The 266,143-nt window shown below is 48.0% G+C and overlaps 17 protein-coding genes, 1 long non-coding RNA gene and 2 pseudogenes across 54 annotated transcripts; 13 read left to right on the top strand and 7 right to left on the bottom strand.

Moving 5' to 3' along the window:
• Window positions 1–4,316: 4,316 nt before the first annotated feature.
• Window positions 4,317–8,004, top strand: BLOC1S1 (biogenesis of lysosomal organelles complex 1 subunit 1). Its single transcript, XM_020908494.2, has 4 exons — window positions 4,317–4,537; window positions 5,258–5,330; window positions 7,397–7,529; window positions 7,801–8,004. The coding sequence occupies exons 1-4, from the start codon at window positions 4,477–4,479 to the stop codon at window positions 7,909–7,911; spliced, it is 378 nt and encodes a 125-aa protein (XP_020764153.1). The 5' UTR covers window positions 4,317–4,476; the 3' UTR covers window positions 7,912–8,004.
• A 101-nt stretch (window positions 8,005–8,105) lies between these two features.
• On the top strand, window positions 8,106–12,569 carry RDH5 (retinol dehydrogenase 5). Its single transcript, XM_020908495.2, has 5 exons — window positions 8,106–8,864; window positions 9,437–9,764; window positions 9,923–10,181; window positions 11,789–11,952; window positions 12,216–12,569. The coding sequence occupies exons 2-5, from the start codon at window positions 9,455–9,457 to the stop codon at window positions 12,437–12,439; spliced, it is 957 nt and encodes a 318-aa protein (XP_020764154.1). The 5' UTR covers window positions 8,106–8,864; window positions 9,437–9,454; the 3' UTR covers window positions 12,440–12,569.
• A 1,428-nt stretch (window positions 12,570–13,997) lies between these two features.
• Window positions 13,998–17,270, bottom strand: CD63 (CD63 molecule). The gene is made up of 8 exons (XM_070454839.1): window positions 17,164–17,270; window positions 16,493–16,569; window positions 15,331–15,519; window positions 15,091–15,165; window positions 14,893–14,988; window positions 14,651–14,788; window positions 14,320–14,403; window positions 13,998–14,159 (listed from the first exon to the last, which is right to left on the bottom strand). Exons 2-8 carry the CDS (start codon window positions 16,556–16,558, stop codon window positions 14,094–14,096), a joined length of 714 nt encoding a protein of 237 aa, XP_070310940.1. The 5' UTR covers window positions 16,559–16,569; window positions 17,164–17,270; the 3' UTR covers window positions 13,998–14,093.
• A 14,115-nt stretch (window positions 17,271–31,385) lies between these two features.
• On the top strand, window positions 31,386–46,839 carry GDF11 (growth differentiation factor 11). 2 transcript variants are annotated; one of them, XR_011483334.1, is made up of 4 exons: window positions 31,386–31,991; window positions 36,996–37,393; window positions 37,915–40,344; window positions 40,482–41,285. XR_011483334.1 is itself a non-coding variant. In XM_070454828.1 (4 exons), exons 1-3 carry the CDS (start codon window positions 31,544–31,546, stop codon window positions 38,293–38,295), a joined length of 1,227 nt encoding a protein of 408 aa, XP_070310929.1. In that variant the 5' UTR covers window positions 31,386–31,543; the 3' UTR covers window position 38,296; window positions 44,117–46,839. The 2 variants fall into 2 exon arrangements, 1 of the variants encoding a protein (XP_070310929.1); XM_070454828.1 differs by lacking the exon at window positions 40,482–41,285 and adding an exon at window positions 44,117–46,839 and having other exon boundaries at window positions 37,915–38,296.
• Window positions 45,385–92,951, bottom strand: SARNP (SAP domain containing ribonucleoprotein). Of its 2 annotated transcripts, XM_020908510.2 has the most exons (12): window positions 92,693–92,951; window positions 90,773–90,825; window positions 84,278–84,421; window positions 82,639–82,685; window positions 82,345–82,412; window positions 76,705–76,756; window positions 75,762–75,835; window positions 75,293–75,321; window positions 72,766–72,791; window positions 71,333–71,401; window positions 49,093–49,182; window positions 45,385–45,677 (listed from the first exon to the last, which is right to left on the bottom strand). In XM_020908510.2, exons 2-12 carry the CDS (start codon window positions 90,777–90,779, stop codon window positions 45,636–45,638), a joined length of 648 nt encoding a protein of 215 aa, XP_020764169.1. In that variant the 5' UTR covers window positions 90,780–90,825; window positions 92,693–92,951; the 3' UTR covers window positions 45,385–45,635. The 2 variants fall into 2 exon arrangements, with proteins under 2 accessions (XP_020764169.1, XP_020764170.1); XM_020908511.2 differs by lacking the exon at window positions 90,773–90,825 and having other exon boundaries at window positions 84,278–84,377; window positions 92,693–92,950.
• Window positions 52,858–54,073, top strand: LOC139030887 (uncharacterized). The gene is made up of 2 exons (XR_011483335.1): window positions 52,858–53,062; window positions 53,221–54,073. It is a non-coding gene; the product is annotated as an uncharacterized lncRNA (long non-coding RNA).
• A 76-nt stretch (window positions 92,952–93,027) lies between the features above and the next one.
• Window positions 93,028–95,751, top strand: ORMDL2 (ORMDL sphingolipid biosynthesis regulator 2). Of its 2 annotated transcripts, none has more exons than XM_070454830.1 (4): window positions 93,028–93,142; window positions 94,086–94,366; window positions 94,514–94,665; window positions 95,279–95,751. In XM_070454830.1, the coding sequence occupies exons 2-4, from the start codon at window positions 94,193–94,195 to the stop codon at window positions 95,412–95,414; spliced, it is 462 nt and encodes a 153-aa protein (XP_070310931.1). In that variant the 5' UTR covers window positions 93,028–93,142; window positions 94,086–94,192; the 3' UTR covers window positions 95,415–95,751. The 2 variants fall into 2 exon arrangements, with proteins under 2 accessions (XP_070310931.1, XP_020764171.1); XM_020908512.2 differs by having other exon boundaries at window positions 93,036–93,142; window positions 94,192–94,366.
• Window positions 95,752–96,626: 875 nt separating this feature from the next.
• Window positions 96,627–102,523, bottom strand: DNAJC14 (DnaJ heat shock protein family (Hsp40) member C14). Of its 2 annotated transcripts, none has more exons than XM_020908498.2 (7): window positions 102,418–102,523; window positions 100,508–101,973; window positions 98,173–98,279; window positions 97,862–97,969; window positions 97,352–97,512; window positions 97,167–97,269; window positions 96,627–96,955 (listed from the first exon to the last, which is right to left on the bottom strand). In XM_020908498.2, exons 2-7 carry the CDS (start codon window positions 101,915–101,917, stop codon window positions 96,745–96,747), a joined length of 2,100 nt encoding a protein of 699 aa, XP_020764157.1. In that variant the 5' UTR covers window positions 101,918–101,973; window positions 102,418–102,523; the 3' UTR covers window positions 96,627–96,744. The 2 variants fall into 2 exon arrangements, with proteins under 2 accessions (XP_020764157.1, XP_020764158.1); XM_020908499.2 differs by lacking the exon at window positions 102,418–102,523 and adding an exon at window positions 102,227–102,372.
• Window positions 102,524–102,881: 358 nt separating this feature from the next.
• On the top strand, window positions 102,882–108,113 carry LOC110147171 (transmembrane protein 198-like). Of its 5 annotated transcripts, none has more exons than XM_020908504.2 (5): window positions 102,882–102,967; window positions 104,940–105,199; window positions 105,704–106,285; window positions 106,722–106,882; window positions 107,003–108,113. In XM_020908504.2, the coding sequence occupies exons 2-5, from the start codon at window positions 105,025–105,027 to the stop codon at window positions 107,153–107,155; spliced, it is 1,071 nt and encodes a 356-aa protein (XP_020764163.1). In that variant the 5' UTR covers window positions 102,882–102,967; window positions 104,940–105,024; the 3' UTR covers window positions 107,156–108,113. The 5 variants fall into 5 exon arrangements, with proteins under 5 accessions (XP_020764163.1, XP_020764166.1, XP_020764159.1 ...); XM_020908507.2 differs by lacking the exon at window positions 102,882–102,967 and adding an exon at window positions 103,577–103,990 and having other exon boundaries at window positions 106,725–106,882; XM_020908500.2 differs by lacking the exon at window positions 102,882–102,967 and adding an exon at window positions 103,577–103,990.
• Window positions 108,114–108,501: 388 nt separating this feature from the next.
• MMP19 (matrix metallopeptidase 19) lies at window positions 108,502–114,441 on the bottom strand. 3 transcript variants are annotated; one of them, XM_070454826.1, is made up of 10 exons: window positions 114,149–114,439; window positions 113,768–113,853; window positions 112,765–112,895; window positions 112,311–112,526; window positions 111,599–111,844; window positions 110,901–111,029; window positions 109,942–110,106; window positions 109,654–109,781; window positions 109,177–109,456; window positions 108,502–109,090 (listed from the first exon to the last, which is right to left on the bottom strand). In XM_070454826.1, the coding sequence occupies exons 1-10, from the start codon at window positions 114,236–114,238 to the stop codon at window positions 109,008–109,010; spliced, it is 1,554 nt and encodes a 517-aa protein (XP_070310927.1). In that variant the 5' UTR covers window positions 114,239–114,439; the 3' UTR covers window positions 108,502–109,007. The 3 variants fall into 3 exon arrangements, with proteins under 3 accessions (XP_070310927.1, XP_020764172.2, XP_020764173.2); XM_020908513.2 differs by having other exon boundaries at window positions 108,502–109,456; window positions 114,149–114,437; XM_020908514.2 differs by lacking the exon at window positions 108,502–109,090 and having other exon boundaries at window positions 109,251–109,374; window positions 114,149–114,441.
• Window positions 114,442–143,147: 28,706 nt separating this feature from the next.
• Window positions 143,148–160,261, bottom strand: PYM1 (PYM homolog 1, exon junction complex associated factor). Of its 2 annotated transcripts, none has more exons than XM_020884167.2 (3): window positions 160,145–160,261; window positions 144,630–144,723; window positions 143,148–144,093 (listed from the first exon to the last, which is right to left on the bottom strand). In XM_020884167.2, exons 1-3 carry the CDS (start codon window positions 160,176–160,178, stop codon window positions 143,610–143,612), a joined length of 612 nt encoding a protein of 203 aa, XP_020739826.1. In that variant the 5' UTR covers window positions 160,179–160,261; the 3' UTR covers window positions 143,148–143,609. The 2 variants fall into 2 exon arrangements, with proteins under 2 accessions (XP_020739826.1, XP_070310925.1); XM_070454824.1 differs by lacking the exon at window positions 160,145–160,261 and adding an exon at window positions 158,981–160,062.
• Window positions 160,262–161,329: 1,068 nt separating this feature from the next.
• DGKA (diacylglycerol kinase alpha) lies at window positions 161,330–185,432 on the top strand. Of its 12 annotated transcripts, XM_070454813.1 has the most exons (25): window positions 164,079–164,160; window positions 167,717–167,804; window positions 168,801–168,945; window positions 169,362–169,435; window positions 169,763–169,895; window positions 170,157–170,231; window positions 170,592–170,641; window positions 171,582–171,656; window positions 171,846–171,965; window positions 172,075–172,189; window positions 173,166–173,362; window positions 173,489–173,608; window positions 173,820–173,918; window positions 174,098–174,181; window positions 174,368–174,441; window positions 174,714–174,788; window positions 175,195–175,280; window positions 175,371–175,460; window positions 183,071–183,231; window positions 183,476–183,540; window positions 183,773–183,863; window positions 184,152–184,350; window positions 184,469–184,589; window positions 184,783–184,843; window positions 185,098–185,432. In XM_070454813.1, exons 3-25 carry the CDS (start codon window positions 168,882–168,884, stop codon window positions 185,179–185,181), a joined length of 2,313 nt encoding a protein of 770 aa, XP_070310914.1. In that variant the 5' UTR covers window positions 164,079–164,160; window positions 167,717–167,804; window positions 168,801–168,881; the 3' UTR covers window positions 185,182–185,432. The 12 variants fall into 12 exon arrangements, with proteins under 12 accessions (XP_070310915.1, XP_070310917.1, XP_070310920.1 ...); XM_070454814.1 differs by lacking the exons at window positions 164,079–164,160; window positions 167,717–167,804 and adding an exon at window positions 161,330–161,731; XM_070454816.1 differs by lacking the exons at window positions 164,079–164,160; window positions 167,717–167,804 and adding an exon at window positions 163,160–163,343 and having other exon boundaries at window positions 168,872–168,945.
• Window positions 185,433–185,511: 79 nt separating this feature from the next.
• PMEL (premelanosome protein) lies at window positions 185,512–201,650 on the bottom strand. 4 transcript variants are annotated; one of them, XM_020884159.2, is made up of 13 exons: window positions 194,456–194,740; window positions 194,287–194,375; window positions 193,929–194,051; window positions 191,447–191,557; window positions 191,152–191,298; window positions 189,966–190,100; window positions 189,405–189,566; window positions 188,471–189,148; window positions 187,206–187,316; window positions 186,880–186,964; window positions 186,565–186,770; window positions 186,371–186,458; window positions 185,512–185,760 (listed from the first exon to the last, which is right to left on the bottom strand). In XM_020884159.2, exons 3-13 carry the CDS (start codon window positions 194,002–194,004, stop codon window positions 185,619–185,621), a joined length of 1,941 nt encoding a protein of 646 aa, XP_020739818.2. In that variant the 5' UTR covers window positions 194,005–194,051; window positions 194,287–194,375; window positions 194,456–194,740; the 3' UTR covers window positions 185,512–185,618. The 4 variants fall into 4 exon arrangements, with proteins under 4 accessions (XP_020739818.2, XP_020739817.2, XP_020739813.2 ...); XM_020884158.2 differs by having other exon boundaries at window positions 194,287–194,740; XM_020884154.2 differs by lacking the exons at window positions 193,929–194,051; window positions 194,287–194,375; window positions 194,456–194,740 and adding an exon at window positions 200,937–201,650.
• CDK2 (cyclin dependent kinase 2) lies at window positions 194,782–200,369 on the top strand. Of its 4 annotated transcripts, XM_070454822.1 has the most exons (9): window positions 194,782–195,140; window positions 195,351–195,458; window positions 195,859–195,936; window positions 196,042–196,162; window positions 196,834–197,004; window positions 197,456–197,557; window positions 198,224–198,367; window positions 198,670–198,873; window positions 199,141–200,369. In XM_070454822.1, exons 1-9 carry the CDS (start codon window positions 195,025–195,027, stop codon window positions 199,243–199,245), a joined length of 1,149 nt encoding a protein of 382 aa, XP_070310923.1. In that variant the 5' UTR covers window positions 194,782–195,024; the 3' UTR covers window positions 199,246–200,369. The 4 variants fall into 4 exon arrangements, with proteins under 4 accessions (XP_070310923.1, XP_020739821.1, XP_070310924.1 ...); XM_020884162.2 differs by lacking the exon at window positions 195,351–195,458 and having other exon boundaries at window positions 194,783–195,140; XM_070454823.1 differs by lacking the exon at window positions 198,224–198,367 and having other exon boundaries at window positions 194,783–195,140.
• An 84-nt stretch (window positions 201,651–201,734) lies between the features above and the next one.
• Window positions 201,735–217,896, top strand: RAB5B (RAB5B, member RAS oncogene family). Its single transcript, XM_020884166.2, has 6 exons — window positions 201,735–201,817; window positions 212,444–212,704; window positions 213,805–213,956; window positions 214,227–214,349; window positions 214,892–214,985; window positions 215,300–217,896. Exons 2-6 carry the CDS (start codon window positions 212,542–212,544, stop codon window positions 215,413–215,415), a joined length of 648 nt encoding a protein of 215 aa, XP_020739825.1. The 5' UTR covers window positions 201,735–201,817; window positions 212,444–212,541; the 3' UTR covers window positions 215,416–217,896.
• Window positions 217,897–219,045: 1,149 nt separating this feature from the next.
• Window positions 219,046–219,430, bottom strand: LOC139030886 (large ribosomal subunit protein eL33 pseudogene; annotated as a pseudogene).
• A 102-nt stretch (window positions 219,431–219,532) lies between these two features.
• Window positions 219,533–225,772, top strand: SUOX (sulfite oxidase). Of its 2 annotated transcripts, none has more exons than XM_020884194.2 (4): window positions 219,533–220,697; window positions 222,128–222,189; window positions 222,447–222,624; window positions 223,869–225,772. In XM_020884194.2, exons 1-4 carry the CDS (start codon window positions 220,245–220,247, stop codon window positions 225,276–225,278), a joined length of 2,103 nt encoding a protein of 700 aa, XP_020739853.2. In that variant the 5' UTR covers window positions 219,533–220,244; the 3' UTR covers window positions 225,279–225,772. The 2 variants fall into 2 exon arrangements, with proteins under 2 accessions (XP_020739853.2, XP_070310921.1); XM_070454820.1 differs by having other exon boundaries at window positions 220,642–220,665.
• Window positions 225,773–226,386: 614 nt separating this feature from the next.
• IKZF4 (IKAROS family zinc finger 4) lies at window positions 226,387–251,930 on the top strand. Of its 8 annotated transcripts, none has more exons than XM_070454805.1 (9): window positions 226,387–226,625; window positions 234,598–234,649; window positions 239,871–239,964; window positions 241,236–241,340; window positions 242,335–242,595; window positions 243,567–243,734; window positions 246,137–246,286; window positions 247,352–247,483; window positions 248,125–251,930. In XM_070454805.1, the coding sequence occupies exons 2-9, from the start codon at window positions 234,629–234,631 to the stop codon at window positions 248,883–248,885; spliced, it is 1,692 nt and encodes a 563-aa protein (XP_070310906.1). In that variant the 5' UTR covers window positions 226,387–226,625; window positions 234,598–234,628; the 3' UTR covers window positions 248,886–251,930. The 8 variants fall into 8 exon arrangements, with proteins under 8 accessions (XP_070310906.1, XP_070310907.1, XP_020739789.1 ...); XM_070454806.1 differs by having other exon boundaries at window positions 234,595–234,649; XM_070454804.1 differs by lacking the exon at window positions 226,387–226,625 and adding an exon at window positions 237,984–238,133 and having other exon boundaries at window positions 234,595–234,649.
• A 5,804-nt stretch (window positions 251,931–257,734) lies between these two features.
• Window positions 257,735–260,164, top strand: RPS26 (ribosomal protein S26). The gene is made up of 4 exons (XM_020884105.2): window positions 257,735–257,844; window positions 258,144–258,321; window positions 259,119–259,249; window positions 260,057–260,164. Exons 1-4 carry the CDS (start codon window positions 257,842–257,844, stop codon window positions 260,090–260,092), a joined length of 348 nt encoding a protein of 115 aa, XP_020739764.1. The 5' UTR covers window positions 257,735–257,841; the 3' UTR covers window positions 260,093–260,164.
• A 987-nt stretch (window positions 260,165–261,151) lies between these two features.
• Window positions 261,152–265,842, top strand: LOC110131468 (heterogeneous nuclear ribonucleoprotein A1-like; annotated as a pseudogene).
• The last annotated feature ends 301 nt before the right edge of the window (window positions 265,843–266,143 follow it).

The raw sequence follows: 266,143 nt of genomic DNA, 5'->3' as shown, positions 1-266,143 counted from the left end.
GAGTGGGCAAAAGGAGTATGAGGGCACATTCACTGATTCTAAGAGGAAAAATAATCTGGGTGGGAAAGTGTAAGCAGAGGTGGTCAGAAAGAGATTTCAGATTTCAAGAGTCATTTTCCTACTGTGCATGCAGCCTGTGTCCATCTCTACCAAAGGCGGGTGGAGCTGAGTTTCAACAACAGTAGACACTGGGGTTAGACAGCGAGCCACAGGGGCCCAGAAAAAGAGTGGGTGGAGGAAGACCCTGGAGAGACCAGCTGGAGCCCCCAGATACAGGTACCCACATCCCCCGCTCAGCTCTCGGGCAAAGGAGCAACCAGTGTGTGGGAAACGAGGGTGGGGCTGATGTCCGCAGACCCCTGGCAGTCTCTATACCGATTGTGAAAATGCCAGGCAGTTGTGCCAAGGGGGTGAGGGTAACACAGGATGGGCCTGGCACTCACCATGAGTCATCCTAATCTTAAATTACAGACGCACCGCTGAAACCCCCAACGGGCCTGCCCGCTGCTTCACGGGTCCACTTGTCACCATTCTCTGCCACCCCTTCCAACCTCTGCTTTTCTCTCCCAGCGCTGGGAGTGAGGCACCGGGCACCTTCCAGTCTGCCTCCAACTTGCTTGCTCACTGCAGTTGGAAGCGAAAGCCAGAAGCGGGGGAGGTCGGGCAAGGCTGCCCTGCAACGCTCTCATTTTGCCCGCTTCTATTGATCGGCTCCTCTCTGGAGTGGAGCCTCTTCCCAAACATCCCTCCCCTGCTGGGATTCCCTTCAACTGATGCTCCACAGGCATAGAGAGGCATAGTGACAAGAGAGAGCTGTCCCCCGAAGTGCTCTGGGCCTCCCCCTGCTGGGGTCTCTTCCATGGTTTCTGCAGTATAGAACAGTGGTCACACTCAAGCTCTGGCATCAGATAAGCCGGCTCTGTGTCCTAGCTCGACTGCCTATGAGCTCTATCACTGCACTGCTCTGAACCACAGATTCTTCATCTGCACATTATTACACTTTACATGACTATTCTCAGAATTAAATGAAATAATACATGTAGAGTGATCCACACATGGTATTAAGTACTCAGGAGATGTTGTTAAAGAAGTACCCATATAATAAGCACAGACACACAAACACAATATCCAACACTTTTTTTTAATATTTATTTGGCTGCATCAGGTTTTAGTTGTGGCATGAGGGATCTAGTTCCCCAACCAGGGATCGAACCCAGGGACCCCTGCATTGGGAGCGTGGAGTCTTAGCCACTGGACCACCAGGGCAGTCCCCATGCCTAACACTTTTTGTTCCGTTTTTATTTTGGCACTTAATGTTCTGCTTTCTGCTGCCACTCAACCATTTCACTCACTAATCCTTTGACAGCTGGGCAGCCCCCTGGGATTTAAGATGCTGTTCTGCAAAGAGCTGAATGAACTGATCAGTAATCTTCACCTCTGACTCAGAAATTCAAGAATGTCCTATTCTAAATCAATCAGCACGTTTCGATGCTGTTCTCTTGAAACATCCCACCCTCGCCTTCTCCCAGAGTCCACAAGTCTGTTCTATACATCTGAGTCTCTTTTTCTGTTTTGCATATAGGGTTATCATTACCATCTTTCTAAATTCCATATATATGTGTTAGTATACTGTAATGGTCTTTATCTTTCTGGCTTACTTCGCTCTGTATAATGGGCTCCAGTTTCATCCATCTCACTAGAACTGAGTCAAATGAATTATTTTTAATGGCTCAGTAATATTCCATGGTGTATATGTACCACAGCTTCCTCATCCATTCGTCTGCTGATGGTTGCTTCCATGTCCTGGCTATTATAAACAGTGCTGCGATGAACATTGGGGTGCACGTGTCTCTTTCAGATCTGGTTTCCTTGGTGTGTATGCCCAGCAGTGGGATTGCTGGGTCATATGGCAGATCTATTTCCAGCTTTTTAAGAAATCTCCACACTGTTTTCCATTGGCTGTACTAATTTGCATTCCCACCAACAGTGTAAGAGGGTTCCCTTTTCTCCACACCCTCTCCAGCATTTATTGCTTGTAGACTTTTGGATAGCAGCCTTCCTGACTGGCGTGTAATGGTACCTCATTGTGGTTTTGATTTGCATTTCTCTGATAATGAGTGATGTTGAGCATCTTTTCATGTGTTTTTTTGCCATCTGTATGTCTTCCTTGGAGAAATGTCTGTTTAGTTCTTTGGCCCATTTTTTGATTGGGTCATTTATTTTTCTGGAGTTGAGCTGGAGGAGTTGCTTGTATATTTTTGAGATTAATCCTTTGTCTGTTGCTTCGTTTGCTATTATTTTCTCCCAATCTGAGGGCTGTCTTTTCACCTTGCTTATAGTTTCCTTTGTTGTGCAAAAGCTTTTAAGTTTCACTAGGTCCCATTTGTTTATTTTTGCTTTTGTTTCTAAAATTCTGGGATGTGGGTCATAGAGGATCCTGCTGTGATTTATGTCGGAGAGTGTTTTGCCTATGTTTTCCTCTAGGAGTTTTATAGTTTCTGGTCTCACGTTTAGATCTTTAATCCATTTTGAGTTTATTTTTGTGTATGGTGTTAGAAAGTGTTCTAGTTTCATTCTTTTACAGGTGGTTGACCAGTTTTCCCAGCACCACTTGTTAAAGAGGTTATCTTTTTTCCACTGTATATCCTTGCCTCCTTTGTCAAAGATAAGGTGACCATAGGTTCGTGGATTTATCTCTGGGCTTTCTATTCTGTTCCATTGATCTATATTTCTGTCTTTGTGCCAGTACCATACTGTCTTGATGACTGTGGCTTTGTAGTATAGTCTGAAGTCAGGCAGATTGATTCCTCCAGTTCCATTCTTCTTTCTCAGGATTACTTTGGCTATTCGAGGTTTTTTGTATTTCCATACAAATTGTGAAATTATTTGTTCTAGTATATTATCTAGGGTGAAACAGATCACCAGCCCAGGTTGGGTGCATGAGACAAGTGCTCGGGCCCAGTGCACTGGGAAGACCCAGAGGGATCGGGTGGAGAGGGAGGTGGGAGGGGGGACTGGGATGGGGAATACATGTAAATCCATGGCTAATTCATTTCAATGTATGACAAAAACCACTGCAATGATGTAAAGTAATTAGCCTCCAACTAATAAAAATAAATGGAAAAATTAAAAAAAAAAAGAAAAGTAATTGATCTAATAGCCACATGTAAACACAGAAGCAATTTCAGGGTCAGGATCCTGAGAAAATCAAGGTAAATGTATGTTTTACAAACCTTGTTCAAATACGCCTGGGAACAATAATGGATAATCTGGATTTTAATACAGAAATTATTCTGATTAATAAATAAATAAATAAATAAATAAATCAGCATCCATTTCTCCTCCCCCTGCAAGTACATATAATGAAGTCAGTTTTCAACCATGTAACTGAAGTGAGAGAATACCAAAGTTTTGCAAACAGCTTTAGATGGTTTAGTGCAGTGGTTCCCAACCCTGGGGGCACCCTACAATCACCTGAACCACTTTTTAAAAAATACTTGTACCAGGCCTCCATGCTCAGAGATTGATCACGAACCAAGGCATATTTTTTTAAAAACTTCCCCAACTGAGTCTAATGTTTAGCTAAGGCTGAGAACCACAGATTTAATCCAATCTTCTAATTTTACTAAGGAGAAAACCAACATCCAGAATGGATACGCAACTTGCCCAACGCCACCCAGCATGTCGGTGCACGGCACACCAAGAAAGAATGCTGTAACAGCAAGCACATGTTGGTGATGTTTATAATTTTTCCTTGTTGGGGTTAATCCCAGAAACACTTCTTTAGTTCAGAGAGGTGTTATATAATTTACCTTCTACTTTGGCAGCAGCACTTGTTCTGCTGGTAAGACTGAAATAAATGGGTTCGCATTCCCTAACCACAAAAGGACAGAGATGGAAAGGCACATTCACCACACATAGCCAGCCAAATTAGCAAAGCTCCCTAGGAGGCCGCTGGAAATGCCTAAAATGCTGAGGGACTCTGGCGGGGTGGCGAGAAGAGAGAGGACAGCATTCCCCCTCTAGAGGGAGGAGCTGAGGACTCACTGAGAACCGGCCAGAGCTGCCAGGAGGAAAAGGCCAGAGAAGGAAAAGAATTTCAATGAGCCCTGGGAACCTCTGCTCCCGCAACAACCGAACCACGATAGACAGCCTGGCAACAACAACCCTCCCAGGATCCTGGGATTCAGAGGAGATTAAAAACTGTTCTGCAATCTGAGTACTAAAGAAAACGTCTTCCCACACTGACCAAAGTGAGTTCCCAATAAAGACAAGAGCTCACCTGCCCTGACTATCACCTCCCTTCCCAGCCAAGATCCTGACCAGCGGCCACCCCAGGTCTCAAGAGGAGGGCGGTTCCGGGCATCACGTGACATTGCGGCCACGTGACCCCGGCCCCGCGGGAGTCAAGCGGTGAGTCCAGTTCCGCGAGTCCGAGGCGGGCCGGGCACGCCCTGCCCCCAGCGCGCCGCGACCATGCTGTCCCGCCTGCTGAGAGAACACCAGGCCAAGCAGAGTGAACGCAAAGAGCTGCAGGGTGAGCCGCATGCCCAGCCCGCCGTTTTCTCTCCCTCCGGGGCCTCGCCTCAGCCCGGAGCCTGGATCTCGAGTAACGGCCCGGATCCGGGGAAGGGCGCGGGTTGGGGGGAGGAAATGACAGGAGCTTTGGTGGGGGGCAGTTCCGTCCCCTGCCGATGGCCCCGGTCCCTTCAGCAGCATTAGCGTCCCCCTAGGCAACGCCCCCAGCGCCCTGGCCGCAGTGTCCCAGCCCCGCCCCCTGCCCACGGAACGCTGCGCCGATTGGTCCAGGGAGCCGCTCGTCCCGGAAGTGGGACGGAAACCTCCCGAAGAGAGGGAGGGTGTTGAGGACCCGACAGGACTGGGATTCCCGGAGGCCTGAAACTGCCGAAATGGGGATGGGGCCGTTGTGTCCTGAATCGAGGCTGGGAACCCCCGACTTACCAATCTTTAGGCCAGACCAGTGGGGGAAATGTGCCCGAGAGTCTGGAGTCGTGGTCGCTGCCAAGGACTCGGCGTCCCTGGGCGAATCGCTTCCCTTCTCAGGCCACCAGTTTCCTCACCTCGAAAGTGAGAGGGCTTGCTTTATGTTTTGCAAGGCCCTGTTAGCTCTGGCACTCTGGAATGACTTCAGGTGTTCCCATAGCTAGCAGAATAGTAATGAATGGGTGGGGAACCTTAAGCTTCACTCCTCAAAAAACCAAGTCTCCTGTCTAATCCCTTTCCCCCCTCCACCCAGAGAAGAGAAGGCGGGAGGCCATCACTGCAGCGACCTGCCTGACAGAAGCTTTGGTCGATCACCTCAATGTGGGGTATGAGCCTCTTCCCATCAACAGGAACACCCCTCCACCCAAGTTTAGGCACTGGCCTAGCCCTCAGGCTGCTCCTGAGGGGATGAGCTGTTCCCCTCATTCCCCTACCCTCCCCCACCCAGCTTAACTTCTATGGAGAGAGTCTTGAGTCAGCTCTGACCCCTAACATTGGGCAGGGGGAGCAGCTGTGGCCGGTGGAGAAGCAGCAGGATTTCCCCTTCCCAACAATAACCTCCCTGGCGCTCACGACTTGATGCCATCTGGCCGTGTCCCTTCACCCCTCCAAGTCCAGCTGTCACTTCCAGTCGGAGGGAGAGCACCGTCCTTCCCCACAGCTTCCCACCCTCTCCTTCTGCACGCCCCACCCTCTGGCAAGTCTGGAGAGCAACTGGCAGGAAAGAGATGACACAGCTGGTGAGGGTGAGGGCAGAACCTGTGCCAGGAGCCACCGCAGAGCCAGGCTGACAGTTCGCCATCCTTCCGGGTCTCCAGAGACCACCCCTTGCTCCCATCCTAAGTAAGGATGCCAGTAATGACCAGATACATGGGAAGGAGTAGTGAACATTGTCTCTTGATCCTAAGTGACCCAGAAAAGTGCAGAGATGGTGATTTGATAGCCAGGCCATCTGTTGGGAGAAAGGAGGCAGTGTGATGCCTTCTACCCAGGGCAACTGGCATAGCTTGGTGGTGAATTCAGAGACTGAGTCACCCAAGTGAGCCAGGCAGGGATGATCATCTTCATTGCTCATCTCGGGCAGATTAGGGGAAGAGAAGGCTGTGGTTGGGACCTCGGATCCCCCCTCTAGTTCTACCCCTCCACTCAGAGTGAATGAGAGAAAGCAGAAGCTCAGTGGGAAACATGGGGATTTCAGGAGCTCCCAGGGGAAACTGAAAGCATTGGGAGCCCCCTGAGATTACTGTTTCAGCTCCTGTAACACCCCACTCTGTGACCCAGCTGTCTCCCAAAAATAAGGGGCAGGGCCGGCGCCTCCTAGGCTCTGCTGTGGGGTTGGCCCGGGCTTCTCCCGCTTCACTTGCTTTGCTCGGGGCCACCCTACGTCCAGCTTAGAGGGCAGCTAAGCCAAAGCCAGATTAGAAAGCCTTTTGTGTTGCCGCCCACAGCTCCTCTCATTCCCGGGAGAGGAAAACAAAGGCTCAGTCTCAGCGCCTGTCAGGTGTCCTTCCCACTCTCTGGAACCCACCCCGCCCCCCACAACCCCCTTGCTCCCCTCCAGCCCCCACAGATTCCAGTGGGTGGGGGTACCGGATGTGGAGTCTCCCAGCTGACCTAGAGCTTTGGGGTGGAGAATGAAAGATTCAGCAACCAATTAGGGAGAACAATTGTTGCACAATTATTGCGAGAATGGGGGTGAGTGGGCAGAGGACTGGGGATACCAGCCTCGTGGCAGTAATGGAACTGCAGCGAACCGTGATTGAGGAGAAAAGAAAGACTGTTGCCTAGAGCAGAAGGAAGACAGAGAGAGCGCGTGTGTGTGTTCGTTCATCTGTGTGGGCGAAAGGAGGACTGGGAGAGAGACAGAGCCAGGAAGCAGCCCTAGGGATGTCTTCTCTTGACCCTAAGTTCCTGGGGAGGGGGTTGCTCTCCCATCCCACCCTGGGTTCAGGGAGGGGCCCGATTTCCCTTCCCAACTTCTTGCACTGATCCCTGGCCTCCCAATCATTGCCAGATGTGTCCCTGCTGCTGGATTTTCCCAGCCTCCCCACAGCCCCTTCTCCCTCCCAGCTTCTTCCCCAGTGGTACCCCCTCTACCCCGCCAACCACGTGCACCCTCCCTTCTCTCCCCCAGCCTTGGGAGCTCCTTTCGGGGCAGGAAGTGGTCTGTATCTAGTTAGCTCTCCTGGGAATCCTGGGAGTGGAAGGAAGGGACTGGGCTCACTTGCGTGCACTTGTAGTCACTTGCCTTACATCCAGGAATGGCCGAAATCCCAAGGTTCTCTCCAGCCTGACTCCTGAGCAGCCTGCCACTGCAGCCCTGGGATGTTAGTCCTGGAGACCACTCCCCACCAGGTGGGTGAGATGGCCTCCCCCCTCCTCTGACCTCTAGTGTGGCCCAGGCCTACATGAACCAGAGGAAGCTCGACCACGAGGTGAAGACCCTGCAGGTCCAGGCAGCCCAGTTTGCCAAGCAGACAGGCCAGTGGATCGGGATGGTGGAGAACTTCAACCAGGCACTCAAGGTAAGCCACACTGCCTGCCTCACCAGCCTCATCCTGTGACCCTACTGACTGCGCTCTCAGGGGCTCCCCTCTGGCCTGGGGTTAAGAAGGAAGTGGGGATAGTCCCAGAAAGCCCAGAAGTCTATGGCTTCAGTGCCACGGAAGTTAGAGGAAGAGGTAAAAGCAGCTGGCGAGTTCAAGCAAAGCCCTTTCTAGGGGAAGGATGGAATGTGCCCCCATCCAGCCCCTGGAGCCACACCCCACCCACCCTGACTCTTGGGCTCCCTTCCAGGAAATCGGGGATGTGGAGAACTGGGCTCGGAGCATCGAGCTGGACATGCGCACCATTGCCACGGCGCTGGAGTACGTCTACAAAGGGCAGCTGCAGTCGGCCCCCTCCTAGCTCCAGCTGCCCCCGCTTTCCCCGCTCCTCCTACGTGCCCCAGGCGGGCAGGAGGGAGGCTGACCGCCCCTGAATAAAACACAAGCCTCCGTTTCTCTGTGTTTGTCTCAAGGACTACTAGCTTAGTGTGGGCGGCGGGGATGGAAGAGTCAAAGGCTCTTCCTCTTAAGAGACGCTACCGTTTGGGTGTCTCTTTCGGGTAGGGACAGGGACTAGCTTCCTCTAACAGTCTCAAGTCTCTTCTCCTCCTCGGGCCTGGTACCTGTTGCAGGTACCTTCCCGGTAAGCAGACGGTGGGCGTTCCCCACCCCTCCCCAGGGAAGGGCAGTGGGCCCCATCCCAAGCCTCCCAACCCAGGACTTCCGTTTCTGGCAGAGGAGAAATGAGACGGGGAGCAGGCCTGGTCCAGCTCTGGCTCTCTGCCTGTCCGCGTGCTCATGGCCTCTCCCAGCCTGGTGCTAAGCAGTGTCATGAGTCTGGACCAGGTGGGAGATTAACTCTTGGGTGTGGGAGCACTTCAGGGCAGGGAGGGGGCGGACTGACAGGTCCAAGGTTACCAACAGAGGGGGCAGCTGCCATCCTGGACAGATACCCTCGTCTTAAGAATCCGTGACAGCTGCCATCCTGGACAGATACCCTCGTCTTAAGAATCCGTGACAGAGGGAGCCAGGAAGCCCCACTAGAGCGGACCGAGCCCGGGGGGAGCCGGGCGCTGCTGGCTGGTGCCAAGTCCTGGCTTCAGCCCGCAGGCCCGGCTCCCCTGGCTCCTCCTCCCGCACCCCCGCCAGCCCCACGTGCACTTAATACTCCTGGCACCCAGTCCGCCCGCCACGGACTTTGGCCTTAGCTGTAGCTAGTGTGGGAGCCTGGGAAGACCTGGACCACAAGTCTCAATCAAAACCAAAGGAGCAGCTTCAGGTGCTGTAGTAGTTGCCAGCAGCTCTCCCGAGGAGGTAAGCGGGGTACTGGGGGGAGGGGTGGGCAGCGGCTACGAGGAGACTAGTGATACTGATAACTCACAGCCTGAAGCTCCTCACGTGTCCCCTCACACTTGACCCCCTCTGATCCTCCACGGCCCCCAGGTGGGCATGCTGGGTGTTAGCCCTACTTGGTAGATGAGAAAACCAGTCCAGAGCCACAGGGCGGCCCTCAGCCTCACACAGTAAGTTTGGAGCCACCAGGACTAGAGTGCAGGGGCCCCTTACGCGTTTCCAAAACCAGGGCTCAGCTGGCTTAGTAGGAGCTAAGAGGTGACAACAGGCAAGACCCCTCTGCTCCCATGCAGCCGGTCTGCGCACAGGACCCAGCTCGCCTTTCAGTTCAGCTGCCCAGACACAGGGTCTGCCCAGACCTTCATTTCGCTTAGATGAACCACAGTTTGTCTGCAGGTTATCTGCCAAGCAGGTAATTTGTCAATTTGCTCAAACCAGAGACTTCCAGCTAGGCAGCAATCTGAGGGGTCAGGGCCGGCGGGCCAGCATCAACCAGACACGTCCCCCTGCCCCGCCTGGGCTGCCGCCTGCAGGTCACCGGGGCCCCGGCCATGTGGCTGCCTCTGCTGCTGGCGGTCCTGCTCTGGGCCGCGCTGTGGTTGCTCAGGGACCGGCAGTGCCTGCCAGCCAGCGACGCTTTCATCTTCATCACCGGCTGCGACTCGGGCTTCGGGCGGCTCCTTGCTCTGAGGCTGGACCAGAGAGGCTTCCGAGTCCTGGCCAGCTGCCTGACACCCTCGGGGGTGGAGGACCTCCAGCAGGTTGCCTCCTCCCGCCTCCACGCCACCCTACTGGATGTCACAGATCCCCAGAGCGTCCAGCAGGCAGCCAAGTGGGTGGAAACGCACGTTGGGGAAGCAGGTGAGTGTGGCAGGGGCCACGGGGACAGGCCTGAGAGGTGTGCACACACAGGTGCTGTGGGAAGCCAGGACTGTGTGGGGGGTAGCAGGGCTGAGCCTCCCGGGAAGGAGGGGCCATGGGAATGCCTGCCCGACCCCACGCCTCCCACGCCCCCACAGGGCTTTTTGGTCTGGTGAATAACGCTGGTGTGGCTGGCATCATTGGGCCCACCCCGTGGCAGACGCGGGAGGACTTCCAGCGGGTGCTGGCTGTGAACACGCTGGGCCCCATCGGGGTCACCTTCGCCCTGCTGCCACTGCTGCTGCGGGCCCGGGGCCGAGTGGTCAACATCAGCAGCGTCCTGGGCCGCCTAGCCGCCAATGGAGGGGGCTACTGCGTCTCGAAGTTTGGCCTGGAGGCCTTCTCTGACAGCCTGAGGTGAGGGGGCAGGGGCTCTGCTCCAACTCAGGGGGCCTGCTCAGCCAGCAAATCAGCAGCTGCCCACCACATGGCAAGGGAGAGTTCAGGGCTTAAGAGACAACTTAGGGCTCGACTTCCTGGGTTCAGACCCCAGCTTTCACTCCTGTGAGCTGGGTGACCTTAGCCACTCACTGTTTTTCCCCAGTTTGTTCCTCCTGTTAAACCGCGACGAGGCCTGCCTCGTGGGCGAGTAAGATGAGGGCACGTGTGAGGCTCCAGCAGACCCTGGTACATAGAGAATGCCCCCAAGTCCCACTCTCACTAGTGTGTTGTTACTAATGGTGACCAGCACTCACCGTGAGTACCTTTACGTAGCACTTTCTCGTTGAGCTCTCCCTCAAGTCCTGTGAGGCTGTGTCAGCGCCCACAGGGGATGGGCTTCCCTGGTGTCTCAGACAGCTGTGCAGGAGGCCCAGGTTCCGCCCCTGGGTCGGGAAGGTCCCCTGGAGAAGAGAATGTCTACCCACTCCATCATTCTTGCCTGGAGAATTCCATGGACAGAGAAGCCTGGTGGGCCACAGTCTGTGGGGCCGCAAAGAGTCGGACACGTGGAGGAACTAACACACACGCACAAACACCCAAACCCACCCAAGACCACACAACGGTGGGGGCACCGGCACACGTGCCTATAGAGCCTGGTCTCACGTCCTGCTGCCCCTTGTCTTTAAACAGTAACCTCCGAAGTCCCAGGAGCGCACAAAGGAGGCAGGACCTAGGAACAGGGACAGAATTTGGAACAGACCTTTGGTTTCCTCAAGCTGAGCCCGCCTTCTGAAGGAAGCCTTCCTCTGTCACTATCACTCAGCAAATAGCAGCAATATCCATTTTGTCCCTATGCCTGTCATTTAATTTTCCAATCAGCATCCCAGAAATAACTTTCAACTTGGACTTGGGTGATCTGTTCTGGGTACTCCCACTTTCCCCCAGCAAACACCAGTCTAACTTTTCCCCAGCAAAGATCCAGCACTTTGGACCCTGTGTTTTGGGATCTAGGGAATGTGATTCTTCCAGTTCAGGGGTTGGCAGATTGTGCTTCCAGGGCCAGATCTCTAGCCAGCTGCCTGCAAGCTAATAATGGCTTTTGCATTTTTATTTTTTTTGCTTTTGCATTTTTAAATGGTTACACTATAATCGGTAATGTAAGTACCTACATAATATTTAGATCTGCGATGCTGAAAATATTTACTATCTGGCCATTTAAGAAGTTTGCTGGTCCCTGCTCTAGGTGCTAGAAGAGAATACAAAAGGAAGGAAAACCAAAATAAACCTTCTTGGGACTTCCCTGGTCCAGTGGTTACAACTGTCTGCTTTGACTGCAGGGGGCCCGGGTTTGAGCCCTGCTTGGGAAACTAATATCCTGCATGACACAACATGGCCAAAAACAAAACCAAATGAACCTCCGCCTTCCCTCTGGCCCGCTTGCCCCTCATCTCATGGCAGTGGGGATGTCTCTTCCTGTCAGAAATCCTGATCCTTTTCCCATCTCAGCATCCCTACGCGTGTCTCTGAAGGTCCTCTCCCTATAAAGACAAGAACCCAGAAACCTCCCTCTGCCCTCACTCCAGGCGAGACGTGGCTCCTTTCGGGGTGCGGGTCTCTGTCGTGGAACCTGGCTTCTTCCGAACCCCTGTGACAAACCTGGACACTTTGGAGGCCACCCTGCAGGCCTGCTGGGCACGGCTACCTCCAGCCACACAGGCCCTCTACGGGGAGGCCTTCCTCGCCAAATGTGAGTAGCTGGGCCCACAACGGGGCATATGAGGGGAAAAAAGGGTGCCGGAAGGCCAGTCCCGCATCAGCCTGCTGGGAGGAGACATGCGGGGCAGTCAGGGAGGGGGTGAGGGAGAACGGGGTGCCATAGGAGAACACCCCAGCCATAGGCAACCTGCCCATACCCCAAACTGGGGAAGGGACTGAGAACCCCAGGAGACACAGGCTGGGGCGGGCTGGAGCAGGACAGGGACCTGATCACAACCGTCCGCTGGGCTGCAGACCTGAGCGTGCAGCAGCGGATCATGAACATGATTTGTGACCCGGACCTGGCCAAGGTGAGCAGGTGCGTGGAGCATGCCCTAACTGCCCGTCATCCCAGAACCCGCTACAGCCCAGGCTGGGATGCCAAGCTGCTCTGGTTGCCAGCCTCCTACTTGCCAGCCAGCCTGGTGGATGTTGTGCTCACCTGGGTCCTTCCCAAGCCTGCCCAGACAGTCTACTAAATCCAGCAGTCCAGCAAGAGATGGTTGTTCAAGGCAAGGACTCTGATTTATTCTGTCTCCCACCCTGGTACTGCCTGGTGCCTGGCATATAACAGTCACTCAATAAATGTGTATTATTCAAAACAAAAAACACTGTGGGTGGGCAGAAATGAAGGTGCACAGTGGGAGTTCAGTTCAGTTGCTCAGTCGTGTCCGACTCCTTGTGACCCCATGAACCGCAGCACGCCAGGCCTCCCTGTCCATCACAAACTCCCGGAGTCTACCCAAACCCATGTCCATCGAGTCAGTGATGCCATCCAGCCATCTCATCCTCTGTCGTCCCCTTCTCCTCCTGCCCTCAATCTTTCCCAGCATCAGGGTCTTTTCAAATGAGTCAGCTCTTCGCATCAGGTGGCCAAAGTATTGGAGTTTCAGCTTCAGCATCAGTCCTTCCAGTGAACACCCCAGGACTGATCTTTTCGATGGACTGGTTGTATCTCCTTGCAGTCCAAGGGACTCTCAAGAGCCTTCTCCAACACCACAGTTCAAAAGCATCAATTCTTAGGCACTCAGCTTTCTTCATAGTCCAACTCTCACATCCATATGACTACTGGAAAAACCATAGCCTTGACTAGATGGACCTTTGTTGACAGTGATGTCTCTGCTTTTTAATATGCTATCTAGGTTGGTCATAAGTTTCCTTCCAAGGAGTAAGCGTCTTTTAATTTCATGGTTGCACAGTGGGAGGCTGACCGCATTCAGCTCCTGACCTAGGCTGGGGCTTCCCTGGTGGCTCAGTGGTAAAGGATACACCTACCATGCAAGAGACGCAGGAGACACGGGTTCACCAACCACCGCCCCCTAAGCTGACGTCCTCCAGGGCCTCTGGCGCGTTAAGTACCTGCAAAACATCTAGTACCCACAAGGGGGCGCAAGGGGCCAGGCTTGCGTGTTTGAAGCTGCACCTAGAGACGTGCCCAGCAGAGGGCACTGTTGGATGTCGCCTTTCTGCGCGCAGTGAGGCTGAGGTCGCGTGTTCTAGAGCGGGATAGGGGTGTGGGGAGGTGGTGAAGGGGAGTCACGGCCAAGCTGGGTGGTTTCCATTGAAAAACGGGCACCCACCTCTTAAATTCTTCTATTATCTAAGGTAAGTCAAGAAGGACCTAAACTGGCCGCACCGGTATAAAAGTGACTTGTCACCGGCCCGAGAGAAGCCGGGCCCCCTTAAGCGTTAGTCGGGCAGGAGTTGCCGGGACCTCAGAGCTGGGCAGAAGGCCAGCGAGATGTCAGTGGTGGACGCAGGCTGGCCTCCCCCAGGGAGGGCCTTTGGAGGGAACCCCACTGACTTGGGAGATGGTTTCATGAACCCTTCGGCGCTGAGCCCGGCAGCACCGGAGGGCCATGGGCCCCAACCTGCACTGGGTCCCCACAGCCACTGCCAGACCGAAGAGAGCCCCGCCCCCGCCCCCAACAGGCCCCCTTTCCCAGAGGCGGGCTAGAACAGGGTCCCAGGGGGCGGGAACATGGATGAAGAGGGAGAACGGATAAAGTATCACTGTCTAAGACAAACTGAGACTGCTTCTCTTTGGGGTCTGAAAAAATAATCCGTTTAATTGAAAAACCTGGCGTATATTGCCCCACTCCCCCGGATGAGGGGGCTGAGGAGACAGACCCCCTACATCACCTCATAGCCGCTCCGGATGCTCTTCACAAGGCAACATGCTAAGACAATGCCCAGGATCTAGAAGGACAGAGAGACGGGGGTGGAGAGGAGCCGGGGAGGCAAGACAGAGACCCACCTCGAGACCCCAGAGACAAGCAGTGCTCCCCTCCACAGACCCGGCCCCTGCTCAGCACCCTCCTGCCGCCCCGAGTTCCCAGATCCCATGGGTGCCTCTCACCTCCACAAAGGCAATGCCCAGGGCCGCTGCAGCCACCACCAGCACATTCTTCCTCAGCCAGGCCGCAATCTTCTCCACACAGCCCTGGTGGGCGGCAGGCACATAAGACAAGACCCCGTCAGAAATTTCCCACACCCCTCTCCCCTGCCCACCTGGCTCCCCCACCCTCTGTCCCTTTCACCCCATCCTCAGCATTACCAGATTCCCTCCCAATCCCTGACGCCCAGTTTCCCAGAGCCCCAACCTTCTTCACCTCCACCTCAGTCCCTCTCACCTCCTGAAACATTTCCCAGCTTCCCCAAGCCCCCTACTATCTCAGCACCCTTCCTACCTCAACATGGATGTCCCTCACGATGAAATTAACCCCACAGTTATTGGTGACATTGACACAGCAGGAGTCCGGGACTCGATTGGTCATGGTTGGGATCTTCTCCCAGTCTGTGTAGTTAGCAGCCCCGCAGCACTTAAACTGGGGGAGAGCAGAGATGGGGGAGAGGCCGTTAAGTGACCCCATCTTCAACATGAAGGTAAGACTCTCCTTCTCCCACCCCTGCTCCCGGCAACCCCACTCACTTCTTTCTGCATCTCGTCCAGGATCGATGCCGTCTGGTTGTCTTTTGGATAATTCTGCATCTGCTGCCGGAAGTCCTTATTAAATTCTGATCTCACCTGGGAGTAGGGAGGAGCACCGTGGAGGTCAGAACTCAGGGCACCTGGGTCCCAGAGCAGCCAGGCCTCTGAGGCAAGGACTTACCCTCATTCCCTGCTTACCTTGTCTCTAAACACATAGCCAGCAATGGCTGCAGCCACTTCCACTAGCATGATAAGGGACAAGAAGATGGCAAACTGCAGGTGCGAAGGACAGGAGTCAGGTTTGGAGTCTGGGTGGGAGGGCCCTGCCGGTCTCAGGAACATTCACGGTTTCCCTCACCCACCCACCCCCGCAAACCCTGCCCAGAGAAATGCCCTTCCGGCAGCCCCAGGCACCCTCGCTGGCCCACCCCCACTCACCGTGATCATAAGACAGTAGTTCTCCTTGCAGGCTCCACAGCAGCCCACAAAGGCCACCAGGAAGAGGAAGGCACCCACTGCGATAATGACCACGGGCAGCAGGAAACCAGGGGTGGCCCCGTGGGTGATGGTCTGGTTCAGGATGAGGTGGGTCCCGACGCCCACCGCGATCAATCCCACCGCACAGGCCTGTGAGGAGGAGGGCAGGTCAGGACTCAAGACCCACCACCCACCAGCCCCCCACGGTGGAAGGCAGCGGGTGACCCAGGACACAGACGGAAGCCCACTCCAGAGAGACCGATTCTTACACCTCCAGGAAACTCCTGACAGTGGGGGAGGAGGCTGACCCATCCTTGCCCCACTGTGAGGGCTAGGCAAACTGTTCAAGGCTCTCTGAGAAAGCCATCAGGAGGAACCACATCTTCCTTCAAGCAACTCGTCACCAAATGCAAAAAAGAGAAGTTTCCAGTAAGCCTTGATCCCAGGACACACATGCCTCACAGACAGCAGTGCTTCCTTTGAGCCTCTTCCTGTGAGCCTCCAGGGCTCCCAGAATTGCCCTCTCACTATCCTCATCAGCGACCACATCCTCACCCTTTGCGAGGAGGGCGCCACAGTCCTGCTGGGCCTGGGAGAAGGGAGGGGTTAAAGGGGTCAGAGTGGCCGGTCCCTCCCTGGACAAACAGTAGCCTCTCAAGCCAGGAGCCCAGGACTGGAGCCATAGAGATGGGCAGAGCCCTTACCCACCCCGAGCGGCCGGCAGGGGCGAGGAGGAAATGAGTGGGATGAAGGGAGAGAAAGAACAGAGAAGCAGGGAGCGGAGGCACACCCGAGGCGAGGCGCGGGTAGGCGATAGCATCAGAACAGGCGGTTGGCTGGTTGCCCCACTGCCCCATATCACACGAGGCTGGGTCACCAGACAGGAAGGGCCCGGAGGGCTCGCAGAGAGGAGACCGGCCATTGTCGGCCCACACCAGCCTCAGAGGTTCCCGAAAGCTGGAGGAGGGGACGGCCGCGCTGGCTTCGGCTGCTGCCCGGGCTTTTTCCTCCCACATCTGGTCTCCAGCTGCCTTGATCGTTGGCCCCTCAGCCCTCAGCCCTCCGGAGCCAGGTCGCCCCGCACCCTGCCAGCACGCCCCCGCCGGCCCCGCTCCCCACTCACGCAGAAGGCCAGCAGGAGAACGTAGAGCAGGAACTTGACACATTTCATTCCTCCTTCCACCGCCATGGCTATCGGGCCTGGGCCAGAGGGGCGGGCAGGGGGATCAGAGCCGGTCGAGGCGGGATCCCGCTTTCCGAGCGCCCCGCTGGCCCTCGAGACCTCCCCTGCGCGGCCCCCATTCCCGGCCCCTCCCACCCGGAAACCCGCGGTCTGATCCACGTCTTCCAGCCCCTCTGCTACCCGCAGGAGAGGGGTGGGGGCGCCCGCCGCCAGGGCGGACCCCGCCCCGCCGCCTCCCGCGGCCCGGGGCCCGGCCGAGGGCGCCGGCAGCGGCCGGGACCGAACGCCCACCCTCAGCCCGGCAGACCCCAGGTGTTAAACACCCCCCTCCACGCAACCAGGCACGGAAAACTCTCCTCAGCCCCAGCCCGACCCGCGGGCCCTTTCCCCTGGGTTCTGATCACCGACGAGCACAGATGCGGCCGGCGCCCCCGCACCCCAGCGCGTCCCGGGCCTCCGGAACTTCACCGAGTTGCAAAGTTGCGAGGGCCTCGGGAGCGGCGGAGAGCGCGGCGGGTCTCCGGAGGCCTGGGGCGAGCCTCCGAGGTGGGGGCGACCGCTGACCCCCCTCCCCACGCCCCGCCGCAGCCTCGCGGGCCCCGCGGCCTCACCTGGGCTCCCGGAGGCCGAGTGCTGCTCTCCCGCCGCCGCTCAGGGGCTCTCTGGCGGCGCCCCCCGGCTCCGGCCCCGCCCGGCGCGCCGCCCCGCCCCGCCTCCAGCCACAGCCCCCTCCCCCCCGAGTGGCCGCCAGCCTCCCTCATGTGACGCGGGAACAGCTGCGGCCTGACTCACTGGGCTCACAAGGGGAAGGCCAAGCCCCCCGCCCGGTCGAGGCCACGTGGCCCCGCCCGGAAGGCAGCGCCCACCCCCACCACGCGACGGCACCCAGGGCAGGGCCTTGGGGTGCCTGAGGTCCTTCTGGCGCCCCCCGAAAGGGGCCACCGCAGGGTAGGAGCGCGGGACCCGGCGCTGCCCGGATCTCTCTGGCTCAGGGAAAGGGAAGAGACGTGTGAAAGCCAAAGGAGGGAGGAGCCGCCCGGAGTTAATCTCTGAGCGCCGGGTCCGGCTGCAGAGCTGAGGCGAGATGACTAGACGGTCTTCAGAAGACCCCCTCATCCTCCACCCAGAGTCCACCCTCTTCCTCTCGCTCCAACTCCTTTCCAGCCCGCCACCCCTGCCTCAGAGTCAACAGAGGAAGCTGCTGGCTCTCTGGGATCTGGTGGGGCCAGAATAAACTTGAAGAAAGGCACCAGCCTCACAGCTTCCAGCGTTCTAGACTGGGTGTTCCTGTCCCGCTCTGTTAACCCCTCCTCCGTTTTCTGGGGCTCCGGAGTCTTGGGCCTCAAAGCCCTTCCCAACACCGTGTCACCCAGCCAATCAGGACACGTCAGAGTCAGGCTCCTCCCTCTGTGGGAGGGTGGCCCAGGTGGGCTCCCACCCCTCCGGGGTCTCCCCGTTGCGATGGAGGTTTGGGGGCCACCCTCACGCGGGCATGGCACTTATCCCCTGGATTGGCCCATCCCATCCTGGCGGACAGTCCAGAGGGCAAGGCCAAGAGAGGACTGGAAGGTGAGGGGGTGGTCTCAAGCTGCCTCCCTCCCTTTGAGCCATGGTGGTCCCCAGGAGCTCTGTGAACAGTTCAAGAACAACCAGCCGCGACAACCTGTCCACCCCGCCTGGGCCCCAGCCGTAGAGTCTTCTCATCCAGCCTGAAGAAGCATTTCCTGAGCCTCAGTATATGTCAAGGGAAAAAAACTAAGAGCAAAAGGAAGGCAATCTGGGCTGGGCAGAGAACCAGCTTCCAGGATCATAACCTTCCAGTAAGACACACCCAGGCCCTTCTGGACCTTGCATGCATGCGTGCTAAGTTGCTTCAGTCCTGTCCAACCCTATGCAACCCCATGGACTGCAGCCCACCAGGCTCTTCTGTCCATGGCAGTCTCCAAGCAGGAACACTGGAGTGGATCGTCATGTCCTTCTCCACTTCTGGACTTTGTTTCCCAGTTATCACCGCAGGTGGGCTGTGCAGGAGGACCAAGATGCTGAAGAAAGGAGTATTCATCTGTTTCTGCCAGCCATGTGCTGGGCACAGGGCCAGTGAGGCAAGAGAACTGGTGGCCCATCCTGTGCCAGCAGGCAGAAGCAAGCCCGCACTGTGAACAGAGGCAGAAACCCCTGGTGGCAGCTGGGTGAGCTCAGAGGGAGGGACAGGTGGTGCCTCTGCCCCCGAGAAAAACAAAAAAGAGTGAATTTCACAGAGGTGGCGGGTGCTCTCTGAGGTGTGTGTGTTGGTCACTCAGTCGTATCCGGCTCTGTGACCCTATAGACTGTAGCCCACCAGGCTCCTCTGTCCATGGGATTCTCCAGGCAAGAGAATGGAGTGGGTTGCCATGCCTTCCTCCAGGGGATCTTCCGGACCCAGGGATCGAACCTGTGCCGCTTACGTCTCCTGCACCGGCAAACCGAGTTCTTTACCGCTCGTGCCACTTGGGAAGCCCCACTCTCCGAGGGGACTTTAGACAATGAAAGGGCAGTCGCTCAGTTCCAGGGACAAGGAAAGGGTCAAGTGTAAAAAGGATTAGTTTTAAAAGTCCATGGCAGGAACTTTCCTGGTGGTCCAGTGGTTAAGAATCTGCCTTACAAGCAGGAGACACTAGTTCGATCTCTGGTCCAGGAAGCTCCCACATGCCACGGGGCAGCGAAGCCTGTGTACCGTGACTGCCGCAGCCTGCACTCGCTAGAGCCTGTGTTCTGCAACCGGGGAAGCCAGTGCGATGAGACGCCCACACACCACAAGGGGAGAAAGCCCACAGGCAGCAGTGAAGACCCAGCGCAGCCAAAAATAAATCAATTTAAAAAACAAAGCCCTTCCAGTGCCTGGGCACGGGCACTAAAGACCCCGCATGGCATATTGGGGTTGGCTGGCTCAACAGGGCTGGGGAAGGGTCTGGTGACAGATGGTGGGCAGAGAGCTGGTCTGCAGTCACGATTCAGAAACTTTAGCTACGAAAACACCAAGCATGACGCTTGGTCTTTGACTGAATCTTTGCCTGAACAAACCGACTATGAAAGACATTTTAGGAAGAACTTGTTATCCAGTTGCTAAGTCGTGTCTGACTGTTTGCGACCCCATGGACTGCAGTCTGCCAGGCTTCCCTGTCCTTCTCCATCTCCTGGAACTTGCTCAAACTCATGTCCATTGAGTCAATGATCCCATCCAACCATTTCATCCTCTGTCACCCTCTTCTCCTCCTGCCCTCAATCTTTCCCAGCATCAGGGTCTTTTCCAGTGAATCAGCTCTTCTCCACAGGTGGCCAAAGTAGTGGAACAACTAGGCAAGTCTGAATATAATTGAAGATTAGACATGAGAAAATAATGTTATTAAATGATAGTATGATTATATAGGACATTTTCTCTATTTTTTTAAAGACGCATACTAAAATATTTCAGGGTGAAATGTCACATCTGTAATTGACCTTGGAATACTTCACAAAACAATAGATGAAGTGAAAAGAAGACAGTCTGACATGTACACCCACGACTGATTCATGTCAATGTATGGCAAAAACCACTACAATATTGTAAAGTAATTAGCCTCCAATTAAAATAAATAAATTAAAATAAAAAGACAGTCTGGGTGACGTGACTGTTAAGAACCTAGTGGCTGTGTAGGGTGTGTTCTCAAGGCAAAGGGGAGGATGGGAAATTACCAAGAGGGCAAATACCGACCTCCTGCTGAAAGGTGGAGGGATGAACGCTGGCACACCTTGGTCCAAGGCAGAGCTGATGAAGGCCAGAACCAGGGAAAGGAGGGGAAATCCTTGGAAAGGCCTTTCAGAGAGAAAATCAAAGGACGGGGTGACTGCCTAACTGTGGGAGCAGAAGAGGAAGTGGGAAGAATCTGAGATAACTTAGTTTCCAGACTTGGGAGCCCAAGGGAGGGGTGGTGGTCACCGAAGGTGGGAGGCACATAAGGTGCAGCTGGGTAGAGATGTCCCACTTGGAATTAGGAATATGAGACTCAGGAGAGAGGAGTAGTCAGACTAGAGAGAGAAAGTGATATTGAAATTCACAGACAGGGCGTCCCTGGTGACTCAGGGGTAAAGAAGCCGCCTGCTAATGCAGGAGACATGGGTTCGATCCCTGGGTCAGGAAGATCCCCTGGAGAAGGGAATGGTTACCCACTTTGTATTCTTGCCTGGAAAATTCCATGGACAGAGGGGTCGCAAAGAGTCAGACACGACGGAGCGACTAAACAGCAACAAATGCACAGAAGGGTGAAGGCCAAGGCAGGAGGATGCCGACAGGATCTCAGAAAACCCCTGCGTTTACGGGAAATGCGGGAGGGGCTGGCAGCAGCAAATAATCCGAAAGGGAATGGGAGTCGCAGAGCTGGACTCCTCACTCTGCCTGGCCCAGTGCTGGGCACTTAGAGCCATGAGTTCTCTTAATCTTAATGACCACCCAGCGAGGGCTGTGTCATTTGTCCTGTTTTGAAAGTGAAAGTGTTAGTCACTCAGTCCTGTCTGACCCTTTGAAACTTCATGGATTGTAGCCCGCCAGGCTCCTCTGTCCACGGAATTCTCCAGGCAACAATACTGGAGCGGGCAGACATTCCCTTCAGGGGATTCTCCTGACCCAGAGTACGAACTGGGTCTCCTGCACTGCAAGCAGATTCTTTACCATCTGAGCAGAGATAAGGAAAATGGCTCAGAGGCAGGGAGTGACATGCCCTGAGTCCGAGCTAGTAAAGGGCATGGCTAGGGTTTGAGCCCAGATCTCTGGGGGTTCCAGAGCTGTTTCCTGCTATTTCCTCTGTCTCGCTCTCTCAGAGGCCAAGAGAAAGAACTTCAGAGCAGGAGGAGGGGACAGTGGCCAGAAGCACTTAATAGTAAAGAAAGCTGAGACGCAAGAGAAGGCCATTGGATGGGGTGGCATTTTCCAGAGCAGAGCCAGGGCAGGATCGTGAGCACCCCCTGGGTGAGCGTGGAGGCCTCCAAGCAGGCGGGGGGCGGAGCTGGGAGGAGGGTCAGGAGGATGGGACCCTCCTAGAGGAACACCAGGGGGAGGGCTGGGAACACTGGCAGGGTGGAGTGCTGGCAGCAGCTTGGAGGGAAAGGATGGGGCCGAGGAGACCCAGCGGAGCAGATCTGTGTGCCGCGGGAAGGGGGACGGCAAGAAAAGTCCGTTCCTAGTCACAGTCCTAGTCATGTTCACAGAGACAGCTATTGTCATTGTTCCACAGGGTATACAGCTTCTGATTCGGAAGATGAAGAAAATCCGGAGATGGATGGTGGTGACAGCTGGCAGAACACATGAATGTACTCAGAGCCACTGAGCACTTTCAAAGGAGCTAAAATGGTCAATTTTGTGTTGTGTCTATTTTAACGCAGATTTTGTGCTGACATTTTGTTGACTTACAGTGTTGGGTTAACTGCTGCTGTCCAGCACAGTGATTCAGTTACACATGTACACGTTCTTCCTTGTGTATAACCATGTATAACCAGGACCCTGAACACGGGTCCCTGGGCCGTACTGCAGGACCTTGTTGCTTATCCATTCTACAGGTAAGAGCTCCGGGAATTCCCTGGCAGTCCAGTGGTTAGGACTCCGTTCTTCCCCTCCAGGGGGCACAGGTTTGATCCCTGCTTTGGGAATTAAGATGGCATCACCGATGCAATGGTCATGAACTTGGGCAGACTCCGGGAGATGGTGAGGGACAGGGAGGCCTGGTGCACTGCAGTCCGCGGGGTCACAGGGAGTCAGACACGACTGAGGGACTGGACGACAACTGGGAACAAAGATTCCACAGGACTCGGCACAGCCAAGACGGTAAACAGAAAGTGGGGGTGAAAAAGCTCACACCTGCGAACCCCAGCCTCCCACTCCGTCCCGCCCCTGGCCCTCTCCCCCTTGGCCACCACCAGTAGGTTCTCTACGTCACTGACACTATTTTTTTAAAAAGAATGGCCTACTCCGAGAGCCAGGAAAGTTGGCATAGAGCCCTGGGTACCTCTGAGTGGGGAGGCAACTGACCTCAGACCTGAACCTTCACATCACATCCTTCAGAGCTTCCAGCACCAGCTTCAAGGGCTAGGGTCCAGAAATGTCACCTGACTAGCTGGACTTCCCAAGGTAAAGAACCCGCATGCCAGTGCAGGAGATGCAAGAGACAAGGGTTGGGAAAATCCCCTGGAGGAGGAAATAGCAACCCACTCCAGGATCCTTGCCTGGAAAATTCCATGGGCAGAGGAGCCTGGCGGGCTACAGTCCAAGAGGCCACAAAGAGTAGGAGACGACTAAGCAGCTGAGAACATACATACATACATACGTACGTGCCCTCGATTAGCTCAGGCTTCTGTCCCCTGGGCGCCTGGCACGGGTGGTGGTGGGTGAGCTGGGGTGGGCGTCTCCCCTCCCCCTCCGCACACAGCAGAACCACGCTGCTCTCTAGCTCTCCAACCAGAGCCAGCAGCGGGCATGGGGGCCTCAGGTGTCCCAAGCATGGGGCGGGGGGTGCCATCTGAGAGCACGGAGGCATCGCCCAGACCCAGTGCAATGCACAGCAGCTGGCAGCCAGCGCCCAGGGCCGCCCACAGCCCTGGGAGGAGGGAGACCTCTTCTCCCCTCCACTCAGCAGGCCCCTGGCCTGAGCCCCACTAGGAGGGGCCAGACCAGAGGTCAGGCTGCCTGGCTGGGTGCTCAGCTCTCTGCCCCCATCCTTACCTGCCCCTCTCCCAGGTGCTCTGGTGGGAAAGGGAGGCCCCAGTGAACTCCTGCCTGCCGAGGCCCTTGGGGTGGGGGAGCGTGGGAGAGGGGCCCAGAGGCATGAGGAAGGGGAGGACGGAGGAGAAGGGGAGCACTGCGGAGCGGGGGAGAGGAGTGTGGAGAGACAGGAGCAAACAGGAGGTGGAGGACAAGGAGAAGCTGGGGGAGCGGGCAGGGGAAACAGAGGGAGGGCGAGCTACAGGGTGGGGAGAGGGGAGCAGGAGGAGACAGGGTGGGAGAGAGAGAGAAAAAGGCTGCCCTCTTCACTGGGAGGACAGGAAGGGTGACATGGGAACTTAAGGCCCAGAGGCTGGGTCTGAACTGGGAACCTAAGGTTTCCGTCCAGAAGCCCTAGCTTTGGATAGGAGGGAGGCAGGGGTGCTTGCGAGTAGCTCTCAGATCTCAGGGTTAGATCAAAACAAGGGCAAGGCTGGAGATGTTCTGATTGCCCGAGTCTGGGGGCACAAAGAGGAGACTCCAGTCCCTGTGGGGCCAACCCCAACCCAGGGCAAGACTAGCTCACCGCATGATGGTACCCAGGTGAACATCATTGCCAAAGTCAGCTCACCTCCTCACCGCGAGGAAAGGAAGGCTCAGAGAGGTGAAGCCTGGACTGAGGCACAACCTGCAGGGGAGACCCAGGGTCCTGACACCGACTCTGCTGCCGCACACACCACCTTCACCACCAGCAAGCAGCACCCTGAGCTCAGAGGCCTCAGCCAGAGGCAGGCTCTGCCCCACACGGGACGGTGCCCGCCCTGAACCGCAGCTTCCTCCCACTTAGGCAGGAGGGAGACCGCTCCCTTCCCCACAGCACAGGACAGCTTGTGAGCATCAGAGGAGCATGAAAGGCAGAGCTCTGGTACCTTAAGTATTGTTGTTCACTCCCTAAATCGGGCCCGACTCTGTGACCCCATGCACGCCACACTCCTCTGTCCTCCACTATCTCCCAGCGTTTGCTCAAATTCATGTCTAATGAGTCGATGATCTAACCATGTCATCCTCTGCCCCCTCTTCTCCTTTTCCCATCAATCTTTCCCAGCATGAGGGCCTTTTCCAATGAGTCAGGTCTTCACATCACATGATCAAAGTATTGGAGCTTCGGCTTCAGCATCGGTCCTTCCAATGAATATTCAGGGTGGATTTCCTTTAAGACTGGTTTAATCTCCTTGCAGTCCAAGGAACTCTGAAGAGTCTTCTCCAGCACCACAGTTCAAAAGCACCAATTCTTTGGTGCTCAGCCTTCTTTATGGCCCAACGCTCACATCCATACATGACTACTGGAAAAACCATAGCTTTGACTACATGGATCTTTGTCTACAAAGTGATGTTTCTGCTTTTTAATATGGTGTCCAACTTTGTCACAGCTTTTCTTCCTAGGAGCAAGCGTCTTTTAATTTCATGGCAGCAGTCACCATCCGCAGTGATTTTGGAGCCCAAGAGAATAAAACGTATCACTGCTTCCACTTTTTCTCCTCTGTGTACCACAAAGTGACGGCACTGGATGCCATGATCTTCATTTTTTGAATGCTTAGTTTTAAGCCAGCTTTTTCACTCTCCTCTTTCACCCTCATCAAGAAGCTATTTGGTTCCTCTTCACTTTCTGCCATTAGAGTGGTATCATCTGGATACCTGAGACTATTGATATTTCTCCTGGCAATCTTCATTCCAGTTTGTGATTCATTCAGCCTGGCATTTCACATGATGTACTCTGCATGTAAGTTAAATGATCAGGATGACAATATACCTTAAAAATGATAAGTCTTAAACGAAATTACAAAACAGAAACAGACGTCAAGAATGAGCTTACAGTTGCCAGGGGAGCAGGGGGAGGCTGAGAGGAAGGGATAGTTGGGGAGGTTGAGATGGACGTGTACACGCTGCTGTATTTAAAAGGTATAGCCAACAAGGACCTACTGCACAGCGCATGAAACTCCGCCCAGCGTGTGGCAGCCGGGCCGGGAGGGAGTCTGGGGAGAATGGACACAACACATGCATGGTTGAGTCCCTTCGCTGTTCCCCTGAAGCTGTCATAACATCGTTAATCGGCTAAACCTCAATGCAAAATAAAACCTTTAAAAAAGAATGATAACTCTTCATCATACCCTGTTTTTAGACTCATGGGAGTTCAAATGATTTTGCTTTGAGTAACACCTGGATGCCACCCCACTTTAGATGGCCAAGGAAAGGGTTGGGAGGGACAAGCCAAGCTCCTTCGACACCTCCTACCCACCTTGGCCTTGGCCCAGGGCTCTAGTCCCAGCTCCGCCCCCACCCCAGCCCCCACCGCCAGGCTGGATGCTCAGCTCTCTGCTCTCTGTTTACCTGTTCCTCTCTCTGCTCCTGGGGCCCCCCGCGCCTGCCCTCTGGCCCCTCGTTCTCCCCTGCCGGACTCCTGTCCCACCCTCCTCCCAGCCTGTGGCACTGTTACCAACGGGGTCAATCAGATGCCTGACGGGTGACTGGGCAGGTTGGGCGGCTCAGCCTAAGGCCTCTTCATGCACCTCCTGGGGCAAGAGCTCCCTGACATGTGGTTCTGGCTCCAGGGCCCCCCAGGGGACAGAGGTCTACAGCTGAGAGTTGACACAACTATGTTTTTTTCTGGGAGGGAGCAGATCAGAATCTGGGAGAAAGGAGAAAGAAGCAATGTGGGTCGGCTGGTTAGCCTGAATTTCTGCTCCTTGGGGCCGGATCAGCTCACCCACCAGGGCTCAGTCCCCAGAGGAGCAGACTCAGTGCTGACACCCCTCCTTTTCTCGGGGCTGCAGCTGGAATAGTGGTGCCTGCTGCCACCACGATTAGGCCACAGGACCAGCCTGGGCCCACCGCCGCCGGCAGGACCCCACCACTTGGGCCTGGGAGGAAAGACAGGGAGAGGTGGGCAGGCCCAGAGAGACCAAGAGTGAAAGTGGCAAGAGGGTGCACCCCAGGACTGGGAGGGTGCGAGAGACAGCGGGGAGTGGAGAGCAGCAGGGGCACCGGAGGACGACGTGGCTTCCCCACTTGTATCCCACCCACCTCCACCCCCAGCCCTCCAAAAGCGAACTTTGGGTCCCTCCTCCCAGCCTCCTACTTCTCTCAGAGTGCCTCGGGGTCAGAGAGGTTAACACAGCTTCAGGAGGTCCAGGAAGGATAATGATAGTCTAGAATGTGGTGAGGGAGCCGATTGTAATTACATAGCGAGCTTCTCTCTGAGGGCTTCAGGATATGTGGGCAGGGACCTGGGGTGATCCATTCCACCAGCAGACTCTCCACAGCCCAGAATAGCCTCCTCACACCACCTCCCCAGAGGCTCCAGATGAGAAGGCCAGGAGGGGAAAGTCCCTCCCCACTAGGGAATCCCTCTCCCCAGCTGCTTCTCAATGGCCCAGCCCTCCCGCTCCTTGGAAAGACCTGCAGTGCCAGGGAATGAGTCCACTGACCCTAGAATTGGGGCCTTGGGAGGAAGAAGCAAGAAGAAGCGGGGGGTCAGGGGTCATGAGTTACCGCCCACTGAATCCAGCTCCGAAGGACAAGGCGGTTTGGGTGTGGGGCGGCCCGCACGGTAGCAGCGCCCCTTCCCCCTCAGAGTGGCTCCCCCCACCCCTCCCATCCCGCTTCCACCCCTCCCGCCCCCGCCCCGTGCTGGAGTCTGCAACTCTGAGAGTGGGCCAGGTGCCCCTGGCCTAGAGCCCTGCTGACCTGGCTCCCAGGATTTACAGCTCCTTTTCCTGACGATGTAACATAAGGGCCCCGCTACCCAAGGCTACGGAAGCACCTCTTTCCTCCAGCAGCTCCTCAAACCTCATCTCTGCTTCTCTCCGGGCAGCTCACACCCTGCAAAGCTCCCTGCCACCGGTGGGCTCCAACCTACGTTTGCTATGAACCAGTCAGGACCTTAAAGGGGGCGGGACTGAAGGTTGCCTGGGTAACACCGGGGGGGCACCCCTGGTGGGAGGACAGTTGCCAGGGAGACCAGGGCAGTGGGCGGGGCCACAAACCCTGGTCAGCTCCAGTTGCGGTGAGGAAACAGCTAAACGTCCACATCTCTCCTAACTCCTCTGCCTTAAAGCCAGTAGCGTTCCCTCCTCGGGACTGGGTCTAGAACAGCCAGAAATCTGAAGTTCCTGAAAGAGAACTCCCGGGGGTTCCCTGCAAGCCAAGGGAACCCAACCCAACACTCCCAAGCTTGAGGGAACTCAAGGAAAGAGGCAAGAGGTAGGAGCGGGTGGAGAGAGGAGCAAGTCTTAGCGCATTATGCTACAGAACTTCTCAGACTAGAAACCTAAAGTGAAAAATACGCCGAGTTATGGGGGAAGAAGAAGGGTCCGTTCTAGCCCCACTTCCAAGAAGCGGGAATTCCAGATTGTACCACCAGATGGCAGTCTTGCCCACTCATTGGATTAAATGCCGTCTTGGAATCCGCGGGAGGAAGCCAGGAAGCAGAAATCCTTTTCTGTGTCACAAGTTCCCAACTCTTGCTCTCCAGTATTTGGCAGGTACCCATAACTCCTTCCGGCCATACGTACACAGTTCTCTTTCCCTAACGGGACTCTGACCACAGCCAGCGAGCATGATTCATTCATTCTTTATTCAAAGTCACTAAAGAATTATTGGAAAAAATGTCTGGCTTTCTTGGATCTCACAGTGTGAGACTGATAAGTTGGGTGATAGTAATGACTAATTATCTCATTTAGAACTGGGTGTCAGGCAGTTAATCTTCATAACCTTATAAAATAGGTCCAGCATTGTCATCTTCACCTTACAGATAAGGAATCTGAGGCGGAGTCACGTTCACACAGCCAGAGAAGTGTGAGAGCTGAGTCTTAAACCCAGGCAGCCTCAGTCTGAGTCCAGAAGCTTGTGAGTAAGCCGCCCGTCACACAGGATGCAGACAGAGCGAGGAGAAGCACCCATGTACACTTGGGAGTCAGGGATGGACTCCTGAAAGACATATCCAAAATCTCCCCTACAGTGAGACCTGAAAAAAGAGTGAATTGAGGGGAGGGCGGGAGGGAATGGAGGTAGGAGGGGGAGCTGTTCCAAGAAGAGGAAACACTTGTGCCAAGATGCTGTGGAGATGATCGAGAGATAGAGGGCAAAGGCTACATCCAGGCTTCTGACCTAGATGACTGTCATTCACTAAAATGAAATTGCAGAATGGGGGCACAATTCAGGGGAGAGGCGTTCTTTGCTTACCATATTTCATCTGTGATTGAGGGTGTTTCTAAATGGCACTATCAAGGAGGCATCTGGTCTGGAGTTTTAGCCAGGACCTGGGGTCCTATCTACGCTATATGCTCCCTGGGAAGCAGGGCTGAGTTCTTCCACTGTTGTTTGGCTGGTTCTTTGTCGCTGTTGTTCTTTCTTTGGCTGCATTGGGTCTTTGTTGCCGCACTGTCCCAGGCTTTCTCAAGTCGCAGAGAGCAGGCTGAGGCTGCTCTCTAGTTGTGGTGCGAGAGCTGAGCTTCTCATTGCGGTTGCTTCCCTTGTTGCCTAGCACAGGCTCCAGAGCATGAGGCTGCTCTCTAGCTGTGGTGCAAGAGCTGAGCTTCTCCTTGCGGTTGCTTCCCTTGTTGCCTAGCACAGGCTCCAGAGCATGAGGCTGCTCTCTAGCTGTGGTGCGAGAGCTGAGCTTCTCCTTGCGGTTGCTTCCCTTGTTGCCTAGCACAGGCTCCAGAGCATGAGGTCAGCAGTTGTGGCACAAGCACTAGCTCAGCAGAGCGTGGGATCTTCCTGGACCAGGGATCAAACTCATGTCCCTCGCACTGGTAGGTGGGTTATTAACCACTGGACCACCAGGGAAACCCGGGAGTAAGTCTTGTTTTTCTTTGCATCTCCTAGACCTGCCACTAGCTACATGTTCAGCAGGGAAGTAAAAATTGGGCCACTTCCTCGGAGGAAGAGAGGTGACACCACCTCTGCTGTCAAGGAGTTTTGAATTTTGCTGAGGAAACGACATCAGGAAAACATTTTGGAGAACAGGATAGGCTAAAGTATGGGATGAAAGGTAATCACAGCTCTGGAAACTCAGAAAGCAGAGCAAAGAACCGTGAAGAGGGAGCCTGTGAAAGCCCTTACTGATTGACTGCTGTGTAATCCTCATAACCAGTGAGGGCAGGCAAGCCGATCCTATTTTATAGAGGAAGAGGCGGTGAAAGGCTGAGATGCTCATGTCTCGGAAGGAACCAGCTGTCTGAGGTTTCTGTTCTGTTTGTTTGTTTCCGCTCTGCTGCAGTCTGGTTCCTGTTCTCCAGGGAACAGATCACCTCTTCAAAGCTCCTCGCCTTGGTCCTTCTCATGCCTACCCAACCTCCTCTATACCTGGGCCCGCAGTTTCCCCCTGCCTCATTCCCCTCCAGTTCCCAAGACCGACTCTGACCTTGAACCCAGGGCTCCATCTAGTCCAAAGAGGAAACCAGTGTCCGTCTGTTCTGCCTGAGAAGCCCAATAATGTTCACCCACTTATTAAATAGATATTACGTGTGCCAGGAAACCAGAGCTGATCTGGTCCCCTCAAAGATTTTCAGTCTATCGGTTGTCTGTTGACCTCTAGGGCTTCATTGTTTTTGGACAAAGTTTATTATTGGAGACGAAGCACAACAAGTGGAGGAGCACTCAGGGAACCGGTTTAGTTAAGAGAGAAGCAGGACAGAGAGGAAGGATGCGGGCGTCCTCCCTAGTGAGGAGGACCGGCCGCCGGGGCTTCAGACTCAGTGAACCATCCTGGAGAAACTGAGGGTCCCGGAAGAGGTATCCAAAGCCAGGAGGAGTTAGGCGCTTCGGGGGCACTGTAGTCGCTTGGCGCTCTTCTACTCTGCCCTCTGGCTGTACCCAGGGCTGCGCCTGAAGACTGGGGCTGCTGCTACATCCGGGTTTCTCCCCTGGGGCCCTCACTTTCTCCAGCTGAAGCCTCTGAAGCCAGATCTCTCTCTCAGCCTCGCCCCTACAACAAGTCCCTCCTCAGACTTCTGAGCCCTGCCAGATCCAGAACTCCACCTGGGAATCCAGGGATCCAGACTGCTCTGCCAGCACCGAGGTCTCTGGCCCTGCTTCCTCTGACTCCTCCCCCGCCCGCGGTCCCCAGTCCCTGCCTTTTCCAGCCTGCTGACTCCTTTATCCCAGAGTCAGGCCTCAGCTTCACATTCACATTCTTCCTGGCTCCGAGTCTTCCTCCCGTCTCAGGACTGCCCAGCACCTCTCCGCCTTCTCAGGATGGCCCTGGTCTCTTTTCCTCCTAGCCTCCCTTGCTAACCTCCATGTCCAGATCTCCCATCTCCAGGCCCCCTTCTGGTCCTGGGGTCCTTCTCATAGCTGGGGCTCCTCTGGGCTCAAACTCTCCACGTCCTCCCCAGAACGCTGGGCGCTCCCAGCAGCGCTGACTCTCACTGATGGGCTGTCTGTCTTCCCGGCTCTGCTTCCCCCGATCCTCTGAGTCTGCCTCCTCTCTGGGGCTCCCTTGGTATCTCCCAGCCTCTGCCCCCGCCTTCCTCCCGCAGGTTTCATTCCGTCTCCCATTCCCGGGCTTCTGGCCCTGCTCCCACGTCTGGGCACCCCCGAGTCCCTGCGGCCGGGTCTGCCCCCCTCCTCCCTGGAGTCTCTCTGCCCCGTCTTCTCTGGCTCCCTCAGGCTAAGTGCCCCGCTCCTCACGCCTGTCGCTTTCCTCCTCTCCCTCTGTCTCTCCAGCGAAGTCTCTCCTCCCAGCGGCTCCCCGCGACCGTCTCACCCCGGCCTTTGTCCCTCCATCTCTTCCTCCTGCTCTGTCTATCTCTGGGCCCCAGAGCGGCGTCCGCTCCCCGCCTCTCTCTCTCGGCACCCCCTGGGTCTGCCCGATCCGACTGTCTCTGCCTTCCTCTCCTTCGCCCTAGGATCTCTGTCTCTGCCTCTCCCGAGTCCTCGCTCCCTCCCTCTCTTTTCCTCCGCTCTCTCCGGCTCCCTCTCTCGCCTCGGATGACAGCGCTGCCTCTTTTGTTGGCTCCGCAGCCAATCGCGGCCGCTGACGACACGGGGGCCGGGGCTATAAAGGGCCGGGCCCGGGCTCGGGCCCCCCCAGCCGCCCGCCCCGGCCGCCCGCCCGCCCCGCCCGCGCGCCCGCCGCCCCCGGCCCCCCGGCCCCCCCTCGGCCGGGCAGCCCCCAATCCCCGCGCCGCCCGGACCCCCGCCTCCTCCGCCTCCGCCCTCCGCCCCTCCCCGCGGGACTCCGGCGTCCCCGCCCCCCAGTCCTCCCTCCCCTCCCCTCCAGCATGGTGCTCGCGGCCCCGCTGCTGCTGGGCTTCCTGCTCCTCGCCCTGGAGCTGCGGCCCCAGGGGGAGGCGGCCGAGGGCCCCGCGGCGGCGGCGGCGGCGGCGGCGGCGGCGGCGGCGGCGGCGGGGGCCGGGGGGGAGCGCCTGAGCCGGTCGGCCCCGTCCGCGGCGCCCGAGCCCGACGGCTGCCCCGTGTGCGTGTGGCGGCAGCACAGCCGCGAGCTGCGCCTGGAGAGCATCAAGTCTCAGATCCTGAGCAAACTGCGGCTCAAGGAGGCGCCCAACATCAGCCGCGAGGTGGTGAGGCAGCTGCTGCCCCAGGCGCCGCCGCTGCAGCAGATCCTGGACCTGCACGACTTCCAGGGCGACGCGCTGCAGCCCGAGGACTTCCTGGAGGAGGACGAGTACCACGCCACCACCGAGACTGTCATTAGCATGGCCCAGGAGAGTAAGTGGGCGGCGGGGTAGGAGCGGTGGGGTGCCGGCTCCCACTCCGGCTCCTAGAAAGTGAGCGCCTCGGGCTCCGAAGCGGGGCGCTCCCGGTTGCTCCGGCCGGAAAGCCTTTTCTGCGAAAACTTGATGGATTGGGGGGCGGGGGCTGCTCCACAAGTTTTCCGAGCTGTGGAGCTGGGCTGCGGAATTGTGTGCCCGCCCCGCTCCCGGGGGTGAGGGGGCAAACGGAAAGGGTTGCGAGATACCGCCTCCCACCCGTGCGTGTTGTGGGGATTCTGCAGCGGAGGGGAAGGGGCAGCAACTCATCCTGAAGGGTGCTGGTGGAGAGGCTGGAGAACAGACCCGGGAGGCTCCGGGACTCGCTCAGTCCCAGCCAGGCTGCCGTGCTCTCCGCCTCTCGATGGACCTGGCACCGGCCGACTCACCAACCCCGTACACCTTGGGCTTTGCAACGCGCCCTCGGGCTGCCGAAAGCCCAGGGCTCCTTTCCGCCTCCCAGGAACGCGATCCCGAGCCCCGTATCTCAGCCAGGGTCAGCGGGCACCCAACCGGCACCCATCCCACCGGGAGCCCTTCTGACACCGGCTCTCCTGAGGGGCCGGGAAAGCCGTGCCTTCTTGGTACTAACAGAGCTCAGAGAACTCAACTCCATGGCGCTGGCGCTAAGGGCACCCATTTGGCAACTCAGACCTTAATGTTGTATCTCATATTCGCCCGCCCCTAGCCGCAACCAGGCTTGAGGAGCGCGAGGAAGACTGAGGGAGGGAAAAAATCGGTAGGAGGGAGGGGGAACCCAGGCATCCTCGTCCCTGGCCAAACGTAAGATGAACATGTTAATAGACTTGAGCTGCTTTGAAATTTTATGGCCTGGAAAATCCAGGCCGACATTGCCCCCCCTACCCCCACCCCACCCCCGCAACCCCCCAGCTCTCCCTAAGGTCAAATGATGCCCTTTCCCCCTCCCCGCAGAGGTGCTCCCCCCACCCACCCCACCCCCAGCGACTCCAGGGAACCAGATCCCCTCATTCCCTTGTGGTTTGGCAAAGTCGCCCCCCTCCCCACCAACTGTTTGGTTTTATGGCTCTGAACAGAAGAGGGGAGACTGGTTTATTGGCAAGTGGGTCATAAAAAGCTGAGGGCCGAGGGGAGTCCTGGCAGCCCAGCCCCGAGGGAGAGGCACACACTCCCAGGTGTGCCTCCAGGAGGCTGAGTGCCCGCCGCTGGCACTGGGTTTTCTGTGACCCTAACTCCGCAGGACTTGGTCAGGGCTGTAAAGAAAGGCACACTCAAAGGACTGGGAAACTATCCTGCCGTAGCGGGTGGGAAGGCTAAGGATCTGGTCTTGAGTTCCTAAGTCTCCCTTCTGTTCTCAAGGTTCTGCTCCTATACAAGCGAAGGTCAGACTGACTGAGCAGAGATGGGGGTTAGAAATCAAGTTAGAAGCAGCGTGGTCGAGGGATTCTGAAGAAGAGTTTGCCGGAAGAAGATGAAGGGTGTGGAGGAGAGAGATACTTTGGTCTACGCGGTGCGTGTGTGTGAGGATTTCCAGTGCGAGACGGAGCTGTGGACTCCCCTTGCTCACTCTGTGCTTAGCATCTCTTAACCTATAGGCCGGAGCCCGGAGATCGCTCTGGTCACTGGGATGCAGGAAGTGAACAGACGCTGCACACGCAGTTGGGGCAATGCAGGTTAGACTCGGGGGTGGGCAGAAGGGGGAAGGACGCCAGCAGGTGGGGTTCCACCTCGGCTTCGGCCCTCCAGCCACCCCGGGACTTGGATAACCAGGGAATGGGTCTCTAGCCAGGTATTGTACGTCCCCTTTAAGAGACAAGCTGAGCTCTTAAGCGAGGGAGGGGGAGCTGAGGGGCGGGGAGGGAGAGAGGGGAAAAGGAAAAAGAGACTTTTATAGTCTAATCCCCAGGGACCCGCTTTAATAAGAGACTTGTGCTCTGCTAATCGGGGGAGGTGTTTGTCAGCAGAGATGGCCTCCGCTCCCCTCCCCCTCGCTCCCCTCCCCCAGCCCTCTGCCCTGGACCCCAGCCCCCACCCCTCCTAGGCTGCGCGGCCTGCCCTAGTTCCCTCCACCCTCTCGGGCGCTCCCACCCCAGCCTCCATCCTGGGAACCCGGCCCCCTCGCCTTCTGGGAGCCAGGCCCAGCCCCTGCTTCTCTCTCCTCCCTACACCCCGAGGCCCCTGCCCTCTCTGCCCAACCTCCTGCCCCTAGGCTTCCCAGCCAGGGTTAGGAGAGTGAGTCTGGTGTTTGGGGGTGGGGGTGGGGGGTGTGGGAAGAGGAGGGGTGGTGAGCAGGGAGGGGGTTGGGCTTTTGCTGAAAATAGTGCAGTGACCTCTCTCCAGACCAGAGCCGCCTACTAAACCTGACCTGCTGCCTGCCACCGACCCGATCAATCCGACACAGATGTGGCTCCTTCCCCTCCCCTTGGGAGCTGGGCTGTGCGCTGGGGACCCTCTCGAGCCCCTGGTTCCCTCTGTGCCTCTACCTGTTTCTTTGTTCCTCCCCCCGTATTCTTCTATCCTTTCTCCTTACCCCACTAGTCTTGGCTGCCTACCTTTCAGCTTCCTAACCCCCATTCAACTCCTTCAGCATCCCTCCTCCTCTCCCAGTGGCCTCCAGCCCCCAAACATATTTCTGCCCCCGCCATGGTCCTCCCCGGCTTGTCCTCCACTTCTCTCTCTTCTAGATGTCTGTCTTCATCTCTAAGTCTCTTCTCTCTTCTTACCTCCCTCACTTTCTCCGGTCTCTCCATTTCTTTCCCTTTTCTTTCTCTGAATGTCTCCGTCCTGTCCCCTTGTGGTACCAACTGGCCTCATATCCACCGGGGGAGAAGTGTATGATGATTCCCAGGGGTGAGGACCGGGGACTCTGCCTGAAGGCCCAAAGCCTTACAAGGATGGGGCCCTGGAACCCAGTCCCCCATCACTAAGCCTCGGGTCATGTTTAGTTAGGGATACATGTTTAGAGTTTACAAAACCAACAATAAATCAACTGAGAAACTACTACTATTTTCACATTCTTTATTTAATGCTCAGCACTCCTGTGAAGCAAGGATTATGATCTGTAACAGTGAGAAGCTTGGTGCATAAGGTCACATATTGGTTAATGAGTCAGGCAGTGATTAAACCCACATCAACTGTAGCCAGAGAACAGGGTTTACGACAGCACTGGCCTGTGTCATCGAAGACGGTTAGCTTAGGGAGTTTACTTAGCATGTAGTTACTGAGCACGGCCTGGTACTGCGGGAGGCAGTGAAGCTAAGGAGGTGAGCAATACGGACGCGTCAACACAGGGTCTGCCCTCATGGAGATCAGTCCTTAATGGTGAAGGCAGGCAGGAAAGCAAAGCCATCTCTATACCGAAGTGAGGCAAAGTATGCTATTTGGATTGTTGCTTGGCACTGTCCATCCACCCCACCGCCCCATCACGGAAACTCCAGCAGGAGAATAACTGGACCCCAGTGCTCTGGACACTTTTGGAGGAGAACTTAGGGAAAGAAAGTGTGTCTTGGCTCCTGAACATCTGACAATCAGTGAGCACTTTCCTCCCCATTTCACTTGGAGTGCCCTCCTAGTGTCTCCTAGGGTGGGGAATGATTATGAAGCAACAAATGATAAATTCTCCATGATTATGCAGACCTGGGCATGATACAAATGGGCTTGGACTTCCTGATCATCCTTTTATGGCTCTGGAAGTTCATTCCTAGTTGTTCCTCAGACTATTAAGAGTGATAATGGATATTCATAACCAATAGAAAGATGATTTAGGGCATTCCCAACTGAGATTAGAAAGGGTAACTGAGAGGAACTGAAATGGAAACAGAAGCAGATATTGAGAATCATCCTTTAAACTCAAGAATGGTCAGATTATGATCCAAAACAAGGGGAAATTGGCCAAAATGTAAAGCTGGGATGTTAATGACTTTTTACAGACTTAGTGGCACTGGACTGAGAAACCAAAGGAAGCTCAGAGGAGAGAAGACATTTCCATTGATCTGATCTCTTGAACTTTATTTCCGATGCTTTGGGAAAGTAGGAAAAAAAATACACAGGTAGTTCTTCCCTTTCTTGAAAGGGGAGGCATTAATGGTGAGGAGGAGGAAACAGCTGAGGAACTTTTCTCAGGGTCAAGGGATTGAGCAGTCAGGTGCAGGCGCGCGTGCACGTCCAACTCTGCATCCCTGTGGACTGTAGTCTGCCAGGCCCCTCTGTCCATGGATTTCCCCTGCAAGAATACTGGCATGGGTTGCCACTTCCTTCTCCAGGGGCTCTTCCCGGCCCAGCAATCAAACCCTGGTCTCTTGTGTCTCCTGCCCTGGCAGGTGGAGCTCCACCTGGGAAGCCCACATACATTGGGAGTACTTAAGTGGTTCCATCCTTCTGGGTGTGTTATTTCTAGTGGGAATGGTGCAAGAAGCCTAGATTTGAATTCTGGTCTACTACATGGAATAAATTTAGCCCTTGTTCCCTATCTGGACCCTGGGTTACCCATTCCCTGAGGCCATCTGTTTTGGGTGGGGGCCTGTGCCAGGCTACACCTGGCCACCAGATAAAGCAGAGCAGAAATGGGCCCAAGGTGACCTGAGGACAGCAGGTCTGGTATGAAGTTTGGCTTTTACGGGGAGCATCAAAGGTTCAGAAACAGCTGGAGCCCTATATGCTGGGGAAAGTTGGAGGAAGGGAAGACTGCAGGAGAAGAATTCCCCAATACTACTTTTGCAGCTTACTTGGTAGAGAGGAACCTATGCATTAAGACAAACATTTAAGGAAGGGATGCAGATTAGTAAGGCCTGATAGAGCCATTATCTTACAAGGAGAGCGGGGGTGCTGTTCTAGGTACCAGTGATGCGACAGTGAAGACAGGCAGGGGAGAGGGTAAAGAACTGGAAAACACACTGAGGAGGCTGAGCTGCCCATGCGCCCAGGGCTGCTGACCTTCTCCACCACAAACACTCTGCTGATGCTGTGCCCCCTTCTCTCTCATCAGCCGACCCTGCGGTGCAGACAGACGGCAGCCCTCTTTGCTGCCATTTCCACTTCAGCCCCAAGGTGATGTTCACCAAGGTCCTGAAGGCCCAGCTGTGGGTGTACCTCCGGCCCGTGCCCCGCCCAGCCACGGTCTACTTGCAGATCTTGCGACTGAAACCGCTAACTGGGGAAGGGACTACAGGGGTAGGGGGCGGAGGCCGGCGTCACATCCGTATCCGCTCACTCAAAATTGACCTGCACTCACGCTCCGGCCACTGGCAAAGCATCGACTTCAAGCAAGTACTACACAGCTGGTTCCGCCAGCCGCAGAGCAACTGGGGCATCGAGATCAACGCCTTCGATCCTAGTGGCACAGACCTGGCTGTCACCTCCCTGGGGCCGGGAGCTGAGGGGCTGGTGAGCAGGGAGCCTGCGATATTGGCAGCTATGTATAACCTGGCCCTGAGGAGGTGGGATGTTGGAGATGGTCGACCAGAAATGTAAAGGGGGTTAGGGACCAGCGTAATTTTTCTAGGCCCAGAGCTGACTCTAGAGGTGGTGGTGGTGATGGTGGTAACGGGGTGCTACCAGTTTTCAGAGATCCAAGGCAGGCCAACAGTTGAAAACTGTATTTGGGGTGAAGGTGTGCGTTAATAGATTCACAGGACAATAAAGATGGGCTGTTGTTGAGACCTTGGGTCAAGGGGCTGATGAGGGTCAGGTTGCCGAGAGAGACAATGAGGGAAGGTGAGTTTAGGGAGACACAGCTAGCTGGCAAGAACAGTGGGTAGAAAACGGGGCTGGAGAGGGGAGCCCTGGAGAAGCTGAGAAATCGCTGGTGTCTGTCCCCTGCCCCTCAGAGGGGCAGGGGAGAAGCAACAGGCAGCAGGGGCGCCTCGGGCTCTGTTACACCTCTTTCTCCTCTCCCTCGCCCCCAGCACCCTTTCATGGAGCTCCGAGTCCTAGAGAACACAAAGCGGTCCCGGCGGAACCTGGGCCTGGACTGCGACGAGCACTCGAGCGAGTCCCGCTGCTGCCGCTACCCCCTCACGGTGGACTTTGAGGCTTTTGGCTGGGACTGGATCATCGCCCCTAAACGCTACAAGGCCAACTACTGCTCCGGCCAGTGCGAGTACATGTTCATGCAAAAGTACCCGCACACCCACCTGGTGCAGCAGGCCAACCCGAGGGGCTCTGCCGGGCCCTGCTGCACACCCACCAAGATGTCCCCCATCAACATGCTCTACTTCAACGACAAGCAGCAGATTATCTACGGCAAGATCCCTGGCATGGTGGTGGATCGCTGTGGCTGCTCCTAAGGTGGGGGACAGTGGACGCCTCCCCAGCAGACCCTGCCCCTAGACCCCCCAGCCCTGACCCCCTGCTCCCCAGGCCCTAGAGCTCCCTCCACCTTCAGATGTAACATCACCCGTGTGCCCTGCCCACACGGTGTGCAGTGCGAGCGAGGGAGGCAGGTGGGGGACTGAGGGGCGAGGGGTTTGGGGGAGAGGGGGGAGAGGAGGGGCATGGTCAGGTGGGGAATGTTTGAGGTGAGAAGGTTTGGCAAGAGACAGAGAGACGTAGAGACAGAGGTAGAGCAGAGGGATAGAGACAGAGGAACAAAAAGAGCAGCAGTGAGAAGGCAAAGGGATGGAGATGCAGGAGAGAAGACGAGGCGGAGGTAACCATGAGAAAGAGACAGAAGTGGAGAACTAGGAGAGAGCCCCACGCCGAGCCTCCTTTCTTCCACTGGGAAGGTGAGGGGCTTGGTATGGCTGGGGAGGTCCCCTGACGGCCATTCTCAGTAAGACAGGAAATCAAAATCCATTCTTTGCTTCTTCTCTTTCTCCCTCCAGCAGTGGCTGGGGGAAGGGAAGTGAGGGCAGGGGCAAAAGTGAGGATCTGGGGATTTTATTTATTTATTTATTATGACTTTTCATTTTTTGGTATTTGGCTTTACTTAAATAGATGGGCCCCTGCCCACTGCGCCCCATCTGCCCCTCATTCCCCAAACCCTGTTCTCCCTCAGTACTCACCTACTTAAGCACTTGTTTAAAGCTTCCAGGGTTGAGAATGGGAGTAGAGGGCAAGAGGGCCGACATGGAAGTTTCCAACCCCAAATCACCCCACTTAAACTTCCTGAGCCAAACGGGTTGAACTGAATTCCAGCAGTCACAGAAATGGTAAGACGTTAGGGTGTAGGAGTTGGGGGGTGGGGGTGGGAGGGAGGGGCTCAACATCCAGGATCTGTATGAGAGCCACAGAGCTAACCCTCAGATCTGCCCTCACGGTACTGACTTCCTTAGGCAGAGGCGTGGCCTGCTTATGCCCACATCCCCCCCCCAGCCAAGAGAGAGACCAAAGAGCCTGCGGAATGCCTCTGCTCCCTGCCTCTACCTTCAGGTCCATAAAAAGAAGAGTAGAGACAGCCCAGAGTCCCCAGGTCTGTGAAGGGTCAGGAGGGGTCAAGAAAGGAGTAGGGAGGCTGAAGGATACAGGGCGTTTGAATCCAAATCACTGCTCTGGGCTAGGGAATAGAGCCAGCACGCCGAGGTGGAAGGGATTCTGGAAGGGGGACCTTCCAGTCCCCCAGCCCCAAAGCTCAGGGTGGGAGAGGGTAGAACGAGGAAGCAGAGTGTCTATAATTATTTTTATCTTTTATTTTTGGAATCTAGCAGTACCTGGCAGCAGGGAGGGGACGATACAGTGGGGGAAAGCATCTGACAAGGCCAGTTAGAGCAGAGGTCAGGAAGGATGGAGACTTCCTGCTTTGGAAAGCTGGAAAGCAGGCAGGGACTGGTTGCCACTCCAGGTCACTAGCTGGGCATATTCATTCCTTTCATAATCCTGACCCATCCTCCTCTGGACTCACTGTGCCTCAGTTTCTTCCCCTCGATGGAATGAGAGAATAGCAGCACCCGCCACAGCCAAGAGATGAATTCTGAGCACTTACCACGGGCACTTTATGGACATAAAATACCTCTCGCTGTGGGACAGATAACCAGGGCACCAGAGTAGCGGTGAAGAGATGTGAGGCTTAGAGGAGTCACAGGCTTCAGAGTACAAGTTCCCCTCTGCCTCCCAGCTGGACAGTGCCTGACACCAAGGAGCTGACAACCTTCTGATCTACACCTTATCCATACCTCACCTCCAGACCTCCTAGCTCCAGGCAGGAGCCTAGAGGATGTCAGGAATGGAGGGGGAAAGAACCTTCAACAAAACGCACTCTGAGTAGCATCAGCGGTCATGGGTCTGATGCAAACAATACGGAACACAAGTAAATCCTGAGCTGGAAAGCTGACCTGGAAGGCTTGTTCTTCCTGAGAGCATGACCTTCCTGCCTGGCCCAGCTGGTGGAAGGGGCAAAGGTATGTAACCACCCTTGGAAAGGTGCTGGTGGTGAATTTGGGCATCTTATTCCCATTCCCATAGTGAAAAAGTGAGATGAGGTATTTTGGTACTGGAATGGGCAAGGGCTCATTTCAACTTGCCTCCTCCCACGCAGCAGCAGGACTGACCCCCAGCCTCTTCTCTCTGAGGCCCTGTTCTTCATCACTCCTTCTGCTCCAATCTTGGAGAACAAGATGCACCTGACCACCAACACCATTCACACTTCCTTGGTGGAAAGAAAGGAACAGAGAAGTGAAGAACAGAAGATGCCTCCTCCAAGGTCAAATGCCCAGGTCTCTTGATCTTGGCACAGGGTGGGGATTGGGCAATAGGCATCAGGTGACTTCCCTCTAGAAATTCTAGAGAGCTGGGGCAGTAGACTTGGGGACACTTAGAATACACCCCTTTAATGCCACCAAATAAAGACCTTTGGGGGAAGGTCATTCTCTTATGAACATAAATCTATGAGTTGGAAGTCTCATTCCCCTGGTCTTCCTCACCCCCAAAGAGGCATGGGGTAAAGAGGCTTGGGGGCATAGCCCAGCAAACTAGTGGGAACTAGTACCCCCTCTCACCTTATGATGTGCGTGGACCTGGCCAGTGCCCCTCTGACCATAATTAGTGTGATTATTATTTACTTTGTGTATTTGTTACGCCGTGTGTGTGATTGCCTTTGTTTGTTAAGGGTGTCTGCGGAGTATGGGGCTGACGGGCACTGGAATGCCGGGAAAAGACCTCTTCACTGAGATCAAGGCTTCCTGAAGGGAACCATTACAAAAAGGCCATCAGGCAGTTTTCAAGTTATGTGACAGAGGGCAAAGATGGCCATAGGGTGCTCTGAGTTTTGGGATGGTCACATGACACAATCCAGCACTTGAACCTGAAAAAAGAAAAATAAAAGCAGTCAAAGAGTTTAGAATTCAGCATTAAGCTCTTCTCCCTAATCAAGCGCCATGTTTACACCTCGGACACCAGGAAGCAGACGATGTGAGGGAGAATGAAACTTTGTGCTTAAGGAGTAAGAAGATGGGGGTTTTGGGATGAGAGCTGGGGCTTGCAGCCAAGGAAGGTTGGGCTGAGGATGGGAAAGAAAGGGAACCCAGACCAAGTCTTCACTGGAGGCTTGATCCTGAACAGTCCCAAAGGTTACAAAACGCTCTCCCGGCCTCCACAGAGCAGAAGATCCAAGCTCTCTTGAGATAATATCTACCCTATTTTCCTACAGTTCCCTGACCCGAGGTTTCCTCAACAAAATCCACAAGCCAACCCAACTTTGAACTTCCAGTGTTCCAAGAAAGGTTAAGCATCTTAATACTTTCATTCTACTATAAAAATGTCTCCCATGTCCCTGGAACACACTTCCCAGGGCATACAAATCGGGGGGGGCGGGGGGGAGTAGCAAAAGAATCTTGCCTGTAACTGCAAGTAGGAAAGCTCCTGTGACGTCAGTCTGACCCAGAATGGGGGCAACACGGGTTCAGTGGGCCACTTCCCGCCCTGTCCGCTGTGTTAGCAGACTGACCCCCCAGACCAAGTTGAGGGAAGCCTAAAGAGCTACACATTGTGTCCTCCCCACGAGGAGCTGCTCTAAGCACACCTACCCCTACATTCTGCCCCAGGTAAAAACAGATCCCCCAGCCCACCCAAGGTCCGCTGCTTCCTGCCTTGAGAGAGCAGCAGGAAGTTACAAGATGAGGCTCACACTCAAACACCTGCAACCTAATGGACGAGTAGCTGCCCTCCTCTTTGTCTCTGCCCACATCAGGGGTCCCGAGCTAAAAGCCAGCGGGCAGGGGCATTTACAGCCTCTGGTGTATGGTGGGGTAGCAGCTGGGAAGTCAAGGCAAAGCCACAAAGCCAGCTTTCCCGTCAGTGAGCTGGGTGTAAGGGAACAATCGGGATGACTCCTACCTATTTTCATTCTCAGAATCCCCCAAAGCATTTGCATATGTGGTGTACCTACACACACACACTCTCAAATTAATACACTCAGCCCCCTACCCTCTCACTGTAACTTATTCAGGAAAAAGAAAGTACTTCTATGAATCACCAAGTAAAATTAAGAGCTAATTATTACTGAATGATTACTCTACAATATATGATAAGCAAACTGTGCGCCTTACATAAATATGACAGTATCAGTTCTCACAGCAATCTTCGCACAGAATTGAAAACAGTGGTTAAGAATGATTAAGTAATTTGCCCAGGGTCTTGGAGCCAGCTGAGCTAGTGTGGCAGAATAAGGAATTATACTGAAGTAGTCGCTATATGATATTTCATTCTATTTATAGTGATATGAGAGATAGAAAAATTAAAGGCAGGGATAACTGAGAAAGGAAAAGAAATAAAGAGAAAGCTGGGAGTACTTTAGGCTCAGTGGAAGTCCAAAATCGCAAAACTCGGTATTTTTCAGTCCCTTTGGAAGGAAATACAGGAAGAGTGTGTTGACGTGCTGCAAGAGAGGGGAACATTAGATTTTGGTGGAGTCCAGTAATCAGAGATGAGTGACACTGTCAGGGGGTCCTCATGAAAGAGAACAGGGAAAAACATTTATTATAGAATATAGTCTTATATTCTTATTTATATTAGGTCTTTCCTTCCACCTGATCTGTATCTCACGTCAGACATGGCAACAGGACTCAACACCAAGAAGTGCTGTTATTGCATCTTCCTTCCTTATAGCCCTCGCCCCCATAGAAGCTTCTAGCCTTGTATCTTCAGAAGTAAATTCCCAGGATTTGGGGTGGGGGGAAGGGCAGTTTATAGTGATGGTGGAGAAAAACAGAATGATCCCAGAGAACCATAAAAAGGTGCAGATTTACAGCGGAAGCTGGCTCTCTCCGCATCTTTTATAGACTCCCTCATTAAGAGCTTCCAGGTATGCAGAGAATGTCACAGCTTCAAAACAGGGAAAAGAAGCCTGGAGTCAGCTAACTACATCTGGATCCTGGATTAGCTACACTAAAGAGACTGGAGGATAGGAAGGAAGGGTACTTGGATCTCAGATAAAGAACTGCAAGGCTGGATGCTTATTCTGCCTCTCAAAGGACTTACTATTTTAGGACTGAATTAGTAAAAAACGTAGGAATCCTGAACTAGTCATGCTCAGAAAGTATATGTGGAATGATTACAGTGAGACAGGAAGAGGAGGATTTGGTGATCAGGCTTGGAGGTGAGAGACCTCTGACCAACGTAAGAACAGCTGCTGGAATAGGATGAAAAGGGCTAATAAAAAACCCACACAAGCCTGATGAGCAATTCTGGGCTTCCCTGGTAGCTCAGCTGGTAAAGAATCCACCTGCAATGCGGGAAGCCTGAGTTTTATCCCTGGGTTGGGAAGATTCCCTGGAAAAGGGAACGGCTACCCACTCCAGTATTTTGGCCTGGAAAATTCCATGGACTGTATAGTCCATGAAGTTGCAAAAAGTCAGACATGACTAAGCGACTTTCACACACAGCTGTGTCAAAAATATGGGGAAAGTGAGTTAAGTATGGAGAAGAATGATTAGGCTTTAGGAAGAGAATCCTGGGGACAGTGGTTGGGGGTGCAAAGTCTGAATACCTTACTGAAACATTACAGAGGATAAGGAGACAAGGTGAAGAAAACTTCTGAAGGACTCAGCACTCCACTCCTCTTTATAAGCGTCTACACTGTTCTTTTACCTCTTATTTTGGGTAGAAAACCCTTACTGAATCTATAATCTCTGTAAAGATACAAAACTGAACTAATTCTCTCTCTGGTTCCGCTAGCTTTAGGATCAGTGCCTAATGAAGAGGGAAGCAGACAGCAGAGCCCAAGAGAGAAGAGAAGGAAGAAGTTTAATCAACCTTCCCTTTGGGGCATTTCTCCAAAGTCTTAGAATGGGGCAAAACTGACAACAAATGGGCAGTCTTTGCATCTGCTCCCCAAGACACTGTTTTTCCTAAAGCATCTAAACTTAGGTTCCTGTCCTCCAGGACCAAAGAGACTTTGTGGAAAGAGGTTCTTGTCAGGAAGGTGATCAAACATTATTCTTCTGTTAATTACAAAACCAGACAGAGGTGTTAGTAGAAACGGGAACAATGAATTAATTACACCACAGCAACATGAGATCTGGTCATGAAACCAAAGTCTTCAGGTAAGGTGCCAGGTTCTTAAGTTTTACTACCAAAACCCAAACAAAGCCCAACCTTATATAGATGTATAGTACTAAAGATTAAGAGGAGAAACCCTATACCAACATGTCCAAAAAGATTAAGTGGCAGGTCTCAGATCTACATGAAATTCAAAAGCAAATAAGCTGCCCTGCTTAGGGAGAGCCAAATCCTGAGTAGGAGGCTTGGCAAGGAAAATGGATTTTAGTAATATCCAAGAAAAACTGCCACCAAAACTGCAAAAGCATCTTTCTGCAACAGAAGACAAACTAAACGAGCATAGGGCTGGATCAGAAAATAGAAGGCTCTAGTCTGCAGCTTATTGTCCCAACAATCTAGGCAATAATTTTTAACACCTCTGACATCCTGTCATACTCTGAATCCCTACATACTTTCTTCCAGTTCTGAGGGGTAGCCAGCCAAACTGGTTTCCTGAACTGCATAACCAACAGGATTCCACATGTTGGCTTCAAATGCAACCAGTTAAATCACTCTTGAAATTAGGGCCCTTCCAGACTCCAGAATAGGCACTCTGCACTCCATTCCGTAACAGACTACCAATCCCTAGCCCTAGTGTTTATATACTTTGCACCTCCTAAAACCTACAGTATTGTATTTTATTCTAATGGGTCATTTCAACCTGTTGAAGCAAAGATTCAGGGTGAAACTTGGCCTCTTCATGGAGAATAAAGAAGTAAAAGGATGCCTGTGAGTATGAGAGAAGGAAATAAATAGGCTTAAAGGCACATACTCAATCCTCTTCCTCGTTCTCTTTTCTGAAGGATAAAGGCATTCTTGCTAATTCTCTATAATAATTGGTGAATATCTCCTTATCTGGTCTAATCTGGCTCTACGAACTCAAAGGAGCACCTGAGAAAACAATGTTCTTTTTTCTATTTTTTTTATTAACAAGCAAAATAATAATTAAAAAACAACAACACAACAACAAAAACCTTAAACTTGGAACTGCAATAAGTCAAACTGCTGCTGGAGTTCACAGATGTACCTGGGGTACATGCTCCCTCACTGCAAGGCAGGACCTAGGCACAAAACTGTGCATTTAGGTATACAGGTGACCAGGAAGAGTCAAAGAGGTGGAAACCACTGGAGAACAGAAAGCATCACAAGCTTTTCATCAGGCAATTCCAAAGCGCTCTGCTCTTTTCCTCTTCTTTGCCTATAAAGAAGCAAGAAGAAAAAAATTAGATTGCAAGACAACGGTGGCTCAGGTTCCTGGCCGCTTTAATCCAAACTCACATGGGCTATCACAAGGTCCAAGGAGGAGGGAAGGCTGCACTTCAGCTGGCAGCCAGAGACTTAATGTCTGAATCTCTCCGGTCATCCCCTTAGGGCAGTCTGGTGGCGGGGGAAGAAGAACAAACAGTGCCAGAAAAGCCAAGATTCCAAAGGAGAGGGGGCCACTAGCTGCACAGCGAGTCAGCCGGGAGACAAGGGATCCTGCAACAGGCTTGGGGAGAGTCTCCAGTGAGTGAGGAAACAGGACATTTCAAAGGACAAAAGGCTGACCAGCACTGTATCATGGAGAATGTGAAGGGGATGCCCTTCTGGGCACTTAGGCCCAATCAGCAACTATTTCTTAGGCCTCCAAATCTACAGAAGGACATATAAATCTTCAATGGTAACAGAATAAATGTGGGGTGGGGGCTGCCCCAACATGGACCTCTTAAAGGAGGCAGTGTTGGAGAGAGGGCACAAAATGGGTAGAGGAAGAGAAAGAAAGATATTTTTCTTCTGTAAGTGACTCACGAAATAGTATGAGTTCTCACTCTAACCACTGACCCCAGCAAAGAAGGGGCTTTCTGAAAATTCCATTCACAGAGGTTTAATTTAGATTAAAAAGAAAAGCTGACTGTGATGAGTGTCTTCTGGGGCTTTGTTGACTTCCTGGTGTTCCGGTTCATCCCTAAAGGTCCCAACTGAGGAGTGACCATCACTATGTCGGTAATCTGTTCAGTATACTGCTATCTCTTTTGGCTGATTTCAATTCTGGCCCAACTCAACCCTCTCTTTAGCCCACAGTTGAAAAATGAAACCATCTGGTACCTCAAGTATCACTGGCCGCGAGGAAGAAGACCTGTTTGCCAGTGCTCTGTCACTGAGGTCAGGAAGAGAACTCCTCTAGACGTAAAATCACCTCGATATCCAAGCTACCTTCCTTAACATACCCACTTTGGCCAGCAGCTGCCTTAAACGTTCACACATTTGAATATCTTATTTTACAATGCGGTATTTTTTTCCTGTCATCCTTTTTACACTTTGATGAATGATGTGCCTATTTAATCTAAACTGTACTGCTTCTATAAAATGTTTATGCCCTCTTCCAAGAGTGAAAGTGCTGTTCTGAGAAATAACGTTACTCTCTCCTTGGAATCTGTGGATTTGAAGATGGCTCCTGTCTGCTCACATTATAACAATCAGCAGTTTACAAAACTGTTGTATGACAGGTTCCAGTGGGGCAGTCAGTAGGAGAACATGTTCAAAGGGAAAATCTGTCCCACCAAAATTGTACCAATGTATTTAATATATTATACTACAGTATTTTCAGGATGAATTTATTTCTGCCATCTTTGGGAATACATTATTTTTCTGCTTTCTATGGGGAAAAAAAGAAAAGTTGAGTGGGCCTTCCCTGGTGGTCCAGTGGTTAAGGTTCCATGCTTCCAGTGCAGTGGGCATAGGTTCAATCCCTAGTCAGGGAACTAAGATTCAACATCCTGTATGGTACATCCCCTCCCCCCCCCAAAATAAAAAAAGCTGAGTGTACACAGGCCCAGCCCACTGCACCTGGATTACTGATACAATTCTTTGGAATCAAATTAGAGTCACCTGGTTCATATAAACTCCATCAGCCTCAAACGCTACTACTCCCTTACAATCACTAACTCTCCCAATAAAAGCCATTATTCTTTTCGACTCAATGAAATCTTCATCTGCCTTATCTTGAAGGTCAAATGTACCAACTCAGTGAGCATGCCTGGTTTAACAATAGTTTCCTTGGTAAAGAGGGAGTAATTTTAAACAATTAACTTGTTTCAGGCAGCACTGAGCCTGCCGCTGCTGCACGGGCCTTCTCCAGCTGTGCTGAGCGGAGGCTCCTCGCCAGCTGCAGTCGTGGGGCTCTCTCTGCAGAGGACTCTCCTGTGGGGGGTCATGGCTCTAGGCACGTGCGCTTCAGTTGTTGAGGTGCGCCAGCTTAGCTGCTCTGTGGCACGTTGGGATCTTCCCAGACCAGGGATCAAACCCACGTCCCCTGAACTGGCAGGCAGATTCTTAACCACTGGACCACAAGGAAAGTCCCAAAGAGAGGGTAAAACAAGTCTAAGTTTACTTCTAGGTCATCCTGGCAAGTCAGCAAGCAGGCAGACATTTACTTACAACAGGTAATGCTTTATTTTGCATTAGCAGCACAAAGAATGCAAACTCTTAGTTTTTTCTTAATGAAGAATGTAAACTGATCTGATTCTGAAATTTTCAGGGTTTATTACCCTGATATTTAAAATTGACCCTGATATTTACTTACAGGGACCATAAGATTTTGAGTGTGTGAGGTAACAGATTTTAAAAGGTCGTCTCTAGAGATAGATGAAAGAAAGAAATTTGGAATAAATGGAAGAAGCAACATTTCAAATTCCTCATCAGCTAAGAAGTTTCTATCATTATTTTAACTGTTCATGTACACCTTTGCTGACATTTGGTTTCTATTATAGATACTCTCAAACCAGCAAATCATTATTGTCTGTCAATGCCCTGAGCGGTCTGCCAATGCTCAGTCTCAACAAATATTACTCCAAAGAATGCTGGTATATGGATGCATATGTCCTGACAAACAAAAGCCGTTCTTTCATTTTCAGAAACCATTACGTAAAGAAAATGATAATAACAAGAAGTCTCATTTGACGACTTCCCCAGTGGTCCAGTGGTTACAGACTGTGCTTCCAACGCAGGGGGCGTGGGTTCAACCCCTGGTGAAGGAACTAAGATCCCACATGTGGTGCAGGCAGCCAAAAACAAATTAAAACAAAAAACTCCCATTTGAGCCCAACTGTCTTATTTCAGAGGCAAGTTAGGTACAAGGACATTTGTGTCTGGATTGAATATGGTGGCGTTAAATCATCTGCTTGGTGATAATCAGAGACATTGCAACTTACTACATAATTAATAATATGACAAACACTGTCAAACATTTTATGCAGAATCACTTCACAATTAAAATACTGCTTTGAGGTAGGTTTTATTATCTCCACTTTCCAGATGATGAACCTGAGATTCAAAAAATTACTATAACTTATAAGTAATACTAAGTGGCACAGTCACTTAACCAAGTTTACCTGATTCAAAATCTTGTGCTCTTTCTTACTAGGTTAACTGGCTCTTAACAGTAAATTACTAAAGTATACTGATGGAATTCAGTAGAGTCTCTTTATCCAGAAAACAGATATCAAGCAAAGGACCAAAAATCTTGTCATTTAGGCACCTAAGTAGTAGCAGGGAAATAAAACGTTTCTCTATTCTGTTTGTTTGTCTTCACTTTCCATTCAAAGGCCCTGTGAAGCATTTCAGGTATATTTTACCTCTGTATCCTCTGTGGTTCCTGTTCCAGCTGAACTTGTGACAATCCCAAATCGCTCCTTCCTCTTTTTCAGCTTTTCGTCATCCTCCGACTGTTCAGGGACAAAGAAAAGGGTTGAAACAAGCTAGCCTCCATTCACAAGATAAACACCAGTGAAATTATAATTTATTGATTATATGCTGGCCAACCTTGTGTTAAGAACTAAGGATCACACAGAGAAACAGATAGGAAACTGAACAAGCTAGCATATAGCATACTGTCCCTAGAATGACTGAAAATGGCAACCCACTCCAGTATTCTCGCCTGGGAGTCCCAGAGGCTTTGGCGTCAGGTGGGCTACAGTCCAGGGGTCGCAGAAGAGTCAGACACGACTTAGCAACTAAAACAACAACTCTCCTACAGCATTTTAAAGCTGCTATTCACATCCAGCACTGTTCAATGTCAGAATCTCATACATATTATATTTCCATCAGGACCTAAACCCTGCCACTTTATCCAACTTTAACAGGTATTTTCTCCTTTCCCACCTTCTTCTCATAACCTGCCACCAGTAATCAAAAGCCCAGTCCTAAGATTAGAAACATCTAAAAGTAGGTGGCCTCCCTGGGTAGTTCTTCACCCCTAAAAGCATATTCTAGATCTTGACGTATCTAGACAAAGATCCTAGCCTCTCAGATATCCCAGGAGACCCTCTACTCCACAGACACATAACATTCTCATCATGGGCCAGGACAGTTTCTTTGACCTTATTTACAAAACATAACCAATAGAAGGTCAGGTTAAAAGTGTTGAAACAAACTTTGAGCTTATGTGTGGTGCTTCAGAGCTGGATTTAAAAAAAAAAAGGCAAGCCCAAAAAAGTTCATATTCCTGCAGTATGTGTCTCTGGGTGTCCCAAAAACCACAGTCAAAAGGAAAGGCAACCAAGAGAGCTATAGAAACACAAGAACTTTCAAAATACCTTTACTCTCAACCCCAACAATGGAGCTGTCTTTGTTCCTCAGAGGAACCTGTTCCTGGTCAAAAGCAAGGTAGCTATACAGCTTTCTGTGTTCAATCTAACTAGCCCAGTTTTCTGAACACAGTAAGTAGTTAGGAGTACTTTCTCAGTCTTACTTTGGTTCTTTCGGCTTGAGAAACGTTCATTTTCTCCCTTGTGCTGTATCTGCCTTCTAGCAAGGAAGAAAGAAGCTAAGAAAAGTTGGTGGCTATTGAAGAACTGAAGAATCCTACACATGAGTTATCATCACTTAATCACAGAATACTGCCTACATAATTTGTCTGCCTTTTTCATTATAACCATTAGCTAATCCACAGTGGGCATATAATTAATGTAATCTAAACTACTGTAAAACATTGAGCCAAGTTCAAAGGAAAAAAGAAGTATTCTTATCTTTAATAACATAAATTAAAATAATCATGATTATATTACAGCCACTATTAATTGGGTGTGGGTGCTTACTATGTGGCAGGTACTATATGAAGTTCTTTTACATGCAGTATCTCATTTACCTGGTTTAACAACCTTAAAGATACCAGGTACTATGACATACATAGCACGTCATCTCATAGGTAAGAAAACTGAGGTTTGGAGAGATCTAACTTGCCCAAGTCTCACAAACAGGCAAGCAGCAGAGCCAGAAGTGGAGCCCAAGCCCCTTTACCCGAGAGCCTACTCCTCAACTTTACCAAAACCTCAGGTATCTCACGTAAGCATTTCTTTGGAAGAACAGTAGCAGAACGGAAGTAGTGCTTAATTTCCAAGGGAAGAAGGATCACTAGGACCCTTTGCTCAATGCTAGGATCCCATCCCCTTTCTACCAATCATATGCCTCCATTTCATAACCAGGAATCTAGGGAAAGGACTCCAATTAGTAGTCTCATACTTAACATTTTCTCAAAGGAACGTGTTTCTAATTTCAGTTAATTGGCTATTCCATATGTTAAACTGTATGAAAAGAATTAGGGGTTCCAATGAACACAGGCCTCACTATATTTTTCTTTACCAAAGCCACTAGGAAGTTTTTCTTAATTTTGTCTACCACCACTAAAAGTGAATAAGAGATATAAATGGAAATTTCAAAATGAGAATCTCTATAGAACATTGTAGATGAGCAAACCATTTTGTTAAGCCTCCAGGCCAAGCAGGAAACAGCTTTAGGGGAAATAAAAGGAGTGTACATAGCCTTTTTGGGGATAGGCAGGACTAGACCATATCTTGTTGAACTACCACCACAGACTTTTTTCCAATCAATGCAGTGCTAGGGATACTTCAGGCTTCCCTGGTGGGTCAGCTGATAAAAGAATCCACCTGCAATGTGGGAGACCTGGGTTTAATCCCTGGGTTGGACAGAGAAGGGAATGGCTACCCACTCCAGGATTCCTGCCTGGAGAATTTCATGGACTGTATAGTCCATGGGGTCGCAAAGAGTCAGACATGACTGAGTGACTTTCGCAATTCACAGGGATACTTCAGCAAGTTCAAATCACAGAGGGAGATATTACTGCTGAAACCTAGCTATTCTCTCAGCACAAACCATAGGCCCATTCTCTTCACAAAGCCTATGTCCATTTGGAATGTGTGGGACATTTTTTCCTCTGGTTGGTTCTCTACTTTGGTATATCCCAAAATGGGAGTTTGACTTCTAAATTAAATTTCCTGTGTTTCTTTTTGAGCTCAAAGGTGAGGAAAGAATGAGGGAAGAAAAAAGAAGGGTGAGTGAGGTCGAGTGGATATTATATTTCTCTAGCCACTAAGGCTAGTTATGAGAGGATTTCCCCTTGAGATCCCTTTTTTAATCCTTTGGTGCCTCTCCTGGAGATCCAGGCATAGCATCTGCTCCAAATCTACCAGGGGCTTTAAGGGGAGGGGGCGGGGGAAACAATACAGATGCCCCCACTTCCCATCCCCTATGAACAGTCTGCACACCCTCATCTGCAGAGACCAGTGAGGGTTTTATTTATTTTGTGCATGCCTGCTCTTCCCTCCCTACCCAGTGCCCCTCAGCTCCCTTCCTAAAGCCTCTTTCCTCCTTGCCCTGCAGGGAAAGTGCACAACAGGCCCAGTAAATCAACACAGTTCTAATGATCTCTCTCACTTGACCCTTCTAGCGTGACGGTGTCGCATGGAAACAAATGTACAATAAACTTCACTCCATCTTTAGCTCCTTGCTGACAGGTTTTGATTCGTGGGATGCTGAGACCCATCTGAGGAAAATTACCTCGATCAAAACGCATCTCTCTCTGCATTCATCAGGCCGATGCTCCCCCAGGCCATGCTCAAGTGCATAAATGGGGTGCATCTGCAGGCAGCACTGACCCCTCTAGCTCAGTGTCATATGCATTTGCAAGTCTTTCCCTTCTTCATCCCTCCCCTACTCCCCTCCCACAAACCCTCAACAACTAACAAATTCTTTTTCTTCCCAGGCATGCTCTTGAATAGTACTGGAATCTGAAGCACCCTTATTTGCTATCAAGTGAAAACTCCTCAAAACACAACTTGCATCCAAAGTCAGAAGACAAACGTGTCCTCACTGACTAAACACAGGCATTGGACTGATTGATCCATATCACTTCCCCATTCTCTCAGTCAAGACATAAAGAAGAAGCCTGACATCAATAACTTTAGCATACACGATCCTCACTCACATCTCCCAATAACTGCCTTGTTTTTCTTTTCAAAAGCTTGGAGATAAAAACAAGAGAACTGTGTGAAAGAGGAGACAGCCCATATAAGAAGCAAAAGGCACAAAGTATGATATATATATTCAATAAAGTCAAATGCTTTCATAAATCACTATCACTGCATTTTCCATCATGGAATAAGACAGTTCCAAACTGAACTCTTTAGAAGACATCTTCAACTTTTTAAAATTCATTTTTCTTCCTGTTTCTCTTTCAGATTTGGCAAATCCTTGGACAATCCCTGGACAATGGATAGGAAAGACTGAGACATCCCAGATCGCCCCAAGGTACAAATTATATCTGTGACAATGCTTAGTACATAGGAACTATCGTATAGATATTCAATAAATGTTAGGCATTATTTCAACTGCTTCTTTCTGGTCCTTGATACAAAGTTCGAGACCATCAACAGAACTCTGAAGCTAGCGTCCTTCTTCCACACTAGGAATGAAGTCATCGGAAGCTGTTAGAAGGTGGTCCAGCGGCTAAGAGTCCCCCGCCAACGCAGAGCACACAGGCTCCAGCCCCGGTCCAAGAAGACCCCACGTGCCCCAGGGCGACTGAGCGCACGCGCCCCAACGACTGGGCCCGCGTGCTGCGGCTACTGTAGCTGGCACACCTAGAGCCTGTGCCCCACAGCAGGAGAGACCCACGCGCTGCGACAGAAGTGGCCTCCACTTACTACAGCGAGAGAAAGCTGGCACACGGCAACAAAGGCCCAGTGCAGACAATAAATAAATAAAAACTAGGGGAAAAAATCTGCTAAGAATCAAGACTCACTACCAACACGACAAAATAACTTCCTTTAGTTGCAAGGCAAATGATATTTGGACAGAGGATCAGATTTAGGGTTAAGTGTAGCAGAACAGAGCTCAGCAAAACCATCAGGTACTATTAACCATCTTCTCTTCCTGGGACCCTAAAAAAAGAAAATTTATGCTACCAGGCTTTACTGATTTCATCATCCCTAACAATTAATGACTACCAAAACAGATATCTATATAAGGTAAGGTCCAAGGGAACTGAGCAAGGATTTGACCTCTAATACTATAGACCCAATTCCAGGGACTCTCAAGGCCCTTGAGGAAATGCTTCCCTAAATTACACATCAGTTTCTATCAACATCGTCAATAACACTGAAACTATAAAATTAAACCATTCATCCACTAGTCATTCAAATATCCACTGAGAGTCTACTCGGGGTCAGACAAATGTTCTGGCATCGGGAATAAAAGATGAGTAAGAAAAAGATCCTTAACCTCACAGGACTTACAAATTCACAACAGAGTGACTATAAAGATGTGTGCCATTTTTCATTGTATCACTGCACTGTGAGGATCCATGGGGAATTTTTCCTTCTGGATCCCAGGCCCAAAATAATCACGTTTTTGGTGAGCAACTTGTTAGTTTTCATTTTGAACCCTGTTGTTGTCATTTAGGTGCTAAGTCTCATCTGACTCTTCACCATCCCATGAGCTGCAGCCCGCCTGGCTCCTGTGTCCATGGGATTTCCCAGGCAATACTGGAGTGGATGGCCATTTCCTTCTCCAGGGGGCTTCCCAACACAGGGATCGAACCCTCATCTCCTGCATCAGCAGTAGAATTCTTTACCAGAGCCACAAGGGAAGCCCTGGTAATCACTGTAAATAGTATAATTTTGTTTTCCTCTTTGTATTGACTGTTATAAAGTTTGGAATAAAATGTATGGCCTGTCCCTAGCAAGTGGTCTTGAAAATATTTCTATTTAGAAAGGAGGGGCCAGAAGTATTGAGGTGAGAGAGAAATATGAGAGCAAGAGATGGTGATCAGGGGGCCCTCCCTGGTGGTCCAGTGGCTAAGACTCTGAGCTCCTAATGCAGGAGGCCTTGGTTCGATCCCTGGTCAGTGCTCCTATATGCTGCAACTAGAGATCCTATGTGACACAACCTGGTGCAGCCAAATAAACAAATTTAAAAAAAGAGAAATAGTGATCAGGGAATTCCCTGGCAGTTCAGTGATTAGGACAAAGAGCTTTCACTGCCGAGGCCTGGGCAAAAAGGAGAGAGAGAGAGAGAGAGATGGAGATCAAACACCCAGATCCAGAGTTGAAAGTTAATAGACAAGATTAAGTACAGTTAGTCACAGGGTTGCTACTGGTCCTTTAAGAACACATTCCTCTCTAAATACAATGGGATTAATCTTTTTTAAAAAAACAAAAAACCTCAATGTCCCAAGAAGGAAAAAGAAAGGGGAAGGAAGTACAAGGTTATAGCTAGAAATGTATTGTTTTTTTAATTTGTGTATTTATTTATGACTGTAGCAGGTCTTTGTTGCTGTGTGCAGGCTCTCTCCAGTTGTGGAGAGCAGGCGCTGCCTCTAGGCTTCAGCAGTTGCAGTTTCCAGGTTCTAGAGCTCAGGGTCAGTAGCTGTGGCCCACAGGCTTAACTGCCCCTCAGCATGCGGAATCTTTCCAGATCAGGGATTGAACCTGTGTCCCTTACATTGGCAAGTGGATTCTTAACCACTGGACCACCAGGGAAGTCCTAGAATTTTTAGAGTTCCTGTCAATGTTTTCACAGTATATACACCGTAGCCAGAAATTAAGTCCCAAGTGGAGGACCAGCTGCAACAACTGGCAACCTGAACATCATAGATGCTTTCTAAAGTGACTGCCTCTTTTTATGACAAAAAGTACCAAAGATAAAACCTCTACCCAAATGAGTTCCAACCCTAGCTTGCAAACAAAACCCGTGTCTTCAAGATTCAAACTCAAGTGAACATTTTTCAAAACTTACTAATTTTATCCTGAATCCAATAAAGAATACTGTTTCAAGTTTACTGTGTTAGGGTGATTTGCTCTACCAAAAAGTGTCCATTCTGGCTTCATTTAGCACCCCATGGGCTCTGTGTTAAAAACATTCACCTTTTTCAATCTTATTACCAATGTCACTCTGGCTCATAGAGAGGAAACCAGGAGAAACAATAACAACAGTAACCCAAACATAACCCAGGCTTATGTAGGGAATCTGAACTCAGTAAATTCTAAAACACAAAGCAAGAGGACTTACTGAATTCAAATAAGAGATATCCTTACTATTCTGATAGGCAACCAAAATAATTAACCAAGCCAGGTATTTTTTTTGGTCAGCTCACTCACATCATCCCTTCTTATACTATGTGTGAGAAGCAGAAATTCCTATCTAAATTCAGTCAGATATACCCTTACAAGTAGAAAGGGGCATTTCAGGGAAGCTGAAGAGATGGAGCTAGCCCTTCTCCTACAGCTGTTTTAAAGACTGAGCTATTGTTCACATCCAACACTGTTCAGTGTAAGAGTCTCATGTATGTTCAGGTCCATCAGGACCTAAACCATGCCACTTTTAAAAAATCCTTCTTTAACAGTTATTTTCTCAGAAATCTTTTCCCTGGAGTGATGGAAAGGAGGCTGACAGTGAGCAAAGATGATCACAGTTTGCAAAAAACCCACAATAACTGCCTCTTTTTGTAAATGAATTACCACACTAACAGTTCTCAGGCCAATCTGATTTTTCAAGGGAATCTAAGGTAAGAGTAAGGCAAAAAGGAAAGCAGGAGCCTTTTGGTGCCTTTCCTGACTTTCACCGCCATGTGACTGATGGCAGGATGAAGAGCAGAGCCTGGGGCTTTTCAGGCAACGGTAGATTAATAATGACATGGCCTTGACTTCCCAGAGGTAAAGGTTATGAAACACTCCAGGGTGAGTGGGGCTTCCAATTTCATACTCTCAGAGTGAATGACAGCAACTGATGGTTTTTCTCTCAGAAACACTTCAATGCTTAAACACACAGCTGTCACCTCCCTGCCCCAGTTTCTGAGATTCATTTGAACATGTTTATTCCTGAGCCTTTATGCCAGTCAGTCCACAGAACTTGAGGTGGTCCTGAAGACCAATGCACAGAGCCTAAGCAGGACTAAAAGTGAAGGACTGGACTAGCAGAGAGTACGCCATGATCTTAGCACACACAGAGTAAAGAGATACTCCAATACTGCCACACACACACACACAACACATCTCCCAATACTACAATCTTACTCACTAGGGCCAGAAGGGTGCCAAGAACTGTAAAGCTACACCAGAAGTAGAGACGACCCCTCCTATCTTTACAGTGTCTAAAGCCCCAGTACAGCTCAGAACCAAATACTCTCCTGAGTCACCAGCTCCCATCACTTTTCCTCTTGTCCAAACAAGCTTCTCCCCCAACCCCCACTCTTCTCTAACCCCCGAGGAGGTCGTCTCGGTCTTGCTCTAGCTGACTGTAGGACAAAGCAAGGAAGGTGGAGGAAATGAAGGCTTCACACTTGAGACCCCTGGAAGCCAAATTTCTATTAAAATCCCAACCTCCCTCCCTTAAAAGCCAGGAAGCTGCTGCTCTTAAGGATAAGTGATGCAGAGCTTGGCAGAAATGTCAATAAGTCAGTAGAGGGAAGCTAAAAACTTCTGAGGGGAAGTGAATTCTGTCTTAACCAAAATACACAGAGAATGAAGGACAACAGTTACCTGCAGCATTCAGAAATTTATAATGAACACTAGGAAAACAGTTTCTTTTCACCTGAGATATTTTAAAAGACAGATTTCTGGCTTCACCCCAACCTAATAAATCTGAACCTCAAAAGGAAGAGCCTAGGGAACTGTAAGAGACCCCTGGTAATGTTTACATGCGGCAACAGTTGGGAGTAATTGTAAATAGCTTTGACACAGTACAGACCAACAAAACAAAACAAACGAAAACTCCCCAATCCCCCAGCCCCAACAACAAAACCTCACAAAACCAAATAAGGCTGCTACTGCTGCTGCTAAGTGGCTTCAGTCGTGACTCTGTGCGACCCCATAGACGGCAGCCCACCAGGCTCCCCCGTACCTGGGATTCTCCAGGCAAGAACACTGGAGGGGGTTGCCATTTCCTCGTCCAACGCATCAAAGTGAAAACTGAAAGTGAAGTCGCTCAGTCGTGTCTGACTCGTAGCGACCCCATGGACTGCAGCCCACCAGGCTCCTCCGTCCATGGGCTTTTCCAGGCAAGGGTCCCGGAGTGGGTGCCACTGCCTTCTCCAAACAAGGCTGCTAGTCCACTCCAAATATTCCCCCAAAGAACTAGGGGCCTTCCAACAAAGTTTTTGCTTCCTACAAACAGGTTATCTCAGCTGCAGGAATGTGAAGAGAAAATGAAAGGAATCACAGCTGACTCTAAGGGACACAAGTCATGCTGCCCTCTCAGAACTGAAAGAGAGGAGCAGACACTCTTACCAGTGCAGTTCAATACAGGAAGAACATGCCAAAACAAGAGGGGGGAACACCTCAGGCATGTGGGGAAGACAGAGAGGCAAACAGGCTCAAGCACATAAGGTTTTTTTTTCTACAGAACTGATACAGAGGAAGCTTCAATGAAGTGGAGAACAGAACAGATGCTCTTGTCTTAAGACTCGTTGTGTTTTGCTTGTTCATTTAGAGCACTGAAGAGATCCATCATATAAAACCTCTCATCTTGGAGATCTGTTCATCTCCAGTTGCTCTTCTCCCTGAAACATTTCATACCCAAGCAGGAACAGGACGGTAAAAACTCTAAAACTGCCTCCTCTACTCTGTACCTCAACAAACTTCTCACCCAATAAATATTTTCTAATACCCAGACACCAAGCATTTCAAATATGATCGCCTTCTCAATAAGGTATCTTCACAGCTAGGGATTTTTTTTTTTTAATATATTTTATTTATTTTATGTGGCTGCACTGGGTCTTAGTTGCAGCATGTGGGATCTCGTTCCCTGACCAGGGATCAAACCTGGGCCCCATGGACGGCAAACGCAGAGTCTTAGCCACTAACCAGGGAAGTCCCACTGCTAGGGATTTAAAGATTCAATGTATATATAAAATCCCAATGTGGGACCCTCTGAAAATACATTTCTATATCTGTCAATCTGCTCTGGGGGATGAGAAGGTAATGGGTTAAAATATTATCTTAAAAAATATGAGAAAAGAGTAGTAAAGGAAAGGGAAGGGAGGAAAGAATTTAACATCTTCTAAATCTTAACAAGGGACTTTAGATTTCATTAAAAACAGGGTCTTTGCTAGTTTGCAAACATCACTACCAAGGATCCTCCTATAAAACATCTCATGATCTGATGATGCTCTATCTCATTCCCATCCCCAACTCCAAAATCTATAGGATTTTCTTCGACCCACTTCAGCTTTCAGGCATAAAAAGCAACTTTACTATTTTGGTGAGTACATAAGAAAATGAGCTATCATGTAATTATCAAACCTTACTTGAATCAAACCCATTTGTATTCTTTAAAATGTTACCACTCCTTAGCAATGTCAACCCAACAAACAGTATTACTCAAGTATTAAAATACATCTTAAACATTCCTATAATGCTACCGCTCTCACATCATGAAGAACTTTTGAACACTAAAATTACGTATCCTCCCAAGAATTAATAACACAAACACATACCAAATCCCTCCCCCAAACAAACAAACATCACCCCACACTTTTTCCTTCCATATAGAATTTGAAAGACTGACAGACTTGGATTCAGACAGTTAGTTCACATTTCCCCAGAGCTAGGGAGAGTATCTCTGGCTTCCCAGGTGGCGCAATGATAAAGAATCCACCTGCCGATGCAGAAGACGGGTTCAATCCCAGGGTTGGGAAGATCCCCTGGAGAAGGAATCCCACTCCAGTATTCTTGCCTGGGAAATCCCATGGAGAGAAGCCTGGTGGGCTCCAGTCCCTGGGGTCGCAAGCAATCAGAGAGGAGTGAATGACTGAGCAGACACAGGGAGATTGGACAGCTACTACTCTGCTTAAGACAGCCAAGCTGGCTTACTGGCCACCCCAAAATTAAGACATCAACTAGACATACAATCAGGTGTGATTTACAGATGGGTTTTAAAAATCTTATGAAGGCGGGAGGGGGGATCGAGATGGGGAACACATGTAAATCCATGGCTGATTCATGTCAATGTATGGCAAAAAACACTACAATACTATAAAGTAATTAGCCTCCAACTAATAAAAATAAATGGAAAAAATAATAATAACAATAACTGAAAAAAAAAATCTTATGTACTAATCCTAAGAGTGGCAGCTTTTAAAAAACTGGCACTCAGGGATTTCCCATGTGGTCCAGTGGTTAAAACTCTGTGCTTTTACTCCGGGGGGGGCATAGGTTTGATCCCTGGTTGGGGAACTAAGATGACACAGCCAAAAAATTTTTTTTGGTAAATCAAAACTAAAAACTGGTAGTCAGAGAATGATCTCAAGACCTTGGTTGGCAAAAACAGTTAAAGGTATTTAAAAGTAAGGCAGACTCAAAAGAATGTAGTATTCCCCTCCTTTTCCAGAGTTTGTTTACACCTGGGACAAAGACTAAGGGGGACCACAGAGAGGCATAAAACTTGTTTTTTATCAAAGTCATCAGTTCTGACATGTTAGAAGAAGGAATGCAAAGACATTAGTGGGGGTGGGGTATCAAGCAGAGGAAATAAAAAAGACAGTGAGTTTTTCCTTACCACAAACCTTCATACCTCTAGTTCCTTGGGTTCAAATGAAATGAATGAAATAAGAGAATAAAAAAATGAAATGGTACAAAATTCCACGTACCTTAGGGAAGTATAACCCTCTAACAGAAGCTTCTCAAAAATCCAATTTACAGTGAACAGAGCAAAACATTAGTCATAAATGTTGACATAGCACCAAAAATTTCATCTTGCTTCCCCCAATTTTTAAAGTTTTTCCTCTGAAATACTCAATTTATACTCCTAACATTTCTCCACAATTTTCCTCTCATCCACAGCCAGACAAAAAGTGTCTGTCTGAGGTTTAGGGCACAGAGGGAGGGTAGAAGTTGAGCAAAGAAAAACTTGACTCCTATTTCTCTAGTTAAAATTAGAATACATTTTCAACAGTCCTGGGCAGGAGAAAAATTCCATTCTGCCTCTTTGCTCTTCCAAATTCCTATAGCCAAGTGGTTCAACAGCAGTTGAATGGCACACATAATGACATCATTGATTGGAACCATAATAGAAGGGAGTGAGGAGAGCGGGTTGGGGGGGAGTGGGAAGGAGGGAGGTAAAGATGTATTTGTGTTACAGACAAAAGACAAGTTCTGTTCCTCAGCAGGGACAAATGAAGAACCAGATGAGGGGGTAAACTGAGGTCAGAGGGTTTCCCTACTGTTTCCTCTTTAACAGGTCCTTTACCGCTCCCTCAAGGTTCATTCCAATGGACGGGCACAGAGATGGACGGGCACAGAGATGGATGGGTATAGAAGCAGCATGTGTTTTTATCTTAAAGGAGGAAGCAGAAGAAAAAAAAAAAAGACAAACATGTATTCTTAAATTATTATGAATTAGAAGGGGATTTAAAGGATTGGTTAGATTTTGGCTGGGCCCTAAAAGCTCCCAGAAATGCTGAGGACTATGTGGGGTTGGTCTCGGCTTTTCTGAAATTCATCTTGTCTTGACAGCCACTCTCAACTGCCATCTCTTTCTATTATATAACCTGTTCTTATCTTTTCTTGTTGATTAATATAAGTTAAAATAATATAATTTTTCAAGTGGAAGAAGCATTTTTGGGGAAACTGACAATCTAGGATGGAGCAGGAGGGGAGGGAAATTTCCCCCCAAAGCCCTTTATCAATGAAATACAGTGACTGACAGGATCCATACTGACGTTTTTTCTATCTACAATCCGACTACCTGCATTTTTCTTGATCTCATGGGGCACCATGAGAAAAGGAAATAGAGGATTAAGTTTGCACTTGGCCCAATCACTGGCACTTAAGTGTATGTGGATAAGAAGAATCTAAGCCTGCTCAGCATGCTACTTTCCCAACTTACCCTGGGATCTGGCCTTTTCCTCCTTTAAAACAACCCCACTAAACCCCTCACCACAGCTTATCGTTCCTCAGGGCTCTTGTAGCTTCAGTGTCACATGCACAGTCCTGCAGCTCCTCCTTGTATTGTTGGGGCGTCGGGGGGGGGGGGGCGTGCTGTGTGGCACATGGACTCTTACTTAGCTCCGCAAACGGGGATTGAACCCTGCCCCCTGCACTGGAAGCATGGGGACTTAAACCACTGAACCCCCAAGGAAAGTCCTTCCTTTGGAAAAGGTTTGTATACACATGCCTAAACTCTCAACAAATCCCAATTATAAACTCTGAGAAGGCTGGTGACCAAATCATTCTTTTCGTTCTTTGTGACCACGTCATGCAGCTTGTGGGATTTTAGTTCCCTGACCAAGGATTGAACCTAGGACCCCGACAGTGGAAGCGCAGACTCCTAACTACTGGACCACCAGGGAATTCCCTAAAATTCTAAATCTACAGTGTGAACTTCCTTCTCTCCATATCCAACTGACTAACTTCTGTATCAAAACCCACTGCTGAAAGGGAGAAAGTGACATTCATTTATTTCAGAGGGTGGAAGGGAATCGTGGTAGAATCAAACAGGCCTTCCAGAAGAGCACAAACGGAGATGAGCCATAATGAAGTCTGTATGCTACAAGGCACTGGAGCCCTCTCTTACTCGGAACTGACTCTTTGTCCCAACTTTCTCTTTGATATCTCAACACACTTTAGTGACAAGTTCCTCAAAAACAAGGCAGGTTCAGTATCTCTCTCATTCTGAAGTGGTTCATCCCCACCAAGAGTGATCAAAAATAAAGAATTATACGAATGATTCATGAAACTTTATCACTGCAGCCACCCAAGATTCTTCCAGCTACCAGCTTCAGCAACAAGAAGACAGTCAGTAGAGGAATATTTGTTTTCAAGCTTTTAATATCTTAAAACTGTATAACACAGAGTATTCACAGTAAAGAAAATTGGTAAAACTCACAAATATGGGAAAAGTAGTCTTTAGGGTTTACAGGTCCCTTAAGATATCTCATTAGGACAGTCACCTATATGAAGAACTACAAGTAGTGAAAACTCAGTAATATCTTACTAGAAAAGGAAGGAAGATGTAGTAACATCAATATTTACTACTACTAGTCAAGAATCAAGAATCCGTAACACATGCCCCTCACACTGTCAGGGAGAAAAAATATAAGCCATACTCCAGTTTTCTGCTTAGCACCTGGGCCGGATATTTTAGTTTCTTTGTAGTATTTACCTATTTGGATTTTCTGCAACTTTCTAAAGCATCAATTTTCACTTCTCCAAACATGTTGAAGTTTGAAAACAAACAAAGAATATAATCCATTCAAATCAGCTACATCAGTTAATAACAAATTTCTAAGCCCAGACTTAATGTCCTATGAGCATCATGTATTAACTGAGTTGGCTTCCCATCTATTTCCCTTATCCATTCCTTTTAGAGATGAATTTCTTATATGCCAGGTCAAGTCCTTCACCAAGAGGACTGATCTAAACACTACTTCTCTTAGGAGGCTTGGAAAACTAACTGAAAGGAAAAAAAAAAAAATCACAACCAGTCAAGCACAAGACTGAAAACTTAGCTGGTGATCAATCAGAACCAAGCAGGCAGAGGTTATTTATCTGGGTTTTGTTTTGTTTGAGGGGGTAGGAGGCTTCTCAGTCCAGAGTCACTATGAGGCTTATAGGAGAAAAGGCATGCCATTCTATCCTCAAATAGTCCAGAGAGCTGGAAGGGACAATTTACAGCCTCTTGTGTAAAAATGTCTATAAATGCCAGTGCCATTCTTTGCCCTGTCACTTCCCATTATCCTAAACCAATAGGGCTCTATTCACTGAGACCTGAGCTAGAAACATGGACGGACAGGCCTTTCTTGAGCAGGGGGAAAGAGGGAAGATGACTGGGCGGGGGCGGGGGGGAGAACGACGACGGACGACAGACTTCTTTAAGTTTCTGTGTATTGCCTAATGTGTATACTGTTGTTGTTCAGTCACTAAGTCATGTCCACTCTTTGCAACCCCATGGACTGTAGCCTGCCAGGCTCCTCTATCCATGGGATTTCCCAGGCAAGAATACTGGACTGGGTTGTCAATTCCTTCTCCAAGGTATTTTCCTGACCCAGGGATCAAACTCACGTCTCCTGCATCTCATTCTTTACCACTGAGCCATCTGGAAAGCATACAGTGTATTTGTGGACCTAAAAGCTGAAATATGTGAGCTGTCAAGCAGAAATCAGCCTAGGAAGGATAGCAGATATTCAACATTCTCAAATTTATAATATGTTGGAGATGGTCAGATTGTGACAGTTTAAAAAAAAATCTGTCACAAACACTATGCTCACCCCTCTCACAGATTCTCTCATATCCACTGGTCTGTAGTGGAATCTACTGGAGAGGAAACAGGATGCAACGAGAACCTCAAGCTGGATCAAGGAAACACCAGCTCTATGCAATGAGATAACAGGAGGTGGGTCTCTCATTGCCCCTTTTAGGAAACCAGGATGAAGAGGAGGTATCTCCACACCACCTATTAACCTCCACTATTTGTACCATATCTATGCCTAGAGGACTGTGAAACTTAAAAAGACAGACGACCAAATTACAAAGGAGGAGGCTATACTGGAACCCAGGACCCCAGGATGAAGTGGACAGAACTGTGCTAATCTGGTTGTTCCATCAATACAAATTTAATCATATCACTAACCTCTGGCCAACCAAATACTAGGTTGCAAATCATTTCTGTGATAGAGAACTGTTAAACACAACACTTTGAACCAAACAACTGTTACACAAAATGTAGCTGGTTGCAATTTCAGGATCTGGGTCCTGGACACTCAAGTTCTAGAAAAAAAGTTACTTAAAAAAAACACTTCCTCTTCTTGGCCTTCCCTGTTGGTCCAGTGGTTAAGAGTCTACCTGCCAATGTGGGGGACACAGGTTCAATCCCTGGTCCGGGAAAATCCCACATGCCATGGGGCAACACAGCCCACGCACCACAGCGACTACAGGCTCTCATCTGTGCTCCAGAGCCTGGGAGCCGCAGCTGCTAAAGGCCCCAGGATGAGAAGTCTGGGCACCACAACTAGAGGAGCCCCTGCTCTCCGCAGTCAGAGAAAGGCCAAGCAGCAGTGAAGACCCGGTGCAGCCACACATAAATTAACTCTTCTTATCTCATTCCATTTCCTCTAATTTCTCTCCTACAAATTCACTCTGAAACTGCTTATATTCTACAAGTACTAAAAAATTCTAGGCAATGGAAACAGTGGTCCAAATAAGTGGTCTCATAAAGGATTTCTATGCTACTTCCAAGTATGAAAGCTGTGTGGGAGATATAAGCTAGACTTGAGTCGTCCAATGCACATGTGGCTATTTAGATTTAAAACAATTAAAAATTCAATTCCTAGTCACATTAACTATACATTTCAGGTGATAACTACATGTGACTACTGACTGGTATAAAGGCATACCTTGATTTATTATGCTTCACAGATAGCGTACTTTTCATAAACTGAAGGTCTGCAACAACCCTGTGTTAAACAAGTCTACCGGAGCCATCTTTCCAACAGCATTCACTCACTTCATGCCTGTGTCACACTCCGGTAATTCTTACGTTTCAAACCTTTCCATCATTGTTATTATAGCGATCTGTGATCAGAGATCTTTGATGTTACTACTGTAACTGTTTTGGGGCCCCAAAAACCATGCCTATATAAGACAGTCACCTTAATAAATATGTGTGCACTGACTGCTCCACCCACAGGCCATGGCCATTTCCATCTCCCTCCCTCTTCCTGGGCCTCCCTATATCCTGAGACACAGCAATATGGAAATTAGGCCAATTAATAACCCTACAATGGTGCCTAAGTGTTCAAGTGAAAGGAAGAATTGTACATCTCTCAGTTTAAATCAAAAGTTAGAAAGGCATGTCAAAAGCTGAGACAGACCAAAAGCTAGGCCACTTATAATACCAAACAGTTAGCCAAGATGTGAATGCAATGGAAAAGCTCCTGAAGGAAATTAAAAGTGCTACTCCAATATTAGAATAAAAAAGCAAAACAGCGTTATTGCTAATGTGGAAAAAAAAATTCAAGTGGTCTGGCTAGAAGATCAAAAAGCCGTAAAATCCCTTAAATCAAAGCCTAATTCAGAGCAAAGTGCTAACGCTCTTCAATTCCATGAAGGCTGCTGAGACAGGTAAGAAAGCTGAAGAATTCTGAAGCTAGAGAGCTTGGTTCCTAAGCTTTAAGGAAAGAGCCACATCCATAACATCCAAGTACAAGGAGCAGCAAATGTAGAAGCTTCAGCAAACTGTCCAGATAAGATATAAAACAATTAATGAAGATGACTACGTCAAACAGATTTTCTGTGTAGATGAAACAGCCTTATATTGGAAGAAGATGCCATCTAGGGCTTTCATAACTAGAGAGAAGAGGTTAATGGCTTCAAAGTTTCAAAGGACAGGCTGATGCTCTTGTTAGGAGGCTAATGAAGCTGGTGAATTTACGTTGAAGCTAGTGCTCATTTACCATTCTGAAAGTCCTGGGGCTCTGCCTGTGTTCTGTGTATCGACCAACAAAGCCTGGATGACAGCACATCTGCTCACAACAGTTTACTGAATATTTTAAGCCAACTGTTGAGACCTACTGCTCAGAAAAAAAGTATACTTTCAAAGTATTACTTACTCCTTGACAATGTACCTGGTCACCCAAGAGCTCTGACAGAGATGTCAAGTGAGATTAATGTTGTTTCCACTCCCTCTCATACAACATCCCTTCTGCAGCCTACGGATCAAGGAATAATTTCAACTTTCAAGTCTTATTATTTAAGAAATTCTTTTCATAAGGCCACATGTAGTGATTCCTTTGATGAATCTGGGCAAAGCAAACTGAAAACCTTCTAGAAAGGATTCACCATTCTAGATGACATCAAGAACAGTTTGATTCATGGAAAGAGGTAAAAAAAAAATCAACATAACAGGAGTTTGGAAAAAGTTGATTCCAACACTCACAGGTGACTTAGAGAAGTTCAAGACTTCAGTACAGGAAGTTAACTGCAGATGTGGTGGAAACAGCTAAAGAACCAGAATTAGAACTGGAGCCTGAAGATGTGACTGAATTGCAGAAAATCGGTAAAACTTGAATGGATGAGGAGTTGCTTGTGGATGAGCAAAGAAAGTGGTTTCTTAGGATTTCCCTGGTGGTTCAGTGGTTAAGAATCCACCTGCCCGTGTAGGGGACACAGCTTCAATTCCCTGTCCGAGAGCTAAGACCCTACACACTTTGGGGCAACTCAGGTGTGCCACAACTACTGAGCCCACACTCTAGAACCTGTGCTCTGCAACAAAAGAAGCCACCGCAAGAAGAAGCCTGCACACCACAGCTAGAAAAAGCTCTCCTGCAGCAGCAAAGAGCCCAGGCACCGCAATGAAGACCCAGGACAGCCAAAATAAATAAACTTTTTAAAAAAAGAAAGCGATTTCTTGAGATAAAATATACCCTGGTGAAAATGCTGTAACTACTGAAATGACAACAGAAGACTTAAAATGTTACATAAACTTAGTTGATAAAGCAGCAGTTGGGTTTGAAAGCACTGACTCCAATTCTGAAAGAACTTACTCTGCAGGAAAGATGATATTAAACAGCATTGCACAGTACAGAGAAACAATGTGGCAAACCTAATTGTTGTTTTAAGAAACTCCCTAGCAAATACATTTGTCTACAGCTCCACACACAAATCACAGAAAAGGAACAAATCTAATCACATGGACCACAGTCTTGTCTAACTCAATGAAACTATGAGCCATGTCCATGTAGGGTCATCCACGATGGAAGGGTCATGGTGGAGAGTTCTGACAGAATCGGTCCACTGGAGAAGGGAATGGCAAACCACTTCAGTTTTCCTGCCTTGAGAACCCCATGAACAGTATGAAAGGGCAAAAAAATAGGACACTGAAAGATGAACTCCCCAGGTCGGTAGGTGTCCAATAAAGATTGAAGGCGAGAGGAGAAGGGGATACAGAGGAGGAGATGGTTGGATGGCATCACCGACTCAATGGACATGAGTTTGAGTAAACTCCGGGAGTTGGTGATGGACAGGGAAGCCTGGCGTGCTGTAGTCCATGGGGTCGCAAAGAGTCAGACACGACTAAGGGACTGAACTGAACTGAACGGACAACTCCACACAGCATATGATTTATATTTTACTATATAAATGTTAAACCACATATAGTATTTCCTTCATGATAGCACTTTTTTAAGCAATAAAGTACTTTTGAATTTAGGTATGTACACTGCTTATTTGTGACTCACTTTATTGCAATGTTCACTGTACTGTGGTGGTCTGGAACTGAATTCACAATATTTCTGAGGTATGCCTGTATTAGATGACAGATTATTCAATAGAACAACACTGTGTAGAATATTTCCATCATCACAGAAAGTTCTATGGAACAGTGGTGCTCAGCAAAAAACAGCAAGGACATTTTCTCAGGCATTTTACTGGTTTATGAGGCACATTAGAGCAAACCACTGCTAACAGGATAATTCTGAAAACTGGAATTTATGATCAATGCAAATGGAATCTATTCCTCAAAGAGAACATCTCAAAAAGTCACAAGCTTCCAAGAAAAGTGGTCCTCAGAAGAAACCATATATAGTCTAGAATAGTGCTACTAAAAATGTAGTCTGCCTCCTAATGCTTGACCCCCAAACTGTTACCAGCCTGCAATAAGTTCAGAAACCATTTAAAAACTTCCAAAGTAATTTAACATACCTTTGACATTTTTACTTCACAAAAGTACCTCTCTGTAATGAATGGGAAAATTTTAAAAACTAGACTTTCACCACAGAATTTGGGAAGCACTACTCTAGAACAAAAGTGTGACAATGAATGTTAGAACAGAGCTCATACAGAGTTCTCCCAACTACCATTATGTCATTTAACTCCTGAGAATTTAAAATGGGAACTAAAATCTTATCAATGATCAACTGAAACACAGAAATTAATTGACTCAAAGTGATAAAACCTGAACTGAAAACTAAAGAAGAAAATTAGTTTATACTGAGGGTCAAAGTGTCACTATGTTCCATTCGGTTCAGTCACTCAGTCGTGTCTGACTCCTTGGGACCCCATGAATCACAGCACGCCAGGCCTCCCTGTCCATCACAAACTCCCGGAGTTGACTCAAACTCATGTCCATCGAGTCGGTGATGCCATCCAGCCATCTCATCCTCTGTCGTCCCCTTCTCCTCCTGCCCCCATCCCTCCCAGCATCAGGGTCTTTTCCAATGAGTCAACTCTTCGCATAAGGTGGCCAAAGTATTGGAGTTTCAGCTTCAGCATCAGTCCTTCCAATGAACACCCAGGACTCATCTCCTTTAGGATGGACTGATTGGATCTCCTTGCAGTCCAGGGACTCTCAAGGGTCTTCTCCAACACCACAGTCACTATGTCAGGGAACTACAATTATTTATTACAATTATTTATTCTCCACAACATGGTGTTAGGTATTACTCCTAGTTTTATAGATGAGGAACAAACTTCAGTAATTTGCTCAAAATTAATAAATATATCTTTTCATGTTTTACTCAGCATCCTCTGGAGGCTGAAAACAGGTCAAATATAGAGAAAGATTCCAAAGAGAAAAGACTGATATCCTCACATAAGTTAGGTGGACAGCACAGAGCAACACACAAATTCCCCTCAGGAATGGGTCTATAGGAGCTCAGTAGTAGGAGATACAACGTCCAATTTTGTTAATTTTGATTGAACGTATAATGTATGGCTGTTAGCATAACTGATGCCATCTTGGATCCATTCAGCTCCTCCTATCCCTTCCACTGACCCTACCTAGAGCTGCACTGTTGAGTAAATCTCTTCTCTGTCATCAAGGACTTTGTAGGTAATATTGTTTCATGATCATGAGGTCTAGGTGGCCTTTGTGCTGTTTAGCCTCTGAAACAATGAAGGCCTCCAATGATGTATTCTCGGCATCCATGAGACTAGTTATCCATTTACAACCTTGACTTGGAAACATACTTCCTGTTTCCAAGCATGTACCCTCAAACCCTGGGTTAACTAAATACACAAAAAGCCCCATTTGCCCCTCCACAGTGTAGAGTAGAGCTGCCAATACTTTCAGGCAGCAAAATGCTACCTTATCTTATCTGCTACCTGATCTTACCCTGTAAGTAAGTTACCCTATAATAAACTAATCCACCTATTAAATGGAGCTGCTTCATTTTTCAGTATCACGATACAATCTCGGGCTTCCCTGATGGCTCAGAGGTTAAAGCATCTGCCTGCAATGCGGGAGACCTGGGTTCAATCCCTGGGTTGGGAAGGTCCCCTGGAGAAGGAAATGGCACCCCACTCCAGTGTTCTTGCCTGGGAAATCCCATGGACAGAGGAGCCTGGTGGGCTACACTCCACAGGGCAGCAAAGATACGACACAATCTCAGTTCAGTGGGTACCTTTTGTACCTCTGCCTTCCAACACACAAACTAATCCGATTCCCTAGAGGAGTGCAGTTACTGCTGAGATTCTCAGATACCGAAGCCTCATATACAAAAGGAGACAAGATAAAAATCAAGGCCACAGATACAAGGCACCCTTCCCCCTGATCATCTAACAAAACACAAATGGCTTCTGGTTTATCATAACTCTTCCCAATTAAGCTGCATGTGGTTTAAGAATTATATATTCTGCCTCCCTCTCAAATCCCTTATTTCAGTCCACATAAACCACCAAATACTCCTACTGAATACCTATGGTTTCAGCATCAAGTTGGGCAAAAAGACGATGCTGTATTTCTGGTAAAAGTAAAAAATGTAACCCAAAGGGAAGGAAGATGAAGCACAGTTGTGTTCAAGGTTATGAGTCCCAGAGGGACACAACTTTTATATGTTCAGCTTTTTTCCTGAGTAAAAGTATAACTACTGTCAGTTCAGTTTTTTCCAATGGATTTCTAGAGTGCTAAATGCTTCCATACTTGAGTGGGAAATATTTTTTTTCTAAAGATGGTTTTTCTGATTTAAAATAATCTTCCCTCGATCCAACTATCACCTCAACAACCAAGAAACATGCTCTCATCCTCACAGAACAAAGATTAAGAGACTACTCGCTCTAGCATTTTCTCTAATGTGCCTAGCAAAACTCCAAACACAAAAATGTCCTGTAGAATTGATCACTCCACAGAGCATGGTGTCAACAAAGTCATCTTGCTTAAACTAAACAGTGTCAGTTAGCAGAAGGGTAGAAAGAATAAAGTAACTTTCTCAGTGTTTTTCTATAGAACCTTCTAATTTTATTTTCAGGTATCTTTGCCTAATGACAAGACTGTCTTCCCCTGATTATTTAATTTCTAATATACCTATATCAGAAGTTAAAGCAGATGTAACAACACTGAATCCAACATCTTAACTACGAAAAATATAGACCTTGTTCTAACAGCCAGTGTGGAAGTTATGCAAACAACCTGTAGAAAACAACAATTAACTCTGTGAAACAATTTCCATAATGTAATCAATAGTGAGAGGAGGTAATAGTCAAAGGACTGCATTAAATGAAGTGCTGAGTAGCCAGTTCTATTCTTAGAGGACAGTCATTTCCAAACTATGCAACCCCAAGCTGCTCTAATGTTGCAAAAATAGTACGTTACCTTTCTGGAGATTGAAGAGACATTCAAACCAAACCTTTGAGCTCTTTCTTTTAGCTTATCCATGTTAACCTACAAAAATATAGGGGGGAAAACATATTTTAAAAAATCAAAACAGAAAACACAGAGGTACAAACTATGATCCAAAGCTAAGAGTTCAAATAAGCCTACACAACATCAAAGATACCCTATGTGCCAAATTAGGAAACTAAGCGGCACTCATTCATGCCACTAATTATTAAAAGACCTCTCCTGGAATGCAGTGAGAGATTTAGCCCTGCCTCCTTCATTCATCAAAGGTGGCAAAAGCCTAAGGAGGGTTTAAGATCAAAGTAGGCCAAACACTGCTTGAAAAAGCAAACAAATGTCTAAATCATCACCTCTAAACAAGTCCATCATTCACAGTTCAAAATTGTTAATGTCTATACCAAGCCTTTGCAGGTAATTCTTAACTCGATCTCCTAGCAAACAGAAACTACCACTGAAGCTCTCCATTCTTCAGAAGACAAACGCACTAACAGCACCCGACTCAATTCTCTTACTTCCTTTTTCTTGGAAGCCTTGATGCACAAGATGATATAGAGAGTCTGGGACATTCCTTCACTACTACCACTGCTGATTGCTGCTGCTAAAACATTTCACTTGCAGTCTAATTGTTGAACTGTAACTCCAAGAGCAAGATTTCATAAAGTGAAACGTATTTCACATCATCTGTTTGCATTTTCTAAGCATGCTGACAAGTCATAACAGTCCAGAAGACATATTACCCTAGTCTTTACTCTCTGGTATTTAACAGGTAGTATTGAAAATTACCAGTATCTACAGACAGAACACATAAGCTGCTTCCACAGATTCTCCTGTGGTAATAAAGAGTTAGACATTATCCAAAAGCCACTGGGTGAGGTCTAAAACTCTAGTACCACAGCAGTTATATGGATTATCCTCTAGCTAACAAAATCTTTTTATTTTTTCCTAAGAGGGGTGGTAGGAAGGAAAACATTTATGACTCTGAAGATGCAAGAATTTCCTGACCTCTCAGTACCTCAAACAATTCATTCTATTCAGGACATAAAACAGTGTACTGAAAATAGTCATCAAATTCATATGATCTGTTTACTCTATCTGGAGAGAAGGAGGAAATCCCTAACTTAAAACTAACTGTTATAGAGTTAAGGTTAAGAGAAGAAAAAAGGGGCGGTGCACGGCGCGGGGCCGGGCGGGCGGCTCCCGGCGCGACTTCCTGTTGTGCCCGCGCCCCGCCGCCCGGCGCCCGGCGCCCCTCGCCCGCTCCCCGCGGCCCCGGGCGGCCGCCGCCCATGGATTTCACCTAGCGCGGCGGCCGTGGCGGCGCAGTGCTGCTGCCGCAAGGCGCCCGGCGCCGAGGCCGCGCTAAAAAAAAAAAAAAAGAGAGAGAGAAGAAAAAAAAGATTTCTTACCATAGGCTTGGTATCAGACGACAGACCTAAAGAAAGAAAGAAAAAAGTCTTATTTTATATTCTTAAAAGTCATAAAGAAAGCTGAAAGTCTTGAAATGAAGTTAAATAGAATAAAAATCATATATAGGAAAAATGTCCTTTATCTAATAAAGGTAAAGAAAAGGCAGAGATGACATCTAGTATCTGCATTCACTGCTGCTGGGAACATAAAATAGTATAGCCAATTTGGAGAAGTCTGGCAGTTCTTCGAAGAGTTAAACATAGAACCTACCATATGACCTAGCAATTTTACTTATACGTATATACCTCTAGAGAAATGAAAATACATAGCCACATAAAAACTTGTATATGAATGTTCACAGCAGCATTAGCCATAGTAGCCAAAAAGTGAAAACAACCCAGCCATACAGTCAACTGAGGGGTAGATAAAATGCATTACACATCAGTACAATGTAACATTATCCAACAAGAAATCCTAAAATAGGGATAAACCTGGTGTACATTATGTGAAGTGAAAGAAGCCAGTCACAAAGACCATGAACTGTATGATGCTATCTATATGAAGGCAAACTAACATATATAGAAAAAACTTACTGACTGCTTGTGAGGACAGAGAAAGCAGGTAAGAAAAGCTAATGGGTGTGGGGTTTCTTTTGGGGGTGATGAGTATGTCCTAAAATCAGACTATGATGATAGCTGCACAACCATCTGAATATATTTAAAAAACACTGGATCATATACTTTAAGAGGATGAGTTGGATGATATATGAGTTATATCTCAATAAAGCTATTCAAAGAGAAAAGACATCATATCTAGACAAAGATGCAGAGCTACTATTATAGACAGTTAAAATTATAGCTACTTAAAGCCAATGTTCTATCCTGAAATTATCACTTAGAATCAAGCAGCATATTAGCCTCTAGGCTCAACCCTATACTAGTCAATAATTATTTACGTAAAACTTTTCAGAATTTTAGTTTAAGCAATCTCAATACTGTAACTAGCTCCCTAACTTTCCACTGTAAATTTCAGGTACACACTCAACTATTTTTTTTAATTTTTAATTAATTCATTCATTCATTCTGGCTGCACAGGGTCTTTGTTGCCGCACGTGGGCTTGCTCCAGCTGCAGTGAGCGAGCCCTCACTGAGACACACGGGCTCCTCCTTGCGGCGGCTCCTCTCGCTGCGGAACACGGGCTCTAGGGAGCACGGGCAGGGCAGCGGGGGCACACGGGACCCCCCTGGACCAGGGATGGGGCCTGCGTCCCCTGCGCTGGCGGGGGGTTCTTAGCCACTGGGCCCCCGGGGGAGTCCTGGACTTGATTTTTACCATAACCTATGTGCTAGGAACTATTTACATATTTTTATGTTCACTCAAAACAATATTTCCTTTTATTTTATTGGTCAACTTTCCTTTTTAGGCTAAGCATTAATTTTAACTTTAGTCTTTCTTCAAATAACACCATTAAATAATATCAACTTCTGCTATTCCATTACCAATCCTATGCTCTCTCTCCTGATATAATGAAATGTCAGAAAATATTTTGTTTTTAAAACATGTAGCCACAGTGACCAGAATTCTGCTGGTCTTTTAAAAGTCACAGTGAAACTCTACAAGATCTTTGAAGGACATTTTCTTAACAGACTTGAAACTTTTAACAGGCCACTAGGAAGTCTGTATTTTATCTGGCAAGTACATTTAAAGTCTCTCAGAACAAGTACTATGTTCTTTTTAAAAAGAATAGATTTTTTTCCCTTAATTTATTACAGATACATGTTCACTGTAGAAAATTTAAAAACTTAAGCAAAAAGAAGTCATTTGAAAATTCCACCAACCAGAGACAATGAATGTTATCAACTTAGTATATATCCCTCTAATCTTTTTTTTCCTATCCATACATGTACTTGTATTGGGAAATGGGAACATACTACAAGTATTTTTATAACTTGCTTTTCCCACTTTCCTGACAAATGGGGCAGATACAACTTTAAACAGTATTATTTTAAACATCTTCATGGTCTTCTAACTGTTCTGTGGTACACATATACTTAACCAGTTCTCTATTGTATATTACACTGTTTCCAGTTATTGATCACCATAAATAATACAGTGATATAATCCTTGTGGCTAAGTCTTTAAGCATAACCAAGATTATTTCCTTGTAAATTCTTAAAAGGTAAAAGATACTTTTTCCTCTTGCCACTCACACTAGGTAATGTAACACTGGACAGGTACATAATAATTACACCAGAATAAAGCTGGTACTAGAACCTTCTCTGAAAATATCCAAGAAAAGGAAAAGAAACGTTGGCACTGCTTCCTATTTTCTCAAACTTTAGTACCTTCTCTAAATTGCCTGGAAAGGCTTGAAAATGGCTTTATCTAAAGCAAAAAGGTGAATATAATAACCTCTTAAAGGCTGCTGGAGCTAACAAGTTTACCTTAATTTGGAGAAATAAAACCTGTTGTGCCAAAAAAGTAAAAATATAAAGATAACTTTTTCAGAAGTCTCTATATTCTTACCTTTTGATGGAACTGGAGAAATACCAAATCTGTAGAAAGAAAAACAAGCTAAATTTTAGGAAGCTGTTCACACTTCTGGTTTGTATCCGTGTCAAGTGTACATATGGCACTTCTTGCTTGTGATCTCAAGCCTTGCAATCATTAGCTAATTCTAACAACTCCATGAAAGAGGTTCAGTTGACTCTCTTTCTCACCGAGAGTCCAGAGAATAAACTAAAATGTAGCCTTATCAGAATCGGGAGTAACACTCAGTTCCTGTCTTTTTCCTATTACAGAAACCCTGCTTGTTAATAAAACCCAATCTATAGCTACTACATCCAGTCAGCAGACATGTTCTATACAGAGCCAAGAGAGCCTTTCTTTTCAGCAAGGCCTCTATTCTATTTAAAATAAACTATATTTAAAACCTACCACACCCCTTCACCTTAATATTATCACTATCTCAGATCTAAATAGCTGGGAAACTCACCTAGCTGCCCGGGCAGCTTTCTTACTCTCCAAACTCACAGGTACATTGAATCGTTCAGCTCTCTTCTGCATCCTCTAAGTGATAACAGACAAAAGAAAGGACAGAGAAAAATTTAATTCCTTGTTTACTTCTTTTAAGAGAAAAGTCATTTAGAGATGTGTATCTTTAGAACATCGGGACTAATTTCTTAAGGTCTAAACTGAGTTATACTGACAATCATAGAGGATATCAGGTTGTATCCATCCCAGGCCTAACTCAACAGCCCTTTCCAGAAAGCAAACACAAAAAGACTATTATTACATTCATGTCCTCAAAAACAAAAGGGAAGGAATAAAATAAAACCCACATTCTACATCAAGCCAAGAAGACAAAAGCTGTGTTTGGTTGACCTTTGAAAATGGATCAAAGGAACAGCTTGGTTCCAACACTAGTTGTGTACTCTTTCAGTTAGAAATGAGATGTCAGGGAAAAAAAAAAAAAGAAATGAAGCAGCATTGTCCTATGCCATCTCTACTTTAAACATACAAAAAAAGCCCACAGGTCTTGACTGGAACCTGGTTTCAGAGATTCTGAGACAGAATCCAGAGAAATTTCTATCTCATCAGCTAGCTAGTAGTAACTGGTGAGTGACAGCTTCCCTTTTAACTTTTCATCTCTTTCAAGGTACAATCCTCTCAAACTCTAATCCCAGTTTATAAACATCTTAAAAAAGAGTTACCACGAAGACCAGAATACTATAAAAAAGATTAGGGCTTCAAAGGCAACTATGCCAGCCCCAAATATATTCCCAAGTGTAGCTGGTGTAAAAATGTATCACTACTTAAATCTGTCAATACTGATTTTCTGCTTATGAGTAAATATTTTAAAGTGATGACACAGATAAAATAAAGGGTAAGAAACAGAAAGATATATATAGACTGCTCTTCTGAAACAAATGACCTACCTCAGTCTGTGGTATTTCAGATGTAATTTTTACCACTTTTTTCTCTGCTGCCCTGGAAAAGAGATTTTTAAAATCAGAAAACTGATATTCTAAACTGAAACCTTAGAATTGTCTAAGAATTCACCTGAATCATGTTCTCTGTCCCATATCTCTGCCACCCTTCAGACCAAAAAAGCATGAAGCCCATCAGATTTTTCAGTTCCTTGAACTGTCATCTATTCATGAAAAAGTTCAGATAACAGACTAAGTCACTTTACTATAAGAAAGCAACCAGAAATAAGTGTGGTTAAATGCACTGAGCTGAGGGAAACATTCAAAGGGCACGGGAAATCATCTCATTTACTCTCAGGAACTTTAAATGTCCTTCTGGACTAACGACTATTCCTCCAACCCTTACTTAAACACCAGCTCTCAATTTTCATCACAATTAATGAGTGCTCTACAAGGTCTGGTCTCCTCCTTTTACAAATCCCTTATATCTCCCATGGGACCACAGCTCCAGCTGGAAGAGTCAAAGTGGGACAAATAAAAGTGCCAAAGGGAGTGGGAAGAAAAAAAGGCTAAGGGAAGTCTGAATTAGGAAAACACGCTAAGTTACTAGTCAAAAGGTTTAAGAGAAAACAAAAGCAGAGGGACCAGAGGGGCGGGAGACAAAGTTCGGAAGTACCCAGGATAAATGGAAGGGCATTAACCCTCCAACAAACAACTCCCATAAAACTGTGGGTCATAACCAGTCTCATTAAGGTCCCTCATTTAGAGACATGGGCGGCTTTTGTTCCAATATCCCGGACACTTTTCCCATTTGATGCCCTGAAAGGTAGTAATGGTTTAATGGCATTTTCAGAGGAAGCAATTCTGGAACAGGAACTTACTCTCTGCTCCATCCTTTTGTTGGAGGTCCCTGGACTGACAGATAAGCAATGGGAGCCCCCTGCTGACCATAACTAAGTCCTGCAATATTTAATTGCCCTGGTTTCAGTGGAGGCGGGGCATGAAAAAAAAAAAATCAAACTAGAAACATAGGTTACCTTTTGGAGAATATCAAGGAAAGACAAAGTGAGGAGATCTCCTTTTGAATGTTTAAAGGTTTTTTTTTTAAAGAAATTTCTGACTTTTTCCCATTTCCTAATCATCTTTCTTTCCCCAACCCTCTCCTTTTCTGAGGCAGAAAGGGACATGGAAGTTTAATGTTTTATTTGAAGTCCAATGCCATTAAAATAGCAGGCCTCTTCACCAAACCCCAGGCTAATGACTTCCTCTACATTCCCATCAGTACACCTCATGGTCAAAAGGGAACCTGAGAGGAAGCTTCCTTCAGATCTGTTCCAACTCCCTAAGGCACAATTAAGCTCAAGCAATAAATACACATCATACTCTGAGGCTCATGTGAAATCTCTTCTCTTCACTGCTAAGTTTCTCTCCTATTCACAGTCATACACAAAACATTCTCCAAACTACAGGGACCCCGAATCTTTCTGTACATACTTTAGTCTAACCACTACTATCCCTCTAAGAAGCAAAATCACAACCTCTCCCACATAGCCAATTTCCTTGTTTAGAAATTAACTGACAAAATTAAAGCCCTCTAAACAGAAGAATTATGTATTTTATATATTATAAAGATAACTAAGAATTCTCACACTTCAATGTTTTTAACCCACACAGGCTAATTACATCACCTCATTTACTTCACCTTCCTTCCTGCCCTCAGTTCAGTCACTCAGTTGTGTCCAACTCTGCGATCCCATGAACTGGGCTTCCCTGTCCATCATCAACTCACAGAGCTTGCCCAAACTCATATCCATCGAGTCGGTGATGCCATCCAACCACTTCATCCTTTGTCATCCCCTTCTCCTCCTGCCTTAAATCTTTCCCAGCACTAGGGTCTTTTCCAATCAATCAATTCTTCACATCAAGTGGCCAAAGTATTGGAGCTTCAGCTTTAGCATTAGCCCTTCCAATTCAGAACTGATTTTCTTTAGGATTGACTGGTTTGATCTCCCTGCAGTCCAAGGGACTCTCAAGAGTCTTCTCCAACACCACAGTTCAAAAGCATCACTTCTTTGCTTAGCTTCCTTTATAATCCAACCGTCACATCTACACAACTATTGGAAAAACCATAGCTTTGACTAAGCAGACCTTTGTCGGCGAAGTAATGTCTTTTCTTTTTAATATGCGGCAAAGTCTGTCATTGTTTCCACTGTTTCCCCCATCTACTTGCCATGAAGTGATAGGACAAGATGCCATATCTTAGTTTTTTGAATGTTGAGTTTTAAGCCAGCTTTTTCACCCTCCTCTTCCACTTTCATCAAGAGGCTCTTTAGTTCCTCTTCACTCTCTGCCATAAGGGTGGTGTCATCTGCGTATCTGAAGTTATTGATATTTCTCTTGGCAATCTTGATTCCAACTTGTGCTTCATCCAGCCCAGCATTTCGCATGATGTACTCTGCATATAAGTTAAATAAATAAGCAGGGTGACAAAATACAGCCTTGATGTACTCCTTTCCCAATGTGGAACCAGTCCATTGTTCCATGTCCAGTTCTAACTGTTGCTTCTTGACCTGCATACAGATTTCTCAGGAGGCAGGGCAGGTGGTTTGGTATTCCCATCTCTTAAAGAATTTTCCAGTTTGTTGTGATCCACACAGTCAAAGACTTTGGCATAGTCAATAAAGCAGAAATAGAGGTTTTTCTGGAATACTCTTGCTTTTTCGATGATTCAGTGGATGTTGGCAATTTGATCTCTGGTTCCTCTGCCTTTTCTAAATCCAGCTTGAACACGTGGAAGTTCTTGGTTCACGTACTGGTGAAGTCTCGCTTGGATAATTTTTCATTATTCTGCTAGCGTGTGAGATGAATGCAATTGTGCAGTAGTTTGAGCATTCTCTGGCATTGCCTTTCTTTGAGATTGGAATGCAAACTGACCTTTTCCAGTCCTGTGGTCACTGCTGAGTTTTCCAAATGTGCTGGCATATTGAGTGCAGCACTTTCACAGCATCATCTTTTAGGATTTGAAATAGCTCAACCGGAATTCCATCACCTCCACTAGTTTTGTTCATAGTGATGCTTCCTAAGGCCCACTTGACTTTGCATTCTAGGATGTCTGGCTCTAGGGTGATCACACCATCGTGGTTCTCTGGGTCATGAAGATCTTTTTTGTACAGTTCTTCTGTGTATTCTTCTTGCCACCTCTTCTTAATATCTTCTGCTTCTGTTAGGTCCACACCATTTCTGTCCTTTATTGTGCCCATCTTCGCACAAAATGTTCCCTTGATATCTCTAATTTTCTTGAAGACATTTCCAGTCTTTCCCATTCTACTGTTTTCCTCTATTTCTTTGCACTGATCATTGATCCTTCTTGCCATGTAAGTTCCCAAAACCGCTCTATTTTAAAGCTATCCCAGGACTCCCCTGGTGGTCCAGTGGCCAAGGCAGGGAACCTGGGTCAGGGAACTACATCTCACAAGACACAACTAAGAGTCTGTATGCTGCAACCAAGTTCCGGTGCAGCCAGATAAATAACTTTTCAAAAAAGCCTGAAGAATCCCATGGACAGAGGTGCCTGGTGGGCTATAGTCCACAGGGTCACAAAGAGTTGGACACGACTGAGCGACTAACACTTTCACGCTCTGGATGGAATTTCTGGCTCCAAGTCACCCTTTGAGGAACTGCCTCATTTTGCACTGCCTTATGTACAAATAAAGACATAAAGATCAAAAAACCCCCAAAAGCTATCCCACTGTCCATCTTCTCAAGACATATTGTCTACACAAAAACCTCCTGTAATGGGCAACAACTAAATGGCTTTAGAAAGCAGTAGTATTTGACAAAATCTAATAGAACACTAAAGGAATATCCTCTCTAATGCAGCAAATTCCCTGCTAGATGTATTCTTTGGACATACTTGCATAAATTTAAAATTAATTGTATAAGGAAGTACAGCACTGCATGTTTAGAATAATCTAAATATCCATCAACAGGAAGAGATTGGTGAAATTGCTATTTACTTTTAGAATGGAGTACTATTAGTTGCCAGAAAGAATAAAATTCTAAGTTGTTAACAACTAAATCTACATGACGGGTTCACAGGGGTCTATAGAGTATTCTCTTAACTTTTTTATAAGCTTGTAATATTGTATAACAACAAATTAAAAAAAGAAAGACCTACCACTTACTAGGATAATTATCCTCATTTCATACAGCTGATATAAGGATTAGATGAGAATAAATGTAAAACACTTAGAACCTTGCCTACTATATAACTAATTTTTTTTTGGCCTTGCCAGACAGCATGCAGGAACTTAAGCTCCCCAACCAGAGATCAAACCCATGCCCCTGGCAGTGGAAGCATGGAGTCTTAACCACTGGAATGCCACGGAAGTCTTTATATCTAATATTTAAATAAAGACATATGATGATATAGAAAGATCTCCATATGTGGGAAAAACATCAGGAAACCAACAATATGCATTGTGTACGTACACATACATATACACACACCATATAAAATATTCCAAAAGAATACACTGAAAACCTCTGGGAAGCCAGGTGGAGGCACAGACAAAGGTATCTAACTTTCTTCCTTCTCTCTTCTCTGGGGGAACAGGGGGGCTGCCCCTTTGCCCCTACGCTGAAAGCTCAGAGTCTGAACCACTGGGCCACCAGGGAAGTCTCCTTTATTTTCAATTTACATACACTTCTATGTACTGTTTATGACTTTTTAAAAGTACACATATTGCCTTTTATAATTGAACAGATTAATACAGCCATGAGGAGCAAAAATGTTAGAAAGGACTCAACTGCTCTTAATGTGCTGGTGCATAAGAGGGCCAGACATTTGTGGGGAAATCCCGAGTAAAAGATGTTTATGAACAACCTTGTGCAATAATTTAAATAAATCAAGATCTACTTTTCATTAATATTTTGTCCTCCCTTCCTCCACTGTAAACCAGAAAAGGAGAACACAGTGTTACTTGAGACATGACCTCTGCCCCCAACACTTCTCCCTTATAAAAGTCCGCATATGCAGAAAATCTGCATGATTCTCTACACAGAAAGAGAATCATCTATCATGGTGATACAACAGGGCTACGAGAAATAAACTTTTTACGAACTGAAGTCTCCTGGTCCTAATTATCTATTACATAACCCAAAGACAACTTACTTTCCATCAGTGGGACAATGTAGTTGAAATGAACTAGACTTTTCTAAAAATGTACGATCTAATAAGAAAAGCCAACAGGAATGTTTTAAGAGGTAAACAGAGTGAAACACTAAAAAATCCAGAACCATCTGCACTGTATTCATTATTAAAAAGGGATAGCTGGGGCATCCCTGGTGACACAGTGGCTAAGAATCTGCCTGCCAATGCAGGAGACAAGGGTTCGATCCCTGGCCGGGAAGAGTTCACACGCAGCCAAGTGACTGAGCCCTGTGCCACAGCCGCAGACGCCCAGACACCCTGGGCTGCAGAGGGTGAAGGCCCTGCCCCAGAGCCTGTGCTCCGCAGCAAGGCGAGCCAGCGCTGCTAGAGTGTCCCCCTCGCCACAACTAGGAAGGTCTGCACGAAGCAGTGAAGACCCAGCACAGGCACAGACAGAGTGATTAAGTTAACATAAGTAAGTAAAGAAGGACAGTTACACATCAACAGTCTTTTCAGGAGGCTCTTCCTCTTTGACGGGCAGTTCTAAGGGCTTTGGTTCTTCTTCCTAAGAACAAATGAAACAAGATGGTTAAAATAAATCAAGAGTAAATACCTGTCAACAGAAAAATATGAGAACTCCACAATGAACCAGGCGTTTAGAACCTTCATTCCCCATTTATGCACCCCTAACGAGTCAGCATTTAAGCCCTCTAATGATGAATGTTCAGCAATGTGACCAAGGTACTGGCACACTGCCAGGCCAGTGACTAACCTTACTCTCTCCAACTCACCTCTGTTTCATCTCCCAGTACATCTTCTTCATTTGCCTCCTCTTCAGCTAAAGAATATTAAAATATTCAGGTCAAGCCCTGCTACAAAACCATCTTGATCACTGTACTTAGGCTAAAATTATAATCTTTTTGCTTTTCCAAAACAAAATTCAATATGCTTATAAAATTTGCTCCACATGGAGAAGATAAAACTATATACTCCACCTAACATCAATATGAAGTTGAACTCCAGTTGGACTGAAGAACTAAACAAGATGAGGTCAAACTACAACATTAACAAAAAGCAATGTGGGAGAATTTAGTGAAGAATTTCTCAAAAAAAAAAAAAAAAAACAACAACAACCACCCAGAAGCAAAAGCACTATACAAAAAACCGACTTTTCAAAACTAGGAAAGGACACCACAGAAAAAAAAAAAAATCATGAAGATATTTGTGTATAAAACCAACATGGGAATAGTCACTAGAATACAGAAGAAAATGCCTGCAAACTAACAAGCAACCAATGAGAATCCCAACAGAAAAATGGGCAAAGGAGAAACCCAAAGAACTGTAAGCAAAAGAAATGTTTAAACTTTTTAATAATTGGAAGAATGTAAATTGAAACCACCAACAGATTAGGAAAAATGAGGCCAAAGTGAACCCTCCTGTGCTGATGATGAGATTTATACAGCAATTCAGAGAAACAGTTTGGTAGTATTTAGTCAAATTAAGTAAACATTTATGAATAGCTATTTATTAGCAACCCCATCCCTGAGTATATACCCCCAAAAGACTCTCACACGAGGATATAAGGAAATATGAAAGTACTAGTTCAGGAGGCAATACAGGAGTCAGTCACCGAATGAACTAAAGAAAATGTGGTGAATTCTATAAATTATAGAATACAATGCAGGAATTAGAATCAACACACTAGATGACTACACAGTCACAGTTCACACAAATACATCTTTTAAAAAAAGTGTCAGTACTTAAAGAGAAAAAAGTGTGCAATGAAAGTTATGGCCTCATTGCCAACTACATAAAATTACTATAGATCAAACAACACTACATGGTTTACAACCATAAAGACAAAAAATATGTATAAAACACGTTAGAACTGTTGACTAAGCGAACTTGGATTAAAGGGAATAAAAAAATTAAAATTAGAGAAGGATGATAGTATGCTTAAATGAAGTATTTTTATTTGTTTTAAAGTGAAATTACAGAATGTCAGAGCTGGAAGGGACCAGAGATTACCTAAATTTATGGATTTCGAGGGTAGAGACACTGGTCTCACTTCACAAACCAGAACAAACACTCAGCCATGAAAACACTGGCTGTCCAAAGTTACCTAGTAGATTTCTGGCACAGGAGCAATTCGACTTTGAATCATCCAATTCTCAGTCTAATGTTACTCGCTTTACCATACTTCCTTTAAAATAATTAGCTGACACAAAATTACAATGTCTTTTAAGGGGGAAAGGGATATTTCATTATAAATACAGTTATCAACTGTTTTAGATAAGAGTTTTCTTGATAGAGTTAATTAAAAACTTACATAATCAACAACCTAAAGGAAGAAGAGAAATCTTTTGTATGGCAGAGCCTAAAAATTAATCCCCTCATTCACATCACTCTTTGGCTCCACAGAGAACTCACCATGCTCTTCAAGATATGCCTGGAGCCTGTTGATGAGATCTTGTTTTATTCCCTTGGTCTCCAAACCACGAGCAAGGCACTCCTGCTTTAGTTCAGCAAGCTGAGAAAAAAGAATAAAGCTTTTCCTTAATTTACAGAATGAACCTGGTGGAGGAAAAAAAAAAAAGTAGCTCTTACAAGAAAGAAACAGAAAAGAAAGTTCACCCCATAACTACTGCTCTTGATCCCACCAAGCTTTTAGGTCCACAAGATGATTCACTTTCCCTCAACAATACTCAATATGCAAAAGGACTTTTCTAACAGACGGTGAAGAATAACCCTGCTTTAATCAAATTCTTCTCTATTCATACATCTATTTATTATATAAATCTTTAGCTGTTTCTGAGCGGAGGGTGTCTTTTTTTCCCAATTACTGTACCAGTTCATACAAGGAAAGAACGAATCTTTAAGAAGAATATCTAATTATCTAGAAGCAGATGCTCCTTGCTATCATCCTAGATTCTTTACTGCAATCTACCACATACTTGCGTACAAGTCTGATCACCACAGGGTTAGGTAGGTATGTTAGCTAGCTTGATGTCAACAATGAATCATTTAAAGGGCCTTTGCCAAAATGGAATAAAATATGTAATGGCATGCCACAGAGTTCTGCTGAAGATTTTTAAATAAGTACTTTGACTAAAGATCTAACAGGCATGCTTGCAACTTTGCAGACACCAGGAGGAGGAAGAACTGGTAAATCACCGACAGAACTAAAGGTGGGGGTGGCAAGCAGTGCTGCTGGCTCTTCAGGGAAAACAAGGATCCAAAATGAAGACTCCATTTAGAATAAGGTATACTATAAAGTGCTACACTGATATGCAAAACTTTATTAAATTTATTATATTCAAACATCATTAAAAAAAAAAAACACAGATGAACAAGATGCCCAACAGTAACTCAAAGGCTAAGACCTCAGTCAGGGTTTTAGAAAGATTACAAGTGCAAAAAGGGTTAACGGTATAGTTTGCTACCAAAGTAATTCTAGGCTAAGGGTAACTTAAAAACTATAATCTATATTAAATAATGTAATAGCCTTACTGGGCTTTATTCTCATTTTAAGGCACATAATGGCACGCTGATCCATGGAGAACTAAGAAAAAGGAAGGTTCCAAAAACCCTATGTGCAGATCAAGGCACAGAGAGAGATGTGTCCTGGGAAGACTTTACCAGTTTTGAAGTACAGACCTAAGACCAACCAGTAGAAGTTAGAAAGCAGATTTCTATAGAACAAAGAATGTTGTAACTAAGGGAATATGCTGGTCATCTCTAAAAGGCTTTCAACCAAGGAAGCATTTGGAAATGGAGAGGGGAGCTTTTTTTCTGATTGGGTATTCAGTGAGTAGGACAGGTAGGCAGGGAGGGATACAACATGGAAAACTGTTCTACTCAAGACAACAGCCCCCTCTACTGAGAAACACAGTAGGTAATCACCCATTAAAAGCATGGAGCATAACAAAGCATCACAAGGCGTCTGAAGTGACACTACATTGGGTTCAAATTCCAGCTTTACCACTTACATCTGTGTAGCCGAGGTGAGTAACCACTCTGTGCCTCAGCTTCCTATGAAATGGGGATAAGGTAACAGTACCCGCAGCACAGGGTTGTTACGAAGATTAAACCAGTAAATATTTGTAAAGCATTTACAATAGTGCTTAGCAGCTAGTGTTATAAACTGGGTGAAGAATTAGAGAAGATTAGACAATCACTGTTTCTCTGATTTCTGAATTTCACAGATCAATATATTTTTAAATAGGTAGAGAAGTAAAAAAAAAAAAATGAAAAAAAAATAGGTAGAGAGATAGGGCTGCCAACTTTTTATAGCATTCCAGGTTGTGGACCAATTCTTTTGTAAACAAACAAATCAATTATGAGAATATCGGTCATACACCTGGATTTAGCAGTAGTGTCAAACTACTATAAAAGTTTCTAAAAGCTCACTTTTTAAAAAACTTATCCCATTATTAACCAGTAACAGTTCATGGATGAGCACTGACCTACAAATAATACAGTGAATAGGATTAATCTAGAATCTAGACTCTAAGTGATCTCTAAGCATTTCTTAAGAATCTAGATCTTTCCCATGGTGGTACTTTATTTTTTTTCAGTTACTGTGTGTATATTTAGAGGGTATTGATTGATTGTTTATAACACAATACAATTTCTTTACTTTCTGTAATGCCTAATCTTCCTTTTTTCTTCTTCTTTAAGTAACATTAAAACCATCTAGGGAAAAGGAATGTAAATACTCAGGCAGTTCAAAATTCAACTTTCTGTTCCTCCCTTCTCCTTCCTTCCCCAAACTGTGTGTAGATACAGACAGAAGTTTACAGAATCTTTCAGGTAACAGAGAAAGATAGCCAGTGATAGATTCTGCATAGGATGCTGATCTAGTAGACCTGAGGCTGACAGACTGGTACAACTGGCTGTTTAGTATGGACAGCATCCACCACTGCCAACCACTGACTTTGCTACTGCTGTTGAAATCTCAGCCCCCCACTGGCTCTCATTCCCTAACCTCAGGTCTCTGGCTCATTCAGCAGTCTTCTCAGCACCTCCATGTCCCCTTCTCTAGTCAAATGAGAATGTTACTACATTTTTACACACTGCTGTATCACTTTATTATTTTATTAATTATTAGATTGTGGGTTCCCCTCCAAAAGGGAAATTGATGAGTGAAAACAGAATAGCTGAAAATAAAGTCATTTCACACATTTCACTTTGGCACAATTACATTATAGTAGAACAAAACCCTTTTAAAACCTCAAATGTGGACCTATAATGTCAAATCTTACCCATTTTTATATGCATCTGACTTTAAAACATTTTAAAAGAATGTATTTAAAAAGCAAGATATATTGAGTCAATTGTACAGTATGTGAAATGTGCCTCAATAAGAGTATTAAAAAAAAAGTTATAGAATACTGTATGTAAGATACTAACATTAATGCAAAAAATAACGTGCACACACATAACAGTAATATAATGTTTATACACAAGATGCCTGGGCAAGAAACAGATACATTAACACCAGCTGAATCTTCAGAAGAAACCTGAAGATAGGTGCAGGAGGGAAACCTTTTATCATATACCCTTTTTACATCTTTAAAATTGTGAAGTTGAGTATGAATTACCTATTCAAAAACTAAATTTTCAGTTTCAATCCTAAAATCTTATTTTTCAGTATTAATAAGGCATTTTTCATGCTACCTATCCAACCAGCAGAGAAAGGACTGATCAACTGACTACACAATACATTTAACATTAATCCCCATTCATTGCCCTGTGATTTCTACTAATTTACTAATCTTGAATTTTGATTCAAATATTTTTCACCTCTTATCTCTCAACCTGGTTTATAAACCTTCAAGGACAGAAACATTTTATATAATTTATAACATTTCATATGATAGGAATTAAACTTCAAGTATTAATACATACCAAACAAAAGGCTAGGTCTTTTGAACATCATTTCCTCCATTCAATCCTCACAACATCTATGTGGTTGATTTTTTTATTATCTTTCATAAACTAAGAAAACAAAGCTTAAAGAAACTCAGTAATTTGCTAAAAAAAAAAAAAAAAAGTCACCCAGCTAGAAAATAGTGATGCAATAGCCAGCTCAGATCTCTCTGACTTAAGCCCAATTTTAAGTATCAGCATGGAGGACTGCTTTCATGGACACACTCTCTCTCTCTTACTATCTTCCTTTTACCTTTCCTCCTCACTCTGCTAGCTCTTCTTCCACCCAATCTTGTAAATACAGATATTCACTAAGATGACTTTGGCCTCCTTATCCTTCCACTTGTATCAAAGGCTTTGTCACTTCCCAGAAACCAATTATTGGCAAATCCTGTCAGCACTTCCTTCAAAACAGACACAGAATCTAATCCCTTGTCTTTCTTTCATACAAACTATTGTAAACTCTTCAGCCCTTGAACCTCATTATAGTTTATTCTCAACAAGGTAGTCAGAGTGATCTTTTTGACAATTCATGTCAAGAACATGTCACTCCTCTATTCAAAAATCCTCCACTGGTTTCCTATCTCAGTAAGGGTAAAGGCCAGAGTCCTAATGATCACCTGTAATACTCTGCACAAGGTTCACACTTTCATTTACTTCAAGACTTTGCTTAAACATCACCTTCTCAAGGAGGCCTTCCCCTTAGTCACTCTATTTAAAATTATAATACACTTCTCTTTTCACAGTTCCTCCTATTTCTGTTTTTCTCTACAAATCTTATCACTATTTGACATACTATAAATTTCACTTATTCACTGCGCCTCCCTGAAGTAAAATATAAGCTCCAAAAATTTATATATATATGTTTATATTTATATATATATTTTTTTTAATAAGCCCCACACTTTCATTTTCAGCTCTCAGCTCCTGAGCAAAGACCCCCATTTCCAAATGATTACGAGATATCTCTAGATGAATATCTCAAAGACATTTATCATTTATGCCCCAAACTGAACTTCATCTTCTCTCCTGCACAAAACTGGCTTCCTCTCCTCCTCCCAACTTAGACTAAAGGTATCACTACTTGGAGTCACCTTTCATTCCTCTCACATTTAACTGATCTAAAAATACTTAAAATTCTATATCCAAAATTTCTTTCAAATTCATTCCTACTTTTGAAGCCACTACCTTATTTCAAGTCTTAGTAAGTTCATTCACTTGACAAACAGTTATAAGTACCCACTGTGTGTCAAGCATTATCTTAGATACAGGAAAACAATCATAAGCAAAACAAAGAGTTCTTGCCCACACGGAGCTTACAATCTAGTAGGGAAACAAGGCAAGCAATGATCATATATGTAATATTTAACTGATTCTAAAAAAAGTACAGGGTCCTATAAAAGCATTTAAAAAGTGGTCTGACTGTGTGTGTAGATGGATGGAACCCATCCTACCTAAGGGTTCATTGGATAAATGATGTTTGACTGATATCTGAAGGGAAACTAACAGTTAATTAAATAAAGGTATGGGGGTGGCAAGAGCAATGCAGCCAAAAGCATGTATAAAGGTTCTGAGTATGGAGACGCAGTCATGCACATCAATTCAGAACAGGAATTCTGGAGACAGACTGCCTGTGTTTGAGCCACCACTTACTAGGTACATGACCTAGGGCAAGTTACCCAATCTCTTTGAGCTTCCATTTTTTCTCATTTTTTGTTTCCTTCAGGCTAAGTCACAAAGCATGTGGGATCTTAGTTCCCCAACCAGAGATCGAACCTCACCCCCCTGAAACGTAAGCATGGAATCTTAACCACTGGTCCACCAGGGAAGTCTCCATTTTTTCTCATTTTCAATGGGGACAACACAGGCATTTACCTTATTGCCTCAGGATTACCGTGAGAAATCAACTGATGTGTACAAACTGATTTGACCAGTGTCTGCCACATAGTAAATGTTAGCAATTAATGAAGAGCCATTCTGATAAGTGAAATAAAGTCACTAGCTAGAATTTGAGAAACTAAACTAGATACTGGCAGGGATATAATTAAAAGGTTTTAAGCAGGGGAGTGACTACTATAATAAAAATCTAACTGGTGAAATTTCTTCCTCTCCAGACCCCATCCTTCTTACTGCCAAAAGAACAAAAACTGGGAAATTCCTAGCAGTCCAGCGTAGGACTCTGTGCTTTCATTGCAGACTGCCTGGGGTTCCATCCCAGGCCTGGGAACTAGAATCCCACAAGCCACATGGCAAAGAAAAAAAAAAAAAAAACTGATCACATCAGCTCCTCCTTTCAAATTTTCAAAGGTTCCCCACTTTCTGCCTGTATGACAAAAACCAAACGCCTTACACAACTTAGAAGTCCTTTTCGGTATCACTCCAATACACCTCCACACAGTTCACCTACTTTCCTTTTCCAAACTATCTTCAACCACCAACACAAATGTACTTTATGCTTCACTATTACAAATGTCTCACTGTTTTCTTTATTCACCCTTCTAGTTCTCTCCTCTGTAGCCCCTCTTCTTACAACTGACTGGAAATCTGGTACTATAACAATTCAAGGCATTTTTCACCCACAATTCAGTCTTTTTCCAACTGTGTTGGAATGACTCCATTTCTACAAAATCTTCACAAATTTGCAGTTGATGTGGCTTTACATAATCAATTCAGGTAGATATTTTTCATTCCTACTTCAAAGCTTGCTCTTTCCCTCTGAGACTCCACCCTACAGCCCCAAATTCCTTTTATAAAAACGGAAAGCCTTTTTTTTTTTTAAAGAGAGAGATAAATAAACCCTAGGTCAACCCAAAAGGATCACTCCATGATCAACAGTGGAACCAAACATTAACTGTCCTGGAAGTCAGAATTAAAGGCATGAGTTCTTAACCAGAGGTCCATGGACTCCTCAGGGCTCCAAGGTAATTTTATGAAGCCCCTCAAATCGCATGCAAAGTTATGTGTACATGCCTTTTTCTGGGGAGAGGTCCATACCTTTCATCAGAGTTTCAAAGATATCTGTGACCTCCAAAAGGTTAAGAAGTGCTCTAGAGAAAAAGCAAAGACAAGCAAATATGATTAAAAGAGTGAATCCTTTTTAGGCTATTAGGACTGCCTCATGCTCTCTAAGACTATAATAACCTGAAATCAGATCAGAGGACATTATCCAATCAAAACCAGATTTAATCTGGAACGGACATACAGATTTTTATGGAAGGTGGAATTCCATAAAGCAAAACAAAACCTATAAAGGCAAGTCACTGGAGAGGGAGGTGGGAGGAGGGACCGGGATGGGGAATACATGTAAATCCATGGCTAATTCATTTCAATGTATGACAAAAACCACTGCAATACTGTAAAGTAATTAGCCTCCAACTAATAAAAATAAATGGGAAAAAAAAAAAAAAAGGCAAGTCACAAAGCTAGTGACTTACTCAAGGGGTTTCAAAAATGGAACTAATAGGAAGAAAACATTAGCTCTTATATTCATATTTCCTTTTTATTCCATTAAAAAATTCCTTGTGTTTCTTTCATAACATACAAACAGTAGTACATAACATATAGTAGTACTAATTTACAAGTTAGTATACATATAATGGAAGTAGCTGCTCAATTTTTCACTTGTTATTCTCTTAGCAGACGACTGACACAATCACTCATTTCGGTGCCACCAAGTTAACAGTAACTCCAGGTTAACACAAAATCCCCCTAGTACAGCTTAGATTCCAAGAGTAAGAAAACTATCAACTTTCAATGAAAGTCTAACTGGTGTCAACTAATGTGATTAAGAGGACCTCTCTCTCTTTACCCTTATTCTCTTTACACTTTTTTTTAAAAGCTCATCAAACTTTTTAAAGAATTAGTTTTCAGCATGGGCCAATTCAACCTGGTTTGTCAAAGGCTTCCAGGACCTGAACAAAACATGACTGAAAAGTGATGGGAAAACTACTTGTGAAATCACAAATGGACAACTTGAGATACTCTCTTAATTTAACCCCCCCCCAAAAAAACCCATTCTTTACTTCCAAGAAAAAAATCTAAATACGAAAAGGCTCTCAAGATTCCCAAGACAGAACTTAAAAAGTCTTCTGTGATTGAGTGTCACCCAGCGGTGAGACCAAGAGATGCAGCGTCTACCCGCGAAATGAAATGGGACAGAGGTAACCCTAACCTTGGAAACGTTTTCCCAAAATATTACAGTTCTGAGTGACTTGTCTCTGGGGTGGTGGGGCGCAGGGTGGGGGTAAGGCTGGTAGGCGGAGAACGGCGTTGAAAGATCTCGAAAACTTTTCAATCTGGAGTATCTGTGCCTTCACTACCTCTTAAAAGTCTCCTAAAGCCCAGGCCTCTAAGGGGAGGCCTTATCTTCGGAGGCCTCTCCTCAGGTTTCCAAATTTGCCCCATGGGCGTCACTCCATCTAAAAAAAGGGGAACGGAAGCATTTTCTGGATCAAGGCTGAGACCCAGACAGACAGAAATAAACGAAGCTGCCATCCTTTGCTATCGGGAATCTCCACTTTGGACAACAGACAGGAAAGCACAAACCCAGGGGAGAAAAAGGGGTCCCGGGCTCCGCACGGGGCCAAGAGGAGGGGACCACTGACGTAATGCAGTCTGACGAGAAACAAGAAGAGAGGAGAACAGGCTGAAGGCACTTCCACACCCAGGGAGAGAGGTGACGGACGACACCGCAGTGGAGGAAGGCGCCGCGTAACAAGTAAGGATACAGGAAAACCGTGAGGAGAAACAGGAAATGAGGAAAGGCGTAGTGGGGGAAGAAGGGAGGCACAAAAGAACAGAACTATGGCGGGAGCCAGAAAATGGAGTAGAACCTTCAAGGAGAAGGCGCCAACCCGCCAGGAAAGTTTAGCCTCCGGAAAAGTCCGACCCGGCCCTTCCCCGCCTTCACGGTACCTTCAGCTTATGAAGCTCCACCGTCTCAGTCGCCATCTTGCTACCCCTCCACTCCGCCAGGCCCCCACCCGCTGCCTCCACCTCCGGGAGCTCCCGCCTCGGCGCCTACAGCCACTGCCGGCCAATCGTTGGCGCTCTCACTCCCGCCTCTTACTATCAGCTCTCTCCATTAGTCTAGAGCTGGCACCGCCCTCACTCCTCCAAGCGGCTTTCCCCACCTCTCTCAAAAGGTGGGACCTGGAGAAGGGCGGGTTCGGCACCTTCTGAACGACGGAAATGGTGACCAATTGTGCGTCCCCGTGGCGGATCTCCAGCCAATGAGTGGTGGCGGCGCTGACCTTGCCCCACCAATAGGGAGAGCGCAGGTGGGCGGAGAGGCTGCTTCCTGGAGACCGCAGGTGTAGAAGCAAGCGCCGCGCCCCGACCCGGACGGGCTTCCGAAGCTGGCAGGTAAGTTTACCGAGAGCCTGGGAAAGGGTGCTAAGGGAAAATGGTGGGAGGCGAACGAGCTGCGTGGGTGAAGCGGCGGCGAGCAACAGACCGAAAGAGGAGCTCTGAAGACAACCCTAAGGGAAGACGACGAAGGAAAGGGGGCGAGTTCAAATCATTACTGGGGTTTAGGGAATTTTAGGTAGAGAGCAGGCCAGATCTGCCTCCTAACCCGGCGTCATCAACTTCAGGGCAAGCATGATTTTAAAAGGGCCCAGTTCAGACGATTACAGCCGCCCTTAAGTCGGGGCTAGAGCTCCACCTCTCGAGACGCTCGCGTCCCCTCCTAGTTCAGTGCAAAAGCCCTGGGCACATTCTTGCAGCTGCCTGCTTACATGCCACGGAGATGAGAGGACGGGGGAGCCCCAGAAGAAAAGGTGGGGACTAGGATAGATTAAAGGCAGGAGGAGAAGGGGACGACAGAGGATAAGATGGCTGGATGGCATCGCCGACTCGATGGATATGAGTTTGTGCAGGATGCCAGGCTTCCCTGTCCATCACCAGGGAAGCCTGGCATCCTGCAGTTCATCGGGTCTCAAAGTCGGACACAACTGAGTGACTGAACTGACTGAGGAGAGCTTAGAAAAGGTCTCTGTACCCCCTCATCCCTCCGTAGTGGTTCTGTTTCCCCATGACCCTCTTCTGTAATTCTGGGTGCACCTAATGCCTTCATGGTTCCGTATTAACTTCTTAAGGATAGTGAGATACTTCTGTTACCCTTGCTCCTTGAGGTGCACCAAGCCTATGCTTACTCCTTCAAGTTACAGTTGAAGTGTAAGGATCAGAAGAAAGATTATCATGTCTCTAACATGTAGAGTGCGCTCGTCTTCCCTTCTAAATTTTTTCCCCCAAGTCTTCATTTTTTTCTTTGTGCGTAATGGGTAAGTTCTTTCATTCCCAATAGAGTCCGGAGGATTGGGGCTACTCAGGAGACAACTTGGAGAAACAGACTCCAAGAAGGGTGGAGAGGAAATTAAGCTGGACTCCTGCCTGATCCCCCACTGTGGTAGGATGAATGTGGGGGTGGCGCACAGCGAAGTAAACCCCAACACTCGAGTGATGAACAGCCGGGGCATCTGGCTGGCCTACATCATCCTGGTAGGACTGCTGCATGTGGTTCTACTCAGCATCCCCTTCTTCAGCGTTCCTGTTGTCTGGACACTGACCAACGTCATCCATAACTTGGTGAGCACTAAACCAAGCCCCTTTACCCACCCCAGGCTTTTCCCAGCCAGACACAATTACTTGGGATTCCGGTCTTCCTTTTGGGATCTCAGCTGAGGGACTGCTTTGTGCCTTGCTGCCTCGCACTGCCCCCTTCCCTCCTCCCAGGTTATGTATGTCTTCCTGCACACGGTGAAAGGGACACCCTTTGAGACCCCTGACCAAGGAAAGGCTCGGCTGCTGACACACTGGGAACAGATGGACTACGGGCTGCAGTTTACCTCTTCCCGAAAATTCCTCAGCATCTCTCCCATTGTACTGTGAGTCCAGGGGGAAACAGGGGAGATGCTTCAAGAGCCAGGTACAAAAAAATACAAAATAAAAAAAAAGAGCCAGGTGCAAAGGTCCACAGGGAGCCTTTAAAAACAGTGGACTTCTAGTCCCCTAGACCCTGTGAAGATACATCAGCTCTAAATCTGGTGAGAACAGTAAAAAGTAGAAGACAGTGAGCAAGCACTACTTGCTGCCCCTGCGATGCAGGAGAATGGAGAAGGGACCAAGCAAAGATAAAACAAGTCATTTTACACTTCCAAAGAAGTGGGTAAAGGCAGAACTGATGTAAATCTCTGAGAAGTGGTAGCCAAAAGGATTCTAACAGTCACAGGCTGAAACTGCTTCAGCTGTCATTTGCCACCTGTCATTAACAATTTTTTTTTTTTTTTAAAGCACAAACTAATTTATAAATCTCCAGTTAGAGGTGCTGATTATCTCCCCAACCCCAAAGTAAATATTGTTAATATAGTTGAAATATTTTTAAATATCCTAGGACTGCATGCAGTAAAACTTATTTAAAGTAGAAAAGAAAGTCGCTGGAAAGGCCTGAATATGGATCGGGAAGGCCAAGTTCATTCAACCTTTTTCTTCTCTCCCCAGATACCTCCTGGCCAGCTTCTACACCAAGTATGATGCTGCTCACTTCCTCATCAACACAGCCTCACTGCTTAGCGTACTGCTGCCCAAGTTGCCCCAGTTTCATGGGGTTCGTCTCTTTGGCATCAACAAATACTGAGAGATGGGGCTGGGGATGTTGGAACAAAGGGCTGTAACATCCCTCCTTTCTCTATACAGCCTGAGAACTATGCAACCTTTCCCAAACGCCCCTACTGGAAATGCAAACTCTCAACAGATTTTCATTGGAAAATGGGGTCCCCGGGGCCCTGCCCTGCTGGGGCAGGTTTCTTTGAATCAGGAAAGACAGGTGAGGTGCAGGGCAGAGCGCTCCTCCGCAGCAGGAAGCCATGCTTGGGCAGCTTTTTGGTTGATTAAGGTTTTCCCTATCATCCTCTCCCACCACCTTCCAGCTCTGTTTTACTGTGTTTTCCTTATAATAAAGGTAATTTTTTTCATATATGGCTACAGTTTGGTCAGCAGGGAGGGTACGGAGATGTCTTCATAAAGCTAGAGAAGAAAGATGCAACAATGACTGACTTACAGAGCTACAAAATTTCTTTAAGGTATTTTTTTTATCCCCCTCCCTTGGTCCAGCAGGAGGTGCCCTTCACTCTAACACTTAGGAAGGAAAAGATTCTCAAATGAGAAAAAGGGCTCCAGCTATATGGGCAGAGAAGAGAGGGAAGGTACAGGTTGCCAGTTACGAATTTATAGAAAGATAATCCCCTGGCTTTAAATAGATATGTACATACAAATATGAACAAACTTAAAAAAATACAAACCCTTGGATCATAAGGGGGCTGCCAGAAGCCCCTTTACCCTTCCCCCTCACCCAAGGGCAGAGGGCATAAATCTTGTTTTTTAAAAATTATTAGTTTTGGCCATCCCTGCAGCAACAAGCATGAAGTTGGGTGATTACCCATAATGTGAGAGTTCCCACTCTCTGAACTCTTACGTATCTCCTATAATTAGGGTTACATGCTGTCTTGTTCTTTTAACTAGTATACTGGGGCAAAGAAGGGGGCTCCCTCCTGAAATGAGTCAAGAAATAAGATAAGACTCGTTTAAAGGCGGGGTTGGGGGGAGGGGGTGCGGTAAGGGAAGTGTCTGCTGTAAGAAGCAAAAGACAAGATAAAGGCATACAGACCCCAGGGAAATACCCAGTTCCCACACTATGGGAGATACCGTCCAGCCCAGGTCCAGGCCCCACGTTCTTTGTTCTAGACATCCCCTATTTCTTTGGTATTGTCAGAAGACAAGATTCAGTTCCTGGGTGCTGGTGGAGGAGGGAGAGTGGTTCCAGGGCTTCCTAAAAGTACTGAGTGAACAATTTGAGCTTAAAATTTTCCCTTTTTTAAATATTTAAAAATAAACAAATCAAACTCCATCTGGTGCTGTACACAGCCCTTTGGACTCCCTGACATTGATTGGAGGAAAGACGAGCGGTGTCAGCGTTGGAAGGGCCTCCTCACTTTCTTCCGCCGCTTCGGTTTGGATTCTCCCTTGGGTACTGTGCTGTTGGGCTTGGAGGCTGCAGTGGCCCCAGGGCCGGGCTGAGGAGCTCCAAAGAAGTTCCCATTGGACATCTGGCCTGGGGGTACTTGAAAGATCCGGCTCAAGAAATCCTGAAGGTCAGCAGGAGGGGCATCCGGAGTAGCTCTGAGAGGAAAACAGAAGGCATGATGAGGCAAGAGATACTGGAGTCAGATGGTTATCTATTTCATCTATTGATACATATGTTAAAGAGATACTGAGTCAGCTCCCAAACTTCTTCAATGGTGAGACACCTACATGTCCTACACAGCATGTCATTGGAAACCACATTCAGAACGAGAACAGTGGATGCATGGTTGAGAGAAACACCACCTACCTCTGCCGCCCACTGGCGCCTGGCATCCGCGAGCCAAATGAGATGTGATAAGGGACCCTGTGGGTATCTGGGGAGATTCCCACACGCTGGCATCCAGCCCACTCTGCAAGCATGAGAGACAATTAGCCAAAATATCACAGTTCTGAGCACATATGAGCCCGTACTTCCAGAGGACAGAAGTGTACCTGTGATATCATACACTTTCCCATCCATCATTGCAAAGTAGGTGATTTTGAGGCCCAACATGCTTGACTCTGCCCAAAAGTCACCTTCCTCAGCAGGGTGCAGCCTATTACACTCAGCACAGTATCTGGCACTCTTAGGTTCCCGGTCCATTTCAAACCTCCTGAAATTCAACAAAAGAACAGTTCCTTAATAATATGTGAAGACTGCCTAGAGCATCGCTACAGTCTAATCACCACTGATGTCTCACTCTTACCCACAAGTATGGTTACTGACAAACATCTAAAATTACCGCCACTCAGTTGTTATGTACACATATGTACGCCCTGCCCTCAACCTATCTTAAAGCCAGAAATACTATCTTGTCTTGCTGCTAATTCAGATCCTCACTCTCTTGACAATATGGCAAACGTAGAAACTCGGGGTCTTTTTCCTTATCATCTAGATTCCACAGCTACCAATGATACAGGAACGTTTTTGGTCACTCAGGCCCTGCCCCAGGTAAATCGTACCTGTGCTTTCCCTGGCACCGGCTGCACATCATTGTATTCATTGCTTCTTGCAGCTTGGACAGAAACTCGTTCACTGACCGGCTCAGTTCATTTTCTGCCATTCGTTTCCTGAGACAAAAAAGGCTATGTAAGTCAGGATATTGAGTGAGGGACAAAGGGAGACAGATCTATTGGCCTCTTGAGGCCCTTGGCCAGCTAGACAAGCCACCTCAGTTCTACCTTGGGAGAGCCTTCATCCGTTAAGTCCAGGGATCTCTGCTATTGAAGGTTATTCGTTTACCCTACCTGATAATTTCCTAGCTCTAACTTACATCTCATATTCCTTCCGTCTTTCAGGGTTGCTGACAATGTCCCAAGCTGCCCGCAAAACCTTGAAGGCCTCCTCCGCCCGAGGATGGTGATTTTTGTCAGGATGAACCTACCAAAACAGAGTTCATTACATATCCATTCCAACCCTCTCCCCATCTTGAGTCAAAATAACCTCATATCAACAGGTTATTGTTGATAACCTCATATTCAACATCCTTTTGAAGAATCAATATAGCTTAATGGTTAACTGTTCTGGCTCTGCAGATAGATCTGGGTTTAAGTCCTGACTCTACTGCTCATTAACTTCATGACCTAGAGTATTTTATCTATCATGGACTCTTAGGAGTATTAAATGAGAATACACATGAAGCAGAATACAGAGAATCTGGCACTATGGTGATCCATCACTCTAGTGTCCCTGGAACTGTCCCAGTTTTAGCATTTAAGTTTCATGTTTCAGGAAACCTTTCAATTTCAGGCAAGCAAGGATGGTTGATCACCCTGCCACACATACGAAACTCGTATCTTAACTCTGCTGTCAGTCACAGAGTTCCGACAATCCTCAAGCTCTGTTTCTAACTAGGAATTTTCATATCTAGTCAAAACTTCCTACAATGGCTTGCCTTTGTTCCATAACAGACCATGACCCTCAGGTTTTTTATGCACTTTTCAGCCTTTTCTCCAAGACAAATAATATTCTCACTTTCTACAGTTCCCTGGTTTTTCCCATCCTCATTCACCAAAAACAGAGAGAAAGCTAGTCTCTTGCAGAATGCTGTCATCTCTCTCATATCCCCAAGCTTACAGAATGTGAGTAATGGTCATGTTAGGGCCTAATAAGGGCAGTGAGGCTGTATAAAAGAATTCAGGGACTTGCCTGGTCGTTCAGTGGTTAAGACTGTGCTTTATTGCAATGCAAGGGGTGCAGGTTCAATCCCTGTTTCAATCTTAAGGAACTAAGATTCCACATGCCCCATGGCTTGGCCAAAAAGAGCCCACAGATACTCTGGCCCAGAACAAGGAGGCAACTTCAGGTTGTGGGACAGTTCTACTGAGATTCAGGGAACTTTACTTCCAGAAAGTAAGTTGAAAAGGAGAATTTTTGAATGACATTCCCCAAGAGACGAAATCTGCTAAAAGACATGAAGGTGAGGAAAGACCTCTACCGTTAGTTTTGAGTGTGAACACTGTTCCTCACTCTCAGAATAACCCAGGCCATCCAATAAGGGGCATATATGTCCCACCAAACTAATTTAGTTATCTGTTAAGTTTCAGGTCTGGTATTTTATTGTACCTAGAATGGTTAATGGAAACTCTGGTTGCCCATTCCTCTTTCATGTCATGCAACCACTGAGGTAATCCGCACACTGGTATTTTACCAGTCAAGTTCCATTTACTCAAATAGTCCTCCAATGCAATTGACACACATTACTCATAGTCATGGAGTTCCCAGGTGGCCCTAGTCGTAAAGAATCCGCTTGTCAGCGCAGGAGATTTAGAAATGGAAGTTCGATCCCCTGGAGAAGGACATGCAACCCACTCCAATACTCTTGCCTAGAGAATCCCACGGACATAGGAGCTTGGCAGGCTACAGTGCCTAGGGTCGCAAAGAGTCACACACGACTGAAGCGACTTAGCACGCAGAATGCACTTATATTCATAACAGTTTTACTTGTACAGAAATAGCAGTTAACAATCACATCTAAAAACAGCAACCAAATATCTACTTCTAAAAACAATTCGATTGCATGCTTGTATTAAACCATTTCCCTCAAGCATTTAAGTCACAGCCACCTATATCCTACCTAATCACCAACATTTTCATGTATGACATACATACGTACATGTCTCTCCAAGATTTATGTCCCATTCGCCTTCCCTTTTCCAGCCTGGGTTGTTGGGTCTTTTCTTCCACCTGGTCCTGGAATAATCACTCACATGTACTCTCTGAATCCTCCCACACTTGCCTCACTAGGAAGACAGTTGGATTTCCCTGTGTTCAGAAACCCCTCGCTTGTTCAGGAGGGAGGAACTGATAGGCGTTCTGACTAGGCCTCTTCTCCAACCTACTAGGAGGGATTTCACCTGGATATTCCAGGGTGAGTGGGTCCAGCACTGTCTACTATACCAGGTTTATTTATTTTCACTGAGAAAAAGAACTTCATGATACAAAACTTTAAGGGAAAGTCAGATTCCCTTTATAACTCTTTCCTGAGAATTAAAGAGAATTTTCATCTTCAAGTTAATTTTCTACTCTCTTCCTCTACTCACCTAAAAATTGAAATGGAAAATAAAATACGGGAACAAAGAACTGGAAACAGAGGGAAGGGTACTCACCATCACTGCCAGCTGCCTATAGGCCTTCTTCAGTTCAACATCTGATGCTGTGGCTTCAACCCCCAACACGTGAAAAGGGTTTAGCTCATCCTCAGGAACGCCAGCCATGGTCAAGAGTCGAGCCACTTCCTCTTCAGGCTGGCAGTAACGACCACCAGCTACAGGTGCATTCCCCTGCCTATTGGTCCTCTGTTTGACCCAAGGTAACTCCAGCCAACCCCACTGAACTATTCTTACCAGCTGCTGCCAGGGCCTGCTCTCTCTCAGCAGAATCAGGCAACGCTGCCAGGTGGGAGAAGCCAGCCAAGAGAAGAGCCAGGTGGCTTTACCCCTCCAGCCTAACCGGTCACTCAATCCTACCAGAAACCGCCAGCCCAACTGTAAACAGCCCAACAAAAGGGCCAGAGCCAGAAGCAGCAAAGCACCCACAAGCCTAAGAAAACGGGTGAGCAGCCCTGCCCCATAGAAAAACCCCTGGTTCAGAAACTGGAACATCACCTGGGCCCAGCCCCCCAGCCGCCCTGCCCACACTCCCACCCAGACACAAAAAAGGTCCAGATCACTGCCTTTCAGCTGCCTACATGCATAGATGAGATGGCCACAAGTCTCCACGTACTCCCCCACTAATACTAGCAGTTCGATCAGCCACCAGAAGCCTGCCTGTCCAAGGTGACACAGTTCCTCTGCTCCCCACAATCCCAGTCCTCTGCGTTTATCTGCCTGACTCCGCTTCCGGCCCAGCCGATGTCGACCAAGGGATCTGGGATCTCTTCGTCCACCCTCCCGAGTGTCCTCCTTGGCTGGAACACGGTGCCGTTGTCTCCGGGGTGCAGGTTTCTTTTCACTGGGCACACGTGAAAGATCACTGGGAAACTTAAGAGGTTCCTCTTCATCATATTCCCCTTCCAACTCTTCATCTTCCCCCAAAGCTGGAGAGGTACAATGGTGGCAAAAGTTGCTAGAAGAGCTATCTCCTCCCTCAGAGTAAGGCCCTTCAGGGATTCCAGGGGTTCCCTGGCAGTTACAAGTAGATGGAATGGAAAGAAAAGAAGAGTTCCCATCATCCTGGTATCCAGCCTCATTCTCTCTTGAGAGTTCCTGGTCCACTCCTGACTCTTCTGAAGATGCCTCACTCTGATCAGGGTCCTCTCCAGCCAGAGGGGGTCCTGGACCCCTTGGGGGTCCATGGCTTGGATCCGACCAGTGGGCTGGAGTTGGGGGCTGTGTGTACTTCGGACTAGAGTGCTCTGTGAGGCAGCGGGTACCATTAGGAGCAGGCCGCGCTGAGTCCCTGAGTCCTGAGAATGAAAGTATGTCAGGGTCCACAGAGGGTCCTACAGACCTGAGGGAGGCCACACCACTGTGGTGGGCTCCACACAGCCCTCCTTCTCCGGGGTGCTTCTGGGCCATGACCCCGGGGCTTCCTGAGGATGTTAGGTCACAGCCATCATGGGAACTTCTGATGCCTGTAACAGAGGTATCAAGTGGGGATGATCAAGGACAGGGCCAACAGAAAGGTTAAATAATCTTCAACTGGGTATATATTGGATGCATCCACCCCCCTTGTTTTAAAATTTGGGGGGCATTCATCACCCCAGCAATAAAGCTAACATTACATTAACGGCAACGCTGCTCCCTCCCCCCACTCCTCCAAACTCCCCTATTATTTTTTCTTTCCCCAGAAAGCTATAACCCTGAAACAGGGGGAAACGGAGGTACCGCAAAGGGTGTGGTCCTGGGGTCCCTCTTGGGAAAAAGGGAAAGACGACCGGAAAGGGGGCCGCAGGCTGCCAGAAAAGGGTGGGGACGCGCGGCCCTGCAGGAACCGCTGGGGGCGGAGCGTGAGGCCGCCCCTGACAGAGCCATCCCGTTAACCCTCGGGCTGGGTGGAAGGGATCGAGGTAACCTACCGAAGAGCGGCGGTAACTCCTCCCCCTCGAGCAGCTGGGCCGAGGGCCAGGGGGAGCTACGAGAGCAGCTCCCCCGGCTCCGCCTCCCGCTCACGCTCTGCTTCCGCCTTCCGTCCCCGCCGCGGCCGCCGATTCGCGTCTGCTTCCACTTCCGAGGTCACCAGGGAAGACACGGGAAGGAAATGTAAAAGCGGTCGGCCGAGGTGCAAGCCAGTCCTGCAGGCTAAGTCGAACCAGAGGAGGTGGTCCTGGGGAACCGCTGGCTCCGCCCTTTAAAGGGCCCTTTGCTGCCGCCCTCCGCGGGCTGAAGTGGAGGCCCCGAAGGTTGCTCCACCGGAAGCGAAGCAGGCGGGCGCTGCAGCAGCGCCTGCGGGCTGGGAGCACGTTCTCAGGGTTCCTCTGGCTGTGTTCTTGGGCTTTGCTGAGACCAGGAGATAGAGGAAAGCCACCTAGCCCAGTCTGTTTCCCTTGCAGACAAAACCAGGGAACGTAGAGGAACCACCGCACTGACCCCTTCCCTGCTGCCTGCAACAAGGACAGAGGCCCTTTGGTATCATGCGGGGTGGAGCGGAGGGGAGGACGCCTCGGGCCTGCCCCCACCCTGGACCTCCTTCGCTGCCCCTTCTTTCCCAGCAACCCTCGGCCCCCGCAGCGCCTGACCCAGCTGGCGAACTGCCTTGTATAACTGTAGCTCCCACGGCCCGTATCCGCCCCTCTGGATGCAGCTCTCAGGCCCCGTCACGAAGCGGGGCCGGAGGACTGGGAGAGTGGCTCCGCTGGGCTTAGGACCCGAGCGGAGTGCCAAAAAACACATCCCTCATCTGCTTGCTTCTTTGCACCTCGTTTGCATACCAAGAGGTTTGGTCGACGCTGACAAGCGCCCCCGCCCCCAAGCAGACCCGGCTTGGGTACCCTCTCTGTCGGCCCCCTGCTCTGCAAACGCCTCTACGTTAGTCCCCCTTCCAGACCCCTGTCTTGCTCCGCAAGTTTTTCTACCCATGAGCCCCCGGCCGGCGCCCCAGACCAGTAAGAGCCCCTTCCCGGGGTCCCCGATCCGGACCACCAAGTTCTCCCGGAGACAATGCTCCAATTCTCGGGGAAGTGGGAGAAACCAAGCCGGAGTAGGGGAACGCCGGGACGCCAGGGGGACCCGAAAGCTTCGAGTTGCCGAGTCAGCGCATGGGCGTGCGGAGACCATTCCCCAAACCTCCTGTGGGTCCCCCAAAACCCCTCCCGGCTATGGCTGGGGGTCTCTGATCCCAGCCTAGAGCAGTAGGCGAACTGGGTCCCCCCCACACACACACAGGGAAAAGATTTGGAGGGTCCCGCCCCGTGATGTCACCCCCACACACACACCCTGTCCCCTTCCTCCACCCCCCAAGCTGGTTGCTTTTAGCTCACTGGGGCTTGGGCTGCGATACGACTTGCAAGAGTTTAGGGAGCAAAGAACAGAGTGGCCCTAGGGGTGCCCACGCCCGACAGCCGCCCGGACGCCTAAGACTCTGGGCAGGGATGCAGCTGGTGGTCTAGGGAAGCACGTCTACCCCCTCCTTTCCTCAGCCCTGACAGGGTGGTGAGTAGTTAACACCCCCTCCCCAATCTCTCCTTGATTAGGGTCCCCAGACTTCCAAGGATTGAGGAGAGGAGCCCCAGGGACTCCCCAGGCCAAGTCCCCTCCCTGCCTGTTAAGACCTTGATATCCAAAAGAAGGCAGCTGAAAGGACGTGCCTGTGCCCCCTCCACCCCGTTCCTTTAGTGCCCCCAGTGCCAGGCCCTCCTTGGTGTTCTCTCAGGAACTGGGTTCAAATCCCACTGGCAGCCCTGACACCCCAGGGAAAGGGAAAGGTAGAGTCCCACCAGTGTCCTGAGGGGAGGATGTGCGATGCCTGTGAGCAAGGCGCCTGCTTAGTCCATGAGGGATTGGTGGGAATTAGACTGTGGCCGGACGGACACCTTCCCCCAATAACCCCATCTCCACCTGAAGCCCAGGCTTCCCAACCCTGCAAAGTGTCGGTTACTGTCTCTGGTTGATTCCTCTTCTGGGGTCTGCTTTTTCTCCCTCTTCCCTCTCTGGGGTTGGAGCAGCTGTTGGGAGACCCCCGCCATGACTCAGTATCTCTTCCTTCTCCTCCCCCCTCTACCAACTCCTCCCTTCCCCATCCAGTGGGATGATTTTGAGTCCCAGCTGTAGATGGGACAAGCTCTTTTCAGCTGGGACAGGCTGCTGAGCCTTCAGCCCACAGTACCCCTTCCACAGACGGAGGACTTCCTACTCCTCCCACCCCACCCTGAAAAGCCAGGGAGACAAAACTCATTACCTTTCAAGATTGGAAGTTCCACTAAATGCCCTTGTTTTAGAGGGTGGTAGACAGCTGGCCGCTCTCATCCCTGTCCTGTAGGTTTCTTCAGTTTCCCCAGCAGAACTAAGCTCCATCCTGAAATTGGCCTTTCTTTAAAAAAAAGGCATCCTGAGTTCATGAGTTCATGGGCACCTGAGTTCCTGCCCCCTTACCCCCTTGCAGGTTTCCCAGCCCCCTCAAGACATTCATGGATGGATGAGAGGAGCTGATACTGACCTTCCCCTCTGTGACCACCTTCTCTTCGGCCATGGAGGAAGCCTTGCTGCCCCTGGCCATGACCTCTGACCCCAGGCCCTTTAATCAACAACTCCCAGAGCCTCCAGACCTGAGATGTGTCTTGCAACCCCAGGACAGTCCTGACCTGGCACCTGCCCTGGTGTGTGCCCTTGGCTGCTGCTTTGGAATCATCTACTGCTGCTTCGGTGAGGGCGGGGCCGGGGTTCCGGGGGGGCAGCTGCCCGAGGCTGTCGCCCGCAGGCACGACGCCAGCCTCCTCCTCTGCCCGGGCCCCCTCCACCCCTGTCGGGGGATGCCTAGTCCAGTGTGGCCCATGCCGCTCTCGCCAGCTCTTCTTCTGTCCCCCACGCGCCCACCTTCAGCTCTGACCCCTCCCCTTTCCTCCCACTGCAAAATTCCATTCCCCAATAACCTGGGTTAGCCTGTGCTGATTTCTTCCCGTCTACCATCCCTGGAAGGACGAAACATTTTCTCTATACTTATTCCCCTCAATGCATCCATCTTCCCTCCTGATTTGCCCTCCCATCCCCTCACAGTTCCTGAAAAGTCCCCCTTTCTGCCCTTGGCCGTGAGGTCCCTGGGGGGTGCTGCTCCTGACTTCTGCTCCTCTGGTTAGCCATTCCTATCCCTGTCGACCCTCCCCCACCCACCACTTTCTGCCTCTCATTGCCTCCTGCCTCCCTTCCCAGGCTACCGCTGCTTCAAGGCGGTGATGTTTCTCTCAGGCCTGCTGTCAGGAGCCCTGGTGATCTTCCTTCTGTGCCATAAGGAGCGAGTGCTAGAGACACAGCTGAGTCTGGAGGTGAGCGCGGGCATTGCGCTCGGCATCGGACTCCTCTGCGGCCTGGTCACCATGCTGGTTCGCAGTGTCGGGCTCTTCCTGACTGGTCTCCTACTAGGCCTAACCCTGGGAGCCGGGGTCCTGCTGGGCACTGAGCCCATCTACCAACCCCCTTCAGCCTGGGTGCCAGCTGGGGGGCTGGTGGGGCTGGCACTGCTGGGAGCCCTGTTTACGCTTCGGTGGCCACGGCCATTCACAGTTCTGGGCACAGCCCTGCTGGGTGCTGCGGTGCTGGTGGCCTGTGCTGACTACTTCCTGGAGGGGCTGGCGCTGGGCAGTCGGCTGGGCCAACGCTTGCAGGCACTTCCAGCCTTGCCTCCTCTCTGCTGGTATAGCTGGGTCTTGCTGGGGACCTGGCCAGCCCTGGGGGCCCTTGGGGCCCTGGCCCAGTGGAAGCTCATGGATGAGGAACATGGAGGCCACGCCAATGGTGAGTTACCGCCGTGGTATAGACAGCAGACAACCTGTGTGCCTGGTTCCCAGACTTAAAGAGGTTAAGAGGGAAAATACACTTGAGGGCAAAAGACAGAGGTGTCTAAGGTGTATGAGGCAGTCCACTGAAAAAAGTTAGAGTTGGAGGAGTCAAAAGCCTGGGTAAGAATGAGAAGAGAAATTGTCCAGAGGTTGGGGAGCAGGGAAGAGTTACTGGGGACGGATGTGGAAGGATAGCAAGATCTCCGGGAAGTCAGGAGGGAATAGCAGAAGGATTCCAAAGAAAAGTTTCTTTAGAATAACTGGGAGGGGGATGAGGTTTGAGAGAGATGTAACAGGGAAAGCGAATGGGTTTCTCTAGAGTATGAGTGTATTTGGGGGTGGGCTTCAGAGTCTAAAGAGGCCTCCCTGAGTCTGTATTGTCCCCTCCCAAGCAGTGGTCTTGAGTCACCAGCGAAGGCATCTCCAGCTCCTCCGGATCCATCATCAGGAGGCCAAGTGGCACCGGACCTCCCCTGGGGCGGGGCTCTGTGAAGGCAGCTACCGGCGCCAGCTCCCTGCCAGCGCACGGAACCCTGCCGACAGTCTGGCTCCAGTGAGTGGAGGCACGGGGGCTGCTCTGGGACTGCGGCAGCAGGCACAGGGGGATGGTCGGGGGGGAGGGTGGGTTCTGATCCAGGCCCTTTATTCTGCCCTATCTGCCCTGCCCCTCCAGAGTTATTTCCAGAGCCTTCGAGAGCGCCAGCTAGGACCAGGCACCCAGGCTCCCCACACTGTCCTGGACCTGGATTCTGACTGTGGTTCCACTGTCCCCCTCACTTCACCTTCTGGTTCCTCCCACCCGGACCTGAGCCTAAACCTCCACTGATGCCCTCACCCTGGGAACAAGGGCCTGGGAACACTAGGTGGGCAGGGCCTGGGCCTGCAGAATCCACACACAGACTTCCCCGCCTCTTGGACTTGGAGATGGAATCTGTGCTCCAACCCAGACCAGCCCTGTAGGGATATGTTTCAGGGACAGATATAGAGGACTCTGGGTGGGGTAAGGAGAGGAATGGAAATATAAGCACCTACCTCTGTGCAGTGATAGAGGTGTGCTGGTCCCTAAAGTAACTGACTCCCTCATTCCCTTCAAACCAAACCAAGGAGGGCCATTACCCAAGTAGCCTTCTGTATGCCCACCTCAGTGTGCCTCTCAATGATCAGTAAAGGGTATTGTTTTCAGAGGACCTACCTATAGAAAATCAGGAAGGCTCCTAAACCACGTGATAGCTTTTTGATGGGGAGAAGGGCACCAGTGGGGCTCTGGGATCCCTGATTCCCAGGCCCCTCATCAGAGAGCAGTTCAGTTCCTGGTTCGCCTTTCTCTCTGGACCTCCAGACTCAAGCCCCCTTCTCCCACCTCAGTTGGGGGTATCTGTCCTCCATGGTGCTTCCCTTTCACTTCTCAATGTGGGGGGACCACAGGGCACTGCCTGGCTCAGCACCCACAGCCCCTCAAAGCTGGCTTCTTGCTCCAAGCAGAGAGCATTGGCCCACGTGCCAGAATCTCGCCCTTTTTCCCAAAGGAGCCTGGTCTTCAGGGCTGTGTGGGAGACAAGTGCCTTCTCTGCCTCTCACTATAGGGGCCACTAATCTTAACCAGAGCATCGTCCCAGCCGCTAACCCTTTCTAACTCTCCGCTCCCCTGATTCACCTGCCCAAAGTCTGTTCCCTGGTTCCTCAGACAGCGTGAAGGAAGATATGTCCCTCCCCCAGCAGCAAGGTTACGATGGGAGGGAAGAGGAACATGGGAACGTGTGAATAAAATGACATGGAACACTGAACCTCGGAGTCTAGCCTCTTCTGTTGCTCCTCTTTCCTTTCTTTGCACCCCAAAACAACGAGTTAGCCATACTGATGAGTCCTCTGTCCCTTAAAGATCTGATGAAGGTATTTTCATCAGGCCAGGCCACTGTAGGAGCGGCACACACACACACCAGAGGAAGAACCGTTCAGTCCTCTCTTACGAACATGGTACACGCGCGCACAGTCGCTCAGTCGTGTCCAACCCTTTGTGACCCCAAGGACTGTAGTCCACCAGGTCCTCTGTCCATGGGATTGCCCAGACAGGGATACTGGAGTGGGTTGCCATTTCCTCCTCCAGGGAATTGAAACTGTATCTCCTGCATTAGCAGGTAAATTCTTTACCACTGAGTCACCTGGGAAGCCCTATGAACATGGAGTTAACCTTTATTAAGCACAGATGTGCCAGGCGCGTCACATGCAGTATTTCACTTAATGCAACAACCCTGCAGGATTGGTGTTAACCTTATTTTTCAGATGGGAAACCTGAGGCTTAGTAAGGTTAATTGACTTGCCCAAAGTCATAAGCAAGTTGATGTGATTCTCAAGGATTCCAAAGCCCTTGCTCATTTTACTGGCCATGCTGTTTCCTTGTTCTTTATCTAAGAAGAACAGGACCCAGGCATTCCCAGCTGTGGCCTGCTGTCAGCTAAATGCCTGATGGATGCCTTTCTTCTGCCAATGTCCTCCAGAGAGAAAATGACATAGTTGGAAGTGCTATCTAGGATGGGGAGAAATGGATGGAGCTGGAGGCTGAGTGGGAGTCACTGGCCAGGAGGGAAAGAGGACAGGGAGGTGGGGACTGGAGCCGGGTCGTTTAGAGGCTTGAGGTCCACGCTTCATGCTTGTGCTGCAGCAGACATTTGATTGAGGCCTCAGGCCTCTGAGAGAGTGACATTACCAGGGAATGAAAGGGTGCTGAAGTCTGTGACTGAGGGGACAACGTCCAAGATTGTATCTCTGGGTGAGCCGTCAGAGTTCAGGGTGTATCTATGGCCCAAGGAAATGGTATCCAGTGTTATCCTGTGGCTGAATGGTCTGTGCCTGTGACCGAGGAATCAGTGTCCCCATCTGAGGCGGTGGTGTTTGGGGAACGACAGTGCATCCAGTTATGGGCGGTATCTCTGGGAAAGCCTTTCTCTGCTTGAAGCTGCTGATTGAGGCGCCAGTACTGTTTGCCCTTGAAGAAGTAGACACGGCCATCCAGCCAGCTCATGGCGGCCGAGGGCTGGTCTGGCACTCCTGTAAACAATCCCTTGGTTGGTTTGGGGTAGTGGCTGAAGTCAGTAGTGGCCAGCTCATCCCACTGCCAGTATCCAGAGCCCTAGGTGTGGGGTAGGCAGCGAGAAGAGAAGGATGACAAGAGGGCTTAGGGACCCCCCCCCCCCCCCGCCACCCCCACCAAGGTCTACTCTCAGTCCATGGCACCTGCAGAACTTCCGTCCAGAGCAAGTCTTTGCTCTTCATGGGAGGTGGCCCGCCCCTCCTACGAGGAATTTGCCCTTCCTTTGAGGGTTATACCTTAAAGAGGAACACCTTTTTGTTGATAGGCCAATAGAGAGCAGCATCCAGGTTGGGTCCTACCCTATTCAGCTTCTTGGGAAAGCCAGGAGACATCTTGAAATTAGTGTAGCGCCACACCTTGTCTCCTGAGAGCATATAAGGAAAGAACAAGTCACCTCTGTCCCCAGGTGATAACTTTCAGCTCCTCCGTTCCACCCTCTAGAAACTTCTCATCCCTCCCTCCTTTTATGGCGTCTCTAATTACAGGCCCTCCTCTGGTAGCACGGTGTAAACTAGCGCCCTTACCCTTAAAGAAGTGTATCCATTGGGTCCGAGGAGAGTAGACGGCTGCATCCAGGTTTCCTGGGAGCCCCTCCCAGAGGGCAGACACTTGGAACAAGGGACCCAATCCTGAAGCTGTCACAGTCCACACATAGTTTCCCTTGAAGGCGTAGGTCTTTCCTCGGGGCCCTAAGAGCAGGAGGTATGTCAACAAGTCAAAAAGACAGGTATCGGGACTTCCCTACTGGTCCAGCGGTTAAGAATAAGCCTGCCAATGCAGGGGACACGGGTTTGATCCCTGGTCCAGGGTGATTCCACATGCCTCAGAGCAGCTAAGCCATGTGCTACAATGACTGAGCCCATGGATTCTGGAACCCTTGAGCCACAACTAGATAGACCATGCGCCTCAACAGATGACCCCATGTGATGAAACAAAGTCCAGAGGCTGCCAAATAATTTTTTTTTTAAGACAGCCGTCAAATAAAGACTTCTGGGTAGCTCAGGCAGGCTGATTCCCCAAAGATTCATTCAACTTTCATTCAAGGAGAGGATTATTAAGGGCAGAGAAGTGTTCAGCCTCTCCTTTGTCCTTCACAGCAGATCAGCCCTGTGGATAGCTGCTCCCACTTAGGGACCTCACCGTCTGCTCCAGGTGGCTCCCACGTCGTCCTTCCACGTGGGTGTAACACCCTCTCTATAGACATTTGTCAAGACTGTTTTCTCCACCTTGCTGCATTTCCGGATGTGTTTGGTGGTTCTCACAGGCCAACAACGGAGGTAATGTCCTGCCTGGCCCATCTTGAATTTAGCTCTGAATCCTCCCTCCCCAGGCCACGTGCCTCCATCCATGGCCACTAACCCCTGCCTAGAGTCTAACCTCCACTGATCACCCTGAGGTCCTATGTCACTCCCATTTGTCCAGGTCTCAAGGACAGCGGCCTGCCCCACTGCCTGCCTACAAGCCTGGAGGGAAAGGGTCTTACCCAGCATCACGGCATCCAGGTCGCCACTGCAGGGGTCTGGCATGGGCCCGGGCTCTGTGGGCACTAGGGTGGTAGTGGGGAGTGTCGTGTCTTCCTCCTCCTCCTCCCCTATCTCTGGGCTCTTCTTGCCTGCAAGGTAACTAATACTGCTCAGGGAAAGAACTCAGAGCACTGGCCTCCCCACGCTCCTACTGTAAGTTAAGCTCAGAGGTCGCATAGAGAGGAAGATGAAAACCTGGAGAGCTTTCGTTGGTGGGAGGAAAGATCACATTGATACCAGCAGGAGACATGTTTTAGTTTTGAGAGGCACTAGAAAGGGAGAGAGGGGGTTGCTGGAATGTTCATTGTTCATCCACTAGAGCAGGTGTCGGAGGAGAGAGGTCTGGAAGGAAGACTAGACCTGGAAGTGTCAGAAACAGAGCTCCCGGGAGATCCCTGGGGCCTAGTGGTTAGGACTCCAGGCTTTCACTGCCGCAGCCAGGGTTCAGTCCCTGATTGGGGAACTGAGATACCGCTAACCACGCAGTGAGGCCGAAACAAGAAAACCAACTCCTGAAAATGAAGAAGCCTGAATAACGGGGCAGGAGGAAGAGAAAGAAGCCAGGCCATTTCCCTCCATGAAGATTAGACCTGTGTCTTTATGCTTGAAGAGACACTGGTCAGACTGACCCTCATGAGGACTAGGGGAAAGGACTAACCATAGAGAGCCTGGATCCCAGCCACATCATCAGGGTGCAGCTTGAAGTAGGGCCGGTAGCCAGCGTAGACAGGAGCCATGAGGGCCTGGGTGTATCGGGAGTGCCCCAGCCCCAGGGCATGGCCCAGTTCATGGGCTGCAATGATGCGCAGGTTCACCCCCCGGTAGGTCCCCTCAGTCCAGAGTTCCTCTTCATCAAAGTGTACGCTGCCCAGCTCTGGGATGTCGGCATGGGCCAGGACCCGCCCTGGACAAGGCAAAGGTGGACAGGCAGGAGATCAGAGTCTCCTAGGGCTGAGCATCCCCTGCCTGTTACAAACTCCAGTTACTCTCTCCCCTTAAGATCCCCCCAAGCAGACGGACTATCTCTTGGACACCTCTCACTCCTTTCAGATTTCCCTGTCACCACCCCGATCTCTCACGGATGCCCATCGCTCTGTCCTGTTACCTCCCGGCCACTCTGCTGTCTTTGGCCCTCCAGTCCTCCCTGGAGCATGCCCTGGGCAGAGGAACTTAAGCTAAGGAAGAAGGCATAAGCTTCAAAGAAACAGGCTTGCTGAGGCCCCAGGGAGATGACATGTTGCTCCCCAAGGGAATATGAGAAGGGTGGGTGCAGTTGAGCATAGGGGGGTAGCCTGACATTAAGTTTCCAGAGTCACTGACTCGAGGAGACAGAGGCCTGTGAGGTGGGAGAGCTGAGAGCTGCTGCCTACCGGGCCCGTCGAAGGAACTGGAGCAGTGCGGGCTATGGCGGCCGTGGGAGGAAAGGCGGATATCTGCCCAGCCAGCCTTCACCTCGCGGAAGGTCAGGGGAGCCACACTGCTCCAGTACTGGAAGGCTTGAAGCACGGCTGCCCGGGCTGTGTAGGATGGCAGGGTGGACGGTAGGTTCACGATGCGGAAGGTCAGATGCTTCTTTCTCCAGCGGCCTGGTTATCAAACCAAAAAGTAGATTAGAAGCACAGAAACCTTTGCCAGCTCTGGACAGCTCCCCTGAGTGTGGGCACTCACTCAGCAAAGCCAAGAAACAACCCTTCCAGGCAAGTGGTGATCAGTCAATTACCAGATTACCATCCATTCAATGATGAGCTGGTCCAGGCTGTCCCAATGTCACCTCTGCTCCAGAGTCATGACCACCCCCCCCCCTTTCCCAGGCTCAGTTCTCACCCAGCAGCAGGTATTTAAGGGTCTTCTCGTTGAAGGGGTCCTCCAGGCCACAGCGGGGCTGCCTCATACGGGCACTTGTGGCATCATCCAGCCGACCTGAGACCGGCAGCTCAGATGCTTCCTGAAAAGCTCTGGGAAGAGGGAGAGGGATGGGCCAGCAGGACTGGGGCATCTGGAACAACTGAGAAATGGGGATAGCTCTTTGGTCCCCTTTGGCCGGACGTGACGACAGAGACTGGCGGAAAAGCTCTGGAGGCGACGGGACCGCTCCAGGGCCCAGTCCTCGTAACCCAGCCTTCCTCTTCTGCTCCGCACAGACGGCAGTGCCCCAGCCTCACCTCCCTGTGTTCACGCTCTCACTTGGGTAACGTGCTCCCCGGCGCTGACTTCTTCCTCTACCGCAATCTCCAGCCTCCTCCTGCCCTGGGACGCTCCGACTCCTTCTCTGAGACTCCCTCACCACTGCCGCCACCCGAGGGCCCATCCTCCCTCTGCTTTCCCCCCTCCTGGCTGGACACCCCGTCCCCGGTCCAGCCTGCCTGCTCTGGGGCAATTTCATCCATCAGGCACCACAAGTATTGTGGCTTTTCCATGGACTGGGAACATATCTGAGAAACGACCCATTAGACCCAAAATATGAAAAGAAAACTTCAAAACAGAAAGAAATAAACGCTGGATTAAATGTCTTTGAAAGGCAACATCATGTCAACAACTCAGCTCCAACTTATATAAATTACACCTCCTGCAGGACATGGCCAAATAATAGTATTCTGGATATAATGTGGGATGGAGCCTCCAAAGAGGTGCTCAGGGCCTAGGAAGATCCAACAACTGTGCCCTCATCCTTGACTGCCCCTCTGACCCCAGGTCCCACCACGCATTCCCTGGATCCCCGAAATGCATGTGAAGGCAGGCAGAGGTGGGCCTGGGGAATGGAAGAGGTGAGAAGAGAAAAGGATCTCGTGAACTTGACCCTGAAGGCATGCACCTTACAACCTCTCACCTCAGCGCCTCTGTGACATCTTCAGGCCTGAAGTTGTCAAGTCCTTCTAGAGGCCTCTGTAGGTAACCATACTGCAACAAGTAATCCTATGACGAGGGTAGGGGCCAACAGATAAAATCAAAAGGGGATTGTCTCTGGGTGAAGCTTCTACGTGACCAAACAGCCCATCAGGATAGGAGGGGACAGATGTGGAAGGACTGAAGGAGAGGCATCTTAGGGGAGTATGAGGAGGGGAGTGGGGATGGGTAGGGGTGGATCGTGGCCTAGAGGAGCGAAGGGCAGGGCAGGCAGCTGTAGGTCAGAGGGGCAGCTTGGATGGGACTAAGGAGCAGTTCCTCCATCCCTCCCTCAGCCTGGGTCTGGCTTTCCCAGGAGACTCACCACAGCTGCCTCCTTCTCTCCAGGCCCCACAACCCGGCATGAGACGGTCAGCGGGAGTAGGAAGCCCAGCCACAGCCGCTGCCAGTCCATGGTCCCACCAGGCAAGAGCTTCAGAGTTTGTGCCCTCTGCTCTGAGAATCCCGGGAGCCTGAGGGAGCAGGGCTAGGTGTGGGGCGGGGGTGGGGGGGTCTTCCCTCCAGTTCTTTTCAGGCTCCAGTCTCTGGTCCTCTTTATAGAGCTTCAAGGGAGGGAAACGGGGGAGCGTCAGCAGGAGGTGACTCAGCCCAGAGATGTGTTGCAAGTCCCCACTGACCCCTGCCCTGCCAGGGAGCGGAAGTCAAGGAGAGCCTCCAGCCCAGCCCCCAGGGATCTCTGCTGGACTCAGAAAGACTTCCCACGCTGTCCTGGAGGCCGGCGTGCTGCGGGGTCGGAAGCAGAATATCTGCCGAGACTAGGAACAGGGGCCAGAGCATCCTCTGAAGCTGGGCATTCCTGTGACCCAGGGGCCGCTGGGCAATAAGCCCCTTATCTGGGACTTTCACGTCTCCCTCTTTGCACGAGGACAGGAGAAATAAAACGAAGAGGCAGGAAGCAAATTGCTTAGGTGCTTGGGTTGCAGATGAAAGAACGGAGGGTGAGATCTCAGTTTCTTTGCATCCAAGACCAAGCTGAGAATTCAAATGATTTTGAAGCCTACTTGTGTCTGCCTTAATAAAAAGTCATTATTTCAAGCCCTTGATGAGTCTGGAATGTGTGGGTGGGGGTGGAGTTTATCTCCGAAAGAAAGAAGTAAAGTCTCGAGCCTGCCCACAGGGAGGTTTGAGACTCCCTGCCTGCAGACATGGTGAGACCAATTCAAACACCTGGAATGCGGGGAACCAGGATGTCAGGGAGGAGGTGCCCCATCCTGAGGGCCATGAGGCCGTGGGAGGGTTCGCAGAGAAGGCTGGCTGTGAGTTGGATGGGGTCAAAGAGTCCTGAGGAGCAGGGACAGCGCAGGTCTTGAGTAAAAGCGCAGAGCAAAGTCCGTCGGGCTCAGTGAGCGGCTCTAAGGGTCATTGACCACTGAGTCCCGAGTGCCCCTTCCAGGCTAGCTCAGTGCTTTTGGTGGTGCTTAATAAATGCTTGTCAGACGAATGACCAGGGTGGGAGGGTAACTGGGAGTTTAGAGAGGGTCTTCAGTGCTATTTAACATAGAAGAGAAAAACTTACATTAGGAAAACCTACTTTAAAAAAAAGAAAGAAAGAAAAACCTACTTTGGACCCACCAAGGTTACATGAATTTCTGCACTGTTAAACTTCACTGTAATAGAATGAGAAGGAAAAAACTACTTTGTGTCAGGCGATGTCTGTATTCTGCTGTGCTAAATTGCTTCAGTTGTGTCCAACTCTGTGCGACTGTAGCCAACCAGGCTGCTCTGTCCATGGGATTCTCCAGGCAAGAACACTGACGTGGTTAGCCACTGCCTTCTCCAAGGAATCTTCCCCACCCAGGGATCAAACCTGCGTCTTCTGCAGCTCCTGCATTGCAGGTGGATCCTTCACTGCTTGATCCACCAGGGGTGCTTTCCATTTCTATATTATTCCATTTAATTCTCACTGTCCTCCTAAGAGGGAATAATTATTCTGGCAATTATTTTTTTTTTGTCTTTCCTATGACTTTTTTACGTTGACATGAGTCAGCCACGGGTGCACATGTGTTCCCCACCCTGAACCCCCCTCCCACCTTCCTCTCCATCCCATCCCTCAGGGTCTTCCCAGTGCACCAGCCCTGAGCACCCTGCCTCATGCATCGAACCTGGACTGGTGATCTATTTCACATATGGTAATATACATGTTTCAATGCTGTTCTCTCAAATCATCCCACCCTCGCCTCCTCCCACAGAGTCCAAAAGTCTGTGCTTTACATCTGTGTCTCTTTTGCTACCTTGAATATAGGGTCATCATTACCATCTTTCTAAATTCCATATATATATGTGTTAATGTACTATATTGGTGTTTTTCTTTCTGACTTACTGCACCCTGTATAATAGGCTCCAGTTTCATCCACCTCATTAGAACTGATTCAGATGCATTCTTTTTAATGGCTGAGTAATATTCCATGGTGTATATGTACCACAGCTTCCGCATCCGTTCGTCTGCTGATGGGCATCTAGGTTGCTTCCATGTCCTGGCTACTGTATGCTGCGGTGAACATTGGGGTGCACGTGTCTCTTTCAGTTCTGGTTTCCTTGGTGTGTATGTCTGGCCATTTTTTAAGAGAGGAAATGGAGAACCAAAGAAGGAAACGACTAAGGACATGGAGCTCCTAACCGGCCTGGCATATGTTCAACCCCTCCTGCCGACTCCTAACCTATGTCTTTCGAGCACCAGGCTGCCTCTTGGAGCCTTTTTCTGGGAGTGGTTAGGAGCCACTGCAGTTTCCACCATCACGTGTGCATCACACATTTATACGCCACTCACATGTACAAGGAAGTAGGGATAGAAGTGAGGGAAAGGGTTACTGAGCTCGTGTTCTCAGTAGGGTACCAGTTCTGAGCCCTTCCCCACACCCCAGGCTGAAAGATTGGCGGGCCACTGGAGAACCCTTCACACCCCAGGAGAGGCGGGGGATCCTCCTGATTCATCATTGCCCTCAATGATGCTGGTCGTCTTGACCCACTCAGCGCTCAGCTGGCTCACAGTCAGGTGACTAAGTCTCAAATGACTGGTCAGGCCAGCAAGGACAGAGCCACCAGCTGATGAGTGACAAAAGCTGTGGCTGAGGCCTGGATCAAGGCTGACGCCCCAGGAAACGAGAGAGCTTGGGAACGAGCCCCCTGCGGAGCTGTTCTCAGCCCTGCCCTTCCTTCCTCTTTCCACCACCGCTCAGTCCCCCTTCTTTTGAGAACAGGACACGGGCCAACTGAAAATTATGTATTTTTTTCTGATTAAAATTATGTATTTTTTTCTCTGAATAAGTTATCCATTGCTCATTACAGTAAATTTGGAAAATACCAAAATGAGCAAGGAAGAGAATGAAAACCACCAGTAAACTCTACCCAAAAGAGAACCACTAGCAACACTTTGATGCAGTTACTTGAACCTGTCTGTGGCTCTGAGCTCAGCTCCAGCCTTGTTCACGCCAGCTCAGGCCCTGGGTGGGTGGAATGGATGCGAAAGTGACAGGAAGTAGTGAAGTTAGTGGGGGAGGGACAGGAGCTTTGCGGGCTGTGGCGAGAGGGAAAGAAGTAAAAAGAATGTGATGGCAGATTACTCCCTCCCTTTAGACACCTCATAGAGGAAAAAAAAAAGTGGGAGTTGGGGAAGGATGTTTAAGAGTGTCCGTTACCGTGTTCATGAGAGAGATAGTTGTTGATGGTGCTGTTTAGTAACAAAGTCATGTCCGACTCTTCTGCGATGCTAAGGGTTACAGCCCGCCAGGTCCTCTGTCCGTGGGGTTTCCCAGGCAGGAATACTGGAGTGGGTTGCCATTTCCTTCTCCAGAGAATCTTCCCAGTTCAGGAATTGAACCCCTATCTCCTGCGTCTCCTGCATTGGCAGGCGGATTCTTTACCACTGAGCCATTCAGGGATGCCCAGGAGACGTGGTGGTTGTTATACAAGGTGAAGTGTGGACATTGCCCCTGGACCTGGAAGTCCGTGGGGGGTGGAGTCACATTCTAGACACTACGGAGCCAGAGAGAGAACAGAGAGGGGAAGTGTAAAAGCTGCCAAATGGTTTATTTCATTTAAATCTTGACAACATCCCCGTGGGCTGGCATTATCACTTTCTACAGGACAGGGAGGGCGTCCACATGGCACAGCAGGAAAGAATCTTCTTGCAGTGCAAGAGATACAGGAAGCGCGGGTTGAGCCCTGGGTCAGGAAGGTTCCCCGGAGGAGGAAATGGCAGCCCGCTCCGGTGTTCTTGCCTGGAGAACCCCATGGACAGAGGAGCCTGGTGGGCTACCGTCCATGAGGTGGCAGAGTCGGACATGACTGAGCTCAAGAGATCACAGAAAAGGGAACTGAGTCTCCAACAGGCCATTTCAGGTCACACAGCTTGGAAGCAACAGAACCTCAGGCGCAAGCCATGATCTTTGCAGTCTCTCAAGAGTTTCCACAGGCACCCAGGCAAACCCCCCACAGCCAGGAGCTGCAGACTGCATGTGCATGCAGGGCTGCGTGACTCACTGTTCCCTTAACGCATCAAGACCGCCCTGCCGCCAGTCCCCACCTCTAAGCCGTGCTGGCTCAGCTCTTTTTCCCTCTGAATTTGCCATCGCTCACTGGGGGACATGTGGGAATGTGTGTGACGGGTTAGGACATGAGGTCTGCCTGACCCAAAAAGAAAACTTGAGTCTGAAAGAACTCCTGGTTCTTTGGCTGGCTTGCTCCCATCCTGCAAACTGGTTTCCCTCTCTGCTGCGGACTGTAGAGTTTGTATAGAAATATTGTTTAAGTTAAAATATTTTAAACAGTAGGGACAGGAAGTAGGTTCAGACTCTGAGAGTATTCACTAATGTTCAGGGTCTAGGGAGCTGTGGGTGGAAGGCAGACGTTGTTAGAGGTCTCTAAGCCCAGAAGAAGCCAGTCTCTAAAACATCCCCACCCCTCTTTGACAATATCCTTCCCTGAAGGGGGTGACTTGGAAGGCTGGACATTCTAGTATATAAAGGGCAAGTTCGGAGTCTGAAACTGGAGGTGGGAAAAACAGAGGGTGTAACCAAGTTAGGACTGGCCTAGACACTGCTCTTGATCTAGAGAAACGTGGGGAAAATAGTGGTAGCCTCTGGCCTGTTTTCTCCTCGGAGACCTGAGGGAGTCAGGAGAGAGGGAAGTTTCCCTGGCCAAATGGGATGGATTTCTCGCCAAGCCGTCACCTTGGAAACCTCTGTTTTTAAGAGGACGCCCCCTCCCCTTCCACACACACACTCCTTTAATTAGTCATGAGTTCCTAGAAGCCAGATGGGAAACGATTTGCCAGGATTGTGCACAGCTGGGTCTGGTTAGTAGCTGGGAAGTAGGAGGGGCTTGGGCATGGCTCAGGCCTGGCCGCTGTCCTCTGTTCCCAGGATGCCCCCAAATTCCTCAGCCTCCATTACAAACACTTTTTGGCATTCCCTCCTGCTGCTCCTTGAACAGCCCCATAGACACTAGGTTGACAGCAGCTTGAACTGCTTCATTTGATAGGATGTCAGACCCAAACCCCTCGGTTCTTCAGTTCCTGTCAAACTTTGGGGAGATCAAGATCTTCTCCCCTTCTCCAATTCACAGACATAGGTATTATCCCATGGGACTCCCCTGGAGATGCTGGAGGCTTCTGCTGGCCCGGTTGGTGGTTCCACTACCCAGCACAAAGCTGAAGGGATGCATGAACGGGTAAATTCTAGCATCTGGAATAGAAGGGGAGGAGAAGAATGAGTTTAAGTGTTCTTTCAGCATCGGGAATGACAGACATGATTTTTGCTCCTTCTGGGAACATCAGCCTTTTTCTTAATAAACAGCAGACTTTTTAACAAAACTCAATTTTTTTTTTTTTTTGAGTTTTGAGTTTTTCCAAATGAAGTGGGAAGTCGGGGAGCACTTTAACCTCCTGTTGTCACTCCATGACCGCAGGAAACAGATCTGTCTTCTTATCTGGGGACGGTCATTGGCCTAGAAATTCCATGTTTGGCTCCCTTTGGTGTTGGCAAAGTGTTCGAAAGGGGGGTAGCCAGGGAAGGAGATCAGCTTCCCCTTTTGAAGAGGGTAGTAACTAGATGAGCGAGGGAGACCTTGGAAAAGACCCAAGTTTCTGTTTTCTGTCATGTCAGCAATGCTGAGGAGAGGGCTATTGTGGTGAGAAGGCTGCACTTGACCTCAGGGTGGGGCTGTGTAGGAAGAGCCTTCTCCTCTGCGTCCCCTTTTTTGCCCCTTGCTTAAGGATGGGTGTTCACCACTGTAGTTTTATCTATTTTTATTTATTAGTTGAGGCATGCGGGATCTAGTTCCCTGACTAGGAACCAAACCTGGGGCCCCTGCATCGAGAGCGCAGAGCCTCAGCCACTGGACCACCAGGGAAGACCCCCACCTGCCAGTTTTGTTTTTTGCCTTTTAGTGCATTCATTAATTTGACAATGGGGGATGCGCTGACACTATACAAGTGTATCCTGCGCAGAGTGAGGAAGAAAGAGCTAGAGGGTTTTAAAGTGACAGAGACACAATTCCCATCTGAGTTGGAGCTGCCAGCCGCTTTGGCATAGTGAGCACTGCCCCTCAGCTGTGAAAGAAGATTTGGAAAAGGGAAATAGGGGGGAAAAAATAGCAGAGGAAGAAGACCACTGACCCTAAGGAAGACTATATTCTCAGATTTTTTTTTTATCTAGAAGCGATTACTAAGTATGTGTGCTTGCCTGTTGGCCATTTTTGTAAGACCTTAGTGTGTGTGGATGTGTTATTACAAGAACGTATTGTAAAAAAAAAAAATTTGAAATGTGACATAATTATCTGCCTACTTGCAAAAAGGAAGCCAGATATTGATGGGATAGAAGCACACTGAGAGGAAAGAGTAGAGAGACCTTTGAGAACCAGAAAGATCACTGGCCACAAAGCGCAGCTGGAATCGGACCAGAGTGGCCTTGGTGACCAGTAAGCTCAGAAAGAACTGGCAAGGTGTAATCCCTCTGCTGTGAGGCCAGTGCTGGAGAGCAGTGGCCAGAAGAGTGTGAAAGAGAAGCAGCAGAAAAGGGCAATTAGGGCAGGGAGCTGAGAGAGCGCGGGAAGCCAAACCCAGCGTGGATGAAGTTTATGTTATTGACAGCAGGTTGAAAACGGCTTTTCTGACTGGACAAATATAACGAGTGAGCATTCATCTCTCATACGTTACTTTGCTTACCGACTCTATCAGTGCTTTTCAAACTTTTCTGCCAAAATTCCCTAGTTAGAGCATGAAAATAAATGTGCAGAGGGTAGAAGTGTATGCAGGTAACTGTGGCGTTTCCCTCCTCAGGGCGTTTGTCTCACAACGATTTCTCCTTCTCTGTCCCCCTTCCACGGGGTCAGATGGGTGGCTTCCAGCAGCTATGTTTATGCTAGGTAAAACTAAATATAGAATTATACTTTGATAGTTTTTTTTTGGGGGGGTCCTTAAAACTGTCTCCTCACCTCCATAGTTCCTCATGAGAAATCCACGGTAATTCACATCACTGACGCCTGTATGGTGACACGTCATTTTTCTCAAACTACTTTCAAGATTGGCTCTAGTGTTTTGTTTTTTAACAGTGTGACTGTGATGTGCTTAAATGTGGTGTGTTGGGCTACTTTGTTAATTTTTACTTAAGTTTATCTATTTTTATTGAGGTATAGATGATTTATAGTCATATAGTTCATGTGTATAACATAATGATTCACAATTTTTAAAGCTTAAACTCTATAGTTATTATTAAATATTGGTTATATCTCTGTGCTATGCTATATACCCTTATAGCTTATTTATTTTATATAAAGTAATTTGTGCCTCTTAATCCCCATCCCCATCCTGTCCCCCTTCTTCCCTCCCCCCTCTTGTAAACACTGGTTTGTTCTCTATATCTGTGAGTCTGTTTCTTCTTTGCTATATTCACTGGTTTTGCTTTTTTTAGATTCCATATGTAAGCGATATCATACAGTATTTCTTTCTTGGTCTGGTTTATTTCACTTAGTATAATACCCTCCAAGTCCACCTACGTTGTTGGGAATGGCAATTTTCTTTTTTAAGGCTGAGTAGTATTCAATTGTGTGTGTATCTCATATCTTCTTTATCTGTTCATCTGTTAATCAACCCTTAAGTTGCTTCCACATCTTGACTATGGTAAATAGTACTGCTATGAACATTGGGGTGCATATATTTTTTTGGATATTATACTCAAGAGTGGAATTGCTGGCTCATATGATAGTTCTATTTTTAGTTTTTATGGAATCTCCATAATGTTTTTCCACATTGGCTGTACCAATTTACATTTCCTATAACAGTTGTGGAGCAGCTTTGATCTGAAAATTTATGACTTTCACCAAATTTGGAAAGTGTTCAAACATTAATTCTCCACAGAGTTTTTTATCCCATTCTCTCCTCTCCTTCTGTGACTCCAATTACATATATGTATATTACATTTCTGACATTATAAGTTTCTGAAGTTCTGTTCACATTTTTCAACCTTTTCTTTTCCTCTATAGCCTTCAGACTGAATCATTTCTATTAATCTATCTTCAAGTTCACCAACTTTTTCCTATCTCTAAAGTGCCGTTAAGTTCATTCAATACTTTTAAATTTTCAGATACTCTATTTTTCAGTTCTAGAACTTTCATTTGGCTCTTTGTTATACTTTCTAGCCTTTTTTTTTTTAAAAAGAATTAAGCTACAGTGGTGATCATTTTGTAACATATAGAACCATAGAATAACTATTTTGTGCAACTGGAACTAACATAGTGCTGTAGGTCAATTATACTTCCACTTTAAAAAAAAGAATTAGGGGATTTCCCTGGTGGTCTAGTGGTTAGAATTCCAGGTTTTCATTGCCACAGCCTGGGTTCAATCTCTGGTCTGGGAACTAAGATCCTCTAAGCTGCATAGTGTAGGGGAAAAAGAATTAAGCTATAAACATTAACAAGCAGTGGATCGTAATAGAGCTAGGCAAAGGCATCCCTTTAAGAAATAAAATAGTTCCAAGTCTACACAAAAGAAAGAAAATGCAGAAGGAAAGAAAGGAAGGAAGGAACAAGAGGAAAGAAAAATCAGGCCAATTAAAAGGAGTTTCGTTAGTCATGGAGGCACCAAAGAGCAGTCACAGAAGCAAACTTTGGCAACGGCCATCCAAGCGCTGTGTTGAGAAAGGGAATCCTGGCAGTGGATCTGAGCATTCAGGCTGTCTGACGAGGCTCTTCCTGCTGTGACAGTAAGTGTATCACACGGTGCAGTCTGCCTTCAGTGTTTCTACTAGTATAATTGACTTTTCAGATTTCAATTTCCAACCTGAATCCCTGGAACCTAGGAATATTACCTTACATGGCAAAAACAAAAAGTGAGGGAGGGCTTGGCAGATGTGCTTAAGGATTTTGAGATGAGGCGATTATTTTGGATTATCTGAGTGAGCACTAAATGTACCCAAAGGCTCCCTCACAAAACAGAGAGAAAGGCAAATTTCACATGCAAAGAGGAGAAGACAGTGTGAAGATGGAGACCGAGACTGGAGCGACGCTGTCACAAGCTAAGGAGTGCTGGCGCCCAGCAGAACCTGGAAAAGGCCAGGAGAAGGTTCTCCCTCCCAGCCCTGAGGCGGGTGCTGCTTTGGTGTGCCTTGATTTCGATCCAGCGATGCTGATCTTGGACTTCAGGGATCCAGAACTGTGACAGAATAAGTTGCTGTTTTTAGTCACCACGTCTGTGGTAATTTGTTACAGCAGTCATGGGAAACATGCATCTTCACCAAGTGACCTTCTGAATATGATTTGTTGGACCAAATTAGGAGCGATGTTTGTGGGACGTGCTGATTGTGCTGACTTAAACCTTCTGTTTCTCATGGCAGATGGAATAGGTGTGAATTGGTGAATTGACACTGTAGTTTATACGTTCTGGTTTTTACATGTAAGCTTGACTAATATGAGTCTGACCGCAAGATTTCTTCTCTGCACTGACAAAACCAGATGTTCGAACTTGCAGGATATTTGGAAGATCCTGGCCAGGGGAAACATACCAAGAGAATTAACACCATCTTGTGGAGGCCTTTGGGAGTCATGTATCTGGTCTCTCCTGGTTATTCAATGATCTTACAATCATTTCTCTACTTTAAGACTTCATTAATAACAAGTTTAACATGGGACAGACAGTTTAGAAAACCTTCATATTCATTTTCTCATTTAATTCTCGTAACAATATTACAGTCTAGGCGCTGCCAACGGAAGGCAGGCCCCCTGTGCCATGAAGGTGAAGGTCGAGTGCTGGAACAGCATGGTCCCTTGGCTCTGGGAGGCCAACCATGAGCACTGCAGCATCTTCCACATGGCCTTCAGCGGCAGCTGCCTGGACATGCGGAGTGACGACTGCCTGCTGCTGCAGGGCCGGCGCGCCTCCTGCTTCCGCGGGCATCGCATCCTCAGGAAGCTCGAAGCACAGCGGATCCAGCCGGGCCCCGCGCGCCCGGAGCAGGAAGCCCGCGGAATGAGGCTGGTGCTGCCCACAGCCGCTCTTCGCTCTGCAGCGGCCCCGCCGCCGCGGGCGCTCTGGGTGGCCCGGTCTCCGCGGGCCAGCACCCTTTGGGCTATGACAGGGCCCAGAGATGCGCTCGTTCTGGTGTTCTATCGACTGATTTTGGTTGCACTGGATCTCTGTTCCTGCGGCCAGGTTTCTCTTCTTGCTGCGGTCTGGGAGGAGGGGGCCTCCTCTCTAGCTGCGGTGCTCTGGCTACTCCCTGAGGTGGATTCTCTTGTAAAACACGGGCTCTAGAGTGCTTGGGCTCCAGTAGTTGCGGCTCCCAGACTCTAGAGGGAGGGCTCAATAGATGTGGCACACAGGCATAATTGCTTTGTGGCATGTGGAAGCTTCTCAGACCAGGGATCAAACATCTGCAAGCTGATTACTAGCCAGGGTGCCACCAGGGAAGTCCGACATTTGCTTTTTTCCATTGCAAAACTGACACTTTTATCCAATAAGTAAAACTCATTAAACCACCCCTGAGCCTGGCCAAAAAAAAAAAAAATCTGATTTTTATAGTGGAGGAAAGTAAAATTCAGATTAGCTAAGAGTTTTGCCCTTGGCAAGCGGAACTGAGATTTGAACCCAGGTCTTCTGACTGAACACTAGCGGCTAGGGTTTTAGTTCAACAAACATCTGTATTATGTTTCATTACATACTAGGTAACAAGAACCAGGAATTCAGATGTGAATAAGACTAACCTTATTTCTACTGCCGTAAGGAGCTCCAAATCTAGTAGGAATAAATATGTACAAAGTGCAAAAAGGTTTATACCACGGGCAGAAATAAGTGGAGCGGAAAACTCCGTACCTTGCATTGCGCATTAGGAACTATAATTCACTGAGTTTGTGTTTGTATTTGAGCATTTTAGCATATTATTATCTGGGACATTATTGCTAGATAAAATATTGTTTTTTAACAATCCAGTTAAAACAAGCTTGCCATCCAAGAAGAGGAACTCTAAGCAGAGGATTGGCATTAAACAAAAACACACTCGTAATTAATTGTATGTCTGCCTATGTTAATTTCTTGATGAATATATAAGTAGTTTACATAGTACTGTTCTTCCCAATAATTTCCTTTGTTTATAAATCCTATGTTAAATAAGTCATTCAAATATCATTAACCTTAGAAATAACCTGAATTCAGGATGACCCAGTCCTTTCTCTAGATCACTTTCGGTGTCTAGATCAGACTAGCTCCTGCTAAGGGGGATAATCTGAGTCATACAGATTGTTAATCAAGGGACTTCCCTGGTAGTCCTATGGCTAAGACTCCACGTTCCCAATGCAGAGGGCCTGAGTTCGATCTCGGGTCAGGGAACTAGATCCAACATGCTGCAACTGAGAATTTGCACGCCGCAACGAAAGGTCTCACACTCCACAGTGAGGATCGAAGGCCCTGCGTGCAACCACCAAGACCCGGTGCATCCAAAGAAATAAAAACTTTTTTTTTTTTTTAAAAGATTGCTAATCAAGTACTGTGGAAATAGTCCATATCCCTGATTTAGGTAGTGCCTGATAAGGTAGTCAGTCCCACATATGCTCAGCAGGGGAGGCAAATCAGATTCATATTAATAAATAACTTTAATGTATGGCCTATGTGATAAGTACCATGAGAGACATGTAAGGGGCTATAGAATTTGAAGAAGGAAAAAGTCATATTCAGTTGGAAGATTCTGAGAACAGTTCACAGATGAATAGCTTTTCAGCTGATCTCTGAAGGATGGATAAAACATTTAAAAATAAACTTTATTTCTTCAGTATATTAAAATGCATATTTATTGTAATAAATTTAAAACAGAAAAAGTACATACTGTATACTCAGATAAAAGTACTCAGATGTATAGAACAGACTTGTGGACTCTGGGAGAAGGCGAGGGTGGGATGTTTCAAAAGAACAGCACTGAAACATGTATATTATCTAGGTGAAACATGTATATTATCTAGGGCAGATAACCTGCCCAGGTTGGGTACATGAGACAAGTGCTTGGGCCTGGTGCACTGGGAAGACCCAGAGGGATCGGGTGGAGAGGGAGGTGGGAGGGGGGACTGGGATGGGGAATACATGTAAATCCATGGCTAATTCATTTCAATGTATAACAAAAACTACTGTAATGATGTAAAGTAATTAGCCTCCAACTAATAAAAATTTTAAAAAATTTTTAAAATAAAAAAATTAAAAAAAAACACACACACACACAAAAAAAAGAAAAATTTCCATTTATAATCCCAGTATCCAGAAATAACCACCACTAGCATTTTACAGTATTTCCTCTTAGCCTTTCCATGTAATTCAGTATTCTTCTTAAAAAGAACTTACGTCTTTTTTTAAATGTCTCTATGGCAGTTTATTGTCCATCATAGTATGTTTCATCAATGGCTTGCTTTAGGATATTAAAATTGTTTTCTTGGAAATTACTTGGTGATCCAATGGTTAGAACTTCATGTTTTCACTACTGGGGCCCAGGTTCAATCCCTGATTAAGGAACTAAGATCCCACAAGTCGGGTACCACTGCCAAAAAAAAAAAAAAAAATTGTATTTGCTTTTGTTTTGTCTCATTTTGTTTCTGTAAAAATACTCTTAACAAAACATTCTTGTGATTAAATCTTTACATACTTCCTTGTATTTTCCTTGGGATACTGTCTTGCAAGAATAATGGCTTTGTCCAAAAAAAAAAAAAAAATCACCTTTTGTAAGCCTCTCATTAACATTTTTAAAAATTGTGATAAAATATACATATTTTAAACTTTTAAAGTAAAACTGCAGTGGCATTAAGTACATTCACAACATTGTGTGACTATCACCACTGTCTATTTCCAGAACTATATTATCTCAAGTAAAAGCTCTGTACCCATTGAAGCAATAAGTCCCCATTCCGCCTCTCCCAGCCCCTATTAATCTCTACTCTACCTATCATGTCTATGAACTTGCCTATTCTAGGTACCGCATTTAAGTGGAATTATACAGTGTTTGTCCTTTTCGTGTCTGACTTCTTTCACTTGCATGTTTCCAAGGTTCAATCATCTGTAGCATGTAGCAGAATTTTATTCATTTTATGGCTGACATTATATTATATGTATACACCACATTTTCTTTATTCATTCATCTGCTGATGGAAACTTGGGTTTTTCCTGATGTGGGGCTAAAGGCCTCTAATCTTTTTGATAAATTGTCCCTACAAGAAGGCTTTGACAATGTGCACTACCAGAAGTATATATGCACCCATTTCTCTGATACTTATGAACACTCTACTCTTTTTTATTAGCAAAATAGTAGTAAAATATATCCTATTGTTGTCTTACTTTTCATTCCTGATAAAGACACATTACATTTGGAAAAACAAAGACAGCAGTGCAAGACAGAAGACAATGTCTTTAAAGAATGACACCTTTGAAGTAAAAAAAAAATGCAAAATATAATTCTATAATGAGGGAAATTTAATTGTTTATTTCTGACATGGAAAAGTAATCTGACAGATTAGCTCTCCCACTATTCAATTAAAAAAACGAGAAAACTACAGAATAGATGAAATGACTGTCTTCACATATTGGACAAAGCAACACATGATCACAATCCCTGAGAGAAGAGGAAAGAAAGCAAATTACGTTAACCTTCAACTCTCCTAACCATCTGACAAGAGACATTCTCCAAACAACATTACAGGGACAGCAAATCCAAGCAGAGTACAGTGGTTTTGCTAAGATGGAGGGACAGAGATTAGATTTTGGGAAGACTGAGGACGTATGATCTTGTGGAAGAGCATACTAGAGAGAAGTTCATTTCAGTCGCTCAGTCGTGTCCGACCCTATGACCCCATGAACCGCAGCACGCCAGGCCTCCGTGCCCATCACCAACTCCCAGAGTTTACCCAAACCCATGCCCATTGAGTCAGCAATACCATCCAGCCATCTTATCCTCTGTTGTCCCCATCTCCTGCCCCCGATCCCTCCCAGCATCAGGGTCTTTTCCAATGAGTCAACTCTTCACATGAGGCGGCCAAAGTATTGGAGTTTCAGCTTCAGCATCAGTCCTTCCAATGAACACCCAGGACTGATCTCCTTCAGGATCGACTGGTTGGATCTCCTTGCAGTCCAAGGGACTCTCAAGAGTCTTCTCCAACACCACAGTTCAAAAGCATCGATTCTTCTGTGCTCAGCTTTCTTCACAGTCCAACTCTCACATCCATACATGACCACTGGAAAAACCATAGCCTTGACTAGACGGACCTTTGTTGGCAAAGTAATGTCTCTGCTTTTTAATATGCTATCTAGGTTGGTCATGACTTTCCTTCCAAGGAGTAAGTGTCTTTTAATTTCATGGCTGCAATTACCATCTGCAGTGATTTTGAAGCCCCCCAAAACAAAGTCTGATGCTCTTTCCACTGTTTCCCCATCTATTTCCCATGAAGTGATGGGACCAGATGCCATGATCTAGAAGAGAGCTACGCAAAAAAGGAGCTCCACGAATTTTCGTAGTGGCCCTGTGAGTCTTTGACTAATAAATAGACTGCCCATCCACGGAAGTGCAAGGGAAGATCACATGAAACTGGCCAAAAGTCAACTACCAGGTAAAAAACAGCTGCTGAAAAATTACAAAGTGAAAAATTACTGACACCTACATAGGGATGGGAGAATTTGGGTTCCAACCAGTTAGACTGAACAGACCTTGTTGAATACTCAGAGCATTCAGTAGAGATCTCAAAAAAGCTATGCCTTAGAAGTAGGACTCTATAAACCTAAGAGTAACTACTCTAGACCTATCCTAACATAGTTTAAATACACGCCTCAAAAGTATCAAGCTGATAGTCAGGTAAATTAGCTGCCTGCCAACACAAAGTCCAATACTCTTTAAAAGGGAGAAATAAAATCCAGAAACTCAACAATGTAACATTTACAATGTCTAGCATCTGATAAAAAATTACTAGACTTGCTTCTTCCAGCCACCAAATAAATTAATTAAATTAAAAAAGAAAATGTGATCTATAGTCAGCAGAAAAATCAGACAATGAAAATAGAGTATTGTATGGCTAAGACCCTTTGCTGTTCACCGGAAACTATCACAACATTGTTTGTTAATTAGCTATACCCCAATACAAAATTAAAAGTTTTTAAATAAATAAATAAAAATAGACCCCAAAATGACAGCATTTATGAAATTAATGGGTAAGAATTTTTCACCATCTATTATAAGTTCAAGAAAAAAGAAAACCAAAAATAAAGTGAGGAAAGAAATAGAGACTACAAAAAAAAAAAAGAAATAGAGACTACAAAAAAGAAATGGAAAAAATACTGTTATGGCTAAAAGCAAATTAAACAATGCAATTAAAAATCAGTGATCTTGAAGGCATAGAAATAAAAAACTATCTAAAGTTAAGCATATAAAGAAAATAAAGCTGGCAGGGGGATAAATAGAGCCTCAGCTACCCGTTGGACAATATCAAGTATTCTACCATATATGTGATTTGGAGAAACATAAAAGAATATTTGAAGAAATAATGGCAAAAAAAAAAAATTCACCACATTTAATGAAGAAAATATCAACACACCCAGATCCAAACAGTTTGATGAACTACAAGCAGTATAAACACAAAGAAAATGATACCAACACACAGTATTGACAAAATTGCTGAAAACCAGTGATGAACCAGAGATCAAATTGGCAACATCTATTGGATCATAGAAAAAACAAGAGAATTCCAGAAAACATCTACTTCTGTTTTATTGATCACACCAAAGCCTTTGACTGTGTAGATCACCACAAACTGTGGAAAATTCTTCAAGAGATGGGAATACCAGACCACCTGACCTACCTCCTGGGAAATCTGTATGCAGGTCAAGAAGCAACAGTTAAAACTGGCCAGGGAACAACAGATTTGTTCCAAATTGGGAAAGGAATGCATCAAGGCTCTATATTGTCACCCTGCTTATTTAACTTATATGCAGAGTACATCATGCAAAATGCCAGGCTAGAGGAAGCACAAGCTGGAATCAAGATTGCCAGGAAAAATATCGATAATCTCAGATATACAAATGATACCACTCTTCTGGCAAAAAGTGAAGAAGGACTAAAGAGCCTCTTGATGAAAGTGAAAGAGGAGAATGAAAAAACTGGCTTAAAACTCAGCATTCAAAAAAACAAAGATCATGGCATCTGGTCCCATCACTCCATGGCAAATAGATGGAGAAACAGTGGAAACAGTGACAGACTTTATTTTTGGGGGGCTCCAAAATCACCACAGATGGTGACTGCAGCCATGAAATTAAAAGATGCTTGCTCCTTGGAAGAAAAGCTATGACCAACCTAGACAGCATATTAAAATGCAGAGACATTACTTTGCCAACAAAGGTCCATCTGGTCAAGGCTATGGGTTTTCCAGTAGTCATGTATGGATGTGAGAGTTGGACTATAAAGAAAGCTGAGCACTGAAGAATCGATGCTTTTGAACTGTGGTGTTGAAGAAGGACTCTTGAAAGTCCCTTGGATCCAAGGAGATCCAACCAGTCCATCCAGAGGAGATCAGCTCTGAGTGTTCATTGGAAGGACTGATACTGAAGCTGAAACTCCAATACTTTGGCCACCTGATGGAAAGAACTGAGTAATTGGAAAAGACCCTGATCCTGGGAAAGATTGAAGGCAGGAGGAGAAGAGTACGACAGAGGATGGGATGGTTGGATGGCATTACGACTCGATGGACATGAGTTTGAGTAAACTCTGGGAGTTGGTGATGGACAGGGAAATCTGGCACGCTGCAGTCTGTGGGGTCTCAAAGAGTCGGACATGACTGAGTGGCTGAACTGAACTGAACTGAACTGAATGATAAAAATGACATTTGAAAAAAAGCCAGAGAAAAAGATCATATATATATGGAAGCAAATATAAGAATATCTATTAACTCTGAATCAAAACAATGTAAGACAGAAAACAATGGAACAATGCCTTTAAAGTACTAAATGAAAAAGGTGTCAATCTAGAATTCTATACCCAGTGGAAATATCCACCGAAAAATGAAGACAAAAGATAATATTAACACAAATGCAAGTTGGAAAAAAAAAAAGTATCACTTACATACAAGAAACGTCAAAGGAAGTTCTTAAAGTTGAAGAAAGAAGACACCAAGTGGAAACAGACCTACACAAAAGAACTAAAGGCACGGAAATAGCAAACATGTGGACAGACACAGAAGACGTTGTAAACACTGTGTAGAGTCCCTGGAGGACTGGTGTTTAGCACTCAACGCTTTCATTGCTGTGGCCCACGTTCAGTCCTTGGTTGAGGAAATAAGATCCTGCGAGCCACACAGCATGCCAAAAAAACAACTGTTCAAAAATAAACTCTTTAAGACAAAAATAGTAATAATGTGCAATGGGCTATAATATAAGTAAAATATATGACAACAATAGTAAAAAGAATGGGAGAAGGAAAAATGGAAATACACTTTTGTAAATTTTTCAATTATATGTGAAGCCATATAATATTATTTGAACATAGACTACAATAACTTAAAGATATATATGGTAAACTCTAGAGCAACTACTGAAAAAATTTTAAATATTTAATTAATAATAGATAAAATGAAATACTAAAAATACTCTATCTAAGGTCAGCAGGAAAATAAAGGAGCAAAAATAGATATAACAAGTACTGTGGTTGGGAAACTTAAACCTGGCCATATCTTTTTTTTTTTTTTTTTTTTTTTAGTTGGAGGCCAATTACTTTACAACATTGCAGTGGTTTTTGTCATACATTGAAATGGATTAGCCATGGATTTACATGTATTCCCCATCCCGGTCCCCCCTCCCACCTCCCTCTCCACCCCATCCCTCTGGGTCTTCCCAGTGCACCAGGCCCGAGCACTTGTCTCATGCATCCAACCTGGGCTGGTGATCTGTTTCACCCTAGATATACATGTTTCGATGCTGTTCTCTTGAAACATCCCACCCTCGCCTTCTCCCACAGAGTCTGCAAGTCTGTTCTATACATCTGAGTCTCTTTTTCTGTTTTGCATATAGGGTTATCGTTACCATCTTTCTAAATTCCATATATATGTGTTAGTATACTGTAATGGTCTTTATCTTTCTGGCTTACTTCGCTCTGTATAATGGGCTCCAGTTTCACCCATCTCATTAGAACTGATTCAAATGAATTCTTTTTAATGGCTGAGTAATATTCCATGGTGTATATGTACCACAGCTTCCTCATCCATTCGTCTGCTGATGGGCATCTAGGTTGCTTCCATGTCCTGGCTATGATAAACAGTGCTGCGATGAACATTGGGGTGTACGTGTCTCTTTCAGATCTGGTGTCCTCAGTGTGTATGCCTAGAAGTGGTATTGCTGGGTCATATGGCAGTTCTATTTCCAGCTTTTTAAGGAATCTTCACACTGTTTTCCATAGTGGCTGTACTAATTTGCATTCCCACCAACAGTGTAAGAGGGTTCCCTTTTCTCCACACCCTCTCCAGCATTTATTGCTTGTAGACTTTTGGATAGCAGCCTTCCTGACTGGCGTGTAATGGTACCTCATTGTGGTTTTGATTTGCATTTCTCTGATAATGAGTGATGTTGAGCATCTTTTCATGTGTTTGTTAGCCATCTGTATGTCTTCTTTGGAGAAATATCTGTTTAGTTCTTTGGCCCATTTTTTGATTGGGTCATTTATTTTTCTGGAGTTGAGCTGCAGGAGTTGCTTGTATATTTTTTAGATTAATCCTTTGTCTGTTGCTTCATTTGCTATTATTTTCTCCCAATCTGAGGGCTGTCTTTTCACCTTGCTTATAGTTTCCTTTGTTGTGCAAAAGCTTTTAAGTTTCATTAGGTCCCATTTGTTTATTTTTGCTTTTGTTTCTGAAATTCTGGGATGTGGGTCATAGAGGATCCTGCTGTGATTTATGTCAGAGGGTGTTTTGCCTATGTTCTCCTCTAGGAGTTTGATAGTTTCTGGTCTTACATTTAGATCTTTAATCCATTTTGAGTTTATTTTTGTGTATGGTGTTAGAAAGTGTTCTAGTTTCATTCTTTTACAGGTTAAACCTGGCCATATCAATTGGAATTGTTTGTTTATGGACTTTGCCCATTTTTCTACTGGAGAGGTTGTCTTTTTGCATTGATCTGCAAGAGCTTTTTGTATAACAAAATATAAATCCTTTGTTATATATGTTTTCTGCCTTTAATGTTATGTTCACAAAATCTTTCCCTGCCAAAAATAGATAACATTTTGACGAGGCAGATGAGAATAGTATAAATTTAAATAAATGCTGACTCAGAAAACTAAAAATAGACTTACAATATGATCCAGCAATCCCACTCCTGGACATGTAATTCAAAAAGACACGTGCAACCTTATGTTCATAGAGACATTATTCACAATAACCAGAACATGGATGGAACCTATGTCCATCACCATCTGAATGGATGAAGAATATGTGGTACTGGAGGGCTTCCCTGATGGTCAGTGGTTAAGAATTCACCTGCCAATGCAGGGGACACAGGTTCAATCCCAGGACTAGGAAGATCCCATATGCCTCGGGGCAGTGAAACCCAGGCATCACAACTACTGAAGCCGAAATGCCCCGGAGCCCACGCTCCAGAGCAGGAGAAGCCAGGCCACAGCAACTAGAGAAGCCCACCTACAGCAATGAAGACCCAGCATAGCAGAAAAAAAAGGTACAAACTGTAAGAATATATTGTAAAGCACAGGGGATATAGCCAATATTTTATTATAACTATAAATGGAGCATAACATTTAAAATTGTGAATCACTATGTTGTACACCTGGAACTTATATAATGTTATATATCAGCTATGCCTTGATAAAATGAAAAAAGTTAAAAAAATTATAATAAATAAAATGAAAAAAGTTGCTCACAATTCTAGAAGCTGGAAATCTGAGATCAGGAAGTCAGCAGGATCAGGTAAGTTTCCTTTCCCAGGTCTCAGATTTCTTGTTTCCTCACATAATGAAAAGGGCTTGGGAGTTTTGTGGAGTCTCTTATATAAGAACGTTGGTCCCGTTCGTGATTATCTGGGTCATGAAGATCTTTTTTTGTATAGTTCTTCTGTGTAGTCTTGCCACCTCTTCTTAATATCTACTGCTTCTGTTAGGTCCATACCATTTCTGTCCTTTATTGAGCCCATCTTTGCATGAAATGTTCCCTTGGTATCTCTTTCTTGAAGAGATCTCTAGTCTTTCCCATTCTATTGTTTTCCTCTATTTCTTTGCACTGATCACTGAGGAAGGCTTTCTTATCTCTCCTTGCTATTCTTTGCAACTCTGCATTCAAATGGGTATATCTTTCTTCCCTTTTCTCCTTTGCTTTTCACTTCTCTTCCTTTTACAGCTATTTGTAAGGCCTCCTCAGACAGCCATTTTGCTTTTTTGCATTTCTTTTTCTTGGGGATGGTCTTGATCTCTGCCTCCTATACATTCTCATGAACCTCTGTACATAGTTCTTCAGGCACTCTGTCTATCAGATCTTAATCCCTTTAATCTATTTCTCACTTCCACTGTAAGGGATTTGATTTAGGTCATACAGGAATGGTCTAGTGGTTTTCCCCACTTTCTTCAATTTCAGTCTGAATTTGAAAATAAGGAATTCATGATCTGAGCCACAGTCAGCTCCCTATCTTGTTTTTGCTGGCTGTAAGAGCTTCTCCATCTTTGGCTGCAAAGAATATAATCAATCTGATTTCAATATTACCAGCTGGTGGTGTCCATGTGTAGAGTCTTCTCTTGTGTTTGTTGGAAGAGGGCGTTTGCTATGACCAGTGAGTTCTCTTGGCAAAACTCTATTAGCCTTTGCCCTGCTTCATTCTGTACTCCGAGGTCAAATTTGCCTGTTACTCCAGGTATCTCTTGACTTCCTATTTTTGCATTCCAGTCCCCTATAATGAAAAGGACATCTTTTTTGGTGTTACTTCTAGAAGGTCTTATAGGTCTTCATAAAACAGTTCAACTTCAGCTTCCTCAGCATTACTGGTCGGGGCACAGACTTGGATTACTGTGATATTGAATGGTTTGCCTTGGAAATAAACAGAGATCATTCTGTTGTTTTTGAGATTGCATCCAAGTACTGCATTTCAGACTCTTTTGTTGACTATGATGGCTACTCCATTTCTTCTAAGGGATTCCTGCCCACAATAGTAGATATAATGGTCATCTGAGTTAAATTCACCCATTCCAGTCCGTATTAGTTCACTGATTCCTAAAATGTTGACGTTCACTCTTGCCATCTCCTGTTTGACCACTTCCAATTTGCCTTGATTCATGGACCTAACATTCCAGGTTCCTATGCAATATTGCTCTTTACAGCATCAGACTTTGCTTCTATCACCAGTCCCATCCACAACTGGGTATTGTTTTTGCTTTGGCTCCGTCTCTTCATTCTTTCTGGAGTTATTTCTCCACTGATCTCCAGTAGCATATTGGGCATCTACCAACCTGGGGACTTCATCTTTCAGTGTCCTTTTTGCCTTAGAAAAAAGATGGGCCTTAGGAAGTGGGTCTTAGGAAGCATCACTATGAACAAAGTTAGTGGATGTGATGGAATTCCAGTTGAGCTATTTCAAACCCTAAAAGATGATGCTGTGAAAGTGCTGCACTCAATATGCCAGCAAATTTGGAAAGCTCAGCAGTGGCCACAGGACTGGAAAAGGTCAGTTTTCATTCCAATCCCTAAGAAAGGCAATGCCAAAGAATGCTCAAACTACTGCACAATTGCACTCATCTCACATGCTAGTAAAGTAATGCTCAAAATTCTGCAAGTGAGGCTTCAACAGTACATGAACCATGGACTTCCAGATGTTCAAGCTGGTTTTAGAAAAGGCAGAAGAACCAGAGATCAAATTGCCAACATCCACTGGATCATCAAAAAAGCAAGACAGTTCCAAAAAAACATCTACTTCTGCTTTATTGACTATGTCAAAGCCTTTGACTGTGTGAATCACAACAAACTGTGGAAAATTCTTAAAGAGATGGTAGTACCAGACCACCTGACCTGCCTCTTGAGAAACCTGTATGCAGGTCAGGAAGCAACAGTTAGAACTGGACATGAAACAACAGACTGGTTCCAAATTGAGAAAGACGTGTGTCAAGGCTGTATATTGTCACCTTGTTTATTTAACTTATATGCAGAGTACATCATGAGAAACACAGGGCTGGAAGAAGCACAAGCTGGAATCAAGACTGCCAGGAGAAATATCAAATAACCTCAGATATGCAGATGACACCACCCTTATGGCAGAAAGTGAAGAAGGACTAAAGAGCATCTTAATGAGAGTGAAAGAGGAGAGTGAAAAATTTGGCTAAGAACTTAACATTCAGAAAACTAAGATCATGGCATATGGTCCCATCACTTCATGGCAAATAGATGGAGAAACAGTGGAAACAGTGACAGACTTTATTTTTGGGGGCTCCAGAATCACTGCAGATGGTGACTGTAGCCATGAAATTAAAAGATGCTTGCTCCTTGGAAGAAAAGTTATGACCAACCTAGACAGCATATTAAAAAGCAGAGACATTACTTTGCTAACAAAGGTCCATCTAGTCAAGGCTATGGTTTTTCCAGTGGTCATGTATGGATGTGAGAGTTGGACTATAAAGAAAGCTGAGCACTGAAGAATCGATGCTTTTGAACTGTGGTGTTGGAGAAGACTCTTGTGAGTCCCTTGGACTGCAAAAAGATCCAACCAGTCCATCCTAAAGGAAATCAGTCCTGAATATTCATTGGAAAGGCTGATGCTGAAGCTGAAACCCTAATACTTTGGCCACCTCATGGGAAGAGCTGACTCATTTGAAAAACGCTGGTGTTGGGAAAGATTGAGGGCAGGAGGAGAAGAGGACGACAGAGGATGAGATGGCTGGATGGCATCACTGACTCAATGGACATGAGTTTGAGTAAACTCTAGGAGTTGGTGATGGACAGGGAGGCCTGGTGTGCTGCGGTCCATGTGGTCGCAAAGAGTTGGACACAACTGAGCTACTGAACTGAACTGAACTAGTCCCATTCATGAGAACTCCACGCTCATAACCTAATCACCTCCCAAAGGTGTCACCTCCTAATACCCTTTGGGGGTTAGGATTTCAACATATGAATTTGGGGTGATGTGAACATTTGGACTATAGCCACTGTTTTGATTATTTGATGAAGAGGCTTGGTCTCCATTAGGTAGACGAAAGGGAAATGACCAAAGTTTGCTGTCTGATGAAATGATACCACCAATGTTGGGCTTAGGGGAAGTAAATCTTTCTGAAGAACAAAGTGTGTGGAATTGATTGGGGAAGTGGGTGGTAGAGAGATCTAAGTTGGAGATTAGTTAGTGTGTTTTTGCAGTAGCTCAGACAAGTAGTGACTAACATACTCACCTAGATAAGGATAAATATTATATGACTGTTGTAAAAACCAGTAGCCTCAGGCTGCTTCCAGTGTTTGGAGATACTGGATAGGCCTATCCAGTAGATGGTCTGGTTAGAGAAAGATTAGGAATTATTGACACAGAGGTAATTATTGAAATCACAAGAGTAAACTAAGTCACCAGTGAAGACTTGAGTGCAGCAGAACTCTGTGGATTTCTAGAATGTTGAGGGGCTCCTGTCCATCCTTCCAGACTTAGCTAAGTATCTTCTCTGAGAAACTTCCCTAATTACCACCTCCCTGTCTTCACCCCTACAGTTGACTTAGGAATACCTTCTTGGCTTCCACAGCAATCTGTGTATGACCCTAACATAGTATAGTTCGAACTTTATTATTGTTGAGTGTCTGCCTGTTTTTCTTGAGGTTCTAGAAAGGAGGTACCAAAACTTATCCAGCTTTGGAGTCTCCTCTCCTACAGAAGTCTTTTCGAAAATCTCTGCTGAATGTAACCAAATACCATGTCTTGCTGGTTTCCCAAGGAAGCAACATCTCTCTCCCCACCTCTCAGTCAATTCTTTTATTAATACCCCCCACTCAGCCAGTTATCTGTGTGGGGGTATAATCTCCATCCCTTCCACTGCAGTTCAGCATCTTCTTTGAACTCCAGGGGAGATTGAAAAGCTTTACTGTTTCTTTTGAGAGAAGGCATTGCCGCTGCTGCTAAGTCGCTCAGTCGTGTCCGACTCTGTGCAGCCCCATAGATGGCAGCCCACCAGGCTCCTCCATCCGTGGGATTTTCCAGGCAAGGGTACTGGAGTGGGTGCCATTGCCTTCTCCTGAGAGAGGGCATTACTGACCGAAAAAAAGTACCCTCCCCGTCCCAGCTTCTCTGTCTTCCTCAATCTGTAGCACGAGGTGAGGGTTGGGGAGGGAAGGGAGACCTACATACCCCCATCCTGGAGTGCGTGGAGCCCAGAGAGAAAAGACTTTCTAGCTGAGTAAAGGTGCCTGCTAATTTCAAAACAAGCTGGAGTCTAGGGACAAGATAACTTGCAAACACTGGCTCCCCACAATATCACCTAGTGGACAGTAGGAAACTAAGACATAGATTCTGAGCCTGTGAGGATACAAGACCAACCCTAAAATAATTCACTTCTGGATCCCGAGAAGAGAATCTTTGTTATTCACATATTAAGACAGAGGATTCATCTGCAAGGAGGAAAAAAAATGCTAAACAAATAGTAATATAGTTTCAGCATTAAAAAGAAAGCCAGGAGGCTTCCCAGGTGGTTCAGTGGTAAAGAATCCGCCTGCTAATGCAGGGGACATAGGTTTGATCCCTGGTGCGGGAAGATCCTACATGCCTCAGAGCAACTAACCCTTGCACCACAATTATTGAGCCTGTGCTCTGGAGCCCAGGAGCTGCAACTAATGCGTCCAAATGCCTCAACTACTGAAGCCCGAGTGCCTAGAGCCCTTGCTCTTTCACATGAAAAGCCACCTCAATGAGAAGCCTAGTCACCACAAATAGAATAGCTCCTGCTCCTTGCAACAAGAGAAAAGCTCACACAGCAATGAAGACCCAGTACAGTAACAAGTAAATAAATAAACATCGTATTAAAAAAAAAGAAAGAAAGAAAGCCAAGGGCTAATGTACTTCGCCATAAGATACAAGGGTCTTTGGGGAAATAATTAAACTAACATCCTTCTGTCCTACCCATCCCAAGTATAAAAACCAGAAGGAAGGTGTGTGATGCCTGAGCCCCTCAGTATTAATTTTATTAGTGACTTTAAAATTTATTTCCTTGCAAACCAACGTAAGGAAAGTATCTTACATTCTAACCCAATGCTCAGATGAAACAAAATTATCATGAGATATATTTACTCTTGTTAGGCGTCAGTCCCTGCTCTTTTCTATTGTATTCTATTTAAGAAAAAATACTGGCCACAAGTTTCTAAATTAATTTCATAACCCACCTACTTATGGACAAATTTAGAAAAACACAAACTCATGTACAAATTTTCATCCTATATCAAGTGATTAACACTGATTTTATATAAGGAAATGTGCTCTGGCAAAACTGAAAGCAAATTTACCACATACTTTTCATGCTGTCAAGCGTTTGTACTTACTTGCTCTCCCCTACCTTTCTTGAGATGCTAGTCATGATCTTCTTTAAGGTCTAACTCCACCATTTAGCCTCCCCATCCTCCACAGTCAGAACAGCTTCTTTCTTAGCTCTCTCTCAACTCATTGCTGAGACGTCTACCGCTGCACATTAGATTTGACCAGTACTCAGTGACTTACATGACCGGTGCAAAAGTAGTTGCAGTTTCAGACCATGAGTTTTAAATCATTATAGCTAGGCTCAAACATATCTCTATTAATCAAAATAGGAATCATTACAATCAACACATGTTTGTCAATGAGAAATAAGTTTTTTATTCCTATAGTGTAAAAACCCACGCTTCGAGATTCGATGAACTCTTGAAAAGCATTCTCTGCATGCTGCTGGTTGTGGAAATGTTTTCCCTGCAAAAAATTATGGAGATGGGTGAAGAAATGGTAGCTGGTGGGTGAGAGGTCAGATGAATATAATGGATGAGGTGAAACTTCGTAGCCCAATTTGTTCAAATTTTGAAGCACTGGTTGTGTGACGTGCAGTCGGGCGTTGTTTTGGAGAAGAATTGGGCCTTTTCTGTTGATCGGTGCCAGCTGTAGGCTCTGTAGTCACCAGTGCATTCCATCAATTTGCTGAGCATGCTTCTCGGGTATGATGGTTTCGCCAGGATTCAGAAAGCTGTAGTGGATCAGACCAGCAGCAGACCACCAAAGAGTGACCATGACCTTTTTTTGGTGCAAGCTGAGCTTTGAGAAGTGCTTTGGAGCTTCTTCTCAATCCAACCACTGAGCTAGTTGTCCCCAGTTGTTGTATAAAATCCACTTTTTGCTTCATGTCATAATCCAACTGCGAAATGCTTAGCTGCTGTTATGTAGAATAAGAGAAGACAACACTTCAAAATGAATTTTTTTTTACTTGTGGTCACTTATGAGGCACCCACTTATCGAGCTTTTCCGACTCGCTCTCCAACTTGCTTCAGATGCCAAATGACCTCAGAATGGCCCATGTTGCATTCTTTGGCAACTTCTCATGTAGTTGTAAGAAGATCACCTTCGATGATCCTTTCATTTGGTTGTTGTCAACTTCTGATGGCCGGCCACTGCACTCCTCATCTTTGAGGCTCTCGTCTCCTTTGCAAAACTTCTTGAACCACCCCTGCACTGTACATTCGTTAGCAGTTCCTGGGCCAAATGTGTTGTTGGTGTTGTGAGTTATCTCGCTGCTTTATAACCCATTTTGAACTAGAAAATTGCTCGAATTTGCTTTTTGTCTAATATCATTTCTATAGTCTAAAATATATATAAAATAAACAAGTAATAAGTCATTAGCAAAAAAATATAAAGTGAGAAATGCACATTAACATGATTATAACATAACCACATTTATTTAAGAATGTATTCCAATATCAAACAGTAACGTTCAACAATGCAAAAACCACAATCACATTTGCACCAAGCTTAATACACTGTGCTCACAACTGCCTCTCTCTAAACTAGCCCAATGATTAAGAGCCAACAAATAATCAAAATAAACTTTAACCAAACCAAAGATCCAGGAGATTTAAAGGTTTACTGTGAGAAATCCTGTTGCAAAGCAAATAGCCTCTCCCTAATAATAATTCTGAGAGCATAGGGACAGTCCGGGTGGCCTGGTGGTTAGGAGTCCGGCTCTCACTGTCATGGCCTGGGCTCAACCCCTGCTCAGGCAGCTGAGATTTCACAAAAAAAAAAAAATTCTTAAAGTATAGATTCCTCTATAACCTATGAATTTACAAATCATCAAACACCTACTTATAAGTTAATTAAATCTTATTTAAAATCTTCATAATTGTGGGGGCCTTGGCTCAGAGGTTAAAGCGTCTGCTTGCAATGCGGGAGACCCGGCTTTGATCCTTGGGTCAGGAAGATCCCCTGGAGAAAGAAATGGCAACCCACTCCAGTATTCTTGCCTGGGAAATCCCACGGACGGAGGAGCCTGGTGGCCTACAGTCCATGGGGTCGCAAAAGGTCGGACACGACTGAGCGACTTCACTTTCACTATACAAGGGGACTTGAGCTTTGGTCTCACACTGAGGTGGCCAGTCAAGTTCTCATTAACCTCTCAGGTGTACAAGCCACAAATTTCCCTCATCTTCTGTTTCTCCACAAGGCTTGTGGCTTCATTCATTCAGCCAAATATTTGAGAATTTACATTAGGCATTGGAATGCAATGATAATAAACACAAGCCTGATGCTCCAGGAGCGCATGATCTAATGAGGAGGACGGCTAACAAGAAAATAAGTGTGACCGTGTAATGTAATAAATGGCATTAGAAACATTAAGGGTGGAGTGTTAAGGATGGGAATTAAGACACCTAGAGGACTTCCCTGGTGGTCTGGTGATTAAGACTCTGGGTTTCCACTGCATGGGGTATGGGCTTGGTTCCTGGTCAGGGAACTAAGATGCTGGATGCAAAAAAAAAAAAAAAGAGCCCTAAATTAATATTTGAGGGTAACAGAAGTCTTCCCAGGGAAGATAACATTTAGGCAGAGAGCCAGAGGTTAAGAAAGAACTGATTAAAGAGAAGGGATCAGCAAGAGTATTCTTGGCGGAGGAGCCGTCAGGGACGAAGGACTAAGGCTCAGAGAGAACACGGCTCATTCGATGAACTGAAAGTAGCTCAGCAGAGTTGAAGCTGTTTGACCAGGGTCAAGGAATGGCAAGAAATAAGGCCGGATTGAGTGGGACCTTAACAGTTAAGCTAAGGACTTCTGAACTCTTCAGATAGTTCATTAAGGCTGACTTCCCTTCTATTCTGGTAGCTGGCTAGAAAGACTGGGCTAAGTCAGTGTGTGGAAATCAGAGGATATGTGAAAATTAAGTGACAGCTTAATTTCGGCTGTAAATTCCTCTTCTTGTTTGCCCACAATACCATCTTGGGGTGGCATCTGACAAGGTAAAATTTCAAAAGAGCTGTCCTGGGACTTCCCTGGTGTTCCAGCAGTTAGGACTTGGCGCTTTCCCTGCAGCGGCCCAGGCTCAATCCCCGACTGATGATTTTCAGAAATAAACAGTAAGGGAGATACTAGGGCTCCATTGCTAGGCAGCACGATAATGATAATACATGCAAATTAATATCAAACTAAATTTGTTATATGTTACATTTTATTATAACACTAATTTCTGTCCACTCAAGCCTGAGCAGACATGTACCGAAGTCAGCGTTGCTAATTTGGTGATACATGTAATTTTTAAAAAGCAAAAAGAACACTACTCTGAACACTTATCTTCCTGTGCCCAAATGAAGAGGATAAAACAACCACTAGAAGCTGAAAAGACAAGAGACAAAGCAAGACATGTTGTCTACTTGACTTTATTCTGTTCTTTTTAAAAAAAGGAAAAAAAAAAAAAGAGGTGAGGGATGGAAGGGGAGATAACCCACAAACACTGTGAAGAGGAACCGAGACTCCAAGACCTGGGCGTGCTCCCCAGGCCTCAACCTCAGCTCTCCAAGAGACTCCCACCCACCCAATCTTCTTTTAAACAAGACACCCAAATCAGCAGCAAAGGTACCTGGGATAGTCACTGAGATCCTGAACACTGGGGCTAGGGCAGAGAGAGAGAGAAGTCCAAAAAAACAGGAGTTGGGGACAAAAGGGAAGGAATGAGGGCGAGGCTAGCTCTGGAGGCCGGAGTCGGGCCAGGGGAAGTGGCAGTGAGCCGGTCCGGGGACGCCCCTGCCGACTGCTGCTGCCCGCGTCCCAGGCCCCAGAGCGCCCCGCGGTTTCTTGCGCAGTCCGGCCCTCAGCCCCGAGGGGCTCACAGGCCCAGCTCCAAGCCCTCCAGCGCCTCCTCCAGGGCCCTCCTCCGCGCCAGCTTCTCCAGCTGCTCCCTGCTGGGCTGGCTGACCTCCCCGGCCCGGACCCGCTGCTGCAGCTCCTCCACCTGCCGCAGCTTCTTCCTCAGGCTCTTGATCTTCCTGGCCTTCTCCGTGGTGGCGGCCGAGTCGGGCTGGTCTGAGGCGGCGGCGGGCGCCGCCCGGGAGGCCTGTGGGGCACTGGGGACCTGGGCTGTCTCTGCCAGGGACGCCTTCTCAAGAGTCCGGCTCAGGGCCTCCGCCTCCCCTTTCTCCTGCTGCTGCCGCCTCTTCTCCTTCCGCTTCAGGTTGCGTCTGGCGGCCTTGGAGAGGGCTGGCTCACCGCCTTCAGGCCTGGCTGCGGAGACGGGGGCCGTGGCCTCTGGGCTCAGGCCGGGCGGCAATTCTGGTTTGCTCTTGAAAAACTTCACATACTTGTTCTCATACCTGTGGGGAACAGTGTCAAAGAATCACTGACTTTTCGGGTCCTCTTCCCAACCTCATAATTTACATCGCCCTTTTCCTGTTCCTGCTGCCTTCCTCTCCCTCCAGGCCCTGCCCGACTTGCCTCAGCTCTGCAGATTGGAGGCTCTCTAGGTTTTGGGGGCTCCTGCAATGCAGGAGACTCAGGATGATCCCTTGGAGAAGGGAATGGCAATCCACTCCAGTATTCTTGCCTGGGAAATCCTATGGACAGAGGAGCCTGGCGGGCTACAATCCATGGGGTCACAAAGAATCACACCGAGTGACTAACACACATGTAGGTCCTAAAGCTCTGGCTCTCTGAATGCTATTTACAGATGCTGCTGATCAGAGGCCCTAAAAACTGGACTAGTCAGTCACTTGGTTACTCATCCCTCACTCACCCCTGAATCCCAGCCCCCTCCTTCCATTTCTTAGGGTCTTGGGACCAGGAAATTCACATGTTCTTTCTTGCTGTATGAGGCCCATTAAATACCCCCGCCTCATGCCTAGCCACTCACACTGGGACCTCCTCCTGGGGCACATAGCCTTCTTTCACCCTCCGCTGCTTTCGCCAGGTCCCGTCAGGTCGCTGTGTTGAGGCGATGTACTTGCCTGAAATTGGAGAATTAAGTTGGACAGTTACTCTTAATTTTCAAATAGCTCCCAAGATGAAAGAATGCATGAGTGCAGTTTCCCCCAGTCCTTTCCACCTAATGCACCCATTAAGGCATTCTTTTCTCATATCAACCTTTACTATTTACTGAGTGCCTATACCCTGTATAACACACCATTCCTGCCCTCAGGGAGTTTCTATCTTTATAATCTAGTTGGCAAGACAGGGCAGACACAGAGGAAGTTTAAAAAACACAAGTGACATGAGGACATCAAAAGACAGTACATGAATAAGAAGCCAGAAAGGGCAAAAACAAGAATCCTAAGAGGGAGAAATAACCAGAGATGTTATAGAAAAGAAGTTTTACTATGGTGGATGGTTAAAAACATTGGTCAACTTTCAGGAATCCATGCTGTAGATATAAAAGGACCAGCACACAAGGCTATATGCAAAGGATGCTCACATTATAATAATCTTGCTATATTATTTAAATTAGCAAAAAGCTGAAAGCAACTTGAATGGCCATCAACAGATGAGTAATCAAATAGATGTAGGTCATCGCAGGATATAACACCATGTTATTAAAAAAAAAAAAGTTAGATACAAATGAACTGACCTTGAATGGTATCCATGATATACTAAGTGAAAATGCAAGCTGCAGGCTAACATGTAGAGATCCTCAAACTTTTTTGTTTCAGAATCTCCCATACACTCTTATTTTGTAATATTATACATTTCATGATGACATTTTTAAAAAAATCATACCCATTAATGTTATCAGAAAACTCTACTGTGAAGCTGTTTTGCTCATAGTGGCAGATACAAGTTTTCCAAAATTCTAATTTCCACTTGACGGCTTGAATTTTATCACTGGAAATAAGCACTGTCAGTTGATTTCCATGAAACAACAGGATCACTTCTTTCCTTTACAGGAAAATGCCGCTCAGATACTCAGGTCTGAACTATAGTCTGTCAGTCTTTCAAGCAGAACAGCGTTCCATGAAAAGGCAGCTGGTTTAGCTCGAAAGCCGGACCGCTGCGCCAGTGCTGTTTCCTAAGACACCATGTCTCTTCAGTGGGCAGCAGGGCTTCGAGTCTCCTCCCCGTTCAGCTCGCAGAGAACAGTAACGAGAGGTGTAATTTTCAGTTACAGGTGAATAAGTTCTGGGGATATCAGGTGCAGCACGGTGACTATAGACAGCGAAACTGAGTTATATACTAGAAAGTGGCTGTGAGGAGTTTCCATGTTCTCACCATAAATCAATGAAATGGTAATTATGAGAGGTAATGGTAATTATGTGTCCAACTGTTAACTAACATTATTGTGGTAAACCTTTCACAATGTATGTAGTGTATCAAATCAAATCACTACATTGTACACCTATAACACTGTACATAATGTTTTATGTCATACCTCAATAATGCTGGAAAAATAATAAATAAAAAGATGTGCACTTAAGGGCCAGCCAGGGTTTAATCAAATTAATAATTTTTAAACTTTTGAAATAAAAAAAAATTTTTGGCCATGCCTCTGGGCATGCAGGATCTTAGTTTCCTGACCAGTGATCAAACCTGTGCCCCCTACAGTGGGAGCGTGGAGTTTTAAGCACTGCACCGCCAGGCAAGTCCAAAATTAATAATTTTTATTGCATCATAAGGACATTCTTAAGTGAAACTGGCATTATTTATTATAAGCATGTGGCAGTGAAGAACACAGTGACTAGTACAGTGTTGGTCCCGCCACCTTGATTAGTGCTAAAGGGTCACAGTTTTACCCACCATGCCTTCTGTACCCTCAACCCAATCAAAGAGGCAAATAACATCTTAGCATATTATCAAAATAGCTGTGCTTGTAGACCTGTGGAAAGGGTCTTAGGGAATCTCCAAGGCTCCTGGACAACATTTTGAGAAGTGCTGGTATAGAGGAGGCTCCCATTCTTGTGGGGGCAAGGACAGGCACTCAGAGGCCCATAGGGTTTGTGCATAGGGACAGCGGGGAAGGCGTGGAAGGACACATCCCAAGATTATCAAGACTTTAATGCTGGTGACCTCAAGAGGGATAACTGGGACAAGAGGTGGCAGAAACCATTACCCTTTAATAACGTAAGTTTTAAAAACATGTATTTATATCTTATGTTACACGTGTTTGTTTTGTATTGTTTTTACTATAACTTCTGTTTTAAAAAGGGGAGGCAAGAAAGTAAAAATGATTAAAAAAATAAAAAGTCAAGTCTAGAGCCTCCCACATGGATTACACAAGTTATCTGTGTTCATAATGCAAATATCATTAATAAACTAAAACCAAAAAATGTGAAGGAAAAATGGGTAACATTTCACAGGTAGGGGGGAATGGGAGAAAGAACAAACATGAGCCAAGAAAGGCTTGGACTGTGGGGATGCAAAGACCAGAAAACAGAGGCGTACAGGAGAACCAGGCAGTTCCTGCTGAGGAATACAAAGCTATGCTGAAAATTAAAAACAGGGCCATATCTCAGAAAGTCTTAAAAACAAGGTCAAGGAATTTGGAGTTTATCGGTGAATAAAAGAGGGACACTGAGCACATCGTTTGCGTAGCTCCAATAGTTCAGAGACAAAAACTCAATAATGAGAAAACAGAGGCTCCACAGAGAGAGGATGGAGATTAGAGCTGGGCTTTGGAGAAAGAACCAAACTAAAAGCAAATGAAAATGGAATGAGAATGGATTCTAAACAGAATTCTATTCTAAACCAAATTTCCAACATGGCAGTATACAGGGCCTGGCCAGGAGATGGTGACTAGACCAGCCTGGCTGAATCAGGGCTGATGTAAAGTAAATGAGAGAATGTTCAGACTTCAAAGTCCCAGTTAAGGAGTTTAATATCTGGCACATGGCATGCATTCACTAAATAGCTGTCAAATGAATGAATCTTTTATCCAATGCAGAGTTTTAGGGCAATTAATCTGGCATGATGAAAAGATGAATTGTTAAGGGAAAACATTGGAAACTGGGGAAATCAGTTAGGAAAAAAAGACCGCAGTAATCCTGGCATGAGAAGAGCTGGCTGAAAAAGGAAAGGAAGAGAATGATGCCAGATGTATTATCAAAGACACAACAGCACTCGGCAATTCACTGACTGGGGGAGGGGTAAAGAGTTTTAAAGTCAGAGACAACACACTCTGTTTCAGTAATCCCAATCTTGGAAATTTAGCATGAGGAAATAGTTCCAACTGGAAAAAACAAAGAAAAAAGAGACAGTAATCATGAAATCATGGCAGTATTTATAAATAGCAAAAAATTAAAAACAAACCACATCCAGTTATATAGGAATGGTTTATAATACAGCCAGTAAAAAAATGATAATTTTAATCATTAATATGATGTAATGGAATGTAAAACATATATATATATATACTATGATTTCTAATATTAAATGTTAGATTAATAAATTACAAAAAGAATGTGCAATATGAAAAGCTATGTTTGGTGACTGGATTATGAATAACTTTTCCTTTGAAAAATTCCCATTAATGTTGTTGTATCGTGGGTTTTTAAAAATCTCATTTTGGGTTTCAGATCTAAATGGCTTAGAGTGAGCACACAGAGGAGGGTGAAATTGTTTTTGACCAGGTGACTCACAAAGATTTCACATAGGAGAAGCAACCCTGTGATCTTGGGAAGACAAGCAGGATTTAGACCGGGGTGGGGCGGGGTAGGGGTGTGGTTATGAGGCAAGAGAAGAAAGGGAAGTATTTCAGGCTTGCAGGACAACAAAAACAAAGGGACAAGTTACTCTAGTCATTCACGTACCTAAATTTCTTCCTGGATTCCTGTTTCCCTCAGGGTATTTGGATGGACATGAAACCACACACAAAAGTCTTGGCCCTGGCCCAGCTAGTCTCCAGCCGCTAAGCCACTCTCTGCTCTGGCCACTGAAATCAAGTCACAAATCTCCCCTCTGTCTTTATCCTCTATGCTCTTCCTTTGGCTTGGAATAGACTTTTCTTTATTCTTAATGACTACTGGTCCTTAAATTTTTCTGGGCTCCAAAATCACTGCAGATGGTGACTGCAGCCATGAAATTAGGAGATGCTTACTCCTTGGAAGCAAAGTTATGACCAACCTAGACAGCGTATTAAAAAGCAGAGACATCACTTTGCCAACAAAGGTCCGTCTAGTCAAGGCTATGGTTTTTCCAGTGGTCATGTATGGATGTGAGAGTTGGACTGTGAAGAAAGCTGAGCACAGAAGAATCGATGCTTTTGAACTGTGGTGTTGGAGAAGACTCTTGAGAGTCCCTTGGACTGCAAGGAGATCCAACCAGTCCATCCTGAAGGAGATTAGTCCTGGGTGTTCATTGGAAGGACTGATGCTGAAGCTGAAACTCCAATACTTTGGCCGCCTCATGTGAAGAGTTGACTCACTGGAAAAGACCCTGATGCTGGGAGGGATTGGGGGCAGGAGGAGAAGGGGACGACAGAGGATGAGATGGCTGGATGGCATCACCAACTCGATGGGCATGGGTTTGGGTAAAGTCTGGGAGTTGGTGATGGGCAGGGAGGCCTGGCATGCTGCGGTTCATGGGGTCACGAAGAGTCTGACAGGACAGAGCACTGAACTGAACTGGTCTTTAAAGGTCAAGTTCAAGTGTAAACTCCTCAGTGAAGTCTTTCCTGACCTTTCCACCCCAAACTCATTTAAAAGTTGCCCTTTGTGCACCCACAGCACCTGTTTTGGCCTTTTATCAGGATCTAATGTTTTAACATGATTGTTTGCTTGCTTGAGAGCAGAAACTTTGCCTTTGATCTTTGAAGCACAGGGCCTGAGCCATGGAAGACTGTAATCAGTTCAAATTCAAATCAATTCAAATGAATAAATAAATCTAAATATCATATTAGGGAACAGTAGGAATCCAGCATATTTTGGGCAAAACACACATGTAATGGGAAAAGAGACTAGAAGTCCGTCAGTCAGAATATGAAAGATGTCCACCTCCTCTTGAGCTTGAACCCCAGCTTCCTAATGTGAGAGAACAAGGAAGGCCATTAAGGGAGTGGAGATGATCTGCTCAAAGCGGTGCTTTAAGAAGATTAACCTGAAAATGTGTGACATAAACTAAAGGCAGAGGGGAAAAAAACAATAGTTGCAATGTGAGAAGACTTGATTTCAGTGGTCTGTATGGATGTTGAAAAGAAAATGAAAGAGAAATTTATTATAAAGAGTAAGACAGGATCTGAAGACTGCCAGCATTTGAATGAGAGGAAATCATTTCGCTACAGTGGATTTAATCTGGTGCTTTTCACGTTTTCTTGTATTTTTCACAACATATCTGTGGGTACACAGGCACACAGTAATAACATTCTTCACACGTGGATTTTAAATGTTTATTGGGTACCTGCTGTTGTGGCAGGCACTGTAACAGGAGCTAGGGATACAACAATGAATAAATAAAGCAAGCAAGGGTCTTGCCTTCTTGGAGCATTCATTCTAATGAAAAAGAAAGGTTAAGAACACAAACTAACTGCAATATCACTCCTGAATGTGGACAATTTGGAGGAGAATATAAACTACTGATATACAGAAAATCCAAAGGAGAAGACACTTTTGTGAAAATGACTAATTCGACTCTAGAAAGGCAGTGTTTTTACATGGAATTAAGGAGAGACAGCTAGAAACATACATTTAAGTAAACTGCATAGAGATTACAGTTGAAGGCTTAAGACTAGTAAAGATGGAATGTGAGAAGAGATAGAGACAGAAACTTCTTGAACAGCCATCCTAACTGGAAACCCTTGGAGATACAAACAGCCCATTACACAAAGGAGCACCCGTTTTATGTCATCTTTGGTTTCACTCTCTGGCCTTGATGGTATCCAAGTGAAGTGAAGTGTCCGACTCTTTGCGACTCCATGGACTACACAGCCATGAAATTCTTTAGCCCAGAATGCTGGGACAGCTAGAAACATACATTTAAGTAAACTGCATAGAGATTACAGTTGAAGGCTTAAGACTAGTAAAGATGGAATGTGAGAAGAGATAGAGACAGAAACTTCTTGAACAGCCATCCTAACTGGAAACCCTTGGAGATACAAACAGCCCATTACACAAAGGAGCACCCGTTTTATGTCATCTTTGGTTTCACTCTCTGGCCTTGATGGTATCCAAGTGAAGTGAAGTGTCCGACTCTTTGCGACTCCATGGACTACACAGCCATGAAATTCTTTAGCCCAGAATGCTGGAGTGGGTAGTCTTCCCCTTCTCCCTTCCCCTTTCTCTTGAAAGGGGATCTTTCAGAGGTAAAGTCAAAAAGGAACAAGAGATTTACAGATTCCTAAACCTAGAAATAAAAACCATGGGCAGAATTATCAAGATTCTTAGGTAGCATCTTTTTTTTTTTTTTTAAGTATTTATTTACTTTTATTTATTTAATTTGGCTTTGTGGGTCTTAGCTGTGGTATGTGGATCTAGTTCCCTTACGAGGGATCAAACTCAGGCCCCCTGCAGTGGAAGTGCAGAGTCTCAGCCACTGGACTGCAAGAGTGCCTCAGGAAGCGTCTTTGAAAGAACCAAAAACAAAGAACCTTCAGAACCTTGTACATTTTGTTATTTCCTCACATCTCCTGTTTTGTAATCCTCAATCTGTTTTCTTAAATTGAAAAGGGCCTAGTCTTGAGGTGGCAGGAAGACCGTGAGATACGACGCAGAAGGCTTCCGAGACTCCAAGGGGTGACGTGGAAGTGACTGTTCAAGGCGTCTGCAGGCCCTGGTGCCTGCTTCAGAGTTGAGACCAGGGCTACAGCGCTGAGCCTGGGGATGGCCTCGGGGCCACCGACTGTGAGATTCGGGTGTGGTTCCTAACATAGAGTATTAAAAGAGAAGACCCAGTTTGGATGAGTGACTCCAGAAAACGGTCCTGATTATTTCCCTCAAGAAAGAAAAAGTGTCAGCGGCACCAGGAAGTAATCCCAGAAAAGAAAGACTGGGACAGGACTATTGCATGGAGACCAAGAGTCTGAGGTTAGGCCAGGTGATTAACAGTATTAAATACTACAAAGGGATTAAGGAAAAGAAGAACTGAGAAGAAAAAGGATATTGATTTTGGCAATTTGGAAATCCCTAATTATGTTAAAGAATACAACTTCAGAAAAGTAAAGTGGTCAGAAGTCAGACTACAAATTAATTAAATGCAGTAAACATTTATTGAAAGCCTCCTATGAGAAAAATCCTCTACTAAATGCTATGGAAATTATCAAGATCAGTAAATTGGCCCCCGCTTTCAAGAAATTTACAGTTTACGTAAGGAGAAGGGTGGACAAGTTAGGTAAACAAAGAATAAGATAAAAATATAAATGTCTTGGGACTTCCCTGGAGGTCTGGTGGTTAAGACTCCACTCTCCCAAGCAGGGGTCATGGATTTGATCTCTGGTTGGGGAACTAAGATCCCATATGGTGACATGGTTCTGCCAAAAATACATAGATATATATGAATGTTTTAGGCATCCCTGAGAGATACTGATATACTAATAGGAGACTTCAAGAGAATAAATAACCACACCCTACTTGATGGGGGAAGGTGACACAAAATTAGGAAAAACTCAGGGACTTGACCTCAAAGACTATGTAATAGTAGTTAATAATAACAACAGTAAAGCAGTGGCTGATAACTGTGTAGGCAGAGAAAGGAAGGGCATCCTAAGAAAACAAGCAGAACCATGGCAGCGGAGGGGCCTCTCCGGTGGTCCAGTGGCTGATGCTCTGCACTCCCGATGCAGAGGACACAAGTTTGATCCCTGCTCAGCGAAACAGATCCCACACGCCACACCTAAGAGTTTGAAAGCCACAACCAAGATCCAGTGCAGCCAAATAAATAAACGTGAGTAAATAAATAAAAGAACCTTTCAAAAGCAACACAATTTTTTCAAGTATTTATTTATCTGACAGAGCTGGATCTCAGCTGTGGCATGTGGGATCTAGTTCACTGACCAGGGATCGAACACAGGGCCCCTCCACTGGGAACTCGGACTCTTAGCCATTGGACAACCAAGGAAGTCCCAAAAGCAACAATTAAAAAAAAAAAAAATGACGGCAGTGTAAAACTCACAGTATGTTGAGAACAATTTAGGAAAGAACATTAATAAGTGGCCACAACACACCAGGAATTTTACATACACTACTGCACTGATTCTACACAGTAAGTAGATTATCATCATCTACAGCTGAGGAAACAAAGTCTTCAAGAGATCCAAGATATGATTAAGATCACAACGGCAGCATGTATTGATATGTGCAATCTGAACTCAGTTCTGATGTGATTACCTATCAGCTTACTGATCTGTAGCTTACATATCAGCACACTGCTGTTTCCCCTGCTTTTATACTATACTGCTCAGTTTCACTGGAGGATTTAAGCAGAGACATAGTATGTGATGGGCTTTCCTTGTGGCTCAGCTGGTAAAGAATCCGCCTGCAATGCGGGAGACCTGGGTTCGATCCCTGAGTTGGGAAGATCCCCTGGAGAAGGGAAAGGCTACCCAGTCCAGCATTCTGGCGTGGAGAATTCCATGGATGGTCCATGGGGTCACAAAGAGTCAGACACGACTGAGCGACTTTCACAAGAATAGTATGTGATCATACTGTAGTGAAACGTGGTTTGTGCTCATACTAGAGGAGTATCTTTAATGTAAGAGCAAATAGGCTGTATGTTAATTTGATAGCCAATTCCAAAAAGATAATAGCAGCTACCCTTTATTGAATGCTTGCTTCATGCCAATTAATATAAACATTCAGTACTTATATTAATTTGCCCAAAGTTACAATGTCAGTAAACTGCAGAATTCGAACCCAAGCTGTGGGTTCTGAAGGCTATGCTTTTTACACTACTATTGTGTTATAAGTGAAAAAGAATACCAGAAAGTTCAACCTCACTAGTAATCAAAGGAAATAAAAATTAAAACAAAATATTTTAACCTATCAAAGCAGTAGATTTTTTTCTTCTAGCAGTAGAATTTTTAAAGATGAGAATTCCAGTGTAGTCGAAGAAGTGCTGAAACCAGTATTTTCACATATTGTCAAAGGTAAAACCCTTTAGAAAGCAATATGAGCAGGAGAATAAAGCAGTCCTAACATCTAGCAGCATTTCCAAGCAATATCATTACATAAAACACTGCTTCTGTAAGGCGTTAGCAGGGTCACCCCCCAAAACTTGTTAAGTTTGGGAAATAATGGGTTACACACTGGGAAAAAATTGTTTTTGTTCTTATCAACAAAGACTTAAAACACATTATGTTCTTATTCATGTGAATATTCTGATGAGAATATGGTTTACAGTGTTTCCCAAATTTATTTGACCACAGGAACCTTTTTATTTTAGCCTTTTATTTTATGGCACATCTCAGAGGATTACTAAGTGTTCTGAGAGTTATATCCTGGAAAGCATAGCCATTCAGTATGATCCAAATTATGTTAAACAGAATGCTTTAAATGTGCATAGAAAGAAAAACTAAAAGGAAACATTAACTGTAGTCATCTTTGGGCTCTGGAATTACCAAACATGCATGTGACTTATACTTAACACTAGTTATGAAAATATTTTCCAAGTTTTCTATAATCAATATGAATTTTATAATTAATTAAAAATAAATAAAAGTTTGTACCCTCTAATCCAGTAAGTCTATTTCAGAGAAATCTATCCTAAGAGAAAATCCTAAATGCAGACAAAAACATTCATCGACTTATTATAACAAAAATTCTATAAACAATCTGGAAGTCCAATGACAGAAAAAAGGTAAGAGAGGGTGCATGCTCAAACAATAAAACACTCTGCCGTATTCTGAAAGATGTTTACAAAGAGTTTTTAATAGCAAGGAAAAATATTTATGTCATGAGGTTAAATGAAAAGGTAACACATAAAAACGTAAATACCATATGATTAAAAAATGTTCTTAAAGTGCACAGAAAAATAAAGATCAGAAGGGAAGGGTAGATGCCAAATTTAACAGCTGACAAATTATACTGAACAAACATTACATAATTAAACTGCACTTGAGCAGTAATCTGGTAACAGTATGTCAAACTGGGGGCGGGGAGAGAGAGAGACAGAGAGAGAAAGAGACAGAGAGAGACAGAGAGAGACGGGGGGGGGGGGGGGGGGGGGGGGGGGGGAGAGAGAGGGAGGCAGAACAACTACTTAGGAGGTCATGGCAATATCTGCAGGATAAAGGAAACTAGAATTCTACCAGGCAGTTAGATTGACCCAAGTACTCTGACACTTTGCACATGGCATTTCTTCTAAACCAGACCTTCACATAACTAAGGATTCCAGAACCGCTCCTCAGGGACGGTCCGAGTGCTTCCTCAGGACCTAAGTGCTTCTTAGGACTCCCCTGGTGGCTCAGATGGTATAAAGCGTCTGCCTACAATGCGGGAGACCTGGGTTTGATCCCTGAGTCAGGAAGATCCCCTGGAGAAGGAAATGGCAATCCACTCCAGTACTCTTGCCTGGAAAATCCCATGGACAGAAGAGCCTGGTAGGCTACAGTCCATGGGGTCACAAAGAGTCAGATTTGACTGAGCGACTTCACTTTCTTTCTTTTCTATGTGCTAGACATGTACGTTATTTCATTTAAATGTTAATTAATTCTCACAATAATCCTATAATGTAGGAGTTACTATCCCTATTTCACTGATAAGAAAACTAAGTCTTGGATTCCCTAGGCTTAAAATTCCCAGGCCATGTAGTTAACAAATATTGAAGATGGAATAACGGTAATGGCAGCAGGAGAAAAATGATACTTTGATTGGGGGGGGTGGGATTGAAAGACAATGCGAAAATAACACCCCAGTTACATTTGTTGATAATAACAAAAACATCTAGTGCTCTGATCTTGGTTTCCTACATCATTCTTTAAAAAGAACAAGGGTTCCTTGAAGAAATAGACAATTTTAGGTCTGGGACAGGAAATATACAAGATGAGCCTGGAGTACCTTCTAGTGCCAAAAAAAAAAAAATCCAAAGCAACAAAAACCTACACGGATGAGGGTATGTCAAAAGGACACAGGGCCAACTAAAAGAGCTCTCAATGTTCAAAGCTGGACCATCTGAACAGTAAAATAAGTAAAATAACCCAAAGTCCATATTGATATAAATAAATTCAGTTCAGTTCAGTCACTCAGTTGTGTCTGACTCTTTGCAACCTCATGGACTGCAACACGCCAGGCTTTCCTGTCCATCCATAAATTACTGAATAAATATATGGTGGAGAAGAGAAAAATCTCCTGTGCAGATGAATTCCAAACAACGTGTATAAGTATTACATCCTCAAGGAAGGGAGTGTAACTCTTTAGGTGTGGGCTGTGGATAGTGACTTTCTTCTGAACAGTACAGAAAAGAAAGGAGAAGGGGGAAAAGCGACTTCACAGCAGAGAAATCTTACAAGTACCACCTCGGCCAGAGACCAGAGTAACTATCAAGAGTAAAAAGAATCTATGTGATACTATGTAACTTCAATATGAGATGATGAAAATGTCACTTTACTTCTATGGTCCTTCCCTAAAAAGCACTTAATCCTGGTCTAATCATGAGAAAAACATCAAATTCCTGCAGAGGGAATCCTACAAAAATATCTGATCAGTACTCCTCAAAATTGTCAAGGTCATCAAAAACAAGGAAGGTCTGAGAATCTCTCAGAGCTGAAGGTGACATGAGAACTAAATCTAATAAGGGATCCTGGAACAGAGAAAAAAAAAGGTAAAAACTGAGAAAATCTGAATAATGTATGGGCCTTAGTTTATAATGTCTCCCTGGTAGCTCAGATGGTAAAGAATCTGCCTGCAACGCAGGAGACCCCAGTTTGATTGCTGGGTCGGGAAGATCCGCTGGAGAAGGGACAGGCTACCAACTCCAGGATTCTTGGGCTTCCCTGGAGGCTCAGCTGATGAAGAATCCGCCTGCAATGCAGGAAATCTGGGTTCGATCCATGGGTTGGAATATTGGTTCATTAATTGCAATAATGATCTCATACTAATGTATGATGTTAATAACGGGAAACAGAGTTTAAGGTATATGGGAATTGTATCATTTTCTCAATTTTTCTATAAATCTAAAACTGCTCTAAAAAATAGTCTATTTAAAATTTAAAAAGGGAGAAAGAAAGAGAAATAATGTAATAAGTACATCTTAGGTTGGCTAGAACAATGGTGCCTTTAGCTGAAATAAGGAAGAAAAACTGATAATGATTTTGGTCAGACTTGATTTAAGGTGTGACAGTATATCCAAGAATAAAAGCTAATCACCAAACAATTAGAAAAGAGAACTGACAACCCAGGAGAGAAGTTGGTGCTAGAAAGAAGCCACTGTAAAGACTTAAGGAACAGGGAATGTCCTGGCAGGCCAGTGGTTAGGAGATTCATTCGGCACTTTCACTGCTGTGACCTGGGTTCAATCCCTGGTCAGGGAACTAAGATTCCGAAAGCCATGAGGCCAAAAAAGAAAAAAAAATTAAGGAACAAGTAAGCAGTAAGGAAATGGAAATAGTATGTGTGAACCTGATATTCAAATCAGGCTATGAACAGGAAGGAAACAGAAATAAGAGACCTTAACTTCTCAATGGAATAGAAAGTGAGGCCATTTGCCACAAGGAGAAGGGAAAGTCACACAGAGCTGAGAAAGGCAGGGAAAACAGCCACGTTAGGGTGTAAGCATATGGAGAAAGAAGAACTGGATGCACCTTCCCTGGTGATCCAGCCGCTAAGACTCTGCGTTCCTAAGGCCGAAGGCCCAGGTTTGATCCCTGGTCAGGAAACTAGAACCCACATGCTGCTACTAAGAGTCTGCATGCCACAACTAAAGACTCGGAGCAGCCAAATAAATTAAAAAAAATTTTTTTTAATAGAAAGAAGAATTGGAAAAAATCCATGACCTTGACAGAAGTTAGCATTGTTATATTATACCGAATGTGCTACAGTCCATACCTTTTCCCTAGCCATGCGCTGTGGCCTAGAAGCAGAAGCCAAGAAAAAATTTGATGGGTGTGATTCAAGATAACAGAAGTGCTTGCTTAGTACAGAAGATCAAAATGAATGAAGAAAGCAAAGAGGATAGTGACTGGTCAAAGAGGTCTAGCAGGGCAGCATCACAAGTAGTCACAAGGGAGACTTCCCTGGTGGCGCAGTGGATGAGTCCATCTGCCCGCGCGAGGGGCAGCTGCTGGACCCCCGGTTCAGGCAAACGCCACACGACGTCCAGCAACCAAGCGCACGTGCCCCAACTCCAGAGCCCGAGCGCTGCCAGCTACTGACGCCTGTGCGCGCAGACCTGCGCTCCACCACAAAGAGAAGCCGGAGCACCGAAGAGGAGCCCCTGCTCCCAGCTAGAGAACGCCATGTGCAACAACAGAGACCCAGCTCAACCGAAAATCAGTTAACTTTTCAAAAACTAAAAAAAGAAACAGCAGTCATGAAGGTGCTGGTAGACTCAATGAAATGAAATGGAAACGAGGCCAAGGGCCAGAGAAACTAAGGGGCGAAAAGCTGGCTCTCTGGGCTTGTGGAAGCAAAGAAGGCAACCGAGCAAGGAAGCTAAAACAAGTGATGGGGAGCTCTGTCGTGGTGGTGGTCTGTGAGGCAGGATATGTAGTAGGTCCAGACTGCAGTGGTTCTGATGTGTAGCTGGCTTGAAAATTCAAAGGAAAATCAATAATCTCATGTTGAGGAATTATAAAAGTATTGCAGGGACTTCCCTGTTGGTCTAGGGGTTAAAAGTCTGCCTTGCAATGCAGAGGACACAGGTTCAATCCCTGGTAGGGGAACTAAGTCTGCGTGACCCAAAGGAAGATTTCACATGACACAACAAAAACCCCCTGTGTGGATGCAGCCAAAGAAATAATACATATGCATCCTTAAGTATCCCATAGATGCTGAGTGGAGACACTGAGAAACAGAATGAAACGATATGATACGTCTTGTCCTTGTGGGCAGCGGACGTTGGCCCTGAAGTTTTAGAGAAAATGCCACAATTACATAGCAACATCTTCCAGAATTACAGTGACAGTCGTAGATCAATGACCTGGAAGCAGCAAGGGAAAGCAAAAAAGCAGTGTGACTCCTCCTCTTCTACACAGTCACATGAGAACAGAAGACACCTCTTGGGAGGGTAAGGTGAGATGTCATATCTGAATTTTCATTAAGTCAGTTTAAAGAAAACAGTAAGTAGAAATGTACTGCACAATGAGTAATATTTTCAAAGCACACATCAAAAGAGGCAAATTGAAGAAGTACCTACTATGTAGAGGGCAAGAGAAGTTGTACCACTTTGAAAGGTGATGCTGCAGAGAAGTAGCAGAGACTTGGGTTGTCATTAGATACCATATTAGAGGTGGGTTGGGAAGTAACATGGAAAACAAGAAAAGCAAGAGGCATAAAAGGTATATTTTAAAACAGACTGCATGTACCAAAGTACACACACACACTCACTTCTATAGAATACAAATACACAATGGACTACAAAAAACAGTAACTCCTTGCCTTGCACAGCATTTTATAAATCGCTTTCACATACACTATCTTATTCGACTGTCACTGAATAGATACGCACATTTTTCCTAAAGATGAGGAAATTAGAATGGGGCACAACCAAAATGAAAATCTTGATTCCCAGTTTTCAACGTATCAACCTCACATACACAGCAGACACTTCAGCATCTCAATCAGCCAGGTTGGAAAATCTTCTCTGATCAGAAGAAATAGTGGGTTCTATAAACTTGTCAGAGGACTTCAGAGGCCACTAGACCCCTTCTCGTTTACCTTCTACCACCTCAGATCCCTCAACTGTTATCACCATCACCAGAGAAGGTACCGAAGGGTGACGGGTGGTGTCATCAAGGAGAGAACTCCAGCTGAAAGTTGTATTAGGTTCCTCTTCCCCTCACACCTCTGGACCTCAGTGACCCAACAACTAAGATGAGGAAGAGGGGGAAAAGAACTACGTAGCAATAAGGAGGTCTCCAACAGATACATCTTCGGTAAACAGTATTTAAACGGGGCTCCGGTAGGGTAGAAAGCAGGTACACTGAGAAATGGGGGAGGGGAAAGGGGGGATCAGGAATTGGAGGGAATTGAGAGTGCAGGCGCCCCCAGGGCTGAAGAACCCAGAAGAGATATGGGAGCTCCAACTGCTGGAGAAAGGCTAAGGGCCCGCGAGGGTCCTGGATCAAGGACCAGCACTGAAGGACCCCAGGGCTTGGGTGACCGGAAGCGGAGACCCCCAAACAAGAGACCAGAAGGGGGCGCAGGTGACACCCCCGTAGGAGAGAATGAATGGGGAAGGCGGTCCGGAGGGCGGGGCAAAGGAGGGGCCCCGGTATGGGCGGGGCACAGACCCCTTTCTAAGTCCGAACCCCTGCCCCGAGAGCCCGGGGAGAAGCGGCTCCGCGACTCCCGCACTCACCGCCGGTCTCGTCAGTTACATAGGGAGTCGCCATCTTGAAAACGCAAACCACTTCCGGCGTGAGCGGGCTGGGGTCCCGCCCCCCTCCCCACCGGAAGTGGAGTCCAGATCGTAACAAGCCACCATTTTAGTCTTAAAGGGAGAGTACACCATTTGGTGGACAGAAGTGAAGGAGGCGGGAAGAAGCTGAAGACTAAAATAAAATAAGAGCCGTAGCCTCTTTTACTGCCATTGATGCCAGTAGTGAGCGCCTGCTGCGTATACAGCAGTTCTCTGAGCGCCGAGAGGAATTCCGAGGCACAGCCCCTACCCTCGCAGGCAGTCTTCGTCTGTCTAGGACCGGCGGGAGAAAAGGGGGCAAGGCCCACCTGCCTCCAGAAGGCGGGGGAGGGGGAAGGCTAGTAAACGAGGAGAAGAAGGATATTCAGGTCCTGGCCTGCGCCCAGGTTCCAGAGCCGCCTGGGGATACGGGGCGGGGGAGGCAAGCTCCGGGAACGCACCGGGGCGCACCAGTGTTGGGGGCGAACGCAAGACCCCAACTGACCCTCTCAGAAGGTGGGGAGGTAGAAATCGCGCGCCGATTGCCCTTGGCCGCTCAGCTCAACCCTCCCGAGAGAGACGCGCGAGAGGGACGTGCAAGGCCGAGGGCGCTGCCTGTCGGTCATTTGTCCCCGCAGCTACAGGGTTGCCGGCGACTTAAACGGCTGAGAAGGCGCGGCGGGCGGGCGGGGCGGACAGCCCGGACCTGGCCCTGCCCCTGGGGCGGCCCCAGGGACTCGGGCGGCGAAGTGACGACGGCCCAAGTTTGCTCAGGCCTTCGACCCGGGAGCCTCCTCGGGCTCGCCCCAGGGTCAGAGGGTGAGGTGAAGGCTGCTGGGCGGACCCAACTAGTAGTCTAATTAACCTCGGCCTCGTCGCAGTGCTCTGGGGATCCAACTCCGGGCAAAACGCCAATAATCTGAGCCGTACGGTCACTCCCTTTGCAGCCCTGCCCGGCCCCGGGTCTGCCTTTTCTTTAGGAACCCAAATGTTCTCCCTCCCCCGCTGTTTTCGGCAGCTCTTGCTCCTTCTGGGCTAAGTCCTGCTAAACTCGTTTCCCCCGCAGCTTGGGAGGGGCCGGCTCCAGGGTCCCCTCCTCTGCTCAGGTGTCTGCCCTGCCCTCCCCCACCCGCCGTGTTTTTTCCTCATCAACAGTTTTCTCTTCCTCCAGATACCGACTTGGGCCTAGGTTAATGTCCAACAGAAAAAGTGACCACCTCCAACACCAGGCTGCATGTGCCACTTAAAAAAAAAAACCCAGCTGAGAGCAATGGCTGACTAGGAATTTACTAAAGCTTTGAAATGAAGCCTCAGAAGTTTTATGGGGTCACAGGTTGCCTTCTCTCCCATACTCCACCTTCCTGACTTCCACCAGAGGCCCAGCTCAGAAAATCTCAAAAGAAGACTCGTGTAAAAACTGATATGCATTCAACACATAGTCATTGCAAGTGTTCCAACAATGCCGTCCTTAACCCTTGCTCTTCTTTCACCGACGTGCTTCAGCCCTGCGGGATCTCCTTTCCATAACCCTGTTACTAACGATTAAAGGTAAGAGTGAGATGAAGTCTCTTAAAAACTAGAGGAAGGCATTGTTCCTGCCTGCACTATCTGAGGGGTACTTTCTGCAAGAATCAGTCCTAAAGTGGCTGCAGCTGACCACCCAACCCTAGGCCCCCCACTGTGCCCTCAGACATCCTGTCTCAGCTCTGGGACTGACAGGAAGTGAAACTCAATTGTCTGCACAGCAGACCTGCCTGGGACCCAGCCCTGAACCCCGGATGTGCCACCTCCCCCGCCCCACCCCCCCAGGAGGAAGAAGAGAACGGAGAGGCTGGGGAGAACAAGGCTGTTGTTTTTTCCTTTCCCTTTGTTCGTTGCGGTTTCTTTCTTTCTGATTTTTATGATGTGGTTGATTAAAGAAATGAGCACCTGGAGCTGTAGGCATCAGAAGCCTCCTCCTTAGATGTTTCTTGGCCTTTCTTCCTCTCACCCCCACCAGTAAGTTACTGGGGTATGATGGAGCACAGATCTTGAAGACAACTCAAGCCCAGAGTATAATTGATTCCATCTTGTTCCTTATTAGAGGCGTCATCTCATGCCCCACTTTGAAGTCTCAAAAAAATGTCTTAAAAGGAGTATCTTTAACTTCGTGTAGGAGCATAGCTGAGCATGACAGTGAAAAACAGACGTACATAGGGTGCCAGCACTACCAATGTTACTTGCGAGGAAAGCTGGGCTCCTTGAGGATTAGTATCATGCCAGGATTCCTAGGTGAGGGGCGCAGGGGCGTAGAGCTTACTGGAAGAGGGGCTGGGGCCTGTGCCTACATCATTCGGGACGGCGGACACACACACCCATGCTCTGGGGCAGTCCCTAAGCTGGGCTGTCGGTGTCTTTGGCTGTCCTGCAAAACAAAGTACCGGACCTGATGTATAATAATCCTTCAAAAGTGCTTACGATTCCATGACTAAGGAGATCATGTAGGAAGGGGAGACGAAGGATGGGGAGTGGCCGGGCTCTTGATTTTTAAGGTTATAGGGGAGACAGGAGCAGAGAGACAGGCCTCTCCACTCCCCACCTCAGATCTCCAGTTCAGATGCAGCAGTAACACTCCAAACCCCATTACTCAGCAGCTATATTTCTGACAAAAATGGAGGGTTCTCTTCCAAGTCTCAAGAGCTGCTTAGATCCCTGTTTCCACTAGAGGGCCTCATGTATTCATTCCTTCTCCTCTCCAACCCCCACCAAAAATAAGTGTATATTACACGTGTGTATATGTGTACTTACACGCGCAACACACACACAACACCCAAATACACCCTTCCAATCAGAGCTCCCCCCTCCCCCCTCTCTACTACCAGGTGTAAAAGGGAAGATTCCAGGAACTCAAGCCTTTGTCACCGAGTCCTATTTCAATGAAGGGTAGGAGGGGGTTAGACGGGGGTTGGGGCGGGGCCGGGGAGCTGGATGCCTGGGTCCTCAGTTCCTACCAGAGAGTCCCTAGGCCTCTGTCTTTCTCCCTGCTCTACCAGCCTCACCACCACCCATGCTGCCCCAAGAGCCTTAACTCGGAGCAGATTCCAGACAGGAGAAGCTGGAAAGATCTCCTTTCACCCCGACTTTTGACCAGGGCCTCCACACCACCTGCCAAGGCCAGCAGGTAAAGCGAGAGGGTTAGGGCACCAAGAAAGGGTGGACACAGGAAAATGCTCTTTGCACCTGAACCTTGACCCCAGAATTAAGGGAGGAATCTGAGTCTTGAGAGGAATTGTTCTTAGCCTGGGGAAAACAAATCTGAGACAGCTGGGGTTTGGGTTTAACAGGCGAGAAAACTGGAGGCAAAGGTGGGCAGGTTATCTCAAACAGTGTCAAGCAGTGTGGAGCCCGCGGTGGCAGGGAAGTGTTTGGTCAGAGGATGTGCAGTTTGGCACTCTGGCCTTGCTGCTGAGGCATCTCCTGAGTATAAATTCAATCCATGGTGGACGGAAAGGACTTGGGAAGGGAGGTCCCCTGATGGCAGCATTTAGGAGAGGGTGAGAGGTGGCTGGGTGGGCAACTGCCACGCTGTCTTATCAGCGGGCTCCCCCTCCCCTTCCCATCTATCTTCGCCTCCCTGGGTTGGGGTTCGGGGAGAGGGTGTAAGTTACTGGACAGAGAGAAACAGAGCTGTTGCCGGGGCGGGAAGATGAGCAGCGCTGGAATGTGGAGAAAGTGGCACAGACCAGAGCCCTGGAGATCTGGGGATCGGGGGAGGAGGAAAGCGGGTCTGGTGAACAAGAAGTTCCCCGAGCTGGGGGCGCTGGGCGCCGGCTGGCGGGCGGGCGGGCCGGCCGGGGTGGGGGGCGGGCAGCTGTGTCGTCAGGAGCGGGGCGGCCCCGCGGCGGCCGCGCCTGCCTGGCCCGTCCCCTCCAGCCCCGCTCGAGCTCCAGCTCCCGCGCCGGCGCTCCAGCTCCGACCGCGCGCCCTCCGCATGCAAGGTAGAGACCCCGCGAGCCCCGCGCCGCCTCCCACCCTCCCGCACTCGAGCGGCTTGGGGCGGAGGCCGCGGGAGGGGGCGCCCCACGGGCTGGGGTAGGGCTGCTGGGCCGAGAAGGAGGAAGCGTGACAGCTGGAGTGGGTAGCTAGAAAGGTTTGCGCCAGGAGCCGGGGGCAGCAGGAGGGTTGGCCCAGAATCCCATAGGCAGCGTTTTCCCCATGCCTTCCCCTCCATCTCTCCGATCCCTGATCACGAGGACGGATGCTGAAGCTGGCTCTTAGGGACCCGAGTCGGAGTAAAGTCCGCTTTGGAACCTCCACAGCGCTGCACGGGTGGAGAAGTGTACTTGTTTGGCCTCCTGGTGCCCAACTTCCCACCCCTCTCCTTTCTACACCTGTCAGCGGGAAGTTTCTGAAACTACCTGGGTCTGAATCCCACTTTTCACCTTTAAATTGGGAAAATGAGGTTTACGGAGGAAAGCATGCAAATATTACCGGGCATCTTCCCAACCTCCTAACCACATGAACCCACATCCCCCAACCATGCCAACATTGTAACTTCCTCCTGTACTATACAGCGACACTCCCCCCGCCCCACAGAAATAGCACCCCATTAATCAGACAACACTACCGTCTGCGATGTTTGTGGAAGCTTAACAAATTTTAAGGTTTCAAGCCAAATGATTCCCTCTCAGGGGCCACTGATAGCAAGGATGGGCAGGAAAGAAGCGACCCTCCCTTAATCCTCACAAAGAGGAGGGGGATGCAAGCCCTGGAATGGCTAAGGGATTCAGAAGTTCAGGTCATCTGTTCTGTGTGGTCAAAGAGGGGTGCCTGCCCCTTGAGGTTCCTTGCTGATCAGCCTGAGTATTCTGGGGACATAGCTGCTTCTTAGGTAGTGGTAAACCTACATGACTTGGAATGTGAGCCGTGAGTGTTGAAGTGAAAAAGAAACTTTAAGTGTTAGCACAGGCTTTGGAAATCATATTTATCTCTCGGTTACCAGCAATTTTGGTACTTAATGTTTAAAATAAGATCTAGAAGAAGACCAAAGACACTAAGATTTAATGGAATGGACTAAGGATGGAATGTCAAGAGTCTGGGTGTGACCTTGAGAGAGTGTTCTCTCTCTGGGCCGGAGTTTTCTCCTCTGTAAGATAAGAGAGTTGGTGCCTCCCCGCTCGGAGGATGTTCTAGGATTCTCTGCCTCCATGTCAACTTCTTACTTTCTCACCCCAAGTTAGTAGGGGCAGGCAGGGAAACCAGAGAAGGGAAGGGAAGGGTGAGTCACAAATAGCTGGCAGGCGGGCAGCAGACCCCACCCTCCCAGCCCTAGCATTGCCTGGACAAGCCCAGGTTATAGCTTCAGGGTTGGGATGGAGCAGGACAAAACTGGACTTGTTTCAGATTTTTAAGGCCCTGGACACCTGAAAAAAATCCCAGGAGGCTTTATGTCCAGGGTCTCAGCCCAGAGGTGTCGTTGGACCCTGATCGGCTAGTATCTATAGCCACCTCCTCACCCTCCCAGAGCAAAGTGCGGGATCTTGACGTTACGTGTCTGTGCCTGAGACACAGGCAAGCGGGAGGCGGTACACCTGGCTTCACTGCCGCCGGGGGCCCCTTGGAATTTCTGCCATCCTGGGTCCAAGGCATCATTTTTCCCAATCTTCAAATATGTTTCTCCAGGTACCACCCTTGTATAATAACAACAAGCTAGTGTTTATTGAGTTCTTTCTCTGTGCCATGCAGTTTGCTAAGTATATTGCATGTTTTACCTTATTTAATCTCCACGTGGTGACTGATTTCTCCAGGTAACCATTTTACGGATAAGAAAACAGGTTCAGGGAGATGAAATAACTCATTCAAGAGCCAGAATTCTAATCCATGTCTATCTAATTCAAAAATCCATTCTCTTAACTTCTACTATATACTACATTTAAGACCTGGAGGGTTTGAAAAGACAGGCAAGAGAGGAGTATTGTGCCTTTCCTGTTTGCCCCTTGCTTGCTCACTCAGTCATTTTCTCTCTCAGATTCCATTTCCTAGAACCTTGGAGCCATCTAAGAATCCCCAGGGGTAATCAGAGGCTAATTAAGCCATACAGGCTCCATTAACCATAAGACAATTATGTATTCATTAGATCTGTTGGCAGAAGTTAGATTATAGTCATTGAAAGGGCCAGATGGGTGGAGTCCTTTCTTCAGAATATTAGTGCCTCAGTACCTGCTTCTGAGTGTTCCCAGAGTGTCCAGAATAGGAATGCTGTATGTGGAGATATGCGGCAGAGATGTCCCAAAGGCGGAGGCTGCAGAGAAGGCTCTTCCATCATCAGAAAAGCAATTTCAGTGGCCCTCGCCGCCTCCCTAAGCCTGCCCCAACAACCCTAGAGAAGTGGGCAGAAGTGAGACAGAAGGTTAGGGCCTTGGGCTGAGTACCACACTAAGTGGCTTTTAAGCATCATTCACCATTTAACAAATAATTATTTAGCACCTACTATATGTGCTCCAGGCTTCCCAGTGGCTCAGTGGTCAAGAATCCGCTTGCAATGCAGGAGACCTGGGGTTTGAGCCCTGGATTGGGAAGCTCCCCTGGAGGAGGAAATGGCACCCCACTCCAGAATTCTCGCCTGGGAGATCCCATGGACAGAGGAGCCTGGAGGCCTACAGTCCATGGGGCTGCAGAGTCAGACACCACCCCCACGTGTGCTCCACGTTTCCTCATATTCCCCTCGCTGTCCAGATGGATACTCTAGCATCCCATTTATCATCTTGGGATGAACAGTCCCCAAATATGACTCCCTAACTTGATACAACTATCTGTACAACTGTTACGGAACACTTGAACACGATGGGCACTAGGTATTGAGGACAGTGGTGAACAAGTCTGATAAGCTCCTGCCCTGTGAAGCTTACATTCTGGTAGGAGATGACAAACAGTATACAAAGAAGCAAATACATTGGCCAGATAATGCCCAGGTGTGGTAAGTTCTGTGAAGGGAACAAAGGAAGGTGCTATGTAAAGGAGGGGGCCTACCTTAGGACAGAATGATCTGGAAAGGTCTTTTGGAGGAACTGACATTTCAGCTCAGGCAAGAAGTCATCTCTGCCAAGAGCAGGGAAGGGTGTTCCAGGCAGACAGAACAGTAAGTCTCATGGCCCTGAGCAGGGAAGAACTTCGTGTGCTTGACAGAAAGGAGGGCAGTGAGACCAGAGAGCAGTGTGTGAGGCAGGGGTGTGTGTGGGGAGAAGTGGGGGGCAAGGGGGGACGCACGCACACAGTTCTTGGGTTGGAGCCTTGGGGCCTCCACTTGTCACCTGCCATGGGAAGTCCCAACCTCTTTGAGCTCCAGTTTTTTTCATCTATAGAATGCTATACCAATGATTTCTTACAGAGTTTGATTTTACTTCTTAATACAATAATAACTACCATTCCTTGTAGAACTTCTATATATGCCAAGTTATACTAGGTACTTTTCATACATTCTTTTCTTTTCTCATACATTATTTGACTTAATCCTCGCAACTATGAAAGATAGACATCATTCTCCCCATTTTATAGATATAACTTGCCCAAGTCACACGATGGTATCAGAGCTGAGAATGGAATCCCCATATGACTAACCCCAGTTCTGTCGGACTCCAAAAAGGTGCTGTACTATGCTAATGTAATTTATTATTGTTACTACTGTTATTGAATCTTCAAGGCAAGTTGCGCCCTGCAGCTTGGCCGCTGGGTCAGCAGCGGTCAACACGATCCACATGTTGATGGCTCCTCCTTGGTTCCTGAGCCCCGCGGCTGAATGCTGGGGTTCCCTAAACACTGCCAACCTAGCAGGGCGGAAAGAAAGCTCCCTCACCAAGCACAACCGTCCCGGAGCGGAATGCTGGGGTTCCCTAAACACTGCCAACCTAGCAGGGCGGAAAGAAAGCTCCCTCACCCAGCACAACCGTCCCGGAGCTGATGCTCAGCGCCTTCTTCCCCTACCTCCTCCCACTTTCTCCTCCCTGGGGCCCGCCCTTCCCCAGCGGAGCTCCGCAGGACGCAGGCAGACAGGCGGGGCTGGGGCTGGGGGCCCGGCGAGAGCTGGTTCTGTGTCGCGCGCGTCCGAAGCGCTAGAGGTCGTTGCGGGGCGTGGGTGGCTCTGGGAGTGGTGGCCGAGCGGGGCCGGGGACCAGGGCTGGAGGCGGAGCAAGATGGGGTCGTGGCCCGGGAGGCGTGCGGCCATCTCAGTGAGAAGCACCGCAGGGCCGGGACTGCGATCCATCCTGAGCTCAGGGCCGGGGAGCGGAGACTGGGGGAGGAGGGAGAAAAGGGAGAAAAGCGTCTGAAGGACACCCCCCCAGGGACACTAGCCTGGGCGGGGGAGTGAGGGTGGTCCAGAGGTGAGTCAAGACAGACCAGGGGAGAAATCAGAGAGCTGGGGAAGGAGCCAGAAACGCTGGCGATGGAGGCAAGGATGAGTCAGAGAAACACACACAGAACAGTGCCCGGGAGGTGGAGACACAGGAGAGGAACGGAGGGCAAGGAAGGCCCTGGGGAGGCACTCAGAGCAGGAGCAGGAGTGGAGAATGAATGCACCAGACGGAAGCGGAGAGGCGCAGAGAGCTAGTCAGTCCTGCCGCATGCTCTTGTCTTCTTCCAGAACTACCCTTGGAAGCAAAGTTCCAAGCCCCACAAGTACCACAACCAAGCTGCCTTTGTGTTCATCCTTAGAAAAAGAAAGATGGCCAAGGAGAGGGGCCTAATAAGCCCCAGTGATTTTGCCCAGCTGCAGAAATACATGGAGTGTGAGTCTTTCCTCTCATTCAGTCCTGGAGCCCTTACCCTTAGACAGTGCCTCCTCCTCCTCACTCCCCCCAGCTCCCCCTCTTTTCCCTGGTGGCCTTGAGACTGGATGCTCTTGAGATATGCCTGACTGGGAGAAGGAGGGGAGGCAAATGGGGAGACACCTGGGGTCTTAGCTTTCTACCCACCTTCTCTGAATCTTAACTGCCTGCTTCAAATCTCAGAGAAGAGAAATAACGAGGGCAACCACTTTGGAGGATCTGAAAGGTTTTTCTCTCTGTATTTCTCTTTTTTTCCTTGAAATTTCTTTTTCATCTCACTGGAATCTCCTTACCTGTTGGATGTCTGGAGGGTGACTGGCAGAGGGTAGGGAAATCTGAACCAGAATAACGGTATCTTCCCTGTCTTCACTCCCTAGACTCCACCAAAAAGGTCAGTGATGTCCTGAAGCTCTTTGAGGATGGTGAAATGGCTGAATATCTCCAAGGAGATGTAAGTGGCCACTGGGAAATCGTCTCCTTCACCAACTCCTCCCACCTTGTTTTTGCTACTCGATTGGGATGCCCAACTTCCAAGGATTATTCTGGCCGAACCCTTGCTATCCTCTCTCCGGATTCCGCCAGCACCCATGGTTACTGCAGCTGTTGCTTTAGGACAAAACAAGAGATTCTGTGAACTCAAGACTTAGCCCAATAAAGCACACTCCTTCCTTGGATGCTTCTCAGCTCTGCATTTATTGTCATGTCCCCACCACTCCCAATGCAGTCCCCAGCTCCCATCCCGCAGATCTCCCTGGAGTAATGCTTGCTCTCATCATAGGCCATTGGATACGAGGGGTTCCAGCAATTCCTGAAAATCTACCTGGAAGTGGATAATGTTCCAGGTCACCTAAGCCAGGCACTGTTTCAGTCCTTCCAGACTGGCTACTACATAGAAGACACTGTAAGAGAAGGTATGGTCACATGTAGGTGGGACTGGGCTGGGCTTCCAGCCCAAAAGAAAAGTCAAATTACGTGGGAGTTTTGGGAGTGAGAGTTGAATTGAGTCACATCTTGGGGCCAAGGTGGTGGGAGGGAGAGGTAGAGGGTAGCCAGGCTGGTCTAGGAGCCAGAGGGAGAAAGGTGAAAGCAGAGAGTTGGAACAAAGAAAGGAAGGGAGAAGAGCCGGATGGAGCGAGCCCCAGCCTCAGATCTGCTGCGTGTTTTGTGAGCAGATGTGGTGTGTCTCAGTGACGTCTCTTGCTACTTTTCTCTGCTGGAGGGTGGCCGGCCGGAAGACAAGCTAGAGTGTGAGTTGCCACTCTGGGCTGGGAGAGGGGAGGAAAGGTGAAGGGAAAGAGGGTATTCCCTAGCCAGACAGAGGTGGAGTCAGAGAATAGGCCTCATTTCCTTTGTTTCCCCAGACTCCTCGCACTCAGAGTCACCCTAGTTCCCATGTCTTGTGTGTGTTCACGCGGGTGACCTAGGATGTTCTTGGCATTTGGGAGGCGTGTACTGTTTCCCCTTGCTTTTGTCCCCTGTCTCGGTCCCAGCCCCAATCCTGGTTCTTCATCCAAACAGTCTCTCCTATCTCTGTTTCTCCTGTATTCGGTTATGAATTCTTTGGATCTCCCTCACAAACTGACCCCGGCCCCCAAAACCTCCCACAGTCACCTTCAAGCTGTACGACACGGACCGAAACGGGATCCTGGACAGCTCAGTGAGTTGGGGGCCTGTGTGCTGGGCGGGGAGCATGTGTCCGTCCGTCTGCGCCCCCCCGCCCCAGCTCTGGGACCTGTGTGCTGGGCAGGGAGCGTGTGCCCGTCCGTCTGCACCCTCCCGCCCCAGCTCTGGGACCTGTGTGCTGGGCAGGGAGCGTGTGTCCGTCCGTCTGCACCCTCCCGCCCCAGCTCTGGGACCTGTGTGCTGGGCAGGGAGCGTGTGCCCGTCCGTCTGCGCCCTCCCGCCCCAGCTCTGGGACCTGTGTGCTGGGCAGGGAGCGTGTGCCCGTCCGTCTGCACCCTCCCGCCCCAGCTCTGGGACCTGTGTGCTGGGCAGGGAGCGTGTGTCCGTCCGTCTGCACCCTCCCGCCCCAGCTCTGGGACCTGTGTGCTGGGCAGGGAGCGTGTGCCCGTCCGTCTGCACCCTCCCGCCCCGGCTCTTCCAGGACCTTCAGAAGAAGAGGAAGCTAGAGGGAGAAGCTGAGTCTTCCAGGACTAAATCTGGGAGTAGGTCCCAAGCTCTTGGGGCTTCCCTGGCTCAGCGGTAAAGAATCTGCCTGCCAGTGCAGGAGACTCAAGTCCGATCCCTGGGTCAAGAAGATCTCCTGGAGAAGGAAACGGCAACCCACTCCAGTATTCTTACATAGAGAATCCCATGGACGGAGGAGCCTTGTGGGCTCCAGTCCATGGGGTCGCAAAGAGTCGGGCATGACTTAGCGACTAAACGACCACAACCCACGCTCTTGACCCCTAAAAGCGGGTGCTGGAGACATGATCTGGGGACTCCCTTGCAAACATAAACACACAGGCACTCATTTACTTGACAGAGGCACTTGAGGATGCGGGGGTCTGCGGGTGGAGCCTTGGTCTCGAGAGGAGAGTTTGGACAGTGGTAGTGAGGCGGGATATGGCTGTGGCTCTTACCCTCTTGGCCCCCAGGAAGTGGACAGAATCATCATACAGATGATGCGAATGGCTGAATACCTGGATTGGGATGTGTCTGAGCTGAGGCCGGTAAGGCAGTTCTTCTGCATGTCCCTTCTTATACCTCCTCCTCAGTCAGTCCTTGATTTGTCCTCCCCCATTTCTGACAAGGCAGCTTGGTTGCCCTCGACTAGGATGGCTAGGCTGAGTGTGCTAGGGGGCAGTAGAAGTGAGGGGTTACTCACCCCAAAAGTCTGCGTCCCTGCCTTCTCTGCTCAGATTCTTCAACAGATGATGAAAGAGATTGACTATGATGGCAGCGGCTCTGTCTCCCTGGCTGAGTGGCTGCGGGCCGGGGCCACCACCGTGCCCCTGCTCGTGCTGCTGGGCCTGGAGATGGTGAGTAGGAGAGATCTGTGAGGATGGGTAAAACGCTGTCTTGGGGTGTACTCGCCAGAGTTGGCTCTCTGAGCCTTAGACATCCCCCGTGTCTGCCGTGCCCTCCCAGACCCTAAAGGACAATGGGCAGCACATGTGGAGGCCCAAGAGATTCCCGCGACCAGTCTACTGCAACCTTTGCGAGTCGAGCATCGGTCTAGGCAAACAGGGACTGAGCTGTAACCGTGAGTGACGGGGCTGAGGAGCGTGGGAGCAGAGGGGCAGCCCGGCCGTCTGTGGGAGCACGGCGCTCTGAGCTCCGAGAGACCTGGGTCTGAGTCCTGGGCTCTGCCAGTGACTGGTTATGTGGCCTCGGGAAAGCCACATAGCATGTGTTTTTCAGCTTTTGATTTTGTATTGGGATGCAGCCGATTAACCATGTTGTGGTAGATTCAGCTGGACAGTGGAGGGACTTGGTGAGACATACGTGTACCCATCCTTCCCCCAAGCCCCCTCCCATCCGGGCTGCCACGTGCCACTGAGAGCGTGCCCTGTGGCATACAATAGGTCCTTGCTGGTTATCCACTTTGAATATAGCAGTGTGCACATGACCTTCCCACACTCTCTAACCCTCCCTTCCCCCAGCAACCGCAAGTTCATGTTTTCAGCCTGTGAGTTTCTTTCTGCTTTGTAAGTTCATTTGTATCATTTCTTTTTAGATTCCACACATAAGGAATGTCATACAGTATTTCTCCTCTGTGTGACTAACTTCACTCAGTGTGACACTCTACATCCATGGTGCTGCAAATGGCGTTATTTCATTGTTTTTAATGACTGAGTGATATTCCATTGTATATACGTACCACATCTTCTTTATCGATGGACATTTGTGTCCAGGTCTAGCCCACAACATCTTTAAGTCTTAGTTTCTTCACCTGAAAGTGAGGTAATATGAGCATTAAATAAGCCGATGCCAGAAAAGTACTTCATTCAGTTCATGTACCTACTATTAAGTCCGCAATAAAAATTAGCTATTATTTTTGGTGGTGTTTTATCTGGGCGTCCTTCTACATCATCCAGCTCAGTTTCTGACCCATGAATGGAGTGGGGTTGAGCATTTGGTAGCAGCTGCTCTTTTAGGGGGAAGCGTGAGCCAAAGACCCAGGTCTTGGAGGTGAGTCCAGGTCCACCCCGAACTTGAATTCTGTGCCACGCCCTCAGCGAGCGGCGAGACGGCAGCCGCAGTGAGCGGTGCTGCCCGGCCCCCGGGTGAGGAGGACGCGGGCTGGGGCAGCAGCTGGGGAGCTGACCTCTCTCCCTCTGGCGCAGTCTGTAAATACGTCGTCCACGACCGGTGCGCCATGAAGGCCCTGCCCTGTGAAGTCAGCACGTACGCCAAGTCTCGGAAGGACATTGGGGTGAGTGGCCCCGTGCCCGCTCAGTCCACCCGATCCTGGCCCCGGGCCTTGGCCCGTCGCTGCCCTGACCTTCCCCGAGTCCCCGCCTCAGGCGCTCCCAGACAAGGGATTGCCTTTCTCCGCAAGGTCCAGTCACACGTGTGGGTGCGGGGAGGCTGTGAATCCGGCCGCTGTGACCGCTGTCAGAAGAAGATCCGGATCTACCACAGTCTGGTTGGCCTGCATTGTGTGTGGTGCCACCTAGAGGTCAGCTTGGGAGCTGTCACCCCGGCCCTGCCCTGGGCCCCTCGCGAGCGGCCCTTGCCACCCGCCCGGCCGGCGCCGCGCCCAGCCCGCCCGGCGCCGCGCCCAGCCCGCCCGCCTCCTCCACGTCCGACAGCCTTGGTTGTACTAGACTGCCGGTTAACAGGTGGTGGGGGTCCCTTCACCTTCTCTCCGTGCCTGCCTTGTCTTTCAGATCCATGATGACTGCCTTCCAGCCATGGGCCATGAGTGTGACTGTGGGCTGCTCCGAGATCACATCCTGCCTCCGTCTTCCATCTACCCCAGCGTCCTGGTGAGACTCTTGGGCAGCACTTGGGAAGGGAGCAGGAGAGCTTCCCCACGTTAGACACGCACACATACAATGTCACTTAGAGCAGAGAGCCTATATTTCCAGGATTCAAGTCAGACTCTCATCTGTTTATGGAGTCACACAATCCAGTATTCCTTCCCTCTGCCTCCTTCCTTTCCTAGGCCTCTGGACAGGAGCGTAAAACTAGCAAAATAAGCCAGAAGACTGTGGATGATTTAAGTTTGAGCACTTCTGAGGCTCTGCGGGTACAGGGCCGAGAGGGCTTCATGGTGGGGACTTCATGGGAGGAAACCTGGGTGTTGGAGCCTGCTCCCTGGGAGTGGAGGGGAAAGCCTCCCGGGGGGAAGTCAGCCCTCTGCCCCTGTCTCCACGGTCCATCTTCACTGACCAAATCCTGCTTTCCTTATCCTTGTTTTCTTCCCTCAATGCAGATTGATCCCGTTTCTAACACCCACCCACTTCTGGTCTTTGTGAACCCCAAGAGTGGCGGGAAACAAGGCGAGAGGTGAGAAGAGATAGAATAGCCTTTGTGAAATCCAGGGGGAGACCAGCAGAGGTTGGGAATCTGTGTGTTTGGAGGGGACATACCTAAAGGACATTCAGAGTGGGGAGTGTAGGAACTTCCTTGGAGGCCCAGTGGTTAAGATTCTGAGCGTCCACTGCGGGGGCAGGGATCCCATCAATTGTTGGGGAACTAAGGTTCTGCACGCCACGCCAAAACAGAGTGGCATACAGAATGCCCATCCCCTCCATGAGTTTTCCTTTTTCCCCACACAGGGTGCTTTGGAAATTCCAGTATCTGCTGAACCCTCGACAGGTGTTCAACCTCCTAAAGGATGGTCCTGAGCCAGGGTGAGGATAGACTGGGGGCTGTATCACGGGGTTGTGTGTGTCTGCCTGTCTGTGTACGTTGGAAGAGAGGAGGAAAGAGTGCATGTTGGGAGGGAAGGGCCAGGGGAGCCCAGAAAACCAGACTTCACAATGCTGCTTGTGCTGGGAATTCAGGTCGGGGGACCCTGAATTCCCTAGCTCACCTTTGCTCTGCATCTCAACAGAAGGAGATAACTGTTTCTCTTCACTGAGGAGTGACTATAAGGTTGTACTTTTTCTCTAGCCTTAATAGAAACAAGTCTTTTGACAAAGGGAAAGGGCATTATAAGGAATGAGAAACAATAAGTATTTACTCTGCCTGTCCCAAGAGTTGGGTAGCCTTGGTCCTGATATCCTTCCTCATTTTCCCTTTCACCTTTTGTCTCAGACTCAGATTCTTCAGAGATGTTCCTGATTACAGGATTTTGGTGTGCGGCGGGGATGGCACAGTAGGCTGGATTCTAGAGTCCATTGGTCAGTGAAGGGAGAGGCTGCAGGCCGGGCCCAGGGGCAGCAGCCCTCCAGAGCTAACTCTCTCCATCCGTCTCCCACCTGCCTCCCCAGACAAAGCCAACTTGCCTTTTGTGCCTCCTGTCGCCGTGTTGCCCCTGGGCACTGGAAATGATCTGGCTCGTTGCCTAAGGTGGGGAGGAGGTAAGTGGCTAGAAACTGGTAGCTCAGCTAGTAAAGCGTCCGCCTGCCATGCAGGAGACCCCGGTTCCATTCCTGGGAAGACCCCCTGGAGAAGGGACAGGCTCCCCGCTGCAGTGATCATTGGCTTCCCTGGGGGCTCAGACAGTAAAGAATCCGCCTGCCATGCGGGAGACCTGGGTTCGATCCCTGGGTTGGGAAGATCCCCTGGAGGAGGGTCTGGCAACCCACTCTGGTATTCTTGCCTGGGGAATCCCCACGGACAGAGGAGCCTGGTGGGCTGCGGTCCCTGGGGTCACAGTCAGACGTGACTGAGCGGCTAAGCACGGGGTGTGAGGGGGTTGGGTAGGAAGGGGAAGGCACATAGAGACGGCGTTTAGGGGACTTCCCTGGCGGTCCAGTGCTTCAGACTCCAAGCCTCCACTGCAGGGGGTGCAGGTTCAACCCCTGGTTAGAAACTGAGATCCCGCATGCCATGCGGAGCAGCCAAAACTTTTTTTTTTTAATTTAAGCATTTAGGCATCTGGTGAAGAAAAAGTGTTGGTGGAGAAGAGAGGCACAGATAGATGGGTCCTAAAGTAGATCGTCTCAAAGGAAGAGGGCTCTGGAAGAAGCCAAGGGCCTGAAGGGCCAAGGGTGACAGTCTGAACTTAGAAGAGTCAAGGGTGACCGTCCTCTTCCCTATCAACTTGAAAATACTCTTTTGTTTCTCCCAGGTCTTAGAGCTCAGAATCAAAGAAAATGTGGGCAGAGAAGACAATGTGGGAATAAGACAGAGCTGTATGTAAGGGCTATGTATAAGAGCTAAGCCAGATTCTGAGTGATGAAGCTAGCAGGGAACTTGGCTGTGGCGCATTCGTTTATTCAGCCAATTACAGTTGGCCCTTGAACAGCATGATCTTGAGCTGTGCTGATCCACTTACTGAGGATATTTTCTGGTAGTAAGTGTTACAGGTTTACACAGTCCATGGTTGGTTGTATCCACAGATGCAGAGGAACAGTGGATTTGGAGGGCTGACTATGTTATACTCAGATTAACCCCTATGGCATTCAGAGGTCAACTATAATCAGAAATCATTCATTCATTCATCATAGTTTTTTCCCCAAGTCTATTGCAACATTCCCTTAAAGGCTCTCCCATTTCTACTGTTTTTTTATCCCTTCAAAGAGAAGGTTTAAGGGATGGTATTGACAGATAAAGAGGTCAGTGTGGGGGAAGGTTGAAACTGTCTTGGAATGAGGAAGTTGTCTTGGAGTTGAGGCTCTTGGATTCAGAGTCCAGCTTTGAGATCTCACAGGAGATTATGGAATGGGAGGTTGCTAAGGAGAGAGAAAGGTATTCTAGGTGAAACAAGTTGTGTAAGACCAGCAGAGCCGCCAGACAAGGTGGTGGTGCGTTTTGGAAAGTGTGAGTCGTCTATTGTGACTGGCGCACAGCGGGCTGTGGGAAGAGGAGGCCAGACCGAAGCGGGGTCAGGTAACGGAGGATCGTGAGTGCTGTGGGCTTCATCCTGCCGCGACTGAAGGCTGGCAGCCCAGACGTGGTCCGCACTGTTTCACACTAGCAGGTTGCCTTGCAAAGTTGTAAATTTTTTTGACCTTGACTGTGTCTAAAAATGGGTCATGTTTTCTTCAATTCACTGTAATCCTCTCAGCTCCCTGCTACTCACACTCTCTACCTTTCTAGCCTCAGGCGTTAGAATGTGCCGTCCTGGAACCATGGGCAGCTCTGGAACTCAGGAACTCATGAAAGATATATATATATCTATATATATAGATATATAGATATAGATATTACTTTCTATTAGTTCAGTTCAGTCGCTCAGCTGTGTCTGACTCTTTGGGACCCCATGGACTGCAGCACACCAGGCTTCCCTGTCCATCACCAACTTCCGAAATTTGCTCAGACTCATGTCCATCGAGTCGGTGATGCCATCCAACCATCTCATCCTCTGTCGTCCCCTTCTCCTCAAAGTAGTATGTAATATTACTTCGTATATAACAGAATTTTTTTTGGCTGCATGGTTTTCGTTGCTTTTGCAAGGGCTTTCTCTAGTCTCAGCGAGCAGGGGCCACTCTTCATCGTGGTTGCAGAGCCCAGGCCCTGGGCGCACCGGCTTCAACGCTTGTGGCTCACAGACTCGGTGGTTGGAGCACATGGGCTCAATAGTTGTGGCACAGGACTTAGCCGTTCTGCGGCATGGGGAGTCTTTCCGGACCAGGGTTCGAACCCGTGTCTCCTGAATTGGCAGCAGAATTCTTATCCACTGTGCCACCAGGGAAGTCCAAAATTACTCTTCATATACAATATTATTTCAGAAAGTAGAAATATCTCTATATATAGTAATTTGAACCTTGTATGTAAACATATGACCATTTTTGGAGGGGTATTCTTAAATTCTCAACATCTGACTTTGTTTCTTTTATCATTACAGTTACTCTTTTTTTTCCCAAACATTTATTTATTTTACTTGGCTGCATTGAGTCCTTTTTTCTTTTTCTGGCTGCTGTGGGTCTTCGTTGCTGCTTGGGCTTTTCTTTAGTTGCAGCAAGCAGGGGTTATTCTCTGGTTGTGGTACACAGGCTTCTCATTGCAAGGCTTCTCTTGTTGTGGAGCATGGGCTCTAGGTGCCGGCTCAATAGTTGTGGCACACAGGTTTAACTGCCCTGAGGCATAACAATCTTCCCAAACCTGTGTTCCCTGCATTGGAAAGCAGATTCTTTTTTTTTTTTTTTTTTGGAAAGAAGATTCTTAACCATCGAACCACCAGGGAAATTCCTGACTGGTTTCATTGCAATATTAGACTCTTTGAAATCATGAACTTTGAATCTTTACTCTTTTTTTTCTGAAGAAACAATTATTGTATTTATTAGTTATTTATTTGGCTGCACCCAATCTTAGTTGTGGCATGCAGGATCTTTAGTTGCAGCATGCGAACCCTTCGTTGTGGTGCGGGATCTAGTTGCCTGACCAGGGATTGAACCCGGGCCTCTGGCATTCGGAGCTCAGAGTCTTAGCCCCTGGACCACCAAGGATGTCCTTTCACTTTGTGCTTTACAAATGAGATTCTCATAGCAGTTTCTGCTAATTCCATCTGAACCATGAAAATAATTATTTGAATACAGCACTAATGAAAATTTGTGTTGATATTGAAAAAAATCCTAAGATTCGAAGAGGGATTGATGAAAGGAATACTGCGATGGGAGCTCTATGGAGGATGGATTGGAGGCAGGAAGCAGTTCCTCAATTGCAGTAGTCTAGTTGATTCCTCAGTGGGCTAAGAATGTGCCTGCAATGCAGGACACACAGGAGATGCAGGTTGGGTCCTTGGGTTGGGAAGAGCCCCTGGAGGAGGAAGCAAGAACCCACCCCAGTGTTCTTGCCGGAAAAATGCCATGGACAGAGGAGCCTGGGGAGCTGCAGTCCTTGGGGCCGCGCAGAGTCGGGCCCTGAGCACAGCACACAGTCAGGAGGAAAGAACACAGACGCAGAGGCAGCACGACCGGTGGGGCCACGAGGTAGCAGCCACAGGACGTGGTGGCTAACAGACGGTGGAGGATGAGCTGAAGACACGTCTAAGACATTTTCTAGGTTTGTGAACTGAGCAGATGGGGGTACTGTTTATTAACACAGGGAATTTAGAAGACCAGTTTAAGGAAGAAAGATAGATTCTGTTTGGGTATATTGAGTTTAGCTATCAGTGGAGCCCCCAGATGGAGATGTGTGGTGGGTAGTTAGAACTTGACTTTAGGAATTTAGGAGAGAGGTCAGGGCTAAAGATACATGTTTGAGAGACATCTGCTCTAAAGAGATAATTGATGTCCTCAGAGGAGATGAGTTACCCAGGGAGAGAGATAAGACGAGAAGGTAGATAAGGACAGCCAGGTCCTGGTAAACATTCTATTTAAAGGTTGAGCAGAAGAAGATGAATTATTAAAGGAGTCTGTATTAGTGCCCTGTTGCTGCCGTAAAAATCACCATGGTGCCTTAAATCAACACAGATTTATTATCTTAACAGTTCCGGAGGGCACAAATCCAAAATCATTTCCACTGAGCTAAAATCTTGGCAAGGGTGAAAACATGCTCAGAGACTTAGAGAACAAACTTACGTCTATCGGGAAGAGTTGGGGAGAGGGATAGATAGGGAGTTTAGAATCAACATGTGCACACTGCTGTGTTTAAAATGGATAACCAGCAACGACCTTCTGAATAGCACAGGGAACTGACTGCTCACTGTTATGTGGTAGCCCGGATGGAAGGAGAGTTTGGGGGAGAATGGATACATGTATGTACATGGCTGAATCTATCACAACATTCTTAATTGGCGATACTCCAATGTAATACAGGGCTGTATTTTTCTAGAGGCCCTAGGGGAGAATCCCTTGCCTCGCCTTTTCCAGTTACTAGAGGCTGCCTGCATTCTCTGGCTCGTGGCCCACCTTCCAGCCAGCAGTGTTATCATTCCAAGCTCTGCTTCCTTGTCACATCTCCTTCCATGACTTCTCTCTTGTAGCCTTCTTTCGCTTATAATGAGCCCTGTGATTACACAGGGCCCAGCCAGATAATCCAGGATGATCTCCTCACCTTAAAGTCCTTCGTTCAATCTTGTCTGCAGTCTCTTACTCGCCGATTTTGAGGATTAGGGTGCGGACGTCTCTGAAGGGCCGTTGTTTTGCTTACCGCAGAGACTAAGGAAAAACAGAACAGGCCCTCTGTAATTTGGCGGTATTTTAGAGGCTAAGTGAGGAGTCTCATGAATTAGAAGAAGAACTAAAGATATACTGTTGGTTTTGGCAGGAATCACTGGCAGTCTTTGCCAGAAGAGTTTCACAGGGTGGTATTGAGAAAGGCAAATTATAATGGGTTGAACCATTGATGAAATGTGAGGAAGTGAAGATTTTTTTTTAATCTTTTCCTGATTACAAAAATAATACATGCACGTGGTTAAAAAAAAATAATAATGATAATTCAGGACTTCCCTAGTCTTCCACTACAAGAGGCACAGGTTCAATCCCTCATTAGGGAAGTTCCATGTCCTGGCACAGCGTGGCCAAAAAAAAAAAAAAAATCAAACATCTCAGATATACTTGCCAAGAAAATGAAGTTCCCTGGAATCTACTCCCTGAAGTTTTGGAGTCTGTTCTTCCATGTTTTTCTCTCTAGACACATACTAATATGTATTTAAGCAATAAGATCATTTTGTTGATGTTTTTCTTTTATATGTTAAATAAACAGTTCATCTTAGTTATCATATTTCAATATGGTCAGGTTTGCCTCACTTTTTTTTTTACTACTGAGCAGCATTCCATTGTGTGAGTATGCCATGATTTATTTAAGTAGCCCCCCCCCGCCCCGCCCCTTTTTTTTGGCCATACCATGAGGCTTGCAGGATTATAGTTCCCCAACCAGAGACTGAACTTGAGCCTTGGCAGTTAAAGTATCGAGTCCTAACCACTGGACCGCCAGGGAACTTCGTAACTAGTCTCATGTTGATAGATATCTGGGTAGCATTCAATTTTTTAATCACATACCATGCTTCAGTCTATCTCTGTACACAGCTGTGAGAATTCCTCTAGGAGAGATTTCTAAAAGTGGAATTGCTGGCTCGAAGAGTATAAACATTTTACTGGTTATTTTATCTTTTAAAAATTATACAAATATTGCATCAGTACATTTTCACTGTGAAAGGTTTTAAAAAGTAAAATATGTGAGTCTTCACATGAAAGTTTCCACGTCCCTACCCCTCACCAAATCCCACGTTCCTCCCCAGGGGTAAACACTCTTCCCTATTTGCACTCTGCGTGTGTGTTTCACACACACACAGAGCTTTAAACAAAGAGATGGGATCGCACAGTGCCCTGGCACTTCTTTTTTCTTTGAGTATGTCTTGGAGAACTTTCCAAGTTATTTCTTAGAGATTTGATTCAGATTATAATAGCTGCACATTATTTCATGGCATGGATTTGGCATAATTTATATAGCTTTCCCCTCATAATGGATATTTAGATTGTTTTTTGTTTTTCCTTTTTTTGCTGTTTTAGCAAAAATCCTTGTACATCCATCTCTATACATTTGTGTTTCTGGAGGAGAAATTCCTAAAAGTGGAATTGCTGTGTCAGAGAATATGTTTTGATAACATTTTGATAAAAGTTGCCAAATGGTTTTCCAAAAATGAAATACCAATTTATGCTCCAACTAACAGCAGATGAGAGTGCCAGTTTATTCATAATCCCATTAACACTTGGTTTTCTCATCCTCTTTATAATTTGTCAATCTGATAGGCAACAAAAAGTTAACTACTTTACAGTTTTAATTTACAATTCTTTTAGTTATTAGTAGTACTAAGCATCTGTAGTAGGCACACTGGCCATGCATATTTTTTCTTCTGTGATTGGCTTGAGTTGTTTGCCCGTTTTTCTATTGACTTTTTGAATATAGTGTTTTATAAGGACTTTTCAAATGTTGGCTAAGTTAGTGTGTTATATGTGCTGCAGGTACTTTTTCCCAGTTTGTCTTTTTTTAAAGGTGTGTGTTTATTTAATGATACAGAAGTTGTATGTTTGGGCCTTTTTTTCTTTTGGTCAGGACTATTTCTGTTTATTTTATGGCAATTTTGAAAATTCCAAATATATTTGCTTTACTTTTGTTTGATTTCAGAAATTTTAAATTTAATTTTAGTATGATTGTATTTATTGGTCTTCTTATTTGGCTGTACGTTTTGTACTATGTTTTTTAAATTTTTTATTTTATAAAATAAAAGTTATTTTTATAAAAATATGTACGAGATAAAAAATTTTATATATTTTATGGCATACAGCTGATTAACAATGTTGTGATAGTTTCATATGGACAGCAAAGGGACTCAGCCATACATATACATGTAGCCATTCTCCCCCCGCCCATCCAGGCTGTACTATGCTTTAGAAAGGCTTTTTCCACTCAAAGATGATAAAACATTCACTCATGTTTTCTGCTAGTACAAATTTTTCTTACATTTAAATTGTTTGACCCATCTTGAATTTATTTTAGTATCAGGTGTTGTTACTTCTACATCCAGCACCATTTACTGAATAATCTTTCTTTTTCCATTTCTTCGAAATGTCATCATATACTAAATTCCCACGTATACTCGAGTCTATTTCTGGGGTGCTCTGTTCTTTACTGTGGAACTTTTCATTCTATTCACTGTGCCAGTATCAGCCTGTTCTGATACTGTTGCTTTATACTGTGTTCTGTCTGGGAGAAGAGAAAGCATCAGAGAAAGAGATCATTCCCATTCATCACTCATCTTTTTCAGCACTTTTCATTTTCCTGGTAATTTTCTTTACTCTTCTAGATGAACTTTGGCATTATTGTTAGATGTGCACACACATTGGACACTTTCACCCTCCGTGACAGTGACCGTGTGGAGAGAAGGGTCAGTAAGTGTCTGACCTTAAGACTGGTTCATGGAAGCCGGACTGAGCACCCCGCCCTTTTGCGCTTAGGGCTGATAGGGTCTGCAGCACAGGAGCACAGTATCCCTGAGAATTTGTGGGGCTGGGAGCTTGGAGGCGGCCCCTCCTCTGGGACCCAGGGCTCAGTGCTGACCTGTTTTCTCCCCCGCCCGCAGGGTATGAGGGACAGAATCTGGGGAAGATCCTCAAGGACTTAGAGGCGAGCAAGGTGGTCCATATGGATCGATGGTCTGTGGAGGTGATACCCCAACAAACCGAGGAGAAGAGCGACCCAGTCCCCTTTCACATCATCAATAACTACTTCTCCATCGGTGTGGTCAGTGGAGTGGGGCGTGGGCAGGGGAGGGAGTGGGGGTCAAGCTGGGAAAAGCTCACCGAGGGCAGAAAAGAGACGTGGAGGGTAAGGGAGCCCCGGCACGGAAGTGAGGAGCTGGGGGATAGTGGTGTGAACTGCAAGAAGAGAAGGCGGGGTGTATCACTCCCAAACTGGGGAGTGAAAGAGAGGGCTCTGTGCTGAGAGAGGAGGCAGCCTCTGATCTCACTTGCCCTGGACCCCCCAGGATGCCTCTATTGCTCACCGATTCCACATCATGCGAGAGAAGTATCCTGAGAAGTTCAACAGCAGGTGAGGGAAGGGAGAGTGTGGGCACACACAGTGGCAGGGACCAGCTTTGGCCAAGTTTGACTCCGTGCTTCAATGGGCAGTGACGCTCCCAGGAAGCCCCTTGACCGAGCTTCCCTGCTCCCACTGGGACAGCAGCTGGGGGGTTGATGGCCTTCCCTGTCGCTGGATCCACCTCTGCCAGCACTGTACAACTTTCCTGTCCCTCCTGGGCCTGGCGTTGGGGCCAACACAGAATGAAGAACAAGCTATGGTACTTCGAATTTGCCACTTCTGAATCCATCTTCTCAACGTGCAAAAAGCTGGAGGAGTCTTTGACCGTTGAGGTGGGTGTGTTGAGAGCTAACCCCACATCCCTTTCAGCTTCTTGTATCACATTAATAGTCTCACCCTCCACAGGAGCCCTCAGGAACTCGCATATGCTTGAACCTATACTCTGACCTCTCAGTTCTCTAATCCTGATTTCCCAAGTTCTCAAGAAACACCGGTCCCGCATTCTCTCCACCCCTTGCAAACCTCCACATCCTAGCCTTCCCTGTGTGTTACCTGGTGGAGGGAACGGGCGCAGCCGTTGTGATGCCGTGAGGCAAGGGTCTGTGCTCTCCCCATCTCAGATCTGTGGGAAGCCGCTGGACCTGAGCAGCCTGTCCCTGGAAGGCATCGCAGTACTGAACATCCCAAGCACACACGGTGGTTCCAATCTCTGGGGTGACACCAAGAGGCCACACGGCGACGTCCACGGGATCAACCAGGCCTTGGGTGCCACTGCCAGAGTCATCACTGACCCCGACATCCTGAAGACCTGCGTGCCGGGTAAGAGGATCGGCCTTGGGAGCTGAGTCGGGGGTGGGTGGGGCGTACTAAGGGCAAGGTATGACTCTGGCAGCACACTGCTTCTACAAAACCTATCTCCCTACTTCCCACCCCGCAGACCTAAGTGACAAGCGGCTGGAAGTGGTGGGGCTGGAGGGTGCAATTGAGATAGGCCAGATCTATACCAAGCTCAAGAATGCTGGACATCGGCTGGCCAAGTGCTCTGAGATCACCTTCCAGTAAGAAAAACTCCAGCTGGGGGGCTCTGAGGGAAGGAGTGGGGCCAGGAAGGCAGACAGGTTATGGGAATGGTAGGGAGGGCCTGTCCCAGATCTTCCTTGGTAACAGAGGGGCCCAAAGCCAACCAGGGAACAGAGTTGTGGTACTCAGCTGGCAAAGAGGTCGCCACCAATTTGTCTTGACCTTACACAGCACCACAAAAACCCTCCCCATGCAAATTGACGGAGAACCCTGGATGCAGACACCTTGTACAGTGAGTATTGCCTACGCCTGCCAGAAACTGAAGCCCCGGGCTCTATGGGTCCTAAATCTCCCTTCCATGGATTCTTCACTTCCTTCTGAGGCCTCAAGTTCTCTGTGCGCCTTCCTCCTAAATCTTGAATTCTCAGCCCCCGGCCTTCCAACTGTGGCCTCTCTAGGACCCTGGACAGATTTTCCCCCAAGTCTCTGCTGCTCTAGCCCCAAGGCACCAGGTCCTGCCTCTGAATGTCGCTCCTTCCCTTCCAGATCAAGATCACTCATAGGAACCAGATGCCCATGCTCGTGGGCCCACCTCCTCGCTCCTCCAATTTCTTTGGCTTCTTGTGCTGATGGGGACATCTCAGCCTCCAGGCCAGCTGTGAAGCTCCTTGTCCCTGGACTGTCCTACCCAGGCTCTGTAAATTGCTGCCACACCCTCCTGCCAGCTCAGGGGGGTGTTCCTCCACCCTCACAGTATTTATTATCCTGCACCACGTCCACTACCCCCCACGCATACATGCGCCTGCACACACACAAATAACACATTGAAAGTGCCTCATCTGAATAAAATGAACTTTTTTCCCCACTGGGATATCTGTTAAGTAAGTGGTACACCTCCTTCCTTTATCCCTCCCCTCCTTAAGTGACATAGATTCTTCCAGAAACAAGGAAATAACAGCATCAGGTTCTGAGTCTTTATTTCAGGCAGTGGTAGTCTCTGAGGCAGACCAGAGAAAAGACAGGCCTCGCTCTCCACCTGGGTAAATCATGACATCACATAAGAGCTCTCAGACCTGCTGCCGGCTGAGGAGGGGTCTGCTCTCACCAACGGGGCAGGAGCGGAAGACCCAGGGCAGACGCAGCCACGGGGCTCCACCATTTGGCAGCTGGGGATGGGGGACTGCTGAGCCTTGCCTCGTAAGTCTTCGCCTGATACGGGGAGAAAAGCAGGGATAGTGGTCAGTGGTGGTCGATGGCAGCCTCTTTGTGCTTCTCCCAGAGAAAGGCTAAACCGTAACCCAGGTTGACTTGGCTTTGATCCTGGCTGCCTCCTCTTCTCACCAACAGGGTTTATCCTCTCTTACGTTTCTGGTAAGCTCTGACCATTTCCCTCTCACCCTACATGCTTCCTGGCTTTGGGGACCTCAGCCCTCCGGGCCTGGGGATTTGCCTTTCCGGCAGGTGGAGAACGCAGCTCACCAGCCTCCTCCACTGTTGATATTATTCGTAACAACAGCCATTAAGGCCATCATTTATTGCATTTTTGTTTCAGAACCAGGTGATTTACTCACATTGTCTGGAGCCCTGACAACAGCCCCACAGGACGGGTATTAGGTTCCCTACTTGTCAGAGGCTCAGAAGGGTTAATCGACTTCCCCAGGGTCCCACCAGCAAGACTGCAGGCTAGACCTGTTGAACTCCCAAGTCTGGGCTCTTTCCTGGACTCTGCACTTTCCCAAAGGGGTTGGTGTCTCTTCCCTGAGGAGGAGTGGTGGTGCTAAGGGGTGAGGGGGTGGGAGCGGGATGGCGGGGATCTCACCTGTATATCAGAGATGCCAGCAGCAAAGCTGTCAGCACCAGCAAGATGCCCGCGAACAGAGGAGCCTGCCTGAGGCCTGCTTCTTGACCTATGGGTGGAACCCCAGATGCGGCTACATTCAGTGTCTGCTACCTCTAGTAGTGACCTCTACCATCTCCCCGTGTCTTCATCCTACCTCTTGTCCAACTACCTACCAGGCATGACAAGCTGGGTGCTGACCATCGCCAGGCTGTTGGCATCAGCCAGAGACACATTGAGGCAGTAGGTCCCTGAGCCGCCCTTCAGTACCTGGTGCAAAACCAGCTGGCAGGCTGGGCTGGGGGGCACAGGCTGACACAGCCGCTGCGCCGGCGGCTGACACCCTGGCGATGAGATGTCCATGCAGGCTTCCTTGGGTAGCCTGGGAGAGATGCCAGCTTACATCAGGGAATCTGGGAAGGGACACTAGACCCCAGAGAACAGGGCAGCAGTCACCCCAGGAGTTCTCAGGGCAACCGTGGGACACTCACCCGCCTTGGCAAGACACAGTCAGCTCAAATGCATCTCCTTCGCTGGATGACACAGCCTGTAGGATCTCAGCACTCTCAATACCCTCTGCAAAGTTGCAAGATTTTAAGTCAGACTCCTGTACTTACCCTCCCCCAAGGCCCATGGACAGGAAGATCCTCGGGCTGCCTCCCCAGTCCCATTCTCCTGCCTTCATATGAAACCCCTGGGATTTGGGTATTCTCCTTGTCCAGGTGAGTAATTCCTTCCAAAGTGTGCTTCCACTGGGCAACCCTAAGCAGCACACGCCTCCCTCCACCAGCTCACGGACAGTGTAGGCAAGACTCACGGACAATATCCAGAGTGAGGGAAAAGGAGCCATAGCGATACAGAACACAGTCCAGGGGGGCTTGGCGCTTCACCAGGACTAAGGTGGCATCTGGCAGGGGGCTCAGGGGGCCTGGCACGAGAGCATTAAAGAGGCAACGTCAAGAAACAGATGACTAACCTGAAAACAGGCCCAACATGCATTTTCCCAGGTAGAGTCAGAGCTACTGGATCCAGGCTTAGAATCAGACAAGAGCTGGGAACTCTCCTTTTTTTAGATAAAGAAACAGGCCCAAGAGAAATGAGTGCCCCAGAGTCACAGTTAGGGTTAGCGTTGGCATTTTAGAAATCCCAAATGTTAATCACACCCTACACTGTGCCAGGTCCTGGGTCAGACATTTGACACGTGTTAAGTCATTCGAGTGTTGCTGTCTCACTCCTCCCTTTTCAGTGTTCCTACCACAATTCCAGGTAAACCTGCTCTGGGATGGGAATCCAGGGGTGGGAAATGGTGTCAGAAACTGAGAAAGATTTCTGTGCATTTACACTTAATCAGAACAGGAGGTATAAGTATTATCTAATGGTCACATGTTGGACTCCCCTGGTGGCTTGTAGACGGTGAAGCGTCTGTCTACAATGAGGGAGACCCAGGTTTGATCCCTGGGTCGGGAAGAGCCCCTGGAGAAGGAAATGGCAACCCGCTCCAGTCCTCTTGCCTGGAAAATCCCATGGACGGAGGAGCCTGGTAGGCTGCGGTCCATGGGGCCGCTACAAGTCGGACACGACTGAGCAACTTCACTTTCAATGATCACATGGGGCTTTCTAGGTGGCTCAGGGGTGAAGGATCCACCTGCCAATGCGGGTTTGATCCCTGGGCAGGGCAAATCCCCTGGAGAAGGGAATGGCCCAGTATTCTTGCCTGGAGAATTCCATGGACAGAGGAGCCTGGTGGCCATAGTCCATGAGGTCGCCAAGAGTCAGACATGACTGAGCACCACCGTCACAGACTGCTCCCTGAACTTTTCTTCAAGGAACAACTCTTTTCAGGGATAGAGAAGCAATAAGCTCTCTCCCCATGGCCTAGGAGGAGACCCTGGTTTCCTGAACTCTGGATCTATTCTGTGCCATTAAGAGGGACTTAGGGGGTTTTAAAACCAGGAAGATCCTCCTGAGGGGACTCCACTGCTAAGCTAAGGATCGGGTAACATCTGGGTCCTGAGTAATTCAGGTCTTCAGAGCAGTGACAAATGCCCACCTCCATGAACTCACTCATGGTGGCCCCCTTACCTGCAATACCTTCTCTAGGCATGAATGGGCTGGTACTTGAACCCGCAGGCTCAGGAGTGGACATCTCTCCAGCTGTGGTCTCCGCCAGCTCTGGGGCTGTTCCCTGTGTAACCGTGGTTCCAGAGGGCTCTGTAGATGACACTTCAGGTGCCGTAACTGAAGCCTCTGCAGTTGGCATCTCTGCTGGTGCGGTACCTAAGACTTGGGAGGTTGCCACCTGCTCAGGTGTGGTACCTACAGTCTCTGCGGTTGGAGCCTGCCCAGCTGTGGTCCCAGGGGCCTCTGCAGTTGGCACCTGGCCAGGTGTAGTGTCTGTGACTTCTGCAGTAGGCACTTGGCCAGCTGTGGTCCCAGGGGCCTCTGCAGTTGGCACATGCCCATCTGTGGTGCCTGGAACTGGAGAGGAGCCACAGGCGAGAGGAACGACAGCCTGCAGCACCACCTGTGCAGTGACTGGGCCAGACTCTAGGTAGGTGTGAGTGACCACGAGTGCCCGAGAGATCAGGGTCCCTGTGCTGTCTCCAAAGTCCCAGGTGTAGGAAAGGTCAGCCCCAGCCAAATAGCCACTGGGGTCATGGAGCTGGAGGGCAAAGGTCAGAGGCTGCTTTTTCAGGAAGCGCTTGTTCCTTCCATCCAAGGCCCGCAGCTGAGACACACTCACGGAGAAGGGCACCTGGTCTGGGATTGGAGTCAGAGAAAGTGAGAACCTTAAGTTCTTCCTTCTTTCAGCTTCTTCTTTCACAGCCATAGTTTTCAACCAACCCAAGCTGCCCGGCCCTTCACGGGCTCCAAGCCCCACATCCCTCTGCCCACACCGTCCTGGTTCTGCCCCCGCAAGGTTACACGCCATTTCCTCCTTCCCCTTTCCTGTCCAGCCCAGCCTCCCCACCCTCTCCTGCCCTGCAACTGGCCTTGTCCCCTCCTCAGTCCTTACCAGTGACGGTGAAGGCTGAGCTGGAGCGAGCGAGGGGCACGTAGCTCCGGGGCCCCCGGCGGTGGTAGACGGTCACTTCCATGTTATGTGTGCCCGGCACTGCCCTGTCCGTCCCAATGCTCAGTCCAGACACTGGGCCCCCCAGAACTTGCCAGTATTGGTCTGAGGTTTTTGGAAAGAAGAGTAGGGAAGGGAGTTACTGGTCAAAGGGGACTGGGGCAGGGTTAGAGACAGGGAACCAGAGAAGGAAGGTCAGGAGATGTATCAAGGATGGTTATTTCAGAGACTGTTTGTAAGCTTGCATATGTTGGGCAGGAAAGGAGTCCTTATGAGAGGGTCCATGGGATGGGACTATAATTGGAGCAGGGCTCCCAGAAAGAAGTATAATAGAATTGACTAGGTGCTGTGGAAGAGGAAGGACTCCTTGGGGTCCTTCACTCCATGGGGGAAGTGAAGATTAGGGAAACTCACAGAATTAGGGATGGGACCAAAAGAAAGAGGATTAGGTAGGAAGAACTGAATTCAAGTGTGAATGACAGGCCAGAGACGGGAGACTCTTACCCCAGGTCTTCCAGACATAAACAAAGCATCTTTTCTGAGATAGAGGGCCAGAAGGGCAGGCACCCCCATCAGGGAAGATGCAGGTATCATCAGGCTCTTGGGGATATACCAGCTGTCCTCCCCACACCTGGCTCCCTGAAAAGAAGATACCAAGTCTCCCTCAATCCCTGGCATTCCTTACTGTACACCAAAACCTTTAACATGACTCCCAGAGAGGGGCTCTGGGAATACTGCCTAGCTACCAATATACATTCTCCTTGGTATAACCTATTTGGAGTGGTAGAAGGGAGAATGGGAACTATACTTAGATTCCTATGTATATACTTAAGGGGCTTCCCAGGTGGCTCAGTGGTAAAGAATACACCTGCTGCTGCAGGAGACACAGGATCAATCCCTGTGTTGAAAGATCCCCTGGAGGAAGAAATGGCAACCTGCTCCAGTATTCTTGTCTGGGCCATCCCATGGGCAGAGGAGCTTTCGCAGGCTACAGTCCATGGGGTCGCAAAGAGTCAGATGCGGCTGAGCCACTGAGCACACATGCATGTTCTTACACTGGACACAGATTGGCAGGCCCTGTTTCAACATGTCTAGGATGATGTGCTCTAGCTAGTGGGATAAAAGTAAAACTAACGGCATCCACTAATACTGAGTTGGGAAGATCCCCTGGAGGAGGGCATGGCAACCCACTCCAATATCCTTGCCTGGAGAATCCACATGGACAGAGGAGCCTGGTGGCTCCAGTCCCTGGGGTTGCAGAGCGTCTAAACTAAGCGACTGAGCACTGAACAGGGCAGGCATTCTGCTAAAGTCTTTACATATTATCACACTTTCATCCTTACAACAACCTTTTAAAGTGCTATCATCCCCATTCTATAGATAAGGGACTGGAAGCACCAAACAATTCAGTGACTTGCCCAGGGTCACATACTGGTCACCAGTTTAAATCCAAGTCTATCCAACTTCTGTGTCCACTGCGTCTTCTGTGCCCCATTTGGGGAACTATGATTTTTTTTCTTTTTGCTTTATCTACGTTTTCTAAGTTTTCTGCAGTGAATATGTGTTACATATATAATTTGTTTAAAAAAACACAGGAAGAAGAGGACGGGGGGGAGGATTCCTTGACCTCTTCAGGGACACCAGGGATTCTGGACCTTGGGAAGGAGGCCTGGAGCACAGAGGCACTCACCATTGACGACGGTGTTGTTGGCCCAGACGACCCGCCCATCCGGCAGCACCTTTTGGCTTTTAGGAAAGTGCAAGGCAATAGAGAAGGAGGCATTTGCCCCAATCAACGTAGGCCCATCGTTGCTGACCTTCAGGGATACACGGCCACCTAAAAAGGGCAGCTATGTTAGCTGGAACTCCTTGGCTTCTCCTCCCCGTACGCCTTTTCCTTTCCTATCTTCCCAAGTACATTCAACTCCGTTCCCCTGCCCTCCCCATTTCCCCCGCGTCCTCCCTGGAGACTGCCCAGTTCATACCTCGCCAGCAGTCAGGCCCCGGGCTTTCTGTCCACTCTGGGTACAGCTGTCTGTTCCATGCTTTAACTCTGAGCTGCCTTGAGACACCAGGCCAGTCCCCGTCTCTGGGTCCTAAAAAGGAAGATATACTATGAGGGCCCTCAAATCATTACTCGCTCCCTTCTCAGGGGACCACACTGTCTGTGACACATCATTCATTCTCACATTTAAAGTGCATTTAAAAAATATATTTATTTAACTGTGCTAGGACTTAGTGGCAGCATGAGGGAGCTTCGATTAGTTGTGGCGTGTGGGCTCAGGTAGTTGTGGCATGCACACTCCGAGTTGTGACCTGTGGGACCTAGTTCCCTGAGCTGAGAGTGAACCCTGGTCCCCTGCACTGGGGGCACAGAGCCTTCGCCACAACAAGGGGAGTCCCTTAAAGTGCATTTTAACCTACTGGATACCCACCACGTACCAGGCACTGGGCTAGGTGCAAAGAACTTAAGAAATGAAAAAGAAATGGTTCTGAAGGGGTTCAGGTTAAAGTATATGAAATAGACATATACATAAATTGGTATAATTCAAGGCATTGCTTAAGATGAGCCATAATAGACATGCACAGTGTATAACAAAATGATAGATTTAAACAGGTAAATTGCACTCTGGTCGACTGGGGAAGACTCAGTAAATAGTTGGCCTGGGGCATAAAGCATTCTAGGCAGAAGGCCCAGCATGAGCAGATGCAGGGAAGTCTGGAAACACGTGGCATGATAGGAGGCCACCGGCAATGTGGCCGATGTGCATCGTGAGAGATGAGGCCAGGAGAACGGAGTGGGGGCTTTGAGTGCCAGGCTAAGGAGTTTGGACTTGATCCTGCAGGCGAGGGCACCTCAGATGATTTCGTTTGTTGTATTGAGATATGTCACGTGCCATAAAATTTACCCTTCAAAAGCTTTTTGAATATGATCAGATTTGTGTTTTAGAAGGATCACTTTGGCAAGCAGTGAGGAGGATGGACTAGAGGCAGGTAGAAATCGGGAGTGAGGACAAACAAGATTATTATAACTGACCAAGAAAGAGGTCTGAAAAAAAGTGATGTGATGGCTCTGCACATGCCTCCCCCAGGTCCAACAACTATCAACACTTTGTCACATTTGCTTTCTCTATCCTTCGTTTTTATTGTTTGTTTGTTGGCTGAAGCATTCAAAAGCAAATCCCAGACACCATGCTATTTTAAAAACCTACAAATTCAGTAGGTTTCTGGAAAAAAAAAAAAAAAGAATACTTTCTTAAATAAACACAATGTTAATTCACACTAGACAAAATTATCAAATTCAGTCCATGCAAAATTTCATGAAATATATAAAAATGTCTTCTTGGGAGGGGGGATTGGGATGGGGAACACATGTAAATCCATGGCTGATTCATGTCAATGTATGGCAAAAACCATTACAATATTGTAAAGTAATTAGCCTCCAATGAATAAAAATAAATGGAAAAAAAATGTCTTCTTATGATTTTAAAAATCCGGATCCAGAAAGTAAGCACAATATTTTAAGAGCCTTGGGTGGACACATATGAACAAAATATTTCCAGAATACAATAATGAACATAGTAAAAGAAAAAGACTTGAAATGACACCATAAATGAGGGAAGTCAGATCAAGAAGAAGTTCCAAGAAGTCTGTGAGACCAGGGATCTAGAGAAAGAGGGCACTGGGGTACAGTGTAGGTATTTCTGCGCATCACCATCTATCCTCACTCTGCCTCTAAAATGTACCAGAAACCGGGTTGATTCTTCTGGGGGAGGATCTAGAATCATCCCGCTGAATATCTCACCACAAGAACAAGAGAATCATAAGATGCCCCATTCTTTCTCCACTCCCAATCCTCCCTCCTCAGAGCAGCACGGGACATTCCAGACCCTCTCACCACCCCCACCCCCAGCCCTTGGTCCTGTCACGAGGCCCCAATCCCCCAGAGCCCTTTCATGTGATGCTCAGCTGAGACCCCTCTGCCTGTCTCTTCCAGCCCCAGAACAAAAGCCTGGGTTGTGTTCACCCATGCCCATCCCAAAGAGGGGATGAGGTGCCTCTTTACCCTTCTATCCAGTGCCACAGTCTCTTTCTCCTCACTTTAAATAACCTATCCCAAGTGCCTGAGGCAATGCCTAAATGAGTTTCCACTCATTTTACTACCTTGGCACCCACGCTCCAGCTCACTATTCAGAGCATCTCAAAATTAGGGCCACAGGGACATACTGTTCTCTCATCCTTCCAGGTAGATGGGATTGTTTTCAGGTTCAGTCCCAAGTGCCTGAACACACATGCACCCAAATATTCACGTGGGGAGGGAGCTCAGTTGCCCATGTCCTCACCAAATCAAATGGGTGGGAGACACCTGAAGCGCTGCTTACATCTTCCATTTTAGGGAGAGAAAAACCAGAGCAAGTGTGCAAACCCAAGTTCACACTTGTTCATGTCCACACATCCCACACTCACCTTCTGTGGCCCCTACAGCCAGAACAACACCCATCAGAGCCACATGGAGAAGGGATTTTCTCAGCACCAGATCCATCCTGTTCTTCCTTCCAGCAACCAAAGACTGGGGTATTGGACAAACCCCTGTATAAGAAGAGGGTGCTCATTTGCATAGCCCTTCCTCCCCTCCCTCCAGGCAAATCCTGGGAGGAGCAGAATGACCTGAGAAAGGCAGAACGAGGAGGGATCCTGGTCCCCGGACATCCTGCTGCTCATTGACAGTTTGTGGCTTTCCAGGGTCAGTCTCATCTTAAAGCATTCCATCTCCCCTCGGAGATGGAAAAATGACTGAAGGGCAGCTACAAAACGTAACACGTACCGGACACACACAGTTCATCACTGGAGAGTGGATCAATCTATTGTGAGTAAAACCAGGAACCTCTCAAAATAACTGTAGAAGCAGTGACCCTGGATCCAAAAATAGACAGTATTGGAGTAGGTTGAGAGAAGCGGGACCACGACTCTTTGGAGCCCCAGGAAACGCTCACAGTGAGATTTCCAGTTGCCTGCTTTCGGAGGAGGTTCCAGGGCGAGGTGGAATTTAATCTTAAGTCAATACATATTTTCCTAGGGGTCGTGAAAACGGCGAATTAGAGATCAGGAAATCCCTATAGACTCAGGACACAAGGAGGAAACTCGATCCCGAATCAGATACTTGGAAAAAGGTGTTCAGCCTCCCCACCCGGATAAAAATTTATCATTAACACTCCACGGAACCAAAGTTGCTCGGGGTGGGGTCGTTTGCAGCGAGGGACGCAGGGATGGCACCGCCCTCTCTGACGTGGACCAATAGGAAGGCCTGAGGGAGGAGCCAGGGAAACGCGGGAAGGAGAGGCGGGGCTTCTGGTGGCGGTAGGGAACTGTAGGGGGAGGCGGCAATATTGTTTCAAGTTGGACAAATTGACAAGAGCGAGAGATACACTGCGTTCCATCCCGACCTCGGGTCGCGGTGCTGGGCCGTGTTTCCCTCCTCGGCCCCCGAGAGCTGGGTGCCGTTTTCTGCAGGGTTCCCAGGCCCCCGCTCCAGGGCCGGGCTGACCCGACTCGCTAGCGCTTCATGGAGAACTTCCAAAAAGTGGAAAAGATCGGAGAGGGAACGTACGGAGTTGTGTACAAAGCCAAAAACAAGTTGACGGGAGAAGTGGTGGCGCTTAAAAAAATCCGCCTGGACACGTGAGTGGCCTCTGTACCCGGGACTCCTGACTCGGGAGCTCCTTGAGTGCCCCCACCCCCACCGCAACAGGCGGGTAGCCTCCCAGGGACCGGAAGGTAGCAGGGAGGGAAGCCTTTTGAAGTGGAGAGGTGGGTTGAAGGACGAGTAGAGGGTTTCCCGGTGGAGACTATAGGGTAGTGTCGAATCCACGGGAAATTTCCTCCCCAAAGGCGGGCGACGTCCCCAAATGTACAGTCAGAAAGAGTCAGGAAGAGGAAGGAGCCTTTGGAGATGGGATCCAGGACTCCCCGACGAGGAGATGGGTTTTGTGATAAGCGGTAAAGAGTACCCTTACACATGACTAGACGAGCCCGCAGTGCCCCAGCCCCACCCGCATCTTAGAATTCTCTTTTTCAAAAGAACGGCAGTTGAACCTCTAGAGAGGCTGGGTGCTGTTACTCCCCCCCACACACACACTTTTATCCCCCTTTTTAACTTCACCTCCACCAAGAGGCTTTGCTAACCTAACCCTGGGCAAAGAAGAAATGATGATCCTAATGTGTCTAAAAGGCCACTCCTGTCCATCCATGAATTAACCCCTGAAGCACCCTTTCTCTCATTTTCTTAGGGGATGCTGGGATGGTGGGGGCCAGGGGCGGGGTGGGGGGGATGACTGTACTGAGGGAAGAGGAATATTTGTAACCACATTCCCATCTCTGCTTTCCCAACTTCTGCAAGTGAGACAGAGGGTGTACCCAGTACTGCCATACGAGAAATCTCTCTGCTTAAGGAGCTTAATCACCCTAATATTGTCAAGTAAGTATGTATCTGGGAGGTAGGAGGTGCTCTGACAGTAAAGGAGGAGTGTCGTCTGGGCCTTTCTCTCCCTCACGCGTATTCCTGGACCTCCCCCTTCCCTAGGCTGCTGGATGTCATTCACACAGAAAACAAACTCTACCTGGTTTTTGAGTTTCTGCACCAGGATCTCAAGAAATTCATGGATGCCTCTACGCTCACTGGCATCCCTCTTCCGCTCATAAAGGTACGCCTTCTCATCAACTCCTCCCCAACATGGGCATGTCTTGGGGGGAATGAAGGCAGGCAATCCGACTGAGTGTTGATTTGTCATCCTGGCTTCCTTCCCAGCCCTCACCCCCCTACACACACACACACACACACACACACACACACACACACACCTTTTCTTGTGGCTCCTTCACTGCTCATTATGCTTTCAACCCTAGGGCTGGGCAGGGGAATCAAAGAAGTTGAAACTCTAGTGAGTCAACTGAGCAGCTCAGGTGGAAGGTTCTTGAGATGAAACTCAGATAAGTAGGACTGGGGGGTACTTGGTAGATGCCTCCAGAAAACCCTTCCACCTGTTTGGTGGGAGAAATAGCCAGTGAGTCTCCGTTGTCCATTTTTTCTGGTTCCTTACTCCGGAAGCTACTTTCGATCAACAAACAAACATTTATCCAACACACATTTATTGAACACCTCCAATGTGCAGGACCCACGATATGGAACATAAATGCAAAACTGAATGAGACCTGATCTTATCCTCACTGATTGACAGTCCAATTGGAGAAATAGCTTGTAAACATATAATTACAATTTAACTAGTAAAGGCTTTAGTAGGACTTTGGAGTTACAGAGGAGACCCTAATCTGCTCACCGTGCTGGAAAACCCCGGTTTTCCTCTCCCCTTGTCAGAGCTACTTGTTCCAGCTGCTCCAGGGCCTAGCTTTCTGCCACTCTCATCGGGTCCTGCACCGAGACCTTAAACCTCAGAATCTGCTTATCAACGCCGATGGGTCCATCAAGCTAGCAGACTTTGGACTAGCCAGAGCTTTTGGGGTCCCTGTTCGTACTTACACCCACGAGGTGAGTCCTCCTCTGCATGTCTTTTCTGAACTTCCTAGGAGGTGTTGACAAGGACATTCACAGAGTTTTTAGTAACGATCTGGCCAGCAGTTTCTCACTAGATGGAAAGTATCTCTGACACCCCAAGAGGTCTTAGAGTATGCACAGAGTTCATATATTGATACATACCGAGCCAGGGGACAGGTGGATGGCATGAAATGTAAAATTATGACCGCCTGCCTCAAGTCTTCCAAGAAGGTTGCAAATTGGGGGTTCAGAATATATGTTCCCCAGAACCATGGATTAGGCTAACTCTGGGCTAACAAGTTGTACCCAGTTATTTTACTTAGGGGCAATGAGAGGGGAGGGAAGGATGGCAGGATAGAAGCTGCTTGTTAAGAAACTGAGTTAGCAGAATAGTGCTTAGGAACTGACGTGTGGGTATCTTCATGTCCTATGCTCTTGTCCTCAGGTGGTGACTCTGTGGTACCGAGCACCAGAAATCCTTCTGGGCTGCAAATACTACTCCACAGCAGTGGACATATGGAGCCTCGGCTGCATCTTTGCTGAGATGGTATGGAGGCATGCCCATGGCCTACCCAGCCCACTCCTTCCCACATTCAAGAACAACAGAACTGTTTCTTGGCCCAGACCCATGGTCCTTCTCTTATCATAGGGCTCTTCCTCTAGAGTAGCACAAAGGGGGTGGTGGAGAAAGGAGACGGCTGTCATCCCTGTTGTCAACCGCAATGTTAGGACAGCCTCAGACAGCTTAGCATCCAGTATACAAATCTTATCTCCAAACCGAGCTAAATCATTTCTGCAACTGCGCTAGCTTTAGCCTACATATATTTGGGAAAATAAGTTCCATTTAGCATCTCCTTCATTTGCCTGTAGACCTTATTTTAGGGCATTAGAAAGTGGTGAGGCTAGCTGTATTCACCTTATCCACACCTTTTATTTAAACTGCAGACATGTCCCCCCTCAACCTCTGGCTTTTCAGATTGAAGGATCCCTGAGGCCCAGCCTTATAAGGGAGCTCTCATTACCTTTAATACAACAGTGGAGTGAGCTGAGTTTTCAAATCAAATCAGCAGTATGTCTTATGGTCCCTTATCTGGGTTGTAACTGGGGGCATGGAGACCATTAGCCCATATATATAACATGCATTTATCCCCCAGTGCAATACTTTACAATTGCCCATATACGTCTCTCAATTCATCAAAAAATATTTGTTAAGCACCTAGTGTGTACCCAGCACCATGCTAGGTGCTGTGGGGAACACAGAAGAAATGGAAGACACAGTCTCTGCCCGCTGTGCTCCTATCTAGAAGTGGCTGCATCACAAGGAGGGGGGATGACCGCAGTGTCTACCCCATACCCCGTGAGTGGCTTGACATCCCTTTGCTACATGTCAGTGGCACCCCAGACATTCACCCCCTCCCAGCCCCACCCAGCCTTGGGGATCTGCAAAACCATGGTTGGGGGAAGGAAGGAGGGGGCGAGGAGGCAGATGAAGGGACTTCATTGTCTCAGGCTCTGTGTGACTGAGCCCATGAAAGACCTGGGGAGGGAGTCATGGGGCCCTGCTGACCTTCCACTGCCTGTGGGAAGCTCCATTATCCATTGGGCAGCTCTGATTGACGTCAGTGTCGGTCCTGGCCTTTCCCCTTTCCCCATCTTCAGGTGACCCGCCGGGCCCTATTCCCCGGAGATTCTGAGATCGACCAACTCTTCCGGATCTTTCGGACCCTGGGAACCCCAGATGAGGTGGTTTGGCCAGGAGTTACTTCTATGCCGGATTATAAGCCAAGTTTTCCCAAGTGGGCCAGGCAGGATTTTAGCAAAGTGGTGCCTCCCCTGGATGAAGATGGACGGAGCTTGTTATCGGTGAGGCTAGGGAGTGGGCATCCATTTCCCCTTGTTCCCTCCCCCAGGGCAGGGTTTTTCTAGCATGAAGGAAGAATGAGGCCCTGGACTCCTGGTCTCAGCATTTCCCTTGTCTCTGCTTCCCTCTTGTTGGTGTACCCATTAGATATAGGGAGGAGGAAAGGGGAGCTGGGGGTGAAAGGAATTCTGTTTCCCAATTTCTCAATACTTGCTGCACATTTAGTCCATTACCACATTACTGAAGTCAGCATGCATCTCTCCCTCCAGCAAATGCTGCACTACGACCCTAACAAGCGGATTTCAGCCAAGGCAGCTCTGGCTCATCCTTTCTTCCAAGATGTGACCAAGCCAGTACCTCACCTTCGACTCTGATCGCCTTCTCAAGCCCCTACCCCCAGTATCACCCTCTTCTCCAGTGCGAGTGTGATCTGGCTTGGCCCAGGCTCTTAGCGCACTGATCTTATCTGGTTGCCTTAGCACTCACCTGCGCCTCTTAGCCAGTCCACTCTGGAATGATGGGGTGGAGGGAAGAAATAGGTGGAATTGAAAGGACGCTTCAGTATTAGATGCACTTAAGTCAGCCTCCACTCCCCTCTCTCCCTCCTCTTAGTCGTTGCTTAAGAGGGCTGATATTTTTAAAAAAGACAAAAAATAAAAGACTTTCTCCTCCATCCACATAGGTTTGCCTTCCCAGTCTCTGAAAGCCCCCTATTATTATTTTCTGTATCTGGGATGATTAAAGACCCCAAGCCTCCAGAGCCACGGTTGTAAGGCCAACTGATAGCACTGGGGGCTAAGATGGAACCTTTGAAAACCAAGCAAAACAAAAACATTATGGAGGGGCCTGTTTTAAAGAATTCGGTTTAAAAAAAATAGATCCAACTGGTTTCTACCCTAGTTTTAGTGTTTCATCTCACCTAACATCTGGGAGACTCAGGACTCCCCGTCTCTGCAGTCCCAGCGGGGCTGCAGTAGAAACATGGCTCCTAGGCTTCCTGCCTGTCCCTCCTCTGGGCAAGGTGTGTCTAGGAGGCTCTGGGACAGGGACTGTGCTTCACCTTGGCCTTATGAGGCAAGTGAAAGGTGTTTGAATTTTTCTCTTCTTTTTAAGATTCTTAAGGTGCTAGATCCCATCTTCCTCTGAAGGCCACCCCGTAAGAGTAAAAGTTAAGGTTGAGACATCATTTTCAGAATTCTGACACTTAGGGCTGTGACTGAGTGGGGATATTGGGGGGAAATATTTCTTTAAAAGAAGGATGAACAATTATATTTATATTTCAGGTTATAGTATAGTAGTTTTTTAAGTGGGAATGGGTGGGGATTGTTGCCATGTGCACCTTGGGGTTTGTAATGCAAATATGTTGTGGTGTTTTTTTTTTTAAAGCTTTTTTTCATGATTTTGTCTCTCTTCTCCCACTTTTGTCCTTGAGTGTTCTTGCTGTTAACATTATTTGTAATTTAGTTTGTAACTGATTAAAAAGTTCCTAGTTTTACAGTTCATCTCTTTCCTCTTTTGTGTATTTACTGAAAGTATGGTGTGAGAGAGAATATGGATGTGTGTATGTGATAATAGATTTCAGACCCCTCTTAATCTGAGCACGGCTACCCACCCCACTCCATTTCAACCTCTGTGATGCAATGTGATCCTGTGCGGGTGGGCGAAGCGGGAATTAATGCCCCCATTTTACGGCTGGGGAAAGTGAAGCTTACGTATTTCCTCCTTCACTTTCCCCTAAACCTGCGCGTCTCACCACCCTACCCACCACCCATATCACACACACATACATACAAGGTCCAGTTCGAGATTTGCAATGTCTATTAGGGCTCAGGAGCAGGACGACGTTGGAAGTGGGCTCCAAGGGAATTCGCATTGACGCTGCGTTTCCCAGTAAGTTTGCCTTTTTTTTTTCTTTTCTTTTTGCATATCACAGAGTTTTTCAAATATACTTATTCACATTTACATATGATTCTGAATATATCAACCGTCTGTATGAAAATTATTGTTAAGGGGCTGAAGCCTCACCAAACTACCAGCTCTTGGACCTGCCACTGTCTCAGCTCACCAGAAAACGTCTCAGACTGCCCGAGGGCCAGCCCCGAAATGCCTGTGCTCTGAGGCCCCAGCCAACAGGAGGAAGCACCGACGAGAAGGCTGCTTAAATTCCCAGGCTCCGGGTCCTTCGGAGAGGTATTTCCCTTCACGCCCGCGAGTTTGTCATCGAAGGCGGGGCGCTGGAGGCAGCCCCAGTCCAACCCCGAGGGAGGGGCGAAGGTCAGTCGCGGCGTTCCTGAGGCCTCTTTCAACCCTGCCTTGCCTGCCATTCAAGTCCCAACTTTTCGCAGCACTGGTTGAAGTTTCACTTTGACCCGCCTCCATCGCTCACCTGATTAGATGTTTATGAGTTAAAAGGCGGGGTCATGAGGGCATCACGATGTTATTGGTTAAAGTATACGCCTATCAGCAGGGCACCGCCCCCTGTCTTGAGGCGCTCACCCTTTAGTGGCTCCTCGCCTCGTCCATCCTCAAGGTTCCCTCACTGTATTGGTCTGGGGGCGGGGTCATGAGGGCATCACGATGTTATTGGTTAAAGTATACGCCTATCAGCAGGGCACCGCCCCCTGTCTTGAGGCGCTCGCCCTTTAGTGGCTCCTCGCCTCGTCCATCCTCAAGGTTCCCCTCACTGTATTGGTCTGGGATCGCGCCTATCCAGTCCTTTGCGCGTACTCGTTGGTGACAGCGTCGAAAGAGACCCGCCTTTCTCCAGAGGATTGGCGGATTAGCACGCAGAGAGCCCACCCTTGATGGTAGGCGGGCAGTCGTGCAATTGGCTGGGGCCCCGCCCCAGGGCGAGGAGGAGGAGGAGGGGCAGGAGGGTTTGGTTGAGCTGCAGCTGTTTGTCTGTTCGACACAGGCTTGGGCCCGACGTGGGAGACGGAGCCCCAGGTACTGGGCTGATGGAGTCCTCAAGGGCAGGGGCGGAGGCGCCCCGGAGAGGAAAGCGGCCTGGCCTGAGGGCAGAGGCGGGTGTGGGCCTCCGCGAGGGGTTAGAATGGCCCACCGGAGAGGGGAGAAGGGGACCAGGCCCCGGCAGGCCTAATGGGGGCGCTGAGGAGGGGGCCGGGCGGGCTGGGAGCCCGAAGTTGGTGAGTCGGGGAGGCGGCCGGGAGGTGTTGGCGGCTGGGCTGGGGGCCGGCGCGGGAGGCCCGGGGCTCGCGTGCGGGCAGGGGCGGGCCTCTTTGAGTGGCGCCGGAGAGGGAGGAGCTGGGGGAAAGGGACTGGGCGGCGGGTGAGGTAAGTCCATTCGCCGGGAGGTGAGGAGGGGTCAAACCCGACGCCCAGGCCCCGAGGGGAACCGGGGCGGGACTCTCGAGAGGTGTCTTTGGAAGGGTGAGGGAAGGGCTCTTAACTGGGTAAGAGGCATTCTTTTCAGGCAAAGTGACTATTATGAAAATAACTAGGGTGCCCCAGAGTTGAGCCGAGAGGGATTTGGGCTCAGTGTGGGAGATCTGACACAAGCGAAGGAAGCGTTCCTCTTCTGGAAGACGCAGGTAGCCGGACTAGTGGAAGCAGAGCCACGAATCAGTGATGGGAGCTTCTGGGAATGCTGGGGGGTGGCCTGGGGGCCTTGGGTTTTGCGAGTTCTCGCGCTTTTGTTCTCATTGGTGTGGAGATGTGGCAAGTTGAAGTTTTCTGGTGCTCTCCGGGTAGACAATGAAGACAGATTGTTTTTTGTTTTTTGTTTTTTTTTCTGTGACTGTTGGTAGTTCCCAACTCAGCCCCTACTCTCTCCCTTGCCCTCAAGCTGTTTAGGCTGCAGTCTCAGTGTTTCTTCTTACCTCCTGTTTCATGTCCTGTGAAAAAGCTAAGAAGTTGGATTTGGGGGATGTTTGTTCGTTTCTTTCCTGCTTAATAATGTGGTCTATGTTGGAGACCATATCTCTCACCTGGAAGTGGGGAATCAGTGATTCATTTTCTGCCCTAGAAATGGGCTTAGGTATCCCCAACCATCCAAGATCTTCTGACCATAGTTGGTGAAACTTTTATGGTACTTAGACTTGGGTATTTCCCAGGCAGGTAGTGATTATGTGGAATCAAGCCTGGAAATATGAGGTGATATCACAGAGGAAGGGATTTGGGGAAGAGAGAAATTCCATTCCAGAAGGTTGGCATCACCCGTTCTTTGTCTGCTTCAGGAGCCGGGGTTTCTGAGCTATTAGAAAGCTGGGTCAAACAGAGGCACTTGGGGAAGGAGGTGAGTAGAGAAAAGGAAGATGGATTTCTAAGACCCAGAGGTCCCTTCCTCCCATATATTTTTAACAGTCTACTGACCTCCTTAGTTCCCCCAATAGATGGGAGCTTATTGGATTTTCCCTTATTATACTTCCTCCTTTTTCGTTTTATACCACTGTATTTTGTAACTATTTTCTTTTTAATTAGAAAAGTGGTATGTACATGTTAAAATATCCAGGTTTTACAGAAGTGTAAAAAGTGTAAAACTTCCCACATACACCCCACTCATTTCATCCAGAAAGGTCAGAGATAAGAGACAGCAGATCAAACTAATCTTACTTCATTCTGGGGGATGTGCCACCAAAGGCAGTTCTGGTTTCGTGTTCCCACCGTGCTCTGGCTTCTCCTTCTTTACAGTTTTCCCTTCTGGGATGATACTCTGTTATTTATTGTGCTCCTTTCACAGTTCATTTTGTCTTGCTTTTTATGAAATTTAGACAAGCAGAGAGCTGTACTCTGGGTTATCCCTTCACATTCTTACACAAACATACACACCCTACTTGTGCACTGCTGGGTATCCTAAGGAAATGCCCAAATAGATGGCCAGAACGTCTTTCTCTTTTATGGGCAGGAAAGAAACGTTAAAGTGAATCATTTTGTTTGGAAAAATTATTGGCATCTTTGCTAAAGTGAGGAATTTGAGATTTCTGTCTTGTGGTTCATGGTCTCTGCATGTTCAAATTATGTGACTCTCCCTTCATTATCCCCAAAGAAGATGGTGGTTCTTCTTAAAGGGCCTTTGTGTCTGTCTTTCTATAGTGATAAGAGAAGCTTCCAAATTTTTCTGCCTTTGAAATTGGTTTTCCTCTAAACCTCAACACAGCTGGGACATTTTTTTACATCACCTTATAAATTGAATTTGTCCTTGCTGGCTTTAGAAGCCCTGCGATGTGCCCAGCCTTTGTGCAGTGCCCTTGGAAACCTTGATCGTTGTCCCTCCAGAAGCTTTTGTCTTCTCTTCTACAAAGCCAGTCCTAGAGAAGATTGTGTAGATGTGTATGTGTTTTAAATCCTCAGTAGGCTTTGTCATTTTCTGCATCCTGATGGTATCCTGTCCCTTCCTTTTTTTTTTTTTTGTCCTTTTCTTCTATACATCTCTTCTTTTTTTTTTTTAATACATCTCTTCTTATCTTATCTACCTTCCCCTTAATCAAAGCCTACTTTCAAGAAAAATGATCTAAAATTGCTCCATATTAAGGTGTAAATAATGAATAGTCACTTAAAGTATTAATCCTTCTGAGAGTTTTTGCTTTTAAAGAGGGAGTTAAAGAATGGAAATTGTCAGTATAGAATTTCAAACATAGATCTGGAGTTACAAAAATATATTTGGAGAAGAGGAGCTTCCCGTTGCCCTTGAGGTCGTACCTCATCCCTTCTAACTCTTTTTGCCCAGGAGCAAGGATTGCTCTTTTACAGCTTGCTTGTTTGTGCTCACTGATATGAATTTGACTTATGAGGGAACATAGGTATGAGAAGCAAGCGCCTGCTCCCTAATCCTCCAGCATTTCAGATTGGTAACCAAAGTGTGAGACAGTGCATTTAAATTAAGGAAATGCAACAGCCTGGTTGGAGGAGGGATACCTTAAAACCCTACACAGTACACTCCTGCTTCCCAAAAGGGTGTTTTAGGAAAGATTTAGTCACTGACTGAGCAGTCACTGAGCTGAGTGAGGAGCCACCCAGGTGAGCAAAGTGTGTGCAGAGTCTAGGTCAGGTTGTAGTTTCTCTTGAGGGGCAGTGGGTGCCTTTTCAGAAGGTATGATTTTTTTTTCCTTTTTTAAACTTGTGTTTCTTAAGTTTAGGGATTAATGGAGATATTGAACCAAAGTTTTTTTTTTTAACACTTAACATTAACTGAAGATTCAGAAAACTTTTTTTTTAACCACAGTTGCCTCAATGTTACCGTGGGAGGGCTGCATGTTTGGTGTGATTAGGCCATCTGAGGCGTAGTAACGGGTGACAGGAAAAGCAGTTAGCCCATGTGAGTTGCAACAGTACCTTGCGGGCTGGGTACCAAGAGGGCCTTCTCTCCAGGGGAGATGACAAGCAGGCGAGAGAGCGATTTGGCCTATTAAAAACACTCCCAAATGGAAGTAAGATTCTATCCAGATGGCACAGAAGGGGAGGAATAGATGGAGGAAGCAAGCAGGATTGCTTTGACATTAATGAACACCTACTAGGGACACCGACATTGTGCTTTGCTCTGGAGATTGAAAATGACATAAAAAATAGTCACATTTTTTGAGAAGTTCTTAGTTTAGCAGAGCAGACAGACACAATTAAATAATGTAGTAAATGTTGTGATAAGAATGCAGTCATCTTTATTTTTTGACCATGCCATATGGCTTGTGGGATCTTAGTTCCCCGACCAGAGATTGAACCTGGGCCCAGGCAGTGAATGCCCTGAATCCTAACCACAGGACCACCAGGGAATTCCCAAGAATGTAGTCTTAATACTGTGGGATTCCAGAGGAAGCAATGGTGAATTCTCTTGGGGTGAGAGGGTAATTATGCAATTTCACAGAGAATGTGACATTTGAGTTTGTCCTTAAAAGATACATTAGGAGTTTGCTAGGCGGACAAAGTGGAAAAAGGCATTCCAGTCTTTCCTAGGTCAATATGAGGGACTTTGCAGTAAGTACCATGCTGATTAGAGATTAAGTGTGCTTTTTGGCTTTTGGGGAAATATAAGGGAGAAGATTGGAGAAGGAACTGGCAACACACTGCAGTATTTTTGCCTGGTAAATCCCACGAACAGAGAAACCTGGTAGGCTACACAAAGTCAGACACAACTGGAGCTACTGAACAGCAAGGGAGAGGGTAAGGGGAAGTGGAAAACTCTCTTTTAAGCCCGTGACTCATTGGTTAACATTGGATCAGCACAATGAGCCAAGCAGTGTAATTCAGTTTAAGATTTTGGTGACTTGGGGTCTAAACAAAGTTGGAGAGTTGAAGATACTTACTAGCTTATGTGCTGTCTTCCCTGTTCATTAAATCTCACATTAATCCCACGGCCCATTGAATTCTGCAGAAATTACCACTGCTTTCCCTAGTGCCCGCCATTGATTTACTCCTGTCTCAGCTGTCCTGGCAGGGGTCGGTCAAGACCTTTTAGAGAAGCATAGTAATAAGTGATTCCTTCTATCAGAAGGATATGGGACTAGATTCTAGTTCCCAGGGAAGGCCTGGGGCTTCCTAACTTGTTTTCAATCCCAAAGGAAGTACTTATCCAAACTGTGTAGAGGCAGAAACTATCCAGTCTAAACTCTTGTTCCTGTCCTGGTACTTTCTTTGAATTTCAGTTCAGAGTTCAGCATCTCCTGCTTCCTTAAGTGTATAGTGATATTATAGGAGCAAGAGTGCCTTACTCGGAGTACATACTAGAAGGATATTTGCTACTAATCTGTTCTGTGATAGCTGGCTGTATGGGCAAGTTGGTTGATTTTATTTGCCTCAGTTTCCTCGCTGTAAAGTACAGATTGGACTAGATGACCTCTAAACTGCCTCTGATCTGCACAGCTGAATTCATAGGGCTGACATGAGGGGGCTCTTCACCTGAAACCTAGGCCCTGTTGACGGACGACGGGCGTCTGGAGGCACCCAGCACGTGGAGCTGGGTTTCCCCGGTTTCTGTTGACGGACGACGGGCGCCTGGAGGTGCCCAGCATGTGGAGCTGAGTTTCCCCGGTGGCTCACACAGTGGAGCATCTGCCTGCAGTCGGGAGACCCGGGTTCAGTCCCTCGGTTGGGAAGATCCCCTGGAGAAGGAAATGGCAACCTACTCCAGTATTCTTGCCTGGAGAATTCCATGCACATGGACAAAGGAGCCTGGCAGGCTACAGTCCTTGGGGTCACAAAGAGTCAGACACTACTGAGTGACTAACACACACATCATACGTAGTTGACATAGGAAATCAAAGCTACCAAGTGGGAAAGGATCTGAGGAATGGAGTCCTGCCCTACTGGGGATCAGCAGGCTAAGCAACCTTTCCCTTCATGTTTGATTTTTTTGATTTTTTTTTTTTTTTTTTTTGCCACCCTGCTTGTGGGATCTTGGTTCCCCAACCAGGGATCGAATTCTTGCCCCCCTGCAGTGAAAGCTCAAGAGTGTTAACCACTAGACCACCAGGGAAGTCCCTTAGAAAGCTTTCCTATTCATATTTTCCTCTGCTGCTGGGAGAGCTACCTACACTAAAGAACTTGCCCCTCGTTCTCCACCTCCCCCTTCCCAAGTGGACTGATGACAGAGTCAAGCCTTAATCCTCCTTAGTCATTTGATAAGCCATTCTTGTGGAGCTGGAATTCTGAGAAAAGTTAAGTCATTCTCATCTGAACTGAAAGGGCTGAAGGGAAGGAAAATCTCCTCCTCCCTTTCTTGCCTCAGGTTTGAAGGTAATAATCATCACACCACCTGACTGGTTGGCTGTGGTTTGTTTTTTGCCTTCAGATGGATCGTTTGCCCACTGTCGATTGTCAGCCAAAAAAATCATCACCAGAATAGGGGAGAAATCAATTGAATCTTATGTGTATTATTCCACTTCTGTACCCCTGATCTTTTGAGAGTCTAGCTGTTGCATAGGAAACATGATACTCTTACTAACAAGCTAGGAGTAAAGATGAAGGCACAAAGATGGGCAGCCCGGCAGTTACCGTGAACACAGAAGACGGGACACAGTCTTGAGCTGAAACATTGGAGTGGGAGATAGTCTTTCCCAAGCTAGTAGTTACTGATCTCTGACAGTTGAAGAAAGTTTGCTCATTGACTCTGGCTTGACTTACCATCTGTCGGGGTTAGTGACCAAGGGCTTTTCAACCCGAGTGTCTGTGACTGTTTCCTACCCTTTTTTTTCCTGGCCACGCCATGCAACTTGCAGGTCCCTGACCGGGGATTGAACCCAGGCCACAGCAGCGAAATCATGGAGTCCTAACCACTGGACCGCCAGGGAATTCCCAACTGTTTCCTATCTTCAGTTCAGTTCAGTTCAGTCACTCAGTCGTGTCCGACTCTTTGCAACCCCATGAATCGAAGCACACCAGACCTCCCTGTCCATCACAAGCTCCCGGAGTTCACTCAAACTCATGCCCATCAAGTCGGTGATGCCATCCAGCCATCTCATCCTCTGTCCCCCCCTTCTCCTCCTGCCCCCAACCCCTCCAAGCATCAGGGTCTTTTCCAGTGAGTCAACTCTTTGCATCAGGTGGCCAAAGTATTGGAGTTTCAGCTTCAACATCAGTCCTTCCAATGAACACCCAGGACTTATCTCCTTCAAGATGGACTGGTTGGATCTCCTTGCAGTCCAAGGGACTCTCAAGAGTCTTCTCCAACACCACAGTTCAAAAGCATCAATTTTTCGGCGCTCAGCTTTCTTCACAGTCCAACTCTCACATCCATACATGACCACTGGAAAAACCATAGCCTTGACTAGACGGACCTTTGTTGGCAAAGTAATGTCTCTGCTTTTTAATATGCTATCTAGGTTGGTCATAACTTTAATTCCAAGGAGTAAGCGTCTTTTAATTTCATGGCTGCAATCACCATCTGCAGTGATTTTGGAGCCCAAAAAAATAAAATATGACACTGTTTCCGCTGTCTCCCCATCTATTTCCCATGAGGTGATGGGACGAGATACCATGATCTTAGTTTTCTGAATGTTGAGCTTTAAACTAACTTTTTCACTCTCCTCTTTCAACTTTCATCACACTTCTCCAACTCCTGCTGTTTTCCCAGGCCTAGAAAGATGTGTCTGCTATTGAGAATTCAGTTCACTCTAACTTAGTGTTCTGCCCCTTGGATCACATGCTTTGAAATGTGAGGGAGTAAGTCAAAGAATCTAGTCACTTTTCCTGTTGTTTCTTAAGAGTATAGTATATGTGTATCAACCTAAAGGAAACTTGATCAGCTTATCATCTGTAGGTTTTTTTTTCTCTGTCATGTCATCTGTTTTCAAGTGTACAGTTATAATGGCCTATCCTCTTAACTTAGGAACAATGTATATGAAGTATTACATAAATATATTTTAAAAATAATCCTCACAGATGCTGAGAAACTGTATAAGAGAAACATATTTCTTAAATGTACCCAGTACTTTGAATTCAAATTCTGCCTTTTACTATTTTCCCCTATTATCCTTCCTACTCCACCCCAGATCCTCGTAGATAAAGAAGCCGAAGCTCAGAAAGGCAAAAGGAGTGAGTGGCCTAGTGGGTCAATGGACTAAGCAGAGGAGAAGGCTTTATCCCAAGGCTTGCCTGACTCCAGAGCCACCACCACTGTGCAGGACTGCCTGTCCGTCAGCGTTCTGTTCTCATGATTGTTCCATGACTTGAGTAGCAGAATTGGAAAACCTCTAGCCCCTGGAGAGCTATATTTGGCCCTCATCTTAATTTCACCTGGAAGTGCTTTTGTAGGCCAGCCAGAGACTAGACTTCCTACTAACCCATCTTTCAGTGGCAGGCCTCTCCGAAGCAGTGTTTGTGAAAACTTTTAATCATGGCTCAAAAAAAAAGTTTTTTTACATCAAAATTCAGTGTGTGTACATACAACCACAAGTGAAGCATTTTCACAAAATGATTCTCTTGCTTATTATTTGCATGCCACATGGTAATTTTTTTCTTCTTTTTTTAATATACTGATCATGATCCACCAAGCGATTTCAAGATCACTACTGCCTTACAGCATAAAAACACTGCTCTAAAGGTTTGAGGACGAAAAGAGTTAAAGAACTGTGACTGGTAGTTAAGAAACTAATTAATACTGATTCTTGCAGTACTGGTTCCCAGAATTTTGGATTTAACAGACAAATGAAATTTAAGGGTTTCTATTTTTCTACATAAGTATATTTAGAAAGCTTACTACTGACTAGCAACACCATTATTTATTTTTTAAAGAAAGCATTTTTTAAAAAAAAGTTACGTAGGAAACTTTAAATATATATATATATATTTCCTGTTAATAAAAGAAAGATTTATGTAGAATGAAAATATCTTGAGTTCTTTACATACCATTTTCCTTAGTCTCATTCTCCCTAGAGGGAAGTAACCACTGTTAACAGATGAGCATGTATCTTTCCATACCTTTTTCTTTGTAGAATTTTGCTTTGTTTATAGAAATAGAATCAGCCGGGTGTTTTGCTTTTTTTTAAATTGAACTATAGGTCTTAGAGGCTTACCCATGCAATAAATACATATTTACCTTTGAGAGAAAATTGATACTAAGAAGTTAGAAATTGTGTTATAAAGGATACTCTTAAATTGAATAAATTTAGCTTTGTGAAAAACTTGCTCTATCATTTTTATTTTAATCATTTCATCATAAACCAGTGAAAAGTTCATCACAAAGTGGCACATGTATATCTGAATTCTTAGGACTCATTGACGTAGGGAACTACAAAATACCCAGTAGGATCAGAGTAATTTTATACAGTCCTCTGTCTTAATCTAGTCTATGCTGAGACTTTTCTGGGCTTTCTTGTTTCTGTCTCGTTTCTCTGTTAACTTCCTCTTACACTTTTTTTTCCCTTGTTTCCTCTACCTCCTTCATATAATGGCTGCTCTTTAGGATTATATTGATAACAACTGATATTGAGATGTCCTTTAATATATTAAATTTATTATTTCTGTGAATCAGGGCCACTAAATAATACCTGTCTTACTATTTATTACCTCTGTATTAAATACATCCTTCACTTAATCCTTAGGGGTATTCTATGAGATAGGTATTTTTTCCACTTTATAATGGTAGAAGGCTCAGAAAGAAAAATTTTCTTGATGTCATGAAATTAATAATAATGATTAGTAGCTTAATAATGTCAAATATTTATGTTCTTTATATGTGCTCATAGGTGCTCTTTATAGGTGCTCATATCATAGACTGTTATCCCATTTTACAGATGAAGAAACAAATGCACAGGTAGATTTAGTAACTTGTCCAAAAGTTCTAGCTTGTAAGCAGAACTAAAATGAATCCAATGAATTGGACTCCACAGCTTTTGTTCCTCTATGCTTCTTTCTGTATGGCTTTTCTGTCCTTTCCATCTTTACTAATATTGCAGATATTTTTAACCCTGATTTGATCCCAAGGCAATTATTTTTTCACTATATATGTCACAGAATATGATCTTTATGGAGTCACTAGAATCAGTCTTGGAGAAGGGAAGTATCAATTTGAACCAGCAAAGTACAGTCCAAGCAGTGCTTAATTTTGGGGTGAGGTGGTTTTGCATGTTCTGATCACGCTAACGCTTTTTTGAATCTCAGTTCTTTCCCCCTCAGTCAGGATGATGAAATATATTCAGTTTTGGATGAGTGGACAAAGTCCCAACCTCTGTCTGTATCCTCTTCACCACCAGCTTTCTTAGCCACTTAGAAGGTAGAGAAGATGGTTCAGTTATATTCTTTGGTCACGTATTTATTGCTTGAAGACTCACCCCTGTGCCGCCTTCTGGAGACCGCTGCCTGTGCTTAGAAGGTGCGCCTTCTTCCTCTGGGCCTGACTTGGAGGCCTACAGCTGTTAGGCCTTTTTCATGTGCAGCGTAGTCTTATCCCTAGGCACCAAGAAGGGAGCCGCACGTTGAGAGTAAATCAAGCCTACTGACTCGATAGATTTTCAGACTCAAAGGGGTGGTAGAAGCAAAGGGAAAGAGTTAACACTGAAGCTAGTCTGTTTCTCTGTTACTCTGAGCAGAAGTGAGAAAGGGTAGATTTTGGTAATTGGATCCTGGTTTGATTTTCAGAGATGTCAGTTTCAGAAGTGGTCATGCATGAAGGACACAGAACCAGAGGCTATCCCTTAGCTCCTCAGAGGGATGCTGCTACCTACACCCCCAGAGTGAATTTCTCGTTTTGAAGGCTAGAAAGAAGAGGGGGTAAGAAAAGGACAGCACCTGGACACCAAAGAGATAGTAGGGATCTGGGGTACTTTTGGGTGGACCTGGGTGTTCTTTAGGCCAGCTAAAAGTTGATCGATTTGCTGTTCTTTGAAGACCTGGTGGGGAATGACTGGGAGATTAAAGACTACTGTCACACGGTTTTCAGTCTCTCCATTGCAGCACACTCTACTTTAAATGCTATTCTTATTTTCTTGATCCCCGCTCTTAACCACTGAGTGCCAGGTGCCTGGGACCCTCTCAGTGGTAAAGCTTTTAATGGTGGGTGATTATAAGACTTAAGAAGTCCTTATTGGAGCAAAGAGATGAAGAGATTCTGTCCTTTCTCTTAAAAAAAAATGGTTGCCGTTGTCATGGCCCTGTGTTTAATTTCACCCACTTCTTTTCTTGCAGAACTGCTGAAGCCTGGACACCCCCTCCCCTCCCCCTCCCCCTCCGCCGCCTTGTGGCATCCCCCTCCCTCCACCCTTTCCCACTCTGATAATCTCGCCATGACTAGCAGAAGCACAGCCAGGCCCAACGGGCAGCCCCAGGCCAGCAAAATATGCCAGTTCAAGCTGGTCCTGCTGGGTGAATCTGCGGTGGGGAAGTCCAGCCTGGTGTTACGTTTTGTCAAAGGGCAGTTCCACGAGTACCAGGAGAGCACCATTGGAGGTAAGCACTTCAGGAAAGGAGAGAGCTCTTGTTGAGAAGGGCTGCTGAAGGGGGCCAAGGGATCCGATTATGCTGCCGGCCCTCTTAGCTCCCAGAAATGGAAATCTTTTATGAAACAAAAAAACTGCCAAAGTGCCCCAAAACAGGTCTCTGTTCATCCTCTTCCTAGAAGAAAGTTAGAAAGGTTGGCCTTTGAACACCAAAAAAACCACTTTTTTTTTTTTTAAATCTCAGACTATTTTCCTCTTCCTGCTCTCATCTTAATGCCAGTGAAGTTCAGTTGAGGGTCGTCTTGAGCATGGCTGATTTGGGGCAGTGGCTTATAATCAAAGGTGTACATCTGAAACTCCTGGGGAGCATGCTGGGCCCTACCTCAGGTTGGCTGATTAGTTTTGGAAGGAGGGTGAGATTGGTGGCAGTATAGACGTGTATGTTTGGAAAAGCTCCTTAGATGATCTCTGATGCACACATCTGGTAAAGCAGAGGTTAGAGCTAAATACAAAAGGTAAAGAGATATGCCTTTCCTATCTTGGCTACCTTCGCTCTGCCACTATCCCGAAATAGGGTGCTAATTCAATATGAGAACTCCCCATATTTCTCCTTCCCCACTTTTATTACTTAGCTTGGAAATACATTCTTAGACCAGCAGAAGTGATATAAAAAAGTAACAGCCAAATAATATAATGGTGGGACCTCACATCAGGCTTTAAAATCTTCTAATCAGTTCTTGATGTGACTTTTATCTGAAGTTTATTGTCTCTCATTATCTCTTAATCTATTTTGGTTAGAAGAGAGTTGACTCTGGTATTAAAGCTGGTTCTTTCTAGCCCTTAGAGTTTACCATGGCGCCCCCATTCCTTAGCTGGAAAGACTTCTGGCAGGAAGGATTTAGCCAAGAGCAGGCTTAATTCTGGTGCCAGGACCTGAAGGAAAATGCTAAACCTTTCCAGGGTATAAGAAGGAGAATGCTAAACCTTTCCTGTAGCTGAACGGCCTGGGTAGTGACTGGTCTTAGACTGACGTGGAGATATTTTGAAGGAGGTTGGGACTTCCAGTGCATTCTCCCACTTACACCAGCTTCTCTGTTCTCTCATTCATAGCGGCCTTCCTCACCCAGTCTGTTTGTCTAGATGACACGACAGTCAAGTTTGAGATCTGGGACACAGCTGGGCAGGAGCGATACCATAGCTTGGCCCCCATGTACTACAGAGGTGCCCAAGCTGCCATTGTGGTTTATGACATTACTAATCAGGTAAGTGGGCTGAGAAGATTGTCCTTGCTTTTATTTATAGGAATTAAATTAGGTGGGGGAGAGAAAACCGGTTCTTGAAATAGCAAAATAAGAATACAAATTATGCTTCCAAGTGTTGAGAAGACAGAGGTAATGACTTGCCAGAAACGGATGGTTTCGGTGAGTAACGGCTGCTTAGAAGAGGTGAGTTTTGAGATTGGACTTTGAAGGTGATAGCCCTAGATTGGCAGTCATTCCAGCCTACCCATTCTCATCCTTGTGTTTTCCCAGGAAACTTTCGCCCGAGCGAAGACATGGGTAAAAGAACTACAGCGACAGGCCAGTCCTAGCATCGTTATTGCCCTGGCAGGGAACAAAGCCGACCTGGCCAACAAGCGCATGGTGGAGTATGAAGTAAGATGGCCACCAAGTCCTCTGACACACTCCCTCTATGCTTGGGACCTCTTTTTCCAAACCTGCCCTCTCTGAAAACCTCATCTGAGGACATTCATCATCTCATTCCCCAGTTCTGCACCAAGTTAAATACAGCAGCACTGTGACTCTAATGCCAGCCAGGAGATTTTAGAGGAGTCAGAAGAAAGTTCCAGAGCAGAGGGGTAGGGGAGTGCCAGTACCAGCTGTGGGGGTGCCAGTGTGAGAGGAGGAGGGATCGATTGAACGTGAGGTCAGGGACTCAAGTGTTGGAACCCAGAGCCCCTAACCACCTTACCTTCTTCCCTGTAATTACGTTCCCTGACATCTGTTTGTTGGATTAAGTGGTGGAGACCATGGGTTACCCCTTGAGGGAGTCATCACCAAATTATGGGTCCAGGGCCAGCTGGCTCAGAGGGGAGGGAACCTAGGATGTTGCCTAGCTCCAGTGCTACATGGGAGTGGAAAGGCAGTACTTGTCCCTGCCCTACAGTCTGAGTACCAGTACACCCCACCCCTTGCAGGAGGCCCAGGCGTATGCAGATGACAACAGCTTATTGTTTATGGAGACTTCAGCCAAGACAGCTATGAACGTGAACGATCTCTTCCTGGCAATAGGTAAGGTCAGAGCAGCCTGAGGTCTTCCTGTCGTTTTTCCTTTGCCTCTAGGCAAGATCACTAACCCAGGTCATAAGGATAAATGGGAGTGTCTCCCTTTATGAAAACTTCAGGTGTGGAAATACCGCAACTTTCCATCGTGACCTCCATCCTTTGGTTGCAGCTCTAGCCCCCTCATCTTCAGTGTTGTTTGCAATGAACCCTCCCTTCTTCAGAGCATTTTTAGTCTCTCACATTTCCCCTTTCCCCTAAGTCTTTTTTGGGGAGATGAGTAAAATCTACCATACTCTGTTCCCTTCTGTTTTTATCTCTAGCTAAGAAGTTGCCAAAGAGTGAACCCCAGAATCTGGGGGGTGCAGCAGGCCGAAGCCGGGGTGTGGATCTTCACGAGCAGTCCCAGCAGAACAAGAGCCAGTGTTGTAGCAACTGAGGGGGTGGCCAGCAGCAAACAAGCACGGAGCTAGCAGGAGAGCTCAGAAATAGCCTCCATCCCCCTCAGCACACAGCCCCCGCGGCCCCAAGGGCCGCCTCCTGGCGGCTCCGTCACGGCCGGCACTTTTTAACGCTTCAGCAGCGGCTCCAGGCCGCTGTTGCCGCTGGCCTCCTGCCCCTACTCTGGGGCTTGGGGGTCAGATCCCCCAGGACTTACCTTCCAAAACAAACTTTCTTCACTTTGTATTATAGGTGCAAGACAGTGACCTACTCATCTTTCCTCCTTCTGCCCATTTTTTCAGAAAACTTTTTTTTTTTTTTTGGTCTCCTGCCCCTTCCCCTTCTGCTTTTGGTCAGTCTCTGTTCTTGATCTCCTTTTCCTCCTCTCCCCAGGATGGAGAAGGTGGTGAACCCAGGAACTGAGGAAGGTTTCCAGTTCAGTCACATTAAGGGCCTTGGGGGAAAGTAAGGCTCGGAGCAGGGGGTAGTAGGGAAACATTGCCTTTTTGTTTTTGTTTGGTTGGAGTTCCTCATATTTGAAAGCACTGCAGTCCCTGAGTTGGCCTTGTGGAGGGTCTTTCTAGGTAGAGGTGGGAATGGGACGGCCAGCTCCCAGGCACAGGTTGGAGTCTTGCTCTTGGCTGACTGCAGCAGTGGAAGGGGTGGAGAGGCAGTGTCATCTGTGGCTCGTGAACTCTCGCAAGGCCGATTTCCCCCTCACCCAGCTTCTTAGGTAGCTTCTCCCCCATAATGGGGGAGAGTCTGGACCCCAGAGTCCTCCAAAGAATCTTCACTGGTTGCCTGCCTCTTTGGCTCTGCTGTGATCTACATGGAGGAGGGACCAGTTTCTGATACCCATCCTCTGACTTAGGCATTTTTTTCTCTCTGGCCTTCAGATGGCCCCAGCCCCAGCCACCGTATCCCCCTGCAGTTTGCACTTTAACTGATGGTAGTTCAGTTGTGATAGTTGTTTAATGGGCGGCTCGGGTGCTACACTTGCCCTCTTTTTAATTAAGTGGAACCCAGTGTGCATGTGAGACTGGGGGGGGGGGGGGTGCAGAGAACAGTGCCGGTGGCGGCTGCTCGAGCCCAGCCCCCACTGCTTGCTGCCTCCAACTCTGATTCTCACTGCACCTGTATTCTTGCCAGCCTGACTCTTTGGTGGAGGTTTACCTTTCCCGGGAGATTATCTGAGCAACTGGGGAGCAGTCTCAGGATAGCAGAGGCCACTCACTGTAGGAGAGTGAAGAGTCCGGCCAGAGGGAGGAGTTTTCTGCGCTTTTCCAGGGTTCCCGTTCAGTTCGATCCACCCATTACTGTGTCTTTTCTACTTCCCTGTAAATAGGTATGGTCTTTATTCTCACTGTACAGTCTCTTCTGCCCCCCTGCCTCCCAGCAGGCCCGATTTCTTTTCTCCTTTGTTAGAACCTGCAGTTGGCCGTGCTTACCGCCCCAAACCCATCCCCCGTGCAACCAGTGGTTTAATCCACACACCACTAGGGAGTTGCACCGCCCAGGTCAGCCTGTGCCCCCTCGTATCATAATGCCTGCTCCTGTGGACAGGGAATGGCTGGCACTCAAGGTCCCTCATGACTGTCTCACCACCAGAGGACATTGGTCCTTTCTAAATCTCCAGCCTCTCTCCACGCCCCTCATCAGGTATTTTAAGATGTCTTTGGGAAGCCATCAAGGCAAGAGAGAACTCTGAATTCCTTCTTGTTCTAGCTTAGAATTTTGGGGAAATTGGGGGAAATAAGATAGGAGAGGCCATAGTGAGCTAGGATTGGAACTGTTCTGCCTTTTGGGCTTGTAGACTGCTTTCTGTTCCAGAGCAGCTGAGAAATCCATGACGCTGAGATTCTGAAGGACTGAGCTTAGGTTCTTCCACTTATGCCTCAATTCCCTTCCTTTCCCAGGGGCAGCCTTAGTTCCCACGGCCCTGAAACGCATATTCTCCCCCTCTTTTCCCAGCACCCATTAGCCCCCTAAAGCACCCAGTGCGTTCTTAACAAGTGGAAGAACTAGGATGGTTCTCATAAGTTTCTTAGAAATGAAGTTCTTTGTGCAGTTTTCCCCATGGAGCAGGAGTGAAGATGTTTCATTGCCTTGGGGCTGGGAAACCATTTCTCCAGGCTGCTTCTCCCTTCCACTGCCCCACTTAGGAACAGGATTGGCCTTAACTTATGGGCCTGTCTGCTGCCTTCCTTCTACTTTCTAGCAGCTCTTCTGCTTTTCTTTGAGCTCTGGTGGGCTTGGGGAATCTTAGTTTTTATTTCCCGGCTCTTCATTTTTTTCTTCTGATCAGTTTTTTTTTTTTTTTAAGGCGGGGTATCTTTTTTTTTTTTTTTTTTTTGCCTCTAAGAAAGCATTTGCCTTTTTTCCCTTTTCTTCCTCTCCCAACATAACAATCGTGGTAACAGAATGCGACTGCTGATTTACCGATGTATTTAATGTAAGTAAAAAAGGAGAAAAAAAGGTGTATTGGAGTGTTGCTTCTTCTCTTTTTTTTTTTTTCTATTTCTCTGATACAAGAAATTTGCAAGGGCAACCCAGTAATGTTTTACTGAACCAGAAACACACCTCCCTTTGCATCTTGGTGCATGCATGTGTGTGCGCGTACGTACATGCTAAGTTGCTCAGTCGTGTCCAACTCTCTGTGACCCTATGACTGTAGCCCACCAGGCTCCTTTGTCCATGGGATTCTGCAGGCAAGAATACTGGAGTGGGTTGCTATGCCCTCCTCCAGGGGATCTTTACCACCCAGGGATTGAACCCATGTCTTACGTCTCCTGCATTGCAGGCAGTTCTTTACTGCTAAGCCACCAGCGAAGCCCTGCATCTTGGCAACTCCTTATCACTCATCTTTCCTTGGATGGTGAGATAATTCAATTTGTAAAATAGCCCTTCACTGCTGTTTAATCACTTCTGTCCCCAAGCCACTAGAGCGGTCATCAGATCTGTCCCTAGCTTAGCACAGACTGTATATGTGGAAGGGGGTGGGCATCTGTGGACCTGTGGGCAGACAGCTGAGGCTGGAGGGAGAGGTGGTGGTTGTGAGTGCTTTATGTGTGCCTCTCTAGGGAGAGGGCCCACTGCCTTAATTAGTATCTCAAAGGGATCCATGACCTGAGACCATGACCTAAAGAAAGTTTCATAAATCACTGAATTAACATTGTTGATTGATCATGTGACTTCTACCCCAACAGGAAAATTTCAGCAGGAAATTCTTTTCCTTTTCTACTGAATTCTTGAAGCTCTGACCCTCACAGTCTAAGTGGGAGTGGTCGAGGAGAATGATAGAAAAGATTAGGTGTGGTTGCAGGAGGAATTTTAAATTCCAAAGAATCTGAAGGACAGGAAAGACACCCTGGAATTCAGTCCCACCTCTGACAGTTTATTAGCTATGGCCTTAGTCAAGTTACTTAGCTGTTCTCTGCCTCAGTTTCCTCTGTAAAGTGAAAGTTCTTGAGATTTAGAAGGTCGATTATATAAAGCCTGTGTGTAGCTTTATGTAGGGTGACAGTTACAAGGCAGAAGTCTCATCCCATGGCTTCAGATAATCCTTAACTGATTCCTCTGTATCCTTGGACTGAGCCTGTTTTGTTTTTTTTTTAATCCACACTTTTATTTATTTTCAAGAAGTTTAAATCCTCAAAGGGTACAGCATCACATGGATTCTGTGTCCAATGGCCTTAGCAGGAAGGTTACTTCGGAATTTGGCACGAACCATGCCACTGTTTCCATGAGCTCGAGTTATCTTTCCCCAGATCACTCTGGTTTTGTTAGGTTTTCCACCAGGAGTTACTGTGTTGTTCTTTACTTTGTACACATAAACGCATCTCTTGCCTAGATAGAATTCAGTTTCATCTCGAGCATATACACCTTCAATTTTCAGGAGAGCAGTCTGTTCCCTTTGGTTCCGTAGACCCCGTTTATAGCCAGCAAAAATGGCCTTGGACCACAGCCTTCCAGACATATTTGTCATTTTAGAAGTCCTGTTCCCAGCAGGCCCCACTTATTTGCCCCCAAAGTTCAGCTGCAGGAACTCCACACACCTCCACAGGGTCCAAGATGGCTGAAAGAGCCTGAGCCTGTTTTTAAGACTGGCAGCATAGGTTGGGCATCAGGCCTGTCTGATGATTAAATTGTACAGTTAAATTGGGAATCTTTTTTCCAAAAACCTTAGAGCCAAAATTACCTTTTCACTGTCAGTTCCCCTTTCCTTATATTGCTTAGTGTTCCACACTACCCCTGCACCCCCACACGACTTCCTCATTTCTAGTAAAAGCTCTTCTAGTTCAATTTTGGAAAGAAGAAAGGGAGGGAGGGGAAATGATCTTCCAAAGTTAAAGGTGGGGGGAAAAAAGTGAAAGTGTTGGCCTCTCAGTCGAGTTTTAAAAGTAAGGCTGTAACTCAGCCTTCTCACCTCTAGAGGGCAGTGTTGGGTACGTTTGCCCAGGTCCACAGCTCGCCAATGACAAGCTTTCCCTAGCCAAATGATAAAAGGGTAATAGCAAACAATTTAATTAGTGTCCTTTATTCTGATATTATGAGCAGCTATAATCTTCCAACTTTTGGGTGTTAAAATGTCATTAAATAACGACCTTTTAAAATAAACTGACAACTAAGCAAAATATAAAAGATGGTTGGTTATTTAGTGTTGTTATTTCTACAATTTGAGGAGAAATTGTTAGACCAAGGAATCTCGAAGCCTTTGAGCCACTCTTTAGACTCCCATTTCTGCTCTCATTCCTGAAAATAAAAGACTTGAGCTTTTGATCTTGTTTTCTCTAAACGCAAACAGGGCTGTGGTAGTTGCAACCGAGGATGAGGCGGAGCTCACCACCGGGAGAAAGCCGGCTGGACGCCAAGGCCTCTAGTGAAAGCACCTTGCGTCTCAGCGGGCGGGGCGGGGCGGGGCGGGAGCGCCTCTCAGCCCAGCCCTTGGGAGTCCTCATCACCTTACACTGTTCCGAACATCCTGAGGGTCCCACTCCTTGTCTGGCGCGGGCGGAAGGAAAAACAGCCGTCTGGCGCGGGCGGAAGGTAAAACAGCCCGTCCTATCTGCAAGCCGGGGTGGCGCCCGGCCTGCCTTGGCCTCCAGGAGGCGGGCACAGCAGCTGGGAGGCGGTCCGCCGCCCGCCAATGGCCAGGGGACGAGCCGAGGGGCGCGAGTGGTCCTGTACTCCGCACGACGTCACGGCGCAGACCCCGCCCCGTCGCCGATAACCGCTGGGCACGGAGAAGGTAAAACAGCCCCCCAGCGCTCGTTGAGCCGGGTAAGGAGGCTGGGGCCAGGAAAGGGGAGAGGAGGGGGCAAGGCCAATAACCTGAGCGGTGGCGGGGCGGGCGTTTGGCACCCGGGGTGCTCCAAATCCCAGGCTCAGCAAAACTGCTGGTACCCGCCTCCACCTTCGCCACCCGGGTGCTCCTGGGGCCGTGGGCTATTGCTACAAAATACTCTCGGACCAGCTGTTAGGCAGTGACGTGGAGCCAGCTGCTTGTGCCCCGGTAAAATATCCATATTCTGCCCAAAGTGACATTGGGGAGTGACTGGTCACCACCCGCACAAGGGGGTGTCAGCTGTTCCCTAGCAGAAGACTACTTCTCCCAAGACTGGAACCTTGGGCTGATCGAGTTCCACTATAAGTCAGCTCTACCTCATGCTCCAGCAGAGTGAGCTGCTGGCACTGACGGGGAGTGACGGGGAGCGTGAGGGTCCCAAGGCCCGGGAGTACAATGCAGCCTCTCTGCTCCTACTCCTAGCTTTCTTGCCTTTCGTCGGCAATTCTGACTCTGCTCGCCCCACCCCACTCGCCACGTTGGCCCTCCTGAGATCAGTGATCTGCTCAGTGCTGTAAAGAAGAAAACTGCTGCGAGCCAGAGCAGAAAAATTACCTTCTTCCTTCTCTAGCCGGTTCCCTGACACCCAGGCCATTAACTACTCAATTTGCTGAGCTCACTGAAATGGCATAGACAGGGTAGGGGTGTGGACCCCAGGTTGGGATCCAGTTCCCAGCTGGGTTCAATTTTTATTGTTTGAGGGGTGGGCGGAGGGAGAGCAGGGAAAGTCCTTCCATGGCAATGTTATTACTTGTTTGCACGTCACAGCAACTCTGCTAGGTAGATCTCATTTCATGGATGAGGACACAAGTTCAGAGAGGCCTGGTATCTTGCCCAGGAACAGGGCTGGTTAATGGCGGGACTGGTTTTTACAAACGCAAAGCAGTTTGACTCCAGAATCTGAGCTTCCTTCACCTCATTAGGTGGCCACTATCTGTATTTTTACTTTTTTGTCTCCTTTTACGTGAGCACACTCCTCAGTTGTCCTCTGCTAGCTTCAGAAAGAATAAACTGGCAAGCTGGACAATAGGCTTTTGGCTCCCATTGCTCTCTGTACCGCACAGAGTCAAGGGTGGAGGATGTAGAACCGGTGATTCTCAGGGGAATCCCTCCCACCCTCCCTGTTCCTTTCCATCCTGTCAGCATATTCTCTCTCTGAATTCCTCCAGGTTTTCTCTAAGGGCCCGTTGGGATCCCTACTCCCATTTTATGGCCTCGTTACCACAGAAAAATTGTCCCCATTTGTCCAGAGAGCTCCTAGCTGGTCTCCTGTGTCATCATCCACCTACCCATTGCCTCGAGCTGCCCTAATCTCATCACCTCCCAGCACTCCTATCTTGATCCTGGGATCTGCCTCCTCTCCTAGGTCTCCATAATGCTGCTGCTGCTGCGCAGAGTTGTGGCCCCAGGGCTCCGGCAGGCCTGCAGGTAGGCCCTCCATCCTCGCCCATGTCTCCTTCTCCCTGTACTTTTATGGCACTTAGCTTAACTGCCAGGTGAAATGGTTGAGATAGTGGCCTGGGAGGAAAGGGAAAGCCACATCCCCCTTGCCCCACCCATCCCTGAGAAACGTGATCCCAGCTGAAGGAACCAATGGCTAGCCCGGGAGAGGTACACCCCGGGCCTCCCCCAGCCCTTTCTTAGGGTCAGAGGTGTACTACTAAGAAGACTTCTCTCTCTTCCAGACTCAAGTCAACCCCGGCAAGGCTCTGCGTTCGGGCCTGCTGCACAAACGATCCACTGCAGCCCCGGCGCTCCAGCTTCACCTCCTCTGGGGGTGACTCCAGCACCAGGAGATGGAGAGTCGTGGGGACGCTGCTAGGCCTCGGGGCAGCTTTGGCCTGTCACGACCAGCAGTGCAGGGTAAGCAGGGAAGGAAGGGACTTCACTGTCAGACCAAGGGGCCCGAGTGAGTTCCCCAGGGAACCCAAGCTTTACCACATCGGGGCAGTGTTGGCCTGTCATGACCAGCAGTGCAGGGTAAGCAGGGAAGGAAGGGGCTTCACTGTCAGACCAAGGGCCCGAGTGAGTTCCCCAGGGAACCCAAGCTTTACCACATCGGGGCAGCGTTGGCCTGTCACGACCAGCAGTGCAGGGTAAGCAGGGAAGGAAGGGACTTCACTGTCAGAACCAAGGGCCCGAGTGAGTTCCCCAGGGAACACAAGCTTTACCACATCGGGGCAGCGTTGGCCTGTCACGACCAGCAGTGCAGGGTAAGCAGGGAAGGAAGGGACTTCACTGTCAGACCAAGGGGCCCGAGTGAGTTCCCAGGGAACCCAAGCTTTACCACATCGGGGCAGTGTTGGCCTGTCACGACCAGCAGTGCAGGGTAAGCAGGGAAGGAAGGGGCTTCACTGTCAGACCAAGGGGCCCGAGTGAGTTCCCAGGGAACCCAAGCTTTACCACATCGGGGCAGTGTTGGCCTGTCACGACCAGCAGTGCAGGGTAAGCAGGGAAGGAAGGGACTTCACTGTCAGACCAAGGGGCCCGAGTGAGTTCCCAGGGAACCCAAGCTTTACCACATCGGGGCAGCGTTGGCCTGTCACGACCAGCAGTGCAGGGTAAGCAGGGAAGGAAGGGACTTCACTGTCAGACCAAGGGGCCCGAGTGAGTTCCCAGGGAACCCAAGCTTTACCACATCGGGGCAGTGTTGGCCTGTCACGACCAGCAGTGCAGGGTAAGCAGGGAAGGAAGGGACTTCACTGTCAGACCAAGGGGCCCGAGTGAGTTCCCAGGGAACCCAAGCTTTACCACAGAGCCCGTGATTACACAGTCTTCATGGTCTTCATGCACAGCACAGATGGAATCTTCTACCTTCCCAGTGGCCAGAGCTTTGTGGGTTGGGTCAGAGTGTTAGTCACTCAGTCACGTCTGACTCTTCATGACCCCATGGACCTCATCAGGCTCCTCTGTCCATGGAATTCTCCAGGACAGAATACTGGAGTGGGTTGCCCTGCCTTTTTCCAGGGGACATTCCTGACGCATTGATCAAACCCTGGTCTCTCGCATTGTGGGCAGATTGTTAACCATCTAAGCCACCAGGGAAGCACAGGGTCAGAGTGAGGTAGAGTGATTTCTTCTTAACATTCTGTTCCCTTTTGCCTCAGGCTTCTCAAGAGTCACCACGCAGATATACGAGGGAGGAAGTGAAATCCCACAGCAGCCCTGAGACTGGGGTCTGGGTGACTTTAGGCTGTGAGGTCTTTGATATCACAGAATTTGTGGACATACATCCAGGGGGGGCGTCAAAGCTGATGCTAGCAGCCGGGGGTCCTTTAGAGCCCTTCTGGGCCCTCTATGCTGTTCACAACCAGCCCCACGTGCGAGAGATGCTAGCTGAGTACAAGATTGGGGAGCTGAGCCCTGAGGACAAGGCGCCCTCCACCCTGAAGACCTCCGATCCTTATGTGGACGATCCTACACGCCACTCAGCTCTGAAGGTCAACACCCAGCGCCCCTTTAATGCGGAGCCGCCCCCCGAGCTGCTGACAGAAAGCTACATCACACCCAACCCTATCTTCTTCACCCGGAATCACTTGCCTGTACCTAACGTGGACCCAGACACCTATCGCCTGCATGTGGCAGGCCCACCCGGGGGTCAGGCCCTGTGCCTGTCCCTGGATGACTTGTACCAGTTCCCCAGGCACGAGGTCACCGTCACCCTGCAGTGTGCTGGCAACCGGCGCTCCGAGATGTCTCAGTTCAAAGAAGTAAGAGGTCTGGAGTGGAGTTTAGGGGCCATTAGCACTGCGCGCTGGGCTGGGGCACGGCTTTGTGATGTGTTAGCCCAGGCTGGTCACCAGCTCTGTGAAACTGAGGCCCATGTCTGCTTTGAGGGCCTGGATTCAGACCCCACAGGGACTCCCTATGGAGCATCCATTCCTCTGGCTCGGGCCATGGACCCTGAAGCTGAGGTCCTGCTGGCATATGAGATGAATGGGCAGCCTCTGCCTCGTGACCACGGCTTTCCTGTGCGAGTGGTGGTTCCCGGTGTGGTGGGTGCCCGCCATGTCAAATGGCTGGGCAAAGTGAGTGTGGAGCCAGAAGAGAGTTTCAGCCACTGGCAGCGGCGGGATTACAAAGGCTTTTCTCCGTCTGTGGACTGGGACACTGTAGACTTTGATTCAGCTCCATCGATCCAAGAACTTCCTGTGCAGTCAGCCATCACACAGCCCAAAGAAGGGGAGACGATAGAGGCAGGGGAGGTGACTGTCAGAGGCTACGCATGGAGTGGAGGAGGAAGAGCTGTGGTCAGGGTGGATGTGTCTCTGGATGGGGGCCTAACCTGGCAAGTGGCTGAGCTGGAAGGAGAGGAGCAGCGTGCCCGAAAGGCCTGGGCCTGGCGGCTATGGCACCTGCAAGTCCCTCTGCCAGCTGGGAAAAAGGAACTGAACATTGTTTGTAAGGCTGTAGATGACAGCTACAATGTGCAGCCAGACACAGTGGCCCCAATCTGGAACCTGCGAGGTGTGCTCAACAACGCCTGGCACCGCGTCCATGTCCATGTCACCCCATGAGAAGGTGAAACAGAGCCACATTCTGAGCCCCTTTCCATACCCATTCTTTGGCCTCATTACCGCAAAAATCTTTTCCCTCCACCTCCTTTCCATGTCTTGGATCACAACCCTGACTATGCATTCTGAAGCCACACACAAATACATTCCTCACACATATCCACCCAGGCACTCACCCCTCCTTGGATACTATGTTATAGTCACAGGCCACTGACCCTGTGCCAGAAGGTAAGAGCTATTGGAGCAAAGGGCTGGAAGCAGGAAAAGTAATTCTGGAAATAAGCACTATTTTCTCTATCTACCCTATCTCCATTTCTAATGACTGTCACCACTGAATCCTTATTTTGCCTTTGCCCTTGGGATTCTTCAAAGAATGTGTGTATATGTAACTTTTTACTGCCTCTAGGTTGCCAAGGGCTGTGAAGAGCGCAACACAACCCTCTCCCTTTATAGTTCCACTTTTCTAAATACATCAATAAAATATCTGTTTAAGACTACTACTCTGAAAAATTTTAAAAAGATGACTTGGGGAACTTCTTGAGGCTGGGGAGTGAACAAATTGCAGGGAGGAAAATGCACTGGTACTGGGATATCTCTTGACAACCCAAAACGAAACGTGAAAGGAAGTCGAGAAGTGGGGTTTCCTTCTCTTAAGTCTGTCGGTATCTGCAGGGCTACTTAGGCGAATGGCCTCAAAATATCTCTCCAAGAGGAAATTTTTTTAAATTTGGCATCCTTAAGTCCCTCCCCTACACAATTCCTACGCCCTTGCAGGAAAGGCAAAGAATGCTAAGGAGGTTAAAGTCAATGTTGTCGTAGAAGGGGCAAAGGCAAAACTTGGCACTAGAGGCAGGCGTGCCAGGGCAACTAGAGCGCCCAGCGTGGACTTGTATGCAAAGTAGATGCAGATGAAGGGTCAGTCCTCGAGTTTTCCTTTGCCCGAGACCGCGCCTTTAGGACTTGAATCTTTTCGGCGCTCGGCTACTCTCCCCTAGCTCTCCTTCCCTTGTCTCCCCAGCTTGGAGGCGCTCGGTGTTCGGCCAGACCGCCTGTCGCCTGGTAGTGGGACCGGAAGTTGTTCGGGGGAGGGGGACAGTCGTACTGGGGGGGTTTATGGGGGGGGGCCTGTCCCTCCTCAGGTGAAGCCGCCGATGGAGATGGAGCCGCCGCCGCCGCTGAGCGCCCGGGTCCCGCCTCCGGCCCGGTTGTGGCCTGCTCAGTGACCCCACTCCCCCCGCACTGGGCCGTCCGGGCCAGAGTGGGGGAGCCCCGCTGCCCCGCCTCCCTCTCTCCCAATTCCGTCCCCTCTCCCTCACCCCCCCAGCCTGCGCGCGCGCGGAGCTGCCTCAGGTGAGTGAGGGGCGGGGTTTGGGCGAAGCGCGAGAGGCGGGGCCTCGGCCGCCGGGGGCGGGGCCTGAGGGGCCTGGGCGTGAAGGGAGGGGGACACGTGGGAGGGGGCCTGGAGGGGAGAGGGTCGCTGGGTGGGCTGAGGCCCAAGGGAGGAAGCTGGCGGTGGTGGGCAGGGGTTGGCGCGAGGCCATGAGATTGACAGGGACGTAGCAGGGACCTAGGCGGCCTAAAAAGGCGGGAGATGGGTCAAGGCAGAGAACCGAAGACAGGCAAGACCTGGCGTGCGTGAGGCTCCTTCGTTGGGTACGGCTGGGGTAGAACAGAAGGATAGGGTGGAGAAAGAATTAGACCGGGTACTTGGGCAAAGAAGCAAGAGACTGCGGGTGGCTAGGGGGAGATGTCGGTCAAGAAGGTTAGCGAGAAAGACATAGGCCTAAGTGGGAAGACTGGGAGGCAATGAGCAGAGTGGGAGAAACAGGTGTTGAAGAAACTTAGGGTGGAGCAAAAAGTGCTGTGTGCAGCACTATGCAGGGTGAGAAGTCCAGGGAACCTGAGAAGCAAGGCTACGAAGGTAGAGATTCGTTGCATAGGAGCCTTAAGAAAGAAATGTAAAAAAAAAAAAAAGAAAGAAAGAAATGTAACAGGCAGAAGTCCTGGGGCAGACAACCAGAGGGAAAAACAGACTTGGGAAGCAAGTCTAAACTAAAACAGCCTTACCTGTACCTCCTCACACAGCCCCATCCCAGTTACTTTCTTCCCCCAGTTTGCTAGAGTTGTAGAATCTCATTGTTTGATTTCTGTGCTTTTTTTTTTTTTTTTTAAACTATGAGTGGTCCTGTCTAGTGACAATGTTTAATGGGAACATGGGACTTTAGATAGATATTTAGGAAATATGGTCCCCCATTTCCCCCTCCAAGGTCATGAATTTACTGACTCTGCTTCCAGGAAGATTTGACATGTCACCAACCACAGTGTGTCAACGTTGAATAACTTCTTTCACCTCAGTCCCTTCTCTTATAAAGCAAAATTGTCTACTGTCGTGACTTAAACACCTCCATTTACATGTTTGAGAGCTCCAGCTATGCCGCAGTCTCCCCAGTATGACCCCTCAAAGCATCAGTGGTGAGCTTGGTGTGGTTGTGACTTACAGGTCAACTCTAGGCCTTCCAATATCATGACCGAACAGAAGACTGTTGAGGCCTGGCTATTTCCCCTTACTGCTGCTGTTCACTTTGCCTGTGTGAAGGTACATGCTCATATCTTCGGGGGGGAAAGTGAAAGGCCCTCCGTTTTCTCTGACTCCTTGCTACCCCGTGGATTGTAGCCTGCCAGGTTCTTCTGTCCATGGGATTTTCCAGGCAGTAATACTGCAGTGGGTTGCCATTTCCTTCTCCAAAACTGTCTACTGTCGTGACTTAAACACCCCCACTTACATGTTTGAGAGCTCCAACTTACCCCAGCCTCTCCAGTCTGAGCCCTCAGAGCATCAGTGGTGAGCCTGGTGTGGTTGTGACTTGCTCACAGGTCAAGTCTAGGCCTTCCAACATCATGACCAAACAGAAAACTATTGAGGCCTGAGTGTTTCCCCTTACTGCTACTTTTCCTGGGGAAAAAAAAAGTCACTCTGTCTTGTCTAGCTCTGTGGCCACATGGACTGCAGCCCGCCAGGCTCCTCTGTCCCTGGGATTCTCCAGGCAAGAATACTGGAGTGTGTAGCCATTCCCTTCTCCAGGGGATCTTCCTGACCCAGGGAATGAACCTGGGTCTCCTGCATTGCAGGCAGATTCTTTACTGTCTGAGCCACTTTAGGAAGCATTAAAAACAGGTGTCTGACTACGTAGAATATTTCCACCTAAGATAACTCAAATTCTGAGGACAGGACCAGATAAAAGTCCAAATCAGACACTCTGGGTGTGGCATCTTATTTGGTAGGGTATGTGAAATGCCCAGCCAGGAATTCCTCATCTCCTCATGGGTCTGCCAGTAGGTCAGTGAATCTTTCTTTGCGGTATGCGGTATTTGGCCTTCCCCACTTACAGCTTAATTCAGAGAATCCAGACAGCTCCCCGGATCACAAGAACAGTCAAACGAGTGGCCCCTGAGAAAAAAATAAAGTCTTTATAAAAGAAGATAGCGTTACCATTGGAAATCAGGAGAGGTCTCACTGGAGCTTCTGGGGTGGGCCCCAGGATGGTGGGAGATGCCCTCAATTTGGCAGCTTCAGAATTATATCTAATTCTACTCAACAGATGTTGATTTCTGAAGCACAAAACATAATGACTTTGTTGCCCACTGAGTGGATATATGTGTAAGAGATTCACTTTGCTGTATACCCAAGACTAACACAACATTGTAAATCAACTAAATCTCCATGAAAATTAAAATCATCCTCCTCATCACCATCACTGGGGAGGGACCTCCTGGGTGGCCCAGTGACTGTGACTCAATGCTCCCAAGGGGGCCTGGGTTTGACCCCTAGTCGGAGAACTATATCCCACGTTCTGCAAGGAAGATCAAAGATCCCACGTACCACAACTAAGATCTGGTGCAGCCAAAGAAATAAGTATTTTAAAAATAATAATGATCCCTGGGCTCCACTTCAGATCCTAAGTGAGACCAAATAAAAAAATTCCCCTTCTCCCTACTACAACCAAAAGGATGGCATGGAGACAGCCCTCTCTCCACTTCCACCTGCTTTTCCCAGCAACATCCTCTCACTACCTTTCTACCCATGAAGCCACATGGAATGTGTTTTAAATTCCAATTTTGGAGTATCACTGGGTCAAACAGGATTCTTTGGAGGATTTGAAGAGCTTTCATTACTTGTGATGTCCACCTTATTTTAGACTTTCAGAGCCAGTATGGAGAGACAACTTGACTTTCTGATATTTTCGTCACCAAGAGAGCTGTGGGTATGTTTTTGTGGAGATGGGGAGAGTAGTTGAAGCCTGACCTTGAAAGTCAGACCTTGGACTGGTCTCACTTGCTGTTTGTCAGGAAGTGTGGTGGGAAATCTTCTGTCTAGAAGGGAATACCTGTTCCTGCCCATTTCTGTTCAAATGCAACATTATGTTGATGAGAGAAAGCCAGGGCCATGGAGGGCTCTTTTTAGGGTGCCAGTTGCATTAGAAAGAACAAGGAAGAAAATCTTTGTCTCAGGTTACAATGACCAACCTTTTCTCCCTCCTCATAGAGATACTTCGTTTTGAACTGGGAGCCTGGCTGTTTCTAGGTGCTTTGTATTCAGCTCACTGAACTGAATTTACAGTACATGTATGCCTACCTCCATCACTGAATGATGTCTGTGTTGCTATAAAGTCAGTTTCCTTTTGAGATCTTTGAACTAAGCCTATCTTGTGTCGCCAATTTCTCTCACCTTATACCTCCTCCCCCTCTGGTGTGTCTCCAATCTGCACTGCCTAATTTGATCCAGTTCCTGTAAGGAGAGGCCTGGCAGGCCAGGCAGGGGAGGAGGTTCTTGGGGGGCCAGGAATGGGAAGGTGGAGACGGATATGCTGCCTGGAGATTTGAGCAAACAGTGAAGTACATCTGATGTGCTCCTGGCTCTCAGAATACCAGAATCAGGAACAGCAGAATCTCAATTCCATCTCACTCCCAGGGCGCCCAACTTGGCATTTAGACCAGTTGGAGGCAGCTAAAGACTGATTTTGCCCAAGATGTGTCATAGAGCACCTGTTGAGAACAATTAAGAAGCAGAAGAGCTCAGTTTACTTCCAGGAACCAAGTTCAACTCAGAAAACAACTCCTTCAGACCCTTCTGGAAATTGTTTTAAGACCATTTGGACAGGTGTCCAAAAATGAGATGCACTTCCTGAGCCAGTACTAACTGAGCCAGTACTATGCTTCAACTGCTCTGCCCACCTAGTGCCTTTTTGGTTCGGGTTCATACAAACACATAATCCCATTAGGGTGTTCCTCCGGTAGAGCCTGCCCAACTGGCTTTTCCATTTAAGTAACAGACCCCACTCCCACGGGGATCACAGAAAAGGAAACAATGTAAGAACCAGGGAAATTGATACTAGAACCAGGGAAAAGCAAGAAAATCCAAAGGCATTGAGTACCCTGACTTAAGAAAGGAAGTAAGATGGTTTAATGGAAAGAGCACACCTCAGAGTGACAGGAAACTGGGGTTCCTTTCCTTGTTCCAGCTTCACTGTGAGCCCTGAGACAAGTCACTTAGCTGCTCTGAGCCTCAGTTTCTCCAAGCAGAAAATGGGGAAAAACCTGCTCACTCTCGCTTCTCCTGCATTGGGTGTGTGTGTGTGTGTGTGTGTGTGTGTGTGTGAAATAACCTGTGGCATCTTGAGCTTTACAAAATCCCAAAGGGCTATTATGTAGCTAATGATTCAGAAATGAAAGGGATCCCACGAGTACTGGACCGCCCTCCCTCATATTTGCATCTCTAACCACCGAAGTTCTAGGCTAATTCCAGAGAGTTCACTAGCCACTGTGGACTTGGGCTCGTCTCATCATTGCCCCTAACGGACCCTTCAAGGAACCATTTATTATTGGCATGGTCTAGTGGTCTCTTCCCAAAGTTCAGTCCATACCAGGGAGGATGTCAAGAAAAGAGGAGTTGGAAATAAACCTAGAGAATTTTTTTTTTTCCCACATCCAGGCTTCCTAGGTGAGACTAGAAATCTCTCTAATGAAATCTAGGGAGAACTGCTTTGTGAAGTGAAGCAAAGCCCCATATCTCAGGCTTTCTCATGAGACTTTTTAGAGCATGACATCTCTCAGCACTAGACAAGAACGACGAGGGGTGTGGTGGTGGTGAGACAGGATAATAGATACTTTCCTGATGTGTGCCCTTCCAGAACCCCCCACCCTCACCTCAATCAATATAGTAGTACACTCAAACCAAATTTTCACCCATTTGCTTCAGTGCGATCCTTCCAAGAGACCCAAGAATCCTGATAGCAGCTCGGGCTGTTCTGTTGCCCCACTCTGTTGTTGTTTGGTCGCTAAGTTGTGTTTGACTCTTTGTAGCCCCATGGACTGTAGCATGCCCTCTCTCTTCCACTGTCTCCCAGAGTTTGTTCAATTCATGTCCATTGAGTCAGTGATGGTATCTAACTGTCTCATCCTCTGATGCCCCCTTCTCCTTATGCCCTAAGTCTTTCCCAGCATCAGGGTCTTTTCCAGTGAGTTGGCTCTTTGCATCAGGTGGCCGAGGTATTAGAGCTTCAGCATCAGTCCTTTCAATGAATATTCAGGGTTGATTTCCTTTAGGATTGACTGGTTTGATCTCTTTGCAGTCCAGGGAACTCTTTTAAGAGTCTTATCAGCACCACAATACAAAAGCATCAACTCTTTGGTGCTCAGCCTTCTTTATGGTTCAAGTCTCAAATCCATACATGACTCCTGGAAAAAACGATAACTTTGACTATATAGACCTTTGTCGGCAAAGTGATGTCTCTGCTTTTTAATACCCTGTCCGGGTTGGTCACAGCTTTCCTTCCAAAGAGCAAGTGTCTTTTAATTTCATGGCTGCAGTCACCATCCACAGTGATTTTAGAGCCCAAGAAAATAAAATCTGTCACTGCTTCCACTGTTTCCCCTTCTATTTGCCATGAAGTCTGGGACCGGATGCCATGGTCTTAGTTTTGTGAATGTTGAGTTTTAAGCCAGTTTTTTCACTCTCCTCTTTCACCTTCATCAAGAGGCTCTTTAGTTCCTCTTCACTTTGTGACGTTAGAGTGATCTATCTGCGTATCTGATATCCAGATATGATATTTCTCCTGACAATCTTGATTCCGGCTTCTGAGTCATCCAGCTTGGCATTTTGCATGATGTACTCTGCATAGAAGTTAAATAAACAGGGTGACAATATACAGCCTTGATGTACTCCTTCCCTGATTTTGAACCAATCAGTTGTTCCATGTAAGGTTCTAACTTTTGCTTCTCGACTCACTTTCAGGTTTCTCAGGAGACAGTAAGGTGGTCTGGTACTCCTGACTCTTTAAGAATTTTCCAGTTTGCTGTGATCCATACAGTCAAAGGCTTTAGAGTAGTCAGTGAAGCAGATGTTTTTCTGGAATTCCCTTGCTTTCTCCATGATCCAGCAAATGTTGGCAATTTGATCTCTGATTGCTCTGCCTTTTCTAAACCCAGGTTGTTCACTTGGATGTTCTTGGTTCATGTACTGCTGAAGCCTAGCTTGAAGGATTTTGAGCATAACCTTGCTAGCATGTGAAAAGAGCACAATTGTATGGTAGTTTGAACATTCTTTGGCATTGTCCTTCTTTGGGATTAGAATGAAAACTGACCTTTTGCAGTCCTGTTGCCGCTACTGAGTTTTCCATATTTGCTGAGTGCAGCACTTTGACAGCATCGTCTTTAGGATTTTAAATGGCTCAGCTGGAATGCTGTCACCTCCACTAGCGCTTTGTTCATAGCAATGCTTTCTAAGGCCCACTTGACTTCATACTCCAGGATGTTTGCCGTTAGGTGAGTTACCACTCCACCATGGTTATCCAGTTCATTAAAACCTTTTTTTGTATAGTTTTGTCCATTCTTCCCACCTCTTCTTAATCTCTTCTTCTGTTAGGTCCTTCTCATTTCTGTCCTTTATCATGCTTGTCCTTGCATGAAATATTCCCTTGATATCTCAAATTTTCTTGGAGAGATCTCTAGTCTTTCCCATTCTATTGTTTTCCTTTATTTCTTTGCATTGTTAATTTAGAAAGGCCTTCTTACTTCTCCTTGCCCCACTCTCACTCGCTGAAATCTGCCCCTGGGGTATTTATTTTTCATTAGATGACTGGTGAAAGCAATTTTAAATGTATGTAGTGAAAGTCACTCAGTCGTGTCCAACTCTTTGTGACCCCATGGACTGTATGGTCCATGGAATTCTCCAGGCCAGAATACTGGAGTGGGTAGCCTTTCCCTTCTCCAGGGGATCTTCCCAACCCAGGGATCAAACCCAGGTCTCCAGCATTGCAGGCGGATTCTTTACCAGCTGAGCCACCCCTAGGGAATAGGGAAACCCTATTCAGCCAATGCTACTACTATATTTACTTACTTAATAAACTTTAAGTTCCACTCTTCTAGACTGTTGCTAGCATTCTCAAAGACTTTTCTCAAAATTTTGCGTTTTTGGTTTTCACTTTTTGGAAAATATAAGGATGAATTCCACTGCTCTGAACATCTACTATTGTTCTAGATAGGAGATGGGTGTATGTAAATTTCTACCAAATAGAGATTTTTTTTTCTCCTCCCACAGGCTCCTAAGGAGATAATTCATCGCAACAAATTATCACTTTTAATTGTCCTCACTTCTGGGTTGTTTAATACTCTACTGCCAATTACTGTTTGCCTTTCCTCAAATAGACTAACCTGCATTTTAAATTCAGGTCCCCCCTCAACTCCCCTCAAAAAAAAAATAAAGGTAGCAAAGTAACTGACAAAAAGCAGGAAGAAAGCACTTAAGGATTCATGAGACTCTTACACCTTCTGAACGGGACTGCTGCCTGAACCTGAGGTGGGCCACTCTCCTGCCCGCCCCCCCCCCCCCCCCCAGACATGTCTGCGCTGAAGGGCTGGGTCTAAACTTCTTAGATTACTGCTCCCTTCTTAGCAAGGCGTAGCGACTCTGTAGGCTTGTTTCTTTGCCTGGTGAGCACTGAGCTGTCCTACTCCATCAGCGTCACTCAACAAGAGAGGGTCTGCTCTCCAAACAACACAATCAGGGACCAGCTCGGAATGAGACAGCGTTTCCACCTGAGAGACTGGGGAAGCCTGCAGAAGTTGGGGATTGGAGGAGACCCTGGGGTTTGGAAGCCTGGGTACATCGTCTTTGTCATCAGGACTAAGTCTAAGGTTTTGCTTTGTTAGAATCGGGTCAGAGCACACTTAACTGATCCTTTAGGGTTCTTGCTGACGCCAGGATGTTAGAAAAACGACTCCCTTTCCAGATCCGGCTTCTAATAGCTGTCCTCTCTTCCAGCAGAGTCTCTCTAAGATGGACATAGAAGACTGCAATGGCCGCTCCTATATGTCTGGTATGTCCTCTTGCGCTTTCTGTTTGTCAGGGGCTGGGAGCACGCTCTCCTGTGGAGCAGAGTGGAGCGCCTTCAGCTTAGCGCGTGGCCTCCCAGCGCACCGCAGTCTTGGAACTGTCACTTTTGGTAGTGCTAGATAGAGTGCGTTTATTTTGGTAATTTTACATTCCCTAAAAAGTGATTCTCTTCCCAGACTTCTTGGAGGACAGGAGCAGGGGAAGGAAATAAGAGGGGTACTGTGAGTGGAGACTACTAGAGAGAAGAGATTTGAAACAAAGCAGTGGAAGCAAGATCTGGTTCCTTCTCCTGTGCCGAGGTCACTAACCGAACATGACACCCAGGGTTTCGAAGGCCTGCAGGGGCCAGGTAGGATGTAACAGAGTGACTGGGCTCAGATAATGAGCAGAAGAGAGTGAGGGGGACAGTCATGGACTGGAGAGCACATGTCCTTCCTCAAGGAGCAGCGGCTCTGCAGGGTCCACCGGAATGTGTGTCCAGTGTGGCCAAAGCTGCCAGTTTTTCAAAAGAAATCAGAAATCAGGATTTTATATGAAATGTCTCCTTTTAAAAATAATAACTTTGTATTTTAAGAAATGTTCCATGGGGCAAGCCAAACTTGTCTACAGTCTGAATTCAGCCAGTGGGCCAAGAGCTTACACATTTGAAGCAGAGAGAGAGGAAGACCAATTCTCCCCCTATCTTTTCCATGACCATAAAGCTTTTTATACCTGCCACATATTCTTATGAGGCAGAAGAGATCCCGGCCTGTAGTATGGATGGCTTTTAGGAATGTGAAAGTAATCGTGATCCTCTTAGTTTCACAAGATGAAAAGCAATGAGGAACCTCATTTGGCTCTCTCTCCGAGGGTGTAGAAAATGGCCTAAGACAGAATTTGTCTCTGGGATGGGAAGGAACCATTTTTTGGACCATTAGAATTTTAGGGCACGAAATGATTGTAAGAAATAACAGAAGCCAGAATTGGGTTTTGACATAACACGTATCCCCATCAGTAACCCAAGCACCATTGTAGTAATGACCTATAGTTTATTTTTTACCTTAAAGTGGGACCAATGGAGGAATTATGGGCATGCACTAAGGGAGATAGCAAGATGGGCCAGACACACATATGAGAGTTACTGGCAGCACCCACATAACGTGAAGGTAAGAAGTCGACTCTGACCCCCTTTCTCGTTTAAGGAGGGAAGGAGTTGGAATTGGTACGGGCATTTGATACCTGCTACGTGCTGGACAGAGTAACAGGGATCAAGTGGACTGATTCAGTTGAAAGAAACTTTATTGGGACTAAAATCATGTCTCTTCTGAGGAGCCGACCAGTCCTCCTGCCTCCTGCTCAGTTGGGCCTATTCAGAAAACCACGATTGAGCAACACCTGTTCTCAGGACCCTGCCTTGGAGCTGAGGACTCTCAGAGAAAAACTAGTCCCTCCCCTAAGGCAGGCAAGTGAGAAACTGGGAAGCTGGCTGAGGAAATAGCCCATGGAGCACTTTTCAGCCTACCTCTGGAGAACATTGGATATTAGAGGAAAACTGAATGTATTGGCATCACTGTGCTATGAAACGAAGCTTTCCTGGCTTTCAGCAGGTTGGCACTTTCTAGATGAGAAGAGTCCTCAGCAAAGGATTGTTTTTGAATGAAAGTGGAGGCCAGAAACCACTCACCTGTGTTTTGAGAATTCTAGATGTCAGCAGCTACCATAGAGAGAGACGGGGACTGGGGGAGAGGGGCCAGGAGTCAAGGAAGGGCTAACGTGAGCTATGAAAAGCAGCCCCTGCAGGACCAGACATGGCTGAGACGGTCCATGTGAGGGTCTCCTGAGAGCTGCCCCCGCACCCCTTCCCCGCGCTGAGCCATCTCTCCTGGATTGATGGGGAAGCAGAGGGCAAGGTGGCAGTGTGCACCCCTCCTAAAGCACCACCCCTCCACCTCCACACCTGGGGACTTTCCCTTGCCTGGCCAACTGATGACGGGGGAATCTCTCCTGTTCTTCAAAGAGGTTCCCCCTACCCCCACCCCCACCCCCGCACAGATCCCATTACAGAAAGTCCACCTCTTCCTTTGGAAAGATCATTGCCTGGGGTGGGGCGGCGGTGGGGGGGGGAGAGAGGGAAGAAAGGAGGGGTTCATTCCTTTACCACACAGATGCTCTCCCCTCCCCCACTCCCTGTCTTTCTAGGGAAACTGAGTTGCTCAAACCCAGCTCATGCAATTAATTGACTGAGCAGTGCTTGTTCGAAGTTTTCTGGGACTGTGAAATGTTTAAGGGAACCTTGGCAGAAAGGGGTCCAGAGATAGGCAGCCCAAAGTTTCCCAGCCCCTCCCACCCCCTAATTCTTGGAATCAGAAAATCTAGTCTTCCAAAGTAGGTCAGCACGGCCGTGAGCAGCTCCTCTGGAAGGGAAGGGAGCGGAGGCCTTGTCTTGATGGAGGGCGGATTCATCCAGGGCTGTTGGCGGCGGCTGGGGCCCCAGGGGCACAGGAGGGGAGGGGAGGTGGGGTGACCGGACCAGCACTTTGCCTGGGATCCGAAAGGGCTCCGGGCCACAGAGCAACACTAGCCCCGAGATCAGACTTTGCAGGGCCCTCTGGCTGCTGGGAAGGGGGAGGCTGTCAGTCCCGCCCCCCCCCCCCCCCCCCCCCCCGCCCCCGAATCTGGAGAGCGACCTCCCTCCTGGAGGAGGAAGAAAAGGAGGGAAGACTAGGGCCCGAGTTCGGTGGGGGAGGGGCTTTCTGCCGATCTGGAGCCTGGAAGCTGCCCCTTGTCCTGGGCCCCATGACCTCTGAGGCCTTGGCTTCCCCAGCTGGCAAAGGATTGGGCCTTCCCTGGGGTCCCCCCTCCCCCCCCCCACCCCGCGGGCCCACCCATCTCCCTCTGTTACTGGCACACACTCTTGTGTCTCTCAGGCGTCTGTTGTGCGGTTCCTCTTTGTCTGCTGGGCACAGGGCAGCGGCATCTGCCCCCTGCCTGCGCACCCCCACCCCGGGCCCTTCCCCGTCTAGAGGAAGGGATGCTGTAGCCTAGCGACCCCCACCAGAGGCGCAGACACAGTCTCTGCAGCCCCCTCCCCAGGCGCATCCAAGCCTGTGCTCCTTGCGCGCTCCCTCCCTCTCTTCCCCCACCTCTCGCTGCTTCTCTCTCTCCCTCTCTCTCTCACACTCACACACTCACACACACACACTCACACACACACACACACACACACACACACACACACACCCTGGGCTGAGTTCTTCTCGCTGGCTGCAGCCGTGGGCCTCTGCTCACCGAGCCGCTGCCGCTGCCTGCGAAATGACGGCGGTTCCCCTCACTTCCAGGAATCCACGCTTCCTGGAAGGTGAGTGGCTGGGCTCACCCCTGCCTGCCACCGAGACGCAGACATGCACACACCACCCGCACTCGCTCGCCGTTTCCAAGGCGGCGGCCGCGCTCGCACCCCGGGGTCTCACCGGCAAGGGAAGGATAATGTAAGTTCAGGCAGAAGGCGGCTAGTGGAGGGGGGCGGGGAGGGGGGGCTGCTGCTGGGGCTGAGGAGCCAATTCAGTAACAACTCCCCGAGCCTGAGGAGCGGGAGCGGACTGGGGGCTGTGCGTGGAGCGGGGGAGGGGGCGTTCCTCCTCACACTTGCGGAGGATGGGGAAGGGTGTTTAGTGTTGCTAAGCAAAGGCTGCGACTTGGTCATTGCGAGCTCGTGGTGACATCTTGATTAGGCCTTGGGGACAGATGTAGAGCTGCCTGAGGTGAAATGCCGAGACAGGCTGGGGTGGGAATGGGTCATAAAAGAACCTAGGTAAAGAGGGGTCCCCCGGCAGCAGATGCCTCCGCCTGGAACTGAGATGCAAGGGGCCTCAGCCTCCTCCCCACAATAGAGCTGGGGATGGGCGTCTTTCTCTGTTCCTGTCCCCACTCTTCCCTGCCAGCAGGCTAGCATCCCGCCCCCTGGAGCCCGTGGTCACGAAGGCAAAGCAGTTAGGACGAGGTCCCTTCAGAGAAGCCTGGAGGCTCTGGGACCCCACAGCTGGCTCTTCCCTCGAGGGGGCCACTGTTTGGAGGGATGGAGAAAGGGCAGGAGGAACCGAGGGCTGGGCCCCCTCCACTGGGAAACACATCTAGCTGGTGGGACCCTGCTCCAGCTCCTTCCTCGCCTTCCTGCTTTTATGCCCTTTACCGGCCTCCTGGTTCCTCTGATGTGAACCTCATGATTTGGCTTTGCCCTCCGGGGGGTTTGGATTCAGCCAACGTAGGATGACTCGGACCAAGAAAATTTCTCTGAGACCTAAGGGCAACCCTATTTCTTGGCTTTGATAGTCTGGGATTTCTCGGGAGTCCCAGGCGTTTGAAATTCCCTCACTGGGTTTTCTGGGGCAGAGAGAGGAACTGCTGAACTTCCTAAATCAGACTCTTGTTCTCTTCACCATCCAGCTGAAACTCAAAATCCCTGGAGCCCCCGAAGACTTTCTAACCCCTGAAATGGATTTATTTTAGGTATTAGTCCCCTAAAAGTCAACCTGAGCCTGTTTTGCCTCTTACCTTTATCCTAGGGAGGGCAGTGGCATCAAAGAGCCTCTTGAACTACAGGTGTGACCCTGAAAGTACCTGCTCCTCCTGTACCCAGGCCTTAAGAGGGAGAATCAAAGAGAATGTTGTCCCCTTACTGTCCCTAAATATCCCTGTAAGGATGTTTTCCCCATATATCAAGCCCCAGGCCCCAAGAGGCAGCCTCAGCCCAGTAGGCTGGGACCAGCGATGGCTTTCCAGCCACCTCACTCATCCTTTTAGGGTCAAGGACTTAGCGCCAGGCCCCGGAGCCCTGTTCTTCCCCCATTACTAACATCCAGTGATTTAGGACAAGTCAGCCCTTTTACCCCTTGCAACCTTAGCAAACCCTACTCAGTTAAGAGGACATATTTTAAAACTGGGTCTGAGTCTACAGGTCTCAACTCACAGCTCTGAGATGCTCACTTGGTGATATGTGTGTGGTATTGATAGGGGGCAACATTTTTTTTTTTTTAGATAACCACGGCTCACCTAAAGAGCCACAGCCGGGGAACCTCGGTTTCAAGCCGTAAGGCTTCTTCAATAGGTAGTGAATAGATGTCCTCAGGCTTTGATGGGCTAGAGTGGGGGAAATGGGGCTTTTAGTAGAGGCGGCGAATGGGAAGCGGCCCCATCCTGAGCGGTTGTTTTCTTCCCGCTGACCGAAGCTGGAGAGGGATCCCTCAGGAGGGTGTGCTCCGGATCTCTTGCCTCAGGCCCAGGACTCCAACCATTTTATAATGGAACCTTTATTTTGTGAAAGTAAGTATGCGCATAGCTGGGAAACTGGGTAAAGTGCTAACAGGTGGACTTTAGGGGTGAATTTTAGGCTCGCTCTCTCTCTCTCTCTGTCTTCCATATTTAGACCTGTGTGCACACATCTATGCATGTTCATGTTAGCAGATAATGTAGACGGCTAGCCCAGTGTGTATCCCCGTAGCTATGTTCTCTTTATGTGTATCTACCTATGTGATATATGTCCGTGTCTGTGTTTATCTACATGTGTTTTATTTCACATGTATATTTGTGCAGAAGATTGTGGGAGGAGGGTTTTTTTTAAAGACTTGATTTGTGTGTTCAGGTATGTTATCTGATTTTTAAAAACATACGTGACACTCTTAGAAAGCATTTTTACAAAAGCTGTTTGTCAACAAGTTAAAATGCATATATATTGAGAATACACTGATTATTTCACTGTCAAGGGAATGTCAAGTAGTAACTATGTGATTGGAATACTATCAGATGGAGGGTTTCTGGAATAGCTACATGCTTGCTGATTTTAGAGTGAGATGGACCCAACTCTCCGCTTCTGAAACAGTGACTCCAGTTAGCTCCACACAGGTGAGGGTTAAGGACACCCGTAATTCCTACTTATGATCTGACCCAGGTCCCATCGCTGCCAGCTCTGTGACCTTGGGCAAGTAACAGAGCTGTTTCTGTGCCTCAGTTTCCTCATAAGTACGATTAAGATCATACTGGCCCTTCCTTCGCAGGGTTGTTAAGATTCAATGAGATAATTCTTTTAAAGTGCATAGAATGATGCCTGGCATGTAGTAAGCACTCAATTAATGTTAGCTGCTATCATTGTGATTACTATTATTATCATTAGATTCAGGGGCAATTCCAGCCACCCTTCCTGCAGATCCCGAATCCGGTGTTGGGGGCTCCGGAGAGTAACAGTAGGGAAGAACGTCTGTCCTGAACCGCCTCCCTCGCAAGGCCCCCATTTTCCTCTCCACCCCGGCCCGCCCAGCCCCAGCCCTGCTTCCTGTGGACGTCAGGCAGTGAAGCTCTTCCCCTCAGGCCTAGATGAAGGTAGGGTGGGCAGGCAGCAGCCACTGAGCCCGCGGAAGTCGGCGCCGGGCACCCAGGCTGGCGAGGGCACGAGGTATGGTGCCCCACACACAGTGGGGCCTCGCATGTGGCTGCAAGATAAATGTTTGTGAAATGTCACTGAACTTTGAAGAGATCGGGCGTAGACGGAAGATGGCTCGAGCTGTAGCTTCACCTTCCTTCTTGTTGTCTCCTCCAAGGTAGCGGGGACTCGTCTCTGGAGAAGGAATTCCTTGGGGCCCCAGTGGGGCCCGCAGTGAGCACCCCCAACAGCCAGCACTCGTCTCCCAGCCGCTCACTCAGTGGTAAGTGCGGCCCCGGGCACCCAGGCCCCGGGCACCCAGGCCCCGGGCACCCAGCGCGGCTGGCCCTCAGTTCACCTTCCATGGCAGCCATTTCCCGCTCGCTGCCTCCCTCTGATTTCCGCCCAGAGGACCGAGCAGCACTCAGGAGCTCCCTGCCTCGGGCTTCCGTGACTTCTGAGAGGAGGGTGAACCATCACTGCCTAGTGACTAGGGTGGAACTGAAAGAGGCATGGGTGGGATTAAGGTGAGGGCTCCAAAGAGAAACTCTGGAACTGAGCAGATGGAAGTGGCCATGGGCTGGAGTTAGATAGGAAATAGAGATGAGAAGGATCCCCTCCTCACCCCCGCCGGTCTCCTGCCAGACAGGGTCCCCTTGACTGCCCCTCCTCACTGGCCCTGGATCTGTCACATTCTCTAAATGGTTGGAATAGCCAGGAATGTAGGTCACAGCCAGAGCCAAAGCTCTCTCCGCAATGGCTCCTCCCTCCTGCAGTCCCCTCTCCAGATTTTCACCAAGGGGAGTAGAGGTGTCCGGCCCTGTGGGCTGGGGGGATAACGTGAGCTGTGTCTGTCTTCCAGTTTTGCTCTTTTCAGCCCGCCGTCTCCGTCTTCCTAGGACCATTTTACCACCACTGTGACTCCCTGGCTTCCTGCCCGGGGCCAAGCCAGACATCTTCCTTAATGACAAGAGAGGGGAGGAAAAGGCTCCCCTTAGTCCCCCACTCTCCCCAGTAACTGAAGACACCCCATGTACCCCAACTTTTTTCCTCTGGAAACCTGTGTGCTTCGTGGGTGGGAGAGGAGGACAAAGGTGTCTCAGGTCCCAGCAGGACCCCATAGCACCACCCAGGATACTTAGGAGATTGGCTTCTCTTAAAGCCTGAATGTCTCAGGGCTTGGAGACAGCCTTTGGGACTTAAGGAGGGCATCTCTGGCCCACGGGCAAGCTCCCTCCTTGGTCTGTCTCTATCCTAAACACGCTCCCACCCTCCAGCCAACTCCATCAAGGTGGAGATGTACAGCGATGAGGAGTCGAGCAGACTGCTGGGGCCGGACGAGCGTCTCCTGGAGAAGGATGACAGTGTGATCGTGGAGGACTCCTTGTCGGAGCCGCTGGGCTACTGCGATGGAAGCGGGCCGGAGCCCCACTCCCCCGGTGGCATCCGCCTGCCCAATGGCAAGCTCAAGTGTGACGTCTGCGGCATGGTCTGCATTGGGCCCAACGTGCTCATGGTGCACAAGCGCAGCCACACGGGTGAGTCCGGCGGGCAGCTGGGCCCAGGCCACGCGGAGTCATCTCAGGAAGGGGAGGTCTCTCCCAGCACTGCTTCTACCTGCTAAAAAAAGGTGGGGGATGAAATCTGGACTCCATCAACACCTGTACTTCATGGCACTTTCCTCAACTGTAGTTATAAGGCAAGCTGGTATTTGTCTCAGGAGATGATGGAGGAGAAGACGTGTTGCCTCAAGAAGTGTCCGATAGGGGACTTCTGTGCTAGGGAGTCTATCAGTTAAGTCTCCAAACTTCCACTTCAGGGGGCACAGGTTCGATCCCTAATCAGGGAACTAGATCCCACATGCCACAACTCAGAGATGCCACAACTCAAGCTCCTACATGTTACGACGAAGAGCGAAAATCCGAGTGCTGAAAGTAAGACGGGGTACAGCCAGATAAATACGTTTTTTTTTTTTACAGAAAGAAGAAGGATGCTATAGTCCAACAGGGTATTGTTTGGGCTCTTGTGTCTTACGGGGTTTTTTTGACTGTGCCAGTTGGCATGTGGGGACTTCGCGCCCCACCAGGGATCAAGCCTGTGCCCCCTACTGTGGAGGCGCTGAGCCTTAACCACCGGGCCGCCAGGGGAAGTCCCTGTCTCATGAGTCTTTAAATAAAGGAAAACAGAAGCCTCTTTACAGCTATCTTTGGCTCCAGGCTCCTGGGGCAGAGCAGGCCCTGCGGCGCTCAGTTCTTGCTAACAGTCTTGGGCCCGGCATTCCAGGCCCGGGACCCTTGGCCCTGCCACACACCTCTAGTCCCGGCCTCCCGATGAGCCCGTACCCGAGGGGCCCTTTGCAAGCAGCATTTGCGTGTGTGCCACGGCCCTGCCTCGCACATGTGTTCTGGGCACTTTCCTTCCCCAGGCGGGGTAGAGTGGAGCGCAGGGTGCGGGGCTCAGCCTTCACAGCTCCTCACCCATGCTCGGCTGTGGCCTCTTCTTCCCCCAGGGGAGAGGCCCTTCCACTGCAACCAGTGCGGCGCCTCCTTCACCCAGAAGGGCAACCTGCTGCGCCACATCAAGCTGCACTCCGGGGAGAAGCCCTTCAAGTGCCCCTTCTGCAACTACGCCTGCCGCCGGCGTGACGCGCTCACCGGCCACCTCCGCACACACTCGGGTAGGGCATGTCCGGAACACCCAGTAAATGAGCTCAGCCTCTTCTCTAGTCTTGGAGGGTTACAGTGTCTGCCACTGAGGGGGGCAGAGCACTCCCAGAGCAGAGCCGCAGGCCCCAGGGCACGTGGGGCTCTTTGATGGGATATTTTGCATCTGCCATGCTCTGCGACCTGGAACAAGAGGAGCAGGGGTGGTGTTCCTGGCTGTCAATAGTCACCCTCCCTAACTTGGCTTTTACATGCATGCTGATGCCAGGACCATCCGGGGCCCGTCACTCTCCCTTCTGAGCACCAGGGACACCCCTCCTTCCACTCTCATGCGCTCCAGCCCCACACCTGTCCCCGTCTTTACTAGCCCGCACAAACACCAGAGGTCTCTGGCAACCTCTGTCTGTCCTCCCCTGGACTTCCGGCTGGTTCCTGTAAATTTCCACAGGCCTCTCAAACTGGAAGAAAGGAAGCCTAGGAAAAGAGTATCCCATTTCTGTTTCCCATCTCACAAGGTCATCACCTTCCTAGAGGCAAGAGCAAATCCAGAGGGTGCCTGGAGGTCAGTGTTGGGAACACTGCCAGGGACCCGGACTAACCAGGTTTCCTAGCCCCAGCCAAGACAGGTTGAGTCGACACCTTTCTGGATCAGCTGGGCAGGCGGCACTGTTGCAGCCTCTCACTGAGTCTTGAGCGTTCGCCTTGGACTTGGGAAAGGCCAGGAGCGGAGCTGGCAGGGGGGAGGGAGCTCAAGGTTGGGGAAGGAAAGGAAAAAGGGCAGAGGGGAGACAGTAGGGTCTGTCCTTGGAGACTTTTCCTTGTTTCTCGTTTCTTGAACTCTCCTGGGCCAGGATTTAAAGGGCCAGAGCAGTCACCTCACCACCCTCTTGTTCCACATTTCCCCAGCCACCTACCTTGTTCTAGATTCTCTCACTTTGGAACTGGGACCTCTTTCTCTCTATGTATGTGGAGAACCAGGGAGAAAGATCATTACTGCTGATTCAGGCATTATAATCTAAAAATATTTTACATGTGTCTCCTCCCTCATGTGATCCTCATAACAATTCCAAGGTAGATATTTTCACAGAGCTATTCTACAGCCTCGTTGGAATCCAATTAATGGCAGGTGTGAGTGGCAGGTGCGAGCAAGTCCGACTCCTTTTCTGAGGAAAAGGGTGGCTCCCCCTGCTGGTTTGGAACAAGGATGGCTTGGCCCCTAGAATTCTTACCAACCACAGCGAGGCCTGCTGGGAGGACACTGGATGTTGTTGTGTAGGACGTTTTAGGGACACAGGTGGACACAGATACACTGTTGGGTCTCATCTCTGTGAGATGTTTTCTATCACAGCCCACACTCTAGGAGAGAAAAGGGAGTTCCCCTCCCAGAGGTTAGACCATCTCCCCAAGAGTCCTGGGTGGACGAGGACCACGGCATTCATCTTACCCCCCAACCGCTCGGGTTTACAGAGCAAGAGCAGAAAGGCAGTAGGTGACTTAGTCCAGGCCCAAGTTAGGCGTGTGTGAGTAGGGGCAGGGGCCGGTGGTGATTACCAGCCTCCTGAAGCTGCCTTCTCCCATCTCCCTGCTCAGTACTGGCCACATACTTTCACAAATGTCCTCTCTCAAGTTGTTTTCAGAAGAAGTGTTGATCTCAGTTTTCCTAACCTTTTTTTCATCTCTGGAAACAAAATCTTTATAACCTCTTCTTTGTTTTTAAAAAAAAAAAAAAAAACAACGAAGACCCCCAGAATTGGTGTTCGCTCCCTTTGCCTTCCTCTGGTTATTTATTTTTCTCTTCTCAGAATTTCTCTATCAGTGATGGTTTTTCTGGGGCTCTCTTGGTATATCTCAGTGTAGCGAAAAAGAAAACTGAGCAGTTAAAACCAGGCCGGGGATGGAGGTAAAAGTACAAGTAAAGGTCAGTGAACGTGCCCCTCCCCACCCTGGCAGAGCTGAGGGCTCTCATTTCTGCCACCTCAGCCCACCAGTTTCCCCCAAACTGAAGCAGATAGTTCGTAAGCAAAAAAATCCCCTTGTCTGATAAACAGCCCTTACACCCGCCTGCCACATGGAAAGGTTAAACCACAGTCTGGGCCCCAGACTCTGAGATCCTGGGGTGGGGCCAGCCTGCCTGCCAGGGATGATCCCCTGCGAAGTCCCCGGGTCCTTCCTTCCTTTGAACAGCAACGTGGCCATCTTGAGGCCCACCAACAGTCGAAGCCACGTGCCCTGTCTCCTCCCATCCCGGTGCGTCGTCTCCCTTCTTCAGGGTTCCACCGTGTGTCCTCGCTGGCCACTGACGCCGGGGAAAGAAAGATGAGCCAGAGAGCTCTGCCGAGCCACGTCCCTTGCCCCTCCCGCCCGGGCGTGCCTGCTCCCCGCGCGGCCCTCTGACGCCCTCCCCTCTCCTCTGCAGTCTCCTCCCCCACGGTGGGCAAGCCCTACAAGTGCAACTACTGCGGCCGGAGCTACAAACAGCAGAGCACCCTGGAGGAGCACAAGGAGCGCTGCCACAACTACCTGCAGAGTCTCAGCACTGAAGCCCAAGCTCTGGCTGGCCAGGCAGGTGAGGCCGCAGGCGGGGCCGTCGGGGGCAGGGCGGGGCCACGCCAGCCCCTGCCAGTCAGGTGGGGCCGCAGGCGGGGCCGTCAGGGGGCAGGGCGGGGCCACGCCAGCCCCTGTCAGTCAGGTGAGGCCGCAGGCGGGGCCGTCAGGGGGCAGGGCGGGGCCACGCCAGCCCCTGCCAGTCAGGTGAGGCCGCAGGCGGGGCCGTCGGGGGCAGGGCGGGGCCACGCCAGCCCCTGCCAGTCAGGTGAGGCCGCAGGCGGGGCCGCCCCTGCCAGTCAGGTGAGGCCGCAGGCGGGGCCGCCCCTGCCAGTCAGGTGGGGCCGCAGGCGGGGCCGCCAGGGGGCAGGGCGGGGCCACGCCAGCCCCTGCCAGTCAGGTGGGGCCGCAGGCGGGGCCGCCCCTGCCAGTCAGGTGGGGCCGCAGGCGGGGCCGCCCCTGCCAGTCAGGTGGGGCCGCAGGCGGGGCCGTCAGGAGCAGGGCGGGGCCACGCCAGCCCCTGCCAGGCAGGTGGGGCCGCAGGCGGGGCCGTCAGGGGGCAGGGCGGGGCCACGCCAGCCCCTGCCAGGCAGGTGAGGCCGCAGGCGGGGCCATCAGGAGCAGGACGGGGCCACGCCAGCCTCTGCCAGTCAGGTGAGGCCGCAGGCGGGGCCATCAGGAGCAGGACGGGGCCGCCCCAGCGCCTCCCTCACAAAGGGGTGGACCTCTGGAACAGATGAATGTGCCGGGCCCGTGGTGGGTGCTGCAGGCAGATCCAGAGGTAGGGAGGACTTCATCTGTGTTGTCAGAGAGAGAGAGGGCACACAAGGAGATATGCAGTCAAGGGTCAGAAGCATGTCACTGTTCGCACATCACCGGAAATGTGCCGTAGTGAGCTCTAGATGGGGTGCAGTAAGCAGAGTGCCATTTCCCAGGCATCCGCTCTGACCTTCCTCAGCTACCGACCTTCCTCGGCTACCGACCTGCTGCTTTTCTCCAGGCAAAGGCAGCTGGGCCGCTGCTTCCCCCGCTCAGCTGCTCCTGCCTGTCGCGCCCACCCCACCCCAACCCTGCCCCCTCCCACCAGGCGACGAGATACGGGACCTGGAGATGGTGCCAGACTCCATGCTGCACTCATCCTCTGAGAGGCCAACTTTCATTGACCGTTTGGCCAACAGCCTCACCAAACGCAAGCGTTCCACCCCCCAGAAGTTTGTAGGTAAGAGTCCAGTTGGAGAGGAGACATCAGCTGGAAGCCCCCACTTGTCTAAATCTGAGCGCTTGTGGCTGTCGGACCAGCTGGGCCTGGAGGTTTGCTTGGGGTGGGAGAGAGCAGCCTGGTCGTCTCCTAGTGTTCAGAATGTATCCCCAGAGTGGGCGGGCAGTGAAGAGGAAGAGCATCCCTCACCAGGGGGAGGAGGAGTCAGAGTTGAGGGCTCTCAGGATGGTTGTGAGAGGAGAGGGTTGGGTGTCAGGCTTTTCCAGTTTCTGAAAATAGTAAGGACTTCTGTTTACGGGGGCTGAGAGAAGGGCCCTTGGAGTCTGATTATGGGGACTGAGAGAAGGGCCCTTTGAGTCAGAGAGAAAAGGTGTGTATGGAGGTCCCTGGCCATTAGCTCTCTTTATGGAGAGCAATGAAGGAAGTAAGTTTTCAAGACCAGTGGGCTGGGACCAAGTCCTTCTCTAAGATTATAGCCCAGGGCTGGGGAGCAGCCCCACAGAGGACCTGACCTTGTGGGAGGTGAATGAGGGGTGGTGGGTGATGTTACACCCATCCCCAGGGAAAGAAAACAAAGGAGGAGTCCTCGGGGAGCTGGGACTTATCCCAGGTCAGCCCTCCTGAGACCCTTCTCTCCACAGGTGAGAAGCAGATGCGCTTCAGCCTCTCGGACCTGCCCTACGATGTGAACGCGGGCGGCTATGAGAAGGACGTGGAGCTGGCGGCGCACCACGGCCTGGAGCCTGGCTTCGGGGGGCCTCTGGCCTTCGTGGGGGCCGAACATCTGCGTCCCCTCCGCCTGCCACCCACCAATTGCATCTCAGAACTCACGCCTGTCATCAGCTCTGTCTACACTCAGATGCAGCCCCTCCCTGGGCGACTGGAGCTTCCGGGGTCCCGGGAGGCAGGTGAGGGGCCCGAGGATCTAGCTGACGGAGGTCCCCTCCTCTACCGGGCTCGAGGCCCCCTGACTGACCCCGGGGCCTCCCCCAGCAATGGCTGCCAGGACTCCACAGACACAGAGAGCAACCACGAGGACCGGGTCGGGGGGGTGGTGTCACTGCCTCAGGGCCCCCCACCCCAGCCTCCTCCCACCATGGTGGTGGGCCGGCCCAGCCCTGCCTACGCCAAAGAGGACCCCAAGCCGCAGGAGGGGTTGCTGCGGGGCACCCCAGGCCCCTCCAAGGAAGTGCTCCGGGTGGTGGGCGAGAGCGGCGAGCCAGTGAAGGCCTTCAAGTGCGAGCACTGCCGCATCCTCTTCCTGGACCACGTCATGTTCACGATTCACATGGGCTGCCACGGCTTCCGAGACCCTTTCGAGTGCAACATCTGTGGCCACCACAGCCAGGACCGGTACGAGTTCTCTTCCCACATTGTCCGGGGGGAGCACAAAGTGGGCTAGTGGCCTCCTCCCCCGCCGCAGTGCACCCCCCACGCCCTGCCTGCAGGAGGCTGGCCTGTCCCCACCGCGGCCCTAGGAGCTGGGCTGTGTAGCCCCCACCACCGGCTCCCTGGCTTCACCCCTGACCCTGACCCGTCCTCACCTGTGCTCCTCCGCCCCCCGACTGATCTAAGCGTTGTGATGAAACAGGTCTTTTGCTTATCTTTCTCCTTTTTCTCTTCTCCTTTCATCCCATCATACTCACTGAGTTATTTATTAATATAATTTGTTGAGTTTTCTTTTGCTTCTTTTTTTTTAACTTCTATCACTCGCCACACCGCCACCCTCCTCCCCACAGCCCCCTCCACGTCAGGCCTGATTTTTCTCTTTGCGCTTTCTCCAGCAGCCCCAGGAGTGGGAAGCTCCCCTTAGTGCTGAGAGGCCTCGGGCTTCCTGATTTAGGTCCTCACCTTTGACCATACCCGATGCTTCCGTTTCGATGCCAACCGCGCTCTATACCCACCTTAGCTCTGTGGCATTACCTCTGCCCTCCGGGACCCTGCAGCCTGGTACTCGTGGCCTCTGACCTTAGGCAGCTTGCACAGCTCCTGATCAAATGAAGAAACCCCTCCTTGGGAAGTAGGAGAGGCTGAAGGAATCCTCCCCAGGCACCCTGGGACTGAGGGTCCTCTTGACATCCCACTAGGAATTGGAGTTCCCCAAAGCCCACATCCGGGATCTGCCTCTCCAGTGTGATCTCCCCCTCTCCTCGAACAGCCCCCAGCACTGCTCTACTCTCTTCACACTGCCTGTCCACTCAGTGGTGGTTTTTCTCTCCTTGGAATGCCCCAGCTTTATACTCTCAGGGGCCAAGGCTAGGTCAGCAATCCTCTGTCTCTGACACGTGTGGAGCCACAGGTGCCTAACTGGGAACCAGGGAAGGGAATGGGTCAAAATTCCTCTCTTTCTCTCCCACCTCTCAAACTTCCTCACTCTAGCGACCTACTTGGGCTCTCAGGGGCACCTCTGGTCCCTGTCCTATGAGAAACTGGTGGGTTGCTGCCTGATAACAAGGGGGCATCCTCAGCCCCCCAGTCATGCTGCCTTCTCTCCCCTAGCAGGATTCACCCTCTCATCCCCAGACTCCTGGGCCCTGTTCTTAGGATCAGTGGCAGGGGGAAAAGGATGTCTCTTTTCTCTCTCTTAACTCTCAGTATAACCAAAAATTCTCCCCAGGATGAGCAAGGGCAGACGCCCCTCTCCCCATCCCAGTCTTGGGCCAGCGAGAATGGGATGGACACAGCTGAATGGGAGAGCCATCCTTTACTACCCCTCCTACACTCAGCTCCCGGATGTAGGGCAGGAGGGGGCACGCTCCTGGCTGCTGCAGAGACTCCTGGCTGTTTGGGTGACCTAGACAGTGACAGGGGCAGGAGGGGATCGCTCCACCGCCGAGTGGGGGTCTCTTTCCACAAGAGCTCCCTGCCCAAGGCCACAGCCATCCCATTCTCTGCTTCCCTGAGATTCAAACCAAAGCCTGTTTTTCTATATTTAAAAGTTAAAAAGTAAAAACCAAACAGAACACCTCACAAGTTGTAACACTTGGTCCTTCTCTCTCTCTTGCTCCCCCCTCTTTTCTCTTCCTTCCGTTTTTCTTTCCACAAGTCCTCTCCTTATGGGCTCTTTTGCCTCCTGCTTTCTCACTCCCTATCAGGGATAATTCAGGGGGCTGGTAAAGGGTTGGTTAAGGAACAGACCCTGGGATTGGGGCTCGTAAGGGCTCTCAGGATCTCAGGCTCTGCCTTATCCTGTTATGGGAAGGGAGACCCTGAACACCTCCTTCTCCTCTGCTCCCCCAGTCTGTGGTCTCCCCAGGAGAACCAGATTGTCAGGGGGGGACACTGTGGGTTGCCTGTGTCTCCTTGACAATGTAGCAATAAACAGATGCTGCCAGGGGCAGGGGCTCGGGGAGCCGCCTCGGAGGAGCCTGTCTCTGGAGAAGGGGAGAGTCTTCCTGAGAGCACCCCCAGGGAGCTGGCTCCCTCTTTCAGGATGTCAGCAGACCTGAGATTCTTCTCTGGGGTTCCCCTCAGCCCTCCTGCTTATTGAGCCCCTTCCCATGAGCCCTGCCCTCACCGCCTCTTCTGCGTCTGCTGTGTATTTGGTGACACCTCACAAGACTAGTCCCTTCTGGGGTATCGGAGCCTCGGGGTGCCCCGTCCCCTCCCCATCAGTTTTGGCACCTGTAACCTCCTGGAACATGAAGGACTGTGCTCCGAGGCCATGCTCTGAGCCCGTGAGAGCAGAGACTGGAAGGGCGAGCCCAGGTGCTACGGAGGGGAGAGAAGGGCGCTCTGTCTCTCCAGACCATCACTGCACTTTAACCAGGGTCTTAGGTACAAAATCCTGCTTTCCAGAGCCTGCCAGCTCTGGAACCTCAAACATCCTCATGCTCTCTCCTAGCTCCTTTTGCATAAAAAAAGAAAAAAAAAAGTAAGAAAAAGAAAAAACACACATTGAAACCCACATGGAGAAAAGAGGTGTTTTCCTTTTATATTGATATTTAAAATCAACACCACACAAAAAAATTTCTAAATAGACACTTTTCCAGACCTTTGTTTTTCGTGTCAGTGTCCAAGCTGCGGATGCGATTTTGTAATACTTCTGGCAGCTTCTTTCCTTGTGTACATAATATATATATATAATATATATTTTTGATCAGAAGTTATGAGAACAAAAAGAAAAAATAAAACACAGAAGTAAGTGCAATACCACCTCTCTCCTCCCTCTGCCAGGGTTTCATTTGTAGCCTCTGCTGGGTGTCTCCTTGGATCTTACCCCTTCACCTCCTCCTCTTCCTCTGGGGCCCCCTCCCTCCTTTTTTTTTTTTTTTAAAGAGTTTTTCTCCTTTCTCAAGAGGAGTTAAACTAGCTTTTGAGACTTATTGCAAAGCATTTTGTATATGTAATATATTGTAAGTAAATATTTGTGTAACGGAGATATACTACTGTAAGTTTTGTACTGTACTGGCTGAAGGTCTGTTATAAATAAACATGAGTAATTTAACACCCCTGGTTGTTTCTGCAGACTTCCTTTGCCTTACTTTTCTGCTGGGAGGGAGGGAGACGTCCTTGCAGCATATTATACCCACTACTAAATGTTTTGAGGCTCAGAATCTGCCTGCAATGCGGGAGACCTGGGTTGGGAAGATCCCCTGGAGAAGGGAAAGGGTACACACTCCAGTATTCTGGCCTGGAGAATTCCATGGACTGTAGAGTCCATGGGGTCAGAAAGAGTCAGGCACAACTGAGCGTTCACTTTCAAACGTTTTTGAAGATGAACAAGTCTTAAGACTGAGACGAAACGAAACAAGAATGCTCAAGATGTTACTACAGAACAGAAGAATTTTCAAACTAGAATGGGAAGTGGAGATTTTCCCACCAGGAGTGCCTTCAGGATAGGAGAGAAAGCCCAACCTGCATATGCATACAAAGCAGAGATTCATCAAACATTTGTTGAGTACCTACTACATGTAAGACATACTATATACCAAGGGAGACACAAGACACATAACATGAATAGTTATGTATGATAATGATATGATGATAGTAAGTCTACCAGTTCTTGAGCGTTCCATAAATGCCAAACACTGTGCCAAGTATTCATTTAACTTAGAGAAATGAATAGGTAGAGACAACCTATAAAATCATTACCAGTGAAGAATTAAAAACCAAGAGAGAATAAATAACTTGTCTAAGACTTATCAGTAAGTGACAGAACCCATATTTGAACCCAAGGACATGGTGTCTTATTCCAAAGTCTGTGTTTTTCCCTTAATGCCCAAAAATCCAGCCAGTAAAACTCAGGCTATGAAAATCCAAAGAAAAACCAACATAAGAACATTAACTTTGCTCTTAAGTATTAACTATTTTCTGTCCCCATCACTGAAGGTTTTTTTCAGTCCTATCTACCTCATTACCATTCCATACAATATTGTCTGCTTTCTGTTTTCCATGAGACTATGTTGAAGTGAAAACTGGAGACGCTTCCATCTAGAGTCTATCATTTTCTATATCCCGTTGAAACTAGCAAATTGAAACTAGAAAAAGACCACAAATATATTTGTTTTGAAGCCAAAACAAAAGTTGGGAAATAAATTTTAACTCCAATTACACGGGTTACAGATGAGCAGAAACCACGACGGGCTGCTAGATGGACTCACAAACTCCCGAATGACTCACAAACGAAGGCTCCATCTCCATCTGTACTATCTTGGATCTGAATGCTGGGAGGTCACATTGACATCAACGTTTATCCAATTTTGGAGACAACTGTGTGGTTCTAGAAGGTCTTTTAGGTCTTCAAAGAACTGTTCAACTTCAGCTTCTTCAGCATTACTGGTTGAGGCATAGAATTGGATTACTGTAATATTAAATGCTTTGCTTGGAAATGAACAGAGATAATTCTATCATTTTTGAGACTGCATTCAAGTACTGCATTTTGGACTCCTGTTGACTATGATGGCTACTCCATTTCTTCTAAGGGATTCTTGTCCACACTAGTAGATATAATGGTCATCTGAGTTAAACTCACCCATTCCAGTACATGTTAGTTCGCTGATTCCTAAAATGTTGATGTTCAATCTTGCCATCTCCTGTTTGACCACTTCCAATTTGCCTTGATTCATGGACGTAACATTCCAGGTTCCTATGCAATATTGCTCTTTACAACATCGGACTTTACTTTCATCACCAGTCACATCCACAACCGGTTATTGGTTTTGCTTTGGCTCCATCTCTTCATTCTTTCTGGAGTTATTTCTCCACTGATCTCCAGTAGCATATTGGGCACCTACCAACCTGGGGAGTTCATCTTTCAGTGTCCTATCTTTTTGTCTTTTCATACTGTTCATGGGGTTTTCAAGGCAAGAATACTGAAGTGGTTCGCCATTCCCTTTTCCAGTGGACCACGTTTTGTCAGACCTACAAGACCTTCTAGAACTAACACCCAAAAAAATGTCCTTTTCATTATAGGGGACTGGAATGCAAAAGTAGGAAGTCAAGAAACACCTGGAGTAACAGGCAAATTTGGCCTTGGAGTACAGAATGAAGCAGGGCAAAGGCTAATAGAGTTTCGCCAAGAGAACGCACTGGTGATAGCAAACACCCTCTTCCAACAACACAAGAGAAGATTCTACACATGGACATCACCAGAGAGTCAATACCAAAATCAGATTGATTATATTCTTTGCAGCCAAAGATGGAGAAGCTCTATACAGTCAGCAAAAACAAGAGCTGACTGTGGCTCAGATCATGAACTCTTTATTGCCAAACTCAGACTGAAATTGAAGAAAGTAGGGAAAACCACTAGACCATTCAGGTATGACCTAAATCAAATCCATTACAATTATACAGTGGAAGTGAGAAATAGATTCAGGGGATTAGATCAGACAGAGTGCCTGAAGAACTATGGACAGAGGTCCATGACATTGTACCCCAAGAAAAAGAAATGCAAAAAGGCAAAATGGCTGTCTGAAGAGGCCTTACAAATAGCTGTGAGAAGAAGAGAAGTGAAAAGCAAAGGAGAAAAGGAAAGATATATCCATTTGAATGCAGAGTTCCAAAGAATAGCAAGGAGACATAAGAAAGCCTTCCTCAGTGATCAATGCAAAGAAATAGAGGAAAACAATAGAATGGGAAAGACTAGAGATCTCTTCAAGAAAACTAGAGATACCAAGGGAACATTTCATGCAAACATGGGCACAATAAAGGACAGAAATTGTATGGACCTAACAGAAGCAGAAGATATTAAGAAGAGGTGGCAAGAATACACAGAAGAGCTATACAAAAAAGATCTTCATGACCCAGACAATGACGATAGTGTGATCACTCACCTAGAGCCAGACATCCTGGAATGAGAAGTCAAGTGGGCCTTAGAAAGCATCACTAGGAACAAAGCTAGTGGAGGTGACGGAACTCCAGTTGAGCTATTTCAGTCCTAAATGATGATGCTGTGAAAGTGTTACACTCAATATGCCAGCAAATTTGGAAAACTCAGCAGTGGCCACAGGACTGGAAAAGGTCAGTTTTCATTCCAATCCAAACTACTGCACAATTGCACTCATCTCACACACTAGTAAAGTAATGCTCAAAATTCTCCAATCAAGGCTTCAACAGTACGTGAGCTGTGAACTTCCAGATGTTCAAGCTGGATTTAGAAAAGGCAGAGGAACCAGAGATCAAATTGCCAACACCTGCTGGATCACTGAAAAAGCAAGAGAGTTTCAGAAAAACATCTACTTCTACTTTGTTGACTATGCCAAAGCCTTTGACTGTGCGGATCACCACATACTGTGGGAAATTTTTAAAGAGAGGAGAATACCAGACCACCTTACCTGCCTCCTGAGAAATCTGTATGCTGGTCAGGAAGCAACAGTTAGAACTGGACATGGAACAGACTGGTTCCAAATTGGGAAAGGAGTGTGTCAAGGCTATATATTGTCACCCTGCTTATTTAACTTATATGCAGAGTACATCATGTGAAATTCTGGGCTGGATAAAGCACAAGCTGGAATCAAGACTGCAGGGAGAAATATCAATAACCTCAGATATGCAGGTGACACCACCCTTATGGCAGAAAGCAAAGAAAAACTAAAGAGCCTCCTGATGAAAGTGAAAGAGGAGAGTGAAAAAGTTGGCTTAAAGCTCAACATTGAGAAAACTAAAATCATGGCGTCTGGTCCCATCACTTCATGGCAAATAGATGGGGAAACAATGGAAACAGTGACAGGCTTTATTTTGGGGGGCTCCAAAATCACTGCAGATGGTGATTGCAGCCATGAAATTAAAAGATGCCTGCCCCTTGGAAGAAGAGCTATGACCTACCTAGACAGCTTATTAAAAAGCAGAGACATTACTTTGCCAACAAAGGTCCGTCTAGTCAAAGCTATGGTTTTTCCAGTAGTCATGTATACATGTGATAGTTGGACTGTAAAGAAAGCTGAGAGCACTGATTAATTGATGCTTTTGAACTGTGGTGTTGGAGAACTCTTGAGAGTCCCTTGGACTGCAAGGAGATCCAACCAGTCCATCCTAAAGGAAATCAGTCCTGAATATTCATTGCAAGGACGGATGGTGAAGCTGAAACTCCAATACTTTGGCCACCTGATGCAAAGAACCAACTCATTGGAAAACACCCTGATGCTGGTTGAGGGCGGGAGGAGAAGGGGACGACAGAGGATGAGATGGTTGGATAGCGTCAACGACTCAATGGACATGAGTTTGAGTAAACTCTGGGAGTCGGTGATGGACAGGGAGGCCTGGCATGCTGCAGTCCATGGGGTCGCAAAGAGTCAGACATGACTGAGCAACTGAACTGAACTGAAATGTGTGGTTGGCTACCCATGTATAGCCACTCTTGCTCAAGAACTTGGAAAAAACAAAGTATTCTCGGTAGGGGGTCAGATTCATCAGAGTGGTTCAATCACCTTGGTGTGGATTGATCAACACTTATTAAAAGAAAATAAAACATAACAGTGCACCGTATGTTGTAAGGGCATGGTTTCATGAAGTTTGTGTTTCACTTTTGTGTGTGTGTGTGTATTTGTATATGTACTGAGTTGGGAAGATCCCCTGGAGAAGGAAACAGCAACCCACTCCAGTACTCTTGCCTAGAAAACTCCATGGATGGAGGAGCCTGGTGGGCTACAGTCCATGGGGTCGCAAAGGCTCGGACACGACTGAGCAACTTCACTTTCACTTTCTTGAGTACTAATGTAAAATGTATTTCTACTATGATTCTGAGTCAAATCGTCTTAAGTCACTAGTCCAGGCTCTTCCCCACCCATTTGTTAGGTAAGAGGCAGCATAGTATAGAGAAGCCAGAACACCTCTTATTAGCACGATGTGACTTTGGCCAACCTCAATTTCAACCTCTCTACACGGTTCTTCAATCTGTAAATTAAGGATAGTAATATAACCTACTTTATAGGTTATAGGCTTGTTGAAGTTTAAATGAGTTAATATTTACATAATGCTTACTACAGCGCCTAGCATTGTGCTAGCAGGATCCAGATGTTTTTCAAAAAAGTGAATGAGAAACAGCCCTAGCACCAACGCACTCGTCCAGGGCTCCTCACTGGGGGATTTTTCTTCCATATTCATTGGAAGGCGGTTGTTCAATAGCTCAGTTGTGTCCGACTTTTTGCGACCCCACGGACTGCACCACGCCAGGCTTCCCTGCCCTTCAGTATCTCCCAGAGTTTGTTCAGACTCACGTCCCTTGAGTGGATGGTGTATTGGAGTGAAGTCGCTCAGTCGCGTCCGACTCTCTTCGACCCCATGGACTGTAGCCTACCACACTCCTCCATCCATGAGATTTTCCAGGCAAGAGTACTGGAGTAGGCTGCCATGAATTAAAATGTTTTATTCCCCTCCCACCACGCCTCGCCTTGGGTTTCTCAATTTGCACCAAAAGGAATGTCAGAGAAACAGCGTCTCCCAGTGGCGTGGTGCAGACTTCGGTCTAAGTGCCTGGGGCCCTTGGCCTGCCAACCTCACACTACAACTTCCACCATGCATCTCTTCCTCTCCGACCTCTTAATAGGTATTGTAACTTGCGTTCTCCCTGGTGCAACTTCCGCGCCTAGCATCACAAAAACGGATGGTTATAGTGGCCAAAATTACTTCCGGAGCAGGTCGTCGCAAGGGTTGCTGGGAAACATATAACTCTAATTTTCTTCCGCCAGTTGATTAAATAGTCCCATAGTCACCTTGCGCAACGGAAAATAAACTCGAAGAGCACCTTCCTACCACAAATTTAAGTGGGAACACTGAATAATAAAGAAAATTTGAGTAAAGTGGATTCCTGTTTTGGCGTGCGGCCTGGAGACATCTACTGGGCGTGAGCGGAGGGATCTCACTCTATATAAAACAGCCGGCTCCGTCACCGGATCCTCTCTCGCCTCCGCGCTTCCAAGATGGTGAGTGCTAACGCGTGGGGAATAGTACGGGGCCGGGTGGACACTGAGAGGAGCCGATTCTGAGATTGCGGGGAGGGTTGAAAGCCTGGACCGCAGTGGAAGAATGGAAAGAGGGTATGTTTCTTCCCGGCTTGGAGGGATTTCCGGAGGGACTGGAGATCTGAGTGGCGCTTTCTTGGGGTGGCCGGCAAGGAATGTGGCCGGAAGGGGGCTGGTGGCCGGCAAGGAATGTGGCCGGAAGGGGGCTAAGGCCGGGTAAGTTGCTCCTTCTTCTTAATGGGATCTTCATCCTGACGCAGACCAAGAAAAGAAGGAACAACGGTCGCGCCAAAAAGGGCCGCGGCCACGTGCAGCCTATTCGCTGCACCAACTGTGCCCGATGCGTGCCCAAGGATAAGGCCATTAAGAAGTTCGTCATTCGAAACATCGTAGAGGCCGCAGCCGTCAGGGACATTTCCGAAGCGAGTGTTTTCGACGGTGAGTCCTCAGCGCGAAATGTGCGAGTATCCTGATATCTAAAAGCACTGCCCGCCGCCACCCCCCGTCCGTGGGCTCTGTTCTTTGGAGCATCCCCAGCACTTTTCTTGCACTGTTGTCGTCAGTAGAGAATGGTGTTTTTGCTGCGTTGTGTGCCGTTTTGAACCCTGTGTGGACAAGGTTTTTTTGTGTGTGGTTTTATTCAGTCTTCCAGTCTTATTTTGTGACGGCCTCTGTAGGGCATGAGGTTCCAGAAGCATTCAGTGCTTTATCCTGTATCAAAACTTGGGGAGCGCTGGCTGTAAACGTGGTAAATATAAAAACCGTTTTTAATTGTTGCCAAACGTTTGAGTTGGCAAACTTGTGGAAAGGAGTTTTTTAAGAGTGGAAGGAGTCTTGTTGGGTTGACAAGGGTAATTTTTAGAGCGATATGGTATCCTCTTATCATTTCCTTTTTTTAATACTTTTAAGATTTCTTAGGTAATTGGGAATGGGGCCAGAAGTAGGCGTTAGTTAGGGCTGGTGCAATTACTGAAGGAACTGCACTCCATCCTGTTGCATCTGTGGTGTGGATTTAGTCCCTGTGGTGACAGGATGGGTTGGTAGGGGAACATTGATTTGTGAACTGTGTATGTATGTTTAGGTATAAACTGAACAGTTGGCTTTGGGAGTGAAATCTTGTAGGTATGCCTGACTTCTGAGTGAGTTTATTTTTGAGGGTTAGAAGGAACAAGGAAGCACAGGGCAAGGTGGGCACTGTATCTAATGTCACAGCTCTAGTTATTTTTGTTTCTTAGCCTATGTGCTTCCCAAGCTGTATGTGAAACTGCATTACTGCGTGAGTTGTGCCATTCACAGCAAGGTAGTCAGGAATCGCTCTCGGGAAGCCCGGAAGGACCGAACACCTCCACCCCGATTTAGACCTGCGGTGAGTACCTTAAAAGAGGTATGGAAACCAGAGGGGTAGTTCAGTTCAGTCGCTCAGTCGTGTCTGACTCTTTGCGACCCCATGGACTGCAGCATGCCATCCAGGCATCTCATCCTCTGTCACCTTCTCCCGCCTTCGGTCTTTTCCAAAATCAGGGTCTTTCAAATGAGTCAGTTCTTTGCATCAGGTGGCCAAAATATTGGAGTTTCTACTTCACCATCAGTCCTTGCATTTCAAAAACATGTAGAAAGTCCTTTTGTTAGTTTGTTTTTTCTGGCAGTCCAAAGTCAGAGATTATCTTCTAGTAGATAGCAGTTCTTAGCCTTCAGGCTCTTGAATCCTTGGAGATAGGATTGTACTTCGCACATTAATTCATTTTTAAACCCAAGGGAGAGCCAAGGATAAGCTGTGCCTACCTGTAAACATCTCAAGTGACAGCAGTTACATGGTCTGCATTTACTACTTGAATCTGGTTTTATTGAGCAAAAGCAGATCTGGGATTTAGTATCTGGGTCTTGAAGATCTTTTTTTGTAGGGATAATAGAGGAACAATAAATGAGGACAAGGAATATCAAATTAAGATCTCTGCCTGTGGGTGGGGTCAGCTAAGTCTGGTAAGACCCACACCTGAAACATTTGCTTTCAAGTTAGTCTGTTTCAGATTGAGTAGTGTAATCACCTTCCACATCTGTCCATGTCTTTATGGACCAAATAATGCACTGTTAGTGATGGGAGGGTAGTGCTCAGGTTCTTTGAGAGGGGACGCTTCCATGGATGGTTTTTTAATTCTTTCACTTTGCCTTTCAGGGTGCTGCCCCACGTCCTCCACCAAAGCCCATGTAAGGATCCAAGTCCTTAAAGACTGAAGAAATACTGGTTTCTCTGAAGAGACAATAAAATGGAAATTATACTTTATGTAGCATGTTGAATATATGTTGCCAGATGGAGTGGGGGTTGTGCACATCTTATTTCTGTCTTTGGTCTCCGCAGTTTGCATAGCTTAGGGGTGGGGGTGAGGAATTAGGGCATCTGTGTTTGATTAATTCAGCCTGGCAAATGGCTTAAGTTGGTGTCTTTAAAATGGGGAGGAAACTAGCAGAGTGAGGAGTGCATCTGAAGTCACTCAGACTAAGGTGTGCATTCCTCTTGTGGCAACATGAAGCCTTTAATGAAAGGCCACAACTTGAATAGCATGAGCGGATGTGTATTCAGGTCCTTAACCTCGTCAGGTTTACCTGCCTACTTTGATCTGCTAAGCTAATCACCCAGCCTTCATCTTTCTGTGGTAACGTTGCTCTATGGGGTGACAGTGCCCTGAATGCCAGGCGTTCATGGAAATTTGTGGAAGTCCCATAAGAGGGGAGTTTGCAAAAAGTCTGGGAAAAGGCTGTAGTCTGTGTAACAATGGCTCATTGGTTGCAGAATTCAGAAATTGGAGGTTCCCAGCTAGGAATACACAGCTGACCCTTTAACAACGTGAGTTTAACTGCAAGGGGCGAGGGTGGTTTTGTTTTCAGTAAATACATACTACACGATCCACAGTTAGTTGAACCCTCAAGTGTGAAAGTACAGACAGATACAAAAGGCTAACTCTAAAATTAATTATATAAGGATTTTTGAAGAGATGGTGCCCCTAACCAATGCTTTATTCAAGGGTCAAATGTACACATATATTTGAAAAATTAATATGTAAATAGTTTGCTAAGGACTTTGCTGGTTAGGTTATATGATTTTTTTTCCTTAAGCTAAACTAGTAGCTTGGAAGTTTGGATTAAAGTACATATTGTTCTGGGAAACACATTTTTGCAAATGTCTATATTTAAAGGATATGATAGCAAAGAAGGGGTGGAGTGTTTTGGAGCATAATGGTGGTCCTATTAACGGGAGAACCTTTAACTAAAGAAACCCAGTTGGCAATTGTTGATCCTGTGTTGCTTATGGCCCACATACTCATGCATGTGCTGAAACAGGTGTGACAAGTCCTGGATTTGTTAGAACACTGTGGGTGTGGGTTTCCATCCTTTCGGGAGACCCCCCGCCCCCCAAATATCTGTGCTCCTTCATTCCTCTGCTTATGACCCCTTCACACCAAGGATAAAACGTTGGATTGAAGAAAGTCCTGTTCATGGTGAAAAAATAGTAAACCTGGTGGTCCCAAATCCCAGTTTGCTCAGTAAAACCAGATTCAAGTAGTAAATCTGGACCATATAACTGCTGTGAGATATCTCTTGAGATGTTTATAGGTAGGCACAGCCTATCCTTGGCTCTCCTATGGGTTTAAAAATGCATTAATGTCCAAAGTATAATCCTGTCTCCAAGGATTCAAGAGCCTGAAGGCTAAGAATTGGTGTAGCTGTCTACTAGAAGATAATCTCTGACTTTTGACTGCCTGAAAAAAAGACTCCACCCCACCTCCCAGTCTACCATTAGTAGAAGTTGTGTCTAATGGGCAACCAGGATATCTAATGTTCCACCTGTGGTAAAGTTAAGCCCTATATAGACATCCATAATTTATCCTAGAAAAGAAAGCCACTTAAATCAGAAGTGGCCCACAGGTCATTTTCAGATATTTGCACTACAAGATCAGTGGCCTGTTCTTAAGCTCTTGTGGGCTGATTCTTTTAGTAGTTAGTCGCAAAGAAGATAATTACAGATCTTTGAGCCCTTACCACCTCACCTCTAACATTTCTGGTGAAGAGTATTCAAGCCAAAAAAAAAAAGCATTCAAGCCAGGTAGAAGCTTCTGGGCTCTTCAGTCATTGGTCCAATGTCCACCTGTGAGGTTACTGGATTTCAGGTTAATTCCCTGTGGTAACCAGGTTTCACTGAGGTCCTGGACCATCCCTTCCTTCAACCTGAATTCCTGGCTTTTCATTTTTGTTTGCCTCTTTCTCTGTAACTTAGCATGTGTGGGTGTGTGGTTTCTGAATCCGAGTTCTCTATTAAAACAAGCATCTGACTGCCTCGTGATCGGTGGCCAAGACTGCTCCCAATGCAGGGGCCCTGGGTTCAATGCCTGCTCAGGGAACTGGACCCACATGCTGCAGCTCAGAGTTTGAAAGTTGCAACTAGAAAGATCCTGTGTGCTGCAATTAAGCCCTGGCACAGCTAAATAAATACACAAAAAAAGTGTCTAGTTGATTTAAGAGAGCTGACTTCTAAATGTAAATCTCACCTCTCATACTTGGAACTATGTGACCTTGGGTGAGTTACCGAACCTCTGTCTTCAATTTTCTAATCTTTAGGACAGTCATTCCTATATCAGTATTTTGATGTGGCTTAAGTGATACAAAACGAACTTTTATTCAAGAAATACTGAGAACCTTCTATGTGCCAACATTTCTAAGTGCTGAAGACATGAGTGGTGACCAAGACCCTGGTCTCGGAGCTTTACATCTTAGTAGGGGAGGAGTGAGAGGGGGTGAGGCCGGAGGAAGGGCTGCCGTTTTCTGTGGATGGCCCAGTCAGATTGGCAGATGACGGTTAGAAAAGGTGGAAGAGCAGCCATGTACATAAATGGAGAAATAGCTCTTCAGCAGAGACGATAACAGCTACAAATGCCCTGAGGCAGGAGCATGCCTCGGTTCAGTTCAGTTGCTCAGTTGTGTCCGACCCTTTGCGACCCCATGGACTGCAGTGCACCAGGCTTCCCTGTCCGTCACCATCTCCCACAGCTTGCTCAAACTCATGTCCATCGGGTCGGTGATGCAGTCCAACCATCTCATCCTCTGTCGTACCCTTCTCCCACCTTCAGTCTTTCCCAGCATCAGGGTCTTTTCCAATGAGTCAGCTCTTCACATCAGGTGGCCAAAGTATTAGAACTTCAGCTTCAGCATCAGTCCTTCCAATGAGTATTCAGGACTGATCTTCAGGATGGACTGGATGGATCTCCTTGCAGTCCAAGGGACACTCAAGAGTCTTCTCCAACACCACAGTTCAAAAGCATCAGTTCTTCGGTGCTCAGCTTTATAGTCCAACTCTCACATCCGTACATGACTACTGGGAAAACCATAGCTTTGACTAGACGGACCTTTATTAGTGCCTAGCATGTCACAATGGAGAAGGAAATGGCCACCCGCTCCAGTGTTCTTGCCTGGAGAATCCCAGGGATGGGGGAGCCTGGTGGGCTGCCGTCTATGGGGTCGCACAGAGTTGGACACGACTGAAGCGACTTAGCAGCAGCAGCAGCATGCCACAAAAAGCAAAGCAGTCAGTGGCTGAATTCCAGTGGACTGGGGGAAAGTGGTTCAGGTCTAAAATCCTTTATTTGCAATCCTTGAAAACTTATTTGCATTGGAATTACTTTTTTATTTTAGAACGGTGATACAGACCATATACTGTTTAATAGATAACATTCTCAAAGTGATGTGAAAGTGCTAGTCGCTCAGTCGTGTCCGACTCTGCAACCCCACGGACTGTGGCCCCCAGGCCTCTCTGTCCATGGCATTCTCCAGGCAAGAACACTGCAGTGGGAGCCTTTCAGGGATCTTCCGGACCCAGGGATCGAACCCGGGTCTTCTCCGTAGCAGACTGATTCGTTACTGTCTGAGTTTACTGGTTTCCATCACCATGGAAACCCAAAGTGATCCGGGACAGCACCAAACTGTAGGGTTTCTGCAGTAAAATACAGAAATGGTCATGTTAAGTAGAAAAAAGGAAGACTATTTTTTGCTGCCATGAGTTCAAACAATCGAGTTTTCGAGCTGTTTTGGTTTTTCAGCTGCAAACAAGGGATTGTGTAGCTGGTACACAAAGTTAGAGAAGACAGGTCCGGAGGACCTCCCTGGGGGCCCCGTGGTTAAGAATCCACCTTCCGCTTTCTGCCCGTGGACGCCACCGAGAAAGCATCGCTGAAGACTTCCCCGCCTCCACTGCCGTCATGTCTAAATCAGAGTCTCCCAAAGAGCCCGAACCGCTGCGGAAGCTCTTCATCGGAGGACTGAGCTCTGAAACAGCTGATGAGAGTCTGAGGAGCCATTCTGAGCGATGGGGAACGCTCACAGACTGTGTGGTGATGAGGGGTCCAAACGCCAAGCGCTCCAGAGGCTTCGGGTTTGTCACACACGCCGCGGTGGAGGAGGTGGATGCGGCCGTGAATGCAAGGCCACACAAGGTGGACGGAATAGTTGTGGAACCGAAGAGGGCCGTGTCCAGAGAAGATTCTCAAAGGCCTGGTGCCCACTTAACCGTGAAAAAGATTTCTGTTGGTGGCATTAAAGAAGACACTGAAGAACATCACCTGAGAGATTATTTTGAACAGTGTGGGAAAATTGAAGTGATTGAAATCATGACTGACCGAGGCAGTGGCAAGAAGAGAGGCTTTGCTTTTAACCTTTGATGACCGTGACTCTGCAGACAAGATTGTCATTCAGAAATGCCACACTGTGGTTTGGCCACGGCTGTGAAGTGAGAAAAGCCCTGTCTAAGCAAGAGATGGCTAGTGCTCATCCAGCCAGAGAGGTCGGAGTGGTTCTGGAAACTTCGGTGGCGGTCGTGGAGGTGGTTTTGGTGGGAATGACAACTTTGGTCGTGGAGGAAGCTTCAGTGGTCGAGGTGGCTTTGGTGGCAGCCGTGGTGGTGGCGGATACGGTGGCAGTGGGGATGGATATAATGGATTTGGTAATGACGGAAGCGGTTTTGGAGGTGGCGGAAGCTACAATGATTTTGGCAATTACAACAATCAATCTTCAAATTTTGGACCCATGAAAGGAGGAAACTTCGGAGGCAGAAGTTCTGGCCCCTATGGTGGTGGAGGCCAATACTTTGCCAAACCACGAAACCAAGGTGGCTGTGCTGGTTCCAGCAGCCACAGTAGCTATGGCAGTGGCAGAAGGTTTTAATCACTGTCAGGAAACAAAGCTTAGCAGGAGAGGAGAGCCAGAGAAGTGACAGGGAAGCTACAGGCTACAACAGATCTGTGAACTCAGCCCAGCACAGGGGTGGCAGGGCCTAGCTGCTACAAAGAAGACATGTTTTAGACATACTCATGTGTATGGGCAAAAAACTCGAGGACTGTACTTGCGACTAATTGTATAACAAGTTATTTTAGTTTCTGTTCTGTGGAAAGTGTAAAGCATTCCAACAAAGGGTTTTAATGTAGATTTTTTTTTTTTTTTTGCACCCATGCTGTTGATTGCTAAATGTAATAGTCTGATCATGACGCTGAATAAATGTCTTTTTTTTTTTTTTTTTTTTAATGTGCTGTGTAAAGTTAGTCTACTCTGAAGCCATTTTGGTAAACTACCCCAACAGTGTGAACTTAGAATTCCTTCAGGGTGATGCCAGGTTCCATTTGAAATTTATTTACAACCTGCTTGGTGGAGAAGCTGTTGTCTTCAGAACTTTGGTGTAGTTGAACTGACAGTTACTGTGTTGTGACCTGGAGTTCACCATTAAAAGGGTCACCCATGCAAAGTCATGGAGGTTTTCTTTTTTTGGTTATTGATTGTTGGCACATCCTATGCAATATATCTAAATTGAATTATGGTACCAGATAAAAGTTATAGATGGGAATGAAGCTTGTGTATCATCCATTATCATGTGTAATCAATAAAAGATTTAATACCCTCTTGAATGAAAAAACAAAAAAAGAATCCACCTTCCTCTGCAGGGGACACAAGTTCAATTTCTGATCCAGGAACTCAGATCCCACGGGCAGTGCCAAGGGGCAACTAAATTCGAAAGCTACAGCCTCTGAGCCCAAGTGCCCTGGAGTCCACACGCCTCAGTGACGATGTCGCGTGCTGCAGCAGAGACCCAACGCAGCCAGCAGGTAGACGGATACTAAAAATGTATTAAAAGACAGGTCCAGATCACATGGGGCCTTTTAGGCCCTGGCAGGCTCTGGACTCTACTCAAGGTCTTTTAGTAAACAGTGAGATAGCACTTCACACT

The sequence above is a fragment of the Odocoileus virginianus genome, chromosome 24 (assembly GCF_023699985.2).
Source record: "Odocoileus virginianus isolate 20LAN1187 ecotype Illinois chromosome 24, Ovbor_1.2, whole genome shotgun sequence".
Classification (NCBI taxonomy): Eukaryota; Metazoa; Chordata; class Mammalia; order Artiodactyla; family Cervidae; genus Odocoileus; species Odocoileus virginianus.
The sequence above is the reverse complement of the archived record's forward strand: the minus strand, read 5'-3'. Positions and strand labels throughout refer to the sequence as shown.

What these genes read in the sequence shown, in the direction of transcription:
- BLOC1S1 (XM_020908494.2), top strand. Translation starts at nt 4,477, where the DNA reads ATGCTGTCCCGCCTGCTGAGAGAACACCAGGCCAAGCAGAGTGAACGC. An exon ending in GTCGATCACCTCAATGTGGG is followed by an intron (nt 5,331 to 7,396) that starts GTATGAGCCTCT and finishes TCTGACCTCTAG; the next exon opens with TGTGGCCCAGGCCTACATGA. An exon ending in ACTTCAACCAGGCACTCAAG is followed by an intron (nt 7,530 to 7,800) that starts GTAAGCCACACT and finishes GCTCCCTTCCAG; the next exon opens with GAAATCGGGGATGTGGAGAA.
- RDH5 (XM_020908495.2), top strand. Translation starts at nt 9,455, where the DNA reads ATGTGGCTGCCTCTGCTGCTGGCGGTCCTGCTCTGGGCCGCGCTGTGG. An exon ending in AACGCACGTTGGGGAAGCAG is followed by an intron (nt 9,765 to 9,922) that starts GTGAGTGTGGCA and finishes ACGCCCCCACAG; the next exon opens with GGCTTTTTGGTCTGGTGAAT. An exon ending in GCCTTCTCTGACAGCCTGAG is followed by an intron (nt 10,182 to 11,788) that starts GTGAGGGGGCAG and finishes CCCTCACTCCAG; the next exon opens with GCGAGACGTGGCTCCTTTCG.
- CD63 (XM_070454839.1), bottom strand. Translation starts at nt 16,558, where the DNA reads ATGGCGGTGGAAGGAGGAATGAAATGTGTCAAGTTCCTGCTCTACGTT. An exon ending in GCTATGTGTTTAGAGACAAG is followed by an intron (nt 14,989 to 15,090) that starts GTAAGCAGGGAA and finishes CCCTACTCCCAG; the next exon opens with GTGAGATCAGAATTTAATAA. An exon ending in TGGGCATTGCCTTTGTGGAG is followed by an intron (nt 14,160 to 14,319) that starts GTGAGAGGCACC and finishes CTGTCCTTCTAG; the next exon opens with ATCCTGGGCATTGTCTTAGC.
- GDF11 (XM_070454828.1), top strand. Translation starts at nt 31,544, where the DNA reads ATGGTGCTCGCGGCCCCGCTGCTGCTGGGCTTCCTGCTCCTCGCCCTG. An exon ending in CATTAGCATGGCCCAGGAGA is followed by an intron (nt 31,992 to 36,995) that starts GTAAGTGGGCGG and finishes CTCTCTCATCAG; the next exon opens with CCGACCCTGCGGTGCAGACA. An exon ending in GGCCGGGAGCTGAGGGGCTG is followed by an intron (nt 37,394 to 37,914) that starts GTGAGCAGGGAG and finishes CCTCGCCCCCAG; the next exon opens with CACCCTTTCATGGAGCTCCG.
- SARNP (XM_020908510.2), bottom strand. An exon ending in TTCTCCAGTTCCATCAAAAG is followed by an intron (nt 72,792 to 75,292) that starts GTAAGAATATAG and finishes TTCTTTCTTTAG; the next exon opens with GTCTGTCGTCTGATACCAAG. An exon ending in CGTCTGATACCAAGCCTATG is followed by an intron (nt 71,402 to 72,765) that starts GTAAGAAATCTT and finishes ATATTTTTGTAG; the next exon opens with GTTAACATGGATAAGCTAAA.
- ORMDL2 (XM_070454830.1), top strand. Translation starts at nt 94,193, where the DNA reads ATGAATGTGGGGGTGGCGCACAGCGAAGTAAACCCCAACACTCGAGTG. An exon ending in CCAACGTCATCCATAACTTG is followed by an intron (nt 94,367 to 94,513) that starts GTGAGCACTAAA and finishes CCCTCCTCCCAG; the next exon opens with GTTATGTATGTCTTCCTGCA. An exon ending in AGCATCTCTCCCATTGTACT is followed by an intron (nt 94,666 to 95,278) that starts GTGAGTCCAGGG and finishes TTCTCTCCCCAG; the next exon opens with ATACCTCCTGGCCAGCTTCT.
- DNAJC14 (XM_020908498.2), bottom strand. Translation starts at nt 101,917, where the DNA reads ATGGCCCAGAAGCACCCCGGAGAAGGAGGGCTGTGTGGAGCCCACCAC. An exon ending in ATAGGCAGCTGGCAGTGATG is followed by an intron (nt 98,280 to 100,507) that starts GTGAGTACCCTT and finishes CTGTTTTGGTAG; the next exon opens with GTTCATCCTGACAAAAATCA. An exon ending in AGACGGAAGGAATATGAGAT is followed by an intron (nt 97,970 to 98,172) that starts GTAAGTTAGAGC and finishes TTTTTGTCTCAG; the next exon opens with GAAACGAATGGCAGAAAATG.
- LOC110147171 (XM_020908504.2), top strand. Translation starts at nt 105,025, where the DNA reads ATGGAGGAAGCCTTGCTGCCCCTGGCCATGACCTCTGACCCCAGGCCC. An exon ending in ACATGGAGGCCACGCCAATG is followed by an intron (nt 106,286 to 106,721) that starts GTGAGTTACCGC and finishes TCCCCTCCCAAG; the next exon opens with CAGTGGTCTTGAGTCACCAG. An exon ending in CTGCCGACAGTCTGGCTCCA is followed by an intron (nt 106,883 to 107,002) that starts GTGAGTGGAGGC and finishes CTGCCCCTCCAG; the next exon opens with AGTTATTTCCAGAGCCTTCG.
- MMP19 (XM_070454826.1), bottom strand. Translation starts at nt 114,238, where the DNA reads ATGGACTGGCAGCGGCTGTGGCTGGGCTTCCTACTCCCGCTGACCGTC. An exon ending in GATGTCACAGAGGCGCTGAG is followed by an intron (nt 112,896 to 113,767) that starts GTGAGAGGTTGT and finishes CCCTCTTCCCAG; the next exon opens with AGCTTTTCAGGAAGCATCTG. An exon ending in AAAAGGTGTTCCTCTTTAAG is followed by an intron (nt 109,457 to 109,653) that starts GTATAACCCTCA and finishes CCCCACACCTAG; the next exon opens with GGCTCTGGATACTGGCAGTG.
- PYM1 (XM_070454824.1), bottom strand. Translation starts at nt 159,092, where the DNA reads ATGTTACTTCCCAACCCACCTCTAATATGGTATCTAATGACAACCCAA. An exon ending in CTTCTCTTGCCCTCTACATA is followed by an intron (nt 144,724 to 158,980) that starts GTAGGTACTTCT and finishes CTCCAATTTCAG; the next exon opens with GCAAGTACATCGCCTCAACA. An exon ending in CCCCAGGAGGAGGTCCCAGT is followed by an intron (nt 144,094 to 144,629) that starts GTGAGTGGCTAG and finishes TGTTCCCCACAG; the next exon opens with GTATGAGAACAAGTATGTGA.
- DGKA (XM_070454809.1), top strand. Translation starts at nt 168,352, where the DNA reads ATGGGGTCGTGGCCCGGGAGGCGTGCGGCCATCTCA. An exon ending in ACAGGGACTGAGCTGTAACC is followed by an intron (nt 172,190 to 173,165) that starts GTGAGTGACGGG and finishes CCACGCCCTCAG; the next exon opens with CGAGCGGCGAGACGGCAGCC. An exon ending in AGGAGTCTTTGACCGTTGAG is followed by an intron (nt 183,864 to 184,151) that starts GTGGGTGTGTTG and finishes TCCCCATCTCAG; the next exon opens with ATCTGTGGGAAGCCGCTGGA.
- CDK2 (XM_070454822.1), top strand. Translation starts at nt 195,025, where the DNA reads ATGGAGAACTTCCAAAAAGTGGAAAAGATCGGAGAGGGAACGTACGGA. An exon ending in GATGGGTTTTGTGATAAGCG is followed by an intron (nt 195,459 to 195,858) that starts GTAAAGAGTACC and finishes AACTTCTGCAAG; the next exon opens with TGAGACAGAGGGTGTACCCA. An exon ending in CAGTGTCTACCCCATACCCC is followed by an intron (nt 198,368 to 198,669) that starts GTGAGTGGCTTG and finishes CCCCATCTTCAG; the next exon opens with GTGACCCGCCGGGCCCTATT.
- PMEL (XM_020884154.2), bottom strand. Translation starts at nt 201,195, where the DNA reads ATGGCAGGCAAGGCAGGGTTGAAAGAGGCCTCAGGAACGCCGCGACTG. An exon ending in CTCAGCCTTCACCGTCACTG is followed by an intron (nt 189,149 to 189,404) that starts GTAAGGACTGAG and finishes CTCCAATCCCAG; the next exon opens with ACCAGGTGCCCTTCTCCGTG. An exon ending in CACCCAGCTTGTCATGCCTG is followed by an intron (nt 186,459 to 186,564) that starts GTAGGTAGTTGG and finishes TTCCACCCATAG; the next exon opens with GTCAAGAAGCAGGCCTCAGG.
- RAB5B (XM_020884166.2), top strand. Translation starts at nt 212,542, where the DNA reads ATGACTAGCAGAAGCACAGCCAGGCCCAACGGGCAGCCCCAGGCCAGC. An exon ending in TTTATGACATTACTAATCAG is followed by an intron (nt 213,957 to 214,226) that starts GTAAGTGGGCTG and finishes GTGTTTTCCCAG; the next exon opens with GAAACTTTCGCCCGAGCGAA. An exon ending in CGATCTCTTCCTGGCAATAG is followed by an intron (nt 214,986 to 215,299) that starts GTAAGGTCAGAG and finishes TTTTATCTCTAG; the next exon opens with CTAAGAAGTTGCCAAAGAGT.
- SUOX (XM_020884194.2), top strand. Translation starts at nt 220,245, where the DNA reads ATGAGGCGGAGCTCACCACCGGGAGAAAGCCGGCTGGACGCCAAGGCC. An exon ending in CCCAGCGCTCGTTGAGCCGG is followed by an intron (nt 220,698 to 222,127) that starts GTAAGGAGGCTG and finishes CTCCTCTCCTAG; the next exon opens with GTCTCCATAATGCTGCTGCT. An exon ending in GGGCTCCGGCAGGCCTGCAG is followed by an intron (nt 222,190 to 222,446) that starts GTAGGCCCTCCA and finishes TCTCTCTTCCAG; the next exon opens with ACTCAAGTCAACCCCGGCAA.
- IKZF4 (XM_070454804.1), top strand. Translation starts at nt 238,047, where the DNA reads ATGCACACACCACCCGCACTCGCTCGCCGTTTCCAAGGCGGCGGCCGC. An exon ending in TCCCAGCCGCTCACTCAGTG is followed by an intron (nt 241,341 to 242,334) that starts GTAAGTGCGGCC and finishes CCCACCCTCCAG; the next exon opens with CCAACTCCATCAAGGTGGAG. An exon ending in AGCTCTGGCTGGCCAGGCAG is followed by an intron (nt 246,287 to 247,351) that starts GTGAGGCCGCAG and finishes CCCTCCCACCAG; the next exon opens with GCGACGAGATACGGGACCTG.
- RPS26 (XM_020884105.2), top strand. An exon ending in CGAAGCGAGTGTTTTCGACG is followed by an intron (nt 258,322 to 259,118) that starts GTGAGTCCTCAG and finishes TTTGTTTCTTAG; the next exon opens with CCTATGTGCTTCCCAAGCTG. An exon ending in CACCCCGATTTAGACCTGCG is followed by an intron (nt 259,250 to 260,056) that starts GTGAGTACCTTA and finishes TTTGCCTTTCAG; the next exon opens with GGTGCTGCCCCACGTCCTCC.